The 270,000-nt window shown below is 44.7% G+C and overlaps 21 protein-coding genes across 23 annotated transcripts in view; 7 read left to right on the forward strand and 14 right to left on the reverse strand.

Moving 5' to 3' along the window:
* Positions 1 to 2,440: 2,440 nt before the first annotated feature.
* Positions 2,441 to 5,299, reverse strand: LOC308173156 (transmembrane protein 82-like). The gene is made up of 6 exons (XM_080548138.1): positions 4,914 to 5,299; positions 4,596 to 4,668; positions 4,214 to 4,406; positions 3,589 to 4,006; positions 3,250 to 3,428; positions 2,441 to 2,904 (listed from the first exon to the last, which is right to left on the reverse strand). Exons 1-6 carry the CDS (start codon positions 4,972 to 4,974, stop codon positions 2,788 to 2,790), a joined length of 1,041 nt encoding a protein of 346 aa, XP_080404264.1. The 5' UTR covers positions 4,975 to 5,299; the 3' UTR covers positions 2,441 to 2,787.
* A 175-nt stretch (positions 5,300 to 5,474) lies between these two features.
* On the reverse strand, positions 5,475 to 12,003 carry slc25a34 (solute carrier family 25 member 34). Of its 2 annotated transcripts, none has more exons than XM_080548603.1 (6): positions 11,958 to 12,003; positions 10,529 to 11,454; positions 9,288 to 9,353; positions 6,886 to 7,038; positions 6,394 to 6,528; positions 5,475 to 6,214 (listed from the first exon to the last, which is right to left on the reverse strand). In XM_080548603.1, exons 2-6 carry the CDS (start codon positions 11,033 to 11,035, stop codon positions 6,032 to 6,034), a joined length of 1,044 nt encoding a protein of 347 aa, XP_080404729.1. In that variant the 5' UTR covers positions 11,036 to 11,454; positions 11,958 to 12,003; the 3' UTR covers positions 5,475 to 6,031. The 2 variants fall into 2 exon arrangements, with proteins under 2 accessions (XP_080404729.1, XP_080404728.1); XM_080548602.1 differs by having other exon boundaries at positions 10,529 to 11,504; positions 11,958 to 11,995.
* A 5,285-nt stretch (positions 12,004 to 17,288) lies between these two features.
* Positions 17,289 to 24,116, reverse strand: fbxo42 (F-box protein 42). Its single transcript, XM_080548199.1, has 10 exons — positions 24,035 to 24,116; positions 23,148 to 23,429; positions 22,744 to 22,860; positions 22,451 to 22,585; positions 22,085 to 22,238; positions 20,784 to 20,894; positions 20,515 to 20,611; positions 19,514 to 19,570; positions 19,050 to 19,166; positions 17,289 to 18,923 (listed from the first exon to the last, which is right to left on the reverse strand). Exons 2-10 carry the CDS (start codon positions 23,422 to 23,424, stop codon positions 17,862 to 17,864), a joined length of 2,127 nt encoding a protein of 708 aa, XP_080404325.1. The 5' UTR covers positions 23,425 to 23,429; positions 24,035 to 24,116; the 3' UTR covers positions 17,289 to 17,861.
* A 545-nt stretch (positions 24,117 to 24,661) lies between these two features.
* On the forward strand, positions 24,662 to 26,898 carry LOC308173194 (SUZ RNA-binding domain-containing-like). Its single transcript, XM_080548189.1, has 4 exons — positions 24,662 to 24,729; positions 25,416 to 25,465; positions 25,582 to 25,851; positions 26,002 to 26,898. Exons 1-4 carry the CDS (start codon positions 24,679 to 24,681, stop codon positions 26,105 to 26,107), a joined length of 477 nt encoding a protein of 158 aa, XP_080404315.1. The 5' UTR covers positions 24,662 to 24,678; the 3' UTR covers positions 26,108 to 26,898.
* A 5,901-nt stretch (positions 26,899 to 32,799) lies between these two features.
* necap2 (NECAP endocytosis associated 2) lies at positions 32,800 to 45,860 on the forward strand. The gene is made up of 8 exons (XM_080548204.1): positions 32,800 to 32,939; positions 33,379 to 33,479; positions 39,083 to 39,187; positions 39,345 to 39,426; positions 39,560 to 39,668; positions 39,783 to 39,927; positions 42,112 to 42,211; positions 44,469 to 45,860. The coding sequence occupies exons 1-8, from the start codon at positions 32,842 to 32,844 to the stop codon at positions 44,509 to 44,511; spliced, it is 783 nt and encodes a 260-aa protein (XP_080404330.1). The 5' UTR covers positions 32,800 to 32,841; the 3' UTR covers positions 44,512 to 45,860.
* Positions 45,861 to 48,668: 2,808 nt separating this feature from the next.
* Positions 48,669 to 75,043, forward strand: crocc (ciliary rootlet coiled-coil, rootletin; the record flags this gene model as incomplete). Its single annotated transcript, XM_080548060.1, has 38 exons — positions 48,669 to 48,722; positions 49,252 to 49,396; positions 49,496 to 49,641; positions 50,908 to 51,099; positions 51,225 to 51,308; positions 51,731 to 51,825; positions 52,363 to 52,528; positions 52,747 to 52,853; positions 53,245 to 53,484; positions 53,649 to 53,739; positions 53,846 to 53,932; positions 54,133 to 54,348; positions 54,619 to 54,818; positions 55,463 to 55,645; positions 56,426 to 56,570; positions 57,159 to 57,305; positions 57,519 to 57,749; positions 58,524 to 58,717; positions 58,953 to 59,080; positions 61,829 to 61,998; positions 62,197 to 62,376; positions 62,523 to 62,657; positions 63,496 to 63,639; positions 63,774 to 64,012; positions 64,236 to 64,395; positions 64,760 to 64,927; positions 65,087 to 65,522; positions 65,736 to 65,899; positions 66,368 to 66,488; positions 66,666 to 66,829; positions 67,338 to 67,553; positions 67,715 to 67,939; positions 71,441 to 71,599; positions 72,287 to 72,487; positions 72,579 to 72,710; positions 74,022 to 74,195; positions 74,372 to 74,522; positions 74,997 to 75,043. The coding sequence occupies 38 exons, from the start codon at positions 48,669 to 48,671 to the stop codon at positions 75,041 to 75,043; spliced, it is 6,237 nt and encodes a 2,078-aa protein (XP_080404186.1).
* A 709-nt stretch (positions 75,044 to 75,752) lies between these two features.
* Positions 75,753 to 80,727, reverse strand: mfap2 (microfibril associated protein 2; the record flags this gene model as incomplete). The annotated part of the gene is made up of 9 exons (XM_080548061.1): positions 75,753 to 76,688; positions 76,797 to 76,870; positions 76,960 to 77,047; positions 77,139 to 77,174; positions 77,348 to 77,419; positions 77,547 to 77,576; positions 78,057 to 78,110; positions 78,294 to 78,360; positions 80,566 to 80,727. 9 exons carry the CDS (start codon positions 80,725 to 80,727, stop codon positions 76,585 to 76,587), a joined length of 687 nt encoding a protein of 228 aa, XP_080404187.1. The 3' UTR covers positions 75,753 to 76,584.
* Positions 80,728 to 82,228: 1,501 nt separating this feature from the next.
* sdhb (succinate dehydrogenase complex, subunit B, iron sulfur (Ip)) lies at positions 82,229 to 86,007 on the reverse strand. 2 transcript variants are annotated; one of them, XM_080548349.1, is made up of 9 exons: positions 85,940 to 85,997; positions 85,627 to 85,674; positions 84,952 to 85,085; positions 84,301 to 84,386; positions 83,691 to 83,827; positions 83,385 to 83,501; positions 83,159 to 83,260; positions 82,859 to 82,981; positions 82,229 to 82,725 (listed from the first exon to the last, which is right to left on the reverse strand). In XM_080548349.1, exons 1-9 carry the CDS (start codon positions 85,943 to 85,945, stop codon positions 82,645 to 82,647), a joined length of 834 nt encoding a protein of 277 aa, XP_080404475.1. In that variant the 5' UTR covers positions 85,946 to 85,997; the 3' UTR covers positions 82,229 to 82,644. The 2 variants fall into 2 exon arrangements, with proteins under 2 accessions (XP_080404475.1, XP_080404474.1); XM_080548348.1 differs by lacking the exon at positions 85,627 to 85,674 and having other exon boundaries at positions 85,940 to 86,007.
* Positions 86,008 to 86,513: 506 nt separating this feature from the next.
* On the forward strand, positions 86,514 to 92,045 carry mrpl20 (mitochondrial ribosomal protein L20). The gene is made up of 4 exons (XM_080548354.1): positions 86,514 to 86,671; positions 89,326 to 89,436; positions 90,133 to 90,210; positions 91,449 to 92,045. The coding sequence occupies exons 1-4, from the start codon at positions 86,585 to 86,587 to the stop codon at positions 91,620 to 91,622; spliced, it is 450 nt and encodes a 149-aa protein (XP_080404480.1). The 5' UTR covers positions 86,514 to 86,584; the 3' UTR covers positions 91,623 to 92,045.
* A 596-nt stretch (positions 92,046 to 92,641) lies between these two features.
* On the forward strand, positions 92,642 to 110,918 carry atad3 (ATPase family AAA domain containing 3). The gene is made up of 16 exons (XM_080548346.1): positions 92,642 to 92,877; positions 93,482 to 93,558; positions 93,742 to 93,843; positions 94,238 to 94,297; positions 94,405 to 94,474; positions 94,719 to 94,884; positions 94,991 to 95,060; positions 95,215 to 95,370; positions 95,500 to 95,556; positions 96,435 to 96,560; positions 100,399 to 100,523; positions 100,747 to 100,798; positions 101,208 to 101,278; positions 101,410 to 101,577; positions 107,439 to 107,547; positions 110,170 to 110,918. Exons 1-16 carry the CDS (start codon positions 92,688 to 92,690, stop codon positions 110,725 to 110,727), a joined length of 2,157 nt encoding a protein of 718 aa, XP_080404472.1. The 5' UTR covers positions 92,642 to 92,687; the 3' UTR covers positions 110,728 to 110,918.
* Positions 110,919 to 112,002: 1,084 nt separating this feature from the next.
* tmem240b (transmembrane protein 240b) lies at positions 112,003 to 115,731 on the reverse strand (the record flags this gene model as incomplete). Its single annotated transcript, XM_080548353.1, has 4 exons — positions 112,003 to 112,157; positions 113,221 to 113,429; positions 115,282 to 115,388; positions 115,672 to 115,731. 4 exons carry the CDS (start codon positions 115,729 to 115,731, stop codon positions 112,003 to 112,005), a joined length of 531 nt encoding a protein of 176 aa, XP_080404479.1.
* A 1,137-nt stretch (positions 115,732 to 116,868) lies between these two features.
* ssu72 (SSU72 homolog, RNA polymerase II CTD phosphatase) lies at positions 116,869 to 121,742 on the reverse strand. The gene is made up of 5 exons (XM_080548350.1): positions 121,497 to 121,742; positions 120,205 to 120,348; positions 118,397 to 118,536; positions 118,084 to 118,202; positions 116,869 to 117,839 (listed from the first exon to the last, which is right to left on the reverse strand). Exons 1-5 carry the CDS (start codon positions 121,574 to 121,576, stop codon positions 117,738 to 117,740), a joined length of 585 nt encoding a protein of 194 aa, XP_080404476.1. The 5' UTR covers positions 121,577 to 121,742; the 3' UTR covers positions 116,869 to 117,737.
* Positions 121,743 to 127,626: 5,884 nt separating this feature from the next.
* fndc10 (fibronectin type III domain containing 10) lies at positions 127,627 to 128,535 on the reverse strand (the record flags this gene model as incomplete). The annotated part of the gene is made up of 1 exon (XM_080548062.1): positions 127,627 to 128,535. One exon carries the CDS (start codon positions 128,533 to 128,535, stop codon positions 127,627 to 127,629), a length of 909 nt encoding a protein of 302 aa, XP_080404188.1.
* A 2,148-nt stretch (positions 128,536 to 130,683) lies between these two features.
* ora4 (olfactory receptor class A related 4) lies at positions 130,684 to 131,966 on the forward strand (the record flags this gene model as incomplete). Its single annotated transcript, XM_080548063.1, has 2 exons — positions 130,684 to 130,770; positions 130,932 to 131,966. The coding sequence occupies 2 exons, from the start codon at positions 130,684 to 130,686 to the stop codon at positions 131,964 to 131,966; spliced, it is 1,122 nt and encodes a 373-aa protein (XP_080404189.1).
* Positions 131,967 to 132,808: 842 nt separating this feature from the next.
* Positions 132,809 to 134,835, reverse strand: LOC308173100 (olfactory receptor class A-like protein 4; the record flags this gene model as incomplete). Its single annotated transcript, XM_080548064.1, has 4 exons — positions 132,809 to 133,021; positions 133,142 to 133,396; positions 133,694 to 133,957; positions 134,554 to 134,835. The coding sequence occupies 4 exons, from the start codon at positions 134,833 to 134,835 to the stop codon at positions 132,809 to 132,811; spliced, it is 1,014 nt and encodes a 337-aa protein (XP_080404190.1).
* Positions 134,836 to 135,661: 826 nt separating this feature from the next.
* LOC308173338 (cyclin-L1-like) lies at positions 135,662 to 141,172 on the reverse strand (the record flags this gene model as incomplete). The annotated part of the gene is made up of 10 exons (XM_080548347.1): positions 135,662 to 135,960; positions 136,120 to 136,188; positions 138,095 to 138,185; positions 138,453 to 138,711; positions 139,434 to 139,533; positions 139,628 to 139,692; positions 139,964 to 140,084; positions 140,216 to 140,322; positions 140,459 to 140,533; positions 140,951 to 141,172. The coding sequence occupies 10 exons, from the start codon at positions 141,170 to 141,172 to the stop codon at positions 135,789 to 135,791; spliced, it is 1,281 nt and encodes a 426-aa protein (XP_080404473.1). The 3' UTR covers positions 135,662 to 135,788.
* A 3,756-nt stretch (positions 141,173 to 144,928) lies between these two features.
* On the reverse strand, positions 144,929 to 183,415 carry LOC308173101 (von Willebrand factor A domain-containing protein 1-like; the record flags this gene model as incomplete). The annotated part of the gene is made up of 6 exons (XM_080548065.1): positions 144,929 to 145,206; positions 145,490 to 145,765; positions 146,097 to 146,429; positions 146,718 to 147,281; positions 179,731 to 180,024; positions 183,214 to 183,415. 6 exons carry the CDS (start codon positions 183,413 to 183,415, stop codon positions 144,929 to 144,931), a joined length of 1,947 nt encoding a protein of 648 aa, XP_080404191.1.
* Positions 183,416 to 224,054: 40,639 nt separating this feature from the next.
* tmem88bl (transmembrane protein 88b-like) lies at positions 224,055 to 228,328 on the reverse strand (the record flags this gene model as incomplete). Its single annotated transcript, XM_080548351.1, has 2 exons — positions 224,055 to 224,282; positions 228,029 to 228,328. The coding sequence occupies 2 exons, from the start codon at positions 228,326 to 228,328 to the stop codon at positions 224,055 to 224,057; spliced, it is 528 nt and encodes a 175-aa protein (XP_080404477.1).
* A 21,881-nt stretch (positions 228,329 to 250,209) lies between these two features.
* nbl1 (NBL1, DAN family BMP antagonist) lies at positions 250,210 to 259,719 on the reverse strand (the record flags this gene model as incomplete). The annotated part of the gene is made up of 4 exons (XM_080548352.1): positions 259,618 to 259,719; positions 258,334 to 258,514; positions 257,886 to 257,997; positions 250,210 to 250,470 (listed from the first exon to the last, which is right to left on the reverse strand). Exons 2-4 carry the CDS (start codon positions 258,504 to 258,506, stop codon positions 250,210 to 250,212), a joined length of 546 nt encoding a protein of 181 aa, XP_080404478.1. The 5' UTR covers positions 258,507 to 258,514; positions 259,618 to 259,719.
* Positions 259,720 to 262,278: 2,559 nt separating this feature from the next.
* Positions 262,279 to 265,688, reverse strand: LOC308173585 (MICOS complex subunit Mic10-like). The gene is made up of 4 exons (XM_080548613.1): positions 265,599 to 265,688; positions 262,932 to 262,979; positions 262,641 to 262,750; positions 262,279 to 262,502 (listed from the first exon to the last, which is right to left on the reverse strand). The coding sequence occupies exons 1-4, from the start codon at positions 265,657 to 265,659 to the stop codon at positions 262,494 to 262,496; spliced, it is 228 nt and encodes a 75-aa protein (XP_080404739.1). The 5' UTR covers positions 265,660 to 265,688; the 3' UTR covers positions 262,279 to 262,493.
* Positions 265,689 to 266,360: 672 nt separating this feature from the next.
* Positions 266,361 to 270,000, forward strand: part of capzb (capping actin protein of muscle Z-line subunit beta) — a 19,734-nt gene continuing 16,094 nt past the window's right edge. Inside the window, exons 1-2 of the mRNA XM_080548201.1 lie at positions 266,361 to 266,531; positions 269,682 to 269,771. Of these exons, the coding sequence (XP_080404327.1) occupies positions 266,529 to 266,531; positions 269,682 to 269,771 (93 nt within the window). The 5' untranslated portion in view covers positions 266,361 to 266,528. The remainder of the gene's footprint in view (positions 266,532 to 269,681; positions 269,772 to 270,000) is intronic.

The following is a 270,000-nucleotide window of genomic DNA, read 5'->3' on the forward strand; positions in this document are numbered from 1 at the left end:
ACCTTATGAAGCCTGCACCCTCCTATCACCAGTATAACCTTATGAAGCCTGCACCCTCCTATCACCAGTATAACCTTATGAAGCCTGCACCCTCCTATCACCAGTATAACCTTATGAAGCCTGCACCCTCCTATCACCAGTATAACCTTATGAAGCCTGCACCCTCCTATCACCAGTATAACCTTATGAAGCCTGCACCCTCCTATCACCAGTATAACCTTATGAAGCCTACACCCTCCTATCACCAGTATAACCTTATGAAGCCTGCACCCTCCTATCACCAGTATAACCTTATGAAGCCTGCACCCTCCTATCACCAGTATAACCTTATGAAGCCTGCACCCTCCTATCACCAGTATAACCTTATGAAGCCTGCACCCTCCTATCACCAGTATAACCTTATGAAGCCTGCACCCTCCTATCACCAGTATAACCTTATGAAGCCTGCACCCTCCTATCACCAGTATAACCTTATGAAGCCTACACCCTCCTATCACCAGTATAACCTTATGAAGCCTGCACCCTCCTATCACCAGTATAACCTTATGAAGCCTACACCCTCCTATCACCAGTATAACCTTATGAAGCCTGCACCCTCCTATCACCAGTATAACCTTATGAAGCCTGCACCCTCCTATCACCAGTATAACCTTATGAAGCCTACACCCTCCTATCACCAGTATAACCTTATGAAGCCTGCACCCTCCTATCACCTATCACCAGTATAACCTTATGAAGCCTGCACCCTCCTATCACCAGTATAACCTTATGAAGCCTGCACCCTCCTATCACCAGGATAACTAATGAAGCCTACACCCTCTATCCACCGTATAACCTTATGAAGCCTGCACCCCTCCTATCACCAGTATAACCAGCCTACACCCTCCTATCACCAGTATAACCTTATGAAGCCTGCACCCTCCTATCACCAGTATAACCTTATGAAGCCTGCACCCTCCTATCACCAGTATAACCTTATGAAGCCTGCACCCTCCTATCACCAGTATAACCTTATGAAGCCTGCACCCTCCTATCACCAGTATAACCTTATGAAGCCTGCACCCTCCTATCACCAGTATAACCTTATGAAGCCTGCACCCTCCTATCACCAGTATAACCTTATGAAGCCTGCACCCTCCTATCACCAGTATAACCTTATGAAGCCTGCACCCTCCTATCACCAGTATAACCTTATGAAGCCTGCACCCTCCTATCACCAGTATAACCTTATGAAGCCTGCACCCTCCTATCACCAGTATAACCTTATGAAGCCTGCACCCTCCTATCACCAGTAGGGAAGAAATTAGTAATTGTTCGAGACGACGGCAGAGAAAAGTTGGAAGAAAAAGTTAAAAGAAAAAGTGCATGCAAAGGTAAAAGGTTTGGGGGGGGGGCTTGGATAATGGAAAAGAGAAGACCAACCAAATGCAGAGGTAAAGAACAGAGAAAGATGAGAGAGATAGGAATAAGCGAGAGGGTTAACGAGAGAGGGCTGAGAGAAGGAGGGGAGCTAGAGGGGGAGCTGGGTCAGGGGGTCTGTGTTGTTCCAGTGTCTGAAGAATGGAATGCAACAGTGATGTCACAGCTGCAGGAGGGAGCATGCCCAGTGATGACATCACCCCCTAAAATCTATGCCCCTCCCCTACAATCATTACCTTTATCAGGAACCCAAAATCCCAGATGCAAAGAGAGGAGAAACAGATAAGAGCACTCTGATAACAGCACTCATTCTGAGTGAGAGACAATATAGAGCAAATCTCTATGAAATAAAAGGCTTTTCTATTTGTTCACTTCAAGTGTTGAAGGGTGAGCCCAAAGAAATCACTTCACTTCCCTCAATCATGATTTATTGAATTGTTATGTAACCTCATGTCTAAAATAGATTGTCTGAGTGAGAGCAAAACAAAATAATTAATAGGCATACTGTATGTTGATTTCAGAACCATAAATGTGGCCCCGCCCATATGTAAAGCCCTGCTCTCAACTCCTCCTCCTAATGCTTACCTTGTCTCTAACTATACAAGGTATTTAAAACCCTAACCTTCTCATTGGTCCTTTGTACTTTGCTTAACAAGACTCTACACATAGGCCTTACATTATTAGTCAAAGTTGGTCTCATTTCTCAGTTGAGTAAGAACAGATATGTGCTGAGCTGAAATTACGCAACAGGGTTTGCTGATGTCAAGAAGTAAGTACACATCCAAAGTACACATCCAACAGTTACCACACACCTCACCTTTGCCTCTTTGGTCTCCTCTTCGTCATATTATTCCTTTCTTCAGCTCTCGACCGCACCTCTTCATAACCTCCTTTCACTCACCCAACTCTATTTACCCATCCTCTGTCCCACTGTATTGTCACTCACCCCTCATATACGATAATCACAAAATACACTCAGTACACAAGTTTTTAATCATTTTTGCTTTTTTTTGTCCCCCAGTAGTTACACCACAAAACTGACAAAGTTAGACATTACACAATAACCACATACTCATAGAACACACTGTATATTCTGGAAAGTGGCACTTTTTGTCACTGTGGTGATGACCTGGTTAAAACTCTTCTCTGTTCTATACATAGCCATATAACAAGGTAAATAATAAATACATTTTAATGTTGGTATACAGGTTTATGCCTAGAATGGTGTGTACATTATAATGTGCCGTACTTAATTTGACTTTAATACTTCTGTAGACATGGTAATAGTGTTGCACAAGTATTAGTGAAGAAGTCCAGTCCTTGACTGTATTTGAGGTAGAATGAAACAGTGATGTGGCTTTGTGCAGGCTAGTCTCTTGGTATGCTGTCTGAGAACATTGCTGATGTGCTTATCCTTGACATATGGTTTGTGCTGGATTTAGGGTTAAACCGTTCAGGTTTATCAGGAGCATTGTCTTCTTCCCCCTAAAGCAAAACACAGACAGCTATGAGGGCACAGAATACAAGCCTACTATCAACGTGATCTGGCAGTCAGCCTGTGGAATTTGAAAACACTCCTATCAATGCTGTTTCAACAGGCCACTCAAACACAAAACTTGTGTGAACGGATGAGTCAAACAATAAATGAAAAGAAGAACATTAAGAAAAGAAAGACGACATCTTTACATCATAAACAGAGTCAATGCCATTAATATAGTATTAACTATAGAGAGAAAGAGAGGTACGGTATGTACAGAATACAGGCTCACAGACCTGTTCAGTGCTCAGGAGGTCCTGAGAGGACAGTATTACCTGAGAGGATAGTATTACCTGAGAGGGCAGGAGGCCCTGAGAGGGCAGTAGGCAGACAGCCTCTCCCAGGAAGGTTATGAGGATATGAAGCACGTCAGTCCAGCGACCCACTGTCAGCATGAGCACCAGCAGGGCCCCCAGCCGCAGGACCACCGTGCGCAACAGGACCTCACCAACAGGGTAGCGATGCTGCTCCTCTGTACGGGGAGAAAGAAAGGATCAATGAACAACAGTGACACTCACACATTGTATGTTATTGATTCTTAATGGCTTTCCAACCACTTTCTCTCTTCAATGTAGCCCTCAGGCCCTCCCTCATCCCCTTCCTTCACCCTACACCTCCTCATTCTCCATCACCTTGGATGTAGACCACCAACATGGTGTAGCAGAGAGTAAGCAGAGTCCAGAACCTCAGATTCTCTCCCTCGGACAAAAAGTGGTGGTGAACAGTAGCGACCGAGGCCACGCTTGCAACAGCAAAGACCAGAACGACGGCTCTGCGCAACGAGGGGAGCAGGCCGCTGCCGGAGGTCAGGAGGCTCATGCAGACCCCGCAGTACTGCTGAGCGCTGTGCAGCGTGTAGAGCCTGGCTACGTGGTTCCACAGACGGTGACTGTGGCACGCCAGCAGCCAGCTGAGGCCCGCTGCCAGTACTAGGCTGAGGGAGCGGTGTGGCGCCCCCTCCTGGAGGAAGTGAAGACTGCAGGTCAGTGCCAAGCCAAGGGAGAACTGGCTCTGAACCATGAGAAGCTGTGTGTTGCCAGGAAGCTCATCCTAGGAACAAGAAAGACCAGCAGACAAATGAATAACATTTTATGAATGGATTCATTAATGGATAAAAAAAAAGGAACAAATCCATAACTGAACAAATGACATACACAACAGCTATTTAGTAACACCGGTGTAATTACAACAGTACCAAATAGTAAAACACATGATGATGTTTGACAACATATCTGCATTGAGCCTCTGGGCCCTTACCTTGCATGTTGTGATCCAGGCAGAGACAGCCCTGAGGGAGAACTCCAGGACCACCAGGGAGGAGACACGCTGGCCCACCAGGGAGAGCAGGGCAGTCAGGCACCAGAACTGGAGCATGCCACTCAGCCGACCCACAGACCAGCCTGCAGAGGATGACCTATCCTTCTCCATACTGCCCCCTGCAGAATTATTGCTATTGGGAGTGTGGGAATGGGGGTTCAAGTAATGTTTGTTTATAATGTGCATAGGCCTATAGTATGCACAATTTATCTTAAACCTAAACCTATGATAAATGATTTATCATACATTATTTCTATATTTATGAGAGTAAGTATTTCTTGTTAGTTGTGCTGGAACCATATAGTTGAAAATAATATCTTACCTAGATGCTTGAATACATAGTTGAACTCTCATGAGATTACCAAGCACTGAGATACCACATGCACCAACTAGACCTGAGGAACAAGAAAAATAGAAGGAAAATACATACACACACACACGTTCGCATCATCATCATCATCATCAACTTCAATAGATTTCTTTATCGGTCTTATTATAATGTCATTTTTAAAGGTCTTACAACGGAACAAATCGAATACAATATACATATACAATATACAAGAATATAATACAAATATAATGCAGAATGGGCAAATACAACATGCTAATTAACTGAGTCCTGTTGTCAGGTCAGACTCACCTTGCATTAAACAGTCAAAGGGGTGTGCGTCCAGAGGCAGCCATTCCAAAAGAGAAATCATTTTTCCTGTGTCTCGCACAAACTACAAACTAGTATTTCTTTCTCATATTACTTCGAATCTGAAACTTCTGACTGTACTGCTACTGTATCAATGAGGAGGAAAGTACTGCTACTGTATCAATGAGGAGGAAAGTACTGCTGCTGTATCAATGAGGAGGAAAGTACTGCTGCTGTATCAATGAGGAGGAAAGTACTGCACTGCAGCTCCGACAACCTTTACAGACGGGTTTCTTCTGGCCTTTATTTCCATATTGATCGTTGTTCTTTGTCCTCCATGTTGAAGTTCCAAAGGTCATGTAATAGTCATACTAGTCGTCTTACATGTGTCCCATTCGTCTGCCAGCCAAATCAGTTAAACAACTACAGGCCAATCATGAACAAGTGATTAAGGTGAGAGAATTACCCAACAATGATCACTTTACCTGGGCATAGAATTAAGCAGCCTTCTTGATTACATTGTAAAGATAAAGATTTTAGCAATGAGAGCTGGAACACAGAGGAAATGTATTCTATTTTGTATTAAAATGGATTTATTAAGGCTAAACACAATAATTATACATACTTAAGTTAGTTGAGGTTATTTTCATTTGATTTATAATTTTGACACACAACAGTCAAGGAAATGTAATTTTCATTTTGAAACAACAAATATATCAGGAACACAATGCAGCCTCAGTATGTGGCCATTGGCTTAGGCAGAGCCTGTTGATCCAAACTGCTTCATCCAGAATGGACCTTCCTGTGAGGAGTCACGTGACCTGCAGAAGAGATGGACCTTCCTGTGAACAGCAGTCTTCCTCTTCCTCTGAGGCATTAAGCCACTTCAACACCTTTGTCTGATAATCAGGGATCACCTGTCCAGGTGATGATGGTGGTGTGTAGGTGTGTTACAGGTGATGATGTAGGTCAGTCAAGCTGCTCAGGAGATTCAGTGCAATAGGTATCCTTCCATGTCAACAATTGATTAAGTGAACATACATTTTCCACAATGTGGGCCTGACATGTCATCAGGAGTCTACAGCCTGGCCCTCGTCATACATGGCCCACATCTCAGCAGCTCAGCTCCTGCTCTGGTAGTCTTGGAGGGCCTGCTGCCTCATCAGGTCCCAGAGCAGCATGCTGAGTGTGGTATGAGGGGCCAAGCGCAGGAACACAGGGCCCATGCCTTTATACAGGCCCAAAAGGCCTTCGGTATGGCACACCTTCAGTAAACAGTCGGAAAATCCAAGGTATAGGCGACCCTAAAAGAGAGGGAGGGAGGCAGAGTAGAACTTTAGTTTGATTAATAAAGCAAAGTATGGAGAATATAGTGAAAGATATGAATACCAAGTCAGGGGCCAAATATATGATATAGTTATGGGTAATAAGAGTGGACAAGATTTGACAAACATTCAGACAAATATTTTTAAATGAGCCTCACCCTACGAAGCTCATCCACTGGCTGGTTATATAGTCGTGTGCTAATGACGTCAAATGGTGTCATGGTGATTGTTACAGCAACTCCACTGATCATGGCAGCTGTCAAGGCAACCAGCCAGCTGTTTGGACTGAACCACTGCAAAGGCAGAAAAGAAATATGACAAAATGAGTAAGCAGGATTACGGTCTCTACAGTCAGTGAGTGACACAAATATTTTAACTGTAAACCAATAATTATTTAGGTTTAGGTTTGGCTCACATAGCCAGACAACTTGTCTCACATAAATTGGCATACATCTTAAGCATGTGAGTGCAATGAATGTGCAGTGTAACTGGTTCATGTTAAAGCCTGTGAGTGTAACTGGTTCATGTTAAAGCCTGTGAGTGTAACTGGTTCATGTTAAAGCCTGTGAGTGTAACTGGTTCATGTTAAAGCCTGTGAGTGTAACTGGTTCATGTTAAAGCCTGTGATGCAACACCTGGTTGCCAGTTACCTGCATGAGGGACACCCATTCCTTGGCAGAGCTGAAGGTGGCCAGTTGAGCTGCTGATCCCACCATGACCCGAGGCACAGCCCCGGTCACGCCCCTCCACAGGCCCACTACGCCCTCCCGCCTGTAGATACTGGCGAAAGCACTAGACACGCCCTGAGAGAGGAAAAGAGGATATTAGCAGACGTAGGCTGTCCAGGCTGCAGGCTAGGAGAACCTGAGAGGGCAGCAGAGAGGGGAAGACAACTTAATGTTGGAAATGTACCATATACAGTGGGGGAAATAAATCTTTGATCCCCTGCTGATTTTGTAAGTTTGCCCACTTACAAAGAAATGAACGGTCTATAATTTTAATGGTAGGTTTATTTTAACAGTGAGAGACTGAATATCAACAAAAAAATCCAGAAAAACACATTATATAAAACTTGTAAATTGATTTGCATTTGATCGAGGGAAATACGTATTTGATCCTCTAGCAAAACATGACTTAGAACTTGGAGGAGAAACCCTTGTTGGCAAGCACAGAGGTCAGACGTTTCTGGCTGAAGATCTCGTCTCGTGGGGTATTGATGATCATGAGAAAGGTAAGGGATCAGCCCAGAACTACATGGGAGGAGCTTGTCAATGATCTCAAGGCAGCTGGGACCACATGACATTCACCAAGAAAACCCCAAAATCTAAACATTAAAGTCAATATGTAAAGGTTATGTGGAATAAAGTGGAATGAAACAGGGAAAAAGTATTGAACACACTAAGAAAAGCAGTACACCACAGCAAGGAAAGGCAAGGAACCAGCTGAAAACCATAACTAATTAGGAGGCAACTCTACCTCCAATCTGTGCTAATTAATGTCAACTGGGTTAGAATATATTGATGGGCTATAAAAGTTTTTTTTGTTTTGTTACCAAGGTGCCACACAACAAATATCTAATGATGGGTAAAAGCAAAGAGCTGTCTCAAGACCTTCGCAACCAGATTGTTACAAAACATGAAAATGGAATTGGCTACAGACGTATTTCACAACTTGTGAATCTTCCAGTAAGCACCATTGGGGCATTATCCCTAAGTGGAAGCAACATCACTCCACCATCAACCGGCCACGCACAGGAGCTCCTCACAAGACTTCTGATCAGGGAGTCAGAAGGAGACTTAGAAGAAGAAGAGTAGCCAAAGGGCCAAGGACCACTAGAAAGAGCTCCAGAAAGACTTGGAGGCAGCAGGTACAACTGTGACAGAAAGGACAGTAGGCAATGCACTCCACCACCATGGCCTCTGTGCACGCAAGACTCCACTACTGAAAAAAAGACATGTTGGATCTCGTTTAAGGTTTGCCAAACAACATTTGGACAAGCCAGTGAACTACTGTGAGCATGTACTCTGGTCAGATGAGACCAAAATTTAACTTTTTGGCTGTCACACAACACACCATGTTTGGAGGATAAATGGCACTGCACATCACCCGAATAACACTATACCAACAGTGAAGTTTGGAGGTGGAAGTATCATGGTGTGGGGCTGTTTCTCCTCTCGTGGTACTGGCAGACTTCATTTCATTGAAGGAACAATGAATGGAGCCATGTACAGAGAGATTCTTGAGATGAACCTGCTGCCATCCACCAGGATGCAGAGGATGAGATGTGGGTGGACCTTCCAGCAGGACAACGATCCAAAGCATACAGCAAAAGAAACTCGCAATTGGTTTCAGAGAAAGAAAATCAACTTGTTGGCCAAGTCAATCACCTAACTTGAACCCAATTGAACATCTGTGGAAGCATCTGAAGATCCAGAGTCACAAGAGGGTCCCCCGCAATCTTCAAGATTTAAAGACAATCTGTGTAGAGGAATGGGCCAAAATCACACCTGAATACTGCGCGCGATTAGTTACTTCATACAGAAGGCGCCTTGAAGCTGTCATTACAAACAAAGGCTTCTCCACTAAGTATTGAATTAATTTCAGTACTTCCATAATTCAGTTCAATACTTTTTTCCTGTTTCATTCCACTTTATTACACATACCTTTATTTACATATGGACTTTAATGTTTAGACTTTTTGTCTGGATTGTTTGACTTAATAACAAAGTCTGGTGCAAATTTCACTTGAATAGGCTCATTGGAAATACATTTACTGGACAAAATGTTGATGTGTTCAATACTTATTTCCCCCACTGTACATAAACTACTGACCATGCAGATACAGCCAACTATGCTGGGAGAATGGCAAGGTACATCGAGGTGTGAGAAGTGGGATACTGCAACATCAGAAAAGAGCTATAGAGCCTGACCAACTGGATTTTTGCAATTCCAGTCAGTGACACCCATATGCTGGGTTAAGGAAATAGCTATTCCAAAAACGCACTCACGCACGTTCGCACAGACACACTCACGCACACAGACACACACACACCTGATGGTTATGCTGGTGACCCACTGCGATCGCCTCAACTGTTTGGGCCTGCAGGTGTGTCTTCACCTATGGGGGAAACACAACACACCTTGATGACTAAATGTTTTTCACACAATTTATATTCATTCTATGTCGATGTTCACTGCACAAAGAACATCTACACTCCGATATTTACAGGCTGGTATTTATAGATTATGCCATAACATTGCATTCAATTGAGAGACTGACCGCTCCTTGCTCTTTCTCACATGCATAAATATCCCCCCCAACTCTTTCTGGCTCTCTTTCATTCACTGCCAAGGAGGTATTTTTAGGAGTAGTGGGTACTTGCCGGGTATATTTAGTGCCCCAGATACACACAAACATTTCATCACATATCTAATGTTTCCATGGCTGCAGAGGTCGGATGGTTCCATTAGCGTGTTGAACAACAGATGGAGCAGATAAACAACAACACCAGCAGCAGCAGCGTACTGTCTAAGGGGCATCGCGGGTCACCTCTAGGGAAATGTTACAGTACTAGCAAAGGGCACCTTGAAACATTGAAACATTGAAACACCATTGAAGGGCACCTTGAAACATTAACACCCCCTAAATATGTGATGGGAGACACCTTCCATTATCTACAATTAATAACTAAAAGCTACAATACACAAAAAGTATAGAAAGTCTGTAGGTCAAACTGAAGAATGTAAACATAACTGGAGACACCATTTTGGAGACAGGTCGGCCTAGTAGTTAATTAACTTCTTAAATAGTTAGACTTTCATAGTGTATTCAATCACAGATAGCAGATTTCCAGGATTACATAAAAAATCATGTGCAGCAAGATGTTTAATCTGAAATGGAGTTAACATTGTTTGTTTCACACTGCAGACATTGCTTTGTTGAGAACATGAATCCATCACCAGTAATAAGTAGGAGCAGGCACACAATCTCATGCATACCATGAACTGGTTCATTAGAATCATTTGTATTTAACCTTTATGTCTCAAAGTGTCCAGCACTTTTCAAATGTGTATAACAGAAATATTACAACCGACACACAGAGTGAACTTATGGAACAAACAACATAAAAACTCCTACTATATTTCCAGAACAGCTCAGCACTCAAAAAGCCTTTATTATGAATCGTTATAAATTGGGGCACATTGTCTAAATGTCTGTATATGGCAGTATGCTATGGCAGTATGCTATGCCTGACCTGTGTAAGGGCATTCAGACCCACTTCCATAACTCACCAGATAAGCAGGAGAGGCAATGAATGCACCCAGTGAGCCAGCCACAGCCCCTGACAGTATGCTCCCTCCAGGGACTGCAGTGATGCTTAAACTCTCGCAGTAGGAGTAGAAGCCAAGCCTCACGCCGTTCATCAGGCCCTGGTACATCAGCCCAGCCGAGAGCCCCTTCTGCAGCCCACGGATCCCGTCTGTGCGGGCCACCACAAAGAGAGCCTGGAGCACCCCGCGGTAGTGCCGCTGGTAGGAGCCCTGTGCACGCAGCTCGCCCTGGAGCTGCAGCCGCGTCTTCACCACCTCCAGGGGGTTGGTGAAAACACAGGCCACGCAGCACGCCAACGCACCCAAGGTGAAGTCCATAGGTAGCCACAGGGCTGGAGGGGGCTGCGTCTGAGAGGGGCCGGAAACAGCACGAGAGAGAGGGGGGACTGTGGATGTCATCCCACAGGAGGATGGGGAGTTGAACGTAGATTCTGTGGAAGGGTACTTCAGGAGCTGGACGCCAGTCATCCCTGAAGAGTGGTCGTCAGAGTGGGTCCTTAGTGATGTCCTTGGGTCCTAGTGGGTCCTAGTGATTAATTACTCACTACCCTCTGGGGGTCTATGAAAGAGCTTCCAAGTGTGTGAGATACTGAGTGTAATACAGAGTGATGTCAGAACTGTGCAGCTGAGATAGTGAGATGTATGACTACTGTGCTGCTATGCATGTGCCTGAAATGCCAGCACACATGACCTGGTCACTGTGCACTTCCGACATTGGTGCTGTTGTGAGGTAAGTGAAAGTGATTTCAGCAGCGTCCTAAAATGGCATTGTGTCTAGAGGCAGTCAGTCCCTGAGAACTCTGAATGGGTTGTGCAAAGGACGTCCAGAGAAATGTTAGATTAGGCATGGCAGAGCAGCCCAGAGCAGCATGGCAGAGCAGCCCAGCCTAATCAAAAAGAGGGCAGAGCTTTCAGGGAGACAAGGACCAGCAGAATTCTGCAACAGAGTAGGCAAATGAAAACACTCAGCTGTAATCCATATGGCAGATCTAATTCCCCAAAAGAAACATTGAGAAGCTGCATTGCCATCATTCTAAGTGCTTCTTGTTTAGATAATATGTAACAGGAGTGACGTTGCAAGAAAGCTGACACTTGTGTCTCAAACCAGGTCACATTCATACTTATAAAATCAGCCATGAGCCATGCACAAAGTTCAAAATTCAAAATCTAATTACAGCTTGTTTACAGCTTGAGACCTACACATAAATACATTAACTACTAGACAGAGCACATATTTACACATACACCAAACTCTACAAAACTAAAGCAGGAAACAGTCATGCTTACAATCAGACCCATCAAACATTCGACCCAATTCATGTATCTCAATAGTGACTTTCCATGATCAGCAAGTGTTTAAATATCTGCGATAAGATTAAGCAAAACTTACTAATATGTGTCTGTTCTCTCTCCCTCTCTCTCTCTCTCTCTCTCTCCATAGACAACATTAGTAAACATGTGCCCCCAGTTCACATCCATTGTGAAAGTCTCCGCCTACTGCCTACCCCAGAGCCAATCAAGATTAAGCCCTGTCTGCCACCTCACCATATCCCTTGTTGCTCTGTGCCAATCGAATAGCTTGCTCTACCCCCTGCTTTGGTCCTATGGGTTCTCTGTGGGTGAAAGGTTATAGACAAGAGGGGGAGTGTCACTCGATTTCCCCAGTACTGATAGTTGAGATTTCGGTTTAAAGAGTGTGACTAATCATTGAATGAGAAGAAATTGGGTTAATCTGAGAAAAAAACTAAGAAAGTGACACATTCACAGTGGGTAGGAATTTTAGAACGTTGCCCCACTTCTTTTTAAATAAGATATATCCGATGATATGGGATATCACATCCCTTTCCACATGCTGTCAAGATATCACTCATTGGCCCTCTGTGGCCGAAAAGAAATCAAGTCACATTCTTTTTAGGTTCTTTCCCTGCTATTGTCATAGGGACCACTAGAGGCCCACATTACAACATTTGAAAATCTTTTCTCTTACAGATATGGTGCTGACAGAATGATTCCCTCCCCACATTTGTGACAACAGCTGGTGTTTTGGGGAACAAGTAGGCCAAGATCTTTTTTTAGTAAAGTACAGATTGTAAACTTTCAACTGATGCGCCATGCATTGAAATCTGCAAGATTATATTATAAGAAATGTTTGAAGAAGATATGCTTCTGTGAATGTTGGTACACCTGAAATCACTAAGCAGAGAAAAGGTCTCCCAGAAATCTAGAGCTGTTCACACTTGTGCACAGCCAAGTAATGGGCGGTAACAATAGCTGGTTAACCCCGCCCCCAACCACTCCCCCACTAGACTGACAGCTGTCAGCTGTCAATTATGTCAGTGGTAGTCACTGAGTCAGATAGGCTTTTAAAGAGAATAAACGTGTAGAAAAAGAGAAGAGCGCTTGACCTCTAAATTGACCTCTATATATTTTTTGGCTCTGCTCTTATTATTGATTGACTCTTCTGAGCTTCAAGAACTTGGGACCTGTGAAACTAATCAGCAATGTAATGTTCAAGTAAATCACAAAATGTACATTTGATAAGTAAAAGTAAGCTAGCTAAGTAAGTAATCTAGCTAACTAGGATTGGAAACGAAGTACTATCCAGTTAGAATTATAGAAGATCTAGTTGTGTTTTCTTGCTGGTCTCGCTGCCTGCGTTTGAACAGACTTTGGGATCAACTGCAATGTCTCCATAGGCTAGGCCTACATTAGCACATTGCATCCTTTGCAATGGTGGGATGTAAGGATATTGTAACTTCGCAAACAATAGCAGCATTGAAATAGTTTAGTTTATGTTCAACTGGAAAAGGTAGTGAGCACAGATTTTCGTGCTTTGACTTTGCCGTTAAAAATGCCTTTCCACCAAAGAACCGTGGAGCCGGTGAGACTGCCATATAGGCCTACTATATACAGGTGCTGGTCATATAATTAGAATATCATCAATTAGTTGATTTATTTCAGTAATTCCATTCAAAAAGTGAAACTTGTATAATGTATACATTCATTCTGATATATTTCAAGTGTTTATTGCTTTTAATTTTGATGATTATTACTGACAACTAATGAAAACCCAAATTCAGTATCTCAGAAAATTAGAATATTGTGAAAAGGTTCAATATTGAAGACACCTGGTGCCACACTCTAATCAGCTAATTAACTCAAAACACCTGCAAACGCCTTTAAATGGTCCCTCAGTCCAGTTCTGTAGGCTACACAATCATGGGGAAGACTGCTGACCTGACAGTTGTCCAAAAGACGACCATTGACACCTTGCACAAGGAGGGCAAGACACAAAAGGTCATTGCTAAAGAGGCTGGCTATTCACAGAGCTCTGTGTCCAAGCAAATTAATAGAGAGGCGAAGGGAAGGAAAAGATGTGGTAGAAAACAGTGTACAAGCAATAGGGATAACCGCACCCTGGAGAGGATTGTGAAACAAAGCCGATTCAAAAATGTGGGGGAGATTCACAAAGAGTGGACTGCAGCTGGAGTCAGTGCTTCAAGAACCACCACACACAGACGTATGCAAGACATGGGTTTCAGCTGTCACATTCCTTGTGTCAAGCCACTCTTGAACAAGAGACAGTGTCAGAAGCGTCTCGCCTGGGCTAAAGACAAAAAGGACTGGACTGCTGCTGAGTGGTCCAAAGTTATGTTCTCTGATGAAAGTACATTTTGCATTTCCTTTGGAAATCAAGGTCCCAGAGTCTGGAGGAAGAGAGGAGAGGCACAGAATCCACGTTGCTTGAAGTCCAGTGTAAAGTTTCCACCGTCAGTGATGGTTTGGGGTGCCATGTCATCTGCTAGTGTTGGTCCACTGTGTTTTCTGAGGTCCAGGGTCAACGCAGCCGTCTACCAGGAAGTTTTAGAGCACTTCATGCTTCCTGCTGCTGACCAACTTTATGGAGATGCAGATTTCATTTTCCAACAGGACTTGGCACCTGCACACAGTGCCAAAGCTACCAGTACCTGGTTTAAGGACCATGGTATCCCTGTTCTTAATTGGCCAGCAAACTCGACTGACCTTAGCCCCATAGAAAATCTATTGAGTATTGTGAAGAGGAAGATGCGCCAGACCCAACAATGCAGAAGAGCTGAAGGCCACTATCAGAGCAACCTGGGCTCTCATAACACCTGAGCAGTGCCACAGACTGATGGACTCCATGCCACGCCGCATTGCTGCAGTAATTCAGGCAAAAGGAGCCCCAACTAAGTATTGAGTGCTGTACATGCTCATACTTTCCATGTTCATACTTTTCAGTTGGCCAACATAAAAAAAAAAAAAAAAAACTTGTTTTGTATTGGTCTTAAGTAATATTCAAATTTTCTGAGATTCTGTATTTGGGATCTTCATTAGTTGTCAGTAATAATCATCAAAATTAAAAGAAATAAACATTTGAAATAACAGTCTGTGTGTAATGAATGAATGTAATATACAAGTTTTACTTTTTGAATGGAATTACTGACATAAATCAACTTTTTGATGATATTCTAATTATATGACCAGCACCTGTATACAGTGGGGGAAATAAGTATTGAACACATCAACATTTTGTCCAGTAAATGTATTTCCAATGAGCCTATTCAAGTGAAATTTGCACCAGACTTGGTATTAACTCAAACAATCCAGACAAAAAAAATCTAAACATTAAAGTCCATATGTAAATAAAGTTATGTTAAGTTTCTGCACACCGGACCGATGTAAAAGTTGGATGGGGTGCGCATTATAAATAAAATTAACAATTAACAATTATGTGTCAAGATTTAAAGACAATCTGCGTAGAGGAATGGGCCAAAATCACACATGAACACTGCGGGCGATTAGTTACAGAAAGCACCTTGAAGCTGTCATTACAAACAAAGGCTTCTCCACTAAGTATTGAATTAATTTCAGTTAGTGTGTTCAATACTTTTTTCCTGTTTCATTTCACGTTATTACACACAACTTTATTTACATATGGACTTTAATTTACCCTGGAAATTTAATGGAATCTACTGGGAAGGCTCATATGTGTGAAAGGGGCTTAATAGTGATGAGTTGAGTCTGATCATTAGCTACCCTTCTGTAAATTGAAGTTCTCATACAGTATTACGACTTTCTTTATTATTATTATTTATTATTATCCTCTCTTTGTAATGAAACCCTTTCAAAAGTAAAAGTGCCACTACTTTCTTAAGACTGAGGGACATTGCAGCCCATAATAGTTTTTTTTTTTTTTTGCTTTATTGGGAGAGCAGTGTGTATAATATCAAATTAATCAAAAATTAGTCTCAATAATCTGACTGGCTAATTAATTCTAAAGCCCGGGAAACACATCCTGCGTGAGCATCACGTGTGCGTCATGGAACCTCTTGCTTTTAATTTCGGCGCCTATGTTAACAGGTTAGAGCAGCCACACCATAGATATAGAAACATATTTGGTAGTCTGATTTGTTATCTACTGCCTTTGCCATTATGGAATAAAACACACTGTATATTCTTATATCAATGAAGAAAACCTACCAGAATAGTGGTCAAGCTTTAGCTGTAGTTCCTCTGAAGTCATATTTTTCTCTTTTAAATCATCTAGCAGTGACTTTACAGTATGTTTCTGTCTTCTTTCATGATCCGTGGCATTTCATTTCTCAGCTGCCTCTGCCGCTCCTCAACTCTTGCTTGAGCCTCAGCTATCTTATCGTCGTTAACATAACGGCTTACGTCACTTTTGAGGAAAATTACGTTTTTGCCTGAATAGCATATATTCTAGATCTGGTTCATTTTATTCTGTTTTTCTCAAAACTTGAAAATATGACTTAAGCCATTATTTTAAGGTGACATTATAATTTGATGTGATCAGGGTCAAGAACATAATGATGATCCTATGAAATATAGGCCTAACACTTGTTGGGTAAGCCCTATAGAACACAACACTAAGTATGTTGCAAAAGTAGTGGATAAGAACTGCTTTGTTACCCTTCAAATTAAGTAAGAAATCAGTATTAAAAAAATCTAAAAGGGACATTCACTTTCAATATCAGGTTTAGTGGTAACGCCCGCACGCCTGAGAGCAGCAGCAGGTCCGTGACACACGCTGCTGAGGCAGAGGTAGAGAGAGAGGTAGGTAGAGAGAGAGAGAGAGGTAGAGAGAGAGAGAGAGAGAGGTAGAGAGAGAGAGGTAGAGGTGAGGTAGAGGTAGAGAGAGGTAGAGGTAGAGGTAGAGAGAGGTAGAGGTAGAGGTGAGGTAGAGGTAGAGGTAGAGAGAGGTAGAGGTAGAGGTGAGGTAGAGAGAGGTAGAGGTAGAGGTAGAGAGAGGTAGAGGTAGAGGTGAGGTAGAGAGAGGTAGAGGTGAGGTAGAGAGAGGTAGAGGTAGAGGTAGAGAGAGGTAGAGGTAGAGGTGAGGTAGAGGTAGAGAGAGGTAGAGGTAGGTAGAGGTGAGAGAGAGAGGTGAGGTAGAGAGAGGTAGAGGTGAGGTAGAGGTAGCCAATGTGGCCCTGGAGTCAGAGAGATGGAATAAATACTATTCCTGAATTATCTTGGTCCCGTATAAATCCAGTCAAATCAATTTGGAAAAAACTGTGTAATGCTGCTATATGCAAAACAGACATTAGACAATAACACACAACATCATGATAGTTAAGACATGGAGGCCTTTATTGTTTTACTATGCTTACAGTACACTGCAACATCCCTCACCCACCCCAGCCCCCCCGCCATAGCCCCATCAAACATCAATCAACACAACTTTTACACCACACACACCCACGCTCACACTCACGTCAACGTACACACTCACAGTTTCAATGTAAACAATACAGGCTGAAAGAGTGATAAAAAAGCAAGGTAGTCATTCATTGTTCCATTCTTATAAGCACACAATTCATTCCTCTATTTTCTTTTCTACCTCGGAGAATTCAAAGCAGGGAGACAATGAGGAATAGAAACTGTCTACATCTTCTTTTGGGGTTAATGAAAAACTGCTGACCTCTCAAGCCATTATGCCAATCTCACACACACACACACACACACACACACACACACACACACACACGCCTGAGAAGAGTCAGGATACCCATCAACTAACTGTCCTCATCATAGCAACAATGTACTGAAATCTTATTTTCTTTGAAGTTATGTAATAGGAAGGAGGAGGGGGAGAGAGAGAGGGAGAAGTTAGTGAGGAAAGAGGAACACCCAAATTTTGTGTGACACGTCGTTTTCCCATGATCCTCTCTCTACAGGAAAAAGGCATTGTTTCACTTCCCTTGTATGGTCAGGATGGATAGATGCTCTCCGTCTAATCCTGCCTGTCGTTCCACTACCTTTTAGCTCGAACAAAGTACAAGGCGTTGGTTTTGGGGTAGTACTTCACATTTTGCTTCTTGTCCATCAGGCCCCCAAAAATAATGAGCTCTCCCCTGCCCTGGACCACTGTATGGAGGCTAGTCTCAGGGGGGCCCGTGACAGCAGCGGGTGTGCCATTCCCATACACCCTCCAGGACACGACACCAGCCGCCTTGGCTCGGGACACATCCAGTACATACATCTGCATCGGCTTGCAGTTGAGCGACTGGTAGAGCGGTTTCCCCACGTTCAGGCTCTGAGGAGGGTGATGGCCAAGCCTCCGTGCGATAGGCGGAATGGAGTGTCCGTCTGCCCCTGCTGCTTGTGGAGGGCTGGAGGAGGAGGAGGAAGGGGATGTTCCTGCTGAATCCCCTCCTGCTACCCCACTTCCTCCTCCTGAAGCAGCCCCCTGTGACTGGAGTGATGATGATGATGAAGATGGCAGAGACGAAGAGGACAGGTTTTTGACTGCCTCCAAGCCCCTCCTTAGGGCCGCAGGGGACACTGCTCCTGGCGGGGTGCAGGGAGAGCCAGGGGGAGGCGTGTGCAGGCCATTAGTGCTGGGCGGCTCATGGGGATGTGTGGTAGATGGGGGAGAGTCCCAGCCATAGTCCGAAGGGACTGGGGGGTGAGGGCGAGAGGGTGGGGAGGCAGCCTGGGCAGGGCTGGTCCGGGGAGAAGGGGAAGAGCCGTTGAGTAGCGGGGGAATAATAGAGGGGAGAGGTGGGCTATCCGGCCCCTGGGAAGGGGATGGCTGTTGGGAAGAGGAGGGGCTCCCCTCTCTGGCGCCTCCTCTAGCTGAGGGGCGGGGTCTCAGGGTACCCCAGCGGCCGTTCACACAGGGGGCCTCCTCCACAGCGCCTAAGACCACACCAGCAGCCCCACTCCTCACAGGAGAATGAGAGCGCAGGGAGGGTGGCTCAGTGCCCAGAGGGGCAGGTGTGGCACTTATGGGGGAGGGCCGTGAATTCAGACTTGGGCTGAGTGGTGCACGACCAGACGGAGCCTGCGAGAACACCACCACACACTGGCCAACCTTGAGAGAAAGGACAGGTGAACAGAAAACAACGAGAGAGGTTCATGAGTTTAAAAACATATAAAATATCCCAATAGTTTAGAGCAAGAAGACTAAGGTAGGAGACAGATTGAGACCCACACATACCCTACACGCAGGGTGACACCACAACTCAGGGGCGCCATGGTCATCATTTTCCACCCGCAGTTGCCGCCAAGACCATGGCGGAGAACCCATGTGCAGGAGCCAGGCATCCTTCAGCAGCTGAGAGGGTGAATGAGAAGGGAAAGACAGAAAGTCATAACCAGGCAAAAGCAAGCAGGCACACTTTTTTTTTCATGTCAGTATCATTTAACCCATGTTTTACCACCCAAACAGAGGGAGAGCGAATGAATGACCCAATTGAAAGCTGGGGAGAATAAGGCGGCCATGCCCATGATAGTATGCAGGCCAGATGAGGAGTTTGGCCAGGACACTGGGTTTACCCTCCCAACTCTTTAGATGAATGCATGGAATGTTTAATGACCACAGGGAGTCAGGACCTTGGAAGGAAGATGACACTTTGCTCTTTAACAATTCCATTTCAGAAAATGTGAATGCAGGACCCATACCGCATTGGGTCCACCGCAGCCTCCCAAAATCAGCAGAGTCTCATTGTCGATTACAATCTGTGAGAGAAAAAACCCTTTAGAACACAGAGACAACAAAAATAGAAGAAAAAAAGAGACTAACAGTGAATCTCTGTGAAATTAAAGTCAGGTGCTTTCACTCTGAGACAGACATTTACAATAGGGCTGCAACGATTAGTCGACATAATCGACGACGTCGATCATAAAAACTTGTCGACGTGGAATTTTAGTGTCGACTAATCGTATATAAAAAATAAAAAAACTTTTTTTTTTTTTTTTTTAAACGGGAGCCATGGGTAAGTTTTAGCTAACGTTGTTAGCCAACTGGCTAACGTTATATTGTTAGGGTCGTAATGTTTATGTTAGCTTTACTGTTACATGTTGGAAAACAACGTCTCATGGACAGGGCTGTACATGCTATGAGCGTTTGTGCTATTAATTTATTTGCCCTGTGGCACGCGTGTGACAGACAGAGGCGCTTGTATGTAACGTTACGTAGCAGGGGTTTTTCATGTTGAAGCCAGGAGAACGCGAGATGAAATGAAGTGAGGGGTGGTCGCTATTAAAATACCAGGTAGTCATGGTGGATGATCATGAATGATGCTTGATAAGTGAATGCTATTTCAATTATGTTGAGTCCACCAGCGAGCTGTCTGTAAGATAAACAGCGCCAAGCGTAGCCTACTAACATGAGCTGTCTGTAGTCTAGCCAGCAATGCTAGCTAGCCAATCAACTAGCTCTGTGAGCAGCTGTAGCTTGGCGTAACGTTAGGTTAGATAGCTAGTTAAGCCGGATTTATGCTTCTGCGTCGCCATTTACGCGCAGCGAAAAGCCACACGACTAATCGCGACTAATCGGAAAATAATCGACAGATTAGTCGACTACCAAAATAATCGTTAGTTGCAGCCCTAATTTACAATAGAAAAAACGGCTTGATAAGATGTGGTAGGGAATGGGGTACGTATCAGGGAAGTCTTCTTACCTGAGACTGACCTCCTCGTGGGTGGGGAGACGTGCCAGAGATGGCTGGTTTAGACCAGGACCACTGCTCCAAATCCAGAACCCAGACCTCGTTACTCCTGATCAGGGACCAGTGGAGGGCAGGGAAACACAGTGAGGCACGGTAATTGGAACGTGGGGTTACAAAAAACCTTGATAGTGTGTCATCAACATATCAACATGTCATTTAGCCTCAAGACTCGTTTGGAAATAGTTTTGCAATTGTGAAACATTCCTAGAACAGTGACATACATTTGGCGTGCCCCTAGAGATCCTCCAAACACCACCATTGTGCCGCCTATGACGGAGGAGGAATGACCGGCCATGGGAGGGGGTCCGTGAGTCGTCACTATGCAGTTCCACCTGGGAGGGCACAGGGATGGAGTTAGATGGAAGGGAATATGTAATAAAGGAACAAACAGTGATGACAGTTGACAGTATGGCTACATATATGCCTTTGCTTTTATCCAAAGCAACTTGCATTCCAACAAGTGCATACATACAGTCCCATCAGGAATCAAATCCCCAACCTAAGAGTTGTTAGCGCCATGCTCTACCAGCTGAGCCAGAGGACCACATGTCTAGTTATGTGGCTGTGGGCCTTCAGTGTCTCTGTGTGGTAAGAATGATCATGTACTCTAATGGCTTCAGACAACCTCTCTAGAAACAAATGCAACTGTTGTCAAACTCTGTGTGCAGTACATAAGGCTCTCTGTATACACTATATGGCTCTGATGACATCAATTCCTGCAGCACACTGACTCTGGCCACATCCTCTAACAAACCCCTCTGGTTTCTCCCACTAACCAGTAGGGGTGTAACGATACATCGATTCACATCGATGCATCGATTCATTGACTAACGATCTGATTACATCGACGCAATGTAAAAACATCGATATATATCGTCATCTTAAAGATACACCTTTATTTTTAATTTGCACAGGCTGCATTCGTAAACTTGCTCTTAGAACGCTGGAGCGCACAGTGGTATCAACGTCATAAAGGGACCAAGACATCTGATTGGACAAGAGGCATTCCTTGAGTGGTGATCAGATTTCCAGAGCGAATTTACGAACGCACCCACAGCGTCCCGCAACTCGGTGAATGAATTGTCTCCGGTGACGGTGTGAAGACACGAGAAACATTCCGTTTTTAAAGGGGGGACAAGTTCTTCCAGTTTTGTTTCATAGGACATTAATGTTTTAAAGCTGAATATCTCTTGTTTGTGAGACTAGTGAACGGGTCTATTTTTCTTTTTGTAACAGAAGAATACTGTATAATACAATATGATTTAAATGCTGGATAACTGGAAGAGCTCACAAATAAAATGGTCAAATCATATTCTAGTTGTTTTTGTGAGTTGATAATTGTGTTAGATTGGCATATGATATCGCGTCATATCGATCATATCGTCATATCGATCTTGAATCGAATCGAATCGAAATCGTATCGTGACTGACATTGTGATATCGTCAAACATTGTATCGTCATACAAACAAATCGATATAATATCGTATCGTGATGAAGCTGGTGATTTACACCCCTACTAACCAGTTCTTGGAGGGAGAGTATGTGTGAATCTCGTCGAAGAACCTCTCTGGCTGATGTAGTGGGTAGGGGCTGGGCCGAGTCCAACCACCAAAAAGCACAAGCAGGTCTTTGTACATCACCAGGGTAGCCCCTGCTTTAGGAGACGGGTAGGAGCCTGTGGGAGCAAAAGGAAATGGTGATTCCTTGTTTCATTCATTTAATACACACTATACAAAACAAACTAACTTAGCTTTTTTTTAAGCAAAAAGAAAAACCAAGAAAACTAGCTGTCAAATGTGATTTCACTCATTTCACATTTACACAAGTAACATGGCAGGATCTATACATTCTAAGTGCTGTGGACTGAGTTAGAGAGTGTATTTGTACCTGAGGCTAAAGGGCGGATCCACTCCTTGCTGTTGAGGTCAAGTCTCCAAAGGTCATTGAAGGCAGCGTTGCAGCTACTCTGAGTGCAACCCCCAAACACATACATGGACTGGTTTGAGTCATAGTAACATGCACCTGAAACACACAAACATCAACACAGACTCAACAACAGATGCAATATGTATCGTAATATCATAATATGTTAATGGGAAAAACTGTGAAGCACCCAGCACATGGTAATACATCAGAAGTGGAATGCAACATCTGAAGGACAGTAGAACATGTATACTGACTGTGTGAGAAGCGTTGAGTGATGGGTGTTCCTGGATATGGGTATGTGCGACTCTCCCACTGAATATTTCCCTCCTGGACGGCCCTCAGGAAACCATGGTAACACTGATATGCAACACCTGGTGGGAAAGGGGAGGGGAGTTAAAATGGGATGACACTCAGTTTTACCAGGACATTTAAAAGCTAAATATTATGTGGGGAACTGTTCCGTGTAAATTAATGTACATTTGTTTTATTAACGACCCCCTCTGTGAATTTGTCTCTAATTGTCTAGAGCTGACACATTACATTAACATAAAAACTGCAGGCGCATAAAAACGGACATTTTCTCTCATAAAAGAATGTCAAGGCCTGATCTTGACACCAGTTTGGGACAGAAAGTGGTGGAGTTCAGTAGAGACTTTACCTTTGATGAGGCGATACCACTGTTTACACACAAGTGCAGCGGTCTTGTGCTCCTGATAAGGTGAGAGGAAGGACAGGATATATTCTAGGACTTCCTCAGGTAGCTCCACCATTGTCCTCTCTGCCTCTGCACACCTCTCCACGTCCCCCTCTCCTCTAATGGACCCCAGCTTCTCATCTGTCCCCTGGGCCATCCGATCAGGCCCTGCTCCTGCGACATCCTCCTCTGTATCCATGGCAACAAAGTATCCATCCTCACTGTCCGAGGAACGGGACATTCTGTCTGAAAACAAGTAGGAGAGACATAACTATAACATTCTGGACATTTAGCAGAAGTTACTTTATCCAGAGAAGTTATGAAGAGAGGTTTTGGGCAGCGTCTAGACAACAAGCTAGCCGGCTGTGTTAGGCTAGGCAGCTAGCTAGCTGAGCACGTTGACTGTGGCTAAATATCACACAGAATAATGCAGTTTGGTAACGTTAGCTAAGTTGACCTGTGCGGCCAAGGAAAGAAGGAATAATGGCTAGCCTCGAGAATGATGCACGCAGAGTTGTACCGCTCGCTAGCCAGTAGCATTGGGCCAGATCCTCTCTTTCATTAGGGGTCCGCCCTCCTACACAACAATACTCACTGAGACCCAACACAGCCGACCACCCTTAGTCACTGAAGACACCGTGGTATGTTGTTGGTCAACTGTGATAAACAGACCAGTCCATGGCTGGCTGGGTTAGAGGCTGGCTGGGTTAGACCAGCTGAGTAGCATCGTTAGCCTGTAAACGTTCAAGCCAGGCTAGCTAGGCTAGCAGTAGGGTGTTGATCTATTTCTGTCCGGTTTTTCAAGGCAACATTTGCCCTCTAATCTTTACATGATTTGCGTTTATATTCACCAATATTCTGTGGGAGGTCTTTTGATGGATTTCTATCTTCTAACTATCCTCTTCTCCCCGTTAGCAGCCTCTGCAGTAGATCGCCATACTGAGTGTGAGACTCCAGACACGCGCCATCTTCAGTGGCAGAAGCATCCTCCGCAACACACGAGAGCGCGCACGTAATATGAAAGGGGGATGAGGCCGTATATTTATTTTAGGGTTTCACTTCGAGAGGTCAAATGACCAAGCTCTAAAACAAAGTGTGAATATGGCACAGATGTAGAAATAAACAATAACCCGATTCCTTGCGCTTGTGTCCGGCCTTCATGGTTCAGAATGGTTGCGTTCTAGGTCATCAACATTGCAGTCGCGCTGCGCACATTTGGATGAAGATCTGGGCTATGAAATGTGAATCTGCGCAGCGCGTCTCCAAACAGCCCCGTTCTCCTTCAGCCTGCTCCTAACGCGCGCTCCCGCTACCCATACCATGTTCATGCAGCAGAGGGCGCTGTGACGCTACCCATACCATGTCCATGCAGCAGAGGGCGCTGTGTTGCTACCCATACCATGTCCATGCAGCAGAGGGCGCTGTGGTGCTTTGTATGTAAAGTCAACCACAACGTGTCTTCACTAGGAGGACCGCTCTGGGTCTGGGTCTGAACATGGAGGATGAGGAGGTCGCCGAAAGCTGGGAGGAAGCTGCGGACAGCGGGGTGAGGAAGAATGGCTAAAGCTGTGTTTTTACAAGGTCATTAATTGTATCCAAACAGTGCTATAGTGCTAGCCTGCCGACCATGTAATACACGAGTAGTATGGGTTGAGGCATAGCTTAGCTAACAACAGGCCCGGCTATGGGTCGGTGTGATTGCCGGAATATTATGAAATAATAAGAGTTCCCTTTCTTACGGTTGAAATTAAAGTTTCGCTTCTATTAATCAGTATACACTGTGGTAGGTGCTTAACTAAATGGTGGTATTTACAACTATACACCTTATGCAACGTTATATATGGCATGTTCCATGGAACGGTTCGTTACAGAGATTAATCGAACCCCTGGCCCAAGACAGTGTTAGCGAAAGGCCACGGAAATGGACATGGCAATAGGTGAACTGACGTTTTTATAGCAGATTTCTAGGCGTGTGTTTTCCCCAAAACCTTACTTGCAAGTCATGTCTTGTAATGGGGTATGGGTACGTTAATTATACACAAACAAGCATAAAGCATACATGCAAGTAAGCTAGCTAACCCGTCAGGTCACGTGTCATTAATCCCTAGAAGGAAAGCCGTATAGAACGTCTCGTGTGTAATAGATGTCATTCAAATCTGGTGTATATGGCTAGATGAGTAGTAGTGTGAACAAAGTAATGTCCTTACGCTAGTGGCAATAACTTCATTGCAGGAAATAGAGAGAAGAATTGAGGCAAAGCTGAAAATAAGCCAGAAAGCAAAGTAAGTGAAACCATTCTTCAGTAATTAAATGGCAATAACGGCAATATATTTCTAATGGCAATTTGTTTATCACAGAATTTGTATGTTTAAATCAACTCTGTCTCTTTTTACCTCAGGAAATCCATGGTTGGTTTAGGTAGCTCCCCTATAAGGACTGCCATGGTTATACAGGACGACTCTCAGCCTGCAGCCCCCCCACCTCAAATCCGAATTTTGAAGCGTCCCACAAGTAACGGCTCCTTGGGGTTGTCTGCGTCCTCCCACCGCCCCACCCAGCAGGTTAAGTCCTTGGCCCAGCGGGAGGCAGAGTATGCAGAGGCCCGCAGGAGGATCCTGGGTTGTGCCAGCTCTGAAGAAATGCCTCAGGATAAACCCGGCCAAGACAGGTTAGACATACACACATTCTCAGGATTCAGTAGTATGATACTGGAATTGTTGGTTATAACAATGGTATTATTATGGTATACAGATCAGTAAATAGTAGGGATTTCGAACACATGATTTAGCGATGTACTTTGCACTTCTTCCCCCATCAGACCAGTGCGTGCACAACCACCATCAGAACCTGTTCGTCCAAACAATCAAGTAGTCCGCCAGCCAATGGGCCCAGACGGCACCTCAGGCTTCCACCACTGCAGATAGAGGGCAGAGGGGAGAGGGGGATTCATTGTCTTTCCAAAGGGGCATGGGGTGCAGAGGATAAAGGCGGAGGGAGCGTAAGTGCATGAAGCGCAATTTAGAGTGGTGGGATGAAAAGGTTGGGATGGTGACATGGAGCCACAGAGACGGAACGAGATGAAGTATCTCTCCCACTAATTCCTGCTGTCTGTTGGCATGCCTTTTGCCCTCTGCCTTGTCTCCAGCCTATGTGGAGGGTTGCAGGGAGATGGCAGAGTGGAGCTGAGAGTCAAATCTCCGCTCTGTTCCACACTGTGACCAGGGCATTGCTTCAGGACTCCACACACTGTGATGTCTCCCATGATGCACACAGAGCTGCCCCGGGCCCCCTCTCTACTGCCCCTCACCCCGGCTGAGGACTAGGGCCATGTGCTGGCCCCCTTCCATGGAATGCAAAATAGACACTGAATCTGTGGGACTTGGAAATGCGAAGGTAAAAAATGAACATATTCCCTGACGGTTGAGGCAGGCCATGGATTGAAGAGGGGAGTGACAAGGTGCCACTAGGTGTTCGCATGTTCAAGCAATACATTTCAAATCAACATGTAGGCCTAAGCCCTGGCTTCTCTAGATAGACTGCCCAAATGTCTGTGCTCTATGTTTATATTTATCTGTGTACTGTTCTTAAAATGTTTTTTCCCCCTTTTTATTTACGATTTTATTATTTTTCTCATCTTTTTTTAATTGGACAGAAACTGTATGGTAAGTTGGAATGGTTATTGTACAGCTCATGTTCATGCTTATTTTTCTTTTATTGCATATCTACTTATGTTGGTTGATTTCATGTTTAAAAATTAGAGAAGAAAAACTAATTCAGGTAGAATAAGTAAGTGAGTCTGAATGTTTTGTAGCATCTTTCGACAGGTAGTCATTACAAGTAGAAGCCATTGGGGGGGGGGGGGGGGGGGGGAAGATAAGTGATTGAGAAATAGTTCAACGGCAAAATGATATAATGTACACATTTCTAAACTGTGTGGCCTTGCTGCTTCATAGGCAGAGAGAAAGTCAAGTAAGATAGAATGAGAGGGGCCACACATACTGTAAGGAGCATACTGGTACAGTAGCTAGGCCAAAGTGTTCTTTGAATTCTGGGTTGTTACAGGAAGCCATTGGCTGAAGAAGCTTTAAAGTGGCACCTCTGTTATGTTCTCTGTCTTTCATTATGTGTTCCTCTAGTGTTGCCTTACTTTAGGCGGTGTAGTAGAAATTATATAAGTATATTGTCTAAATAGAAATGAGAAAAGGTAGCCTGGTTTCTTCAAATGCATAGAAAGGTATTTAATTCTCTTTTGAAAAAGGAGAACAGTTTACAAGCATGACAGACAAGGTCTATTAGTGAAAAGTGAGGACAGTGAGAAAACATGGATGTTTATACCCAGGTGAGAGTCATGCCCTCAGGTAAGGCACAAGCCAATCCAGTGAGGGGAGGTCACGTTACAGTGAAGATGAGGAGAGGGGATGAAGATGTCCTCAGTCCTTCCTTCCCCTTAGTATCACAAAGGTGGAGAGGACAGGAGCGAACAAAATCAGAATTGCTTTACACAGAGTAAAATTCTTAGGTTCAGGTTCTTCAACATTGGCATTGTAGCAGAATACAAAATCAACAATAATAGAATGAAGTAAAAAATAAGTAAGGTAATTCATTTTTAAAAAGTAGAATAAGTCCAGTTGTACTGCAGTAGAACAGTAGTGCAAAATGCTGTACAGGTTCCAATGAGATGAAATGCAATATCATACAATATGCAATATAGTACAGATATGAAGCAGTACAGAAAGTTCAAGTAGTAGTAGTGTTCACGTAACCAGGTAGTGTGTAGGTAGTCATAGTAACCAGGTAGTGTGCAGGTAGTCATAGTAACCAGGTAGTGTGTAGGTAGTCATAGTAACCAGGTAGTGTGTAGGTAGTCATCATATATATTATTTAGGCAGTGGGAATTAAATACCTTTCTATGCATTTGAAGAAACCAGGCTACCTTTTCTCATTTCTATTTAGACAATATACTACAATATCATTTCTACTACAGTTTGGGTGGACAGCACAAAGTCTTGTATAGTATAGTTAGAAAGAAAGCGACAGAACAATGAGTTGAGTGAGAGAGATTAACAATTTGTTCTCGATTGTTAGATGGCAATATTTCTGTTTAGAAGAGTGCCAAAGTTGAAATAAACCCAATTTTCTCCAGCAGATGACCGTATAGATGGACACTAGTTCTCAATCTATCTGACATATACAGTATAACAACATTTTGTAAATGATATGACAAGAAACTAAATCTTAGCTGTTTTAAACTATAAATGTGTTGACTCAAACGCCTTAAATGATCTATTTGGTTTATTTTTTTGACCCAACAGTTAACAAGGCACCTCAGGTTAATGCTCTTGGATGCTGTGATTTTTGTGATTCCCTGACACTCTTTAACCTGTGATTTGGCCAGCCTAGGGGACCTCAGGAAATGTGGTTTTGTGTGCACCTCTCTTCTCAGGGGGTACTGAAGGAAGGTTTTAATGTTGGAGTGGCCAAGCTTAGTCTAGCGTCTGCCCAAACATTTGATTCCAGAAATTAAGTGAATGACTGGAGTAGATGTAAAAATAGTCACATCACCTCTTCTTATTTGGTGTGTATGGATCAGTGGAGGCTGGTGGAGATAGAAATGGGAGGATCATTCCTCATTCCATTCCATGCATTCAATGAGCTTGTCGTCTGATTTCTACCTCCACCAGCCTTACCTGGTATGGACAGAAGCTATGTTACATAATTGCTGGTGAAGGGTACTCTTAAATGCATCCTTTTAGGGGATCACTTATCTCAAATAACTTATTTTATAGCTATATGGTTGAGGACATTAAGTGAATGGTTGAAACCACTGAGTTGTTTCCACGCCTTTCTTGTCCTCTAAAATCAGTGATCAGCATGAGCAAGGAAAGAACTAAAGGAATCACTTAAAGAATATTTATTTAGACCTGGAAGATTGTAATGAGCTAATAAAGTTAGTCTGCTTAGCTCCAGTAACTTCGAGCCACAGCGATGACAGTGAAGACTTGAGATATATACGTTCTGTCTTTGTTAGAAACATGAGAAAAGTCAGCCTGTAAAGATTTTTTTAAATGCCCTTTAATAAGACAAGAAAACATTACAAAGTGAAAAATAAAATCTCCAATATTTTTGTTTTGTGTAGAGCATTTTATTTTTCTATTTTGTAAAATGAGATTTTTGTTCATCCACCTAACGATATTAAAAATGTACCTCATAGGAAGTACAACTCAAAACATACATACACACACAACACAATGACTTCCACGGTCATTTCAGACATTATGATAATGTGTATGAATATGACAATTCTTTCAACAGCTATAATGTATGTGACAACTGAAATATGGGAAATGTTTTCAATGTAAAATATAAAAGTTTCCTGCAACCATTGTTTTCAATTATGAAATAGTGCCCAGTGGGTCCATTGTGTGTTTTCGCAAGTTTTTAATGTACAAAATTCTACATTTTGTTTTTTATTTTTTTCACAGCTTGTAATGAATGAAATTATTATAGCAGGAATACATTTATAAATGTATGACTAACATTCATCCCCTTTATCAGAATGTTACAGTTTGACAGAGATTAGTGCCATGAGATTTCCCCCCCCCCTCATTATTTCATAGAGGTTGACTTAGTGAGAATTCATTCACACAATAAGCTGCATTGACAGCTGTCTTGTTACTACATGAGCATGATCTCTGATTTCTGTATGTCTGTTATCATCCTAATGTGTTGTCATGGATATTTCTCATATAATTGTACACTTACCTGTCATTTGTTGTCTAGTGCTGTAACACTCTAACTCCATGTCTGTCTTGGATGTATTCTTTCTCTGTTCCTCCATGTTCTGTTTACCGGTATCTATTTCCAAATAAACGTGGTACAGTATGAGACTAGAGAATGTACATTTTGGGATTAGAGCATATCAAATGACACTACGGCCAGGTTTTAACCCATGGGAAGCATGACGTTTTTAATTGATTTAAACTTTTTCCCATTCTCTATTTGTATAATGGAATAAGGGCTAACAAGGTAAATGTTGTAATGTTTGGCTCTTGCAAACCATTATGACGTAGATTGTCCCAATATTTGTTGTTTTCTCAATCACCATATCTACATATCTTTTCTTTTGTCATGAAGTTTTTTTTTCTCCAATTTGCTTTATTTTTATTGTGAGCTACATTCGTCCACATTTCAGGTAATTTGCTCTCCAAATGAGAACGAATCTACAGAGAATACATAAGAACCATACAGCTCTGCTGGGAGAAAACATACTATGAAAACCAGGTAAGACACTCAGTCTGAAAAGTAACAAAAATACTAAGTGAGTGAACATAAAGCTAATAAATCAATCAAAAGAGAGTTATTAACCTAATTTGTATTCTCTATAGCTGCTCATTGTAGAAGATCCTGATGCAGCTTATGGTATCTCAAGTGCAGGACAGGCTGGTACCTCATGTCACCATTGAGGGCATGAAGCACAGAACACCTCACAGGCTCACCTCACAGGCAGGTATCGAGTTCAGTGTGATGCCAGTCTCTAGTTAGGATTCTCTTTAAACCTATTTGGTACAAATATGAGTTATTCTATTATTATGGTTTTATTAAAGTGTACCAGACATAATATGGGGGGGGGGGGGTAGTAGTGGTCTAGTGGACAGTGAGTTGGACTGGCTATCAGAAGGTTGTGAGTTCAAAACCCGCCTGAAACACTAGTGTGCCCTTTAGTAAGGCACTTAACCCTCAGTTACTCAGTAACCTGTAATTGTAAATCGCTTTTCGTCTGATAAATGGCAAATTCTAAATTCTACATAAGTGGTGGTGGTAAAGGTAGAGCAGGTGGGATGATTGCCGAGTGCCTCTAGTGTCTTCAGGTTTAAGACAGAGATGACTTAAGACAGGGATCTCTGCATTAGCTGAGCAGTTAAGAGGGCCCTTACATAAGCCACAGTTATCAGATGTTGAGCATATTAGCTGTTGAGCTCATTAGTCAGTCTACAGTATACACGGTAGAACCTGATGAATTGACACATTGTGTTAATAGGCATCCCCAGGTGTGTAGGTAGTGTGGGGTCTTATAAAAAATATAATACAATAAATTCAGATCAGATGTTCATTTTCAGCGCTGTTATCTCAGACCTCATTCACACACAGGTTTCTACAACTATTGTACAACACAAGAGATCTGTACGTTTCTGTATGAACAAGAACTACGTTTCTTGTGGGGTAGTTTTTGCGCACAGGCTTGGGAACTGAGCACTTATCTGAAGCTTTATGAGATGGGAGATGGATTTTTTTTCAGGACAGCCCATCCACACAGCTACTGCATGGACTTCCACCCTTTCCTCGCTTAACCTGTGATTTCTGTCTGCAGGATCAAACAAAATGTAAACAATGGGGAAAATGCATTTCAAATTCAAAGATTTCAATGACCTCTGTTGTGCTTCAGGAATTACTGTACAGCAAAAACATAAACAAACCAGTAAAAAGGCCTTATTGCATTGGTTGGTTATGATGGAAGTATGTGTTGCTCTATTCCCATAAAGTTATTTAGGAGTCATATTCATATTAATCATATCATGAGTGTGAGTGTTAAAAGCTTTAAATGAAATGTGTCATTTGTTACATTTGTCTACCAGTTCTGATTAATGCAAGTCTACAGTACACATTCCATTGTTCCTTTCTGTAGTGTTTATAGTCTCTTGTTGCGTATTTGTTGAGACACACACTGTCATGACCCTGGGTCATGGATTGAGACAAGAAGGGGATACCACACGCCAGAATCGGTGAAATAACATAATAATAACTCAGACAATTTGATGGCAGCTACTAGATTGTAAACATAAGTGCAATATTGAAATACAACTGTGAACATTTCAAACCTGCTAACTGCGACACTTTAATTAATGTGCAATAACACTATGTGCAATATGACAACCCTTGTGTACATAAGGTTCAGATATAGGAAAAAGTTAGGATATTTATAGCATAGCATAGAGTACAGCACAGTGTTTTATTGTATAGTATAGTAGTATAGTATAGTAGATGTACATAGCCTTTATTTATGTAAACCAGCTCTTTTCCCTTTTTTATTTTACCCTTGGCCCTCTTATTTTTAGTCTTTTTTCCAAGCACCAGGGGAGCCCCCCCTCCTAAATTTCGTTGTATGGTACCTGTACTGTATTAATGACAATAAAGACCATTCATTCATTCATTCAGGCAAAAATAATACTTCCCAAAACGAGAATGAGGTGTGTCCATCAGTAGTGTGAGTGAGTGGACGCGTGTAGGTATGAATGCAGGATTTTGTAGGGTGTAAAATAACAAAGCACTGCCAAAACAAAAGTGTCCGTGTAGAGAGAGGTCTCTCCAAGGGAATGAAGAGCGCCTGCTCTTATAGCCCAACCACCAGGTGTAGCAATTATTGGTTAGGCCAACCGGCCAGGAGTCTGCTCCTCCTGCAGAGAAAGCAGACCCGAACAGACGTCACACACTCACGAGTCCCTCTAGTTAGCAGAGAGAGTTGATCCTCCGCACCACGGGGGGGCGCTGTGACGCCTGGCTGGCTGTCCGGAGCAGGTGTTCTGTTCCCTTGCTGGCTCGCTTCTACTCATCTGCCCCTCGGAGGTTCTGAAGGAAGCAGCTGGAGGTTCTGTCTGTCAAGATGGCAGAAGAAGACAGCACGTACGAGTCAGTTCTCTGTGTGAAGCCAGAGGTTCATGTCTACAAGATCCCGCCCCGGGCCACCAACCGTGGATATCGGTAGGTCGTTCGTTCTGGTTCCAACTTTTCTATCAACTTTTTGACAGTAATGACACTTTTCTGCAGGATGACAACCTCTGAACGTAAGGTGGCGCTGGGAGTATCCAGGAAGACAATGAAGGCCTTTTAGCTTCTCTACGACTAGTTAGATTAGTTTGATGTTTCAGTGAAGTTAGCTACATGTATGGTGGTGTAACAGTACAGACATTCAGGGAAGCAGCTAGCTTACTGTAGGGTTACATAATGTTACGGAGTATGGGCTCCAAAAATCGATCATGTGACAAAAGTATTACGCAAAACAGTACAGCTTGCTGCCATTGGAAACTAAACGTTGTGGCTTACTCTACTAAGAATATATAGCTTTGTCAATGAGCTTGTGAACTACAGCAAATGTTGCCCATCTGAGTCTCATCCACATGGGTTTCTCTATGTTCTCTAGGGCTGCTGACTGGAAGCTAGATGAGCCTGCATGGACTGGCAGGATGAAAATCATCTCTCAAGGCAAACTGGCCTTTATCAAGTTAGAGGACAAAAACTCAGGTAACCACTCAAGCAGTCACCGCTATTACTAGTGCAAAAGATCAATGTTATTGTTTTAAATCAAATCAAATCACATTTTATTTGTATAGCGCATTTCTTACAAGATGCAACTCAATGCACTTCACATAATAAACATTCTCAGTCAATCAATCAATCAATCAATCAATCAATCAATCAATCAATACTGACAGAGCCGCGAGCAGGCAAAAGTAAAAGCCTGTACACTATGTAGCCAGGAAAATTCCCTTGCAGCCCTCTACACATAGAGCGACTACTAGCCAGTTTGCCTACCAGCACCCAGCGGTGGGCCCCCACACCCCCCCCCCCGGGGGAGCCCCCGCCGCCCCACACACCCAGCCCGCCCCACCACCAGCACACCCAGCCCAGCCAAGCAAGCACAGACCATAAAAGGCCCCGCACAAGGACGGCCAAGCAGGTGCCCCGACGGCGGAACAGACCAGGCACACGGGGCAGCCGGGGGCCCCCCAAGGACCACCGGCGCAAAGCAAGCAAGCAAGGGCGAAAAACCTGTACACCATGTATCCAGGAAAAGTTCCTTGCATATTATCGGCGTACACACTGTCCATAAATTTAGTGTTATATCTGCATCGTTCTGCATCCAGCATGGGCACAGGTCCTGCCAAAAGAGAATCTTAAGCGCAGTTATGATGCAACAACACAATAAAGATGATAGCAATACAGGTACATCCTGGTACCGGTTCCATTACTGCTCTAGGTGTTACTGGGAGCTGACAGTGCCTCATCAGCACCCAGGTCCTTTTTCCTGTCAACACAAATCTCAAAACACGAGTATGGTGTAATGGCCTAGTGATCCTAGTTCTATAATGTCCAATGTCTCCCGTAGTAGCAAAAGGCGACATTGAATAAGTAGGTTTTGAGGTCTCGCTTAAAAATTTTGAGGTCTCGCTTAAGAGTTTTAGACAACCTCAGGCCCTCAGGTAGGGTGTTCCACAATCTATATGCTAAAAGCTGATCCTCCTGGCCCCGCGGTGGTGTAGCGGTCTAAGCACTAGCCACTAGTGCAAGCTGCCCACCGGGGACTGGGATCGATTCCCGGTCTCGCCAGACCCGGATATGGCCGGGGCACACACAGGGAGCGGCATATTGAGCGGCCGCTCCCGAGGGCGGTATAGGAATATTTCCGGACAAGGATCCGTCGCGCAACACCACCCCCGGGGTGCCGGAATAACGGTGCTGGGCTCGAGGAGCCAGACAGCTAGTCTGCCTGGCGATCTCCTCTGGGGCTGCCGGCCACGGGGTCGTGCGGCGGATCCTACGCAATAGGCAGGGGATAATTGGATGCTAGGTTGGGTTCAATTGGATACCAAATTGGGTGAAAAAGGGATAAAATCTGAAAAATAAATAAGCTGATCCTCCAAATCTTTGTCCTATTTTCTGGCACTATTAAAAGTTCCGTGCCACTAGACCGTAGGGGTCTAGCTGGTGTGTATCTTATGAGCATGTCCACCATGTAATTGGGTGCAGTGTCGCCTATTCGCCTATCATCCATCCTCACTATGGCTTTTGTCACTTGATTGACGTACAGGTAAGCCAGTCTGAGATCTGATCTTTTCACCGAACACACGGTTCACCACGCATGCGCAGTCAACAGCGCCAACTACAAAATACCGACGAGACTAATTACCTAGTTAGCCTTCCAATTTCTACTATTTACTATATAATACTAAAGAAAGGGTATACAAATGAGTGGGGAAGCTGGACCAAGTAAGAAACCAATAACGTACAACTTCCATCCAGAATGGGAGGAGGACTTTTTTACACAATGTGATATCGGAAGTGTCCAGAAGTGCGTTTGTCTGATCTGCAAACCTACGATGGCTATTTCGCAGAAGGGAAATGTGGCAAAAGAGCGAAAACGTACGGCTGCAACGATAGCTTCTTATCGCGTCAGTCACGTTCTTGTTAAACACGAAGCCATTCAAAGACGGCGGAATTGTGAAAAAAGCGTTTCTCAAGGCTGCAGATTGCCTTTTCGATGACAGATCCACAGTGGCTGATGACACCTTGCATCCTACCTACACCTTGCAACCAGCTCCTACAGCCCTGACTACTAGAAACTAGCTGCCTCCTCCCAGTGCCAGGTCTCCCACTAAGGTAGAGAAATGCATTTATTTCCTCCTTTCAAACTAGGGAACTACCTGTTTTGTATCTGGTTTACTTTTCTGTTTGTTGGATCAGTAGTTGGCTATGGTACTGCAGACTGTCTGTCAGTGAGAGTGAGAGTGAGTGAGTGAGTGAGTGAGAGAGAGAGAGAAAAAAACTAAAGGGTATAGTGCATCTTCTCAGGCATCAAACACATTTTTAAAATGTAGTAGAGTGCAAACTGCTGAGTACTACATTTTAAAAATGTGTTTGATGCCTGAGAAGATGCACTATACCCTTTGTTTTGCACTATTACATTACATTACATTCAAGTGATGCCAGAAATAAATATGCCGCTGCTGCAAGCTGCAAAGTTCATTAAAAGATCTATTTTTGAGTGAACAATCATTTTAATTGTCTTTATTTTTAGTTAGCACATGCCTACAACAACAACTAACAACTTCAAGCTAAATTTAGAAGCTGATTTAGAAGATGATAGCTAAATAAGAGCGATTGAGTAATTGTGCGATAAGCTGTAATTTATGATCTGATTAGTTGACTAATCGTTAAAATAATCGGTGACTAATCGATTATGAAAATAATCGTTTGTGGCAGCCCTACAGTGGAGTGATTTATAGACTAGTAAAAGGATCTTAAAGTCTATTCTATAACTGACAGGGAGCCAGTGTAGTGATCTCAAGACAGGTGTGATGTGCGCTCTTCGTTTGGTCCTAGTAAGGACACGAGCAGCAGCATTCTGAACCATTTGTAGTCTATTAATCATTTTTTTGGGGAGACCTGTCAGGAGACCATTACAGTAATCTAGCCCAGCGTTTCTCAACCTTTTTTCAGTCACGGCACCCTTCAAAAGTCGATAAAATCTCAAGGCACCCCAGTCTAAAATATAGCTATTCAAAAACGACACTGCATCACCCAGACAGCCCCATACACACACACACACACACACACACACACACACACACACACACTCAGCGGCTATTGATACAAATACAAGTTGTATTATTATTATTATTATTATTAAGAGAGAGAGGAGGGAGTGAAAAAGGCAAGTGTGCATCAAAGGCATCAGGCACGTAACCGTGCTGTATAAACATGACACAGTGACCGAACAAACGCGGGAATTTATGGAACACATTCATTTTCATATTCCCACATTTGATTGGAAACACCTATCCAGTCCATTCAACGTAAACACCGGGGATGCAGAGTTATTAAGCCAGAAAATGCGTCTCTCTCTCCCGCTGCGCGCATCCTTGTCTGGATGTATTAAATTCATTGCATGAAAACGAAACCGTGCGTTATTTCCCGAACTTTCCAACCCTGCTTAGCTTCCGAAGTCGGACGAGAGAATAATGTCACCGATCATAATAGAACAACCACCTCCACACGCTGCCGGCGAGCGAGACTGCCCTGCCCGATCGTATACCCTTTTTCGGGAGCGGGGAACATAGGATAGGACCCTTTTACATGTCATTGATTTGCCTTCCAATTGTACAGTCAGACAGCAGGACCTTTGCTATCTCTTTTGCAGCTTGTGGGCCTAGCATGTTATTAACTATTGCTGTGCAATCATGCTGGCAATATTACGGACTCGGCTATAGTGTGTGGCTTCTTCGCCTTAGCAATAATTTCGGAACGCTTTATCAGAAACTTTGGCGCACTTCATCAATACCTGTTATGGACGGCTATGGTGACTTTTCATCCGAACAAAATATTCAGCATATGACTAGCTTGTGATGGATGATCTGTTGTCAGTTTGTCATGTTCCATGATTCTGCTTGTTTGCTTGTTCATTGCTCTCGAAAATGTATTTGCGCGGTAAATGAAAAAACAATGCAGGCTATTGCAGACACACTGACCTTACGCTGAACCCGATATTGACATTGTGACATGGGAAAGGGGCGCGCGAGACAGATTTTGATGATGTATTGCATTTATTTATTTATAGATTTATTCATTCATTCATATGAACGTCAGAATATAGAATTATTTGACGGCACCCCTGAAGACGCCAGGCGGCGCCCCAGTGTGCCGCGGCACCCCGGTTGAGAAACGCTGATCTAGCCTACTAGTAACAAACGCATGCATCCATTTTTCGGTGTCTGCCTGGGAGATAAATGATTGTACCTTAGTGATGTTTCTTAGATGGTAGAAGGATGTTTTAATAGTATTATTAATATGAGTTTCAAAATTTAGATCTGGGTCAATTATGACACCAAGATTCCTAGCCTGACACTTAGAGCTAGTGTTTTCAAGTGTGCAGATAATTTCTCTCTCCCAGTTTTCTCGCCAATGATCAATACCTCTGTTTTTTCTTGATTGAGTTGGAGAAAATGTTGTGTCATCCAAATATTAATATCAGCAATACAATCTATCAGGTGGTCGATCATCTTGTAGTCGTTGGGAGTTACTGAGATATAAAGATGTGTCGTCAGCATAGCTGTGGTAGTTAACGCTATGCCTCTTGATAACAGAACTGAGGGGTAGCATGTATAGGCTAAAAAGCAACGGTCCTAAAATGGACCCCTGGGGAACTCCACAGGTTGCGCTATATATTTTTTTACTTATGGTCACCAAGGGCTACAAAGTAGTCTCGGTCAGCCAGGTAAGTCCTGAACCAGTTTAAGACCGGACCTGAGAGGCCAATCCAGTTTTCAAGTCTCTCAATAAGTATGGAATGGTCTACCGTATCAAAGGCTGCACTTAAGTCTAAGAGTACAAGAATCGAGAGTTTTTTCGAGTCTGCATTTATCCTAAGGTCATTAGTTACCTTAAGCAAAGCGGTTTCTGTGCTGTGGTATGATCGGAAACCTGACTGAAGTGGGTCATACCTATTATTTATGACCCAAATCTCCTAAATTTCGTTGTTTGGTACCTGTACTGTAGCAATGACAAATAAAGTCCATTCCATTATTTAAGACTAAGAATTCATGAAGCTGTTTATACGCTGCCTTTTCTAAAATGTTGCTTAGAAAAGTGAGATTGGATATTGGTCTACAGTTTTTTGGATCAGAAGGATCTAGGTTACTTTTCTTCAGGGTGGGTCTAACCAGGGCAGTTTTAAGCGCCGCTGGAAATATCCCTTTAAGTAGGGAGTGATTTACAATGCCTAGTATGTCATCAGACACAGATTCAAAAATGTCCTTAAAAAAGGTGGTAGGAATAGGGTCAAGAGGACACGTAGACGGTTTAAGCTGTGACACAATTGTACCTAATGTTTCAGTACTAATCATGGTGAACATGCTCATAGTCATGTTCTGTGGTGGCGGATCTACAGTGTTACACAAACCTAGTCTTTCCTGAGTAATACACATTCTAATATTTGTTATCTTATCCCTGAAGTTTACGCTATGACAAAGGGGAATGGAATGCTGGTTTGGCACAACCATGCTCTCTGTATGATCAACGATTCATAGTGATTAGTTTTAAGTGACCAATTGCAATATTTTATTTCTCAGGAGAACTGTTTGCCAAAGCCCCAGTGGAGCAGTATCCTGGACTTGCTGTAGAGGCAGTCACTGATTCCAGCAGATATTTTGTGGTTCGGATACAGGATGACAATGGTAAGACTGTCAAACAGAAAGACATAAAAAAACATTCAATCATTATGTTACTTGCTAATTTCAGACAGTATTTGAAATCATCATTATCAAATGTTCACTGCAGCATGCCAGTCACGTTCCCTTCATGTGTCCCTTGTGTCGCTTTATGTTTATAAAGGACGTCATGCATTTATCGGCCTGGGGTTTGCTGATCGTGGAGACTCCTTTGACTTCAATGTGGCTTTACAAGACCACTTTAAGTGAGTCGGCCTCTGTTACCTGACTTTTGGAGTGGGCATCAACATTCATTTTTAGTAGGGATTGTGAACTAGACACACAATACAGTCGTTTCCTTTCAGTGTATACATTGGCCTGTGCCTTATTCTCCTGCAGGTGGGTAAAACAGGAAGGTGAGTTGGCAAAACAGGAAGCTTGTCAGAGCACAGCCCCCAAACTGGACCTGGGCTTTAAAGACGGCCAGACTATCAAGATCAGCATTGGGGTGAGTATTTGGCGTTCAAGGTGCAGTATAGAAGAGAATAAGAATAGAAGTGGTTGAAGTAAAGGAAAGAGACTTGCTAAGATGGCATTTAACACAGTCCCTGTTTTGTCTCAGAACGTTAAGAAGAAGGATGCAGCTTCTGTCAAGGGACGGCCCATGGGTAGTGGCCTTCTACCTCCTCCACCGGGGGCCAAGGGTGGTGCCTTTCTACCTCCACTGGAAATCCAGCAATCAACTCCACCTACCCAATTGAATACAGGTAGTTTCATCAGTGCCATTTATGGAGATCGGCTCCAATAAGCCAAAACACAGCGTTGCACATTCAGGCTACTTTGTGCATTCGATGACTTTGTCACCTACTTTGAAAAAAAGGTGGTCGACATCAGCAGCACCTTTTCCCCCCCACCTCTCCCTCCTCCTACTTACGATGCTAACACCCCTTCCAAACTCTCTCCTCGACACTCGGTCTCTGGCTTGTCATCTTTTTCCCCCCTCTCCCCCGATGAGATTCTCACACTTATCACATCAAAACGGGCAACCACATGCCCTCTTGATCCCATCCCCTCCCCTCTTCTCCAATCCATTTCCGCCGACATCCTTCCTTACCTTACCACCCTAATCAACTCCTCCCTATCCACAGGATCTGTCCCAGCGGCCTTCAAAATAGCCAGAGTCAAGCCTCTCCTCAAGAAACCTACCCTTGACCCATCATCTGTCCACAATTACAGACCTGTATCCCTTCTCTCCTTCCCTTCCAAAACCCTTGAACGCGCGGCATCTAAACAACTGACTGACTATCTCCGGAAGATGGAACACTTAGACCCCCACCAATCCGGCTTCAAGGCTGGGCACTCCACTGAGACTGCGCTCCTTGCTGTCACGGAAGCCCTCCACTCTGCCCAAGCTTCCTCCCTCTCCTCTGTTCTCATTCTCCTTGACCTGTCTGCTGCCTTCGACACAGTCAACCACCAGATCCTTCTCTCCATCCTCTCAGAACTGGGCATCTCTGGCACCGCACACTCCTGGTTTTCTTCCTACCTGGCGGGCCGCTCCCACCAGGTGACCTGGAGAGAATCGCTGTCTTCTCCACGAACCCTCTCCACTGGGGTACCCCAGGGTTCTGCCCTAGGGCCCCTACTTTTCTCTCTCTACACCAAGTCTCTTGGCTCGGTAATCTCTTCACACGGGCTCTCCTACCACAGCTACGCAGACGACACTCAACTCTTCCTGTCCTTCCCCCCGTCTGATGTACACGTGGCAACCTGTATCTCTGCATGTCTCGCTGACATTTCAACTTGGATGGCTGACCACCATCTCAAGCTCAATCTTAACAAGACCGAGCTCCTCTTCATCCCCGGGAAAGCCTGCCCTCTCCAAGACTTCTCTATCACAGTGGAGAACTCTACTGTAACCCCCTCCCTGACAGCCAAGAATCTTGGAGTGATCCTGGATAACCGACTATCCTGTGCAGAGAACATTGCAGCAACGGCTCGCTCCTGCAGATTATTCCTCTTCAACATCAGAAGGATACAACCATTCCTTACCAGAGAGGCAGCGCAACTCTTGACCCAGGCACTGGTCATCTCCCGCCTGGATTACTGCAACGTACTCCTGGCTGGTCTCCCCGCCTCCGCCATTAGACCTCTGCAGCTCATCCAGAACGCTGCTGCACGTCTGGTATTCAACCTCCCCAAATACTCTCATGTCACCCCTCTCCTTCGCACCCTGCACTAGCTCGCATCAGATTCAAGACCCTGGTGCTTGCATATCAGGCAGCTAAAGGGACAGCCCCTGCCTGAAGGAAATGGTGACCCCCCAAACTCCAGCCCGCTCACTCCGCTCCTCCACCTCGGCTGGCCGACTGGCCCCACCACCTCTGCACAGCTGTCGTGCTGCCCGATCACGTCTCTTCACAACTCTGGCTCCCCGCTGGTGGAATGAGCTCCCCACGGCTGTCAGAACGGCAGAGTCACTACCCATCTTCCGTCGTAGACTGAAGACCCACCTCTTCAGGTTACACCTTAACTGCTCCTCCCGAGATCTTCTGCCCCTCAGCACTACGTCTCCTAAAGACGTCCGCTTTCCCCTCTACTGTGTCCCTAAGAACTTCTATCACCCCCTTTGTACTGCTTCTCTGTTTCTCCAGTATTAAAAAAAAAAAGGGGGGGAAAAAGGTTTTAGAAGAAGGTGGTAGAAGAAGGTTTCTCCTTCTATCAATAGCCCCGGGCCTGAGCTAGATTACTCTTCCTGCCACGAATGGTGGACTGATGATTCACATGCTTAGCATTCAAATGTATTGATTGTAAGTCGCTTTGGAATAAGGCGTCTGCTAAATGCCAAAAATGTAAATGTAAATGCATTCATTGACAGTTTAGGTGACTGTTCTCTCTCTGGTGTTGGTGTTCAACTATCTAATTGCTACTTTTCACCTCATTCCCTTCAGCCTCTCTCTTAGATTTTGCATCCCCCAATTTTGAGTCCCCGGTCTCTGCTGCCCAACCCAGCAATGACATGTGGGGAGACTTCACAGCTGCTGGTTCCAGGTCAGTCCTAACAGAGCTAACAGTTACTTGACAGTCATTATGTAAATAATTAGTGCTGTCAATTGATTACAATTGTTAATCAAGTTAATCACAATAATATTCTGTGATTAATCAGATTAATCATGATCAATCACAAGTTTAAAATACTTGTATTTTTACTTTAAAAAAAAAAAAAAAAAAACATGTGTGGTGTTGGAATAAAGAAATGCATGAGAAACTGGTTAGAGGAATCAAGAGTTTTTTTTAGTTTTTTTTAAACTTTATTATAACATCTCATCTTAGTTGTGATTCTTTCAGAATAAGATTACCATCTCATCCAAATGAATACTGTACAGTGAGTCGGCCTATTTAAGAAACTGAATGCCAAGAGACAAAGGATACAATCGCTTTTCACACTCTTGTGTTGAATAACAAAATATTAATGGAGGGGAAAAGACATGTGTGTAAGGAGGGAGGACGAGAAAAGTGCCATCATGGATTTTATCTTGAATTTCACTGCCAATCTCTCCTCCATCACCCCGAAAATGAGATGACTAGAAAACGTACGTTTGTTAAACGTATGTTTTTTTTTTTTTTTTTTTTTTTTTCTTCTTCCAGATTTTATCCCTTTTTCACCCAATTTGGTAGCCAATTTAACCCAACTTAGCATCCAATTATCCCCTGCCTATTGCATTGGATCCGCCGCCCGACCCCGTGGCCGGCAGTCCCAGAGGAGGGCGCCAGGCAGACTAGGCTGACTGGCTCCTCGAGCCCAGTACCGTTATTCCGGCACCCCAGGGGGCGGTGTTGCGCGACGGATCCTAGTCCAGAAATACTCCTATACCCTCCCTCGGAAGCGGCCGGCCAATATGCCGCTTCCCGTGTGCCTCGGCCATTATCTGGATCTGGCGAGCCGGGATACGAACCCCGGCCCCGGTGGGCAGCATGCACTAGCGGCCAGTGCGTAGACCGCTACACCACCGCGAGGCTGTTAAACGTATGTTACCGGATGAAACAACTTGTGGTTTGACAGTACCAGTACCAGATACAATGTTGTACGCACATACTTGCTACGAAGTCACTGTTGCCTGAAAGAGAGGCAGCAATAAGAGAAGCTCGTATTATCGGAAGAGGAGACGTTAGGACAAGTCTACCGGCTTGCAGTAGTTTAGTAATTGGCGTAGTAAACGATGGTAGTAGGACAAATGTTATAACGATGTTAGTTCACTTATGGGTTTCTGTACGCATAGCTTACATCAGTTTAAATGGGTAACCTTAACAATAATGCCGTAGGTGTGCTAAAGGGTCTCCAACAACATAATTAGTAAAGATCGCTTCAACCTAGAATTTACTCTCGTAGCAGCCTGGTAAATCACAACAAGTATGCAGCCTATGCTCACATTTATGAGGCTATGTCCTAAAAATTCAAACCTAAAGCGATCAAATTTGCAGCAGCGTTTGGATGCACATCAACTAATCTTCCTTTATAATGCAACTTTTTAATAACATGTTGCTGTGATTTAGGCTACGTTACAGCCTGATCACAGTTCTAAATATGTTGTGAATTAAAGTCATTCATGCAAGCATGGATGAATAGAAAGATAGCACGATGCGAATACTTAATAGAAATACATTTCATAAAACTTCAAACAAAGTGGCCTTTGCATACTCTTTAGGGGACTTTTTACGCACTTAAACACACACCAAGTCATTTATATTGAACACACTGTATGAAAATAGCCTATACGGTATTGCGTATAGTGTTTCAGGCACAAGTTCTAGATTCTAGAACTATTTGATTCTATGTTGAACATTCCGTCTCACTTTTGTCATGTCACTGTATGTATGCAGACAGCCACACCAGCTTCATACAAAATCCATAAAAAAAAAAAATATGTCATTCATTCTTCATTGAAAGTGCTGAAGTGTGGATGTTGGTTACATACATGCACACACTACATAGCACCAAACATGGGCTATAGGCTACGGCGACCCGCCGTTTGCCACGTATGTCAGTAGAACTTGGTAATATATGATATTATAAATAATATGATTAATTAGCTTTTTTTTTTTTTTTTACCGTGTTACGGTTTCCAAATGAACCGCGATCGTTAACGCGTTAACAATGACAGCCCTAGAAGATATGTGTGTCATAATCCATCCAACAAACATATGTTTGTTTTTGTTGTTTTCTTTTTGTTTGTTGTCTTTCTCACTCATCATTATCCTCATCATTGTTTCTCCATCTCCCCCTCTCCCCCTCTCTCTCTCTCCACAGCTCCAGTCCAGAAACTGTCCAATCAGGATGGGTGCAGTTTTAGCTGAGACAGACCACACACACACACGCACACACTCTCAGGCTCTTTACATTCCTTAGACAGATTGATTGTGACAAATGAAATTAGAGGTGGGGAAAATCTATCGTCAATGGTAGCATGCTCGTCCAATCCAGTTGTCCTAATTAGACTGGCCAGTTACGTCACCTAGTTGATGATACATCACATACCAACACTACTCCATATCCAGATGGATAGATTCAAACTGTCTCAAAGCCAATAATCAACAAGCACACCCTTTTGAAACACATACAATGTTACCATTTTAAATACTTTTACTATGCAGTCCGAAGTGACCCCTCATTTTATAGTTGATCAAGTATTGATAACCATGAAATCTGTAATCATTCTTGTTGTTATGCTGGGGTGGCTTGCCTTCATACCTATTTTCTCCCAGTGAACTAGATGGGCATAGCTGAAGTAATTGATACCTCTATCTCTGTCACTGACCAGGTGAAAATGTTCATTCCGTATTTGGCACACCTTGAGTCATTAAGGTCCCCATATCATCTGTGTGAGGCGGAAGGTCCCCATATCATCTGTGTGTCCAAACCTCTCACCTTTCTTCTCACTTTCACTACACTAATCTTGATCAATACTTTTTTTCTGCTTTCCCCCTCTCTACGTCTCTCTACTAATCTCTCTACTTCCACCGTTTGCCTCCACTGGTGCTCTCTGTTTTCATGCTCCATATAATTCTGCCAACCGGGCCTAGCACCATTTATCATCTCAATATTATTCTTTTTTTGATTAGGTGTATAATGAAATGATTTTATGCTTAATTTTTCCTTTTATCAAGGAGGTTAAACGTGTGTTTTTTCTTTGTTACATGTTTTCTGTTCAGGAATACCTTGTTATTGTTCACCTAGATTTTGAGAATATGAAGGATATTGTGTTTTCTTCCCCCACAACATTGGGAGTTGACACTGGATTACAGTATGTTCCAATTATGTGTTAACTAATCTTGGGCCTCTAGTTATAGTTGTCTTCACATCAAACCATTGTCTTGATGAGTATGGGGGGTTGGGAGAAAATAAACTGTATCTGTGTTTTTGAGGTTACCTTGTTCCTTGTGTAGAATTCTGGTGTGTGACTTCTGTGTGATGTGTTTGTCGTCATATTTTGATTGTTTACATAGCGTAAGCATAAATCTTCAAGTTTGCCCTGATACATTTGTGATCCTTTATTTACCGTATAGTGCCTTTCAGGAAACGGATTAATTATCAACGTTTTGGCTCATTTGCAATGAACATTTGCCCCAAGTGCCTTTTACCCAAAACACATGTATAAAATGTAAAACAACAATTTCTTGTAAATAAACTGTTTGTTATTCATTTGTGTGCCTCTGTCTGTTTGTAGAGTCAGGATAATATTGCAACAGTTTAGGCTATGGTTGTAGTATAACAGGTAGCTGAGTTGAATAACTAGACAGGATGTGTGTGCATGAGGCCATGGTCTCCATGGCTCTTGTGTTTGTTTGGGTGATATGCCTATGATAAACACAGGTCTTTCCACAATCGTTTTGCCTCAGTGCACCGAAGAGGAACGTTTGCCCATGTTATTTTACACCAGAATTTGTATGATTTTAAAGTTTCAAAAAAGTGATGGGACAAAAACCTCTGTGACTGTGGCAGAGGTAACTTCTGAGAAAAGTTTACCAGAGTAAAGGTATTTTTTACCCTCATATTACATTTATTATGTTCCCTCATAGAGTGTCAGAAGTTATGGTTGTACTGCTATTATAACATAGGTTTATTCTATTTAAAGGACTATATTATATAAATAGTAATTATGCTGCCTAGATTATTTAAATCCTAGACGGTAAATAGGCTGATGCAGGAAAACGTGATCTTTTTAGGGTGGAGTCTACTTGTTGCACATAGGAACTCCTGGCCTATGTCGGAGATCTGTGTGTAACGTAGCCCTCATTAGTACGAAATACGAAATTATTCTATATTACTGAGTGATGAATTTGGAGTAACAGTAACCCTGGTATATGGTGCTGCATGGCTATTTGGATCATTCAGATTTGATGTGGCTCTATATTGGTCATCGAAGTCCCTCCCCCGGAAAGAGTCGTGACAGAGAGGAGCGAATCGGCGCCAGCGTTTGCATCCCAAGGCAACTGTAATAAGTCCTGGAAAAAACATTGTATACAGCAATAGTCATCCATTTAGCTCTTTTTAAATCAGAATGGAGCGGACAACTGTACACTTAATTCACATTCATTCAAGGTGAGAAATGCGCATTTGGAATGTGTGAAGTGAATTGATGCGCTGTGATTTACAGCAGACTGGAGTGTAGCAGCCTACCTTTCACTATAGACATTGAAAGGGAAGTGAATTGCTCTCTCTTCTCTTCATATTCCGCATTTAGTTACCACGGTTAATAGAAGATCAGTGTGGTTGTTGCAAGACAAACTGTCGTGAAGAGCTCAACCGAAGAGGTCCAATCTATCCTAATTGGTTCAACTGAGATTATAATTCCAGTTTCCGCAAGCATGCACTTCAAGCGCTGCCTAGTCTAATAAAGGGGGCACGCACGTTTTTATATTATTAAATGTTAGATGAATATGTGAATTATCCTATATTTTCACAAGGCTAGTGCAGGGGTTGTGACCAAATGTTTCGTGGTTGTTTTTTCTTCGTGATAATTCTCAAGATGTTATAGGCAGACGCGAGTGTTAAAAAATGGTTAAAAGTTGTGATGGATTGGGCGTGTCAATGGTCCGGGTGAGACATTGTGGCCAGTTGTGGTTACTGAAGTAACAGTAATATGATAGGTCTATGGCTTTACCCTATTATTCCTTTAAATTAAATATGTATGGCCTACATGGAAACATGGGTACAACATTATGCCCACCTATCTATCAAATATAGGCCTTTCTTGCCTCTATTGATTGTTGTATATATTTTAGGGTACAGCCAAACACTGTCTGAAAACAGCAAGAGGACCTCATTCAAATTAGGCCTTTTAGTCATTCTTCAAGAATTAAAGATGAGTTGACATTTAATGACCATAAAATACCAGTAAAATATATTGTACTTTTTATTCAATTTTAGCATAGGCCTAATGATGGGCAGACAATTTATTTAAATGTTACATAAAGTGTCATCATGCCTTTGAGAGTTGTCTGGGGTGTATGCATAGGCCTGGTGGAAACAGAGGGGTCTGTTATTGACAGACCCCTCTCTTTGTGGGCATGTCTGTTACCATAGCAACCTAAGTTTGAGTGGTGGGGTCTGAGAGGGGGGAAGGACACATTTATACTGTAGTTATCCCTCCATGTTTATAGACCTATCAGTTGTTCTGTGTGGAGCCATTCCATATAACACATTTTATTAGGCTGTAGGCCTCATATCCTCTCATATCAAATTTCATATTTAGGCTATTCAAGAAAGTAACCCATATTTTCCCATTCAGGCTACAGTGCACAGTGCACACTAGCATAGGATGTGAGCTTACTGCAGCCTATGGCCTGGACACAATATGACCAGATGTGATAGAATGCATTGATAGTAATTAATGAATGAATACATTGATTGACAGTTTACTGAAATCTGTGTAATTCGACACCCCACATGTAGGCAAGTTGTGAGAGATCCACTAACCTATATTGCTAAAACATATTCAAAGTTAATGTGATATACCCAAATTATACATGTGCCCGTGTTAGATTCAGTCATATAGCGAGTGCACCGACACGTATTAAAGAGCCTTGCTGCCCCCAAGTTGTAGGCTACTAGAATTAAACCCTCTTGTAAAGGATGCCAAGTGAAAGCGCAGCATGCAAGGGAAGGGAAGGGGGATGTGGAATCTGTTAATCCCCCCTGTCCTCCCCCCTGTCCTCCCCCCTGTCCTCAATCTTATTCTCACAGTCGTGGGATAGAAGGGACCAAGTAGGACGTCACCTGTGGGTTGGAGGAGATGTCCGACAAACGAGAAAACATTGACTTTCTACACAGCGAGAATAATACGTTTCTTTCGTCTCGTGTGTAATTTTGAAATACGTTTGAACACACGTGTGCATCCGTTAATTGCTAAACCGAACGCTTAATCCTATTTAATAACGTGACACAACTTTATAATGGTAGTGTAGCTGGAAGATTCTGCTATTGTCTGGTCCTCAACCCCGTTTCTCAATGAGCGACACAGAGAATTCCACCACGGATTCCAAATTGGAAGCTGTAATACAGGTGATACATGCTATGTTGATTCTGATTTTATTTGAGATTTCCCTTATCACTTTGTTCATTCAAATGAATCTTCAGAGAACAGAAAATAATTGGCTATAGTTGTCGTTTTGCCTATAATTTAGATTTTATTGTAGGCTTCTGCTTGACAACTTTAAAAGTGGAACTTTTAAAATGTTGCCACTGAGGATGTGAGTTTATGCGTATTCGTTTGAATGTTTGTTGTGTTGTTGTTTTGGTGTGCTGTGCTGTGTATAAGGTCAGTCAGTGTTCTATTCGGAAAACAGCTCTGTGGTAGTCAGGATTGCTGCTGAGACACCACCTGTTCTCACAGTCACTGCATGGCCTGAGCTTTAGTCACTGTTACTGAGATTGTGTACTTGCTGCCAAACATTACTTTGAATATGAGAAAGATTATACTGTTACATGGACATTATACATTTCATGTCTGCTGATCACATTCAAGCCTCCCATCTTCTCTCTCTCTCTCTGTGCATTTCTCATTGTTAATGTGTGTCTATTTCTCTCTCAGCGGCTGGAGGAGAGTGTGCTGTCTGAGGAGAAGAGGCTGACGGTCCGAGGGTCCTCCACAGACGCAGGGTCCTCCACAGACGCACCTCCAACCTGTCTACCTGCACGAGTGCGAGAGATCGTCACTAAGAACCTCAACGATAGCAGTGAGTGACCAGTAGTCTCTTTTTTTTTTTTTTTAAGAAACACTGGTCTCTTAATTCTTTGTGTTTGCACTGTTTCTTTCCCCCTCCTCTCCACCCCAGCTACAGAAGCCATGTCCTCAGTCATGTCCCTCCAGGAGGAGAACCGTGTGCTGCAGGGGGAGCTGGGGAGGCTGGAGGACATGCTGGCCCATAGCAGGGCCGACCGCGACGAGCTGGCCATCAAATACAGCGCCATCAGCGAGAGGGTAAGAGATGCAGAGTGAAGGATGGATTGTTAGACAAGGAGGAAGAAAAGACAAAGAGACTTAACAAGAGACATATAAAGAGCAGAGAAAGAACAAAAAGGTTATTAAGGAAGAGTCATAAAGACATTGGATTCAAGGCATAGAAGAAAAAGAAAAAGAATTTTGCGGATTAGTTCAGTAACTCAATTCTTAATGATTAACTTGGCCGTAATCACACAGTCTACGGCTCTAACCTCACCTGGCTGAAAGCCTTTGAATGCTTGACAGAACCTAATGCTTGACAGAACCTAATGCTTGACAGAACATTGTGGAACATTGTGGTACAAAATGTTTGTGGTGAACCCATAGTGGAGTTGTAGTTAACCAGACACAATAAAGACAAGCCAGGACACAGTTAAAGGGGTATTTGACAGACGCATAGAACGAATACAAATGTACCTCTTTCCCTGTTTCCCTTTCATTATATTCTTTGTCTGTTCGAGAGAGATTTGCCTGTCTCCCTGGATACAGGGGCTGGAATGAAGTGAAGTGGCATGTTGCTATGGCATTTGTCACCCCTAGTGATTGTAAACAGGGGCTTCATTGGAGAGGAGAGGGGGAATAGTGTCGGGGGCTCAGTATGCCGTACGAATTGACGAACAAATTGATCATTACTGCCATGTAGTTACACCTTGGAAGGCTGTGGGTCCAAAAACAAACAAAAGAACATTTAGTAGATAAATAAATGTTGTGCCTTACCTTCGATCAGTCTATTTCAAATGGTAATTCTATCCTTCAGTTAAGAAAACATTGAGGGACCTTCTTAAAATAATAACTTACGTCATATTTTCAAGTTGAGAAAATATGATTGTATTTTATTCATATCTAAATCAAATATATTATTTTAATATATATTATTAATGTAATTCATATATTATTTCAGAATAAACAGAATCAAATCTAGAATATATGATATTTAGGCAAAAACATAATTTCCCTCAAAAGTGACTTTGCCATTATGCCATTGTCAGTGCCATTATTTTAAGAAGGTGACGATATTCTTTTTGTTGTGAGTGTGGTAGGTTTGGGGGAGACAGTCTTTTGTTTTCTTCCAGTGTATTTCTCCAGGAGCCTGATTGCTTGGGGGAAATAGCTGTTTGATATCCTCTGGGTTTTAGCCCCGAGGCTTCGATACCGTTTCCCGATGGCAGTGGCACGAACAGTTTCTGATGGAGAGTTCTGTATCTTATGAAATCTCCACCCCACTCTGTGTTTGCATCTACACAGTTAGAGCAGACATTACGCCTTGAGACAGGCGATGGGGAGCGTGATTCGCCTGAATCACGCAGCCTGGCACAGCAGAACGTGGACCTGCGCAGGCGGCTGGATGAGGAGCAAGCAGCCTACAAGCGCAAACTCACAGCCTACCAGGAGGGGCAGCAGAGGCAGGCTCAGCTGGTGCAAAAGCTGCAGGCCAAGGTATTGTTTTTCAGTTTCACTTCAACTCAGTTGTATTTTGTAGGTTAAAGGATGTTTTGTATGTTACTTCTTAGCCATGGTGTTGTCAACCGTGCCAGACGTTCTCCCCCCTGTGTCTCCTGCAGGTACTGCAGTACAAGAAGAGGTGTGGAGATCTAGAGCAGACTGTACTGGAGAAATCCTCTGAGCTGGAGCAATGCAGGACAAGTGTTAGTGCAGCTGACCTCCATCACAATCAGGCCTTTCTAAACCAAAACAATGGCAATAGAAACTCCTAAAAAAAATGTTCGGAAACGTTATTCCAGTCGATTATTCCTCCCCTTTAATAATACCAATTGGTATTGTATTTTATATCGTTGGAAAGCCTGATTAGTCACCTTTACAACTCGTAAGGATCATGCATTTGTGGAATGAGCAACACAGCTAAAGGTGTGGGTAGTGGCCCAACATTTTTTTGCAATATTGTTCTGTTGGTATGGGGAGGAATAATTGACCAAAATAACGTTTCCAAACATTTGTTGAGGAGTTTATATAGAGCCCAGCTTTTAGCTGAACTTTGAGTTGGTCATGTCTATCTGGTGCATATGTCATGCACATTATGATTTCATTGATGAGTTCTGTTTCCCTTTAGGGTCGTTGTGAAATGTTAAGCAATAGTCATCGAGAAGAGGATGAACCAGGCGACTTGGAGAATGCTCTCATTCGATTGGAGGAGGAACAGCAAAGGCAAGTGATTGAGAACTGTCTTGGCCAATCCGGAATGTAACTGAAGCTACTCCTGTCATTTCATTGCAAGTATTAGCAATTACTGATGATGGTGTACAGTGGGCTGCAGCTAGATTTTCAAACTGAAGTGTGCACTCATTCACTCCCCTTCATCGATTTGAAAGGAAATGGTTGGAGTAAGAAAGATGGTGCAAGCTCCCTGTAGCTAATGCTTAAACCAACGACATGCTTTTAAATTCATGAGGGGGAGAGTGCACGCTGTGGGGAGAGTGTGTAGAGGATCATGGGTAGAGAACCGGTCCACAGCCAGTGTATGTGAGGCATATAGACCACACAAAGGGGGATTCAATCAGGAAATAAATATGGAAAGTGTCTTTGAAGTACATAGCCAAGAGCATCAAAAGCTTTACATAGGTCAATGATTGAAAGCATAAGCAGCCTCTTTTCTCACATCTCCCCATTGCTAGTGTCGTCTGGAATAAGTCATCCTTATAATGCAACGCCTCGAATGAAAGATTCCTCTTGTTTCCTCCACAGGAGCAGCAGTCTGTCTGCAGTGAACGCCATGCTGAGAGAGCAGTTAGAGCAGGCAGGACTGGCCAATGAGGCACTCAGCCAGGACATTCGTAGGCTTACTGCTGATTGGACAAAGGCCAGGGAGGAGCTGGAGCAGAGGGAGTCCGATTGGAGGAGAGAGGAGGAGGTGTGAATAATAACATTTTGCTTGAAGTCTGTTTTGATATCCAGATAAATAACATGTGAAGTATCTTTATTAAGCGTTTTCCTTCCCATCTCTCTCTCTCTCTCTCTCTCTCTCTCTCTCTCTCTCTCTCTCTCTCTCTTTCTCTCACTCTCTCTCTCTCTCTCTCTCTCTCACTCTCTCTCTCTCTCTCTCTCTCTCTCTCCCACTGTCTCTCTCAGTCTTTCCACAGTTATTTCAGCAGTGAGCACGGCCGCCTCCTGGCGCTATGGCGACAGGTGGTAGGGTTCCGAAGGCACGTCTGCGAGCTGAAGAGCGCCACCGAGAGGTCAGATCAACAAACTACAAAAAAAAAACTACTATATTTCTACTACAGGCTATGCTATGGATTCTGTATGCATGGCAAAGCACTGTAACACATCATATCAAACCTAGTGGACACGTTCACTTCAGTCCCGTCCCCTCTCTCTCTCTCTCTCTTTCTCTCTCTCCCCCCCTTCCCTCTCATGTATATCCTCTTCTCCCTCCCTCTCTCTCCCTCTCTCTCTCTCTCTCTCTCTCTCTCTCTTTCTCTCTCTCCCCCCCTTCCCTCTCATGTATATCCTCTTCTCCCTCCCTCTCTCCCTCTCTCTCTCTCTCTCTCTCTCTCCCCCTTCCCTCTTCCCTCTCCCCCTTCCCTCTCATGTATATCCTCTTCTCCCTCTCTCTCTCTCTCCCAGGGACCTGTCAGACATGCGTAATGAGCTGGGACGCGCGTCACACTCTGCCCAGTCGTCCTGTGCAGGTCTTTCCGCCACATTGCGCAGCCGGGAGGGAGAGGCGACCCTGGCGCTGGAGCGGCAGACGGCGTCGCAGGCGCAGCTGGAGCAGCAGCTGAGAGACCAGCTGAGAGACGGCGTGGCCCAGATGATGAGCCTGCAGACCAGGACGGACTCAGAGAGGGCCGAGCTCAACGCTAGGTCGGTGTGTCTGTCTTGTCTTCCTGCGTGCAGTTGTCAGTTCAACGAGTACTAGGGCTGGCCCCCTTGGGGTCTCAGATCAGTCAGCATCGGTCAACATGATGTTCATCATAGAGATTCGATCCGGTTTGTTGAGTGTGTTTGTTCTTGTGTGTGTGTGCTAGGCTGTCAGATGCAGTGCGAGAGGTGGAGAGGCTGAAGGGGCAGAGTGAAGAGAGAGACAGAGACATGGACACTCTGACCAGAAGACTGGAGGTGTGTGTGACTTCATCAGGGATGCTCCCTGTAGGTCAGGGGTCATCTCAGGGGTCATCTCACGGTTCCTGCTGAGATTCATGTACCTGTTTGTCCACTTCCACAGGAACAGAGTGGCAACGATGAGACAGACCTGCAGGTGATGAGAGCTCACACTGAGACGCTGCTGGACACACTGAGAGATATCGCCCAGGTACACACACACACACACACACACACACACATACACACACACACCATCAAAAAGACTGCAACCCTCAGCCAAGCTCATCACAACATGAATCCCATAACATATCAACAAATAATCTCGGCATCTCTCAACATCAGTAAACTATATCATCTCAACATCAGTAAACTATATCATCGGAGCCTTTGATTGAAACTTGTTCCCAGACCGTGTTGTCCGACGGGGACTCGTCGTCCGAGGCAGACCAGGAGAACTCCGGGGCCCCTCTATTGGCCCTCCTTCGATGCTCCTCTGCTCCCCCCCGCTCTTCGTCTCCACGGCGATCCTCTTCCCCCTCTCGGTTTTCCACATCGGCACCCGTCCCGGCGGCCTGTCTGTCCGCTCTGCGCTCTGCAGTCACCAGCAGACAGCTCCAGCTGCAGGTACTCCAGATAGCCACTCAGCTACAGCTCTCACTCTCTCTCTGTGTGGATTCCTGACATTTTGCGGGTCATTTTTTACGACTGAGCTTCTGTGCTCTGTTCTGGTCTGTTCTATTCACCACTATCAAACACTGACTGATATAACCCAATGATATAGAAAGCAATGCACTTCCACAGGTGTCATTTACCTATAAAGGGTATCTAGAGTCTCTTTATTTCTCTTGTGTGTATCTCACAGCATCCCTCTCTTTCTGTCTGTCCTTTACGCAGGAAGTTCGAGGACGTCTGTCCTCTGTGCAGTCGACAGTGCAGCTTCTGCGCAGGCAGCTAACCGAGGCGGAGTCGACCAAGCGAGAGGCAGTGCAGCGCAGTCATGCACTACAGGGAGAGAGGGATGGGGCTCAGAGAGAGAAAGAGACCATGCAGAGAGAGAGAGACCGGTTGAGACAGGACAGGGACTCGCTGGCCAGGTAAAAAAAAATCTGTGGCAGAGACATAATATCAGAATCAGGTGGCCTGGGGTGGTCCAGTGGTCTACAGTGCACACGTGTCCATGTCGGCATGGGTTCAAGTCCGGCATATGCCCTGCTGACATTCCCTCTTCTCTTTACTTTTCTGACTATCTTCACTAACTCTATCCAATAAAATGAAACATATGAGTGGGACTGACCCACTCAGAAAAACATAAATTCAGAAACAGAATTGCTTTTATTACATCCCAATGTACACAACTGTAAACATCTTTGGCTCAGGTTCTTAAACATTGGCATTGTAGCATCAAGATACAAAATCACAATAATCGAGTAAAGTAAAATAAGTAAAGTAAGTAATAATGAAGTAATAAAGTGATGCTAGTTGTACTATAGCCGAACCAGTCATACTACAGTGAAATCAATAGTGCAAAATGCTGTGCAATAAGATGAAATGCAATATGATACAGTACAACTAGTCAAGTAGTCAGGTAGTGTTCAAGCAATCATGTAGTTAGTCAAGTAGTCATATATATGAAGTAGCCTATATATATATATATATATATATTTATCTCTCCATTGATACAATATCTTGACAGTATGTAATGTACAGTATTTCCATGTCTGCCTGTCCATCCTCCCAGTGAGACGGTCAGCCTGGAGAAGTCAGCCCAGGCAGCGCACAGCAAGGCTCAGATCCTGCAGATGGACTGTGAGAAGATGCAGCTGGCCGTGACGTCCGCACAGAGAGAGAGGGATCACGAGAGGGAGGAGAGAGAGTCCTCCGTTCAGGAGAGAGAGCGGGCCAAGGCCGAGACTGAGAGAGTGTGAGTGAGAGAGTGTGAGTGAGAGAGTGTGAGTGAGAGAGTGTGAGAGAGAGAGTGTGAGTGAGAGAGTGTGCATGAGAGAGTGTGAGAGAGAGAGTGTGAGTGAGAGAGTGTGAGTGAGAGAGTGTGAGTGAGAGAGTGTGAGTGAGAGAGTGTGAGAGAGAGAGTGTGAGTGAGAGAGTGTGAGTGAGAGAGTGTGAGAGAGAGAGTGTGAGAGAGAGAGTGTGAGTGAGAGAGTGTGAGTGAGAGAGTGTGAGTGAGAGAGTGTGAGTGAGAGAGTGTGCGTGAGAGAGTGTGAGTGAGAGAGTGTGCGTGAGAGAGTGTGAGTGAGAGAGTGTGCGTGAGAGAGTGTGCGTGAGAGAGTGTGAGTGAGAGAGTGAGTGAGAGAGTGTGCGTGAGAGAGTGTGCGTGAGAGAGTGTGCGTGAGAGAGTGTGCGTGAGAGAGTGTGCGTGAGAGAGTGTGAGTGAGAGAGTGTGAGTGAGAGAGTGTGAGTGTGAGTGAGTGAGAGAGTGTGAGTGAGAGAGTGTGAAAGTGGTGAAAGAAATAATGTGAGAAGGGGAGAAGAGGGTGCAAATAGAACAGGGGGTTAGAGAAGGAGGAAGAGAATGAAAGGAGGCAGAATGAAAAAGAGAGGCCAAGGGGGAGTTTTTAAAGAGTTTTTTAAAGAGGGATTTAACACAGGTCTATTTAAATAGAATTCTGTCGACAGAAAACAAAAAGCTGTGTTCATCACTATCCCTGCCCTGTCCCTTTCCCTGCCACTGTCTCTGTCACCACAGTCAAAAGCAGTGTGAGCAGAGTGAGAGCAGAGCCTCCGCCCAGCGTGGGGAGCTGTCTACTGTGAGAGAGGTCCACCAGCAGGGGGAGGTGGCGAGGCAGCTGCTGGAGGGAGAGAAGCGTCAGCTTGCTGAGGCTCTGGCGCAGGTAAGAGATGAAAGTGTCACTCGTAATCAAAGTAAAGAAGTCAATCATAAAGTATAAAGTACCGGCGTACCTAGCCAGATGTGTGGAAGATCGGGATGACTGGAAGCACCAATGGAGGGCTCGTCTGAGGACGACCTAGTAGAGTAGAATCAGGTGCTCCCCTGAGTTTGCTTTTCAGTGTGGGGGCTGCCTGCTTCCAATACAATATTCTACCATATGCTTTCTCAGTCATCTATAGTGATCTAACCCTTTTAGTTTTGTGTGTGTCTGAAGTAGCCTACTGTATAGTGAACACTAAGCTAACCTCTGTGTCCTCCTGTCTGTATGTTATTGTATCCTGACCTCTGACCTGTGTATATTCTCCCTGCCCCCCAGGCTGAGAGCAGTAACACAGAGCTCTCTCTGCTGACCTGTGTATATTGTCCCTGCCCCCCAGGCTGAGAGCAGTAACACAGAGCTCTCCCTGCCCCCCAGGCTGAGAGCAGTAACACAGAGCTCTCCCTGCCCCCCAGGCTGAGAGCAGTAACACAGAGCTCTCCCTGCCCCCCAGGCTGAGAGCAGTAACACAGAGCTCTCTCTGCCCCCCAGGCTGAGAGCAGTAACACAGAGCTCTCTCTGCTGGTCAACAAGCTGCACTCCGAGGAGGCGGCGCTCAGGGACTCACTGGCCAAGATGGGCGGCATGAACGAGGGCCTGGCGCAGGACAAGGGTGAGCTCAACACCATCATCAGCCAGGTGGGACGTTAGCTTGACTCACTGACTCATCAACAGCTTCTCTTATTGACAAAACTCTTGGTGGTAGATGTCTTGTAATTGTAGCATGCATGTAAGAGTAGCCTTGTAAACCGTATTAAAACATGTATTCCATGTAAGGTATCATGTGAAGCCTATCGGTCCTCATATAGTAAAACCTGTGCCAATGTCTCTGTCCCTTGTTGTGTTCCTCAGCTGGAGGAGGAGAAGGCACACCTGCTGGTTCAGAAGCGAGAGGCGGAGCAGGAGAAGCTGACCATCAGAGACCAGCTTGTCAGACTGGAGCAGGACAGGCTAGAGCTAGACTCCGCCCACATCGCTCTCCTCCAATCACTGCAGGAGGCAGAGTTGGGCACGGTTGGGATGGAGGTGGAGCTTCAGAGCATCAGGGCTGACAGAGTGAAGCTGCTGGACAAAGTCACTCAGGTACACACGCATGCCTACTGTTAAGTCTAACCGTCATCTCAATACTGCATGCCCCATCCCTCTCTCTGCATGAGAGAGGCAGTCATAGTGCTTTATAGAATGATAAATACATAAAAGACATTTAAAAAAACAATAAAAAATAAATAATAGAAAAACAAATCAGTCTGCTAAAGACAGGGCCTAAACTGTCAACATTTAAAACAAAAGAAGTGCAACACAATAACAATTTAAAAAATTCAAATTTGAAATAAAAATATAAAAACAAATCAGTCAGTTAAAAACCTAGCCAAAACTGCCAGTATTTAAGTCAATTAAAAGCAATGACACAAATTAAAAACAGAACATAACCCTATTTTTGAAAATTGCTCAAGATAGGGCTGACCTAATGTTTTGTGATAGTTTGTTCCAATCTTTTGTTGCATAGTGAGCGAATGCTCCCTCTTTTGGTGCTCACTCTTGGAACAGTGGAAAGGCCAGCCTCAGATGATCTTAGGGATCTAGCAGGTTCAAGATGTATTTTGGCCGTACGCCATTCAGTGATTTGTAGACCAGGAGCATGATTTTAAAATCTATTCTGTGAGATACAGGAAGCCACTGTAATGATCTAAGAATGGGAGAGATGAGAGAGGTGATCAAACTACACAGTTTTAGTCAGGACTCTTACAGCAGTTAAGCTAAACGTTATAATTGTCTAGAAAAAACTATAATTTTCGAGGGATACCATTCATGTATTGTACCTTCTCTGTATCTCTCTGCTCCCCTCCTGTCTCCCAGCTGTGTGGGGAGGTGAGCTCTCTGGGGACTGAGTTGGGTGTGGTTCGAGGTGAAGAACAGCGTCAGGGAGTGGCCCTGGAGGAGGTGGGGAGGGGACGCGCTGACCTGGCCAGAGACCGCGCTGGCCTAGTGGTTCAGCTGACAGCGTCTGAGAGAGAGAACGCCACACTGACAGAGGAGCTGGTTGCATTCAGGTGTGTGTGTGTGTGTGTGTGTGTGTGTGTGTGTGTGTGTGTGTGCGCGTGTGCGTGTGTGTCTTTGTGCGTGTGTCTTTGTGCGTGTGTCTTTGTGCGTGTGTCTTTATGTGTGTGTCTTTATGTGTGTGTCTTTATGTGTGTGTCTTTGTGTGTGTGTGTGTGTGTGTGTGTGTGTGTAGTGTGTCTGTCTTTGTGCGTGTGTGACTAAGGTTTGTGCCTCTACTCTCTGTAGATCGGAGAGGGAGGCCCTGGAAACCAGCCTGTTTGAGGTACAGCAGCAGATGGTGCAGCTGGAGTCTCGGAGAGAGCAGCTGGAGACGGAGAACCAGAGCTTACGCCTTCGCAGTGAGAGCGCCACTGGTGAGAGACGGGGAGAGAGAGAGCAGAGGACAGGTTGGCCGATGCATAGGCTCTCAGGCACAGACAAAGAGAGAACATACAGTGGGGGAAATAAGTATTGAGCATATCAACATTTTGTCCAGTAAATGTATTTCCAATGAGCCTATTCAAGTGAAATTTGCACCAGACTCAAACAATCCAGACAAAAAAAATCTTAGAAAAAAGAACTAATTAAGAGGCAACTCTACCTCCAATCTGTGCTAATTAATGTCAGCTGGGTTAGAATATATTGATTTGAATTTTCTTTATTAGGATTAAACCCCTTGAGATGCACCATCTCGTTTTCGAGGGGGTCCTAACATAAATGACAAACATTACATTACAACAGAAGCAGACAGGTAACGGTACAGTTTACAATACAACACACAGACAATAGACAACAAACAACAAAAAACACGAAAACACACACAAATAAAAATAATGAAAAACATTTCAACCACAAAACAGCTAGTAAAAAGAGGGAGATTGGATCTAGAATACAAAGAATGAATACACATTATGTGATATAAGAAATGTCATAAAGGAATCAAGTAACGTAAGTAACAGCTTCAATGAAAACAAGAACATTGCAACTCAAAGTGGGAGGATAGGGCGTTTTTAAACCTACCTAAAGATGAAATTGATCTAATGTCTGGAGGCAGGTTATTCCAGTCTACTGGGCCTTTGAACATAAAAGCTCTTTTCCCTACTGTTTTCTTTGCATGGGGGACAGAAAAGTAAAGCTGCGAGGAGTGCCTAAATTGATAATTTGAAATAAAAGGAACAAGATACTGTTTTAAATAATAAGGATAGTTTAAATAAATACATTTAAATAGAATTTGAAGCCAGTGAATGTGTCGTCTAATATTTATGGATGGTAATTTGAGTGCTTGATACATTGTACAGTGGTGAGTATGAAAGGGACAGCCAAGGACAAATCTGCACATATTGATGGGCTATAAAAGTTTTTTTTTTGTTACCAAGGTGCAACACAACAAACTTCTAATGATGGGTAAAAGCAAAGAGCTGTCTCAAGACCTTCGCAACCAGATTGTTGCAAAACATGAAAATGGAATTGGCTACAGACGTATTTCACAACTTGTGAATCTTCCAGTAAGCACCGTTGGGGCATTATCCCTAAGTGGAAGCAACATCACTCCACCATCAACCGGCCACGCACAGGAGCTCCTCACAAGACTTCTGATCAGGGAGTCAGAAGGAGACTTAGAAGAGTAGCCAAAGGGCCATCGACCACTAGAAAGAGCTCCAGAAAGCCACACAAAGCCAGTGAACTACTGGGAGCATGTACTCTGGTCAGATGAGACCAAAATTGAACTTTTTGGCTGTCACACAACACACCATGTTTGGAGGAGAAATGGCACTGCACATCACCCGAATAACACTATACCAACAGTGAAGTTTGGAGGTGGAAGTATCATGGTGTGGGGCTGTTTCTCCTCTCGTGGTACTGGCAGACTTCATTTCATTGAAGGAACAATGAATGGAGCCATGTACAGAGAGATTCTTGATCTGCTGCCATCCACCAGGATGCTGAGGATGAGACGTGGGTGGACCTTCCAGCAGGTCAACGATCCAAAGCATACAGCAAAGGAAACTCACAATTGGTTTCATAGAAAGAAAATCAACTGGAATGGCATCTGAAGATTCAGATTCACAATAAGGCCCACCGCAATCTTCAAGATTTAAAGACAATCTGTTGGGCGATTAGTTACTTCATACAGAAAGCGCCTTGAAGCTGTCATTACAAACAAAGGCTTCTCCACTAAGTATTGAATTAATTTTGTGTGTTCAACACTTTTTTCCTGTTTCATTCTACTTTATTACACATACCTTTATTTACATATGGATTTTAATGTTTCGATTTTTTGTCTTGATTGTTTGAGTTAATACCAAAATCTGGTGCAAATTTCACTTGAATAGGCTCATTGGAAGTACACAATACTTATATTATTATTATATTATACTTAGTTAGAGAGAGAGAGAGAGAGAGAGAGAGAGAGAGAGAGAGAGAGAGAGAAAAAAAACAAAAGGGTATAGTGCATCTTCTCAGGCATCAAACACATTTTTAAAATGTAGTAGAGTGCAAACTGCTGAGTACTACATTTTAAAAATGTGTTTGATGCCTGAGAAGATGCACTATACCCTTTGTTTTGCACTATTACATTACATTACATTCAAGTGATGCCAGAAATAAATATGCCGCTGCTGCAAGCTGCAAAGTTCATTAAAAGATCTATTTTTGAGTGAACAATCATTTTAATTGTCTTTATTTTTAGTTAGCACATGCCTACAACAACAACTAACAACTTCAAGCTAAATTTAGAAGCTGATTTAGAAGATGATAGCTAAATAAGAGCGATTGAGTAATTGTGCGATAAGCTGTAATTTATGATCTGATTAGTTGACTAATCGTCAAAATAATCGGTGACTAATCGATTATGAAAATAATCGTTTGTGGCAGCCCTACAGTGGAGTGATTTGACGGAGTTGACGGAATGGAAAACATTACTGAGGAGTCTTGTGGGAGAGAGCCATAGATTGTGAAAGCCCGGTGACTGGAGACAGCAGACCGTATGTTTGTGAAAAGTAGCTGAGATGATCAGTGGGAAGAGTACGCAGCCATACAGTATATGCCTGGCAAAGACTGCATGAACCCAGGTTTACAACTGTCTGTCATGTCCCTCCTTTCTGTCCCCTGGGGCTGTTCAGCGGAGCTGAGGCGCGTGCGTGCGGAGGGGGAGAGCGTGTTGGCCCAGAGCGAGAGGGAGAAGGAGGCTCTGGCCCAGGCCCTGGACACCACGCAGCAGGAGGCCCAGCAGGCTCTGTGCATCAGCATCTCTGACCACCAGGAGGAGGTAGAGAGGCTGGCTGTTGAGAAGGTGAGGGGGGCCCATGTAAGACTACTAGACTGCCTGTCTAATCCGGAGACTCTTGACATTCTGGGCCAGTGTGTGGGTGAGAGTGTTCTTTTTCAGTAATGAAACTTGGGGAGGATACATTTTTTTGCTCTGGTGCAAAACAGCCCAACAGTTGTCAATCTTGATAGAGTTGATTGATGTCGTGGTTGTGTTCTACAGGAGGCGCTGCGTCACAGTCTGGAGGCCGACCAGGAGGGGGCACTGCGGCGAGTCAGACTGGAGGCGGAGGAGCAGCTCCTCAGAGTAGAGAGAGAGAGGCAAGACCTGAGTGATGAAGTGAGGAGTCTCCAGCACAACAGAGCCCAGAGTCTGCTGCAAGCAGAGACAGAGAAGCAACAGGTAAGACTCAGATACAAGCACTGACTGGCCATACAACAAAGCTACATGTCATATTGATCAGGATCTATGAAACAAGGTTCTTTAGTCGGACACACTTCTGGGGACACTCTTATACTACAGAAGTCCTCTCTGTCTCCCACACCCAGGCCCTGTCCCTAAAGGAAGCAGAGAAGGCTGTTCTGTCTGAGAGAGTGTCAACCCTGCAGGCAGAGCAGGGGACTGCAGCTCTGGAGGTGGACAGACTGGCCAGGGAGGCAGCACATTACAAAGATCAAGAGAGGGTAACAGAAGATTCAAGAATTCGATCCTTTTGTACAACAATGTGGGTCTACGTGACAGGATGTGTGTTGTTGTTGTTATGTTTGGTCTGCACACTTCTTCTATTGCTCTCTATCCAACTTTTTCTATTATTACCACCAACCTCTTCTTCCTTCAACCTCCCTTTCTCTCCGTCTCTCTCTCTCTCTCTCTCTCCACCACTCTTCGTCTCTCTCTCCTCCTTCTTCACCCTGTGCTGATCTGTATATTTCTTTTTTTGTGCTGGCACGAAATGTTCTAAAAGACATTCATTGTTAGATAGATAGATAGATAGATAGATAGATAAATACTTTATTTATCCCCGTGGGGAAATTCATTTTGCCACGCCACTCCACTAAAAACCACACATAACAACACAACACAACATAAAGGACAGACAACAACACTGGGCCAGCCATGTACAGTATATAAAAAACAGTGAGATCTGATATAAAAGTGGATTAAAAGGATGGCTATAGTTATTTATATTAAAATACTAAAAAAGTGATGATGGTGATTAAAATAAATAATAAATACAGATTCAGGAGCCTTGACCCCGACTGCTACTTTAGATAGCAGGATAAAGATCAGTTCTAAAGGCCAATGCACACGGCGTGCGATTTTGTCGCAAGACAACATTCGATTCTCCATTCACACCCACACACTTCGGTGGTGTGAATTGAGAATCGAATGTTGTCATGCGAAAAAACAAAAACAAAAAAAACACTGAAGTGTGTGGGTATGAATGGAGAATCGAATGTTGTCGTGCGACAAAATCGCACGCCATGTGCATTGGCCTTAACTCTGTGCATTTGTCTGCAGGCCATGGTGGGAGTTCTGACCGGTGACCTACGGGAGGTTCGCTCTCAGCTAGACGATGCAGCCGGCGTTCATGAGCGGGAGCTGCAAAGACTGCAGGAGAGCTGCGCAGACCTGAAGACACACACCGCCGTCACCCTCAAAGAGGTAGGTGAAGCTGTTATGGTTTGGAAATGAAGGGACATGGGGGAGACGGAAGGGACTGTTTCTGTTGTGATATCTGTAAACATGCTGTTGGATGTAAAGTTCACCACCCTGGACACTTTATCTTCACCTTCCAGCTGGAGGAGAGCAGAGCTGCACTCTCAGCCAGTGAGGAGAGCCGAGACCAAGTGAGGCGGGACGTTCTGGATATTGACAGGCGCCTCAACCAAGCCTGTGACAGCGGAGAAGGGTATAGAAGGGAGGGGGCGGAGCTACGCCGCACTTTGGGGGATGTTACCAAGGAGAGGGACACCCTCAGCCAATCAAACGCCCAGTTGAGGGAGACACTGAGAAGCGCAGAATCTGAGAGGATCAGGTAGAGCACAGTAACACACCTCCTAACACAGTAACACACCTCCTAACACAGACATCGTCTATACGGCATGAATGAGATAATCTACTGTGTGTGTGTGTATCCCAGTGTGAAGTATACTGTGTGTGTGTGTGTGTGTGTGTATTACAGTGTGAAGTATACTGTGTGTGTATATCCCAGTGTGAAGTATACTATGTGTGTGTGTGTGTGTGTGTGTGTATCCCAGTGTGAAGCGTCAGTGTGAGGAGAAGGATCAGAGGCTGGTGGTGTTAGAGGAGAGCCTGGCGTCTGCGCAGAGGGAGGTGGCAGAGCTGCGCAGCTGTCTGCGAGAGGTGGAGAGGTCCAGGCTGGAGGCTCGGAGGGAGCTGCAGGAGCTACGCAGACAGGTCAGCCATGCAGTCGCTGTGCGTTACCATGTCTACCAAAAGTGACCCGCCATCATAGTCATTTAACCTACTGGGACAGGCAACAGTGAGAGTATCGCCATCGGTTGTTAACTCTGATGATCAATACCGATAAGTGTCTCCAAAATAATGATGTAATGTCAGCGATATGTGACAGCAGCTGGTGAAAGCGGGAACAAAGTCGTCAACCAATCAAAATGTACTGACTTTTATTCTACTTCTCTTCACTAACTAGGTAGTAGTGGGGATTACTCACCGAATCCATTGCATTGCTCAACTCTGATTCTCTCTCTCTCTCTCTCTCGCTCACACACCCTCTCGTCCTCCACCCCCGTCGCTCCATCAGGCCAAGCTGCTGGATGGAGAGAAGGAGCAGAGAGGGAGGGAGGTGGCAGGGCTGCAGACTCGTCTGTCCCTGGAGGAGCAGAAGGAGGAGGAGAGAGGGAGGGAGGCCGTCTCTCTCAAACTGAGGATGGCTGAAGCGGACACAGCGAGGAACACTATCAAGAAAGAGGTGAGCATTGGATTTCCGATGACGCTTAGTTGGACATTACTCACGAGAATATGGAATATATGTCGTGTATATAATCTATGATATTTTTTTCAAACACCCTCATCTTGACCCTTGATTATTAACTTTCTCCATCCCTCTCTCTTCCTCTCCTCCCTCCAGCTCTCCATACTCCAGAGGCGTCTGGTGGAGTCGGAGTCGGGCTGGCGGGGCTGCGAGCGGGAGCTCACGGCTCAGCTGCAGGAGGCGCGCGGCTGTGAGAAGAAGCTCCAGGACGAAGGCCAGAACCTGTCCCTGCGGACCCAGGCGGCCCAGGACTCTGCAGCCCAGTCCAGTCTGCAGCTGAGCGAGGCGCAGGGCCGGCTGGCTGCCACGGAGGCCGAGCTGGCGCGGGCCGAGGCCGGCCGGAGGGAGCTGGAGTTCCGCTTGGGCAGCCTGCAGTCGGCGCTGACGCGCACCCTGGGCATCGGGACAGGACGCCGGGCTAGCGGGGGCAGGGGGAGGAGCCCGGGGGGGGGGGGCACCTCCCCGTCACCTAGCGGCATCGCACGCCATCGCAGCTCCTCGCCCCTACCCTGTTCACTGTCACCCCCCAAAGGTGAAAATGGAACCCTTCACATACAGTACCAGTCAAACGTTTGGACACACTTTTGACTGGTACTGTACGTGTCATAATGTCTAAGACACACTTATTGCCAGAGGGGATGTTTAGAGAGTCGTGGAGAAATACACTAACATAAACAACAAGCTACCGTTAACATAAGAGTAGTATTGATTTAGAAGAAAAATAAATGTCATGTTTGTTTCACAGATTTTGGGGGCAGCACCCCTGACAACACGATAGGCTCTGGGCCCCTATCCCCAGAGAGGGGTAACACCCCCCTCCCCATGGCCATGTCGGAGCTGGACCCCGAGACGCTGCGCTGCGGCCTCAGAGACTTCCTGCAGGAGCTCCGCGACGCACAGAGAGACAGGGTCAGACATGTTTAAACACAGAGAGACAGGGTCAGACATGTTTAAACACAGAGAGACAGGGTCATACATGTTTAAACACAGAGAGACAGGGTCATACACCTGCTTAAACACCTTTCTGTTTTTATCTGTTACTGTTCTGTTAATACTATTCTCCTCTTAGTGTTTTTTTAATGCTGTATGTAAAGCACTTGAATTGCCCCTGTTGTATGACATGCTATACAAATAAACTTGCCTGGCCTTGCCTTGCCTAGCTATGCAGCATGACAGAACAATCTGTAATACACATGAATACATGTATAGGTTAGTTATTTTTTACGCTACACTCCATGTATGAATTTCTTCAATATTGTGCTATACTGTATATCCATCCAGAGTTTAGCATTGATATGTGAGTTTTTTTTTGTTTTTTTGTTACAGAAAAGCAGATTACATATTTAATGTTGAAATCTGTTGATGTTGTTTTAAAAGGATGAGGCTCGCGGCCAGCTGGGGGCGCTACAGCGGGAGCTTGGAGAGGTGTCGGGGGAGAGAGACGCCGCCCAGAACCGTCTCGCTCAGCTACACAACACACTCCAGGAGTGCCAGGAGGGTGAGACAGACAGACAGACACCTTTACTCCTTCAGAGACAGACAGACACCTTTACTCCTTCAGAGACAGACAGAGGCAGAAAAAACCAAGTACATGACCATGGAAAAAACAAGGTATACACTGGCGTTTGCTCGTTTACTAAACGCTGAAAGTGTGTTGTACTGATTGTGCTTGTAGGTAAGCGTGGTGTTGACGGGCGGCTGAGCTCCTCTCAGGCCATGCTGCAGCAGAGGGAGGAGGCGGTGCGGAGGGGAGAGAGGGAGAGGAGAGCGCTCGCAGAGAGAGTGAAGGAGCTGGAGAGGTCCCTGCAGACTGCAGAGACAGAGAAGAAACACATTCAGGTACACACACACACACACACACACACACACACACACACACTCTTCTGGCTACAGATCTGCTGGTAGTCAGTAGTGACCACTGACCTGCCAACACTGCCATATGCTGTCTCTGTAGGGAACAATAGCATGACAACAGGAAACGGATGGTGACTGTCATAACAGAATGCCAGAAATAAAAAAATGTTCCATGTCATATTTCTGGGCAAAGCAACACTCCATATGTCCAGTCCTGTAATCCCAGACCTCCAATATCACCCCTTTTAAACAGTTCTCACTCCAGACAACAGGGGGAGCATAGAAACAGAGAGAAAGAAGGATGAGTGATACGAAGAAGGGAAAAGGAGAAAGAAAAGGGTTAGTGGAATAAGGGGCAAGGGAGGGGAGACAAAAGTGGAATGGAAGGAAAAGGGGAAATTGTAGGATAATTAAAAACAATCGGTTTACTGTTATATTGGAAAGAAAATCCCTCCCTCCCTCCCTCCCTCCATCCCTCTGTCTGGCCCTGCAGGATCAGCTGAGTAAGCAGCGTGCGGGCGAGGTGCGTCTGGAGGCGGAGAGGAGGCGCCTGCGGGAGGCTCTGGAGGCAGCGGAGGCCAGGTGCACCAGGGTGGAGCTGGGGAGGCGCAGCCTGGAGGGAGAGCTGCAGAGACTCAAACTGAGTCTTGGGGACAGGGAGGGCGAGAGCCAGGCCACACAGGAGCGCCATGACACCCTGCTCAAACAGGTACATGACACCCTGCTCAAACAGGTACAAGCGCTCACACGTTCATGATTGTAAACGTAAGACTATACTGTATAAGTAGTTTAATCGCTTATTGAGGCAAGCAGATGACGAGATCCGATGTACACACAGGTACACACTGTATACGTTGATATCTCTCGCAGGTGGCAGAGGCGGAGAGCCGCGTGGCCTCACTCCAGAGAGAGGTGGACCGGTTGACCCAGGCCCTGACTAAAGCTCAGGAAGCGGAGGCCACTCTTAGAGAGAAGACACACAGCCTATCCCAGAGCCTCCAGGAGGCCACTGCCGCTCACAGCGCCACCCAGGGGCGTCTGGCTGCACAGCAGAAGTCTCTGGGTGTGGCAGAGCAGGACCGGAGGCAGCTGCAGGTGGGTGAAGGAACCAGACAGGGGTCGAGGCTGACCGTCTTTGGCAATGACATAGCTGTATGGTGAGAACATAGCTGTATGGTGTATGACATAGCTGTATGGTGAGAACGACAACTGGATTAGAGTGAATTGTATGATACCGTTTTAGATTTAGCCTATTTAGGCCTGTTTGAATGAATGAATGAATGAATGAATGAATGGTCTTTATTGTCATTGATATACTGTAGTACAGGTACCAAACAACGAAATTTGGGGGGGGGGGGGCTCCCCTGGTGCTAGGAAAGAAAAAAACTAAAAAACAAGAAGGGAAAGGAGCTGGTTTACATAAATAAAGGCTATGTACACTATCCACTATACTATACTATACAAATAAAACACTGTGCTGTACTCTATGCCAGCGTTTCTCAACCGGGGTGCCGCGGCACACTGGGGCGCCGCCTGGCGTCTTCAGGGGTGCCGTCAAATAATTCTATATTCTGACGTTCATATGAATGAATGAATAAATCTATAAATAAATAAATGCAATACATCATCAAAATCTGTCTCGCGCGCCCCTTTCCCATGTCACAATGTCAATACCGGGTTCAGCGTAAGGTCAGTGTGTCTGCAATAGCCTGCATTGTTTTTTCATTTACCGCGCAAATACATTTTCGAGAGCAATGAACAAGCAAACAAGCAGAATCATGGAACATGACAAACTGACAACAGATCATCCATCACAAGCTAGTCATATGCTGAATATTTTGTTCGGATGAAAAGTCACCATAGCCGTCCAGAACAGGTATTGATGAAGTGCGCCAAAGTTTCTGATAAAGCGTTCCGAAATTATTGCTAAGGCGAAGAAGCCACACACTATAGCCGAGTCCGTAATATTGCCAGCATGATTGCACAGCAATAGTTAATAACATGCTAGGCCCACAAGCTGCAAAAGAGATAGCAAAGGTCCTGCTGTCTGACTGTACAATTGGAAGGCAAATCAATGACATGTAAAAGGGTCCTATCCTATGTTCCCCGCTCCCGAAAAAGGGTATACGATCGGGCAGGGCAGTCTCGCTCGCCGGCAGCGTGTGGAGGTGGTTGTTCTATTATGATCGGTGACATTATTCTCTCGTCCGACTTCGGAAGCTAAGCAGGGTTGGAAAGTTCGGGAAATAACGCACGGTTTCGTTTTCATGCAATGAATTTAATACATCCAGACAAGGATGCGCGCAGCGGGAGAGAGAGACGCATTTTCTGGCTTAATAACTCTGCATCCCCGGTGTTTACGTTGAATGGACTGGATAGGTGTTTCCAATCAAATGTGGGAATATGAAAATGAATGTGTTCCATAAATTCCCGCGTTTGTTCGGTCACTGTGTCATGTTTATACAGCACGGTTACGTGCCTGATGCCTTTGATGCACACTTGCCTTTTTCACTCCCTCCTCTCTCTCTTAATAATAATAATAATAATAATACAACTTTTATTTGTATCAATAGCCGCTGAGTGTGTGTGTGTGTGTGTGTGTGTGTGTGTGTGTGTGTGTGTGTGTATGGGGCTGTCTGGGTGATGCAGTGTCGTTTTTGAATAGCTATATTTTAGACTGGGGTGCCTTGAGATTTTATCGACTTTTGAAGGGTGCCGTGACTGAAAAAAGGTTGAGAAACGCTGCTCTATGCTATGCTATACCTATTCTAACATTTCCTATTCTCTGCAACCTTATGTACCCTAGGGTTGTCATATTGCACATAGTGTTATTGCACATTCATTTAAAGTGTCGCAGTTTGCAGGCTTGAAATGTACACATTTGTGCCTCAGCACTACACCTGATTTCAATCCAGCAGCTGCCATCAATCCGTCCAGACTGTCCAGGGCCCAGAACCTAGGTCTTTGCTGTGTTCAGGGCCTGAATGGCCCTGGGGTAGAAGCTGAGCTTCAGTCTGTTTGTCCTTGCGAACATGGTCCTGAACCGCCTGTTCGAGGGCAGCCGAGCAAAGTGTTCGTACCCAGGGTGGGATGGGTCTCTGGAGATCTTGGAGGCCTTCCTGAGGCAGCGTGTGTTGTACAGCTCTTCCAGAGAGGGGAGGGGGGCGCCGGTGATCTTCTGGGCCGTCCTCACGACTCTCTGTAGCGCATTCCTCTCTGCGGCTGTGCAGCTGGAGAACCAGTTGCAGATGCAGTAGGTGAGGATGCTCTCCACTGCGCAGCGGTAGAAGGCCACCAGCATCTCCTGTCCGATGTGGTCTTTCCTGAGGACTCTCAGGAAGAAGAGCCGCTGTTGTGCCTTCTTGATGATGGCTGCTGTGTTGTTCTTCCAGGACAGGTCATCCTGTATGTGCACCCCCAGGAATCGGAGGGTTGAGACTCTCTCCACGCTCCCTCCGTCGATGAGCAGGGGCTGGACCTCAGATTTTTTCCTCCTGAAGTCCACGATGATTTCCTGGGTCTTTGACTGGTTCAGCAGCAGGTTGTTAACCTTGCACAGCTTGCTCAGCTGCTCTACCTCATCCCTGTACGCCGCCTCGTCCCCCCCCGAGATGCAGCCCACCACGGTGGTGTCGTCTGCAAACTTTACGATGGAGTTGCTAGGGTGGACGGGGGTGAAGTCGTAGGTGTAGAGGTTGTAGAGGATGGGGCTTAGCACGCAGCCCTGGAGGGACCCAGTGCTGAGTCTGAGGGCTGTGGAGGTGTGGGAGCCCACCCGCACCCTCTGGGGGCGGTCGGACAGGAAGTCCTTGATCCATGCACATATAGAGTGTGATAGTCCCAGGTCTAGTAGTTTGGTCACTAGCCTGTCTGGAAGGATGGTGTTGAAGGCAGAGCTGAAGTCCACAAAGAGCAGTCTCGCGTAGCTGTTTCCCCTCTCCAGGTGGGATAGAGTGGAGTGGAGAGTCGTCGCGATGGCGTCCTCTGTGGACCTGTGGGCTCTGTAGGCGAACTGGTATGGATCCAGGTTGGGCGGGAGGCGTGTGACTATGTGGGCCCGGACTAGTTTCTCGAAGCACTTCATGATGATTGGTGTGAGTGCCACCTAGTAGTCGTTAGTCGTTTAGGCAGCTCACCGTGCTTTTTTTCGGGACTGGGATGATAGTTGAGGTTTTCAGGCAGGGTGGGATGGTGGCCTGGGACAGGGACTGGTTGAAGATGTTGGTGAAAACCCCGGCCAGCTGGTCGGCGCAGTCCCTCAGCACCCGTCCCAGGACGCCATCCGGCCCTGAGGCTTTCCTGGGGTCCACCGCCTTCAGCACGCTGTTTGTTTATTTGTTTATTTAAACGGATCCCCATTAGTCATCCCCATAGTGAGGACTATTCTTCCTGGGGTCCACATGAAAAGACAGACAGTCAATAATGACCAAATCAAAATGTTCATGGACAGGACACACTTTGGAGCCTTTCTGGCAGTGTGAGAATCTTCATTTTTTGCTGATGAATCATATGAGACTGAACCTGTGACACTGAACCCGTGACACTGAACCCACGACACTGAACCCACGACACTGACCAGAGCGGTGCTGTTTCCAGGAGTACGTGGACGGAACACGGGCCTCCCTGGCGGACGGGAAGAGGAGCGTGAGCGCCCTCACTGAGCGCGTGCAGAGCCTCCAGAGCCTCCAGGGCGAGCTGACCCAGAGTGAGCTGAGACGAGGAGAGCTGGAGGCAGAGCTCGCCCACTCTCAGGAGGTGAGGAAAGAGAGGGGGGGGGGGGGGAGAGTCGTAAAACCTGTATCTTACTTGTCGTGAGCTTAGAATGATAAGGTTCTATCTCCGTTTAGGGCAGTTCAGAGATATTGAGCGTCAAAGTTTTTACATTCCATTATGTTTTGTGAGATGGAACCTTTGTACTTTATGAATTACTAACTAAAAAATTTCAACATTTTAAAAATAACACCACACAGGCATTAATAAACACCTAATGGGTCAGATTATGTAAAAAACTCAATTTTGACAAAAATGGAGATAGAACCTTATGGGCCGGTTTCACAGACAAGGCTTAAGCCTAGTCCTGGACTAAATCACACTTTCAATGTAAAATCTCCATTGAAGATGCTTTTTAGTCCAGGATTAGGCTTAAGCCTTGTCTGTGAAACTGGCCCTATAAGTTTTCTTGTTTTTTTCTGAGTGGGGCAGTCCCACTCATATTTTTCATTTTTATTGACAGTACAGTATAGATTATGACAGGAAGGATGGGTGAGAGAGAGAGGAGGGATGACATGCAGGATATGTCCCGGGCTGGAATCAAACCGGGGACCCTGCGGTTACATGGTCGACGCTTAACCCGCTACGCCACCTAAGCGCCCCTGAACCTTATAATTCTAACGTCACGTTGTGTCGCTGTGCTCTTCCCCCTGTCTCCCCCCCCTTACCTAGGTTCTGCGCCAGCGGTCAGCCAGCCTGTCGGAGGTCCAGCGGAGCACCCAGTCTGCCCAGACGGAGCGGGCGTCCGCGGAGGAGAGACTGCGGGGGCTCCAGAGGGCCGTCGCCATGCTGGAGACGGAGAAGAAGGACGCCGAGAGACAGGCCGTCAGGCTGGAGAAGGACAAGAACGCTCTGAGAAACACACTGGACAAGGTCAGCGGCACACCGGCTCACGCACGACCACCACGTTAGTTACAGCGCCCTGCTATGGTGCGGTACCACTCATCTGTGTCTGTCTCCTCAGGTGGAGCGTCAGAAGCTGAAGACGGAGGAGGGCAGCATGCGTCTGTCTGCGGAGACGGGGCGTCTGGCTCATTCACTCAGCTCTGCCGAGCAGGAGCTGCAGGACGCCCAGAGACAGATAGTCCTGCTGCAGGTGGGCCGGGCGTCTGGGAGACACACAGGAACATCACATAGACACATCGACATACACTACTCACATACTTACATGCACTGGGACACCATAGGCCAGCAAACACACTGACAGCATGTCTGTCTGTGTCACACTGACCAGTTGACCGGTACACCGGCACACAACTATGCCGTCATCACCGCTTTTGATTAAATGCCTTTATTTTATTTTATTATTTGTATATTTGTTTTATCTCTATTTTAATTCTATTCTGATTGTCTATTATATGCCATGGCAATATATTTGTGAGTGTTTACTGTATTTGTATGTATGTATGGAAGGTGCTATAAAGATAAAGATTATTAAAGGGATGTAGTAAAGTAAGAGCAGTTTTAGTGGTGGTGGTGGTGTTGTGGCTGACAAGGTGTTTTCAGCTGTTAGGGTTTTCATGCCTCAACCAGCGAGGTGAGAGGAGACTAACATGTGTCTCCTCATCCCCTCAGTTCAGTTTCAGCTTGACTTACTGCAGATGAAACTTCTGCTACTCACTAAAACACATCTCCTTCTGTGTTCAGTATTTAGCTGTGTCAGCAAATTCAGTTTTAGATGAGAACCAGATACTTTAACTGAAAGGTAATGAGGGGATGAGATGAATCGATGTTTGAATCAGCCAAGTAGTTGGTAGTTGGAGCTGAAAGTTGCTGTGTATTACATTTTATATTATATTTGTACATTCTTCTATATTAATTTGACCCTCCCAGAGCTTGATGATTATTCCTTGAGCTCGGAGGTCCTGTTAGCAAATGAAAGCCCATGTGTAAGTGAGCTGGGATCACTACAAAATGGCTGTAGCCTGAGGGGTCTGGCTCTGCATGCATCTGCTGCTGGTTAGATGCTTCAAGTTGAGCAGTTGAGGAGAAATGTTTTGCTTGTTTGTTCTGGGTTCTGGTCCCGGTTAGAGCTGAAGTTAAGAACGTTTTACGTTTTAAGTACATACATCCGAAACATAACTAGAACAAAAAATGAATTATAAGACGGTGCTAAATAGTAGAAGAAAACTTTACTGAACACAGCAGATAGTTACCCTATTAAGAAGCAGACATGAAGAGAACACCACATGTGACTAAGTGACCATTTGTCATAGGACCTCTCCCAGCCACACCAGCTGTGTGTTTATGGTGGTGGCTGGTGACATTCCTCATTAACACCTAAACAACAACAACGGGTTGCAAAATCTCAGAGATTGAGTGTGTGTGTGTGTGTGTGTGTGTGTGTGTGTGTGTGTGTGTGTGTGTGTGTGCGTGCGCGTGCGTGCGTGCGTGCGTGTCTGAGTAGGCTCAGCTGTCTGAGATGGAGCAGTGCCACAGTGTGAGTGAGAACTCAGGGCTGCAGCTTGACAAGGCCCAGAGGGAGGCAGACAGGCTGAGGACGGCCCAGAGGGAGGCTGAGCGGACCCTGGCTGCCCGGGAGAGAGCCCACCGCCACAGGGTCAGAGGCCTGGAGGAGCAGGTACTGTACATGCCGTCATGTTAAAGTCTAAGAAGAGTCTAGACCTTAATAACAAACCAACTGTTAGCCCATATAATAACCCCTGTATGTAGAGGAGATCTGAGAGAATTGAAGAATACGCAAAAAAAAACAAAAGAACATGTCCGTCCCTGAAGCCATCTCCATTTCCCCCACAGGTGTCTACACTGAAGGAGCAGCTGCAGCAGGAGATGAGGCGGCGGCAGCCCTCCCTACCCCCCCTTCCCTGCTGCTGCCGGGGGGGAGCTGAGCTAAGCCTCCTGCGTACAACTCTGAATACAGCTCTTTATGAGGATCATGTGTCCTCCTGTGACTTCAGACACAGACTTGTCTCCTCCTACTCAGGGAGAAGAGAGAGAGAGAGAGAGAGAGAGAGAGAGAGAGAGAGAGAGAGAGAGAGAGAGAGAGAGAGAGAGAGAGAGAGAGAGAGAGAGAGAGAGAGAGAGAGAGAGAGAGAGAGAGAGAGAGAGAGAGAGAGAGAGAGAGAGAGAGAGAGAGAGAGAGAGAGAGAGAGAGAGAGAGAGAGAGAGAGAGAGAGAGAGAGAGAGAGAGAGAGAGAGAGAGAGAGAGAGAGAGAGAGAGAGAGAGAGAGAGAGAGAGAGAGAGAGAGAGAGAGAGAGAGAGAGAGAGAGAGAGAGAGAGAGAGAGAGAGAGAGAGAGACCACAGGAGGAAAATGTGGATGATTCTCATTCAGATAGAATCTGGATTCAGTACAACAGCGGAGGAATGAGGAATCCATAGCTCTGCCAGCCTGCAGTTGCTCCTCCTATTCCCATCAGCAGGCCAGGATAGAGAGTCTGAAGCAGTCTACAGCAGTCTGAAGCACTAATGAACGGCCATATGAAGGAACTGTACCGTCCATTTTCTCCCTTGTTTGACATTTAGCTGATTATTGTATCTGGACCAAATAGATAGACACAATGACATCACATGTACTGTAGAGCACAGTAAGGGACCACAGGAGAGTGTACTGTAGAGCACAGTAAGGGACCACAGGAGAGTATTTATTTATGTATGTATATATGTTTGTGATTTTAGATGTATAGACCTGTTACTAACTATGCCTGACATATACAGTGTTGTGGTACGTTTATGGTATCCATCAGCATTATGTATAGAGAATGCACGTTTTCACCATGTTTGTAACATAACTGAAAAAAGAGGACATGTAATCAAGGAGGAATAAGTGAGTTTTTAATAAAGAACGTTGGCTATACTGCCTACATACTGGAGTCTATGAAACATGTTGGTTGCAAGGCTGTGTCTTAACTGCTTTTTCTTCACTCTGAGACTGTGGATTGTAAGTATAACTGATAAATTCACACTGATTTTTAGTTCCTATACATTAAGCACCCTCTTATGTTAGTCATATGCCTTTGACATGTATCCTCAGCAGCTACAGAGGTATAGTATATATACTGTATATATATATATATGTATAGCAGAATGATCCTGTCATGCAAACCAAACACCTGAATGAATCACACTGAGGTTAAGTTGTAGTAAAAAAACAAAACATTTATTTTTTTCTCCTTCTTTATAGTGAAAGGGTTTTGCAAAGCAGTAACAATGTGAGTACAAAGTACAGTAACAATGTGAGCCGCCTTTCCAAAGCCCTTCTTGCCGTTGATATGTGAAAGTATACGCTCACTGCAAGGTCTCCACCATACAGTAGTCATACTAATGTGGGCAGTGTTACATGAACTCTTCAAGAGGGGTCAGGGGGTCTCAGCACCCGTCTCTTCAAGTCTGATTGTCTCTGCTCACCACTCGGTCCAGTGTGGAGGCAGTCTGATGATAATTATTGATGATTTATTATTGATTATGCCTCCGTTGTTGAGGTCAGTGCGCAGTGGCCGCCACTCTGGCTGTTCTTCATGAAGAGTTGGTCATTACTATGACTGCTGTTCAACACAGGTACAATAAACTACAACAAACACCACACAAGTATGTCGAATATATGATACAGTAAGGCAAGAAATACTAGATCAAAACTTGTTTTGTTTTTGTATGTGCATCTGCTGCTTTCCATAGCACCAGTGTGATTGATTGTAAAAGCACCAGTGACATAATACAGTCATTAATGTTCTTTTGAGTATAAAAGAATACATATGTTTATCCATACAGTCTTTTCTACTAATCCCACTTCTCATTCGGTATGTATTATTCTTAAAGGGATGTAAAAAGAGAATAGAGGAGAAAAGACACTCGGTACCAAAGTCTGTGTGAAATACAGGCAAAGTCAAAAGTTGGAAAGAAAGGGAGGTGTGACAGGGGAGGAAGAGGAGGAGGAGGAGGGTGATGGGGTGGGATGTAGACCCTTGAGATGTGGCAGTATCTGGGCTGGTCTTCTCTCTGATCACTCCAGTCTCAACAGCCTCCACAGCTCTTCCCACAGCTGCTCCCTAGCGCCCCACATTGGCCACTCACTGCTGCTACACCACAACGAGAGAACTGGTCACGGCAGAGGTCAGCTACACAGAGGGAGAGGGAGAGAGGTTACAACTGTGTTCATGTGCAGTTGCTTCAACTCTGTAACAGTGTACATAGACATTGGGCACACACACATACGCTGCCCTCACCTCGAAGCAGCTCTTCATGTGCACACACGGTCCTTACGCATACCTCCTTGTTGATCACATACACCCTTCGCAAGCTGAGGAGAGAGGAATGTGGTCACTTGGAGTTGTTGAATACTACAGTAGCCTGTGTGAAGTCATGTATTGTGCAGTAGCACAGCATTACCTGTAGAAGCAGAGGCTATTCAGGCACTGTTTGCATGGCTTGTGAACAGAGTAGAGTCTGGTGCAGGGGTACTGCTCCTCTCGACAATCTACACAACAAGAAACCAATGTTTGATACAGGATAGTAATCTATATATAACCTAATATAGTCTATTTGTAATCTTCCTCCATGTTTCTTACCAAGAGGGCCAGGTTCTGTGGGCTCTGTCTCTAACTCTGACACAAACACAAAAAAGAAAAATACAGATGTACATCCACATTCACAGTTACATATGCAATCAGCTTGACATTCAGTCAGCTAAATTGAATCACAGAACTCAGCAAATCTAACAAAACAAGGTATCAGCAGGTGTAAATGTTAAAACAATAGATATGAGAGGTTGGCATACCAGACTGCCCGCGACCAGCCTGCGGGTCCAACAGAACCTGCTGCTGAACTGAAGCATCTGATTCATGAGCTCCTGAAAAAGAGAGAGGGGGGAGGGGTCTTTCAGTCACTGATAGGCTATGGGGGCAAAAAAGCTCAAAATTATCTATTCTATTTTAATGGTCAAATTTACACACAGACATAATCCACAGGTATTTTACCTGGAAAATAGTCATCTGTGCCATAGTCCTCTGTGAAGCAGAAATGAAGAAAGGTTTGAGATTTGTTTTCATTTCATTTCAGATTGACAATGTGAGTCACTTCGAGCCAGCCAACAGAGTTGAAGCTCATCTAAGAGACATAATTACAAACAGATGATGATAATGATAGAGTTGAGTTTATATAAAATGTGACCATAATAAAATGAAACAACAGCGTTCCAAATTGAAGAGAAAATGAGGAGATTTCACATGACTTAATATCCCAGATGTTAACTACTAATAAGATACTAAGTGGTAATTTAAGTCTTTTTTTGGAAGTATAACTGTCTCCTATTAAGTGGTGGTTAAAAAGTGATACATTTCACATGGTGGTGATGTTGAAAGAATACCCCTAAGGGTGGGTAGACAGAGGACACTTGAAATGATTAACAGATGTGGAGAGACATAACACAAACTTAAAGCAGCTTTGTGCATTTGAACAGACAATGTTAATGGTGTGAATGAACTCACCCAAAAAAGGAAAGGGTTCATGGTAGAGAGTGGGCTGCTGGGCAAACAGCAACACTGTTGAGATACAAAAAAGGTTGGTAATCAAGTGTTTGTGTGTATGTGTGCAGTATTGTAGTAGTGTGTGGTGCTCAGAGATCGTAATGGATGGGTTGTGCTGGTGAAGTGGTTTTATGAGCCATGTGTACAGTGTGTATTGTGTGAGTAGTGTAAGACTGTGTACAGTATGTTGTGACTCGCCTGGCATGGACAGCAGAAGGAGGACTCTCATGGTCACTCTCTGTGTGGAGGTAGACTGACTCAGAAACTGAGGTGGTGAGAGGAAAGTCATACAATGTCTTAGTGATAACAGAAACGTATATTTATGCTGACAGTATGAGCATTATGACATGTCGTTAGTCATCTTTACCCCTGACGGTCTGTTCTTCTCCCTCCTATCTCTGTCCAGTACTATCTCTATTTTGCCCAAACCTCTCCTCTCCTATCTCTTTATTACATTGGGCTCACCTCTCTCTCTCTCTCTCTCTCTCTCTCTCTCTCTCTCTCTCTCTCTCTCTCTCTCTCTCTCTCTCTCTCTCCCCCCCCTCTCTCTCTGCCCTCCCCTGGCCCCAAACAGTCAGGGGGAAAAGGGAAAACTTTGACAGCAAGAATGTGGCATGTCTGTCTGCCTTAACAATCCCTCTGTTTTTCTCCTTTTCTCCGTTCCACTGAGAAACTCTAAAGCAGACAGACTAGGGGCTGCATTCCAGGAAAAGAACCACTGAGCCCCCCCCACTCCACCCCTCTCTCCTCCTCTTCTATATCCCTCTCTCCACGTCTCTCATTTCCCCTCTGTCGCCCTCTCTGGTCATTTCCACGAACCCCTCCCCCCCCTAGTTTCTCCCTCACCTCTCACTCTCTCTCTCTCTTATGCTTTCTAATAAGCACAGATTGCCATGTTGAGGTAGTACAGTATAACCGCTGAATTGTAAGCCAAAACTAAAAAGCGTAGGAGAGAAAGAGAAGAGGTTCGTGAAGGGCAATGGAGACAGAGGAGTCCATTCTCAGGGACAAAGTAAAAAGATCACCTACTCTCTTCTTGAGGTTCTTATTAGACTATCATGGTAAACATTGTTTCCTTACTTTATGTAGTATGTTTTAACAAGATGGCATGGATCAAATGGCATTAACCACAGTCTTTTTAACTTTCTATAAGTAACATTGTAAGACACAGTATTAGGCCACTTTGACTGTGGAATGAGCAAACGCTCCTCCCATCTAGCTAAACTGGGCTCCACACAACGAGGCTCCACACAACGAGGCAGCACTCCATCTGCACATGTCTTTGTGCATTGTTTGTTACAGTATGAGATCATCAGTGTGGGAAATGTGTGTGTATGTTAGCACATTTAATGTGTCATGTGATTACGCGTGTGTGTGTGTGTGTGTGTGTGTGTGTGTGTGTGTGTGTGTGTGTGTGTGTGTGTGTGTGTGTGTGTGTGATGTTGAGAGAGAGAGAGAGAGAGCATAATATGCTTGACTGTATATAGCATATATTATGCTTGCCTGTAGTTTGAATAAATGTACAGCCTGCATGAGGCTATGTATGTCATCTAACGTGTGTATGTGTGTCTATGTGCATGTATATATTGACACGTAATGTTATTATGTGCCAATAAGTATGAGAGTGCCTGTGTGAGTGTGTTCAGACATTCCTCTTGTGCATCACAGTGACTATCGGAAACCATATGTTTTCACAGCACACATCTGGGAGCTATTACACCCCCCCTCCCCAACCCCATTTCGTCTCTCCCCCCTCCTCAGCCCTCACTGACCCCCTCCCCCAAGCCTGGGGACTTGGGAACAACGCCACTATGAAAGGGGAGATCCTCATCTCTCCATCCTTTCCAATACAGTTCACAGTTTGTTTTCAAAAGCCATGTATACAAAGAAAAACGTTTCTCTCCATCTATCGCCTGTTTCCAATCCCCCTCCTCTTCCATATAACCCAAATCAGTCTCACTCCTTTTCTTTCTCATTTTATTTGTGTTGGCCAATCCCTCTCCATTGTATTGTCATTGCCACAAGCTCTAACCCCACCCCCTGGAGTGCAGATTGCCCCCCCCCCAACTCCACTGGAGAAAAAAAAAAACAGGACCACAACCGCATGTCAATTCGGAACAGGCATTGCACAAAGATAATCCTAAATAAATCCAAGATTTACACTGGATAATAACAACAACAACAAAAACATTCACGAAGATCGAAGATGAGATTTGGAGTTGGCATGTCACATGTCATTGCTTTCAGAGAGTATTATTGTCGGAGTAGTTTCAAAAATACATTTTTGATCCGGTTTACTTTCAGAAATAGGCTACTGGTAATCATATTTCAAATGAAATAACACACAATAGCCTGTCACATAATCTCAAACTAATTCCCTTTGATTAAAACATCGTAATGAATCTGAATGAAAAAATCGATGCTGTTTTCGATTGTTTTGCTTATATTCAATCATGGTCAACTTTCTTACCTCACTTAATTTCACTTTGCTCGGGCGATCCTCGCGTCTCATGTGTGTCTCCGTCTCTGGCACCGATTGACCGACGCCACATTGTACCGCCCCGTCTCCTATCCACTCCTCCCCGATCCTGTGGAACCCCACCAGGGCCACCACCCACAGACTAGAGCCCATGTTTACACCACCCACAGACTAGAGCCCATGTTTACACCACCCACAGACCAGAGCCCATGTTTACACCACCCACAGACTAGAGCCCATGTTTACACCACCCACAGACCAGAGCCCATGTTTACACCACCCACAGACCAGAGCCATGTTTACACCACCCACAGACCAGAGCCCATGTTTACACCACCCACAGACCAGAGCCATGTTTACACCACCCACAGACCAGAGCCCATGTTTACACCACCCACAGACTAGAGCCCATGTTTACACCACCCACAGACCAGAGCCCATGTTTACACCACCCACAGACCAGAGCCCATGTTTACACCACCCACAGACTAGAGCCCATGTTTACACCACCCACAGACTAGAGCCCATGTTTACACCACCCACACACAAGAGCCCATGTTTACACCACCCACACACAAGAGCCCATGTTTACACCACCCACAGACCAGAGCCCATGTTTACACCACCCACAGACCAGAGCCCATGTTTACACCACCCACAGACTAGAGCCCATGTTTACACCACCCACAGACTAGAGCCCATGTTTACACCACCCACACACAAGAGCCCATGTTTACACCACCCACAGACCAGAGCCCATGTTTACACCACCCACAGACTAGAGCCCATGTTTACACCACCCACAGACCAGAGCCCATGTTTACACCACCCACACACAAGAGCCCATGTTTACACCACCCACGACATGTATCTCTGCCTTCAGAATGGAACCAATAGGGAGTACATCAGCAGTATAGGCAATATGTCTAGCTTAACTGTGCTACCTTAACTGTACATAGCTTACTATCCTCTCCTGTATATACCTATACCACAGATGCTAAACAGCATTTCGTTACTTGTGGTACTTGTACTTTGCAATGACAATCAAGTTGAATCTTATCTAATAATCTTTATTATGGACAATAGTTTTCCAGTGAAACAAGTTGAGATCAGGTATAAGTTAAATCAATTTGATGTATGACTCATTTGTTTGACATCTGTAGGCCACAACCTATCATCTTCTTCATGTGAACAGAAATGCCTGGTGAACAAGGACCAATACCAAGTAGCCCATAATAGTATTCAGAAAAAGTGTATAAATCAATCACAGCAGTCATTCAAGCACAATTTATTTGAACACATACAATGGATTGCAATCAGAGGAATATGATAAATTAGATCTAGGAATAGGTGCCTATTGATGATCTCAGCATAAACAGTGTCTGTGTAACTGCTTACAATAGGTGCAATTATATACATACATTTAGGTCAGACTATTGAGCACCTCCCAAGCAAACCCATGAAAGGCTGACATCTAGAGGACATACATTGCAATGCTAAATACAGTATTGCACACCTGGGCAGATCTATAGAGCATAACCTGAGATGTATTCATTCATTCGAGTAACAAAAATATGACAGATTTAATCCTTCCAAATGCAATGGAATAACACAGTTTCATTACAAGCAGACATAATAACCAGGGACACAATAGCAAGCAAGAACTGTGTTTATTACACATTAAAAATATGACTCCCGTTGGTATGATGGAAGAGCTGGAGGATCTTTTACACTTATAAATGCCTGTGAACCCATCACACCCTGGACTAAAACACACACTCACACCACCAACAACACCAACTAAATTGGCATGAGTCATTCTATTACAGTCTGTTGGTCATCTCTCACACACACTCATCTCTCAAACCCATTTCTCTCATACAGACAAACACACACACACACACACACACACCGACCATTCCCCAATTTCTCTTAGAGATCAGTGTCACTTGTGGAGTGTGAAGGTGCTGAAGTCGACAGGTGTGCAGGCCAATCAGACATCTTAATTCTAGTATAATTTAATTCAAAGGTTAGAGGGATGGGCTGTCAAGAATAAAGATGACCAGAGGTTCAAGCAGTCGCTGATTTCTTCTCCTTATAGGTGGCCATCATCTTCTTTATCTCTGCTATTGCCTTTCCTGGGTTCAATCCCTGTAGGGGAAGGAGAGTGGTTTTAGGGATGAATAGCACAATGAGTAAAGAATAGACCAAATCTCACAGCAAGAGGAAGGTGCATTGTTGAGCAGGGAGGCAATGTGTTCAGGGGTGGGTGCTGAAAGGTTACCTTGGGGCAGGTCTTAGTGCAGTTCATGATGGTGTGACAGCGGTAGAGGGAGAAAGGATCCTGCAGCTTGGCCAGACGCTCCTCTGTGAACTCGTCTCGTGAGTCGATCATCCAGCGGTAGGCCTGAGTGAAGACTGACGTATGAACAGAAACAACTGGACACGCAAAATCTCTCATCCCATTACAGTGACCCATTTATCAAATACAGCAATAAACACCAACCATCACCCTCACACACTCAGAAATTCTCTCAAACATGTGTACACACACACACACACACACACACACACACACACACACCTGCATAAGGACAGCAGGTCCCAGGTACTTGTCTCCGTTCCACCAGTAGCTGGGGCAGCTGGTGCTGCAGCATGCACACAGGATACACTCATACAGCCCGTCCTGAGAGGGAGAGAAGAGAAAGGGGAAGAAAAGAAAGAGAGCACTGAATAGTTGTGTATTTCAGCCATGGTTACAACACATTCTGCTCATTTCTATTTTGCAGAGGGAGTATATTTTTGGATACCAATTTTTGCCTGTCCTCCACCGACTGCAGATACTGTTCCTTTCCTTCATTTGTCTCATCCTTCTTCTTCAGGTACGGCTCGATGGACTTATACTGAGCGTAGAAGTTACTCATGTCCTGCAATCAAGACATACCCTCCGTCAAACTCGACCCCACCACAAACTCAAGTTACAGGCTACATGACAAAATGACATCCACCTAATACAACTGAGGATTACTTTATAGTGGTCAAACATCCATCAAATCCTAAACTAGATAGGCAATGGCATGCTGCCTGTCAAAGAGTCTGTTGGGATTATGACTCACAGGCACCAGATCCTTCACCACATACATGTGTGGCAGGGGGTATATCTTGGCATGCTTGCTAGTGTTGGTGTCAATCTTGTTCAAACAAGCCAGCGTGTTGCCCCCGTTGATGTTCATTGCACAGGATCCACAGATACCTGCATCAACCCAAAAAATACAGACCCATATTATACTCATTAATGGAAACGGAATGAGCTCCCTGCGGGAACCCTGGTGGGTCCAGTGGGTAAAGTCAATGTTGAAATTATAGTATTTTGCTACCAGCAACAAGATCATCTTCCAGAAACCTGGTTCCTATGGTTTCCCCTGATTACCACTACTGCATATACACTAGTAAAGTGCAAAGTCACTTAGTGTTTCTGAGACACACAAACAAGCGCACAGCGCCATAACACTGAAATGACCATGCTTATTCTACACTATTCTTTGTTATGGTGCATTGCAATCACTTTACCAGCGTATACTATTAGCCTACTAATTTAAAGTCTCATGTTAATGTTCTTTGGTATGGCAGCTGAGCATCCTGTCCTTAATCTTAGATAATATCCAGACGAAAACAGTTTTTCAGGTTTATCATGGCTGCATAGTACAGCATAAAAAAAAGACCGACCCTCTCTGCAGGAGCGGCGGAAGGTCAGAGTGGGGTCCATCTCATTCTTGATCTTGATGAGGGCATCTAGGACCATCGGGCCACAGCTGGTTAGAGGAAGGAAGCAGTCAGTATATTGTTTCCCCATTCCTAGGACATTCTATTGTGAAGTGAACTCACAGACAGACAAATGTATAAAGTCATCAAATTCAATAGGTTCTTCTTGATCTGACCAAGCATAAACTCCTACTTCTACAAATCAAGAGGTTAAAAAAAGCTCATCACAGGGACATACTGTATGGAGGGAGGAAGACTCAGAATCTGTCTGGTGTCCCAATCATCCTCCTTAAGGAGGCTTGTTCTTGGCTCATGGTGAGGCACACTGTCCTCAATTGGATCAGCTAATACTAACGCCCTAACAACAACATCAACACCTCGATCTCCGGGGAGTAAGATCCAAGATATTTCACAGTGACCAATAAGTGAACAAGAACACAAATGACACACCATAATGTCCTCATGAAGCAAGAACGGCCTTTATCTATTATCTATGTCTGAAGAGATGTTTACTAATGCTGTCAATTGCAGACAGTAGGGATGGCGGTCAGTACTGCACCTGATTCCAGGCTGTACATTACATTACATAAGGGTAATAATGTGTACACTACTCACTTGTTGAGGTCGATGTCAAAGGTCTGCATGCGGGGCTTGTCTCCGGGCGTGTCTGGGTCCCAGCGGTATATCTGGAACTTCTTAATTCTGGGCTGAGCCGCTGGGGCTGCTGCCGTCTGAGCATGACGAACCGCCTGATGGGAAAGAACATGTCAGGAGAACTGCTCAACCTTCGTCTGTCATGTTAGACCACATTCCCAAACATATTTAGCCTACACTTTAGCAAGGTCAATATTTGATATTTCAAAACAGTTTGACACAGTATCTGTAAAAACTATTGAATACAAAATGATTAAATTAATACTGTTGTTAACACAAAGTTCCTGGCAAGACAGGGCTTTTGTTGGAAGTGTTAAACGTATAGTATAGTCTACCACCCAAGACAGAGTGGGCCTAAATACATGCCCTTTGACCCCATGGCAATCCCACACCAGCCCTACCGGTCACAACTGTGTTACACATCAAGCCATATGTAACAGGCGAATGCTGCAAACGGTCATGCTTTCTCGCACTCGTAACTGTCACTAGTTTTTTCCACGTTTTAACGTTTTCTGCACAATAAACATCACACATCATTAACGTTGTTTAGACGCCAGGCTGTCCCAGACTAGTTTAACTCTCTCCAGTGTGTGTAGCCCTAACCCTAACCCAATACTGACATCCTAGTGTGTTTACCTTGACAGGTGAGGAACTAGCGAGCTTATCAGCTCCACTCGTCACTCCCTAACAAATGAAGAGAATTAAGAATGGTTTAACTTTAATAACAATGTAGCTAGTAAGATAGTGTATTACTTCTGCCTTATTTCTTTTTACATCCACAGCTCAACGGGCAGCTAGGGAGGCAGTTAAGTAAGAGGCTAACCACTGTGACCCATGTCTCACGCACGGCGAGCTAACTAGCTTGCGCTTTCCCTTTTCTCAATCATCGGGTCAATTCGACCAGTGAGACAACATCAACATCATCCACTGGTCAGAAACAACAACATACCACCATCCCAGCGGAGGAGCGGAGCGCCACACGACCCAAGGACGAGAGACCAGCGACGGACATGTTGAACACTGTGACGTCTCTGACCTCCCTGTGACTTCCGCTATCCCATCGGCCAGTGCGGTGCTAGCCAGTTACGTCAGTAAACACTTAATTTTGATCAGTTTTTAGGGGCAAATTAAAAACTGAAAATACATAAATTATAATAATAAATGTTTAAAAAGCGGCTAAATTGTGATTTATGTTGTGTCCCATTGCATGCAGTACTTTAAATGATACCTATAATAATGCTATTATAATTATGATATCTTCACCATGAATCCCATGACAAAGTATAATCAAATTGATTAAGTAATCTAAAAAAAGATGGTATGCTGTAAAACATGATTTTGGGGACACATATCCACCATTAGCGGTTTTCTGACTGGTTTTGGGCTGGTTTTTGGATTTAGCGGGTTTTAGACTGTTGTTAGGCTGGAAATTGTCAATCCCATCTGGCAACCCTGGCGCGTGCGGATGTCAGTGTAATGTCGCCGGATGCTCTGGAAGCAACAAGCCCTGCGCCCACGTGACATCTCGGGTCCTGGTTAAGGTCATCTACACAGGGAAACGACCAGACTGTAATCACATCACTGGAAAAGCGAGATGGTGTTTCTGACTTTGTCTTTGTTGATCCGCAGTCGTGGACCTGATCGATACTGGAAGGTTCAAGAAGTTCTAAAGAATGCACGGGTAAGGATAGCACACTGTAGCTAACTTGCTACTATACGCGCTCATACTGACTTAAAAAAACTTGACATGAACGGGATTTATTTAGTTAATGTATGCATGTCAACATACTTAGCTACTTGTGTAGCTAGCCATATGCTATGCTATGATATGATATGATATGACACAAGAGTTGGTGTCTTCTGTTGTGCAGCACCAGCGCTCCAAACAGCTAACAGCTAACTGTAATGTCAGCATGTTGTTGTATAGTAATGTGCCACAGGCACGTGCCGTGAGCTTTTAGATTGGGTAAGCATAAGATATAGAAATACACGTAATTACACATACACGCTATCAGTGAACGCAGTTTCAAGGAAATGCAATTTTGATGCCCTAGAACCCGCTAATAAACTGTAGTGTCACTTTGTGATCAGATTACCAAAAACAAAAAAAACAGTTGCCAGTTTCGACTATATCAGGGGTGCTCATTGTTCAAAGATCGTTTCAAGTAGCCAACCTACTGAAATCTACAAGTCCAGTTTCAACATCGCACACGCACACACGCACAACACAGACACACACCGTTTCCATCCTCCATAGTAAACACAACACACTTTCTTTTCACACTTTGTCACACAGGCACTTGACATCACATCACAGACCCTCCCTCTCAAAGTACTCAAACCATATAAACAAGCACAGATCGCCACCAGCCTCGCGAATCATATACATCATATAAACCGCTCATACCAGGCTTGCTGTAGCCGCTGGCGACTCTCCCTTTCTGGGTCAGTGTGAACATCGGTGAGCGAGCGGCCGGGCGGCCTTTAGCCAGTAGTTGTGTTTTTCCAGTCCAGTCTACGAAATCCCTTTAGGTCGCTGACAGTAATGTCCATATTCACAAAATCAAGCAAGTTATCCTTATTGATTATTATTATTTAGATCGTTTGAGCTAGCTGGCATAAGCTATTCTGCCGGGCGAGAGGTGAAATGTTAAGTGAACTTGAAAGTGATAAGAGCCAATCAGTAGCTCTTATCGGAATGAAAGACCTACTCTGATTGGCTGTAAGCATGCTTACCCTGGTCACATTAAACAGCGGGTTGAGGCATCGGAAAAAAATAAAAAAGACATTTTCACGCATTCGAATGTACGCGAGGGAAAGCAGAGAGAGGAGTGCTTATATGCAAAGCAGAGTAGGGAGTGCTTTACTCCTACAGGTGGCGCTAAAAATGCAACGTCAAAATGAATGACTCCTGCTGCCCTGGGACCTAAAATACGACTCTTTTAATGAAAACAAACAAACGGTTACATGCACTTTTATTCTCTTTGACTGCCAGCCATGTTCAGAGCGGAGAGCTCCACACTGCCAGACTTTTGGGGCATTTTCGCTGAACTTTGAAGACCCACCAAATATTGACTTTTCGGACTACATAAACATTGAACATATCTACCAAAACTTTAGACTCTCTTCTTTCATCAGAAAAAGAAAGTTTGTTTCTAGCCTCTTTGAGTGTTTAGAAATCGGCCGTAGAACATAGGGTGGTTTCAGCAAAAACACCTGATTTTGACCAATAAACAGAGAAAACGAGCTTTTTCTGCAGAACTTTTTTTTAATTTATTTTTTTCTGCACTTTTTCTGTATCATCCGACTCTGAACTGTTTGAAGAGTCGCGCGATGGCCGCGATGCTCCGCAATGCTCCGCGCCGCGTTTGGCACATACCCTGATCCGTTTCGCCATTACTACAACCCACAGCAAGCCACTTCCTTCTCCAGGCTTTTATCGAACTACTGCCCCCATCTGGGACCGAAATACATTACACCCAAGTCTGAAATTCACTCGCTAGGTGTAGAACATGTCAATAACGCGATCCCCGCGAAAAAAAAAAAAATTTCTATAAGACGCCAATTGGCGTCTTTGGCAGTCAACGTTACTATTCTATAAGACGCCAATTGGCGTCTTTGGCAGTCAATGAGTTAATATTTTCCTTTTTTCTTTTTTCGTTGGGTAAGCACTGCTTACCCTGCTTATATGGACGGCACGTCCCTGATGTGCCATCTAATTTGGTGCACCACACCAGCTAAATGATCCATCCACCCTGCAGGTAGACAGATGAAACATGTATTCAGACTGTATTCACGTCAATGCACCAGAACAATGCATGAGTTGTTTTATGACGACTATGAATGTTTCTGCGTGCTAATCTTTTGATAATATAACATTTTCGAAACTGTTGGTATAATAGCTAGGGACATGTTTTTCTACTATACTTTTATAATGTACTGCACACTAAAGTCCTTTCGTCTGTATGTTACCTGACTCACCCCGTCTGTATGTTACCTGACTCACCCCGTCTGTATGTTACCTGACTCATCCCGTCTGTATGTTACCTGACTCACCCCGTCTGTATGTTACCTGACTCACCCCGTCTGTATGTTACCTGACTCACCCCGTCTGTATGTTACCTGACTCACCCCGTCTGTATGTTACCTGACTCATCCCGTCTGTATGTTACCTGACTCACCCCGTCTGTATGTTACCTGACTCTCATCCCGTCTGTATGTTACCTGACTCTCATCCCGTCTGTATGTTACCTGACTCTCATCCCGTCTGTATGTTACCTGACTCTCATCCCGTCTGTATGTTACCTGACTCTCATCCCGTCTGTAACCATTCAGCACTTCAGAGGTAGAAAGAACCGATGCTACACCCTGGCGGTGCGGGCAGTCAGAAGGGCATTCGTCTACGCCTCCAAGTCTCGCAAGGCCAAAGGACGTAACATGCGATCGGTGAGAACTTGGACTGTAAAAGCAATGATTGTAATAGCTGTCTAAATCATGCATTTATACTGTTGTGTAAGAGTTATGAGCTGATCACTTTTGTCACCGAGATATCTCACCATCCATGCATTTTATTACAACTGTAATGCATAGTGACTGTGATGGCCCCTGTGGTGCCCTCTAGGGGTGTGCACTGGGGGGTGAGTGTGGGCTGTTGTCTATTCTGCAGCTGGACTTGATTGGCTGACGCGATGCATCTGGGCCTGGTGCATCTTGGCCATAAAAAACAGCTTACCCACAGCCAGGCTCTCTCTGCTGCACTCTGTTTTGGCTTTGTTTTGGCTGCTGCCACTTGGCCTTTGTTTTGGTTAGGTTCCTTTACATGCCTTTTGTTTTACTATGTTAATGGTAATGTAGTTTGCCTTTAGCACCTTTCAACATCCCTCCACCCATACACTCACTCATCCAACATACATCACCACTGATTAACTTATTAAGTTCACACCTCATATTACATTCTTTATTTAGTTAGTGTTCTGTTGATTACACTTTTTTAGTAAATAAATACTTTTGTTAAACTTTAAAACTGTCCCTTTTGTTGTGGCCTTTGAGCCAAGGTCATAACACAATAGCGATAGATTGAATTAGTTCCATAATGATATGTGTCCTGTCATGATATTAAACCTGTATGATGCTTTTCCCCAGCTGTGGATCTCACGCATCGCAGCAGCGTCACGGGAACATGGCATGAAGTACCCTGTGCTTATGAGCAACCTGGTGCAGGTTAGTCGGCCGACACTGTTCCTTACTACCCTGTTCCTTACTACCCTGTCTCAGTTCAACCTGGTGAAGGTTAGTCGGCCTACACTGTTCCTTACTACCCTGTCTCAGTTCAACCTGGTGAAGGTTAGTCGGCCTACACTGTTCCTTACTACCCTGTCTCAGTTCAACCTGGTGAAGGTTAGTCGGCCTACACTGTTCCTTACTACCCTGTCTCATACTACCCTGTTCCTTACTACCCTGTCTCAGTTCAACCTGGTGAAGGTTAGTCTTACTACCCTGTCTCAGTTCAACCTGGTGAAGGTTAGTCGGCCTACACTGTTCCTTACTACCCTGTCTCAGTTCAACCTGGTGAAGGTTAGTCGGCCTACACTGTTCCTTACTACCCTGTCTCATACTACCCTGTTCCTTACTACCCTGTCTCAGTTCAACCTGGTGAAGGTTAGTCTTACTACCCTGTCTCAGTTCAACCTGGTGAAGGTTAGTCGGCCTACACTGTTCCTTACTACCCTGTCTCAGTTCAACCTGGTGAAGGTTAGTCGGCCGACACTGTTCCTTACTACCCTGTTCCTTACTACCCTGTCTCAGTTCAACCTGGTGAAGGTTAGTCGGCCTACACTGTTCCTTACTACCCTGTCTCAGTTCAACCTGGTGAAGGTCAGTCGGCCTACACTGTTCCTTACTACACTGTTCCTTACTACCCTGTCTCAGTTCAACCTGGTGAAGGTTAGTCGGCCTACCCTGTCTCAGTTCCAGGTCGTTCTTTGCCATCTTTGTTCAATTTGACTGGAATGAGAGGAGTGCTGAGTACTCTAATAACAAACCAGGAAACAGTCAGTGTTAAAAATGTTGATGCATTTAAACATTTCTCACAATCCAGCACTCTCATTATACACTGAACCCACTCCTTGTACTCCCCATCTCTCACCCAAATCAGCTGTTCAAGTCCAATAGTCCCTTTTTTTTCCTTTTTTTTTTTCTCTTTTCTTAGTGGGGCAGTCCCACTCATATTTTTTATTGACAGTACAGTATAGATTATGACAGGAAGGATGGGTGAGAGAGAGGAGGGATGACATGCAGGATAAGTCCCTGGCTGGAATCGAACCGGGGACCCTGCGGTTACATGGTCGACGCTTAACCCGCTACGCCACCTAAGCGCCCCCCTCAGCAGTATTTTGACTCCTCTCCATTTTTGACTGCATTAATTAATATCTCCATCCCTCTTTTGTTTCTTCATACAGAGTAGCGTACAGGTGAACCGGCGTGTCCTGAGCGACCTCGCCATCACAGAGCCTCGGTCATTCCTCTCTCTTGCGAAGCTGGCCAGGGCGCGCCAACAGGAGGGGTTCAGTGCAGCATTGGGTGATGGCAAAGAGACTCCTGGTGTTTTCTCACGCTTTGTCCTGCTGCAGTGATCTCGCCACCTCCTCCCTAGCCAATTACAGTGGGCTGCACACCAACTCTTTACTGATGTCGGCAAAGGATCTAGCCGTTACCACTGTTTCCTTCCCTCCATTCAGATCAACCAAGTACTGCCTAGCGATCTATCTTAAATCCTATCTGATCCATGACTCAGTGGATTGATCATGAAGGCCAATACCAACATACACACACACACACACACACACACACACACACACACACACACACACACACACATACACACAAGTCATTTAGAATTGAAATGGTGTTGTTCTATGGAGAGGACTGGTGATGGGGATCCAGAGTAAAATAACTCGACCGTCATTTGTAATGCCTTGTTTCTATGTAAATATATGTGATTTTGTTGTGAATTGTCCTGTTCATAAATGTAGGAATTGTTTGTCTTATTCATTAAAGGTAACATTTGTCTATTTATTCAACCTCCTGTGTTTTGTTGTTGTTCATGTTGGCAATTCATGTTATTGAGTTATTATTGTATGTTTTAACTGTCTAGAGTTTAACTGTCTTAAACCATTTGCCTTTATACTGACCTGACTTCACATTGGGATGATACACGTGTCAAGTTTCCATATTCCTCCTAAATCCTATAATGCTACTGCAGTGATTATTAGAAATCCAAACATGATCGAGCAAAGAAATGTATGCTTATTGAAAGCAAATATTGTGAGTGTCCTTTTGATCTACCAATGGTGATGCAACTGTCATTTTCGGAGTGTAATGGCCTTCCTGTGGCAGATAACTGCTGTTGGTTATCATGAGACTTGTACCTTTTTCGCCTCTGCGGCCACCGTAGCCTTTTCATGGGTGTGGCTACATATATGACCTCTACTCAGGACAAACGGGACAACCAATAAGATGAATAATGATCTGTTAGTAAGCCAATCACCACCAGTGCCATTCGTGGTCATTCATGCACTTGCGCAAACGGAGGCAACGTGATACGCGTGTAGAGGAAGTTGACGGTGCCCCAGTGACAGACCGGCTGACGGAACCTCACTGTCACCTGCCCAGGCTGAAGGCTCGCTGTCCGCTGAAACATGTCCTGGCTGTTCGGTCTGAACAAGGGGCAGCAGCCTCAAGCTACCCCGGAGTTCCCGGTCCCGCCGCCACCACCTCCCCCAGCTGGTGGCTCCGGTGGTGGTGATAAACCCAAGGACAAATGGAGCAACTTCGATCCAACCGGACTGGAGCGAGCGGCCCAGGCTGCGAAAGAACTCGACATGTCTCGTAAGTGTCTTGCATCATGACAGCCCGACAGACAGATAGGTAAATAGATCATAACGGGAACAAATCCACAGCGCTTCCAGCATCAGACATACAGACAGTCTCGTGTCCGATAAGAGATGCAAACCGCATGGTTGGCGTCCCTAGTGATGCTGATGCAATATCGTTTAATCTCCCTGTTCCCACACCTAGTCCTCATGACAGCACTTATTTGTACAGTGAAATAAATTAGAATCACATGTTCAAGAGGGTTGGTTTGAACATTGCGCTGCCCACTGTATCACTCCTCCTGGAAGTTGCTCAATAGTGCATTCAAGGTGAAAGACTCAAAGGTCATTCATTCCCTTTCACACAGTTTGCTACTGTTGATTGATAGTCAAACATTAATTTATCATTCAGAAGACCTCATATCATCCATATGTCACATATTTAATAAAGCATTATTACCAATTCTATTGTATTTCACCTTTATGTAGGCAGGTTAGTCAATAATACTAGTCCTCTTCTGATATTTCTTATTTGATATATGGGAGCACTGAATTGTCATTGATGGGTAATATATTTTTGGGTGAATAACTTGTGTTATTGATGTTTTCCCTCATTCTAGGCCATGCCAAAGAGGCACTGGATTTGGCACGTATGCAGGAGCAGTCTGTTCAGATGGAGCATCAGAGCAAAGTGAAGGTACAGTCCCTGTAATAAGGCACACCTTGCAGGACCCACATATTGCGGGTTTGTGGGACCAAACATTACCCATCTAGTGATGGTAAACATACATGCCAGCAATCATTGGTGGTGTTGCTTTTATGGATGCAATAGAATGGTGGACTCTCTTTATAGCGTATGCTATTTCTGTCATGATCACAGGAGTACGAGGCAGCAGTGGAGCAGTTGAAGGGGGATCAGATTCGCATTCAAGCAGAGGAGAGGAGGAAAACTGTCAACGAGGAGACCAAGCAGCATCAGTCGGTGAGAGGAGAGGATGAGGAGGGGAGAGGAGGCATGTCATCATTCTGCAGCATTGTCTCATGTCAGATACTATGGCTCCTCCACACTGATCTTATTCAAGGATTATGTTGAATTCTAGAAACATCTTGGTACAGTTAATTTCAGTGATGACATGTTATTTTTTTTCTTTCTTTCTTTTTCACAATATTTTTATTATCATTTTTATATACCAACATCAGAGAGAAAACAACAAAAGACAAAGAAAGAGAAACATACAATAACAAAGATCACAAATTTAGACACACACAACCTGCATCAATTTTGGATTGAGTGATGACATGATTAGTTTGAGATATTGGTCCAGCAGGGGGTGCCAAATATGTGTCACTATGGTAACTGTCTCGTCTCTAAACAGAGAGCGCAGTACCAGGACCGGTTATCCAGACAACGATATGAGGATCAGCTCAGGCAACAGGTAAGATGAATGTTCAATGTTGTAACAACTCTGTTTTCTATGGGCCATGAGAAGGATGGTGAAAACGCTTTTGTCAACCTGACTGTGTGTGGCCTCTGTGTCCTCAGCAAGCCCTGAATGAGGAGAATCTCCGTAGACAGGAAGACTCTGTGCAGAAACAGGAGTCCATGAGAAAAGGTACTGGCCAGCAACATGAAGCAATAAATTGTCATACTACCTTTAGAAGTCAGTCCTGACATGGCAATGTTCACAAAATGGTTATGATTTGTTTTATTTACCATAATAAGTAATGGTAGGGATTAGGGAATGGTAATTGCTGTCAAAGGTAACTGTAATGAAAAACAGTATCAGCGTTTTTTTGCATTTGCTGTTCTGAATATTAGCTTGGAAATTCCACTGATGTGTCTTGTCCTCCTTGCAGCGACAATTGAGCACGAGATGCAGCTGAGGCACAAGAATGAGCTGCTACGCGTCGAGGCAGAGTCTAAAGCCCGGGGAAAGGTGGAGCGGGAAAATGCTGACATCATCCGTGAGCAGATCCGTCTGAAGGCAGCAGAGCACAGACAGACTGTACTAGAGACTATTAGGTGAGAATCACTGATATATTCTACATCAGAGTGTACCGTGTGGCACACAGATATGGTGTACTAGAGGCCTCAATGTCTGTGTGTGTGTGTATATGTTTGCTCTAAGGACTGCTGGTGCTGTGTTTGGGGAAGGATTTCGTGCCTTCGTGTCTGACTGGGACAAAGTCACAGCTACGGTAAGACATCCCTTCCCATATATATATATATATATAGAAAATATAGATAGAGATTTTTATTCTGGTTTGGAATAAATGTTATACTGGTTTAGGTCTGAGCTATACTGTCTGAGGCATCTCTGGATATTGTTTAACTCTTCCCCCAAACCACCAGGTGGCAGGACTGACCCTTCTAGCTGTGGGGGTATACTCTGCACGCAATGCTACAGGGGTGGCAGGCCGCTACATCGAGGCCAGGCTCGGGAAGCCCTCATTGGTCAGAGAAACGTCTCGCATCACTGTGGCAGAGGCAATCAAGCACCCCATCAAGGTAGAGAGAGGCTTATTTGCATCTTTGAGGTTCATCCTGTGTTTCGGTTTTTCGATTTTCCTCAAAACCCTATTCAAGTTTTGTGAAGTGAATGTGAAGTGTTAATTGTTCTTCCTCTCGCTCTCTTAGGTGACAAAGCGCCTGACAAGCAAACCCCAGGATGCCCTTGAGGGAGTCGTGCTTAGTGTGAGTACCAACACCCACCTGATCATCAGAAACGCTTCAAAAGAGAACCACACCTTATATAGTTTTAACATAACTAAACAACTGGGAGAGATTATCCAGTGCATGTGTAAAGCACACATCTATTGAGAATACCTTCCACACTCTCCCTCATTTTAGAATGAATATGTGTGGTGGCCTGGGAAAACCCTTCACATGGTGGCATTTTGACATTTTAATTTTTTAATATTTCCATAAATTAGAAGTTCTCAGCTATTCATAACTGGTTGAATGACTGAGATAGCCCTTTATTTTAAAAAGTTATGAGCATTTTAATGTAGCATGTCAAAAAAAGTGAAAGGGGAGAAATCCTCCCGTTTCTCCTCCGGGTCGGGGGAGGAGCCTATGCAGATCGGCCGGTCTCGTTTGTCTGCTTGTGATGCGGTGGTAGTCTGCTCGCCTCGTCGGTATGCGAGGGACAGATCCATTTGTGTCTTCTAGTTAAGATTTTATTACTTTATGCTTATTGTGAGCATCAGTAAACTGGCAATAACACAGGTGGAAGTATCGTCTCTCCTTTCGCTCATGTGTGCGTGCGTAGCTTAACTGAGAATGAGACGCGTTCAATGTGATGTTGTTTCGCTAGCAAACTACCCGCCACAAAAACATAAAAATAAGTACTTTCTCTTTTGTTTTCTTAAAATGTTTATTCACCATAATGTAGTATGGAGTTCAAAGTACTAGAATACCACATAATATCAAAATCGCCAAAATCGCGATTTCCATCTATATTTGCTCTTTGCCACGAACGAACGCCAGCGACATCCGACGGGTTTTCCCAGGCCACCACACATATTTATGTTTTTAGAGCCCAGAAATTAATAATTCTCTCTCCTCTTTAGCCTAAACTGGAAGAGCGTGTTCGTGACATTGCCATAGCAACCAGGAACACGCGGCAGAACCGCGGACTCTACAGGAACATCCTTATGTATGGTCCACCGGGCACTGGGAAGACTCTCTTTGCCAAGGTAAGCCGGTAAGCTGCTGCTGTCCTGAAGAGGACACACAGTTGGAACTAGACTCACATCAGAGCCTAATGGGGAAACGCCAATGAAATGGTGCTCCATATATTATATTCACCAATAGTCAGTTTCACTATGTTTCAATTTAAACTTTCGTGGGAATTTTTTGGGGATTTGCTAATCTATACATTTTTGGAAAGGGCATTGTATGAGGAATCAGAAAATATAATATCCATTTGCACAGATGTCTGAAAGGCGGCCATCTTGGCATTTACAAAATGGCCACCATAATACACACGTTTTGTAATATCTTGGCTTCTAAATAAGCTAGAACATTGATTTTAACTGCTAAACCTACATTTTCAGGGTCAAGGAATCCAATGGTTGTAGTTACATTACAAAGCTATTTTTTGTATTCTTCAAAAAAAATAAAAGTATATGGGCACAGGCAGCCATTGCTCTGCAGGATCCATAATTGGATCCCCTGCAAAATTGGTACTCCAAACATGAGGATGGCATGCTTAAACCAACAACCACAGACGTCCTCCCAGCCCCAAAGTCCATCATTGAGATGGTACAATGCAAATGCAAAACTGACTGTTCTTCTGGCAGATGTTCATGCAGAGCTAAGAACTTAGCCTGTACCGACATGTGTCAGTGCAGCAGCCAGTGCCAGAACGATGACGTTTCCCAAGCCGTGACGCACGAAAGTGATGATGATGAACTACTCTAACAGCCCAGCTCACATTGGCACGCATTGGACTCGCCATTCACATATCACATCACACATAGCATAAACGCTTATACATAGTCAAGAGACACAACCCGCCTGTCATTACACATAGAGTAAATACACATCCCACAAACAGATCAACCAGCACACTATACACTCCCCACATTCCTCCCATTCATTTATTTTGTTTCATTCCCTATTTTTATCATTAAATATGATATACGGAGCTTATTCTCCATGGCGCACCCACCTTGAAGTCCTGGCTGAGAGCGTTCCTCACTTCCAGTTTGCGCCAACTCAAGATCCCCAAAATCTGGCGAAGAGCCCTAGTTGTTGCGATCCCTAAACCGAATAAGCCTGAAGGGGACCCTAAGAGTTACCGTCCCATCTCTCTGTTATGCATCCCCTTCAAGATCCTCGAGCGTCTCATCTACACCCGCATCGAACCAATTGTCGACCCGCTGCTCCCACGTGAGCAGGCCGGGTTCCGACGCGGGAGGTCGACCGTAGATCAAGTCACCCTTATGACTCAAGACATCGAGGATTGCTTTTCGGCAAAAAAGAAGGCCGGGGCCGTCTTTATAGACCTGACGGCTGCCTACGATACCGTATGGCATCGCAGCCTCACCTGCAAGCTGCTCCGCCTGCTGCCGGACAGGCACATGGTCAGAATGATCATGGAGCTCATCCGTAACCGCAGCTTTACTCTCACCACCGGTTGCGGACAGCTAAGCAGGCTTCGACGCCTTAAGAACAGCGTCCCTCAGGGATCGGTCCTGGCCCCCCTCCTCTATAATATATACACCTATGACCTGCCCAACACACTCTCGCGGAAGTACGCCTACGCAGACGACCTCGCAGTGGTGTACTCTGCTGGAAATTGGCAGTCTGTGGAGGGGATTCTGAGCCAGGACATGCAGACACTAGTGGCATACTTCCGGAAATGGAGATTGAAGCTTAGCGAGGCAAAGACGGTATCGGCTGCCTTCCACCTTAACAACAGGGAGGCTAAACGTGAGCTTAGAGTATACCTAGATGGAACACCCCTGCCATGTTCCGCTGAGCCAATCTATCTCGGCGTGACATTGGACAGGACGCTCACGTTTCGCCGGCACCTCGAGTCACTGCGCAAGAAGTTAACAGCTTGTGTGGCGTTGATGAGGCGACTGGTTGGCTCGGGCTGGGGCGCCGGCGCAAAGACCTTGCGCACGGCAGCCCTAGCCCTCGTTTATTCAACTAGTGAATACTGCACCCCAGTATGGTGTCGCAGTGCCCACACCCGCCTCATCGACTCGCCTATAAACGAAGCCTTGCGCATTGTGACAGGATGCCTGCGTCCTACCCCCGTGGACAACCTTCCCATCCTAGCAGGCATCCAGCCCGCAGGCCTCCGCTGCATTGGAGCCACAGCACGTCTCGCCTGCCGGGCCGTGGAGCTTAATAACCATCTGCTCCACGAAAGGCTCACTATAACAGCGGAGCCCTCCCGGCGTCTCAAGTTGAGACACCCATTTGTGCCTGCCGCATGCAGAGATCTTAACATCAGTGCGGCAGGATGGGCGGATTATATGTGGCGCGCGGAGTGGGAGGCAAACACCTCCAAACTCCGCGACCACATCCCAGTCGCCGGCCCTGAGCCCCTCGGGATGGACTTGCCAAGGCTATCCTGGGTGAGGCTCAATCGTCTCCGGACCGGCGTCGGGCGTTTCCGCTCATCAATGCACAGATGGGGCTTGGCCCCAAATGCGTCGTGCGAGTGTGACGCAGAGGACCAAACCGCAGACCATGTTATCCTGGATTGCCCGGTGTACCACCCACCCAACGGGATGCATGGTCTATCGGTACTAGATGACGAGACGATGACGTGGCTTCTGGAGGGGTGTCCAGAAATATAGCCCGGGTGAGCCCCTCAACCAGGTCTCGGGGTGGTAAAAGGGTAGCCCCTCGGCCCCGAGCCTGGTGGAGTGGAGAGGAAAACAACTACCCATATGCCGAAAGAAGATCATTAAATATGCCATTAGGCTAAATATTTACCTGCCTCTGTATTGCCTTACTGGTTGCTGGCTGTTGCCATAACATCCAAAAATGTATAGATTAGCAAATCCCCCCAAAAAGCCAACAAAAGTTTAAATCATAACATCGAGACTATCTAATGCAGGAGGTTGTCATGATCATACTGTGGTCCGTGGACTCACATATGGAAGTAATAGAAAAACTACAATTTCTTAAAGTATAAATTACACATTTTTATGTGATGATATATAAAAAAAAGAATACAAAAAATATATGTGTAACTACAACCATTGGATTCCTTGACAAAACATGTGTATTATGGCAGCCATTTTGTAAATGCCAAGATGGCCGCCTTTCAGACATCTGTGCAAATGGAAACATATATTTTCTGATTCCTCATACAATGCCCTTTCCAAAAATGTATAGATTAGCAAATCCCCCAAAAATTCCCATGAAATTATATAACAAACCTGACTACAAGCAGACATGGGTGATGGGGAGCTGAATAATCTTTATTAACCTGTAAATAGGTTATTTTTTTGTTAATGAGAAGTATACGTTTACATTTAGCAGGCACTTTTATCCAAAGCGACTTAACGTTAAGGTACATTCTAATAAATAATAATAATAATAATAATACATTAGACTTATGTAGCGCTTTTCTAGACAGATGATGCTTTACAAACTGAAAAGATCGAGTAGTAATAATAAAAATAAACAAAAGGTAAATAGAAGAAAGTATAGGGGCCTGATTGAGGTAGTGCTGGGGACACATGGGAAGGGGAGGGGGAGAGGGTTAAGGCGAGCTTGAAGAGGTAGGTTTTGAGGGTTTAAATGTTGGGAGGGTGTTGGCCTGTCTGATGTGGTTGGGGAGGGCGTTCCAGAGGGACGGGGCTGCGGCTGAAAAGGCCCTATCACCCCATGTCCGGAGCTTGGTCCTGGTGGTCTTGAGGGTGGTTTGGTCGTCAGACCTGAGGCAACGGGAGGGGGTGTGGAAGGGGACGAGGTTGGCAAGGTAGGAGGGGGCCAGAGGAACTGTACTGAGAGGTGTCACTGTGGTATGGTGGTAACAGTGTGGTGCCTCCATGTCTTGAGTAGAAGCTGGCAGTGCATTCTGGGATGGACTATGCCATCATGACGGGAGGAGATGTGGCACCCATGGGACGTGAGGGTGTGACCGCCATGCACAAAGTCTTTGACTGGGCCACCACCAGTCGTCGTGGGTATGCTACCTTCACTCAGTCATATTATTAGTGAAGCTTGATATAAAGAACCAGCCATTATTCACAGACTACAATATCCACGTATGAGAACCATGACTATGACCGTGAAGTCAGGTACACAAAACCACTGCTCACAATTATACTACGCAGGTAGACAGGTATACAGAGACCAATGCAAAGTGAGTTCAGCTCTGCTAATGCCATCCTCTCCTCTCTGATTCAGCCTGCTGCTGTTTGTCGATGAAGCCGACGCATTCCTTCGCAAGAGATCCTCTGTAAGTCTGTGTCTGTGTCTGTGTGTGTGTCTGTGTCTGTATCTGTGTCTGTGTCTGTGTCTGTGTCTGCGTCTGCGTCTGCGTCTGCGTCTGCGTCTGCGTCTGCGTGTGTGTGTGCGTGCGCGTGTGTGTGTGTGTGCGTGTGTGTTTTGAAAGTACCTTTTATAACCGATATAGTTTCCAGGATGTATCAGTGTTAAGCCTATCTCTGGACTAAAATGTGTCTTCAATGGAGGGTTTATATTGATAAGTGAGATTCAGTCCAGGATTTGGCCTAATCTGTGACCAGGAAACTGCTCAACAGATGTCGCTATGAGTGTATACCTGCAGTTCAATGGAAACAAAATGTTCTGGTCATGTTCAGATATTGGAAAAAAATTATTAAAAGTCTGTGTCTTTCTGTGTGCAGGAGAAAATCAGCGAAGACCTCAGAGCCACTCTGAACGCATTCCTGTATCGCACCGGAGAGCAGAGCAACAAGTCAGTCCTCATTCACTATCTACTCTTCAAACATGACATTAAGCAATGTGTCCTAGGGGTCCATTGAAACAGCCTCTGATATTAGATAGCTAGTCTCCCTAAACACGTGTCTGTGTCCTATCTCTCCACAGGTTCATGCTGGTGCTGGCCAGTAACCAGCCTGAGCAGTTTGATTGGGCCATTAACGACCGTATTGATGAGATAGTGAACTTCGCCCTCCCGGGTCCTGAGGAGAGGGAGAGGCTAGTACGGCTGTACTTTGACAGATATGTGTTGGAGCCGGCCACCGGGGGGAGACAGTAAGTAATACACGGGTACACCCCACACAGCAGCAAACAAGTCTTGGTGCCAGGTAATTAGTTAGTCTCAGACACACCGTCATTCACATACAAGGACACACACACACATACACACACACACACACACACACACACTATCCAAAGAGAATCAGGCAGAGATGTGTGTTTTGAAGCAGCTGAGGACTAGGGAAAGGCCCTTAAAGAGCAGGTGGCCCCACAGCAGCCTGCCATGCCAGCCATGCTGAGTCATTCATTACAGTGGGGCTCTGAGGGGCCTGGAGGCTGACAGGCAGGCAGAGAAGCAGACAGGCAGGCAGAGAAGCAGACAGGCAGGCAGAGAAGCAGACAGGCAGGCAGAGAAGCAGACAGGCAGGCAGAGAAGCAGACAGGCAGGCAGAGAAGCAGACAGGCAGGCAGAGAAGCAGACAGGCAGGGGGTCGACCCACACACACAGGGCACTCGTTACTAGGAACTGGGCCAGGCCAAAATCAACACCAGGGCCAGATGGAGAGGGCTGCTTCAGAAGTGCTCCCCCCCCCCCAATCCAGACTCCCACCCCCCCTAACCCAGACTCCAACCCTCATAAGAGCCCTGTTGCTGCTCCGGAAGAAGGATTAGAATCAAATCAAATCAAAATCAAATCAAATTTTATTTGTATAGCGCATTTCTTACAAGATGCAACTCAATGCGCTTCACACAATGAAAATGTTCAGTCAATCAGTCAATCAATCAATCAATACTGACAGAGCCGCGAGCAGGCAAAAGTAAAAAACCTGTATACTATGTAGCCAGGAAAAATTCCCTTGCAGCCCTCTACCAATAGAGCGACTACTAGCCAGTTTGCTTACCAGTACCCAGCGGTCCCCCAGGGGAGGCCAAGGACCACCGGCACAAAGCAAGCAAGCAAGGGCAAAAACCTGTACACCATGTATCCAGGAAAAATTCCTTGCATATTATCGGCGTACACACTGTCCATAAATTTAGTGTTATATTTGCATCGTTCTGCATCCAGTATGGTCACAGGTCCTGCCAAAAGAGAGTCTTAAGCACAGTTATGATGCAACAACACAATAGAGACAATAAAGATGACAGCAATACAACCTGATGGTGGTCCTGGTACACCCTTGTACCGGTTCCAGTACTGCTCTAGGTGCTATTTGGAGCTGACAGTGCCTCATCAGCACCCGGGTCCATTTTCCTGTCAACACAAATCTCAAAACACGAGTATGGTGTAATGGCCTTGTGATCCTAGTTCTATAATGTCCAATGTCTCCCTTAGTATCAAAAGGCGACATTGAATAAGTAGGTTTTGAGGTCACGCTTAAAAATGTCCTGAGTTTTAGACAACCTCAGGCCCTCAGGTAGGGTGTTCCACAATCTAGGAGCATATATGCTAAAAGCTGATCCTCCAAATCTCTTTGTCCTAGCCTCTGGCACTATTAAAAGTTCCGTGCCACTAGACCGTAGGGGTCTAGCTGGTGTGTATCTTATGAGCATGTCCACCATGTAATTGGGTGCATCACAGTGAAGTGATTTATAAACTAGTAAAAGGATCTTAAAGTCTATTCTATGACTGACAGGGAGCCAGTGTAGTGATCTCAAGACAGGTGTGATGTGCGCTCTCCGTTTGGTCCTAGTAAGGACACGAGCAGCAGCATTTTGAACCATTTGTAGTCTATTTATCATTTTTTGGGGGAGACCTGTCAGGAGAGCATTACAGTAATCTAGCCTACTAGTAACAAACGCATGCATTAATTTTTCAGTGTCTGCCTGGGAGAGAAATGATTGTACCTTAGTGATGTTTCTTAGATGGTAGAAGGATGTTTTAATAGTGTTATTAATATGAGTTTCAAAATTTAGATCTGGGTCAATTATGACACCAAGATTCCTGGCCTGACACTTAGTGTTAAGAGCTAGTGTTTTCAAGTGTGCAGATAATTTCTCTCTCCCAGTTTTCTCGCCAATGATCAATACCTCTGTTTTTTCTTGATTGAGTTGGAGAAAGTTTTGTGTCATCCAAATATTAATATCGGCAATACAGTCTATCAGGTGGTCGATCATCTTGTAGTCGTTGGGAGTTACTGAGATATAAAGCTGAGTGTCGTCAGCATAGCTGTGGTAGTTAACGCTATGCTTCTTGATAACAGAACTGAGGGGTAGCATGTATAGGCTAAAAAGCAACGGTCCTAAAATGGACCCCTGGGGAACTCCACAGGTTGTGCTATAATTTTTTGACTTATGGTCACCAAGGGCTACAAAGTAGTCTCGGTCAGCCAGGTAAGTCCTGAACCAGTTTAAGACCGGACCTGAGAGGCCAACCCAGTTTTCAAGTCTCTCAATAAGTATGGAGTGGTCTACCGTATCAAAGGCTGCACTTAAGTCTAAGAGTACAAGAATCGAGAGTTTTTTCGAGTCTGCATTTATCCTAAGGTCATTAGTTACCTTAAGCAAAGCGGTTTCTGTGCTGTGGTATGATCGGAAACCTGACTGAAGTGGGTCATACCTATTATTTAGGACTAAGAATTCATGAAGCTGTCTATATTCCCTGCCTTTTCTAAAAAAATTGCTTAGAAAAGTGAGATTGGATATTGGTCTACAGTTTTTTGGATCAGAAGGATCTAGGTTACTTTCCTTCAGGGTGGGTCTAACCAGGGCAGTTTTAAGCGCCGCTGGAAATATCCCTTTAAGTAGGGAGTGATTTACAATGCCTAGTATGTCATCAGACACAGATTCAAAAATGTCCTTAAAAAAGGTGGTAGGAATAGGGTCAAGAGGACACGTAGACGGTTTAAGCTGTGACACAATTTTACCTAATGTTTCCGTACTAATCATGGTGAACATGCTCATAGTCATGTTCTGTGGTGGCGGATCTGTGGTGCTACACAAACCTAGTCTTTCCTGAGTAATACACATTCTAATATTTGTTATCTTATCCCTGAAGTGGGCTGCAAATTCCTCGCATTTGGTGACAGAGGCTGCGCCGTCTAGAGTTCTAGGAGCAGGGTTTACAAGGCAATCAATTGTCGAGAACAAGACCCTGGGGTTATTCTTGTTTGTAGATATTATCTTTGAGAAGTGATTTTTTTCTAGCATTTCGCATTGCCAAGTTAAAGGCAGATAGATGTTCTTTAAAAATATTCTGATCAATCTGTAATTTGCTCTTTCTCCATCTGCGCTCAGCTTTCCTACATGTTCTCTTTAGGAGATTTATTTCACTGTTTCGCCATGGTGCTCTCCTCTTGGCTCCAACCTTTTTTAGTTTGGTAGGTGCCAGGGAGTCTAGGGACATTTTTACTTTATTGTTAAAGGTAATTACTAAGTTGTTTTCACATAACGTGGGAGTACTGTTCTGTACTGAATACTGTTCATTAAAGCTTTGAAATGTTCAGCCACTGCAGGGGTAAGATAACGTTTTTTAACAACACGTTCAGCATTGCTTTCAGCTTTACGTGTTACAATGGTAAAGAAAATACAGAAATGGTCAGAGAGGGCCAGGTCGCTGATACCTGATATTGAGACCTCAAGACCCTTTGTAATCACAAGATCAAGGGTATGGCCATGATTGTGAGTGGGTTCATTGACATGTTGGACAAAATCCATAGATTCCAAGAGGTCAATAAATTCCCTAGCCCTCAAGTCAGCCTCATTATCAACATGAAAGTTAAAATCACCAGTGATAATAATCCTATCATAGTTGGGATGGATAATGGATAGGAACTCAGAGAAGTCAGGTAGGAAGGTAGGGGCTGGTTTCGGCCTGTATACAGTTACCGTAAGAATAGGTGGTTGGCATGCCATAACTGTGGCATGATATTCAAAGGAGGAGAATATATCAAAGGATATGCTCCTGCAGTTTAGGTTATTTGAAGCTATGGTAGCTGTTCCTCCCCCCTTTTTTCCATTTCTGATTGATTGGAAAAAACTGTAGTTGGGGGGAGATGCCTCAATAAGGGCTGCTGCTCCATTTGTATCTAGCCAGGTTTCTGTGAGTAGCATACAGTCGAGTTTTCTATCACAAATGAGCTCATTTATGATAAATGTTTTTTTGTTTGATAGGGACCTGATATTAAAAATTGCCATGGAGATGTCATTTTGACACTGGGACTGACTCGAGGGCATACTTAATGAAATGGGTAATACATTTCTCAAATTTGCGCCATGTATTGCCTTATTTGTGGTGGAGGGAGTCCGATGGGAGACAATAGTCTGGATGGCATGTTTGGTGTTAGAGGAATGGATCGGACTCATCCCACATCAGCGTTGACAGGGCACCGGCCAGGTCCAGGGCTGGACAGCGAGGTCCATGGACATCGACAGCAGGCGGGCACCATACCTGTTTGGGTGAAACCTATCTCTCGCAAACAGCTCACTACGGTTAAAGAACGTGGTGAAATTGTCTATAAATGGGATTTGCATATGACAGCAGTATCCCTGTAGCCAAAGGTGAAGACTTCGAATTCTACTGTATTTGGTGCCGCCATACCTGGGACTCGGGAAGGGGCCCGAGATGATGCAGGTCTTACCTGTGCCCTTGACGGTGGCGATGAGGGCTCGGAAGTCGTCCTTCAGCTCCTCCGACCTCTCCCGTCCGATGTCGTTGGCACCCACGTGGACGATGACGGAGGTGACCTGGGGGGGGGGGCATCCTCCACCAGCATCGGGACTACCGCGGCGACGTCCCTCACCTTGGCACCTGGGATGCAGTGGGTTATGGCCTTCGGGACTGCAACATGGCGGACCATGGACGAGCCTATTACAAGCACAGAGGGGGGGAGAAGAGCGGGTGCGGGGCGGGGGAGGAGACACGAACTGTAGTCTCCTCTGCTGGCGGCGTGATGGACCTGTAGGGGGCCCAGGGTGGGAGAGGGGGAGAGAGAGAGGGAGGGCGTGTGGTCTCTGGGTCGGGGGCGGGGCCAGGCGTGTGGTCTCTGGGGCGGGGGTGGGGCCAGGCGTGTGGTCTCTAGGGGCGGGGGCGGGGCCAGGCGTGTGGTCTCTAGGGGCGGGGGCGGGGCCAGGCGTGTGGTCTCTGGGGGTGGGGGTGCAGGCCCTGGCTCTCTTCGGCTTCGGTGTGGACTGGTGGCTCTGCAGCGCCTCGAAGCTGTTCCGCAGCAGGAGGGCCTCATGGGGGTTGGTGCCAGAGGAGTCGTTGGTACGACTCCTCTTCCTGACGGTGGTCCAAGTCCCTGGTGATGTAGGGACAGTGTGAGTTACACCTGGGATTGGGCTTACAGGTGGAGGTGGAGGCTTTGATGTTGATGTTGTGGTTTGTGTGCTTTCTATGTCTGTAATTATTGTTTTATGTAATGTGTCATAAAGTGAACTAAGATGCGACTCCCCTTGTCTGATCTGGTGTAGATTCTGGTGTAAGCTCCAGGCAGCGCCGACAGGCCATGAAAGAGAAAAGTGGTGTTATTTGCAGAGAGAGAGAAAAACAATTTGATTATGATCAATCAGTATTTCAGAGATATGTGATATAAAAGTATATAAGGTTGTTAGTAGTTCGGGGAGGTATCCCGATAGAAAAAAGCCCGTTTAAAAAGTGTAAAGGTGGCTAGCTGGTTAGCCGCGGTAGCTAACTAATAACGCTGGTAATCCCGACTCAGCCTCCCGGCGTCGGATTCGGCGGAACGAGGTCCCGATGTTATATAGGATAGGAAAGCTATTTATTTACAAAAAATGCTTTCTCAATAGAGTTTGGTATAGATAGCAGTTTTTAAGATTCTAGCGCTGTCGAGCTGCAACAGCAAAAACAAACACTCGTCAGAGAATCAGACAAGTGTTCTACTCTCCCGACCTCATCCCACTCACTGCTCTTTCTCTCTCTCTCTCCCTCCCTCTTATCTTTGTCTGTCTGTCTATAGGAGGATGAAACTGGCACAGTTTGACTATGGGCTGAAGTGTTCCGATATCGCCAAGCACATAGATGGCATGTCGGGCAGAGAGATCTCCAAACTAGGTGTTGCCTGGCAGGTCAGTGGTCCCTGATTTCATGATTTTGTCTGTGTGCTAAAAGGTAGCAACAGTTAAGTTACGCTGTTCTGAATTTCCCAATAGGCAAGACAAGACAAGTTTATTTGTATAGCACATTTCATACAGCAAAGGCCATTCAAAGTGCTTTACATACATAAAAAATACAGTAAGAAAAGAAAAATTAAGAATATATATATATACTGTATATATAGAAAATAAATAGATAAACATTTAACAAGATAATAGACAATGAATAAAAATATATAGATAAAAGTGTTTTCTTGTGTCTGAGAAATTAACCTCCATAATACAGGATTTAGGTCGCAGATTATCATGGGTGGCTGCATGTACAGTGGGTTCGGAAAGTATTCAGACCCCCTTACATGTTTCACTCTTTGTCATATTGCAGCCATTTGCTAAAATCAATTAATTTCATTTTTTTCCTCGTTCATGCACACACAGCACCCAATATTGTCAGAAAAACACAGACTTGTAGACATTTTTGCAGATTTATTACAAAATAAACACTGAAATATCACATGGCCATAAGTATCCAGACCCTTTGCTCAGTATTGAGTAGAAGCACCTTTTTGAGCCAATACAGCCACGAGTCTTCTTGGGAATGATCCAACAAGTTTTTCACACCTGGATTTGGGGATCTTTTGCCATTCCTCCTTGCAGATCCTCTCCAGTTCTGTCAGGTTGGATGGTGAACGTTGGTGGATAGCCATCTTCAGGTCTCTCCAGAGATGCTCAATTGGATTTAAGTCAGGACTCTGGCTCGGCCATTCAAGAACATTCACAGAGTTGTTCTGAAACCACTCCTTCATTATTTTAGCTGTGTGCTTGGGATCATTGTCTTGTTAGAAGGTGAACCTTCGGCCCATTCTGAGGTCGTGAACACTCTGGAAAAGGTTTTTGTCCAGGATATCAATGTACTTGGCTGCATTCATCTTTCCTTCAATTGCAACCGGTCGTCCTGTCCCTGCAGCTGAAAAACACTCCCACAGCATGATGCTGCCACCACCATGCTTCACTGTAGGGATGGTATTAGGCAGGTGATGAGCAGTGCCAGGTGTTGTCCACACATACCGCTTAGAATTAAGACCAAAAAGTTCGATTTTGGTCTCATCAGACCAGAGAATTTTATTTCTCAGAGTCTGGGAGTCCTTCAGGTGTTTTTTGGCAAACTCGATGCGGGCTTTCAAGTGTTTTGCACTGAGAAGAGGCTTCCGTCGGGCCACTCTGCCATAAAGCCCCGACTGATGGAGGGCTGCAGTGATGGTTGTCTTTCTAGAACTTTGTCCCATCTCCCCGCTGCATCTCTGGAGCTCAGCCAGAGTGATCTTTGGGTTCTTCTTTACCTCTCTCACCAAGGCTCTTCTCCCCCGGATGCTCAGTTTGGCCGGACGGCCAGTTCGAGGAAGAGTCCTGGTCATCCCAAACTTCTTCCATTTAAGGATTATGGAGGCCACTGTGCTCTTAGGAACCTTAAGTGCAACAGACATTTTTTTGTAGCCTTGGCCAGATCTGTGCCTTGCCACAATTCTGTCTCTCAGCTCTTCAGTCAGTTCCTTCGACCTCATGATTCTCATTTGCTCTGACTTTACACTGTGAGCTGTAAGGTCTTCTATTGACAGGTGTGTGCTTTTCCCAATCAAGTCCAATCAATATAATTAAGCACAACTGGACTCCAAGGAAGGTGTAGGCCCATCTCAAGGATGATCAGAAGAATTGGACAGCACCTGAGTTAAATATACAAGTGTCACAGCAAAGGGTCTGAATACTTATGGCCATGTGATATTTCAGTGTTTATTTTGTAATAAATCTGCAAAAATGTCTACAAGTCTGTGTTTTTCTGACAATATTGGGTGCTGTGTGTGCATGAACGAGGAAAAAAATGAAATTAATTGATTTTAGCAAATGGCTGCAATATGACAAAGAGTGAAAGATTTAAGGGGGTCTGAATACTTTCCGAACCCACTGCATAAATATTTAAAGACGTCAGCTCCTACCTTGATATTTGTATTATTATTATATAATAATATCTTATTATTATTATAATTAATTATTATAAATTATTATTATTATTATATTATCTGTATTAAACCGCTATCCTCCCCGATACGACGTGTGAGATTGCATGTACTGCATCTGTGTTCAACAACTATCTTTCCCGATACAGCGTGTGAGATCGCAGTGTAAAATGACACGTTTACAAACACATTTAGCCTATTTTTACAGTGAATTCACAGGGCTTGGAATATGGACCATTCAGCATGTTCCAGCCTAAACTGCTGCAGATATAAGAAGTAAATAGATAAAACATTTAATAAGACGATAGTTAATGGATAAAAAGACATGGATACAAGTGTTTAATCATAACTTTAATCCTAAATATTTTTGGGCCTGTTTGATTTCTTCAGGGAGTTTGTCCCGGGAGCATGCGGCAGAGTGACTGAAAGCTGCTGCACCATGTTTTGTTTTCAGTCTTGGAATGATTATCTGATTAGTCTCAGCTGACCTTAGGGGACTTGCTGATACTATTACAGCGTAATGTTCACATCGATCACATGTGGTGATGGGATGTAAGAATATGATGTGTTTTATCTCCTTCCAAAGGCGGCAGCATACTCCTCAGAGGACGGGGTCTTAACAGAGGCCATGATTGACGCCAGAGTTTCTGACGCCATCCGGCAGCATCTCCAGAAGATGAACTGGCTGCATGGAGAGAGGCAACAGGGTGCTGACGGCAAGAGCACCCCCTCACTACAAGCACCAGACAGCGCTAGCAAAATGGGCTTTGTTCTGGCCGAAGGCGAGCCGCCCCAAGCTCAAGATGTGCTCACTCCGGCCCTGGTGATGAACACAGAGCACGGGAGCACGCCGGAGGCCTCCGTCGTTCAGGACGAGGTGAAGCTGGGCCGAGGTGAGGCGTCGCCCTCTCCAGGGATCCCTCAGCCCTCTTCAGCTGAGGGGGGAAGTGCAGGGGTGGAAGGGCCTGTGCTAGCCAAAGGGGATGGTTCTGAAAACGGTGTCAAAGCAGAAGCTGTGGTAACACCTCAGGGGGAGGGGCTAGAATGTGTAGCCCAGACTGAACCAGCTCCTCCTAGTGAAGGAGGGGCAGGAAAGGAGAGTAAGACCACACCTCCTCCTCCGAAAGATGGGACTCCAGTTTAAGATTAGGGGCCAAAGGACAGGCTCTGCCTGGGATTGACGTGTGATGCCTCCTGTTCCCCCATTCCATAAGGCTGGAAAACTGTAATAATATACAGTATTATATGACTTGTGTAAAAGTTTACTTTACATGGAAACTATATGTCTGTACTAATATTAATGTTCAAATGTGCACTGTCAGAAATGATACTCTATTGAAAAGATGTTATGGATATGACATATGTATGATATGTCTTTTTACTAACAGTAAAATAATCCAGATTTTTTTTACAATGGCTTCTTCATGATTTCTTACAACGGCTTCTTCATTATCTTCATATTTTATAATATATATGATGGACGGAGTGGTAGACACCAGAGACAATGGTGAGCAAAGGGGGGGGGGGGGGGGGCTCACATGTCTATGGAGAGTGGGAGAGGTACAAGGACAAAGTGGGGGGGGGGGGGGGGGGGTCAAGATTGGATGGGGCTGCAATCCAGTCGATAGACAGTTTCATAAGAGAATACACTCAGAATCATAATATTTCACAGGCCCTCACTTTCATTACAAAGCCATGACAAGGACAAGTAGCAGAAGTGATGTTCTACCAGGCACAGGCAGTTACTTTCCAAGCCTCCATAATGCAGGCACTCCCCATTGTGTATTCAGTGTTCCTGTGTGTTCCTGCAATCTTGGAACTGAGAATTTCCAAGGCAGCCTCTGAAAATATCACACCTTCTCAAACAACCACACATTCCAACAAGTACTGCCATTTATAATTATACACAACAGCAACCGAGAAAACACGTGAAACCTTAAAATGCACAATTAAAATGAATCTTAAATGCTCTTCAGTAGTATTTGCATGCCATGTTTCTAAAATAGTCACAAAGAACTTCTCCATATACACAAAACCCTGTTAAAATGTGACATCCTCAAGCATTATAAATATTCAAAATTCAAAAGAAACATCAAGCAAAAATAATCAACATTTCCTATAAACAGCTGGCTATGTGTTCAGTGGTATTTTAAATAGTCTTTGTTTAGCTGCCCTTTTGTTTAGAGAGTCTGGTTGTTCAGAGTAGCAACACATTAACGTTTTGCATCCTACAGCAGTTCCACTCATTTGTACAGATTGAACACAACCCTGTGTCCGTCCGCTGTCAGAGGTGGTGTGGGCTAGGGTGGCCGTTGTGGTACAGCCTCTGTCAGAGGTGGTGTGGGCTGGGGTGGCCGTTGTAGTACAGCCTCTGTCAGAGGTGGTGTGGGCTGGGGTGGCCGTTGTAGTACAGCCTCTGTCAGAGGTGGTGTGGGCTGGGGTGGCCGTTGTGGTACAGCCTCTGCTTGATGTGCACTATGCTTCCACTGGAGTCTTCAAGCTGCCGTAGGTGCACCCGTCTGCACATATCTCTCAGGTTACAGATCCGGGGAACCCATGACCAGGAGAAAACCTCTGGACATCATTGAGAAGCAATCAGGGTTCATGGAGGATGTTGAGGAGAGGGGTTGGTAACAGATGTAAACAGATACCATTAGTACTTCATATTACTCCACCTAAAATAAACGTGTTAATAACAAAGCCATACATCCCTTTCTCCTCCCTTACAAATGAAATAATCTTACAGTTCAACATTATGGCCAGAGAGGATTAGACATCTCCACTTTATCAATATAGTCAACTTAGACTTTCCACAGGAGAGACGGGATGGGAACATAATTAAATGACGAATGATGAATTTGATTAGTGAAATGGGTGGAGATGGAAATTGAGAGAGACAGATAGAGAGAGAGAGAGCAAAAGGCTGATTTAAATGTTTAAAAGAGAAAGGGTGGGGAGTGAGAAATATTATAGAGAAATATGATACATCTACAGTATACAGACTGAAAGGAGCAGAGAAAAGACACTGAAACAATGAGTGCATTCGTTTTACTAGAGTCAATGCTCTTAAAGTATGAATCTTCTGAACTGTGTGTGTGTGTGTGTGTGTGTGTGTGTGTGTGTGTGTGTGTGTGTGTGTGTGTGTGTGTGTGTGTGTGTAAGTGAGTAAGTGAGTGAGAGAGAGAGGGGGGGGGGGGGGTTCATGGGAAAGATCACTATGAAAAGAGATTTTATAGTTATAGATGAGTCATTCCTGCACCTCCTTGCCAACCCACCCCCACCACGTCCTACACCATAAGCAGCCCCAGCTTTGAATTAACTAATATGTCAACCAGACACACTTGTAGGCAAAACAATTTCAAAATGCAATACGCAGTCAGATCTTTTAAATCTGTGATACTGACTGAGTCAACAGTTAAGTATATAAAATCAGGAGGAAGAAACTACTACATCTAGGGTGTAAAAACTCTGAACCAAAATGAAATTTTAGCTAAATGTCTAAAAACAATCAGTTAGCTGGTGAATATGAGCCTGACACCATTGAGCAGTACATAGAATTACACAGTTCTCTGCAGTGAACGTCGCCCATGACAACCCCCCCCACCACCACACACACAACCTTTCCTTGTTAACTCACCATGGTTCTTTTTGGCCCTCCAGGCCTTGAGGGCAGAGGTCAGTGTTCTGTCCAACCACAGCAGCAGCCCGCTGATGCAGAAGCCCAGCAGCAGCCCCAGCGTCAGGTCCATCTCCTGCTTGGTCACACTGTCACTCACAAAGTAGTTCTCCACTGAGTCCACCAGTGACTGGTCCCCATCGTACGGGATGACATGATGCACATGATGCCTATTACCCAGAAAGAGGACATAGGCAGAGAGGAGAAGGGGGGGGCAGCAGGAGAGATGGTGGGGAGAGAGAGAAGAGGGAGGGAGGGGGTGGGGAGAGAGAGAAGAGGGAGGGAGGGGGTGGGGAGAGAGAGAAGAGGGAGGGAGGGGGTGGGGAGAGAGAGAAGGGCGAGGGAGGGGGTGGGGAGAGAGAGAAATGGAGAAGAATATGAATAGGAGGAAAATTACATTAGCTGAGGGAATAATTAGATGGACCATAGTGTGCATTCACATTCAGGGTGTGTGCATGTGTGGTTCTGTGCCTATGCTGGTATGATGGAGCTGAGCGTGAGGGGGATGGGGGTGGGTGGGCGTTCTGTCACCCGGTGAACAGCTGCAGCTAGAGGGAAGCACAGGAAACGCATCACTAACAGCTGGACTGTGTGCCCCCTGGGGCTTGAGGGGGATGTGGATTGGTCCCATCTTCCAATGGACTGCAGGCATCATTACCCCCAGCTTTGAGAAACCACCACACAGGCAGGAAAGTGGAGGTGAGCAGAGAAAAGCAAGAACCGGGAAGTGCCAAACAAATAGATGTTATAGAGATTTATGAGTGAAATGAACAGGCGTTGAGGGGTACAACTAAAGAAAAAAACAGGATCTAAAGAGAATGTTGAACAAATGAGTTTGGAGAGAGTTAGGGTGCACAGTTAGAAAGCAAAACGCTTCTATAAAAATGGGTTTCTTATTGAAAGATTGAGAGAGGGAGTGTTGTCTGATAGAATGAAAGTGAGGGATATTGCAACCCAAAACAGATAATCGAGAGAGAGAGAGAGAGTTATTAAATGTAAAGCTTTATTGGCATACTGAGTGCTGTGCTCACACTGTCTGATCATCTCTCTCACACGCTGGGGCCACACAGGCCCCACATATCCAGTAACTAATTGCAAGGGATGAGGGAGTTGTTTAAAAAAAAATTGAAGTCTGCAGGAATAAGTAATGTTCATTAGGAGAATCAATCAACCCATCACAAATGGGTTCAAAAATATAATTTCAATCGTTTTCTTAGATGGTTAAAGGGCACTTCATCATTCACTTTTTAACCTCATATTCATTATCAATAGCACGATAGAAGTGCCTACCTTGCTGTATACAACAGCAATTTTCTGTGGTCAAAACGATAATAAGAAAACGTCCTATGAAAAAAAATACCCACTATAATGTCATCAGAGACAAAGAAAAAAGTAGATGTATTTTTCTCAATCTGAAGCCAAAATCCCTCCCCTTATCTGATTTAAATGTATTTATTAGCCCAGATGATATCATAGATGACTTACTCTTATCTGTTTGACTAGAGAACAGAGAAAATTGTGTTCACATAATATGTAGGCTAGCCTAGCGGACTAGATGTTTCATTCAAAGATAAACGGGCTCCTCCCCAAAGCATGTTTATGTTTTAGTGCTAGAGATAATGCATAATGAAAAGTGGTGAAGTCCCATTTTAATGTCAATTGGAAGTGATGGGGCCAAATGAATGAAAACTGTAGCGGGTCCCAGAGTAAATCTCAGTCCGACCAGCAGATTGATACACAAATTAAATAAGGAAATAAACTAAAGAAGAGAACATTTAGAGGTATCCGCAGCCAACACCTGACAGAAACAGTTAAATGTTTCAAATGCTACTGAACAGGAGACAAATGCTGATACTGTTCACATGAAGATTAATCCATCCATGAATCCATTTAATTATTGGTTGCTCTCGGGAATCCACAGATGTTGCTAGATCATAGGCTACTCTCAAGCACATCATTGTCATGCATAGGAATGTGTATGGAAACTCCTACTCCATTTCGTAAAGGTTAACGTTGTTTTACCTTCCACAGTTGCAATGACAGACGCGATCTTCCCCTCTTAAATGTGGTAGGATATAGTTGTGAAAGCGGTCCAATAACGCGTTCATGTCCGTTAGACACGCTAGAACCTGGAAAGAACAAATGTGTCAACTGGGAGTGTGACAACATAAGCGCATTGTGTTGTGGACTTCTAAAGGTAGAATAGAGAGAATACAACATATGAAGAAGCTTCATCACGACTCCCTTTTCACAGTGTGCTTGTTGAAAGACTGCCAAACCTGAAGTATGGCCATTGGCCACACTTTCAGAGGTCGCGGAAAAAAGAGCACATCTTCTGAACAGGTAGACGTGTATGCCTATAGGCTGTACCTCTAACTAGGCCTGAGTGGGATGTGATAACTGTCTCCTTACCATCACAAATGAAGCCCCCAAAATCATAAAGATCATGGTGGGTTGTGTGCGCAATTGCATCCAAACTCCCCCACTCGTCGCTTCTTGCTCGCGCTCCAAAACGGCCAGCCTACCTGAGCCTCTGGATGCGCGCGCGATGCCCGTCACAGCATAGACCACCTCCTATCCACCTCTGTCACAGCATAGACCACCTCCTATCCAACTCTGTCACAGCATAGACCACCTCCTATCCAACTCTGTCACAGCATAGACCACCTCCTATCCAACTCTGTCACAGCATAGACCACCTCCTATCCACCTCTGTCACAGCATAGACCACCTCCTATCCAACTCTGTCACAGCATAGACCACCTCCTATCCAACTCTGTCACAGCATAGACCACCTCCTATCCACCTCTGTCACAGCATAGACCACCTCCTATCCAACTCTGTCACAGCATAGACCACCTCCTATCCAACTCGCCTCACACAATGCTCCTTTTTCTTCGCGACATGGGCGATGTGAAGCGTTGATAATAGATGTTAACCAGTCCCCCTTATCGCACCTCATGCGTGGATTCTTTCGAGCGGGTGCCAGGAGGGGCGTGGGACGATTATGCGTTGACCACACGCACACACACACACCCCCGTTGCCAATAGGCCAGATGATGTAGGCTATCATGAGCCAGAATTCCCCAGATTCCGTCATTCCCATGCATAAATAGCTTAATGTTGTTAAGGCTAGCCCGGTTGCCATATAGGCTACTATACACAGGTGACTGCTGTCTACAACTAAAGCATTGGATGTATTTCTTACATGCTAGTTAAGTCCACCTTGTATGCTCTCTTATTTCTGAAATCAAGCTCCAGAGATCGTGTTTTTTTCTCTCCCATCATTAGACCCACTAGTCCTTCCCCATCATACCCTCGCCCGCTAGAACAAACTACAGCTTTCACATCCAGAGATAGTCTTTACTGTGTTGTAATTCTATGGTCACATTATATTCTCTGACATTCTCTTGATCGTTCCACATAATGACTGAGTGTGCTATTCTAGCTCACTGGGGGTAGAGGGTCCTTATCTTTATATATAGCTCATTTGTTAAGGACACTGGAGAGGAACCATGACTGGATACATTAAGGTGATACAAATCTGTCCCAGTAATGCCATGGAGTCCATGATCTATATTTAAAAAATCACAAATACACAACAGAAAGCATTTTTATAGAGATGTTTATTCCTTTAGTGGATTCATATGTACAATACAGAAATTCAGGCACTCTGGACTGAGCTCTCGGCTTGCAAATAATTACAATGTTTTCATTCTTTTAAATGTACACAAGAAAAAATACTATGCCCTGAAAAGGTAGGAAATCTGAGTTTTAAATACGAACCAAAACATTATAATGGAAAAGGGGAACATATGAGAACCATATAGGCTCTGTTTGGTTGTTCATTATTAGCCCCCTATTTAGATTAATTGCTAAATAAACTAATACGGTCACACTGAAACACACACATTCATGCCCCACCAATCTCCTCTCTGATCCCCTTACATACCACTACTCTCCACAATCAAGAGGAAAAATGCAACAAATCATACAATAAGTTTTACTTCTGAAAAATGAACTAAAATCAACATTGCTCTGCAATCAGCATCACTGTGCAAGAGGTAAAAAAAAATCCCTCCTTTAATTTAAGGAGTAGATGAGGAGCTGTGTGTCAAAGGGGACTCTTTTTCTCTCTGAGGGGTGTTGGATCAGTGGTTTCAAGGTATGGGGTACGACCTTGGGCTGACCTTGGCCCAGAGGCGGAAATGACAGAGCAAGAGGGATGAGGCTGCCCTCTAAATCGAGAGGACAAAAAGCATTCATCCCTAGCCTACTAAACCCTGACCAACAGAGGGGGAGGATTCTGTTTGTCTGTGTGCCTGTATGTGTGTGTATGTATGTATTGTATGCATGTATGCATGTACAGTACGTGTGTGTGTGCATGCTTGCTTGCAAAGGTCATGTGTGATTGGTCAGGGGGCATATGATATTGCAGTTGGTGTGGACATCAGTAGAAGCAGACTGTGTGGAGGACATCAGTAGAAGCAGACTGTGTGGAGGAAAGGCCTGTTGCTCTTGTCTTCAAACTCCTGCAGCAGCTCGTCCATCTCGTTCTCCATGTCGTCTGTGTGCTGAATCTAAGAGACGAGAGGAAACAGTCCTACAACAGCCATACTGATACATGAAGGAACATCCCTTCCATTACGCTTTCGGTACCATATATCCAAGGACACGTTGGTAACAAAGCAGCAGAACAGTAACTGGAAACCTGCCCAATTTCTCTACGACCCCCTCAGAGAATCACATGCTACATGGAAAGTAACCATCACATTGGGAAACAGAGCGACCCCAGAACAGGTCTAGATAGGCGGAGACACTCACACATTGACACAGCTCACAGATAAGGAAGGCCCCCAGGGTAGCCTCCTCGTGGTTGTCCTGAATGTCCACATTGATGACATGAACTGTCTGGAAGGTCTCCTGCTCTCGAGAGCTCAGGTCTGAGAGGGAGAGACAGAGCAACAGATAAACATGTGCAGCCACATTCAGCACCTAGCAGGGTCTTGTGCTCATACATGCTTAATGGATGCTGGATAATGTTCAATTATGCCCGTATAGAATCATGGTAACCCATTTGTTGTCGCGTTTGACATCCCATTGGTCCCATTTCAAAAATGATAGTTCATAACCTCACCCTCCAGCACTTGGTCATAAACTCTCTCCTCACAGGTGATGACCAGGTCAAACTGATCCTTACAGTTCTGGAAACGCTCTGGTCGAGACTTGATGCGCTTGTTGCGGTCCAACATGTGCAGTATTCCATTCTGTGTGTATCTGAGGGGTTTAGATGGTCAAGGAGTATAGCAGGGAGAGTATACAGTATATCAAGCACTAAGGGATGCCTGTCAGATTCTCTCTCAGAGTTATGGTATATGACCAAACATGGGTACAAGCAAAGCCCCCTCTCCAAGTACAAACACAAAGATACAGTACGTTGTGAATACGTTCATGCCTAGAGACATGAAACTGTGAGAATGCATAATGCAAAGTACACAAGGCACAAAGTATGAACATAAATACATTTAGCCAACAGATAATTAGTGTGATTAAAAATAAGCAGTGGAATCTGTATCAATCAAATGAAACTTAAGTGTCAGTGTGTATATAATCAAACCCACAATGTCCCCTAGTGGCCAAATCTTATATGAAAAAAAACAACAACTAATTTGTGTTAAAGTCTGTGAGAAAGTCATCCCAAGATGTCATCTGGATGTGAAACATTAATACATACTGTATAAAATAGGCACTTCAGACAATTCAATCAGTTATAAAAAGAGATTTACTATAGCCTAAACCTCTCGTTTTGGACCAGATCTGCCATTGTAAAGTATGAAGGAGAAGAAAGAGGGAGCTCCGGTAGACTCCAAAAAAGGAACTAGCGCATTGGGGGACAGGGGGATTGACATTGTAACAAGAAACAATGAAGGGTTGAAGTGATATGCACATCCCAAAAATCTCCACCTGTCCAGAATCAAACCTTGCTCTTATTTACATCAAACACATTTGACTAAGTGAATCATCTATCCATCAGTCATAGCAGGAAAAAGTAAACTATGCTCGGGCCAGGGGCAGTCATAATGGTAGAATTGCGTTGTACTCCAAGACATTTGTGTAGATCTGAAATAATTGCACAGGTATAAGAAATACAGGGCAAAACGTTATATTGAGTTGTCCCTATACCTGTGTAGTAACCATGTAATTACTGTAGTAAGAATATTGTTGTCATATTACAACATGGTAACTAAGTACATGGAGTTGGGCAGTTTTTCCACACAAGTGGAATAAAATTAATAAAAACTGTTCCAACTCCATTAATATGCAACTGCAAACATTGTTAGTATATGTTATTACATATACTAACAATCGATGTTGATACAATGCTACAGGATTACTACACAGGTATAGAGAGGTCATATTTTACACAATTTAAGTGTGACCAAATTTCTCAGAGGCTATCCTCTTGTTTCTTACTTGCATGCAGTTACCTTTATCCTATGTAAAATTCTTCCCCACGATCCCCTATTGTAGTCACTTCCCATACCCATTTCTCAATGGTACATGACAGTTGACAATTATCTTTTTCGGTTACCCAAATCGTGCTTTGTGATCAGAAGAATAACGCAGGTTAAAATGTAAAACTACAGGTGCCCTGCTGGGGAAGTTGTGGGGTTGATCCTAAGCAGATCACTGTGATCAGGGGGAGGCTTTTAATTGTACTACTTCGCACAGTGTCAACATATAGGTGCGTCAGCCAGCTTGTTCAGACAGTTTCTGCTCAAGGTGAGAACTGTACTTGCTTAAAACTTAGGCCAGTGAGTGTGGGGAAGTATAAGTGGGTACGTATATCACAAATGCTCGAGATGTTCCCATTAAAAATGTGACATCCTTCCCCACTCGGTTGTCTTAAGTGTGTGTGTGTGAGCATGCGAGTGCAGGGGATACAGTTCCTTGTCCTTGCGGACCAGGTCGTTGTACATCTGTTCATAAGTGGTTTTGAAGTCGTACACATTGGGTTTATCCGGAGCTGGACCAGGTAGCTTCACATGAGTCCCTGTTCCAAAAGAGCGCACATCAAAGCCACGCTTGCTATGGAGACAGGAAGAGATAAGAGCAAAATAAATGAGTGGGACGAAAATGTTTTGTGGCACAGGCAGGACAGAGACAAGAGCAGTAGAGGGGAAATCAAATATTAGTTTCATCAATGCAGTGTTCCCATCTCAAGAAACACAATGCAGGCAAGCATTGTGATTCCCAAACAGGCTCTTCTTACCTTTCCTTCCATGGATATTTTCAGCCTAGCAAACCCTGATACTAACCTACACCGATTCAGTCAATACTACTATAATATACAGGCGTTTAGTAGACCCTCTCTGAGTACAATCAAAGGGTTCCCACTCAATTTGAGTGTAAAAGCTTCACTAGTTAATGCTTGCTATACCGTCATAGATCAGTGACTGATCCCCGCATAACCTGATCAAGACAGACACCGCAGTGGGAATCTAGGTGTTTGACTCATCAAGAATCATGGGCTATGTTCCAAAATGCGTTCTGTATACGCTATACATAAGAGTGCAAAAACGCATTTTGGAACACAGCCAGGTCCTCTTGGGGTCTAGCCTTGTCTTTTCCTTCCAGTGCACCCAAGAGGTGTGTAGACTCAACCATGACGTGGGCATTGAAAGAATCGTTGATTATTTGAGTCTGGTAAGTGCTGGGCTAGAACCAAAAAAGCCTGCGCACCCCCTGGCCCCGTAGAACGCCACCCCTTGGCACTAATACAATGTCTCTCTTCCGGTATATTCCATATACCGGCAGAGAAAAAAAACAACACAATTTCTCCTTGTGTGGCACTATTTACTAGTTGTCCTTGACGTAAACATCCAAGTCTACGCCTTTGGCTAATAAATCTAGGCAATAGGCAATTTCTTTGCCTATTATTAAAATGCGTCGGTCCATCGAAGTTCGCCGCAAACAGACTGCGGAGGTCGGAGTGTTGGGACGAAGAAGAGCAGCAACTTGGTGGAAGCTGAGAGATCTGCGTTGGTACATCTGAGAGATCTGCGTTGGTATATCTGAGAGATCTGCGTTGGTATATCTGAGATATCTGCGTTGGTATATCTGAGATATCTGCGTGGCACATTGCTGGCTGGCTGGCTGGCTTCGTGGTTTGGTTTTCTCTCTGTTACCTGAGGATGTCGTTTCTCTGTTGTGTTAGGGTTAGGTAGGTTAGGTACCTGAGGATGTTGTGCGCTTCCATGCTGCGGTTCTGGTTGCTCGAGCACACAACCGCCACGCGCAGCGGGTGGCTCGGCATTTTGACTCTTCTGAAAGATTTGATCGAATATTAAGAATTACAATAGACAGGTAGTTCAGATGAGGTAGATAATGGTCACAGCAGCTCTTCGTTCTAACTAACAAATACCACGGCCTTAAGTTTATCTAAGCGCTGTCATCCTCCCTTCACGATGAGGCTGCTAAAATGGCGGAGGGGACTTTTAAAACAGTTTACTGCTGATGTCATTATGGGGGCGGGGCTTCCAACAAGGCGTTTTTTTGGCCTTTTGAGTGACGTAATCTAACACTTTATACGGTGTGTCCGATTTGTATCGCCAATGCACCGGCAGCGGGATTTCAAGTTATTTAATCGTTCCTTCCTTTGGTGTTAATGATATCTATGATTATTATAGGGTGCAGTTTGTAAAGTTCATTCATTCCTTTTCACATTATTTGACAAAATATATAAATATGTCCTTTTAATTTATAAATCTGAGCCTCGAAAAACATACATATTTAAATTATATCAAAATATCTGATTACAAAATAATGACGTATGAAGATATTATATCTGTATATTGCATATATCTATTGCGTTACAGATATGGTATTACATATGTATGTATACAATTACTATGAGGTTTAAGTACAGATTCTCAGCTTTTATTTGAAATTATAGCACAACCTGTGGAGTTCAGCTTTTATTTGAAATTATAGCACAACCTGTGGAGTTCCCCAGGGGTCCATTTTAGGACCGTTGCTTTTTAGCCTATACATGCTACCCCTCAGTTCTGTTATCAAGAAGCATAGCGTTAACTACCACAGCTATGCTGACGACACTCAGCTTTATATCTCAGTAACTCCCAACGACTACAAGATGATCGACCACCTGATAGACTGTATTGCCGATATTAATATTTGGATGACACAAAACTTTCTCCAACTCAATCAAGAAAAAACAGAGGTATTGATCATTGGCGAGAAAACTGGGAGAGAGAAATTATCTGCACACTTGAAAACACTAGCTCTTAACACTAAGTGTCAGGCCAGGAATCTTGGTGTCATAATTGACCCAGATCTAAATTTTGAAACTCATATAAATAACACTATTAAAACATCCTTCTACCATCTAAGAAACATCACTAAGGTACAATCATTTCTCTCCCAGGCAGACACTGAAAAATTAATGCATGCGTTTGTTACTAGTAGGCTAGATTACTGTAATGCTCTCCTGACAGGTCTCCCCAAAAAAATGATAAATAGACTACAAATGGTTCAAAATGCTGCTGCTCGTGTCCTTACTAGGACCAAACGGAGAGCGCACATCACACCTGTCTTGAGATCACTACACTGGCTCCCTGTCAGTCATAGAATAGACTTCAAGATCCTTTTACTAGTTTATAAATCACTTCACTGTGATGCACCCAATTACATGGTGGACATGCTCATAAGATACACACCAGCTAGACCCTTACGGTCTAGTGGCACGGAACTTTTAATAGTGCCAGAGGCTAGGACAAAGAGATTTGGAGGATCAGCTTTTAGCATATATGCTCCTAGATTGTGGAACACCCTACCTGAGGGCCTGAGGTTGTCTAAAACTCAGGACATTTTTAAGCGTGACCTCAAAACCTACTTATTCAATGTCGCCTTTTGATACTAAGGGAGACATTGGACATTATAGAACTAGGATCACTAGGCCACTACACCATACTCGTGTTTTTGAGATTTGTATTGACAGGAAAATGGACCCGGGTGCTGATGAGGCACTGTCAGCTCCAAATAGCACCTAGAGCAGTACTGGAACCGGTACAAGAGTGTACCAGGACCACCATCAGGTTGTATTGCTGTCATCTTTACTGTCTCTATTGTGTTGTTGCATTATAACTGTGCTTAAGTTTCTCTTTTGGCAGGACCTGTGACCATACTGGATGCAGAACGATGCAAATACAACACAAAATTTATGGACAGTGTGTACGCCGATAATATGCAAGGAATTTTTCCTGGATACATGGTGTACAGGTTTTTGCCCTTGCTTGCTTGCTTTGTGCCGGTGGTCCTGGCCTCCCCTGGGGGACCGCTGGGTACTGGTAAGCAAACTGGCTAGTAGTCGCTCTATTGGTAGAGGGCTGCAAGGGAATTTTTTCCTGGCTACATAGTATACAGGTTTTTTACTTTTGCCTGCTCGCGGCTCTGTCAGTATTGATTGATTGATTGACTGATTGACTGAACATTTTCATTGTGTGAAGCGCATTGAGTTGCATCTTGTAAGAAATGCGCTATACAAATACAATTTGATTTGATTTGATTTGATGGTATTTGTGTAAATATTGGTTTCACAATTCAGAAATTACACCACTTTTTATGCATAGCCCCCCCTTTTCCAGGGTATACCCAAAAGTGATTACATCAAATGTAAAAATTAAGCACTCATTAGTTTAGTATTTGGTCAACAATCTTTTGCATGCAATAACTGCCTGAGGTCTGCGACCCATTTACCCCACCAGACACTGGGTATCTTCTCTGGTGATGCTCTGCCAGGCTTGTACTGCAGCCATCTTCGGTTGTTGTTTGTTTTTATGTCTTTTTGCCTAAATTAAATGCATGTTCACTTGGATTTAAATCTGATGATTGATTTGGCCAGTCAAGACCTTTACACCTTTACACTGTGAAAATCTTAGCTGCTATGGCAGCCTCTTTGCTTGACATCATGGATAAAATCAAAAGAAATCAGCCAAGACCACAGAAAGAAAATGTGTGGACCTCCACAAGTCTGGTTCTTCCTTGGGAGCAATTTCCAAACACCTGAAGGTACCACGTTCATCTGTACAAACAATAGTACTCAAGTATAAACACCATGGGACTATTCAGCCGTCATACTGCTCAGAAAGGAGACGCATTCTGTCTCCTATAAATGAACCTACTATTGTGCGAAAAGTGCAAATCAATCCCAGAACAAAAGCAAAGGACCTTGTGAAGATGCTGGAGGAAACAGGTACAAAAGTCAGGCTTCTACAAGTTCCGACATCAGCCAGGAAGTTAAAGCTGTGTGGCAAATGGGTCTTCCAAATGGACATTGATCTTAAGCATACTTCCAAAGTTGTGGCAAAATTGCTTAAGGAAATCTAAGTCAAGGTGTTGGAGTGGCCGTCACAAAGCCCTGACCTCAATCTTATAGAAAATGTGTGGGCAGAACTGAAAAAGCGTGTGCGAGAAAGGAGGCCTACAAACCTGACCTACAAAACTACACCAGTTCTGTCAGGAGGAATGGACCACCATCTTATTGTAAGAAGCTTGTGGAAGGCTACCTGAAACGTTTGACCCAAGTTAAACAATTTAAAGGCAGTGCTACCAAATACTAACTAAGTATATGTAAACTTCTGACCCACTGGGAATATAATGAGAGAAATAAAAGTTGAAATAAATCACTCTCTCTTTTATTCTGACATTTCATTCTTAAAATAAAGTAGTGATCCTAACTGACCTAAGACAGGGAATTTTTAGTTTAATGTTGTTAATGTAATGATTAAATGTCAGGAATTGTGAAGAACTGAGTTTAAATGTATCTGTCTACGGTGTATGTAAACTTCCGACTTCAACTGTATATATAATTCATTTTTGTATTATTAAAAATTAAGATATCCTTTAAATATGTAATTTTTGCTACATAAAAGTAAAGTAAAGTAAGTAGCCTTGGGAACCGATGGTTCTGGAGCCTAATGGCCCATAGGGCAGGAGTCTATCTCCTGTTTCTGTAGCGTGAGGCGGCTTGATGTACAAGTACACCCCCCGGACATGACGCTGGTATGTCGCAGGGTCTTACCCCCAATCCAATCCAGCGCACTGGGCGAACTCCCCAAACCTGGAAATGACTGTACTGTAGGTTACACTGTATCTGAAAGGTAGATATAACATCACGTCCATGAAAACAGAGCAAAGATATCCAAGTGAACAAGAGAGAACGAGAGCATCCACTCATTTCATTGCCCTCCAACATAAGATGGCAGAGCGTATGTGCCAATTACATTCAAATCTATTTGCTCTATTCTCTAGCCTGTTGCATTGCATCTACATTTTTATTAAAGATAAACCTTTAATGAATGATTTGTATTTATCTCTTATGTGTATCCTACAAGCAGACTACTTCTGGTTGTAAACGAAAGTCAAATCAAATCATTTTCTGTAGGTGTTTTAGTACCCACCCCTCCCCTCCCACACCACGTAGGTGTTTTAGTACCCACCCCTCCCCTCCCACACCACGGCACACACACACATTCTGTAGGTGTTTTAGTGCCCACCCCTCCCCTCCCACACCACGGCACACACACACACACACACTGTAGGTGTTTTAGTGCCCACCCCTCCCCTCCCACACCACGGCACACACACACATTCTGTAGGTGTTTTAGTACCCACCCCTCCCCTCCCACACCACGGCACACACACACACACACACACACACACACACACACACACACACACACACACACACGTGGCCCAGCCTGTGGTTCTGTAGGTGTTTTAGTGCCCACCCCTCCCCTCCCACACCACGGCACACACACACACACACACACACACACACACACACACCACGGCACACACACACACACACACACACACACACACACACACACACCACGGCACACACACACATTCAGGCATCACATATTCTCGCAGTGTACTTTATTTACTGCACAGGTGTCTATGTCTTTTTGCACAGGTGATGTGTCTAACCTAAACCCATGATCTGGAAAGCTAGACTAAGTGCACATGAGGGCCTCTTAGCATAGAGGTTTGGCACAGTAGACTGCAGATCATTTCTCATCTATGACATACATTTTAGCCTATACAGTATAACAGCCATGAGAACGGAAGGCGTGTAGGAATAATATACAGTAGCTAGTTAACTAATTACATACAGTAGCTAGTTAACTAAGTATATACAGTAGCTAGTTACCTAATCTAAGAAAATAAGAATATAAAGGAAATCTTTCTGTGTAATATATTTAATTGTGTGACAAACTGCTCAGCACAACTTGTCACTTTTCAACAGATTTGTGTTTGATTTGTAAGTACCCACTAGTATCAGAACCACCCACTAGTTCCAGTTCACTCTCTTATACAGTACAAGCCTACTTTAATTATTACCAGCTGACAGGTTGATGAACATGAGAAAAAAAAAACACATCAATGCACATACAAAGACAGGAATTTTAGTGGGTAGGCTTAGTCCATCATTCTTGCAGAAGCTCTGTAGTGTGTGTGACACTTAATTATTATACATTTGTGGTGTTTAGGTGTGATGATGACCTGAATCAGTGACTAGGACTTTATTATGTGTGTGTGGATATCCAATTTGACTTGACCCCTATTTTACCCGGCAAGTTGAGAGAGAGAGAGAGAGAGAGAGAGAGAGAGAGAGAGAGAGAGAGAGAGAGAGAGAGAGAGAGAGAGAGAGAGAGAGAGAGAGACACTGTGTGTGTGTGTGTGTGTGTGTGTGTGTGTGTGTGTGTATATAACATACAGTACAGGCCAAAAGTTTGGACACACCTTCTCATTCAATGCGTTTCCTTTATTTTCATGACTATTTGGTACATTGTAGATTCTCACTGAAGGCATCAAAACTATGAATGAACACATAGGAATTATGTATTTAACAATAAAGTGTGAAATAACTCTAAATATGTCTTATATTTTAGATTCCTCAAAGTAGCCACCCTTTGCTTTTTTGTTGTTAATCAAATATATAATAATAATATTAAATATAATATGTGTTAATAATAATATGTTATTATATATTTAATATTATTATTATACATTTTATTAACAACAAAAAATATATATTTTATTAACAACAAAAAAGCAAAGGGTGGCTACTTTGAGGAATCAAAAATATAAGACATATTTATTTCACACTTTTTTGTTAAGTACATCATTCCACATGTGTTCATTCATAGTTTTGATGCCTTCAGTGAGAATCTACAATGTAAATAGTCATGAAAATAAAGGAAACACATTGAATGAGAAGGTGTGTCCAAACTTTTGGCCTGTACTGTATATAATAGTGGCCCATGTGTCACATCATTAGTTTTAGTGTCGAGAGTGTGTGTGGTATGTGTGTGAGTGTTGGGTTGTGGGACTCATGATGTTCTCAGTGATGTATGCCACCAACAGGCAGATGATGACCAGCATCACGCAGATGGCTCCTCCCACCGTTGTCATGGCAATCACAATGTCCTGCATCCCCAGGGGTGAGACAATGAACTCCACACAGTCACCCAGATCGTCCCTCTGGGTGGATCCTGAGTAGGCCTGTGGAGGGGGTACCTGGGGCGAGGTCAGGAGATGCAGGCAGATTCGGTAGGGAACATTCTCATGCAGCTCACTCAGCAGGAAGTCTCTGCAGCCAGAGCCAAGATGGATACCAGTGCACTCAAACTGGGTGTAGCTCCCGTTCCACCAGCAGCGTAGCTCAAACCCACCTCTCCGGACCTGCCCTCCACTGGACACCTTTGATGGGGCAGTCAACAACTTGTTCTCTTCCCCGGACCCCGTCCTAGGGGCCCTTTTCTGTCCCTCCACTCGTGTTTCCCTAGTTCCTGTCCCTTGTTTGACTAGTTCAAGTCCAGCCGTGTTCCCTTTGGTTTTCTCTTGAGCCTCTCCCCTAAAACTGTCCTGTGCCCACTGTAGCAGCACACTGCCGTTGGTCAGAATGTTTGCCACCAGGGACCCTCCTGTGGACCTCACAGTCCGGCAGTCTCCATGACACCTGAACCCCACCTGAGTGTGTCGAAAACACAGCTGTCCTCCAATGCCCCCCTCCATCACACGGTAGGCACACATTGGTGCCCCTCCTTCCTCCATATTCCACCCTGCTCTGCCTCGCACATGGCCTGGTCTTCCAGTTATCACAGTGGTGGTGGTGTTGTCTTCGCTGGTGATGATTGAGGATGTGTCATTCACATGCCTCAAGTCTTCTTGCAGCTTTGGTGTGGTCATGTTTTCATTCATGTGAATGCCAATGGTTTCATTCTTGTTAAAATAGCTGTAACTGTGCTTATGGTTTGGGGACACACCCATTTTCCTCTCGTTCCCAACGTCTGATGAGGATGCTGATGCTGAGGATGATTGTGCATCGCGGCCGCTCCGGGTCCGGTTGGAGACCCAGACTGTTTCGCAGCATCGACAGAGCAGTACTGCCAAGAAGGCGAACAGAGTCAGCCGTAGTTGCCTTGTCATTTCTTCCCTTTTTATCGGTTCACTCCGTATGCTAAGTGATCAGATATAATGGACAGCGTATCTAGAATCTGTCGAGATCCGAGGCGAATAACAGCTGGTACAGGGGTGGGTGGCTGTCATAATAGAAAAGTAGCCTACTTCAAGGAGCGGGCTGCCATCCCTTTTCAACTTCATTCGGTTTCCAGAGCGAGGATAATCTGCGATAAAACAGGACAAAAAGACCAAAACCATGAATCATCCCGGTAGAACATTACGCACAATGGCCTACGCACAGAATAGGAAGAAGCAAGTCTGTTACACATTTAACCATTCTGCACTAAGCTAACCGACGAGCCTATATCAAATAGGCTATATCACTTCAATCACTGTTTATCATTCAAGGGATAAATAATATAAGCGCCTTTTTGGCACATGAACTTACACGTTTGCGGGTTTTCGTTCGAGAGCGATGGAGGGACTTACGCTGTTATCTTTTCAATCGCGTTTGTATCTTGTCCTCTAAAGCTGGTCGTGAGCGTGAAAGTGTGTTTTTGCCAGCGTGTGTTTGTGTGTGTCAGAATGTTTGTAGTAATTGAGTCCCCCTTCTCCCTCCATGTCCTCACTGGTCCATTCCAATCTGCTGTCACACGATGTCGGTGTCATATCTTCCCTTCCATCCATGCCTCCATCCGACCTTCATCGTTACGCTTTCTCTGCTTCATCCCACTTGATTTCTGTGTGGGCTGCTCGGAGCGTCAACGCTGCCTACATCGCAGAGCTTTGGCTTCAGCATTTTTTAGACATATTCTGGGAATTCGTTTTATTATTTATGAACTAAACCCCCCTATTATTTTCAATGGCCTAACAATTGTCTCAGCAGTTATTTTTCTTTTAGGCCTAGTCGTTCATAACAATATGTAATGCGTCATTACGCTCATGTTAGTGATGTAGCCTAACGTTGGGGACCCCTACAGTAGAATCTTGTAGAAAAGTCCGTTAATGACATCGAGTTAGAAGACAGTGACCTCACGTGGCAATGTGTAATAGTCGCCCCCCCCCCCCCCCTCTCATGTCTATCAGCATAGACGTCATTAAACATTGTGAAATGAATGTCTCCATTGTGATCGGTTTGACTCAGCAGTTCTCCTTTGAAGTTATCAGAGGCAATGATTATGTACTTTCACAAAAGTAAGTAATAGGCAAGCCAGCAAACAAACTGTGCCAAGGGAGAGGATTGTCCTTGCGTAGTTAATTCGAGAGTGCAGTATCAGTGGGTTGATTTTAATAAGACCCTTGGGAAACCCTCTGAGTTGATGCTATTCTCATACTGTATGTCTAATGAGAGCCAGCACTGAGGGGTGACAGTCATTGGACTGAAAGCAAACAAGTAAAACATAAGCAAAAACACCTAGGCCTACAGCACACACACACTACACACGCACACGCACACACACACACACACACACACACACACACACACACATGCACACACACGCACACGCGCACACACACAAGATTCTGGACTCCATCTGACATGAACAGAATAAATGGATGCTCTCATCAATGTCTGGCCCAATGTAATTGGTTTAATTAGAGTTAACAAGATTGTGATTGCCGCTGATCACTGTGCGAAAAATCTGCATACCAGATCAGGACCGGATATCTATCTAGGGAACAAATTGTTGGGGTAAATTGACCCTGAACAGGGTCAGCCCCAGTGAGGGTGTTGAGTTTGTTGTGGGATTGGTTTGTTTGTGTGTGCCTGTGAGTGTCTATAAAAACTGCCCACAATCAACAGGACTGAAGCAGAGGTACAATGGAAACCCTATAGTGTAGTGGTAGAGAATGAAGACTTCATCTCGCTCGCACATATGCACACCTATGGAATGATTAACAAAGAAATGGTGGCGCCATGCTGAGGAAGGTGCAATGTCGGAGGTCCTCACTGTAGATGCTATTCTGTTTGGGCTTCTGGTCTTCTCTGGCATTCTGGGAAACATACTGGTCATCCATGTGGTAAGGGGTGAAACATCAAGACACCAGTTTTTCAAGTGATTTAGTCACAACATCATCATGGAATGTTCCAGCTAGAGATGATTTCAACAGTGTGTTGTGATAAAGCTAATGTTACAAGTGTATGCCCCCCTCCCCCCCTTTTCTCTCTACTTCACCCTCAGGTGTTCCAGTCGGCCATTGAGAGTCCGTCTCGTCGGCTCCCTCCCTCTGACACCATCCTGGTGAACCTTTCGTTGGCCAATCTCCTGATCTCTCTTTTTCGTACCGTGCCCATCTTCGTGTCTGACCTGGGCCTGGACGTGTCCCTGGCCCCCGGCTGGTGCCGTCTCTTCATGCTGCTGTGGGTGTGGTGGCGGGCTGTAGGCTGCTGGGTGACTCTGGCCCTCAGTGCCTTCCACTGTGCGACCCTGAGGCGACAGCATGTAGCCATGGGCCCCCTGGCTCAACAGCGGGAGCGGAGGCGTGTGTGGATAGCCCTGGGGCTGGTCTGGGGAGCCAACCTAGCCTTCTCCCTGCCGGCGCTGGTGTACACCACCCACGTCCACGGCAACGCCACAGTAGAGCTGATGGTGATTAGCTGCACCACCAGGCCCTTGCTAGGCTGTGTCTGGGAGTTCCCTTCAGCAGAGCAGGGCTCTGCCTTCGCCTCCACCTCACTGGCTCTCAACGAGGTGTTGCCTCTGGTGATTATGGTGGGGACCAACCTGGCCACGCTACACGCCCTGGCCAAGCACATCCGGGCAGTCACTTCCGGAGGGGAGGCAGGGGGAGGGAACCTGGGGGAGCTGGACAAGCATGTGGCCAGTGAGAGGAAGGCTGGCCATGTGATCATGTCATTGGTGACTCTGTTTGTGGTGTGCTGGGCGCTACAGGTTGCCGCGGTGACGTACTATAACCATGACGGAGGACACCATGCGGAGGGACTGCTGACAGTGTCCCACTTCTCAGCCTCGCTATTTGTGGGGTTTAGCCCCATGGTGGTCGCCCTGGGACACAGCAAGCTGAGGAGGAGGATCCATGGAATGATTCTTGGTTGTGGTGATAGGGTCAAATGTCAACAGGAGGACCCAGAGGAGGAGAAGGAGAGGAAAGCCTCAGAAACCAGAGGGAAGAAGCTAAAACAATCAGTTTTTACTGTTCAAAAGGAGACAGAAGTTATCAAAGTAGAAGAGAGAATTAAACAGAATATCAAATGACGAGAAAATGTGTGAATGCTTAGCTTTGTATAGAATCATTAAACAAACAAACACTTTTTTCACAAGCATACTTCAACTCAGTGTTTGAATCTTCATGTTTGAATAGGTTATAATAAACCAGAGCTTTTTAAGCACTGGAATGTTTAAATAGCTTCTTCATGTGAACATTTGACCTTATGGTGATGATAAGCTCAAACATGCAAGTGAACACTCTCCTGCAACAGAACATCCTGTACAGTGATCTTCCTTTAAATGATACCGTAATGTATTAAAGCCTTAGGAACAAACAATAATGGAAAACTGGGCTGTCATGCTTAAGGCATTTAATTTGACTGGTTTCAAAAACAAACAAGTCAGAACATGAAATGAAATCTACAGCTAGGAGTGCCCTCCATACAGTACATCAAACACATTCTCTTACTCACAACATGGCAGCTTTCCCAGATGGAAATGCCTTGCTGACATGTTCTTAACTAAGTACAATCATCATACAATTCATTAATTTACAATTCAACAGCACTGCACCTTCCATCTCACTTGATTACAATGTAAAACAATATATATTTGGGGTTTTGATGAGTATGATGAGTTACTATGATGGTAAGACAGTTGAAATAAAGTCATGAGGCATTTACTATATGTTGTATATTTCAAATAAAACATTTTCATTTAAAAGTATATACCAATCCCAGATAAAAACAGCCCTAGGAGGAATAGGATGAAAATGGTTGCCCATGTTAATCTACTGCATTTCAATAGTGTGAGGGATAGACACATATGACTGTAATGTTGAGTGGGAACACAGACTTTGTGTCATTTCTTATGGGGATGCAGCAGATCTGTCAGTGGGTGAGTACAGACTTTATGGCTGAACGTAGCCGCCGGTGACCCACTGTCAGCACAATTGGCGACATGGCGATAAAGATGATGTTGGCGAAGCGAGCTATAACAAGGAGGAAGTCAGCGGAGGAGCCGCGGTTGTAGTTGAAGTAATTGACAGAGATGATGCTAGTTCCCCAGGAGGCAATGAAGAGCATAATGAGGGCGAGAATCACCTGGAGCGAGGGCGAGAGATAAGATGGATGACGGTATGGAAACATTATAATAAATAATGATATATTATAATATAGAATAAAAGATGATATTTTTCAACCCCCTCCTCCTCTCTCCCTCACCTTGGCAGCTCGCCTCTCTGCGGGTACCCTTTTAATGACAGGCGCGTCCTTGGACTCGACATTGGAATTGCGTGCCCTGCCATGGGAATAGAGCGTGTAGAGGGAGCCCATGTTGGTAAAGGCCATTAGGAGGATGGGCACGGTCTCGTGAATCACCATAGAGGTGGTGGCGTAAGCAAGGCCGCTGTAGCCGGAGGGGAAGTTCCACACACAGCCCAGTAGGGGGCGCGTGGTGCTGCTGACCAGCATCAGGGTCTACAGCCGGAAGGAGCGGAGGCGAGGAAAGGGGGGAGAGAGGAGGGAAGGACAGGTGAGAAGAGGAAAGGGGAGAGAGAGGAGGGAAGGACAGGTGAGAAGAGGAAAGGGGGGGAGAGAGGAGGGAAGGACAGGTGAGAAGAGGAAAGGAGAGGAGATTGGAGAGGATTTGAGGTCAAATGTGTCAAATGTTACAAAAACATAGAAACAAATACAAAGAGGGATAGATGTCACACCGCTTTTCCCCTCTTGCTACTTCCTACTTCTGTGCTATTGTTGTTTGATTAGGTTTCCTACCTCTGTCATGTTCCTGTCCCCGTTGGTGGAGTAGATGTGTGCAGGAATAGCGTAGAGCAAGTTGAGGAACCAGATGAGCCCCAAGCTCATCAACAAGGACTTGGGGGGACCACGGGGTCCATGATAGTTCCCAGTGGGAGGAGCCACACGCCTCAACGTATGGAAGTGGAACGCGCTGAGGAAGAGCGTCGACCACACATTCACGGAACGAAGCCACACCCACACCCCCATCAGGAGGCGACACCAATCCCCGGAGGAGTACAGCTAGAGAGAGACATGAGTCCTACCTATCAATCTGAATCTAATCAGCATATTGAATTCCACAGAAAGGAAATGGGTGATAATAGTTACCAAATAGAGGGAACATGGTAGGAAACTGGACACAATGATAGTCCTAGATTCCATACAGTACATGAAACACAGATTTCTAGTCACAGACCCCTATGCCACCCACCTTCACACTTTTTTCTTCAAGTTATTTTTTCTGAGTGGGGTAGTCCCACTCATATTTTTCATTTTATTGACAGATACAGTAGAGATTTAGACAGGAAGGACGGGTGAGAGAGAGGAGGGATGACATGCAGGATATGTCCCCGGCCGGAATCGAACCGGGGACCCTGCGGTAACATGGTCAACGCTTAACCCGCTACGCCACCTACGCGCCCCCATTCCTTATACACCTGTCCCATTTCTCTGTCAGTTCCAATTATTCTAACCCCTTTACCGGTAACACAAATCACACAGTCCAGTCTCCAAACGACCTGGCTGCCTTCCTTCTACTCATATCTCCAGGAACTACTCCATCCGAGACCTCTGCCTCTTTTTAATTGCCCTCTTCCCCCTTCCCCCCAATACTGTACCTCCAGTCCTAGGTCTGAGATGACTAGCAAGGCATTCCTCATCACAGACACCAGCAGGTTGGACAGCGCCATGTTCATCAGAATGATGTCCGAGTTACGCCCTCCGCTGGGATCTTTGAGCACGCTCTCGCCGATCACGCAGACCACCGTGGCGTTGCCCACGATGCCCATCAGTACCAGGATGATGTAAAAGGTAATTTGGGTGGGATACACGTTTATACGGAGCCCCATCCCTACCGGTTCCGACACTACATCTACTACATGGTCGACCTCCATCTCCATCGTGCCAGTGAGTTAGAGATAACCTGAGACAATACCGCTTTAATATCTATGTATCATAACACTGAGTCCTGTTTGAACCGTGTGTTTCCAGTAGTTGTACTCCCAGTAACGATGTGAGCCATTCAATCAGCATCCTTTGGAAGAGCCATCAGCTGTTATTCCAAATGTGATTATCTCTTGGTCGGACACACACACACACTCATAAGTACATATAAGCCAAAAAGTACTTTGTATGTGTGCTCCCTAACCTTTATAGATATTGCCACTGGTTTCGACACTCCCCCTCACTTGTAGTTAACAAAGACCCAGCCTCCTGCAGATTTAGCCTATATAAAATCACCATGGACACCAGACAATGTTATTCCTGCCATATCCACCCACCTAAAATGACAGCAAATCGACCTTTCTCTGGTAGTGTAACCTCTACGAGGTCACAGGTAGTGTATACCCAAGGGTGTGGGAGTTTCACCCAGAGCATCTCAGGACTTAACCTTGGGGAGCGGAGTATGCACACTAATGGAACACAAGAGATTAATTATCTAGCCTAATTGAAATGTGCTTCCTTAGCAGTTAATTCATTCCTAACCCATCCTACCTTCCACAGGGAGGAGAGATGCGTGTGTTTGTTTATAGGTGGGTGTCGAGGCTGAAGGTGATAATGGCTTACCGAAAATGTCCTCCATGACACTCACAAGCATGCTTAACAGCTCATACAGGACTTGAGGGTATCACAAACCTTTAAAATAACACAAGATGAGAGATCATCTAAAAAGCACTTTTAATTCAAAAATATCATTCGGTCAAAACGTTTCCTACTATTGACCTTAGAGCATAGTTTCCCAAATCAGAATGAAATACAAACAATGTACAAAAGTGAAAACTGTGAAAAGGCTAGGAAAAGGGCTTGTATTTGGTCCATGATGAGATTCCCCGTAACTCTTGTCTTATATGTGTTATCTTCTACGTGAGGAGGAGTATCCATCTTTCCTTCCTCTTCCCCGCTCTCTCTCACGTTCTCTCTTACGCTCCCTTTCCCTCTCTCTTTCTCTATCCCTGTGACCCAGTTGTTTTTTTCGGTGGATGGGAGAGATGGAACGAGATTGAGAAGTGACGCTGCGACTGCGTCTGAAATGGAGAGAGAGAGAGAGAGAGAGAGAGAGAGAGAGAGAGAGAGAGAGAGAGAGAGAGAGAGAGAGAGAGAGAGAGAGAGAGGTCAGTCTTAGCGAAGACTACAATGCTGTCTGTTTAAGGAATTCACAGACGGGCTGGGTGTCTCTACTCTACCTGCGTCTCGGAGGAGGGCTGATGGAATGCGTCTCCCTCCTTTCATCACTGCGACTGACTTTGGTCTTCCTGAAAGAGACAAAAAGCAGGAGAGGAGGACAATCAAACAGAGCGACAGGTGCAATACTGAGTCCCTTTACTGACTCGACAATAGTTCGACAACCTTAATCTGAGAAGTGCTCCATTTCAATGATTCATGTTGAGGGCCTGAAGGCAAACAAACACGAAAACTGATCAAACCCTAAAGAAAGGACATACCCATCCCCGTTAGTGAGTTAGGACATACCCATCCCCGTTAGTGAGTTAGGACATACCCATCCCTGTTAGTGAGTTAGGACATACCCATCCCCGTTAGTGAGTTAGGACATACCCATCCCTGTTAGTGAGTTAGGACATACCCATCCCCGTTAGTGAGTTAGGACATACCCATCCCCGTTAGTGAGTTAGGACATACCCATACCCATCCCTGTTAGTGAGTTAGGACATACCCATCCCCGTTAGTGAGTTAGGACATACCCATCCCCGTTAGTGAGTTAGGACATACCCATCCCTGTTAGTGAGTTAGGACATACCCATCCCCGTTAGTGAGTTAGGACATACCCATCCCCGTTAGTGAGTTAGGACATACCCATCCCTGTTAGTGAGTTAGGACATACCCATCCCCGTTAGTGAGTTAGGACATACCCATCCCCGTTAGTGAGTAAAGAAAGGACATACCCATCCCTGTTAGTGAGTAAAGAAAGGACATACCCATCCCCGTTAGTGAGTTAGGACATACCCATCCCTGTTAGTGAGTTAGGACATACCCATCCCCGTTAGTGAGTTAGGACATACCCATCCCTGTTAGTGAGTTAGGACATACCCATCCCCGTTAGTGAGTTAGGACATACCCATCCCCGTTAGTGAGTTAGGACATACCCATCCCCGTTAGTGAGTAAAGAAAGGACATGCCCATCCCCGTTAGTGAGTTAGGACATACCCATCCCCGTTAGTGAGTTAGGACATACCCATCCCCGTTAGTGAGTTAGGACATACCCATCCCTGTTAGTGAGTTAGGACATACCCATCCCCGTTAGTGAGTTAGGACATACCCATCCCTGTTAGTGAGTTAGGACATACCCATCCCCGTTAGTGAGTTAGGACATACCCATCCCTGTTAGTGAGTTAGGACATACCCATCCCCGTTAGTGAGTAAAGAAAGGACATACCCATCCCCGTTAGTGAGTAAAGAAAGGACATACCCATCCCTGTTAGTGAGTAAAGAAAGGACATACCCATCCCCGTTAGTGAGTTAGGACATACCCATCCCTGTTAGTGAGTTAGGACATACCCATCCCCGTTAGTGAGTTAGGACATACCCATCCCTGTTAGTGAGTTAGGACATACCCATCCCCGTTAGTGAGTTAGGACATACCCATCCCCGTTAGTGAGTTAGGACATACCCATCCCCGTTAGTGAGTAAAGAAAGGACATGCCCATCCCCGTTAGTGAGTTAGGACATACCCATCCCCGTTAGTGAGTTAGGACATACCCATCCCCGTTAGTGAGTTAGGACATACCCATCCCTGTTAGTGAGTTAGGACATACCCATCCCCGTTAGTGAGTTAGGACATACCCATCCCTGTTAGTGAGTTAGGACATACCCATCCCCGTTAGTGAGTTAGGACATACCCATCCCTGTTAGTGAGTTAGGACATACCCATCCCCGTTAGTGAGTAAAGAAAGGACATACCCATCCCCGTTAGTGAGTAAAGAAAGGACATACCCATCCCTGTTAGTGAGTAAAGAAAGGACATACCCATCCCCGTTAGTGAGTTAGGACATACCCATCCCCGTTAGTGAGTAAAGAAAGGACATACCCAAAGAAAGGACATACCCATCCCTGTTAGTGAGTAAAGAAAGGACATACCCATCCCCGTTAGTGAGTAAAGAAAGGACATACCCATCCCTGTTAGTGAGTAAAGAAAGGACATACCCATCCCCGTTAGTGAGTTTTCGGCACACGTTTTTCAGGGCAACTTGAGAAAGAGGTGACTCTCGATTGGGCGGTGCTACAGCTGGTGATGCTAGCGAGAGAGAGAGAAACAAAAGTAGGACTTTAGGGGGCTTTGTAGAAAGAGATGCTCCAAAACTCAAAGGATGCTACAAAGGCTGCAAGAGGATATGATAACAATAGAGAGCTGTAAAAACCAGGATGCAAAATCAAGAGCAGGGAAAGATTTATTTTGTTGTTGGTGGAATAGAAAATGTATCTAATCAATTAAATACAGTAGTGTGTGACACAAGACATACTAACTACAAGGGGAGTGGGGGGGGTCAGAAACCTGTCTAACCTGCTTTGGAGGCAGGCGAGAAGCTGGAGGGTGCATCTAGGGTCGGGGTTCCTACGGCCAGAAGTGACCCCCCCTTCAGCTTGGCTTTAGCAGCGAGAGCGTCCAGCGCCACACGACACTCATCCACCTGCCGCAGGAGACTGGAGAGAGAGACGGGCGGCAGGGAGTACAGCCTCAGGATCCGCCGGCCGATCTCCCTAAGCTCCTCCTCTGACGACCCGAACAGCAGGAACCACGGGGGCTGCTCCGGGAGAGGGATCTGCAGGGGAGGAAGGAGGAAGTGTCACTCTAACATTATAACAGTGTTATAATGCTCCATAGTCTCCATAACAGTGTTTTAATGCTATGGTCTGGTATAGTCTGGTCTAGTCTAGTCTAGTCTAGTCTAGTCTGGTCTGGTCTGGTCTGGTCTGGTCTGGTCTAGTCTGGTCTGGTCTGGTCTAGTCTGGTCTAGTCTGGTCTAGTCTGGTCTGGTCTGGTCTGGTCTGGTCTAGTCTGGTCTAGTCTGGTCTAGTCTGGTCTGGTCTGGTCTAGTCTAGTGTATGTGCAATGGAAACTGAGTGGACTACTGTACATCAGACCTGAGTGAAATACTTTTTTAGTAGTATTGAAGTATTTGTTTGAGGCGCGCTTAGGAGATTTGGGACTACTCCATAGATTTCATTGTGCGGAGCAAACTACAAGACTACAAGAGCAGCTCAGGAGCAAACTACAAGACTACAAGAGCAGCTCAAGTATGTTTTTACATTTACATACGACCCAGGAGCGATGCCTGAGCATATTATCATTTTTGTGTAGTAAAATCAGTATCACATGACCTCATTATGTCTGTTGGCTGTATGTTAGTAAATCTGTATCACATGCATGACCTCATTATGTCTGTTGGCTGTATGTTAGAGTGTGTTCTTCGGTTAATGTTTTTGAATGACTGGTGCCAGTATACACACTGTTCATCTGTGTGACGAGCAGAGGAATATGTACCTGTAGTGATCTAGAAGACAGGTAGATACATGCGCAGGCCACTGTCTCAGCACTGAACCTCAGAAATACATCCGTCCTCAGACTATCATTCATGTAGTTCCTGATAGACAAGAGATGATGGAGAAAAAGTCAATACATACAAAGTTTCCTTTGTGTACAGCTACAGAGATTGAGCATGGCAAGGAAATACCCACCAAGCAGTCTGAACCAGCTTGGCATCCTTCTCACACTCAAGCACCTGAAGGTACATCACGATGATCTGTAACAAAGAACAGAAACCACTACAGTTAGTGCTGACAATTAGACAAATTCAAGCTGAACAGCATTACACATAAAACAAGGCCTACAGTTGTAACAATCAAAACCTCACATGACAAACACGCCGTTTCAAACAAACTTGCTGAATCAGTCAATGCTTGCAGAGACTGGGTTGATCAGTTGGCCATTTGATTCAACGTGTGAGGGGTGATTATGTTGACTTGTGCCAGTGAGTGTATGAAAGCCGGGGTAGTTGTGTGGCTTGCGCTTGCCTTGTGGGGGTGTTTGACGTGCACACAGAAGCCCAGCTCCTTTAGCACTCGCCTCTCGGCTTTGATCACCTGAGCCTTCTTACTGATATAGCTGGCATCCAGAGGCATGGCGACCTGGGCCCTGAGGGAGACCAGAGACACAGAGGGTTAGAGGTTCACATGAGGCAGACCAGAGACACAGAGGGTTAGAGGTTCACATGAGGCAGACAAGAGGTAAGATGGTTGGGCTTGTTAAAAGACGGGAGAACCTACTTTCCCCTGCTGTGCTTGAGATGGTAGAACACATTTAGCACATCTCGTACCCTCCGTGGTTCCTCCTCGATCTTTGAGGCCAGGTGCACGCATGCCATGGCAACCATCTGGAAGGGACATCGGGCATATGTCACAACATAATAATTAACACCAATATTATTAAGGGCTGTATTTGAGTGTATTTAAGAGGACTTCTTAAGAACGTTGCCAGTGGCACGGTGAAAGGTCGAGCAGGACTTTTACCTCTGCACAGTGTCGGACAAATGACTTGCAATAGTAGAATCTCTGGAAGAGGATCTGACCCGTGGCCATGGCTACCTGGAGGAGGGAGAGTAATCCCATCATGATTAAACCACCGTGGAATCGGCATGATAAAGTAATCCTTGTCTCATTGGTAAACAACTCCTGCCATAGACCTGCAAGGCCATGGTTATGTAATACAGATGTCTCTGAACCTTTGGATACTAACTGTATGTGGTTACAAAAATGGTTAAAGAAATCCCCATGGTTACTGGCCACTGATGTTGAATGAATGATGATGATCATAACCACGAGCAGTTCTGTTCTATTCTAGTCATTCATGTTTGATCCGCCACAGAGCCACTCAGCTGCTCTCAGATCAACCAACTAGCTAAACATATATGACATTTGACTGTCTCTTATAAGATATGAATGTATTCTATATGATGCCCTCCATGTCTCCCCACATGGTTCTCTCCCAGTAGCACCAGGTACCTGCGGCAGCTTCAGTAGGATCCCCGCGGCCTGGATGGTCTCACAGCCCCGCATCCGCAGCTGCTCCTCCGTGTCCGCGGAGAGGCCATGTTCACCGGACGGACTTCTCTTCAGTCTCTCCGGTGACAGAAGGCAGTTATCTAACGTTAGGGACACCCCAGAGTAGATTCTATCTCCTATAAGAATTCCCTCCTCGGGAATTCTTAAGTCTTCAGCAGCCATCGCATTATCAACAATTGGTTGCATTATCAGGCAAGACCGAGGCCTCAGTACAGGCCAGCCCAGGACGCCATTGCTATATCTACGATTGGCTGAACAGTACATTAAGCCCGCCTTATACTGATTGTGATTGGATAATGTGGTCTTTAAAACCAATGAAAGAAATACTCTTCGAATCCAGTTGTGTTTGATTTAGTTAACTGCATGCCCCGGTGGCACACAGCGTCTAGTCATTTGCGCTCATATTTAATTGTGTAAAGTAAAATGTACATTTATGCAGAGGAGCAAATAAAGCCCCACACTTTGCAATAATTACATTCGAATAGAAAATGCTATGCTGATAATTATCACGGAGGATGACATTGTTTGGAAGTATTGTATTTTCCATTTAAAAAGAAAATCTGATTATAACGTCAATTGATCGATATGCTTTACAGCATATACATGTTAAATAAATAAATAATGTTCAGCTACCACATTTGCTTGAATTAAAGTAATTAACTGAAGATATATTTTTTACACAATTTTGATTTACGACTCTAGTACCCAAACCAACTGTTTATTACTGTCGCACAAATACACATGATATATGGTATAATATTAGTTTACACCAACATACATTATATGTTAATTTTTTATTTTATTTTATTTAACCTTTATTTTAGCAGGAAGCCCCATTGAGACCAAGGACTATTTTACAAGGCAGACCTGCATACACACAGTTTTCAATAATACATAATACACATACAAAATTACAACATAATAAAACACAAATAAAAATAAAAATAAAATATAATAATATCTGCAAGCGGCAATTATGGGCGCAAGGGTTAACCTCAAATTCGGTACACATTTCTGTTATGGCACTGTCTCAAAGCACACTAGATGGAGACATATCCTTTATATTGTGAATGCAATGTTCTGCCAGTGAATTTGTAGATTTAGAGATTCATGGTTATATAACTAAATAAGATTCTAGTAATAATTTAACCATATAATCAAGAATGTGTAAATCTATGACAGGACAAGGAACACCTTGGGAAATGTCTTTTATGGAGAAGCTTATTCTGATGTTATTTCTGTAGGACATAAAAAGTGACTGCAGTTTTAAACCCTATCTTATTCAGGAGTGGCAGGCATGCTTTTTGTCCCATCAACCTCACATTTGGCACACATCTATGTTATAGCACTGTCTCAAAGCACACTCACTTTGAGGTTGATTAGACTATGATTAACAATGACTGACATAGCTCTATTTGCATATGTAATCATTTATGGTATATATTAATTTGCATGTAGCTGTGCATTTTTAGTACAAGCATACTATGTAACAATGTTCATGTCAATCAGCCTTGCGGTTCATGAGAAGATTTTTAACAAAAAAAAATTTATTATAATTTTTTAAATGGCTGAAAATGCAGAATATTGAGTGGCATGTAGCAGCCATGTTTTTCATCCGATCTTGTTGGACTTTGTTCCACATCTATGTCATACTTGCCTACTGTCTTGAGGCTCACCATGTTTCACATTAATTTGCATACATTTACAAACATTACCTAATTAGCATATTTCACCATTGATTATGGTGCTGATTAATTAACATGTAGCAGTTTTCGTTCTCAAACTTGTTAGGGACCGGTATATACTTCTTATTTACCAAGTTTCATGTCGAACAGACTTACGGTATATTTGAAGATTTTTTTGTGTTTTTCACAAAATTCAAAATAGCAGCTTTTCAGTCCAAATATTGAGGAGGCGGATCTGCCATTAGCGATGTCTAGGACAAAGTTGAAAAATATCAACGTGTTGCTATAGCGCCCCCTTCTGGATTTTTTTCGTCAAAATTGTTGTGATATGAACCAGTGGAGTTTTGGACTGATGGGTGTTTCGTCGACAGGGGTAGCAGAGTTTTTGATTGACGGGTGGTAGTTTGCGCTACATCAACGGCAAAAGTGTGGCCCCCTCTAGCAATTAATTTTAAATAATTTTAGCGATTGTACAGCTAAATACAAATAATTGTCTAGCGATTGTGGCCCTAAACAACCACATAGACTGTTTATGCCAGCGCCTGGCCCTGCAAAGGTTAAGAGTAGTGGCTGCTGCATTTGGTAGATGACATCACCATAATCAAGCACTAGCATGTAGGTTGCACAATCTGCTGTCTGCTGTTCAGCGAAAGGCAATATATATTCCTATATAAGCTTTTAAACAAGCTCTTATATATATCTGAACGTCAAATCTTTGTCAAACCAAATGCCCAGGTATTTATAAGCAGGGGCATGCTCAATGGGGGCACCATATGATAATAAAAGGGACATTAGTCCTATTTGTGTGATATTGTCAGTGATCTACATATGAAACCTATACTACCAGAGCAATCCAACAATGTTATGGGCAGCGCTAAATTGATAGACATAGTATATGGACCTACAGTAAATACAAATAATATATTATAATGATTATATTATGACATTAAACATTCAAATTAAACATTAAACATTCAAATATTCGAATATCAACAATTCAAAAAACAACAACAAAAAACCTTAACTTTTGATTGGGTGGGCAAGACGCACGTTTGGGTGGGCTGAGCCCACCCCTGCGCAGAGCCACCGCTGGCCTTGAAGTGAAGTAATCAGTGATCTTTATACTGTGGTAATACTGTAACAACCCGTGATAAACGTATTAGCCACTAGATGGCACTATACACAAGCAGGTTCACAGTAACCACTGATTAGTTGACTGTTTACTGTATTTGTGTGAGACTGAAGGCCAATGCACACGGCGTGCGATTTTGTCGCACGACAACATTCGATTCTCAATTCACAGTCACCCACACACTTCGGTGGTGTGAATGGAGAATCGAATGTTGTCGTGAGACAAAATCGCACGCCGTGTGCATTGGCCTTCAGAGGGTGTGTACTGTTCAAGTACATCTTTGAGCTATTGTTCATGAAGTGTTGAAGTCTCTTTTAATAAAAAACAATTAAAAATTCAGTTTTATTATGAACAATCATTATGCTCAATCATTATGCTCAATACAAATAACTCCACTGTCAGACCACTGTCATAATAACTATTGTTAATGCAATAGAATGTGGTTAGGTTCTTCTTTGTATTTCCTCTCTTCCTTACCACCACTCTCCTCCATCAGTTGTCACCCACCCCTTTAGACTACGAAATGCAATACATAAACTCTTTACAGGAGCTCTACTATTGCTACATGTTCCAGCTCAGATCATGAAGGCTGAAGGGCATGCTGCATGAACACACGTGAAGGCTGAATGGCATGAATAAACACACATGGTTAGATGAGATGACAGGGAAGTTCCTGATTCCTTTATACTGGGGATGTGGCTTTAAAGCACCAATAGTTTCCCTAGTTCAGCTCCCTGATTGCTGTACAGTCTCATTGATAGCCCCGGTGTACTGCCTCTAAAAGAGAGGGTAAGAGAGAGAGAAAAAGGAGAAAGAGAAAGAGGTCTATTACTTTCGGCTGCACAAGTGGTCCTCTGTGGCTCAGTGGGTAAAGCGTGGTGATACCGTGGTAGTAGGTCTGGGTGTGGGAGTGTGCGACCCAGATCTACTGCTGTCAGAGGTAACACATACTTATACAGTGGGGGAAGGGATGTTTTGTGATGTCTTGTGCTTGTTTAATGTATTGTACATGGACATTTCTTTTTCTAATTCTAAATAAAAAAATAAATACAAATAAAAAACAATAAATAGATCAGTTTAATGTAAGGCTGTAAAACCTGTCTATGTCTGGGCAGTGCAGCAGATCCCTTCTCCTCGGGCTGATCTGTAGATGGGGGACACACACACTCTGCTGCTGGGGGCCATCTGGGTTAGCTGTGTGGAGATAGAACCAGGGGGAAGGTACAGGGAGGAGGATGTAGGGTTTGAAGGGTTTCGGCTCTCGCCCCCCTCCCAGCTCAACCAGTACCCCCGCAGCCCCTCCTCATGGGCCCGCCAGTCGACCTGCACCGCATCACGCCCCACCGGGGTCAACTGGAGGTCAGCCAGGGCAGGGAGCGCTGGGACAGAGAGATTTAAAAGAATTTGTCATTCATTAAAAGGACAATATCATATCAACAATGGCAAAAAATGCATGAAAATATGCAGACCTGCACGCACACACACACACACACACACACACACACACACACACACACACACACACACACACACACACACACATACACACACACACACACACACACACACATATACACACATATACACACGAACATGTACACGTAGACACACACACACGCCCACATGCACACACACGCACACAAACACATAGCCTGATCTTACCCTCTTGAGTGCAAGCCCTGACAGACATGGCCCTCTCCTTGCCTCTGGAGTACAGGGCGCTGACTGTGACCAGGTACTGAGTGTCAGGCTCTAGGCCGGTGAGCAGGGTGGAGTTCTGATGTCCGTGTAGCGTCACCGTCTGGACGGGTCCCCTGGGGATGGCTCCATACTCAACCTTATACCTCTGAACTCTCTCAGGCTGCAGCGGACGCCAGCTCACACGTACTCTGTCTGGACCAGAGTCTGATACCGTGACAACTGCTGGGCTCAACACCTCTGAGAGGAGCCAAGACAGAGGAAGAGGGGGGGGAGGGAGGGGAGATGACAGAAGAGAAGAGATGACGAAGACTACTATGAAAAAAACGATACCTAAACATACTACGAATATGTTTCTACATGTTTGTTTTCTATAAGAACATTCACTCCTTTATGTCTGCTCTATTATTTCTATGCAGTGGCCCTAATAACTCTACACCCTTCCCACTCTAACACCTCTATTCCTCTCATTTAATTAGGTATCCCTCCTCTTCCTCCTCCTCCTCTTCCTCCTCCTCTTCCCTATATTCTCCCCCCCCCCTCCCTCCCCACCTCTCTCTCACTCTCTCACCAGGCAGTGTAGTGAAGCTGACAGTGAGTGTGTTGTAGTACTCCTGGTTGGACTCGGGGGTGAGGGAGGCCGTGTATGTGGTGTCTGGCTGCAGGCTGCTCAGCTCCACCCAGCTGGAGCCCCCTGGAAGGTTCTGCCTGTGGTACTGCCCACTGCCAGTGCTGCTGCTGTCTGACCCGGCGCCAGGCTGGGTGTCTCCTCCCAGGACCCATTCTGAGTTGTAGCGGAGTGCGTAGAACCCCGAGTCTGCACCGCTCAGGACGGGACGCCACTGCAGCACGGCACTGTGAGAGGACACCTGCACCACCCACAGTCTGTCTGCACGGATCAGCTCTGAGAGAGATACACAGAAAGGAGAGAGAGAGAGAGAGAGAGAGAGAGAGAGAGAGAGAGAGAGAGATGTAACTTAAAAGTGGGGTAGAGTCATCACTGCTGTCTAAAAATACTTGAATCTGACACCTCTGTTAGGAACAGATCAAATATTTCCTATTGATCAATATTGCCACACTGTATTATATATACAGTATATATATATAGTTTCTCTCTCTCTCTCTCTCTCTCTCTCTCTCTCTCTCTCTCACACACACACACACACACACATGCACAAACCCATTTACACACCAATGATGGCCTCTCTCAGGTCCTCTGTGATGATGCTGATGTCGTCGATGTCCACAAAGTACAGGTGGGATTCAATGGGCGGGGTCACCACCCCCCGCAGCACCTGGTAGTTCCCATGGCCCGTTGAGATGGCCAGCACGGATACTCCCTCTTTTCTCAGCTCTGCCATTGGTCCATCCACAGAGCCGGGGTCCACTCCATCTGTTACCCACACCAGAACTTTTGGCAGCACCATTTCACCCCCAGGCCCAGCCCCTGTCCCTGACTTGGCCAGCAGGCCCTGGGCCAGCTTCAGGGCAGCCTCTGTGTTGGTGTCCCCATGGAGCTGCCTGGTGCGTAGCAGTGCCGTCTGCAGGTCTGTCTGGGTACTGTGGGTATCCAAGGCAAACTCCAGGTGTGGTTCTGTGCCTACCGTCAGCAGACCTACCCGCACCTGGCCCCGCCCCAGGGAAAAGGGCCGGAGAAGCTGAGACAGAAAGCTTAGGAGGCGTGTGAACTCATAGGATGACACACTTCCTGAGGAGTCCAACAGGATCAGAATGTCCCCCTCACAACAGTTTAATGCTGAAAGAGAGAAAGATACATTGTTTGCCATTGTTATTATCTGGTGTGGGTATTCCCTTTCTTAATCTCTCTGACTTCAGTGTAAATATTAGCATTTTTTTGTGCAATGATCATGCATGTGAACCATCACCACCACTGATTTAGCCAAACATTTGGGAGCAGAGCGATGATGTTAGATAAGAAAGGATGTAGAGTGATAGACAGACAACAAGGAGAAAGGAAGGAAGGAAGGAAGTGAGAGACAGGGATAACATAAAAAAGAGAGAGATGAAAGAGAAAACTGACACGCAGATGGAGAGAGGGTGTGGAGTGGGGGAGGACGACAACAATGTGTGCCAGCAGCCTGCTATATTTTAAAATACCTGCATATAGGCCTAGCACAGTAGACAGATGCGATAACATTGCGATCAAAATCCGACTTTGAGCGTCTAGAACTGTCTGAAAAAAAAAAAAAAAATTGGCTAGAATGGTGACACAATGCCCATACAGGCAGGGTTGAAGTGACAGGTGTAAAAAGGGCTAAGCCACTTACTGCGGACATAGAAAGCCAACATTCAATACAGGGCAGATCCCGATAGATTGTGTAAACGCACGATTTGCTAGATTCCCACCCACAGGTATTAGTTCAGTAAGTGCTGCCGGCAATAGTTCTCTGATAGAACACAACTGCTGGGAAGGGTAAATTCCACATGGTTAAGTGTACACTTGAGTTCTATCGGTAGAGTATGCTGGGCGTGTACATAGTTGAGTCATGTTTCTAGCCTGAACTGTTTTGATGATGTGACGTACATCAAATTCAGGGGAAAGGCTACTTAGACCCCATTTACACCTGGCACCCAAATACGCCCTATGGTCGGATCACATGAGACATAAGAGTAGGCTAAAAAAGGTTAATGTGTATTTTTTTTATGCATATTGCATTATGTCCCACTACAGTGTCTTAAACACTTGTAGACCTATAGATGTTATCTATCAATTCATCTAAAGTGTCAGGCAACTTCTGACACTATCCCAGCAGTTTGGGTTTAAATGTTTCCTTTAAAAATACTTCAATGATCTATGAGTGTGTGGGGAATTTCAACACATTCAGGCACAGCGTAGACATTCACATGATATGAAGCAGTAGATTCAATTTTATGCCAAAGGTAACAAACTGGACTGCACTCACTAGCCTTGACTACCATTGTAAGAGTTGAACACTCTAGCTGACCCAACAAACGCCTGCGTTGTTTAGGTTTGACATACCTGTTGAAGGAACAGGGGCTTTTTAAAGTGGTGTTTTAAAATGCTATTTTTAAAGAAACAACAACTGCCAACAACTGCCAACAACTGCCAACTTTATTGTTTTTTGTTGGGGCACTGTGCAACAGCCAATTGCACATTGGGAAGCATTGCAACATGGTTCGGTCCACAGAGTGAGTAGAACGGGCACGCTCAACATTCAAATCAACATTCCATGGTCGATGTACCAGAACGTACAGAAATTGGCAGGTTTCTGAAACCTGCGGCATGCAGGTAAAGCAAAAATATTTATGGGTGTCTACCTACAGTATACGTGCTAACTGCAGCTTCCATTCATGAGGTTGCATTGTGTGTGCAGAACAGCCTTGATCTGGATGCTCTCTGGGTGATGACGAGCACATCTTTTTAACCACCTATGATTAATGTATGCTCTTTTAACCCCCTATGTTATGCCCTTAAGCTAAATTAAGGGGGGTAGTGGTGGTCTAGTGGATAGTGTGTTGGACTTCCGATCGGAAGGTTGTGAGTTCAAATCCCGCCTGAAACCACACCACTACTAGTGTGCCCTTGAGTAAGGCACTTAGCCCTCAGTTACTCCAGGGGGACTGTCCCTGTAATTTGTAATTGTAAGTCGCTTTGGATAAAAGCGTCTGCTAAATGGCAAAATTATTATTAATTATTACTAAATGTCTTACCTGGACAGTCTGTGTTGCTTGCTTTTAGTCTGCTTACCGTGCTTATATGTACCCTCTTTTTAACCACCTATGATTAATGTATGCTCTTTTAACCCCCTATGTTATGCCTTTAAGCTAAATGCTTGTCCTGTCTACTTTTTTGTGCCTCGGGCTACTTATATTTTATCTTTTAAATGTACTTTTTTCCTCCAGGGAGCCGTATAAAACATCATGGCATAGGGACTGCGGATGAAAACTAGCTTTCGGGCTAACTCTGGCGTATTTACAATTTATTTTTGTTTTATTAATATATCCCTTGAATAAATAAATGAATCTGAATAGTGGTCAGTGGACCTCACACCTAAATTCTCATATACTACAATTAAGCCCCATTTTCTCTCTAAACCACCTAGATACAAATACTGTGTCTAAAGAAAATAGAGGCATGTCTGCTAACCATCTCCACAACACACGTGCAATTGTAAATTCATGCACTTATGTCTGAGGGGTGGCCTTCTTCCTGACAGCCATGTTACTAGTATGACACAACATAGGCTTGCCACACTGGTGACATGATGCTGTCAAAGCATCTTGCAGATTGTGTAACTTACTACTGCAATTTATTGTAAAATAGCATACTGTATCTCAGGCCTGTTATAGCAAGCATATAACCATTGCAGAAATGTTAAGTAATATAATGGGGATGCACTGACATGCTCTGCATTACAGCATGTATGCACACCCGCATTTTGTTTTGCACCTCCTAATATACATACGGGTTGGATTGGAGGTAAGACCCTCCAATACTGATGTACTTGTACATCAAGCCGCCTCACGCTACAGAAACAGGAGAAGGCTCCGGTTCTCAAGGCTACTTATTTACAGTATATTGCATATCATGCATCAGGGGAACGGCGCATCAGCCAATGTCTGAAACAATGATTATAATAACTAACTGAGATAGAAGTGAGAGAGAAGGGGGAAAAGTGAGCAAGTGGTTGAAGAAGGCAGAGACAGAAGCTTCAATAAAAACCATATTAGGATAAACAATAAGCTTGAGAAGAGGATGGGGACTTTGCAAGTGTCAGTGTTACAGTGTCAGTGTTAGCCATTTAGGGAGAAAAAGAGAGGGATAAAGAGAGAGAGGAAGGAAGACGGATTAGTGCTGACACTTAAGACATAGAGATGTAGAGGAATGCAGCTCTGTAGTCCTCTCTGCATTCCAGACAGAGAATGTGTGGGTCTGTGTGTAAGAGAGAGGGAGAGAGGGAGAGAGAGAGAGAGAGAGAAAGAGTGCAATGTGATAGGTAAGAAATTGCGTCCTCTCCATTCAAACCATATAAAGTTAATTAAAGCTGCCAGAATTGAGGTTTGTTTTTACCCTTGACCTGCTTCAGCAAACGGCTCTATAACCTTTGCTGAACCACTGAGTCATAGATCCAAATATTTACTTTTAATTAGTTGGGAGACTATAGGCCTACCATGTTAAATCTGGATATTATTACAGCTATTTAACTCAAATTCTACAACCAAATAGTAGGCTACAAAGTTTCCAAGCAAAACGTTGCCAAAGTCAACATAGCAAATGTTTTTCTTGATAGCAACTACATTGTTTATTGCCTTTCAACTATAATCCAAATAGCTGAGTCTCTCTCACTCCCTCGCTCGCACACGCACACGCACACGCACACACACACACACACACACACACACACACACACACACACACACACACACACACACACACACACACACACACACACACACACACACACACACACACACACACACACACACACACCCTTGTGCAGAAATGTTTTAATTTTATAGACAGCTCCTATGAAAAACAACATAAGACTCAATGCCTACTGTACTTCTCTATGATCATAATGGCAAAAATGGAAACCTTCAGTTGTTAACGAGTTTACAAACTGTTTACAAACTGGAAACGCTCCTAGAATATAACATCGCAGGAATGACGCCCAGGCACCCTCCAGACCGTGACTTACCTGTGTCAGGTACTGCGATGTGTGTGTTGCACGGCCGCAGTATACTGAGCAGTAAAAAGGCAAATCCAAGCAACTCCATCATACGACAGATCTCATCTATAAACTTTGACGAAAACAAAACAGACAATTGAACACCTGAACGGGATCTTCCCATGCCAGTGTCGATAGCATTGCAATTCAGTTATCTCTCCCTAACATTCCTCAGGGATCCGCATGGACAAAGAATCCGTCCGTCTTGAGGTACTGTCCTGTCCTGTCCTGTACTGTACTGTACTGTACTGCGTGGATCTACCCAGGCTGAACAGTCACACTAACTGTTGACGCGCCACACGCACGCGTGCGTAGGTACTCGCGGCGCACGGATAGGCTATACCCACACAAGCATGGGTTCCCTGTTAGTTATTCAACGGCCTTTGACAACAACAACAACAATGGGTTCGTTTTTTTTCCTTTCCCCCCCAGTTGTTTCATTGTTTACATTCTATCCACGTTCGGTGACCGTGAACAACTTATTTCAGACAAAGTTCAGGGACACCTGCTTCCTGCCTCCCACAGTCCCACGCCTGGTCGGAGTGTAGTATATATCCCATCTTCGTAAGATCATCTGATAGGGCTTTTTCTCTTCCATTTCCTTCTCAGCTACTCTTCTTTCTCTCTTTCAGAGACTTTTGATCGCCTCCTTCCAGTGGCGGCTGTTGCCAAATTTTTTGGGTGGGGCACAGCAGTGTGGCGGGGGGGTCCTCTTTCGCGCGCGCAGCGCGCGCGATTTTTTCTGCGTGCACGATTTTTTTTCGCGTGCACGCGCATAAAACACGCACTGGCGTTACAACCATTGTATAATTTCAACTTTCACCCTTAAAATGACCGTGTGGGCCATGGAGAAGTTACCCTGTCAACTACAGACACTGAGGTGGAAGAGTGACCGGTCTATGGACGTCGGTAATGGTCCAATACCCAGTGTCAGACAAGGAGGAAGTCTAGTCAACAAGGCTAGTACAGGCCTCACAGCTACACTCAGGTTAATAAAGGTAGCAGATGAATATGTGTACTATGTGTCTGTGTGACATGGCTACATCAATGAGCAGAGATGAATGCTGCAGTCAGTAGTACAGTACTATCTATTTCATAGACACATGATGGATGATGATGGAGAGTGATGGTGGTCAACACATCACAGCAGGTCAACACATTCAATGATGTATCACAACCAGACCATGTCAGAAACACAACCAGACCATGTCAGAAACACAACCAGACCATGTCAGAAACACAACCAGACCATGTCTGTATCACAACCAGACCATGTCAAAAACACAACCAGACCATGTCTGTATCACAACCAGACCATGTCAGAAACACAACCAGACCATGTCTGTAACACAACCAGACAATGTCAGAAACACAACCAGACCATGTCTGTAACACAACCAGACCATGTCAGAAACACAACCAGACCATGTCAGAAACACAACAATGCATCAGCTGAGTTAAAGAAAACCAACCCTTACCTTTGATGACAGAACATGAGCCGTGTTTACCCGTACCTCCGCCTTGCCCCGCGCATATTGCTATGAATAGTTCGAAGATAGGTGCTTGCACGTTAGGTGCGAGGCTGCTTGGTTAACCCATTAGCGGGAACATTATTAGTTGCACAAAATAGGCTGATTTAATTGACCATGAACATCAGAGACAGACATTACGAATGTTCATTTAAAATACTCCGGAAGCCCGAAGTCCGGAAAACCGGAAGTCGGGAGTCCTCAGCATAATGCATTGTCTGCAATACAACCGGAGATTCAGGAGGACGCACATTTGTGCGCCCTGGCCAAGAAATAGAGACAGCCAATTGGAGCGCTGCTACAGCTCACCTGTACGCGAAAAGTATTCGTCCTGGCATAGACTTGCAATTGACCGGCGCCCCGCGTTCTCCCCTATGTATTTTAACAGTGAGTTTTACACACACACACACAGATAAAAATGTTTATTGTATTGGAGGATTTTTAATGAATGCTGATAGGCGCCGACAGAATATCAGCCGCATTTTGTGAATAAACAATGTTTATTTTAAAAAAAAACTTTTTTTTTCTTCTTCAAATCGCAACTAGGAAGTGAAGGTGGGGGCGGCGCCCCAGCGCCCTCTATCGGCCAGCCGCCACTGCCTCCTTCCCTTCTCTCCTTCCCTTTTTCCAGCCTCCTCCCCTCGATGTTAAGATTTTCGGCGTCACTTTTGCTGTACTTCAGCCGAGTATCGGGCCTTGAGCACGGTGGAAGAACATCACGGTGGTACTTGCGCTGTTCTGATTTATAGCTGAAAACAGTACCGTCATTCATCAGCCCCCTTGGGTGAGAGGTATCAGCCCCCTTGGGTGAGAGGTGTGTATGTTACTAGGACACGGGCAGTGTTCGGGAGGTCCTGTGTAGACAATGCGCCAGGCCTTGAGTGGCAGCAGCAGCACAAACCATTCAAATAATCACCCAATTACCATGGTTACTGTAAATGGGCCATAGCTATGTGAGAACTTGACCTTGAGCTTTAACTTAGCAATATAAGAATTCATATTAAATATATCTTTCTAAAATATTTAAACATTTTCAGTGTGTTTTAGCGGTTGTACCTAATGATGTGATACTTCAGGACATTCATAACAGGGAGCGGAAAAGTGCATTTATCAAACATTTAAGAGAGAGCTGGCTACTTTTCTTCTCACTCAGAGGGTCTGCTGCAGGGCTCTTAATGATGTAATATGAAATTGGTTGCTCCGAATGATATCAGTGAAATCTTTTTTTTGTGACAAAAGTGATTTGAGGAAAGCAAACATTTCGACATAAAAAAATGTGTTTCTTGACTTAAGTAACTTGTTTGAGATAGATCACGAATAAACTTCTGAGTATTAAGACTATTTATTAAACAAAGGTACAGTTTACAAGGACAGCTGATGCTGGTGGTGAAGAGAGTGCTGGAATGTGAGAGAGCGTTGGTTTCATCTGTCCCCGCCTTTATACCTTTTGGTATGCAAATATAGCTTCAACAATGGCCCTATCATTTTTACTGTAGGGATGCTCAAGGTGTGAAAATTAGGCAGACTTACATGATGTCACTTGGGTTATAGGTCAGGAGGGGAGTCATAGATTACAAGAAACCATTTTGAGATGAGCACATGGCTTTAACAAAGGGTCGTAAACAAAATGTACACGTCACGTCATTGACCCAAATACTACAGCTGCTGCATATCAGAGAAGAGATATGTTGTGGGACCACATATGCTTAGTCGAAAAAAGTTACTGTGTGACAGACAATAAAGCAATCTTGAATCTTGAGTGGACCAAACACCTACGCTAATCATGCCTGTCCCTGCTTCTTAAGTTAGTGTGTGTGTGTATGTGTGTGTGACTGTGTGTGTGTCTGTGTGTCTGCGTGTGTGTGTCTCTGTCTGTGTGTGTGTGTGTTTTGCCTCCCCTCAAATCTCATCTGCTCTATCAGCTCATTGTCCTTGGAGGACAGTGAAAGTGCAAGTTTCATTCAAAGACAGGAAGGAAGGGAGAGCCCAGTCCCCTCTCACTTTCACTCATACTGTGAGTGGCTGTTACACACAGCTGCACTGAATTGAATATCACTTTATATAATTGTATGTGTGTAGTATAAATGCCTGTGTATGTTTGTTTGTGCTTACGCCGTTAATGTATGAGTATGCATGCACTCGTCTCTTTATATTCTTGCTGTGATTGTCACTATGAAGTGGGGCGGCAGGTAGCCTAGACTAGAGGTTAGAGAGTCCAGCCAGCAATTGATAGGTTGCTGGTTCGATCCCCACCTCAGGAAGGAGCCGGATCTGAGCTTAATATAAGCTGGTGCTGGGGGGTTGCAACAAAGTGCCTATCACTGCCGTTGTGCCCTTGAGCAAGGCACTTACCCTCTATCTCCTCCAGGGGTGTCAACAATGGCTGACTCTGAGGTCTGATATCCCTAGGGGTGTGCACATGTGTTGTCTCAGGGGGTGCAGTGCATGTGTGTTGATAGATGACTGATTGCATGGCAAATAAAGATTGATTTGTCTTATTAACATTGCATTCCTATATCTAAAGCTGTTGTACTGGGTGAAACAACCTGAGCTACATTGCAGAGCATATACATAGTAGAGGAATATATGCTTTTAAAAAGCCATTTTATTGTTAACATGGTGATTAGGACTCCTACTAAAGAAGTTACTTCTACCCCAGGGCCATCCAGGCCCTGAACACAGCAAAGACCTAGGTTCTAGGCCCTGGACAATCTAGACAAATTGATGGCAGCTACTAGATTGAAATCAAGTGTAATACTGAAACACAACTGTGTACATTTCAAACCTGCAAACTGCGACACTTTAAATGAATGTGCAATAACACTATGTGCAATATGACAACCCTAGGGTACATAAGGTTCAGAGAATAGGAAATGTTAGAATAGGTATAGCATAGCATAGAGTACAGCACAGTGTTTTATTTGTATAGTATAGTATAGTGGATAGTGTACATAGCCTTTATTTATGTAAACCAGCTCTTTTCCCTTCTTGTTTTTAGTTTTTTTTTTCCTAGCACCAGGGGAGCCCCCCCTCCCAAATTTCGTTGTTTGGTACCTGTACTATATCAATGACAATAAAGACCATTCATTCATTCATTCATTCATTCAAGTTGTGATTCATTTAATCTGAATTAAATTAAGATTATAAAAACCCATCCTTTTAATATTGCATTTAAATTACAAAATAATTAAATTAAGATTATATAATGATTAAAGCACTTTGAGCTGCAACGTTTGCAGGAAAAGCGCTATACAAATAAAGTTATTATTATTATTATTATTATTATTATTATTCACTTTCAGATGAACGTGCTGTCATTTCTGCTTTCTCCCCTGTTACCTTGACAAACGAGTAGAGGATTTGTTTTTCAAATAAGCTAAATAATGAAAATATCACAGCTCATCCGTGATCAGACTTTTCTGAGGTGCTGGAGCTGAAGAGTATCAAATATAGTGCAAAAAAGCAGCATGCACACACTCAAAGGCATCATGCCTGAAGAAGGTCTATGACCGACAGCTCGCAATAAATGCTAAACGTTTTTTGCACAGATTTGAGTGTGTGGATGCTGCTTTTTTGCACTCTTTTTCATATAAGCTAAATACACATGATTTGAAACAGTGTGACACTGTTTGACAATGAGCTTGAGGATTTCAGAGGTAACCCATTGGAGATGTTAGAGGCAGCACACATAGTAATACTGAAGCCATTTGTGTCGTTTCCTTTAGTGGTACCATTACTGTATGAACAACATCTGTATGTAATTTATTTTCTAAGACGACACACTATAGTATCCTCAAATTAAATGTCACTGACTTTGATGGAGCCCTGAAAGTAATTTCTGAACAAAAGGTCCTTGTTAAACTGGAGAGAAATACCATGTACTCTAGCGAGTGCTTACCTAATCACTAGTTAGAGGCAATGGCTCTGAAAAGAGATAATGGAAACTTCCTACTCCAACTCTCCATCACTCCATTGAATACCTGTCAGGGCCTGTAGAAACCCCACCCCTTCCAATGGATGGAGCATGGATGGAGAATAGGAAATTCCCATGAAGAGGATCAGTGCATTTGTGTGTGTGTGTGTGTGTGTGTGTGTGTGTGTGTGTGTGTGTGTGTGTGTGTGTGTGTGTGTGTGTGTGTGTGGGTCGGTGGGTGGGTGGGTGGGTGTCAAGAGATAGGGGTACAATGTCAATGTGAGAAAACAAGTTTGGGATAAATGACATCTTCTTTATGGTATATTATGTTGTAACTGATGTTTTTGTAATGTATAGGCTACAGTCACAGTTCCATTATCAGGGTAGCATATAGGCTGACACTTTCCAAGTTTACTTGGAAACAGCATAGAAACACAGCAAAGAAAAGAAGGGAGAGGCAGGGGGAGAGAGAGGGAGAGGAAGACAGAGAGAGAAAGAGAGAGACTGTTGTGAAAGTCATCAAAACACTTATGTCATTTCATAGCATTGGCATCTGTACTCACATTCCAGATACAGAGGGTTTTTGTTTTAGGATTGGAAAGGTCCAAGGAACTTACAGACTGGAGAGAATGAGTGAGCTTTCGGAGGCACAAAGCCCTCATTGACACAAACAAACCACAAATTCAACCCAATCTAAATGTCAAAAAGTGTGAAATAATTCAATCATTAGTAGCTGGCATTACTGGAAAAGACAATCATAATTTTCAGAGCTTCCAATAAGGACAACTCCATGGGGAAAAAATGATGCCCTACTTGTGTCAGTCCAATGAACATTGACCTTCAGCTGCCTCATAAAACCCAGCAAAACCACCTAATGTGTTCACTCTTGGTTGGTTTGTTCGCACACACCGCACATTTGACTCTTAACTCTCTAGAAAGCTGACTTGGTTGAATAAAAGGTGACAGATGAATAGAAGGCTTTTGATGCTCAGGACATTTAGGCCGTGGTGCAGTTGAAGTCATTCTGATCAGCTAGATGAGTAGAAAGATAAACATCACTGTGGAAAGAGAGTGTCCCGTTATTGGTCGGTCTGAAAAACAGGGTCTGGAAAGAGATGAAAAAAGGAACAGAATGGGAGAAAGGGAGAGTGTTCGAGGGAAAACACAGAGGAAGAACAGAGAGAGGAGGTGACTGAGTTGCTTTCCTCTGATGTCATGTAGACCTGTGAAGTCTGGCAGAGGAGGGAGTGGGAATGGAAAAGATCAGCAGAGGAGGAGGAGAAGAAAGGAATGCTCCAAAGCACTGTGTCAGTCTGTCTGTGTCAGTGGACAATATGGGATTGTATGCTTTGTCACTCACGGTGGACTTTAGCTGTGACCTTTATTGACCTTTATTGAAGGGTAGAGGACGCGTGGAAGAAACTGCTGTGCTGCATTGGCTATGATGCATTCCTGTCACTGTTGCACGGTCCGGTTATGGATTATTGGCAGGCAAGGGGAGGCTGATGGAGGAAGAAATTGACTTATTGTAATGCTGGAATGGATAGAGGAATGATCAGGCGTGTGTGGTCAGTGACGTCTGATTGCAACCTCTACCAGCCTCACCCTGCAGGACACAGACTGTTCACCTTTCCTCATTCCATTCCATGTATGACAATGAGCCCATCCTGTGGTTTCTACCATCACTAGTCTCCTCTCAGATATTCACTGCAAATAACATTATTGGCTTCAGATAACAGCTTTTATATGAAATTATTTCTAGATGCACGTCATCACTCTCACTCTGTCCCTGTTGTATTCCAGAGAGGAGCATAGGGTTCCAGACGCTGGTGGCAGGCCTACGGCCCAGTTTCCAATCCAAACTGTACATGGAGTAAGCATAAATATGGAGTAAGCATAAATATGGGCTAAGCATAAATATGGAGTAAGCATAAATATGGGGTAAGCATAAATATGGAGTAAGCATAAATATGGAGTAAGCATAAATATGGAGTAAGCATAAATATGGAGTAAGCATAAATATGGAGTAAGCATAAATATGGGGTAAGCATAAATATGGAGTAAGCATAAATATGGAGTAAGCATAAATATGGGGTAAGCATACATATGGAGTAAGCATAAATATGGGGTAAGCATACATATGGAGTAAGCATAAATATGGGGTAAGCATAAATATGGGGTAAGCATAAATATGGAGTAAGCATAAATATGGAGTAAGCATAAATATGGGGTAAGCATACATTCTCAATGTGTTTTTTCCATAGGAAATATTGTGAAGTTCAGACAGATAGATTACAACAGATAGTAAAGGGATGTGGTGTTTGTCTACTTTTTCCATTTATGGTGTTGTTTTCATGGTTGTGTTCACATATTATTGTTCATATACGTTCAGCCACTTAAAATCAATCGAAATCATAAATTCCTGGGTTTAGTCTCCTTGCACTGCATGTGGTGTGTGTGTGTGTGTGTGTGCTGTGTTAGGTGTGCTTAATCACTGGAGAACACCTAGACCACTGTCTGCTGTGCATTTGTAGTGTGGTTGCTGTGGGCCTGCTGCGTGTCTGCCGTGTCTTTGTGGTGTGCGTGGTCATTCACAGATTCACTGGTGTGCCTGTCCAGAGACTGTCGGGGTAGTAGTATCCCACCAGTCGTCCTACCCTCGTTTTTAGCCTTACGGCAAGTATAGTCATTTGTTGTGTATGGTATTTTAACAAAGTAAACCTTTTAACTGTTAAATAAAATACTTTTCTATTGAACCAAAACCCCTCTTTTAGGTTTTCTCATTTGCAGCATTTATCTTAGCTAATTAATAAAGTTTTGGCTTTTTGATTAATTGGTTTCATGTCTCTGCTCCCTCATATACAAACCTGAGTGCTCTACTTTAGTCCCGAGGACCTCACCTTGTGTAACAAAAAGGTGGCGTTGTCTCGCAGTGAATTCATCAACTGTTTAGCCGCAACCATAAAAGGCTATTTCCAGTTCTCAGCTTGTGTTGCTGATGCTATTTCAATCTGCTCTACAACAGAAACAAACATGTTTTGTATAATTATATAAGGCTTATGCTTGTGGCAAGACAAAGAGCTGAATGTCAACTAGATTCAGGTTCAACTGTTCAGGAGAGATTCTATACTCTCATTGATGTTGCTATGCAGAACATCACCTAAATCTGATCTGCCTGACCACACACACACACACACACACACACACACACACACACACACACACACACACACACACACACACTCACACACACACACACACACACACACACACACACACACACACACACACACACACACACACACACACAGACACACTGAGCAAATCAAAGCTGCTTAGGCAATGTTTTCCAAAGCCTTGTGAGAAATGTAGTGTAACAACCATTAAGAGCACAACCATCAATAACATCATAATGTTCCGCAATGCCCTGTCCACATTTGACACCCTCATAAAACTGATCGATGTGTCAACAGAAATGTTTGATGATTGTGTTGAAGTACATAATATACTTGCACAGGTTTGTTGTAGGAGCGGGCAGCCAATCATGTTCAAGGCTGTGTTATAAAACGACAGCAGCATACCCAAACCACCACCTGTGACCCCAATGAAGCAGAGTTTGAGATGTCCAGGCTTAAACTGGGCAGTCTAATGACATCAGTGCATATGTGACAGGATCTGGTGAAACGGTCCCCAAGTAGGGCAAGGTCATTTTTCAGTTTTTCAGTTTCTTTTAATGTTTGCTACCATTGTGTTGGTAGCTAGCTAGCAGCTAAGAAAGAACATTGCTATGAAAATCTAACTGCATGTTTAGCACATCACAACATGCTGATAGAACATCAACATGCTAAAAACACATAACTACACATAAATACTGTACAATGTAGATGAACACAGTCCTTGGTTTTGAATACATCCTAAAACATAAGTTTGTTTACAAGCCATGTGTCACTAAAGGCGGCTACACACTAGACGACTTTTCAAGTTGTAACATCGCTGAGCCTCTCACACTAAACGACCGTCGTGCTGGTGTCCGCGTCGCAGCGGCGCGCAGACCGCGCAGCACAGCGCAGACTACAGGATGTGGCAACGACGGGGAAAGAAAATAGCCATATTACTATATGTAATATATACATATATATACATATATGGCTATTTATATAATAGCCTATTTACTATTATATAAATAGCCATTTCTACTTTCACGCCTCCTCCGCGCTGCATTTCCTCGACCTCTCATTGGCTGTGCTGTCCACACGGGTCGTTGCCCATGTCAGACTAGCAGAATGTAGATTCCGTCGGCCGATAAAATGAAACATGACGGGGTCGGCGGTCCTCCGATTGCGTCTCTGAGCCTGTCACATTAAACGAGCGTCGGAGACGGCGCGTCCCCGGGTTTGCAACGACTGGAGGATTTTGTCGCCGACCGATTTTGGTCGGCGACAGCTAAATCAGGGTTAAAATCGTCTAGTGTGTACTCGGTTTAACCCAGTAGCTTACGAAGCAGGACGGCAGACGAAATTATAAATATTTAGTGATGCTAAAATTGTTATATTGCATGGGCTCTTTCATAATATGAATAAAAAGGAAAACATTTTTTTTTTAAAAGAAGCTTTTTGGTCATTTGCGCGACTTGAGAATTGCCTACTTGCAGACTTTTTCACCAGACCGTGTCACATGTGTTGATCTTAACATACTAATCTTGTCTTTATTATGAGGGAGTTATTGCATGCGGTTGCTAGGGGTGCTGGTGGAACCACACCAGTTACACAAACACATCTCACTCTGACTCATAATCACTCTGACCTATTTGTGTCAGACTGTCCAACCCAACCTCTTGTGATTCCAATTATTCAATTGATCATACTGTTAAGAAGTGGGAGCTACAAACATTGTATAAAATGTGCCCTTATGAATAATTGATTATTATGTCTTGCTCCCACTGGTCTCTGCCTGTCTGTCTCTGTCTCTCTCCTCTCTCTCTGTCTCTTCTCTCCTCACTTCTGTCTTTGCCTCTGTCTCTTTGTCTCACTTCTCTCTCTATCTTTGTCTCTGTCTCTCTCTCTCTCTCTCTTTCTCTCCCCCACTCTCTCTCTTGTCACTCTGCTCTAAACTCCCCAGTATTACTGCTCTATTTTATAAGTACTAAGTACAGATTACTGGTTACAGACATCTGTTCTGTCCAGCCGTTATAGTGCCCTCCTCAGGGTACTTAATGCATTCCTGTGCTCTTATGAATAATTGATGCCACCTCAATCTCTGTTTCTGTCTCCTCTTCTCTGTCTCTGTCTCTGTCTCTCCTCTCCTCTCCTCTCCTCTGTCTCTCCTCTCCTCTCCTCTGTCTCTGCCTCTGTCTCTCCTCTCCTCTGTCTCTGTCTCTGCCTCTGTCTCTCCTCTCCTCTCCTCTCCTGTGTCTCTGTCTCTCCTCTCCTCTGTCTCTGCCCCTGTCTCTCCTCTCTTCTGTCTCTGTCTCTGTCTCTCCTCTCCTCTCCTCTGTCTCTGTCTCTGCCTCTGTCTCTCCTCTCCTCTCCTCTCCTCTGTCTCTCCTCTCCTCTGTCTCTGCCTCTGTCTCTCCTCTCCTCTGTCTCTGCCTCTGTCTCTCCTCTCCTCTCCTCTGCCTCTGTCTCTCCTCTCCTCTGTCTCTGCCTCTCCTCTCCTCTGTCTCTGCCTCTGTCTCTCCTCTCCTCTCCTCTGCCTCTGTCTCTCCTCTCCTCTGTCTCTGCCTCTGTCTCTCCTCTCCTCTGTCTCTGCCCCTGTCTCTCCTCTCCTCTCCTCTCCTCTGTCTCTGCCTCTGTCTCTCCTCTCCTCTGTCTCTGTCTCTCCTCTCCTCTCCTCTGTCTCTGTCTCTGCCTCTGTCTCTCCTCTCCTCTCCTCTCCTCTGTCTCTGCCTCTGTCTCTCCTCTCCTCTCCTCTGTCTCTGCCCCTGTCTCTCCTCTCTTCTGTCTCTGTCTCTGTCTCTCCTCTCCTCTCCTCTGTCTCTGTCTCTGCCTCTGTCTCTCCTCTCCTCTGTCTCTCCTCTCCTCTGTCTCTCCTCTCCTCTCCTCTCCTCTGCCTCTGTCTCTCCTCTCCTCTCCTCTGTCTCTGCCTCTGTCTCTCCTCTCCTCTGTCTCTGTCTCTCCTCTCCTCTCCTCTGTCTCTGCCTCTGTCTCTCCTCTCCTCTCCTCTGTCTCTGTCTCTCCTCTCCTCTGTCTCTGTCTCTCCTCTCCTCTCCTCTGTCTCTGCCTCTGTCTCTCCTCTCCTCTCCTCTGTCTCTGCCTCTGTCTCTCCTCTCCTCTGTCTCTGCCTCTGTCTCTCCTCTCCTCTCCTCTCCTCTCCTCTCCTCTCCTCTGTCTCTGTCTCTCCTCTCCTCTGTCTCTGTCTCTCCTCTCCTCTCCTCTGTCTCTGCCTCTGTCTCTCCTCTGTCTCTGCCTCTGTCTCTCCTCTCCTCTCCTCTCCTCTCCTCTGTCTCTGTCTCTCCTCTCCTCTATCTCTGTCTCTCCTCTCCTCTGTCTCTGCCCCTGTCTCTCCTCTCTTCTGTCTCTGTCTCTCCTCTCCTCTCCTCTGTCTCTGTCTCTGCCTCTGTCTCTCCTCTCCTCTCCTCTCCTCTGTCTCTCCTCTCCTCTCCTCTGTCTCTGCCCCTGTCTCTCCTCTCCTCTGTCTCTGCCTCTGTCTCTCCTCTCCTCTGTCTCTGTCTCTCCTCTCCTCTCCTCTGTCTCTGTCTCTGCCTCTGTCTCTCCTCTCCTCTCCTCTGTCTCTGTCTCTGCCTCTGTCTCTCCTCTCCTCTCCTCTCCTCTGTCTCTGCCTCTGTCTCTCCTCTCCTCTGTCTCTGCCCCTGTCTCTCCTCTCTTCTGTCTCTGTCTCTGTCTCTCCTCTCCTCTCCTCTGTCTCTGTCTCTGCCTCTGTCTCTCCTCTCCTCTCCTCTGTCTCTCCTCTCCTCTGTCTCTCCTCTCCTCTCCTCTGCCTCTGTCTCTCCTCTCCTCTGTCTCTCCTCTCCTCTCCTCTGTCTCTGCCTCTGTCTCTCCTCTCCTCTGTCTCTGTCTCTCCTCTCCTCTCCTCTGTCTCTGCCTCTGTCTCTCCTCTCCTCTCCTCTGTCTCTGTCTCTCCTCTCCTCTGTCTCTGTCTCTCCTCTCCTCTCCTCTGTCTCTGCCTCTGTCTCTCCTCTCCTCTCCTCTGTCTCTGCCTCTGTCTCTCCTCTCCTCTGTCTCTGCCTCTGTCTCTCCTCTCCTCTCCTCTCCTCTCCTCTGTCTCTGTCTCTCCTCTCCTCTGTCTCTGTCTCTCCTCTCCTCTCCTCTCCTCTGTCTCTGCCTCTGTCTCTCCTCTCCTCTCCTCTGTCTCTGCCTCTGTCTCTCCTCTCCTCTCCTCTGTCTCTGTCTCTCCTCTCCTCTGTCTCTCTCTCTGTCTCTCCTCTCCTCTCCTCTGTCTCTGTCTCTGTCTCTGCCTCTGTCTCTCCTCTCCTCTGTCTCTGTCTCTGTCTCTGTCTCTCCTCTCCTCTCCTCTGTCTCTGTCTCTGTCTCTGTCTCTGTCTCTGCCTCTGTCTCTCCTCTCCTCTGTCTCTGCCTCTGTCTCTCCTCTCCTCTGTCTCTCCTCTCTGTCTCTCCTCTCTGTCTCTCCTCTCTGTCTCTCCTCTCCTCTGTCTCTGTCTCTCCTCTCCTCTGTCTCTGCCTCTGTCTCTCTCATCACCCCTGTCTCTCCTCTCCTCACCTCTGTTATAGTTATAGTGAACACAACCCTCCTCAGGGTCCTCCATGCATTCCTATCGTTTAATTTCCCCTTGTTGGCAGTTTGTGGTCTTGTTTATATGTTTCATAAGTCCAGTGTTTATTTGTTTTGTGCTTGCCCCAAAGTTTCAGATCAGAGTTATTGTCTGTACTTACAGTGGCACACTCTTGCCAAGTTTCCTCTAGGCAAATGCCTGTGCAGATATAAGGAAACTAGAAAGGCACTTTAAAGTGTTTGTACACACTTTCCCCACCTGTATCAGTGCTCCACACTGCATTATGAGTTTGTGTTTACTTTGTATCTATGCACATGTGAGAAGGTGTGTCATTGAGTTGCGGTGCTTTCATGAAACGTCATGTATGCGTACATATACATTTTTTATGAGTGTGTCTACAGTGTGAGTGTGAGTGCGAGTGCGTGTGTGTGTGTGTCTGTGTGTGTGTGTGTCTGTGTGTGAGAGAGAGAGGCTGCAATAGGTGTGGCACACCTGCTCTTGTCTCCAGGTGTGTCCAGGAGTGAGGAGTGTGAGGTGTGTGTGCATACCTGATGACAGAACGATGGCAGGTTACCATCTGTTAGCAGGCGGGACTCTCTCATCCATCTTTTTACTCTCCTTGACTTCGCTCACTTGCTTCTGTCATCCATTACCGCCTGTTGTCTCTTTTCTCTTCCTCCTTCTGCTCTTTTCCCCTGTGGAGCTGAAGAGTCTGGCACTCCTCTCAGAGTGACAGCTCTCAAGTGGGATATGGCAGGGAATGGATGGTGTGTGTGCGTGTGTGTGTGATTGTTTATCTGTGTTTTCTGCTTGTCTGCGTTGTGTTAGTAAGGATCTCCCCAAAGCTGTGTGTGTGTGTGTGTGTGTTTGTGTGAGTGTGTACGGGCAGGCAGGCATGTGCGTGTGTACATTGACAGGCCTCCCCTTACGGCTACGTTTATCCTGGAGTACATGAGCGACTCCCTTATCAGTCTACTTGACTGATGCTGCACCTAAATACACACTGCCAGTCTGTGTGCATAAATCCTCTATCACTGACAGCTCAGCACAGTGGGATCGATCAACCTTCAGGGGAATCTCACAGGAGTGTTAAGGTGCTGTGGTAAGGTTCCGGTGGAGAGAGTTTCTCTCTGTCTATCTGTGGGTGTTTATGTTAGGGTTTAAGACAACATTCCGGATGTTATGTCTGGATCTGAATGCAATTACGACATGCCTCATGAGAGGTAAATATTATCATGTGCAAATTCACTCTAATCACTGTAATGGTAAATGTATCAGTCTGTATCAGTTATTTCCTGTGTAGGTTTTCTCTGTACATTTCTTTGTAGGTTTGTACTATGTGCAGTTGGAGTTCAGTGTAAGGTTGTGGCTGTTTTTAGATTTTCTGGTTCAAAGTGCATTGCAGTACAGTATCCATTTATTCATTAAAATTCCAATCATTTTGACCAATGCCCCTCTTCAGTCTGTATGCAAGGCATTACATTTCATCCTAGCTTCAAATTGGTTTATATAGTTATATAAATTAGAAGAGCTCAAACCATTTGTGGCAGGGTCTGGTGAAAAAGTCCTCAATTAGGGCAAGGTCATTTTTCATTTTTTTCCTGATTATGAAAGTGCAGATTGTAAGCTTTAAAATGATGTGTCATACTCTGAAAATAGTAAGTAAGTAAGTAAGTAAAGCTTTATTTATATAGCGCCTTTCGTACATGAAATGCAACTCAAAGCGCTTAGTTGAAGAAGATATGCTTATTTGAATGTTGGTACACCTCAAACCAAATAACGGAGAAACTCGCTCTGAATCAAAACACATGCAAAACAGCTGCTAATAGCTATCAGCTAAGAAGAAACATCGCTATGAACATCTAACTGCATCTTTAGCACATCACAACATGCTGATAGAACATCAACATGCTAAAAACACTATACATAATTAGATGGTGTAGTATATTTTACTTACACACACACATGCATGGGTATATGGTATGGGCCTGTTCTCCTGACAAGGGGGGTTTTATGACACCTTGTAAACACATCCTTTGTCTTATCCACCTAATTTTTCTGGTTTTCTGCTCGAAATGACATGCCCACAGTGAATATAGAATATCTCCACAATCACAAGGGCCTTCATAATGATCTTGTTATCAAATTAAAGCTAACACCTGTGGGGTGGCTGTAGAAGTGTCAGAATCAAAATCTATGTTACTGTGTCAGAGCAAATAGAGCTAGAACATTATAAAACATCTCAAATTCAGTCTCCGCCTAAAAAAACAACAGCTTTTACAGTGAATATCACCTTGGAAACCTGATAACCAAGCCCAAATCATCTAGGAATCAGTACTCCAGGGTCTTATTAGTACTTGTGCCAAAGTTGATGCTAGTAATGTGAGCAAATGCAACTTTGTACCTGTTTTAGTACAGGTATGTTTAGGCGGACACCTATATGTTTAGGCCATTTGGAGATATTTTGGCACCATCTTTGACCTTTGACCTTTCTCATGTATCAGATTTCTTTTTTTGGGTTGGCCGACCAATGGTATGGAAATTTGGCGTTGAAACCGGACATGACACATTCTCCAGTTGGAGAAAACTGGATGTGACTTAGGCCGTGTTTACCGTCTCGGGAAAAAAAATGTGGCATCGTATAGCATGCAAAATTGTGAAAAAAATGTGATATCGATGAAGAGAATTGATCGAGGTAAACTCTTTATATCACTTCGGATGCCCATCTGGGTCCGAGGATAAGAAGAGGTTAAGGGCCATATGTTTACTTCCTGTGAATCTGACTTAAGGGCCATATGTTTACTTCCTGTGAATCTGACTTGAACTTTAACCTGGAATGACTTTTAGGCAGGGTGACATCATATTGGGGTCTCCTACTCTTCACACCTCAAGCATCTATTCAGTGAAGGTGATAGGCCATTGTTTACAACTGTATTTGCATACTATTGTTTATAAAATGGGGAGCAAGGCACAGCTCTCCTCTTCTATTCTCTCTCTCCTCTGGAACACGCAGCTCTCTCTCTCTCTCTCTTCTCTCTCTCTCTCTCTCTCTTCTCTCTCTCTCTCTCTCTCTCTCTCTCTCTCTCTCTCTCTCTCTTCTCTCTCTCAGCCGCCCAGACCAGAATCCAGCTCAACATTTTTGTACCTGTGTTTCAATAAATAGTCTTAAACTACTCAGAATTATATTCTTCATTTTAGTATCCAACAAGTAGCTTAATAAACAACAATGGTCACACAGTCCTTGCTTTTGAACACGTCCTACAATGTAAGTTTGTTTACAAGCCAGGGGCCTCATTCATAACGGGTGCTTAGATCAAATGTTGATCTTACCCGTGTCGTACGTAGAAAACCACGTCAACGTAGTGATTTATACAATTTCAACGTGAGTCAATTTGATCGTGGAAACGATCGTAGCTCGACGTCGAGTATTCAACTTGCTTACGCACATTACCTACTGGTTATGCGGAGTTATTACAGGCATGTGAGCCGCACTGCCTAGTGTAATTCATGCAAGTGGCTCGTAATAAAATTAACGATGTTGTTATCAGCCGAGAAAATGAGTTTAATTCAAGATTTAAAAGGAACTGATGTTTCTGATTGTATTTCAGTCTTCCTTTATATCCCTCCGGAGCTGTCTATCTCCCCTTCAACATGCCTAGTGCGTTCCACAACGGACCTTGCCCGGCCAAGCTCTAAATTATACTGGATTTTCTCCGGTGTCAGGGAGTGAGCAGCCATATAAGAATAAGACCACCTGATAAGAATAAGACCATTATATTATTACAGTATAAGCAGCACTCGAGTTGAGGGGGGATGGCATCCCCCCTGAAATAAAAACAGTCAAAATCACCCCCCTCTTTCCATACTTAATGTCATTTTATCAATGAACGTGGTATTACTGCTATTTCAAGGTGCGAGGGGGCACGCACACATGCAATGACAGTTACTGACACTGAAGTCACTGGCGAGGGGATGCTAAAATTGTCCTCTTATAATTTTAATTAATAATTTTGCCATTTAGCAGACGCTTTTATCCAAAGCGACTTACAATTACGAATTACAGGGACATTCCCCCTGGAGTAACTGAGGGCTAAGTGCCTTACCCAAGGGCACACTAGTAGTGGTGTGGTTTCAGGCGGGATTTGAACTCACAACCTTCCGAACACAAGTCCAACTCACTATCCACTAGACCACCACTACCCCCCTTATAAAATCCACCACCTCCCCTGATTTTCTTTTACAACTTGAGTAGAGTATAAGCATGTGCCTGTGTGCCTGGTTAGTTGTCATGATCAAACGTTACAAATGCAACTTACAGAGAAGCCACCCTTCTCTGCCCTCTCCCACTTCCAGACGAACGCCTACCCTATATTATAGCACTTGTCTTAATTCAGCCGCTATAATTCAGCCTCTATCACAGGGTGTTAATACAAACCTCATTCACCTGCGTTCATTTTTACCTGCGTTGGTATTTATAGAAGGAAGCACGTACGCAACTTTAAACCATCTCAGCCCGTTTTATAAATAATGCTTACGTCCGTTTAGAAAACTGTGCTTACGTGAAAGTCAAAGATGACGTTCAAGTACTTCTTTATGAATGAGGCCCCAGGTATCACTTACCCAGTAGCCTATGGCAGACTATACAGTGAAGTATTTAGTGATCCTAAAACTGTTGTATATCGAGTGGGCTCTTTAACACAGATTTATTTTCTTAAAAAGAAGCTTTTTGGTCATTTGCGCGACTTGAGAATTGCTGACAACCAGACCTTTTCACCAGACTGTGTCACATTTGTGATTTCAAAATATATTTGTCTACTGCTACATGTTTGTACACTGGAGCAAATCGTTAACATTTACATTAAGTTGCTTAAATATATAACTACTCTGGTAATAACATTATACACTGTATGATGTTTTTACACAGTTGTTAATTTGTAGTTTCATGGTTGGGCTTGAGCAGTTTTTGGATTTTCTGGATCTTATCTAAGTCTAAAAGCCTACAACTCTGACAACATCATGTAAAGAGGGTGTTGATATCTCAGATATAATCCTCTTTATGTCATCACACCAGGGTCTTCTGTGCAGTTGAGGCCTAAATGATATCCTGTTTAAGCTTCTGTCTGACAGCCAGGTCAGCTGCTGAGAAGCAGATTAATCACATATCTCTCTGACAAACTTGTGTAATGGTCCATCTAATCATCTCAGAGCCACAGGCGGTAGGGAAGGTTGTGAAAAAGGAACACAAAAAATTCATCACACTAAAAATTTAATTTTCCGAAAGCGGGCTAGAGAATGGATAGCATTAGATTGTTTCATAAAGGGAGGCAGTATAAAGCTGTAAATTGAAATCAAAGTGATGAAAGGGACATTATGAGAAAGAAGGAGGAGAGAGGGAGATTACACAATATAACAGCGTGAAAGCCTTTTCTTCCTCAGGTGGGGGGTAATGAGAAAGCGAGCATGGCAGATGCAGGGGGTGGATTCCATTGTGTTTCCAGGTATAATTGTGGGTCTAAAACCAGGAAATGGCTGGCAGGGAGGCAAGCACAGGGACAGCAACGGACACGTGGGCAGAGAAAAGATAGGTTACTGCAGGACAAAAACATTCTCTAAAATGAGGGAAGATGAAGAGAGAATGGGCGAAAAATGTAGCAAAAGAGGTGCGATTGAGAGAAGGGGTGCTGGATGACTGAGAAAAAGAGAAAGAGGGGAGACAGGGGGGCCAAAAAAGATCAAAAGTTAGAACAGTTGCGGTGTCTGTGAGAGAGACAGAGATAAAGGGAGAGAAGAAGACTTTTAGAGAGGAATGTTGGTAACGAGAGATGGTGGAGATGGGAGGTAGAAATGGTAAATGCTACAATAACAGTCATTTTCTGTGCTGGGAAAATGGAGGCTGGGGCCAGAGAGCAGGCAGGAGTGGAAAATGGAGTGACAGAGCATTATGTACACAGCCCACAGGGCAGATTCATTTTCACTAGAGAGCCTGAGAGAGAGCAGTAGAGAGAGGATAAGGGGGAAAGGGAGAGAGGTGGAGAGGGAGAGAGCAATAGAGTGAAAACAAGGACAGAGAAAGAGAGAGAGATAAAGAGATGGAGCTGGGGAGATGAAGGACACTCAGCCATCAACAATTCCAATCTGTTGGACTTTCCCATCCTCTTTTGCCATAAAGCTTTTTGTGTGTGGAGGTGATGAGTGATTTTGAATAACTTTCAAGCTTATACCATGATATTCCTGTAAAACCAACCAGTACTATACTATAATTGCAGTTTGAGGTACATGAAAAATGGTACATCAATTTGTCTCGCTGCTATCAAGTACAGTACTGCATATCATCATTACTTGTAATTGTGAGTCTGACTGCAATTTGCAACACCTTTGTATCCTAGAAGCTGAACATGATTACCTATGATTATCGTCTGTAAATCAGAATAAGGACAGCTAATACTGTGACTGGAAGCGTAATCCTCCAAGGAAACATAATTGTAGTTCATAATTATAGGATGTCAGATGATTGCAGCACATTGTTGAAACAGAGTGTTCTGTATATTATCAACAGTGATTGTTAGTTGACGGTGGAACACAGGACCTCTGTAGGAGTACTGTAGGTATGGTTGTGACTGATATTTTGTGGATCACTGAGCAGAGTGAACAGTGTCTATGATGTGACCTCTTTCATACAGTTTGATACTTGTTGCGACTGAGTGAGCCAGGCACTGTATCTTGACAGTTTACTCCTACATAGCATTAGTGCATCGTTATCTCAATTAAGAATATTATGCTTCTGGGGGATATACTGCATATGTACAGTATATCTCAAAAGTGAGTACACCCTTTAGATTTTTGCAAATATTCTGTCATATCCTTTCAGGGGATAACACTATCTTAATGAAACTTTGATATAACTTAAAGTAGTCAGTGTGTTGCTTGAATAACAGAATAGATTTATTGTCCATTGAAAATTACTCAGTACACAGCTGTTAATGTCTAAACAGCTGGCAACAAAAGTGAGTACACCCCATAGTGAACATGTCTAAATTGTGCCCAAAGTGTCAATATTTTGTGTGACCACCATTGTTATCTAGCACTGCTTTAACCCTCCTGGGCATGGAATTCACCAGAGCTGCACAGGTTGCTTCTGGAATCTTCTTCCACTCCTCCATGACGACATCACGGAGCCCACGGACGTTGGACACCTTGCACTCCTCCACCTTCCTCTTGAGGATGCCCCACATGTGCTCAATTGGGTTTAGATCTGGAGACATACTTGGCCAGTCCATCACCTTAACCTTCAGCTTCTTCAGCAAGGCCGTTGTCATTTTGGAGGTGTGTTTAGGGTCATTATCATGCTGGAAAACTGCCCTAAAAAACGGCCCAGTTTCCGAAGAGAGGGGATCATGCTCTGCTGCAGGATGTCACAGTATATATTGGAATTCATGTGTCCCTCAATGAAACAAGGCTGCAGCCGATCAACAAGTCTGCAGCCGTAACAATTTGATTGGTTGCCGACTTGTTCCCGGTTTCACCAGCTGCCGTCGCACATACATACTGTATATATACAGTATATATCAGCTACTTAAGGCTGCTCAAGCAGGGAGCTACTCAATACATTTTGGACTGAGTGGGTGAACACATCTCTTTAGCTGGTGAGTGGAACTGAGTTTAACCTAAACTAGTGTGTTTAATGGTATTGCTGTGTGGTAAATACTGTGTTTGTTTTGGCTGTGAGGCCTGCTAGTTAGTTTCAACTGAAACCATTGTCTTCTTTGAAGCCTGATTGCCTGAATTAGCATTAGGAAATGCTAATTCCCCCTTCCTCCCACTCTGCCGATGACTTTGTCACCTACTTTTAAAAAAAGGTGGCGCCGGACATCGTGTCCGGGAAGTTTTCAATTTACCGGACAAACGTGATATATTCCGGTCATCATATTAAAATATAATATAGCTGTTTGTCGCGGTGATTACTGTTGTGTAGCCTATATATGCCATTTAATGTTTATTTCTCATCCGATACGATTAGATGCGAACTACAGTATATAATAATATAGGCTTTCATGATTCGCATGCGCGCTATGCCATTATGTCCAGCGCTGAACGCGCGCCACACTGGGAACACTGAACAGACTGCATCGATCAATGAACGGACTCCACATTACGTTAACTGAAGTGTGTTAAATAGTTTCACGACAGTAATGTAAGTTTTTTATATTCTCTTTCCAGTTTTACCCTTTTTATCAATAAAACAACGTCATTTCTATAACCACGTCTCGCTGATTGGGAAGGCATTAAGTCTAGCTGCCTGTCAAATCATACTTGAGAATGGGGCGGATGTATCGGGGGGATACACACCCGTGGACTATTTCACCTTAGTGGCACAAATTAAACTCTAACACTATAGATAGACTAAATTGAACTATGATGGACACCGACTGAATAACTGAGTGGGGGAAAGACAGGTCTCAAATGTGGAACAATTATAACATGTAATACATACAGATAAAACATACACAAATATATAACATTGATATCCCTAAACTCAAATGTAGTGTGGTATTGTCAACCTAATCTAATCAATCCTAATTAATGGTGGGGATGTTATACTCTGAATCTCCCGACTCAGGGCTGGAACGGGCACGGCAGGCTCAATCAATGAACGGGGTTGAGATGGCCGCTAGCGTCCTTTACTAGCCGCATCTCACGGCCCTCGGTGGTCATTCACTGTGCTCTAGCACATCCAAAACACGCAGAACAATAACCTTGACTCCGGTCACTGCAGTGGTTTTATTTAGACTAGATCAAACTCAATTAACTGACTAAACTACTCGCGCCGTTGAGAGACAGGGTTGCCAGATGGGGCGGGTTACCGCCGAATGGGCTATGGGTTTAGCGGTTATTTAGCGGACTAGATTGTCAATCCCATCTGGCAACCCTGCCGCTGTTTGTCATCGCGTAGGCTAGTCTACACATTAATAATAAAAGAAAACATATAGCCTATATATTCGTCTTTTTTAATGTAGAAGGAATCAGAATATGTGCCAAATTAATTTTAGCAAATTGTATTCAAATTGTGCTTAAAGGGAATTATTTTCACCGGACAATATGACCGAAGAGGTTTAAAAATGTCGGACTTCAACAGATTTTATCGGACAAAGACCGGTAATTACCGGTTAACGGAAACCCTGCTCTGGCTTATCATCTTTTTCCCCCCTCTCCCCTGATGAGATTCTCACACTTATCACAACCAAGTGAGCAACCACATGCCCTCTCGATCCCATCCCCTCCCCTCTTCTCCAATCCATTTCCTCCGACATCCTTCCTTACCTTACCACCGTAATCAACTCCTCCCTATCCACAGGATCTGTCCCGGCTGCCTTCAAAATAGCAAGAGTCAAGCCTCTCCTCAAGAAACCAACCCTTGACCCATCATCTCTCCACAACTACAGACCAGTATCCCTTCTCTCCTTCCCTTCCAAAACCCTTGAACGAGCTGCATCTAAACAACTGACTGACTATCTCCGGAAGAGGGAACATTTAGACCCCCACCAATCCGGCTTCAAGGCTGGGCACTCGACTGAGACTGCTCTCCTTGCTGTCACGGAGGCCCTCCTCTCTGCTCGAGCTTCCTCCCTCTCCTCTGTTCTCATTCTCCTGGACCCGTCTGCTGCCTTCGACACAGTCAACCACCAGATCCTTCTCTCCACCCTCTCAGACCTGGGCATCTCTGGCACCGCACACTCCTGGTTTGCTTCCTACCTGGCGGGCCGCTCCTACCAGGTGACCTGGAGAGAATCGCTATCTTCTCCACGAACCCTCACCACTGGGGTACTCCAGGGCTCTGTCCTAGGGCCCCTACTGTTGTCCCTCTACACCAGGGGTCGGCAACCCGCGGCTCCGGAGCCGCATGCGGCTCTTTTGCCCATCCATCTTCAGTGGCTCCCTGTGGCTTTGACCACAAATGGAAATTAACAACGATTATTTATTTTTTACGTTGCCACGGTGTCTCTCCTTGAACTACAACTCCCTGCTTACGCTGTAATGTTGTACGAGGGCCAATAGGATTCGGATATGTTGGCACATGACTAGTATTTTGACTGGACCCAACATGAGACTGGATGTGACAGGTTTTTTTCAAGAGTAGACCTATATCCACAGGGATTGACGAAGTACTGCGGCAGGCAAAGCAAGAAACTATCCACATTGTCTACAACTTTGTGGCTAGATTTATAGACGGACATCGGCGACGCACATCGATGAACGGGAGCTTCCCGGTGAGCGCTATTTGCCTACTTTTAAATGCAAAAAGCGGCTTGTCTTTAGCTCAAACCATTTCCGAATTATGAACTTCTAAAGAAGGTATGATATTTGGGAGCGCCGGCGTTCACTTAAAATAGTGAAAAGAGGACGAGGGAGGCTAGTTTTCATTTGGTACTGTAGTCTACAGTCTGTAGATTTGTCTATTTTTTGGCTGACGATCTCTTGGTTTGCTCACTTCCTCCGGATGAAATTACAAACTTATCCATATTTTTTCTCAGGCTAGTATAGCCAGATAAAAGTATCAACCCACCTGTTAAAAGGCACAAGAATAAACGAAATTGCATCTACTCTGTTAAAAAAATGTTTGGGGGGAACCCCCCAGACCCCCTTTACGCTATCCTAGTGTTTCACTTTTGTAAAGCACAATACGTTTGCATTCGGTTGTATGCATATGTGCTAAGGCTTATGTATTTGTAGCCTACTATTTTGATAGTAGGCTAATATATAGACACTTACAGCATGTGTTGCCTTCATTATAAGGCTTATATAAGGCTTTACATTTTTTGCGGCTCCAGACAGATTCGTTTTTTTGTTTTTTGGTCCAATATGGCTCTTTCAACATTTAAGGTTGCCGACCCCTGCTCTACACCAAGTCTCTTGGCTCGGTAATCTCCTCACATGGGTTCTCCTACCACAGCTATGCAGATGACACTCAGCTCTTCCTGTCCTTCCTCCCCTCTGACCTACACGTGGCAACACATGTCTCTGCATGTCTCGAGGACATCTCAACATGGAGGTCAGCCCACCATCTCAAACTCAACCTTAACAAGACTGAGCTACTCTTCATCCCCGGGAAAACCTGCCCTCTCCAAGACTTCTCCATCACAGTGGAGAACTCTACTGTAACCCCCTCCCTGACAGCCAAGAACCTTGGAGTGATCCTGGACAACCGACTATCCTGTGCAGAGAACATTGCAGCAACGGCATGCTCCTGCAGATTCAAGGATCAGTAATCAAGGATATGACCATTCCTCACCAGAGAAGCAGCGCAACTCTTGACCCAGGCACTAATCATCTCCCGCCTTGATTACTGCAATGTACTCCTGGCCGGGCTCCCCGCCACCACCATCAGACCTCTGCAGCTCATCCAGAACGCTGCTGCCCGTCTGGTGTTCAACCTCCCCAAATTTCTCATGTCACCCCTCTCCTTCGCACCCTGCACTGGCTCCCGATAGCGGCTCGCATCAGATTCAAGACCCTGGTGCTTGCCTACCAGGCAGCTAAGGGGACAGCCCCTGCCTACTTGTTAATTGTTAATTGTTAATTGTTAATTTTATTTATAATGCGCCCCCCATCCAACTTTTACATCGGCCCGGGGCGCAGCCCGGGTAAAGGAACAGATAAAGACAAAGACAAGGAACACAGAAAGCAATCAGACACAGACGACTTAAACGTAAATCTCAGGCATACAATTCACAACAAATAGGGAGTAGACCAGGCACGTGCTGTGAGCTTTTAGATTGGGTAAGCATAAGATTTAGACAGTTTCAAGGAAATGCAATTTTGATGCCCTAGAACCCGCTAATAAACGGTAGTGTCACTTTGTGATCAGATTACCAAAAACAAAAAAAACAGTTGCCAGTTTCGACTATATCAGGGGTGCTCATTGTTCAATCTTTTTTTAACCAATATCTTTTCAAGTAGCCAACCTGCTGAAATCTACAAGTCCAGTTTCAACATCGCAAACGCACACATGCACAACACAGACACACACCGTTTCCATCCTCCATAGTAAACTCACAACACACTTTCTTTTCACACTTTTGTCACACAGGCACTTGACATCACATCACAAACCCTCCCTCTCTATCTCTCTCAAACACTTTTGGTCCAGAAGGCACGGACAGCGACATTAGGCCTATCTCAGCGATTGATTAAGCAGCTCTCTGATAGATTGATTAAGCAGAGGAAGTCTTAAATAAGAAACCATAAGCAGCAGCACAGCAGTACTCAAACCATATAAACAAGCACAGATCGCCACCAGCCTCGCCAATCATATAAATCATATAAACCGCTCATACCAGGCTTGCTGGCGACTCTCCCTTTCTGGGTGTGAACATCGGTGAGCGCTGGCTTCGGGCGGCCTTTAACCAATAGTTCTGTTTTTCCAGTCCAGTCCAGTCTACGAAATCCCTTTAGGAGTAATGTCCATATTCACAAAATCAAGCAAGTTATCCTTATTGATTATTATTATTTAGATCGTTTGAGCTAGGTAGCATAAGCTATTCTGCCGGGCGAGAGAAAGTAGTGTGAAACTTAAGTGAACTTGAAAGTGATAAGAGCCAATTAGTAGCTCTTATCGGAATTAAAGAACTACTGATTGGCTGTAAGCATGCTTACCATGGCCACATTAAACAGCGGGCTGAGGCATCGGAAAAAAATAAAAAAGACATTTTCACGCATTCGAATGTACGCGAGGGAAAGCAGAGAGAGACGTGCTTATATGCAACGCAATGCAGAGTAGGGAGTGCTTACTCCTACAGGTGGCGCTAAAAATGAATGACTCCTGCTGCCCTTGTGGTGTTATGTTAATATATGGTGTGACGCTTATGCTGTAGACCAATGGGAATGAGTTGGGGATACAGGGGAGAGCATGCGCAGTGGGAAAGCGGGCAGAGTGGAATGAATGGTGGAACTGGATGGTTAATAAAGTACGTGGTATATAGTTAACAGTTGTCTCACGCGTTTACTTACGAAACACGACAGCCCTGGGACCTAAAATACGACTCTTTTAATGAAAACAAACAAACGGTTTACATGCACTTTTATTTTAATATTTTCACTGTCCTTTTTTATTTTTTCGTTGGGTAAGCACTGCTTACCTCTGCTTATATGGACGGCACGTCCTTGGAGTAGACTTAGGGAATATCATTTAGGAAGATGTGGGTTTTTAACTTGGCTCTAAAGGAGTCTAGAGTGGGGGCAAACTTGATGGCAGAAGGGAGCGCGTTCCACAGGGTCGGTGCTATCACCGCAAAGGCACGGTCACCCTTCCTCTTGAGGTTGGTAAGTGGGACCCTCAGGCTGAGTTGGGCGTCGGACCTGAGCCTGGGTCTAGGCCTTGAGGAGGTAGACTGGTCCAGGAGGTCCTTGATGTAGGGTGGGGCGAGACTGTTGAGAGCTTTAAAAACAAAGGTGCAGATTTTGAACTTCACTCTCTTCTTCACTGGGAGCCAGTGAAGGGAGATGAGGACAGGGGAGATGTGGTCCCTCATTTTGGTGCCTGACACCAGCCTGGCAGCGGCATTTTGGACTAGCTGCAGGCGGTAGATGGTCTTATCAGGAAGTCCAGCATAGAGTGAGTTGCAGTAGTCGAGCCTAGATGAGATTAGCATGAGGACGACCCTCCTCAGGTCGCTGGGGGTGAGGAAGGACTTGATCTTGGCTATGATGCGTAGTTGGTAGAAACATGCCTTCCCGACGGAGTTCACTTGTCGGTCAAGGTTAAGCTCGGAGTCAAAGATGACACAGAGGTTCTTGACATGTGGTCTGACAAGGGTGGACAGGCTTCCCATGTTGGTGCTGAGCTGAGTGATGGCGGTGGTGTTGCCGATGAGGAGGATTTCCCCCTTGCTCTCATTCAGCTGTAGGAAGCTCTGGGCCATCCACTCCTTCACATCGCGGAGGCAGTCCATCAGGCGCTTCAGATCGACGGGGTCGTCAGTGTTGATTTTATTATTATTCTTTTTTTTATTTAACCTTTATTTAACCAGGCAAACATGTAAGAACAAATTCTTATTTACAAATGCAGCCTGACCAAAAAGCAATGGCTCTTTGGGGGGGGGGGGGGGGGGGGGAGCTAGAAATAAAACAAGGTAAAAAATTTACAACAATAAAACAATAAAACACTGGCAAATACAGATGCATTAAAATACTAACAGTCAGAGAGAGAGGAGAGAGGCGGAGGAGGTAGGGGTGAGGAAGAGCGGAGGTGAGGGATAGCGGGGGTAGTGGAGCAGGGGTACTTAAAATGAGGCAGGGATGGGTTATGGGATGGGTGAGAGACGGTGATCAGCAGGTGCATTGATCGACTATGGTTCGATGCAGGATTTGTTTGAAAGCAGTGAGTGAGGTGAGGGCGGTGAGTTTGAGGGTGTTCTGTAAGGTGTTCCAGTCGTGTGCTGCAGCGAACCGGAAAGCGCTACGACCGACAACGGTACGGGCTTTGGGGATGGTGAGTCGGACAAGATCACTGGATCTTAGAACGATGACGGGGCGGTGAGAGAGGTGCAGAAGGGATGAGAGGTAGAAAGGTGTTTTGCAAAGTATGGTTCTGTAGATAAGATGAAGCCAGTGACAGAGCCGTCTGCTGTGAAGAGATGTCCAGTCTACAAAGGTGTACAGATCACAGTGGTGAGTTGTGAAAGGCGATCCAGTGGCAAAACGAATGGCGGAGTGATGGAGTGTGTCGAGTCTCCTGAGGGCAGACTGAGATGCCATCCTATAGATGGTATCGCCATAGTCGAATATGAGCAGGATGGTCATCTTGACAAGGGTATGTTTGGCTGCACGGGTCAAGGAGGCCTTGTTCCGATATAAAAAGCTTAGGCGAGCTTTGACTTTTGTCTGCAGGTGCTTTATGTGGGTGGTGAAGGAAAGGGATGAGTCCAGCCAAAGGCCAAGGTATTTGTAACAAAAGACAAACTCCAGCTCGGAACCGTCAACACAGAAGATCTTAGGGGGGCTGCTGACACGAGGTCTCCGGTCGAAAAGAATGCACTTTGTTTTTTTGGTGTTGAGGAGAAGATGGAGGCGATGAAAAGACTGCTCAATGGAGGTGAGGCTGAGTTGTAGAGTGGAAGCCGCAGAGTGGAGTGAAGGGCCTGCACAATACAAGATGGTGTCGTCAGCATAAAGATGGATCTGGGATTTGCCAGCATCTTTTGCTATATCATTGATGTAGATTGAGAACAACGTTGGTCCCAAGATGGAGCCTTGAGGCACCCCTTTAGAGATGGTGAGATGGTCTGACAAGATATTTTCAGTCTTCACTTGCTGAACTCGGTCAGTTAGATAGCTGGCAAACCAGTTGCAAGAGTTTGTCGAGAGACCAATGTTGGAGAGCCTCTGTAGAAGGATGGAATGGATGACAGAATCAAAGGCCTTAGCTAGGTCGATAAAGGCAGCGATGAAGACCTGCTTGGAAGTGAGAATGTCATCCATAACTTTCAAGGTAGCTGTAATGCACCCGTGGCCAGGCCGGAACCCAGACTGCATGTTGGACAGGATGTTGTTTGAGGCCATGAAGTGGCTGAGCTGTTTGAGAGCCAGCTTCTCCAGGACCTTGGCCAGGCACGGCAAGATGGAGATGGGCCTGTAGCAGTTGGGGTCGGAGCTAGAGCCACCTTTAAAGAGGGGAAAGACCAGCGCGGATTTCCAGTCAGGAGGAAAGACAGACAGCTCAAAAGACATGTTGAATAGCCGTGTGATGGGAGCGGAAATGACAGGTGCAGCAGCTTTCAAAAACATGGGTTCGAGCCCATCAAGGCCAGCAGACTTGTTTGAGTCTAGCTTGGTTAGCTCCTCTAAAACCTCTGAGGTCAAGACAGGTTTAAAGGAGAAAGCGTCATAGCTGGAAGGAGGAGGAGAATGTGATGAAGCAGCAATGGGGGGAGTAGCTGAGAATTCATGGGCCGAGTTGACAAAGTGATGATTAAAAAGCGAAGCCATGTGAGACTTGTCAGTGACAACAGTGTCACCAAAGGTCATTGGACTAGGAAGATGAGGGGAAGTGAGTTTGTTTTCCATGGCTTTGACCGTTTTCCAAAACATCTTGGCATCAGAGCCACAGGATGCAAATTTGTCCAAGAAGTAACTGGTTTTGGCTTTTCTGACAGCCTGAGTGCTTTTATTTCTACATTGCCTAAAGGCAAGCCAGTCAGCAGGAGACTGGGTGGAACGAGCTTTCCGCCATAAGGTGTTCTTCTGGCGGATCAACTCAGCCAAATCATGGGAAAACCAGGGGCTGAAGCGATCCTTTATCCGTGATTTTATGAGTGGGCCGTGTTTGTTGATGATCTGATTAAAAGTAATCTTAAAATAGGACCAGGCGTCATCCACAGTGGAGACTGAATTAATTCGGTCCCAGTTTTCTGCTGCAACATCGTGGAGAAAGGCCCCCAGCTCAAACTTCTTCAGAGAGCGCTTGGTTACGATCACTGATGGTCGCTTGATTGAGGATCCAGAGCGTATGCATGCAATGGCACAGTGATCACTCAGATCTTGACTGAAGACACCAGATTTATAATTAGAAGGGGCATTCGTAAGGATGACATCAATCAGCGTGGCAGATGAAGGGGATTTCTGATTGTGTCTGGTGGGCTCAGATATGATTTGGGAAAGGTTCAGAGCATCGAATTGCTGCGTGACTATGTCTGGGGGGTTGAACATGTCCCAGTTGAGATCACCCAGGAGGACAAACTCAGAGGAAACGTGTGGGGCCAGGAGTACACCAAGTGCAGTTAGGGTGCAAGCTGGGGCAGAGGGTGGTCTGTAGCAGACAGCGACAGAGAGAAAGAAATTAGAAGACAGTTTGATCCTTAACACTAGCAGTTCAAATTGTTTGGGGACAGACTTGGAAATTAAGATAGAACATTGCAGGTGGTCTTTAACAAACAAAACTACACCACCACCTTTGGTGGCTCTGTCCTGGCGAAAAATGTTGTAACCTGGTATGGAGATGTCTAGATTGAAAACACTGTTCTTAAGCCATGATTCTGAAATAGCTAGAACATCAGGAGTAGCAGTGTGTGCCCAGGACTTTAGCAGGTCTAGTTTGGGTAACAGGCTACGGATGTTAATCTGTAGAAAGCCCATAGACTTGCGATCACAAAAATCATTGACTGACAGGTCAGAGATGGCATGATCAACAATAGCTGGGCCTGGATTGGGATGTACATTACCAGAGATGAAAAGGATGAGGATAATCAAAATGCGACTAAGTATGGAGCCATAGCATTGCTTAAGATGATTGTTATTTTTCATGGAGGGTTTGGCATGGATTGGGGGAGGAGGGACAATAAATTGCTCCAACAGTATGAAGGAATACAATAGAGAGCATGGCACAGACAGACTAGGAAGACATGTATTCTTTGTAATCCAGAAAGTGGAGACATCTCTGGGCAGTAGACTGAAATCCAGCGTGCCACCACCATAGGAAACTATGGCTGGCCTGTGTAAACGCCCGGGTGCAACCTCAGGAGATTGGGCCAGAGTGAGCAGACAAGTAACCAGCAGTGTAGGCCAGAAGGCCACAGGAAAATACATGCCAACAAACACCGGAACCAAACAAAAGTTACAGAAATTAGCAGTCCTCAGTTCAGCAAGCCAACTGATTGGCTAACTAACAAGTAGCTAGCAGCAGGTAGGTAGCAGCCAGGAGCAGGTGGGTAGCAGCAGAGAACAGGTAGCAGCAGAGAACAGGTAATGAAGCTAGAAGCAGGGAACAGGTAGCTAGCAGCAGGAATCAAGTGGGTAGCAGCAGAGTAGCTAGCAGCAGCAGCAGGTATTGTAGCTGTAGCAGGCAGCGTAGCTTGTAGCACGGTAGCAGGCAGCAGGTGTTTTGTAGCTTGTAGCACGGTAGCAGGCAGCAGGTGTTTAGCTTGTAGCTACAATGCAACACTCACCTCCCAACCCAACCTGATTCAGCACTGCACAGCCTTCTGTCATTCCGTTCAAAGACGGGTTCTTTGCCTTGGTCCCAAAGTTCCCCAAAGTTTCTCTCTGTTAACAGTCAGAAACGGGACACGAGCAGGAATCTCCAACAAACTTCTCTAATAAGTGTGTCGTTCCGTCCCGTTCAGCTCACTCGGCTTGTCTACGTTCAGCTCTGTCTGTCCGTCCCGTTCAGCTCGCTCGGCTTGTCTACGTTCAGCTCTGTCTGTCCGTCCCGTTCAGCTCGCTCGGCTTGTCTACGTTCAGCTCTGTCTGTCCGTCCCGTTCAGCTCGCTCGGCTTGCCTACGTTCAGAGTTGTAGACTAGCCCACTGGCACCATCTGAGTGTCTCTCTTTGGTGCCTGACAGGTAGAGCTGGGTGTCGTCCGCATAGCAGTGGAATGAGATCTTGTAGCGTTGAGGGATTAGACATAGGGGGAGCATGTAGAGGGAGAACAAGATGGGACCGAGGATGGAGCCCTGAGGGACCCCACAGGTGAGGTTGGCTTGTCTGGAGGAGCTGTCTGCCATGTGGACGGCGTGGGTTCTATTGCTGAGGTAGGACTTGAACCACGACAAAGCGGTGTCGGTGATGCCAACCTCCTGCTGGAGGCGATCGAGGAGGATGGCGTGGTCTATAGTGTCAAAAGCTGCGCTGAGGTCCAGGAGGACCAGGGCAGCACATTTCCTGGAGTCTGCGATGAGGAGGAGGTCGTTCCAAACCTTTAAAAGTGCCGACTCAGTGCTATGGCCAGGTCTGAAGCCAGACTGAAACTTCTCCAGGATGTTGTTCTGTTGGAGGTAGGGCCACAGCTGGCTGAGGACAGCCTTTTCCAGGAGCTTGGACACGACTGGGAGCTTGGAAATAGGTCTGTAGTTACTGGGGTTGGAGGGGTCCAGGTTGGGTTTCTTAAGGAGAGGCTGGACCACTGCTTGTTTGAGGCTGGGCGGAACAATGCCAGTGGCCAGCCAGCTATTGATTATTGAGAGGATGTGTGGCCCTATCGTGTCGAACACCTCTTTGAGTAGGAGGGTAGGGATGGGGTCCAGAGACGATGAGGCCGGCTTCAGTGCAGCGGCCATCTTGGAGAGGGCTGGTAGAGTGAAAGGACAGAAGCTGGAGAAAGTGGATGAACATCCCAGTGTGACGGCTAAGTCCTTGGTGGAGTGCAGGATGTTTTTTCTGATGTTGGTGACTTTGTCAGAAAAAAAGGATAAAAATTCCTCGCACTTAGCCGGGGATGGATCCTGGATGACGGTAGGGGGGGGTGAACAACGGTGTTGATTGTCCTGAATAACACTCTGGGGTTGTGTGAGTTGTTGGAGATGAGAGTGGCAAAGTACTTAGCCCTTTCAGTCTTTACCACCTTCTGATAGGTCCTCTGCTTTCCCCTCAAAATCTTGAGTGAGATGGTCAGCCTGTCCTTTTTCCACCTGCGTTCCGCCTGTCTCCACGCTCTTCTCTGAGATCTGATGGTGTCGTTGAGCCAAGCTGAGACCCTGGGTTTGGGCTTTTTCAGGGTAAGTGGGGCTATCGAGTCGAGGATGGAGCGACAGGAGGTGTTGAACATGGAAGTGAGTTCCTCTGGGTCAGATGGTGCCTCACCTGCCCTGATGTTTTGGGCGGCCATGAAAGCAGAGGAAAACCTTGGGGCTGTCTGGGCGTTAATGCATCGAGAGAGGCGAGCAGAGGATTGGGTAGCGGGAGGGATGGACAGAGATGAGGTGAACAGAACTGCCCTATGGTCACAGTCAGCATGGGCCAGCATGGTCTCCACGTCATTGATGGGGATGTTGACTGAGAGGACCAGATCTAATGTGTGTCCTCCACTGTGGGTGGGGCCAGAAACATGCTGAGTCAAACCAAATGACTCGATCAGGTCCAGGAATTCAGACTCGAAAGCCCGGGTGGGATTATCCACATGGATATTGAAAATCCCCCACGATAAGCACCTTGTTATGGCTGGGAATGATTTCAGTAAGGAGATCAGAGAATTGGGATGTAAAATTCTTAGTTTCCTTAAAGGTCTTGCTGTCCGTCGGGCGGTAGATGATCATGATGAGGAGGGTTATGCCTACTTTCAGCAACTGAACCTCAAAACTGGAATAAGTATGACAGTTCAGCAGAGAACAGGTGTATTTGTCCTTATATAGGCTCTCCTACCACAGCTACGCAGACGACACTCAACTCTTCCTGTCCTTCCCCCCGTCTGATGTACACGTGGCAACCCGTATCTCAGCATGTCTCGCTGACATTTCAACTTGGATGGCTGACCACCATCTCAAGCTCAATCTTAACAAGACCGAGCTCCTCTTCATCCCCGGGAAAGCCTGCCCTCTCCAAGACTTCTCCATCACAGTGGAGAACTCTACTGTAACCCCCTCCCTGACAGCCAAGAACCTTGGAGTGATCCTGGATAACCGACTATCCTGTGCGGAGAACATTGCAGCAACGGCTCGCTCCTGCAGATTCTTCCTCTACAACATCAGAAGGATACGACCATTCCTTACCAGAGAGGCAGCGCAACTCTTGATCCAGGCACTGGTCATCTCCCGCCTGGATTACTGCAATGTACTCCTGGCTGGGCTCCCCGCTTCAGCCATTAGACCTCTGCAGCTCATCCAGAATGCTGCTGCCCGGCTGGTATTCAACCTCCCCAAATACTCGCATGTCACCCCTCTCCTTCGCACCCTGCACTGGCTCCCGATAGCAGCTCGCATCAGATTCAAGACCCTGGTGCTTGCATACCAGGCAGCTAAAGGGACAGCCCCTGCCTACCTGAAGGAAATGGTAACCCCCCAAACCCCTGCCCGCTCACTCCGCTCCTCCACCTCGGCTGGCCGACTGGCCCCACCTCCTCTACACAGCAGTCGGGCTGCCCGATCACGTCTCTTCACAACACTGGCTCCCCGCTGGTGGAATGAGCTCCCCACGGCCGTCAGAACGGCTGAGTCACTACCCATCTTCCGTCGTAGACTGAAGACCCATCTCTTCAGGTTACATCTTAACTGCTCCTCCTGAGACATCTTCTGACCCTCACCACTGCGTCTCCTAAAGACACCCGCTTTCCCCTCTACTGTGTCCCTAAGAACTTCTAATGCCCCCCTTGTACTGTTTCTCAGTTTCTCCAGAAAAAAATAAAATAAAATAAAAAGTTTTAGTAGAAGGCGATAGGGAGAAGGATTTTTCTTCTATCAGTGGCCCCGGGCCCGAGCTAGATTACTCTTCCTGCAACGAATGGTGGATTGCTGATTCACATGCTTAGTATTAAAATGTATTGATTGTAAGTCGCTTTGGAATAAGGCGTCTGCTAAATGCCAAAAATGTAAATGTAAATGTAAATATATAGGCAGGCCACGCCCCCTCCCGTCTTACCGCGTCTCGGGATGCTGTGGTACTTCCAGCCAGCTGGGCAGAGTTCGTTGAGAGTGGAATAATCCCCAGGAGTTTGCCACGTTTCTGTGATGAAAAAGAAAGAGAGATCTTGTTTGGATATAAAGTCATTCAGCACGGATGTGTTCTCCTTCACCGATCTGGCGTTCAGGAGTCCCATCTTCACCACTTCACGAGTCACGGGCGAGGTAGGTGTCTCTAAAGGCAGGTGTTGATCTCGAGGCCGGGTGGGAGAGAGGGGTGACGGCTCGGTATTGATGCGGGCTCGCTGTTTGCGTTTCACGGCTGATCCGGCCCGATGCCCTCGGCGTCTGCCTTCTCCTCTCTGGTGAATCCGTTTGTCAATACTCCATGGTCTGTAGGGAATAGTGAAGGGAGCTGTCATGTTCGATGGGATTTCTCCTAATGAGGCACGGATGTCAAAGAGCTCTCTTCGGTCATATATGATCAGGTTCGTTTGAAGAACACTCTGACATAGTAAAACGTAGTAAAACGAACAGTAAAAAAACATGACAGGTAGAAAGTGGCCGGCTGCTCTCGGGCGTAGCGCCGCCATCTTCTTGAGGTTGCAGGCTCAGTTAGTTAAAACAGTAGATAACAATGTTTCTAGTTCTCCTTACTGTCTTTAACATTGTCCAGCTTGATCATGGGTTAATCCTATTTAGTTGGTGACTTTTTGTTTTGTCTTAGTTGATCTTAAGGTAAGACTTTTAAAAGTGTTTATGTAATTTAAGTTGGGAGCTCTTTTCAGTTGAAATTGATTGAATTGATTGAAAAAACTTTATTAGAAGATTTGCAGAAGTAGGTACATGAAAGTACATATTACATACAAGGTCAACTAACAGGATAAAAACCCAAGAAAGCCACTGGCTTATTTCAATTGGGGTCCTTGATTCTCAATTCATCGTTACATGTAAGACCGACAAAACAAAACAAACTAGTACTATCTACAAGATAATACAGACAAATAACTATTACTATCTACAAGATAAAAATACATCTATCATGGGAAGAACAATACAACAAAACATCAGGTATGTACAGCGGGTAGGGCAGGTGGGGACATACACCACAGGTGGGGGCGGGGGACAAAACACAAAGTATGTACAGTGGGTAGTTCGGGTCTTTTAATCTGATTTTTGATTTAGAGGGTCCAGTTACGGATTGCAGCCTCCTGTAAATGTTTTTTGAGAGTGGTTTTGAAGGTGGGCAGTGTTTTGCACTCCTTTAAGATTATAGGAAGGGCGTGCCACATTTTTACTGCATAGTTTGCAAATCCTTGTTTGTGGTGCAACGCGGTTGAACGTGGTTCGTGGAGCTTCCTCTGGTGTTGTATGTGTGGACGTTGTTCACTTTTTGGAAGTATGTTGACAGGTACTTGGGTGTCTTTGTGGTGTAGCGAATCTTGAAGACCAGGCCCAGTGCAAGCTGCTGCACTCCGTCAACTACTCGGAGCCAATCAAGGCTCAAAAAATGAGCAGCGGTTAGATGTGTCCTAGGGTTGAGGCCTAGTAGAAGCCTAACCAGTTTATTTTGGGCTGTCTGGAGTCTTGTTTTATGGACCTTTGTGGTTCTATAGTACCATGATGTTACGGCATAGTCGAAGTGACATTGAATGAGAGCTCCTGATAGGGTCCTCAGTGTGTTTTTACTGACAAGTGAGGATATCCTGTACAAGAATCTAGTTCTATGGTTCACTTTTTTGATTACTTTTGCTGCCATTTTATCTCCGGAAAGATTTGCCTCTAAGATGGAGCCCAGGTATGTAATATCCTCTTTTCTTGGGATATTAATGTTACCCACTTTTATTTTAAAATGTTCAGCCTTTCTGAGTTTAGATGGGGATCCGTATAGGATGGTTTCAGTTTTACCTAGGTGTATTGATAGTTTATTGTCAGCTAGCCAGATGCAGATTCTACTCAGTTCAGTGCTTAGCGCTTTTTCCACCTGCAATATGTCCCTGTCAGAGACCAGCAGAGCCGAGTCATCCGCGAACAGGAACAAATTGCAATCACATGCTGATGACATGTCATTCACATATATTAGGAACAGTAAGGGTCCCAATATGCTTCCTTGTGGAACGCCGCAGGTCACTGGGAGGGGGGGGGACAGTGTTCCGTTCACACTAACCACCTGTTCCCTCCCCTCTAAGTAGGATTGCATCCAGCTCACCGATGTTCTATCGAACCCAATTGCTTTCAGTTTATCTAACAATATGTGGTGATCTACTGTGTCGAAGGCCTTCTGGAGGTCCAGCATGACCATGCCGCAGTACTTGCCCGAGTCCACCTCATGGTTGATGTGGTCGTTCAAAATAGAGAAGGCATGTGTCAGTGGAATGGGATGTTCTGAATCCTGATTGAAATTCATACATCAGATTTTTTTCGGTAAGGTACCTATCAACCTGTTCATAAACTATTTTTTCCATAAGTTTCGAGATGGAATTAAGAATAGAAACAGGTCGGTAGTTGCCTGGGTCTAATTTGCTTCCTTTTTTATACAGTGGGGTTACCCTTGCTATTTTAAAGTCAAGGGGGACGTGTCCCTGTTTGATGGAGAGGTTTATTATGTGGGTGATGATTGGGGTAATGGAGGCAGCTGAGTCTTTTAGAAATCTGGCTGGAATATTGTCATGGCCTGTGGCCTTTTCTGAGTGTAGAGCGCCCAGCTTTTTAAACACCTCATCGTTTGACACCATGGAGAGTTTAAAATCATCTTTGCGTACACCCAGTTTATTGTAGAACGCACGGATGTGCTCTACACCATAACGCCCTGAGTGGGGTGGTAGATTGTTAACTAATTTAGTGGCTATGGTTGTAAAGAAAGTGTTTAAGCACTTAGCCACATCCAGCTTGTCTGTAAGGAGAGAATCTCCAGATTTTATGCTGATGTTTGTAGACCTGGTTTTGAGTTTTTGGCTGCAACCTAGTTGGCTATTAAGTAGCTTCCAAAGGTCACGTGGTTTGTTTAAGTTTTCTTCGATTTTGTTATCGAGGTATTCTTTCTTAGCAGATTTGGTCATGGTAATTACCTGATTGCATAGTTTGTTGCATTGTTTTTTAATTTTCTCAAAGTGGGTTTTGTGATCTTCGTTTAAGTGTTTCACTAATTTTGATTTGCATTTTTGAACTTCAGAGCATTTTAGGTCTCTGACTTTCATAGCATTTAGAATGTCCGAATTCATCCATGTTGTGAGTGTGAGTTGTTGTCAATCCAGTTGTTGTTACTCTGTTGCCTAGCAACCCCCTCAACGTACTTGCAGGCAATGGTCACCCCCCAAACTTCAGCCCGTTCCCTCCGCTCCTCCACCTCTGCTGGCCGACTGGCCCCACCACCTCTACACCTACGTACATGGCAATCGCACTGCCTGATCACGTCTCTTCACTACACTGGCTCCCCGCTGGTGGAATGAGCTTCCCACGGCTGTCAGAACTGCAGAGTCACTACCCATCTTCCGTCAGAGACTGAAGACCCATCTCTTCAGGTTACACCTTAACTGCTCCTCCTGAGACATCCACTACCCCCCAGCACTGTGTCTCCTGTGGGGCGTGTTCCTACAGATATGCCCCCATAACCATAAATGGGGTGAGATTGACAGACTACAGACAGTAGATCTACAGACAGGTTGTAGATAAATTATCTGATTGACAGATAGGGGTAGACTTATAGACAGGGGGGTAGACCACTCACCTAATATGGGCCAAGTTGAACTCATGATATACTTAGCTATGATATTATGAAGTACCCAAGGACCACGGGCCTGTAAGGTACCAGTCACTTAATTATGGCCTGATATACACTATGCTATGATGATAATATACTCTAAGCGTAAATATGAAAATGCATTGTGGATTAACCTTCCCCAGTTAATGACTATGTTGTATAGTTTATGTCAAGCATGTTCACCACTTATAATGTGCTTACACTACATTCTGCAAGCCATAGTATGCCACCCCCATCTGACTGAATCAGGTAAAGCGGTCATGAGAAGATTAGTGCTATATTAGCATTAGCCTTAGCGTTTAGCCAAAATTCCCTGTTTTTTTTAGATATCTGGAAATGGTTCAACATGGTAACACATTGTAGTGCCAAGATGCATTGTTAATCAGACATGGAAGCAGTTGCGGCTGGTGGTGATACTGAGTGGGGGGGTAATAAATCCATTAGGTCTAGGGCCTATATACCCATCAATAGTTCATATTGCAGCAACAGCAGCATCACATCCGATATACAGTGCCAACTAAGTTACAGTAATAATGCTCTACAACAAAACTAGAGAAGTAGGCTACCTACAAAAACTTTCTGATGCCAAAAGCGCTCTCTCTCGTTTCTCTCTCTCACTCTCACACTCACACTCACACTCACACTCACACTCACACTCACACTCACACTCACACTCATACTCATACTCATACTCATACTCATACTCATACTCATACTCATACTCACACTCACACTCACACTCACACTCACACTCACACATTTTTAACAAAAACACAATGCAAGAATGATGAAATGGTAGGTTATGATAGAGCGTCTCTTCTAGGGTGGCCATTTTCTTCATATCAAAAAGGAGGACACTTTGCATACTACTGCAGGTCAGTGAGTGTTGTGGCGAATCAACACATGGCTAATGGACACAACGAGGAAATTTAACCAATGAAATATATTTATTTTTGTACACAGTTTTTAACGAGGAAATTATGTCAAAAGGTGCACCGTTTTTGTTAGTTTTTTTTTTAAAGGGACAAGGCATTCAAAAGCCGGACTGTCCGGCCTAAAGCCGGACAAATGGCCACCCTAGTCTCTTCTATCATGTAGCCTAAGCCTACAATATCAGAAAAGGTCCACCTATGCAGTACCAAACGTGGTCCAATTGTAACATCTGCCAACAACTCAATTGGTCCTTTAAATTAGTCTATGTGCTTGGGCCTACCTTATTTGAAGTTGGAGATTCATCTGAGCCCCTCAGAGCTAGCTCGTGAGCTTCACAGAATGTAATACAGTCCACAATCCGTGATAGCGAATGCCTGTTTTTCTTTACCTGCTCGTTGTGTCTCTGTATAGAGATGCGGTGGCCCTCATCTAGTTGACAGGCAGTGTTAACTTTCCCCAACATTGACAGCTTTACACTGTTTCCAATGTGACTTGTGCTGCATTCATGTTTCTTGATTTTGTCAGATAAATGTTTTAAATCCACAATACCTTGCTGGGTCCAAGCCGTGTCACCCCAAAAAGCAAGCATGGGTAACAACAAAGTGAATTCTTAGCTACACTTGCCGTTAGCCAGTCCTTTCGTTGAAACCAAGAACATTTTTAAAAAGACACCTGTCAATCACAAAGAGACAACAATGATTGGAAGCTGATGCTAGGAGTTTGGACTGTAAAAAATCTGCCCATCCTGCGTTATTCGGTGCTGTTGCTGCTCTAGGTTCCACCAAAATCAATCAGTTCTAAGGTTTACAATTATTATATATGAATTATATTATTCAGCAATTATTATATTTTAATATATCTTTAATTTAATAACTTTCTCATCTTTATTGTAAAAGATAGTGGGGGCTTAGCCCTGCTAGCCCATTGATACCAGACGTCCCTATATGGGAGGTATATATTCTCAATATATTTAAAGAGTATGTTAAGTGATATTTAATCTTCTACAGTCTGCATTCGATATTGTTCAGTCTCGTCTGCAGCAATTAAAGTTGGTACTAAATATAGACAAGACAAAGGTTATGCTGTTCTCCAATGCAAGTGAATTGCTAGAAAATCTTCCTAATCTCTTTACCTCCCAAGGAAAAGTAATTGAGCTGGTATCAAATTATAATTATTTGGGCATCCTTATTGATAGACAGCTTTCTTTTAAGGCTCACATCGCCAATCTAACTTCTAAGCTCAAGGTGAAGTTGGGCTTCTTTTTTAGAAATAAATCGTGCTTTTCCTTCGGAGCTAGGAGATACTGTACCTAGGCCGAATCTCGATTCCCTTTTCTACCTCTATGGCTCGTTATCAAGTGCCACTCGCTTTTGAGCCAAGGCCTCGGAACAGAGCCACAAGCCATAGTGGTTGAAATCTTTCCCTATGAAATGGGACAACCCTTCAAGACCCTGATACGTCATCAGTAGTATCGTAGAAAAGCATTGACACCCGCGATTCATTCACAACTTAAGTTCAATTGATCAAAGTCATCAAATAAAAAAGAAGAATGCTTCATTATCATACCATGACAGAATAACGGCGCTCTAACCTGTATGAAACCTGTGCTCCTATCCTGCCAGTCTGCACTGATATAGGACAACAGTGCAACAACTTCGCGGCTGAACTTTAGTTAAATTTACGGCGTCATATGCCATCAAAGGGAAACATGGAAAAATGCATGACTTACAGGGAGCTCCGATTTATTTTTATGGCGTTTGGAAATCCGATGTGACAGGAACGCTGGAGAAACTCACTGCTCTCCATCAAAAATGGCACATCCATCAACAATATTACATAATAACAACTGCTCAGATTAGATTGCGGGTTGTTTTGGTTTAATAAGTTCTGCTATACAACTATAGCGTCATATAGGCTACCATCAAGTGGGGGAAATGCGATGGAACTAGGTCAAAATGCCTATCATGCACATATCAGCCAAACGTTAGATAGATAACTTTACATTAAATATGTCTACCATCATCCGCTGTCAAATGCCACAGGTAATAATTTATTTCTAAATAAACATGATTGTACATCTCTGAAATGTGAATCACGCACCGATGTATTTCTATGGGGAAGGCTGTGCTATACATCCTCACGTTTGGAACTAAGATACCTCACCTCATACTTCAATGAACATTCTTGTTGATTAAGGTGCATCTGAATATTTTATTTAAATGTTTATGTTTGTCCCTTTCTCTGGCTCTCCATTTTTCTATGGGCCTACATTGTACAAGGACTGCTGCACTTAATTTTCTTTGGGATTTGAACCTTCTATTTTTGGGAGATATTCTACAGGGACTGCTGCATTTCATTTTTTTTTTCTTTTTGACATCCCGATTCCCTTTTCTACCCCTATGGCTCGTTTTCGAGTGCCACTCGATTTCGAGCCAAGGCCTTCGAACAGAGCCACAAGCCGTCGGGGTTGAAATCTACCCCTATGAAATGGGACAACCTGTTATGACACTGGGGCGAGGGGGCTCAAGGACACGACAATGGAGGCAGAATAAGGTGAAGCCCCGTAGGGTATTTATTTACAGTGTAGGGGAGGGGAAAAACTGGAGGGAAGAGTCCGGGGGTTTCAACCTGGCGGGCTGGCGGTAGTGGTTGGCGTGGGCTGTGGAGGAACGGAAAAACAAGGTAAGTCTCCACGGTAGGCCAGTACATAAGAAATAGAGAAGTCACAAAAATAGGTACGAGAGCAAAGTTCACGACTAGTAACGTAGGATACTTGCCAGGTCATTCTTAGGGAAGAACTGACGATGAGTGAGTAGAAGTCCAGGGTAGATGTAGACAGAGGGTTGATTGGGAGTGGAGACAGGTGTGCAGGTTTGGCTGAAGATCTAATTAGGGGGACAAGCCTCAGCTGCGGCGGAGAGCACGCTGTGCTCGAGCTGTGGGGGCGGGTGCTCGAGCTGTGGGTGCGGGGGAGGGCGTGTGTGAAGGCCCAGCCGTAACAGGACCCCCCCCCCGAGGGGGAGCCTCCTGGCGACCGGCCCGGAGCATCCGGGTGGGCCCGATAGAAGTCCCTGAGGAGGACTGGGGACATGATCTGGGACCGGGGAATCCAGCTCCGTTCCTCTGGGCCATATCCTTCCCAGTCCACCAGGTACTGGAAACCCCGGCCACAGCGACGAACCCTAAGGAGTTTCCTTACCGCCCACTGGGGGTGGCCATCCACCAACTGAGGGGGCGGTGCAGGGGCTGGTGGCATCAGGTCGCTGGCGACACGGGGCTTTACCCGGGAGACGTGGAACACCGGGTGGATCCGACGGAGGGAGTGAGGGAGGACCAGCCGGATGGCAGCGGGGTTAATGACCCGGTCGATGGCGTAGGGGCCGATGTATCTCGACGCCAACTTCCGGGAGGGGACATTGAGGGGGAGATCCGCCGTGGAGAGCCAGACCCTCTGGCCCACCTGGTACACAGGAGCTGGAGTGCGACGACGGTTGGCGCTTCGGGTGGTTCGGGCGGTGGCCCGAAGCAAGGCTGAGTGTACGGAGGTCCAGACCCGACGACAGCGAAGGAGGTGTGCCTGGACCGATGGTACCGACGCTTCGCCCTCCTGGGTAGAAAGCAGGGGTGGCTGGTACCCCAAGGAGCACTCGAAGGGGGACCGGCCGGTGGCTTCATTTACCATGGCGTTTAGAGAGTACTCCACCCAGGGTAGGTCCTTGCTCCAGGAGGATGGATGGAGGGAGGACATGCAGCGGAGTGCCGACTCCAGGCTCTGGTTGGCTCTCTCCGCCTGCCCATTGGTCTGGGGATGGTAGCCGGAGGAGAGGCTGGTCGTGGCCCCAATCCCCGAACAGAAGGCCTGCCACACCTTGGACGTGAACTGGGGGCCACGGTCGGAAACCACATCCTGGGGAAGCCCGTAAAGGCGGAAGACGTGGGTGGTGAGTAGCTCCGCCGTCTCCGCCGAGGTCGGTAGCTTTGCCAGAGCTACCAACCGCACGGACTTGGAGAAACGGTCCACAATGGTAAGGATGACCGTGTTGCCTAGAGACGGGGGAAGGCCGGTCACGAAGTCCATGGCGAGGTGAGACCACGGTCGACCGGGCACGGGTAGAGGCTGCAGCAGTCCTGAAGGCGGCCGGTGGGATGCCTTGCTGCGAGCGCAGGTAGGGCAGGCCGAGACGAACTCCCTGACGTTCGCGGCCATGGTGGACCACCAGAACCGCCGGCGCAGGAAGGACAGTGTGCGTAGGGCCCCAGGGTGGCAGGCGAAGCGGCTGGCGTGGCCCCACTGCATCACCTTGGTCCTGACGGCGTCCGGGACGAAGAGACGGCCGGATCCAGGGGTGGGACATGGTGCCCGGTCCTTCGTGTCGTCTGAGCCCAATTGCATGGTCAGTTCTTCTGTTATGACACGGGGGCGAGGGGGCTCAAGGACACGACAATGGAGGCAGAATAAGGTGAAGCCCCGTAGGGTATTTATTTACAGTGTAGGGGAGGGGAAAAAACTGGAGGGAAGAGTCCGGGGGTTTCAACCTGGCGGGCTGGCGGTAGTGGTTGGCGTGGGCTGTGGAGGAACGGAAAAACAAGGTAAGTCTCCACGGTAGGCCAGTACATAAGAAATAGAGAAGTCACAAAAATAGGTACGAGAGCAAAGTTCACGACTAGTAACGTAGGATACTTGCCAGGTCATTCTTAGGGAAGAACTGACGATGAGTGAGTAGAAGTCCAGGGTAGATGTAGACAGAGGGTTGATTGGGAGTGGAGACAGGTGTGCAGGTTTGGCTGAAGACCCTTTAAGACTGATACGTCATCAGTAGTATCGTAGAAAAGCATTGACGCTCGCGATTCATTCACAACTTCACTTTTACGCTATCAATCGATCAAACAAGTCATCAAATAAAAAAGAACAATGCTTCATTATCAGACCATGACAGAATAACGGAGCTCTAACCTGTATGAAACCTGTGCTCCTACCCTGCCAGTCTGCACTGATTTAGGACAACAGTGCAACAGCTTCGCGGCTGAACTTTAGTTAAATTTACGGCGTCATATGCCATCAATGGGAAACATGGAAAAATGCATGACTTACAGAGTTATTTTTATGACGTTCCGAAATCCGATGCGACAGGAACGTTGGAGAAACAGCCACTGTGTCCACTGCATTAATTAACTACTAAAAAAAACAACTAATGTCCTTGATGAGTCTCCCGCTCACTGCCCTCAATGGCACATCCATCGATAATATTACATAATAACAACTGCTCGGATTAGATTGCGAGTTGTTTTGGTATAATGTGCCGCAATACAACTATAGCGTCATATACCACCAAGAGGGGGAAATTCGCGCCTATCATGCACATATCAGCCTGTGGATAGATAACTTTAGATAGATAATGTAGTATATTTTTACTTAAACACACACACATGCATGGACTGTATATAATGCCTCCTGACTGTAGGGCTAGGGCAAGATATTTATGACCCTTTGTTCTATCTATGACCATCACAAAATGGATGACCTAAAGTGTACCTAAGATGACCTCCTGGCCTCTTCCCCTTTTTCACACCTTGACCATCTCTAAGTAATGTGATAGGACCATTGTCTGTGACTGTATTTACATACTATTGTTTATAAGTAAGGGTGTGGGCCTCCTCTCTCTCTCTCTCTCTCTCTCTCTCTCTCTCTCTCTCTCTCTCTCTCTCTCTCTCTCTCCACGACCACCAGCTTGAAAAGACCAGACCATCTGTATCCTGTATCCCTGCATTTTCTTTCAATAAATCGACTTAATCTACCCAGAATTATATTCTTCATTTTAGTATTCAACAGGTAACTTAACACTAGGAAAGCCGTGAGGTGTTAAACAGCACCAGTGAGTACAAAAAAAAATCTACCATTGCACTCGATCAAATGTCAGGACCCTCCTTTCATGACTTTTCCTAGATATGTGCGTTCTACCACCCAGCATCTTTACATTTTCAAAATCGAGTTAAAGCGATTTTGCAGTATTTCTGTGTGTGCCTGTGTATTTGCCTTGGGATTCGGCTGCCATCTTTTTCTCAAAGGCTGCAATTCTCTTTTATATCAGCAGAGGTAGCAAGGGGGCACACACTGTGCTCAACCTTCAGGCTTCAGTGCTGAATTAGATACAGTGGATAAGACTGATATTTGTAACATAATGTGTTTATATATAGGCTATATATAGCAATAGTGATACATAAGTTATGTATATGTACAGACAGTTATGAAAATGATAAACTGTACAGCAGGGTTTCCGTTAACCGGTAATTACCGGTCTTTGTCCGGTAAAATGTGTTGAAGTCCGACAAATTGAAAACTCGTCGGACATAAATGTCCAGTGAAAATAATTCCCTCTAAGCACAATTTGAATACAATTCGCTAAAGTTCACATTCTGATTCCTTCTATTTTAAAAAAGACGAATATATAGGCTATGTATTTCTTTTATTATGATATGATTTGACACCGGCATGATGATGACTCCTAATGTGTAGGCTGCCTATGCGAAACAGCGGTTGTTTCCGGTGTGCGCTATAACTCGTGCACAATCGAGTCGAGGCAGAGAGGAGGATAGCGATGTTTCTCTCTGTGATAGTGTGATTATGCAAGCCTTTTCTGAAAGGGACGAGAACCCGATTGTTTCAGCTTCTCCCAGGGAGAAAGTGGTAGAGTTACCATCCTCCCCGAGTCCTACGATACCATCCGCTGACAGCCTATCTCTGCCTGTAACCGGCGAGCGATTGCGTGTCGCTCAAGTAGCTGATCAGTCATTAAACAAATGTTTTTTACATGCAGCTAGTGAGGAATCTGAAATAGGGGGCAACGTAGTGTATTTCCTTAACGATGGGATATTAATGCGTAAATGGTCTCCTCCTAATGCAAATGGTTGTGAGTGGAATACTGTAAAACAAGTGGTTGTGCCTGTGGGTTATAGACAACAGGTGTTATCTGTAGCACATGAGAGCCAGTGGTCAGGACATTTAGGTATAACTCAAACTTATCAGCTGATATTGAAACATTTCTTTTGGCCCGGACTGAAGGCGGATGTTGCCAAGCACTGCCGCTGTTGCCATACTTGTCAGATGGCGGGTAAGCCTAATCAATCCATTCCACCCGCACCATTGCATCCCATTCCTGCTATAGGGGAGCCATTTGAACGTGTAATAATTGATTGTGTTGGACCTTTGCCTAGGACTAAAAGTGGAAGTCAGTATTTGCTCACTATTATGTGCGCTGCTACTCGTTTTCCCGAAGCTGTTCCGTTGCGTAACATATCAGCCAGCTCAGTGGTGAAAGCTTTAACAACGTTTTTTTCCACATTCGGTCTTCCTCTTGTTATACAATCTGACCAGGGCACTAACTTTCAGTCTAAGCTTTTCAAACAAGCCCTAAGAACGTTAGGGGTACGATGTCACGCCAGAAGCCTACATGCTTGCACTGTTCAATAAAATGTTATACATCTAGACATTGTGGTATTTCTTTATATACGTATCCCAGCCTGCCTATTGTTTCTCAATAAACAGTTATGTTCTCCTCATTGTCACTCCCGAGTCCGATTAAGTATGATTTGACAGGCAGCTAAACGAAATGCCTTCCCAACCAGCGAGACCTGGTTATAGAAATGACGTTGTTTTATTGATAAAAAAAGGGTCAAACTGGAAAGAGAAAATAGAAAACTCACATTAATCCCAAACAATTTAACAAACTTCAGTTAACGTAATGTGGAGTCCGTTCATTGATCGATGCTGTCTGTTCAGTTCCCAGTGAGGCGCCCGTTCAGCGCTGGACATAATGGCATAGCGCGCATGCGAATCATGTTATATTATTATATATTATATAGCTTGCATCTAATCGTATCGGATGAGAAATAGACATTAAATGGCATATATAGGCCGCTACACAACAGTAATCACCGCGACAAACAGCTATATTAGATTTGAAGAAAAAAAATATATGATTTTGATTTTTTTTTTTTATTATATGTTAATATGATGACCGGAATATATCATGTTTGTCCGGTAAATCGAAATCTTCCCGGACAATTTTTTCTAACGGAAACCCTGCTGTACAGTATGTCTCCCAATCCCTTCAGATTTGTTGGAGCTGATGTTTTTTTTCTTCACCCAAGTTCCATGCAATAGTGATAAGATATTATGATATGTGTAGCCTATGTACAGTTATGAATGATACACTGCACAGTATGTACCTATCAAGGTACCGCATAGCAAAGCAAAGTCTTAAGCAAAGTAGTTCATCAACGAATATTATATAACAAACGGATATTTATAATATTGTATATAATGTCTTTTTTGTATACCACTGTAGACCACGTTGTAGTAGTAGCCAATTGCAGAGTGTATTAATTATTTTGTTTGTTTGAATCCTCACTGTGTTCATGTTGTGCAGTGAACAAACAATTGTTGGGTGAATAAACTGTCTCTTGCCGTGAAATGTGTACATTTAAAATGATGTCGGCGATGATTATGCCTGTACAGCGCTGTCAATTTTCAAATAATGCTATAGGCTATATATATGAATGTTCAGTTGTGATATGAAGTAGCCAACAATTCTCATGTCGACCATGATAATAATAGGCTACAACAAGGTTGTACATAGATATACGCAGATTCATATTTGGATAGTTGATTTTGGCACCCTTGTATAGTAGCCAATTGCAGAGAGTATAAATTATTTTGTTTGTTTACTGCACATTATAAATGAAATGAAAATAGCTGTTGTGAAAAGTGAAAATATAGTGTGTTCATGTTGCAGTGAAATGTCTTTACATTGATATATCAGATGTGATATTTCTACTACAAACGAACACAGACAGACAGACAGATAATTCAAGTAACATTTTTATTTACTTGCAATGTTCACGTCAATTCTTCCAAGTAAAAAGTAGACTTTCTGAGGCAGTGAAATAATATATTATCAATACATGATATACTGGTGGCCTTTCCTGTCTGTTTTCACTAGATCTGTCCAATAAAATGAAAAATTATGAGTGGGACTGCTCAGAAAAAATAATAATACATTATATACTGTAGGCCTATTATAAATATCCGTTCGTTATATAATATTAGTTGATGATTACATAATCAAATGTAGGCTACTTCAATTACTTTGCTCCGCACAACAGAGAGAGTTGAGTAGCCTACAGCCTTTCTGGTGGGAGGTGAGGGGGGGATGGTAGAATGCTTTGTTTGCTGATCGGCAAGCAATCATCATGAATAAGATTACGCTCCCCCTCGCATGATCCATTCTCTTTAGAAACTAGTTATTCTTGTTTATTTCAGTGGTGTAGGACGTGACTTTCATTCATACAATTCACCCCGTCTGTGTCACCCCGTCATATTTGGATAGTTGATTTTGGCACCATTGTATAGTAGCCAATTGCAGAGAGTATAAATTATTTTGTTTGTTTACTGCACATTATAAATTAAATGAAAATAGCTGTTGTGAAAAGTGAAAATATAGTGTGTTCATGTTGCAGTGAAATGTCTTTACATTGATATATCAGATGTGATATTTCTACTACAAACGAACACAGACAGAGAGACAGATAATTCAAGTAACATTTTTATTTACTTGCAATGTTCACGTCAATTCTTCCAAGTAAAAAGTATGGTAATTAATATGAACACCAATATATATTTTAAAAAAGTAGAAAGTGAATAGGAGGTCGCCGGAGCGCTCAGTGTGGGCGCTGTCAGGTACAATTAGTCTCCTAATCTCGCTACAGTTTGAGCGAGACTGTAACTGTCATTGTTTGAATGAATGAATGAATGGTCTTTATTTGTCATTGATATAGTACAGGTACCAAACAACGAAATTTGGGAGGGGGGGCTACATTTCATTATGTAATCATCAACGAATATTATATAACGAACGGATATTTATAGGCCTACAGTAAATAAAACAAATCAAGACTCGCTCTTCTCAGGAGACCACTATTTATAAATAATAAGCCACAGATAGGCACAGTCACAGTGCTACATGAAAATATCTAGCCACACACCACATATCATAGCTCCGCCCTATATGTATTTATCATCATATTTCTCAATATAAAACGGAGGTACGATATATGGCAGATACTGTATATGTATGGTATATTATGGCAGTTTCTGGCGCCTGTCCCGTTCTGTTGTTCGAAGAATATAATATAAAACGCATCACATGTTTGTCATTGTGTGAAAATGTTTCTGTAGCGAAGAACCTTGGTTCAATCTGGAGCTGATCAACTCCGGACGGCAATAGCTCGTTGTGGGTGCAATTGTGCAAGAATAACACTGCTGGCATGTCCGCTCGCCAACTAACGCACTTGATTATAAACATAATAGCCTCTACTATTCCAAAGGCATTCCAAAGGCACGCTACAGTTTGAGCGAGTCTGTAACTACTTTTGTTTCAGCCCATTCTTGCCTATAGACAACTGTACAATCATTCATATTGAGTTTATTCACCCAATAAAGTAAAGATGAATAATACTGCCCTTCACCTTATTATCAGATGTTCATAGACCTGTGTCGGCAATGATAATAATACACAACAGGCAAGACGGTTGTACCATAGATATACGCAGATTAATATTTGTAGATTCGTTTTCGAACATTAGATAGGCCTAGTTGATTTTGGCAACATTGTAGTATCCAATTGCAGAGTGTATTAATTATTTTGTTTGTTTGAATCCTCACTGTGTTCATGTTATAATGTTTAGTGAACGAACAATTGTTGGGTGTTTGCCACAAATCGGAATTCTCTTGCCGTGAAATGTGTACATCAAATAACATGATGTCGGCGATCTACTAGAACTGCGGGACGACTGCAATGTAGGCTACCATATACAGTATATCTGCCATATCATACCGTTTTATATTGAAAAATATGATGGTAAATAAATACATGTGGGACCGATGTATGATATGGTGTGGTGTGTATCAGTCTGTCTCGTTCCAACTCGTGTTGACTCAATAAGACATGCGCTCTGCGCTGCGGGCAGTGGGGGAGGGTTGATGGCTCTCGATCGTTTCCGATCAATGAACAAAGACATCGGGTTTCCCCCGCGGTGTGTTTCTGTTGCGTGTTCACGCTTCTTGCGTGACATCGCCATCCAGCGATTTTTGTGGGTCAGTACACACTCCCCCATTGTGAATAGTGGTCGTGTGATTCCACACCTCGTCGCGCTTTAGTAGGTAAAAAAACGTCGCGCCTCTAGTGTTAAGAGACAACAAAGTGGCGAGCTAGAATCCAGGAGCCAATACCAGGACAACTGCGTTTGAAAACTGAAGCTAAACTCCACGTCTGCGATACAGGTAAGAAATAGCGCTCTTTTCTGTTTAAACCAGTAGGACGCGCGTGCGCAATAGCTGTGGTTTTCAAACATTGTCCTTGTGGCAAAAATAATCTTGTGTTTAAGTAACTGTTGGAAATATACGATCTTTATTACTTTCATAAGAGCTGTGTGGTTAAACAAAGAGCCGGGTTATGAAGCCCGTATTTGTAAATACGTTTTAATTGTACGATAATTTGGAATATCGTGTGTGTGGTATAACAGGAAGAACGTACTGTTATAGGGTCCTTTGTGAAGGCCTTGCCGACAGAAAATTAACCTGAGACGTTGGGTTGATGGGTTGGCAATATTAAGTATTTTGTGATAGATCAGAAGAGAGTCTGATGAGTGTGATATTGTGTTATTGTGTGTATGGAATAAGAATTCCTACTTTGATAAAGTGTAACTGGACTGTGAAGTCCGTTTTGTAAGGAAGAGCAGTACTGAAGTAGACTCCATTCCAAATTCTCCATTGCTCATTGTCTTGAGAGCGCGAACACGCGGACACAAGTTCTTTTGGAAGAGAACAAACGTGAAAAGCATGGGCATTAGAGAATATTAGAATGAGAGTAAATTGGTAAATAATAATTTAACTGCATTGAAAGATAATCTTGATATTGCTGTGTCGTGAATGTAATTTGTTTGTGAAAACAAAGTTGTGTTAAGTGATTGATTAAAGCGAGAACAGAGGCCGCGGTTTCCTTCAGAGAAAGGTGAGTAACAAAGGATTGAAACCTCCCCCCCTTTCTCTTCCCTTTGTCCGCCATTTTTCAAATAGGGTTTGATTGATTACATTACTCATCTCTTACAGATAAAGATAAATCCATACACATATATTGTAGTATTTATAAAGATAGAGATTGAATTGATCATCAGGGTATTTTAAATAGTTTAAGGATATTTGTTAAACATTTATTCACGAGCCCGAGAATAAGTGTGCGCATGCGCATTGAAGGCGCGAAGCGTGAAGGCGCATTACACACGGAGATGCGCGCATGCGCATTCATTTTCACACACAGCAGTGAGCGCGGAGCTCACTTTCAAACCCTTTCTTTCATTTTCATTTCTACTCTTTCCTTCAACCCCACACTGCGATAAAGTTGTGATCGCTGAATCACGGAAGTTTAAGCATTGTTTGTTAGGAGAAAAATAATAGATTGTGACTTTAGATTGGATTCAGGGCGTTTAAGCAATTGATACGCGAGTCGGCTGTTCGGCTCCATCTGCTGGCTGAAGCACGACAAGACATCTTAGAACACTGGTTTTTCTGTGGCTTGTTTGCAAATGTTGATGAACAATAATCCTTTGCATTCATAAACTGATGTTTGTGAATGACTGTTGAATATTGCATTACTAATTGGTTAAAATAATAATTCAGAAAACCATTCTGAAAAACTATTATTTTGTTGGATATTTTGATAACAGCTAATTGACTTCACAGGTTTTGAATCAATGTATATGATTGTATAATGAATAATTCTAACTAATCATTCATTCCTTTCAAATAACAAGTTGATTTATTTACAGGTTGTAATCAATATTTGTAATTTGCATTTTTAATTTAATTTAATTTCATTTCCACAGCTTTTGCAAAATAGTTATATTGATAATTGAGCAGTAAAAGGGTTTAAATCAGTGAATGCTTAAGGAGTGACCAGCCTTTGTAATTGCTTAGTGAGAAGACGCGTGGAGGCGGCCTCATTATATCTACGAAGGACAGCTGGTGCTTAAACACAAAAACTGTAAGTAGCCACTGCTCCCCAGACCTGGAATACTTGACTGTTAAATGCCGACCCACATACCTCCCGAGGGAATTCAACACAGTGTACATAACATCTGTTTATATTGCGCCTAGCGCGGATGGTAGCTTAGCATTGGCGCGGCTACATGACGTCATCAGTAGTGGACTGAGCGCAGACCCACAGGCAGTTCATATAATCGCCGGGGACTTCAATCATGCTGACCTGAAGGTAGTACTACCGAAGTTCTATCAGCATGTTAAATGTGCAACAAGAGGAGAAAAAACACTGGATAAGGTATACACCAACATCAAGCTTGCTTACAAGGCTAGACCGCTAGCTCATCTAGGCATGTCTGACCACGTGTCAATCCTCCTGATCCCAGCCTACACTCCCATGAGGAAAAGTGCTCCCATCACCACTAAGACTGTCAGAACCTGGCCAGCAGGGTCCGCTCCACTGCAGATCTGCCTGAATGACACCTCATGGCAGGAATATGAGCATGAGGACCTGGAACAGTTCACGTCGTCGGTTCTGAACCACATAGTGAACTGCACCAACTCAGCCACCGTGGACAAACGTGTCCGGGTCTACCCAAACACGAAGCCATGGATGACTGTGAAGGTCCAAAAACTGCTCAAGGAGAGGGACAACGCCTTCTCAGCGAATGACACACTGCTGTACAGCACCACCAGGGCTAACCTAAAGCGTGGCATCCGGGAGGCCAAGGCAGACCACAGAGAGAAGATTGAGGAATGCTTCCTGAGCAACGACTCCAGGCGGGTGTGGCAGGGGGTTCAGCACATGACAAACTTCAGAGCCAACAGGCTCACAGCCGCGGAGGACGACCCCCTGCTGGCGGAAAAGCTGAACTCCTTCTACGCCCGGTTCGACGAGGGGCGAACGGAGGTAACCACAACACAAACACCACTCTCTCCAGCTCTCAGCAGCCTCATCCTCACAGAGCATGAAGTGAGACGCGTGCTGAAGGCGGTGGACCCCAGGAAAGCCTCAGGGCCGGATGGCGTCCTGGGACGGGTGCTGAGGGACTGCGCCGACCAGCTGGCCAGGGTTTTCACCAACATCTTCAACCAGTCCCTGTCCCAGGCCACCATCCCACCCTGCCTGAAAACCTCAACTATCATCCCAGTCCCGAAGAAAAGCACGGTGAGCTGCCTAAACGACTACCGCCCGGTGGCACTCACACCAATCATCATGAAGTGCTTCGAGAAACTAGTCCGGGCCCACATAGTCACACGCCTCCCGCCCAACCTGGATCCATACCAGTTCGCCTACAGAGCCCACAGGTCCACAGAGGACGCCATCACGACGACTCTCCACTCCACTCTATCCCACCTGGAGAGGGGGAACAGCTACGCGAGACTGCTCTTTGTGGACTTCAGCTCTGCCTTCAACACCATCCTTCCAGACAGGCTAGTGACCAAACTACTAGACCTGGGACTATCACACTCTATCTGTGCATGGATCAAGGACTTCCTGTCTGACCGCCCCCAGAGGGTGCGGGTGGGCTCCCACACCTCCACAGCCCTCAGAGTCAGCACTGGGTCCCCCCAGGGCTGCGTGCTAAGCCCCATCCTCTACAACCTCTACACCTACGACTTCACCCCCGTCCACCCCAGCAACTCCATCGTAAAGTTTGCAGACGACACCACCGTGGTGGGCTGCATCTCGGGGGGGGACGAGGCGGCGTACAGGGATGAGGTGGAGCAGCTGGGCAAGCTGTGCAAGGTTAACAACCTGCTGCTGAACCAGTCAAAGACCCAGGAAATCATCGTGGACTTCAGGAGGAAAAAATCTGAGGTCCAGCCCCTGCTCGTCGACGGAGGGAGCGTGGAGAGAGTCTCAACCCTCCGATTCCTGGGGGTGCACATACAGGATGACCTGTCCTGGAAGATCAACACAGCAGCCATCATCAAGAAGGCATCATCAAGAAGGCACAACAGCGGCTCTACTTCCTGAGAGTCCTCAGGAAAGACCACATCGGACGGGAGATGCTTGTGGCCTTCTACCGCTGCGCAGTGGAGAGCGTCCTCACCTACTGCATCTGCGTGTGGTTCTCCAGCTGCACAGCCGCAGAGAGGAGTGCGCTACAGAGAGTCGTGAGATCGGCCCAGAAGATCACCGGCGCCCCCCTCCCCTCGCTGGAGGAGCTGTACAACACGCGCTGCCTCAGGAAGGCCTCCAAGATCTCCAGAGACCCATCCCACCCTGGGTACGAACACTTTGCTCGGCTGCCCTCGGACAGGCGGTTCAGGACCATGTTCGCAAGGACAAACAGACTGAAGCTTAGCTTCTACCCCAGGGCCATTCAGGCCCTGAACACAGCAAAGACCTAGGTTCTAGGCCCTGGACAATCTAGACAATTTGATGGCAGCTACTAGATTGAAATCAAGTGCAATACTGAAACACAACTGTGAACATTTCAAACCTGCAAACTGCGACACTTTAAATGAATGTGCAATAACACTATGTGCAATATGACAACCCTCGGGTACATAAGGTTCGGAGATAGGAAATGTTAGAATAGGTATAGCATAGCATAGAGTACAGCACAGTGTTTTATTTGTATAGTATAGTATAGTGGATAGTAGGGCTGCAACTAACGATTATTTTGGTAGTCGACTAATCTGTCGATTATTTTTTCGGTTAGTCACGATTAGTCGTGTGGCTTTTTGCTGCGCGTAAATGGCGACGCAGAAGCATAAATCCGGCTTAACTAGCTATCTAACCTAACGTTACGCCAAGCTACAGCTGCTCACAGAGCTAGTTGATTGGCTAGCTAGCATTGCTGGCTAGACTACAGACAGCTCACGTTAGTAGGCTACGCTTGGCGCTGTTTATCTTACAGACAGCTCGCTGGTGGACTCAACATAATTGAAATAGCATTCACTTATCAAGCATCATTCATGATCATCCACCATGACTACCTGGTATTTTAATAGCGACCACCCCTCACTTCATTTCATCTCGCGTTCTCCTGGCTTCAACATGGAAAACCCCTGCTACGTAACGTTACATACAAGCGCCTCTGTCTGTCACACGCGTGCCACAGGGCAAATAAATTAATAGCACAAACGCTCATAGCATGTACAGCCCTGTCCATGAGACGTTGTTTTCCAACATGTAACAGTAAAGCTAACATAAACATTACGACCCTAACAATATAACGTTAGCCAGTTGGCTAACAACGTTAGCTAAAACTTACCCAGCTGATTCTTGCATGGCTCCCGTTTAAAATTAAAATAAAAAAAATAAAAATAAAAAAACGTTTTTTTATTTGTTTATTTTTTAATACGATTAGTCGACACTAACATTCCACGTCGACGAGTTTTTATGATCGACGTCGTCGATTATGTCGACTAATCGTTGCAGCCCTAGTGGATAGTGTACATAGCCTTTATTTATGTAAACCAGCTCTTTTCCCTTCTTGTTTTTAGTTTTTTTTTCCCAGCACCAGGGGAGCCCCCCCTCCCAAATTTCGTTGTTTGGTACCTGTACTATATCAATGACAATATAAGACCATTCATTCATTCATTCATAATTTAACAATTGTGTTGACCAGCCTTTGTAGTTTAATAATTAAGTTGACCTGAACTGTAATTAGTATTGAATGAGCAATTAAGTGACACATATTCATAAACAATTAGAAAAAACATTTAAGTGAAAAAACACACACATAGATTACATTTAAGTCAATAATACACAATACCACTGAAACCAATCCGTTGTTCTAGGTTGTAGTGATTCTGTGTGGACAGTTGATACAGTTAAAGTAAGACTAGCATTTGTTTAGCAAATAAGGCAATAAAGAAGGTGGGTTGTAAGAAAAGTACACCTTGTTCAATTTATAGTATATTTTCAGCTTATAAAGCTTTTAGAAACCCATCAACTTAAGATGGGGGCAGAGTCAAGTAAAATGTTAAAGGCTGTTAATGAAGATAGTGGTATATTGGCTACTTTATCCCCCATGGCTATAGTAGAAAAAATGAATCCTCTTGTTAAGGTAATTAGCAAAATGTCAACGAAATGGAATATTCGTTGGGCAGACATTGAACAACCGTGGCCGAAGGAGGGCACCTTCGACTTACAAGTTATTGCAATATTGGAGGTACTTATCAATGCTCACAAGGCACAGCAGAAAGGCAAATATAGATCAGAGAAACACAAGTTAGAATTAGCCATTTTAAAGCTATTTAAGGTAGAGGGGCAGAAATTAGCATTGGATTGGAATAAGAAAACAGCACAGCTGGAACCGGAAGAAAAATATGAATTGGCCAAAGCTTTGGAAAAGAAATTGAACATTCCATTCTCACACATGTCTCCAGTCTCCAGTCCTCCTCCCTATGCCAAGACACTGGAGGACAATTCCCAGCGGATCTACCCTCAGGTTCCCATCCTCCGTACAGGAGGAGATTTTGTTATTCAAGATGAACAGGATGAGGTATTAGAAAAAGGAATAGCTAAAGTGACTATAGAATTCGAACCAGAAAACCAGTCAGGTGCCAAACCAAAGCAGAGAGGGAACGAACCAAAGGGCAAGAAAAAGGGCAAGAAAGATGGCAAGAAGGTTGACAAGAAGGATGGCGGTGAGGACGCCAAGGAGAGTGGTAAGACAGATGGCAGTGAAGAGGGCAGCAAAGATGACAGCGAAGATTCAAGTGAAGACAGCGATGCACATGCAGGCTACAATACTCAGGTCAGAAAAATGATAGCCAGGGCTGAAAAGAAAGGTGGGACAAGACACTACAAGAAGGGAAAAGAAGAAAGCAGTTCTGAAGATGAGAAGAAGCCTCTGAAGGTGGAGAGGAAGAGAGAGAGCTCGAAGCAAAAACAGAAGAGGCTGCAGAAAGAGGAAGAAGAGAAAGAGGAAGAAGAGAAAGAAAAGGAGGCGAGGAAACGCCAAGAGAAACTCCAAAGAGAGGAAGAAAGCCACCACAGACGACTGAAGCAGCAACGAGAAATGCAGGAGGAGGAAGATTATCATCAAGTGTCATCACATATGAACCTCTTAAGTCCCACAGTCAGGCGGGACGAAATACTAAAGGGAATTACAAGCGCTTATCAACTAAGGAGCCAAGGTAAGACACCAGAGGAAGAGGAAATACTGAAGAACTGTCCGGTGCTGATTCGGGGTAACAAGATAGAATATCGTCCTTGGAATCATACCGATCTATCTGAAGTGATAGAGAAACTCCCCGTTCTGGAGGATGGGTGGCACCCTTAAGGGCTCTGCACACAGCGTGCGATTTCTGTTGCGCATCAACGTTCCATTTTGAAGTTTGAATGGAAGTCTATGAGAACATCGCATTTACCCACACACGGCCCCGATTTTAATCGCACGGCGAACATTCGATTCCATTCATTTTGAATGGGACAAAGCAGTGCGACAAAACTCGCACGCCGTGTGCTTTGTCCCATTCAAAATGAATGGAATCGAAAGTTCGCCGTGCGATTAAAATCGGGGCCGTGTGTGGGTAAATGCGATGTTCTCATAGACTTCCATTCAAACTTCAAAATGGAACGTTGATGCGCAACAGAAATCGCACGCTGTGTGCAGAGCCCTTTAGACAACAGAGGTAGACGTGAGACTGACAGGAACGCAAGCAGCGATGGGAGACCTGAAAAGACTCTTAGCTTCTATTGCAGGATTGGATACAATGCAGGAGATATTGATGAAGGCTGGACTTCATAGATATATCAATACATCAGTTTATGACCCAGAGCTCTTCGCAGCAAACAGAGGCAGGCTGTGGAAGGCAATCAGGGAAACTTACCCTACTCACGTTCACCCAGACAATATCATTGTGAAGCCACTGGGGGGAGATGAGAACCCCAGGGGATTTGTTGCCCGTGTGCACTCTCAATGGAGAAGTGTGACAGGGAAGGACGCTGAAGATAATCCGTTAGAAAAGGCCATTATCAGGGAAAAAATACAAGAAGGTCTTCCTACCCCAGTAAAGAATAAGCTAGCAGAAGTGGTGGGGCTACGACACATGAACAAGGCTGTTTATATAGACAACGTAGCTCATCAGGTAGAATTATTTAGGAAGAAAGTTCAGGTACAGAAGACACAAGACGAAGAGTCACTCAGAAGATTGACTCAAGTGCAATTGACTGAAGGCAAGAGGAACATAGAGAGAGTGCAGGCTTTAGCTCTACAGGTCCCATCTCAGCAACAGCCACCTGAAGTACAGACTGTCCCTCCCCAGTCATATCCACAGGGGCCACAAGGGGGGTATCCTGCTACTTACCAGCCATACCCACAGGGGCCACCAGGGGTGCAAGCGGTTCCATACCAGCCATACACACAGCCTGGCCAAGGACCACCACCAGTGGGATGGACAGCAGCAGTGAGGAAGACTCTAGGGCCATGCTTCCAATGCGGCCAGTATGGACATCTAGCCCGTACCTGCTACAAGAGGCCCCAGGAGGGCGCAGGGGGGAGACAAAGAGGAGGATATTGGCCCCCTGCTGCACCGGCTCCAGGAGTGGTGAACCCTTACGGAGGCCCAGCAGCTGGGCTATAGGGGTGCCCAGAAGATCCGAGGGGGAGGTGCCAGCTGGTGGCCATCAGAATACAGACAGCTGTCTGTCATGATGGACAACAACGCATCCATGGTGTATTGGGTGGGAGGGCTTAGCCCAGACCTAATGGAACCAGCGAGGATGTGGGACAATTACATCCTGGCAAACATGTCAGGGGCCAGAAGGCCTACTGATCCATTACATTGTACACTCCAGTATTTTAGAAATGCTGCAGACGCAAACCCAGATGAGTGGCTGAACCATCAGCCAAAACAGGTACAGCTTAGCACAAGTTGTATAATCCTAGGCCCTCAGGGAGTGGCTATGAAGATAACTCAATATCCGTTAAGCAACACACCTCTTCTGCCAGTGAAGAAACCTGATGGTTCATATCGTCTGGTACATGACCTATGTGCTGTGAATGAGGTAGTTGTCAGCTATCCAGCTGAAGTTCCTGATCCTCATGTGCTGTTGACTCAGATTCCATCAACAGCCAAAGTGTTTACAGTAATTGATTTATGCGGGGCTTTCTTTTCTGTACCTCTTAGTGTAGAAAGTCAAGGGTTATTTGGGTTTAACTACAAAGGTCAGCATTATCAATATACCAGAATGCCGCAGGGGTACAAACACAGTCCTCATGTTTTTAATCAGGTCTTGAAGGAGGACTTAGACGGGTTAGAGCAGATGATAAGTAGTACTGCCATTCAGTACATGGATGACATACTCCTTTGTGCCCCAGATGAAGAAACATGTCACAGGGATTCCGTTAAACTGTTAAAGGTTTTGGCGGAGAAGGGACACAAGGTGTCTAAAACAAAGCTACAGTATTGTCAGGAAAGGGTAGCTTATTTAGGACAGTCTATTACACAGGGACATCGCAGTGTCTCTAATGCACATTTGGAAGCTATTCAGAAGGCTCCAAAACCACGAACGGTTAGGGAAATGATGATGTTTTTGGGCATTACTGGGTATAGTTCAGCATGGGTGGAGGATTACACTAGACTGGTAGCTCCATTGAGGGGGATGATTAAGGAAACAGGTAGTGGTAACCTCCAATGTTGCATCACTTGGACAAGGGAAGCTGATTTGGCGTTTGAGACAATTAAACACAAATTGCAAGAAGCGCCAGCTTTAGCGCTTCCACATTATTCTAAAGAATTTGGATTGTATGTTTCTTCTTCAGCCGGAGGGAAGTATGCCTGCGCTGTTCTTACTCAACCAACAGGCATTGGACCTAGTCCACAGCCCATAGCCTATTATTCTGTTGCATATTCAGAGGTAGAAATGGGTTTTGCGCAATGCTACAGAGCAATGGCCGGGGCATATCTTATGTATGAGAAGGCATCAACCTTAACAATGGGGTACCCAATTACCATTCTCTGCCACCACAGTCTAAGAAATCTCTTGAATCAAGGCAAGTACACTTTGACTATGCCTAGGATTAGGGATTATTACAGGATGTTGGAAAGGGAAGATGTAACATTAGCAAGATGTAACACACCAGCAGAGACCTTGCCAACCCCAGAAGATGGGGAGCCACACGATTGTGTGAAGGAAGCCATGAGGTACTCTAAGCTTAGAGCAGACCTACTAGCTTTGCCTTTAAAGGAAGCTGATGTTGAGTATTGGACTGATGGATCTTGTTACCGGGTAGGAGAAACTTTATGTGCTGGGTATGACATAGTCCGATCCCAAAATTCAGAGTTAATTGTGGAACAAGCTGAGGCTGTTCCTCAGCCTTGTTCAGCTCAGTTGGCTGAATTGATTGCCCTCACAGAAGCATGCAACTTGGGAACCGGACGGAGAGTGACAGTGTACACCGACTCTGCCTATGCACATAACGTTTGGCATTTTAATGGAGCTGTATGGAAGGGGCGGGGTTTTAAGAAAACTGATGGTTCGCCTATACAGCACCACGCACAAATCATGAAACTGTTACAGGCCATGATGAAGCCAAAGGAATTAGCCATAGTGAAGTGTGCCGCACACAGCTCTGACTCATCACATGTCACACAGGGTAACAGGGCTGCAGATGATGCAGCCAAAGCCATTACAGGAGCAGACAAGGCAGGTAAAGTTATTCTGGTCGCACATGAAGTGCAATTACAGGGCATGGTCACACTTGAAGATTTGCTGATATTACAGGGTAGAGCAACTACGCTTAGACAAGAACGTTTGGCTAGCAAGGGGGGCAAGTCAGGATGACACAGGTCTATGGAGGAATCATGAGGGGTTGGTTGTAGCACCCTCAGATTTATTAGGCATGTTAATACGGGAAGCTCATGGATTAGCACATGTGGCTAGGGGGGAGGTAAGACGCAAGATCACCAAGGAATATGGGTTTTGGAGTCCATATTTGATGGAACAGATTGACCATGCTTTAGGTCGATGTGGGGTATGTTGGAGGAACAACATCAGAGTGGGTACACCAGTGGTGTCTGGGCATATCCCTACCCCAATTGGGCCACGGGTGGTGGACAGGGGGGTGGATGTACAGAGTAGGCAGGATGTTGTGCCAACAGGTGCCGAGGTTCCCAGAGAACCTGAGAAGGAGGAGCTACGACGAGATGCTGTGGTGTTGCCAGAGCCAGTGGCAATGCCAGTGGAATTGCCAGTGGCAATGCCAGAGTTACAGCCAGTGACATTACCGGCAATACCTGAAACCGAGGGGACAGTGGAAAGCTGTCCAGATGCCAATGAACCAGCAACAAACGAAGCAGAGAGTGTTGACAGTCTGGAGGTCCAGCCTGGGAGTGTCCAAAGCCTGGACACCTGTGCTACTGGGGATGCTGGTGAGTGCCTGCATCATGCTTCAGATGATGCTGAGGGCGACTCCCCAGACCTTGATCAGCGTAGGAGGGGACCAGACGACTGCCTGAACCTCAATGACACTGACAGACGACGACCAGTTAGGAAGAGATTAAAGACTACGCATAGGGTAGTGAAGCAGCAGATCAAAGGGAATGACGGGAATGGACAGCAGATGATAGCATGGCTGGAAACGGTCTTAGGGGCATGGGACACTTATTTTGCTAAGATAGGAGCACCTATTATAGCGGACATGATTTTTGACTTTCTTAGGAGACAGGGCCTCATTGACTGTTTTAGGAAAATCAGTCACTCAGTCCACGTTGATGAACTTTTCAGAAGACTAGTCCTCATCTGAGGTGAAGATCTATGCATTCATGCTTTCCCTTTGTCCTGTACTTACTGTTGGGGGAATTATGTGTTATGTTAACTGAATGTGATTATTTGTGTACTGTTTGTTTATTTCTATACCATGTGATTGATGTCAGTTGAGAAGTGATGTGATGGTTATGCAAAGCTGGGAGAGAAGTTCTGTTCCTAGCGCAACGAAGAAAAAGCTCCTGACTATGGAGAGGGTATCATTCTGAGACAGCGGTAAAGGTTGTTCTCCAACTGGGTTCAAGTGCTAGTAACCTCTGACCCTGAAGATGCAAGAACCAAGAAGACGTCGGTCGTTGGAAGTTTTTGTGTTGAAATGTGTATGATGTACTGTGTTTAGATTAATTTTGATTGTTATTTTTAGGATTATTTTTTATTGTTGATTATTTTATATTTGGTTTGTATGTTATCTTTGGTTGCTGGTACTGGTGCTGGGTTGGTCTGTGTTATTATGTTTCTTGTGTTGTGTGTTGGTGTAGTTTTTCTGTCTGTTGTTGTTTGTGTTTTTTGGTTTCTTAGCTGCAGTATGTGGGGTTTTGTGTTTTTGTTTTTGTTTTGTGGTCGTTTAATTTCAGGGGGGAATATGTAGTATATTTTTACTTAAACACACACACATGCATGGACTGTATATAATGCCTCCTGACTGTAGGGCTAGGGCAAGATATTTATGACCCTTTGTTCTATCTATGACCATCACAAAATGGATGACCTAAAGTGTACCTAAGATGGCCTCCTGGCCTCTTCCCCTTTTTCACACCTTGACCATCTCTAAGTAATGTGATAGGACCATTGTCTGTGACTGTATTTACATACTATTGTTTATAAGTAAGGGTGTGGGCCTGAGGGGCCCTCTCTCTGATCCCAGCACCTCTCTGACCACACAGCTCCTCTCTCTCTCTCTCTCTCTCTCTCTCTCTCTCTCTCTCTCTCTCTCTCTCTCTCTCTCTCTCTCTCTCTCTCTCTCTCTCTCTCTCTCTCTCTCTCTCCACGACCACCAGCTTGAAAAGACCAGACCAGCTGTATCATGTATCCCTGCATTTTCTTTCAATAAATCGACTTAATCTACCCAGAATTATATTCTTCATTTTAGTATTCAACAGGTAACTTAAGAGACAACAATAACTTTACATTAAATATGTCTACCATCATCCGCTGTCAAACACCACAATTTATTTCTAAATAAACATGATTGTACATCTCTGAAATGTTAATCGCGCACCGATGTATTTCTATGGGGAAGGCTGTGCTTGACGATTCCATTGGACTGACGCCGGGCAGAGGAACAGGGACTGTCACCCTGTGACAACCGCGCAGATATGAGTGCTCCGGTGTCCTGCTTTGGTAGTCTAATGGAAGTGATCAGGTAGGCTACCAGTCCTCTACTGCTAAACCCGAGCGCGCTGGACTGTGGAACTTTCTATGTTAAGCATAGGCACCTCGGCATAACAGTGATTTTTTTGTTATGCTTGTTATAAAGAAAAGGTCTATAATGCATTGTAATGACATTAAACTAAGATAATAAGATGGTTATCATAATTTTTCAAATCTTTATTAATAAGTAATTACAGAGAAAGTAATGACATTTACGCATTGAATAGAGCAACATAACATTTCTGTAGATTCGCAATGGATGTTGGAATCAAGGGGTATGGCTTCAAAGCTAGTCTGGTCCTGAAATCGCTCGAAACGAAGTCATGGCTAGCCCTCCCCCTCACCCCTCGCCCTCGCTGAAATATGAATTGGGACACCCCTACCCTAAACGTGAACGTGCAAAACGAAGCCATAGGGGTGAAAACGAAGCCGTAGGGGTGAATTGGGATTGGCCCTTATGCTTCAACGTGATTTCTCGGTAGCCTACTACAGCGTACCTTCTATTTTTGGGTCCTACATGGTAGCCTACAGGTACTGCTGCACTTCATTCTCTTTTGATTTGACATAGACATGTGTTTCAAAGTGAGGTCACGGCACCTTACTTTCATTTTTGAGGGACAAATTCTTCTTTTTTTTGCCTCGTTGGATGTTGATCGTGCTTAAGCTTTCCCACTTTTGGATGTTTTTGGAACTTAAAGGACAATGATGTAAGTTTACTGTCCTCTTTACTGTTTACTGTTATATTTTGGGGGGAAATTGAATTCAGTTTGCCTGGTTGGATATTGGTCAGAACACCACCATTAAGTTGACTCAGTTGATTGTTACTAATAATAAATAATAGTGGGCTGTGGTGTGTGTGTAGCGGTGTTGTGGTGGTGGTTATTATTGCGTGGCGTGGCCTATGTATAGCGGTATTGTAAATTACAGAGCTGCTGTGTGTAGGTTGCGTCGCGTGGTGGTGGTTGTCGTCATGTATTGCGGTGCTGCTGTGTACAGTATGTATCATGGCTGCTGTGGTGGTGCCCAGCTGGGAGCTGTTCTGGGCTTGGTCACGGGTGTGCGGTTGGGCCGGCCTGTCGCCTGTTGTCGGGGGGCCTTGTTGTTGGGTGGGTGGTCGTCTGGAGTATTGCAGTCATCATTATGCATTACAATTTGTGGTGTGTGGTGGTGATTGTGGTTCACTGGATGATTGTATGCTTGGTGGCGGGGTCCGTCGGTGGCGGGTGGATGGCTGGCTTTGTTGCGCGTGGCTTGGCTTGGGCCTGCACGCGGCCGGGCAGATGTTATTTTACACTCATTCGCTCTCTTGCTAGTACTTAATGGCTAACCCAGCTGTAAACCCTGGTGCCGTGGTAGGGCAGCCAATTAGATTTCTTAGTTGGAATGTGAGGGGGGTGAATGGTCCAATTAAGAGATCTAGAGTTCTCTCTCATATACTTCTAAATATTATTATCACTCCCTCTACCTCGCCAACTGCTGAAACGGTTGTCTCCTTAGATGCTGAGAAAGCTTTTGACTGGGTGGAATGGAACTATTTATTTGCTGTCCTTAAAACATTTGGTATGGGATCAAGTTAATTTCCTGGATCTGCCTTCTTTACTCCGCCCCCACTGCCAGTGTGCACTCTAACTCTCAACACTCACAGTACTTTCCCCTCACAAGAGGCACACGCCAAGGTTGCCCACTCTCGCATCTTTTTTATTTGCCTTAGTGATGGAACCCCTTTCTGCTTTGAAGTCATCCCCACTCTTTACTGGCATTCATAGAGCTGGCCTGGAATATCGGGTATCTCTATATGCTGATGATCTCTTGTTGTATATCACAGACCCTGTGAGCAGCATTGATGACATTTTGCATAATAGAACACCTTTGGTTCATTCTCAGGTTATAAACGTAATTTTGGTAAAAGTGATAAAATTTCCATATTAATGCAGCAGACAAATTAATTTACCTCTTGACCGTTTCATCTTTCCCCCTCTGGCTTTGGCTATAGGAGTAAACATAGTAAACATTGTAAACATTGTAAACATTGTAAACATAGTAAACATAGTAAACATTGCACATTCCCTTCATTGCACATTCCCTTCATTGCACATTCCCTTCCGGCTCTTCACAAAAAATATTTAGTTAGTAGTTTAGTTCACCCAAATTCAGTCAGATTTGCAGTGCTGGACTACTCTACCCCTGTCTTTGATGGGCAGTCCATTAAGATTAATGTTTTACCCCGGCTCTTGTTTCTTTTTCAATCTCTTCCTATTTTCTTGCCAAAATCTTTTTTCCTTAGCTTAGATCAGATGATCTCTTCATTTATCTGGGCTGGCAAGACCCAGAGAGTCCGAAAGATAATTATTCAGAGGAACAAACGAGATGTGGTCTTGCATTGCCTAATTTGTTATTTTATTATTGTGCCGCAAATATCCAAACAATCCACAACTGGTACAATTCCCTGAATATAGATTGTTTTTTTACTTAAGGCTGTCTCTTTTCAATCTTCATCACTCTCTGCACTAGTTTGTTCTCCCCTATCGCAATGCCCCACTAAGTATACTTCCAATCCTATAGTGATCTGTACTTTGAAAACATGGAGACAGTTCTGCCAGCATTTTAAACTTACTAGCTTTTCCACTCTCAGTCCTATTTGTAACAATCATAGGTTTTTACCTTCTACTCTGGACCATGCCTTTACACTTTGGAGTCAAAATAATTTATCCAAATTCTCTGATTTGTTTATCAACAAGACCGTTGCCAGCTTTGGTGAAGTGGTAGCTAAATATGGTTTACCGCAAACAAGTATGTTTCGTTATTTTCAGGCTAGGCATTTTGTTAAATCTCAAGTCTCTTCTTTCCCCCAACTCCCCCCACATTCTTTACTAGAAGACCTCCTCTCAATCCCTCATAGCCGAGGTCTTATTTCCATTCTGTACAATCACAATTACAAGTACAATACAATTATTCTCTTTCGAGACATCCCCTCTGACAAAAAACAAAAACAAATGGGAAGAGGAACTGGGGCTGGTGTTGACAGAGGAATTGTGGGAAAAGGCACTTACTATGGTGAACTCTTCATGTGCTCGCTTGTCTTTGATTCAGTTCAAAGTTTTGCATAAGAGTCATTTTACTAAAGCAAAGCTCAGTAAGCTGTTCCCTGGCACGGTCGACACTTGTGACAGGTGTTCTTCTTCCTCTGCTGATCATACACATTATATATATTTTTTTTTTTATTTGTTTTTCAGATTTTATCCCTTTTTCACCCAATTTGGTAGCCAATTTAACCCAACTTAGCATCCAATTATCCCCTGCCTATTGCATGGGATCCGCCGCACGACCCCGTGGCCGGCAGTCCCAGAGGAGGGCGCCAGGCAGACTAGGCTGACTGGCTCCTCGAGCCCAGTACCGTTATTCCGGCACCCAGGGGGCGGTGTTGCGCGACGGATCCTAGTCCAGAACTACTCCTATACCCCCCTCGGAAGCGGCCGGCCAATATGCCGCTTCCCGTGTGCCTCGGCCATATCTGGATCTGGCGAGCCGGGATACGAACCCCGGCCCCGGTGGGCAGCATGCACTAGCGGCCAGTGCGTAGACCGCTACACCACCGCGGGGCGATCATACACATTATTATACACATTATTATTATTCATTCAATAAAACATTTACTAGTGTGGTTGCTTTTGCCTCCCTTGTTGCACGCAGACGCATCTTATTACACTGGAAGAGTTCTAGCCCTCCGAGCTCTTTCTCCTGGTTGAAGGACAATACTCTATAAGAGGTTCAATTGATAAATGTCACCTCATGTGGGACCCTATTCTGTCCTACACTGTAACCCTGACCTCCCCCGACTCTGTAGAAACTAGTCTCTGTAGAAACTAGTCTTTAACTTTTTTTCTTTTTTCTTTTGTTTGTTTTTATGTTTTTGGTACTGTTTGTATGTCTTTTGTTAGTATGAAAGAAAGGTTGGTTTAAAAAAAAAAAAAGGGTATATTGTGGTGACCCACTTTACATAGACATTCCTAGACACAATGGAGGAGGTACGGCTCCTTTAGGGTTAGGGTTAGTATGGGTATTCGTGTTGTGGTGCAGTAAGCCATGGCAGCAGACATTTCCAGTAGAAATCAGTAGGAATTATTTTGGCTGATAGTCTGTGCCTCAGGCAGCTGAGGTATACCGGTAATGGCACGACAGGAAACACACACACACACACACACATACATACACACACACACACACACACACACACACACACACACACACAGGTACTGTTCACACACACGCACACATGTACACACACCGTAATCTAACAGTTAAGCTCTCATGAGTTGACATGCCCACATCAAAGACAGTTCAGATCCCAAATGTAATCATTGGAATGTGCATGCTACTCTCTCTCTCTCTGCAGATGTTTAAAAAATGTGACAGGGGGGTCAAGGAGAAGAAATGTAAAAATGAGCTACAGTATATATAAGTGTCAACCATTTTATGTATCGGTGGTGATTATTCAATCAATCAATCAATCAATCAATCAATCAAACTTTATTTATATAGCACAAGTCATGCATTGAATGCAACTCCAAGTGCTGAACATAAAAACAATAGTAAATAAAATATAATACAATAAAACTAGAAATAGGAGATAATAAATAGGAGTAAAAGTGTGAGCTAAAAAGGTGTGTTTTAAGGTGTGCTTTCTTTTTAAAATATCCACACTCTCTGCCACCCTCAAGTCCTCCGGCAAGCGGTTCCAAAGTCTAGGGCCATAGTGGCTAAAAGCGGCCTCGCCTTGGGTCTTTGTCTGGACCCCTGGAACAATCAAGAGCCCAGTACCAGAGGACCTGAGGGATCTAGTGGGTGCGTATTCTAAGACCATGTCCGACATGTAGTTTGGGGCTAGACCATGTAGTGCCTTGTAGACCAATAAAAGATTCTTAAAATCTATTCTACAACTAACAGGTAACCAGAGACTAACAGGTAACCAGACTAACAGGTAACCAGAGACTAACAGGTAACCAGACTAACAGGTAACCAGACTAACAGGTAACCAGACTAACAGGTAACCAGACTAACAGGTAACCAGACTAACAGGTAACCAGAGACTAACAGGTAACCAGACTAACAGGTAACCAGACTAACAAGTAACCAGACTAACAGGTAACCAGACTAACAGGTAACCAGACTAACAGGTAACCAGAGACTAACAGGTAACCAGACTAACAGGTAACCAGACTAACAGGTAACCAGAGACTAACAGGTAACCAGACTAACAGGTAACCAGAGACTAACAGGTAACCAGACTAACAGGTAACCAGAGACTAACAGGTAACCAGACTAACAGGTAACCAGAGACTAACAGGTAACCAGACTAACAGGTAACCAGAGACTAACAGGTAACCAGAGACTAACAGGTAACCAGACTAACAGGTAACCAGACTAACAGGTAACCAGAGACTAACAGGTAACCAGAGACTAACAGGTAACCAGACTAAAAGGTAACCAGACTAACAGGTAACCAGACTAACAGGTAACCAGACTAACAGGTAACCAGAGACTAACAGGTAACCAGACTAACAGGTAACCAGACTAACAGGTAACCAGACTAACAGGTAACCAGACTAACAGGTAACCAGAGACTAACAGGTAACCAGACTAACAGGTAACCAGACTAACAGGTAACCAGAGACTAACAGGTAACCAGACTAACAGGTAACCAGACTAACAGGTAACCAGAGACTAACAGGTAACCAGAGACTAACAGGTAACCAGACTAACAGGTAACCAGACTAACAGGTAACCAGACTAACAGGTAACCAGAGACTAACAGGTAACCAGAGACTAACAGGTAACCAGACTAACAGGTAACCAAACTAACAGGTAACCAGACTAACAGGTAACCAGACTAACAGGTAACCAGAGACTAACAGGTAACCAGACTAACAGGTAACCAGACTAACAGGTAACCAGACTAACAGGTAACCAGAGACTAACAGGTAACCAGACTAACAGGTAACCAGACTAACAGGTAACCAGACTAACAGGTAACCAGACTAACAGGTAACCAGAGACTAACAGGTAACCAGACTAACAGGTAACCAGACTAACAGGTAACCAGAGACTAACAGGTAACCAGAGACTAACAGGTAACCAGACTAACAGGTAACCAGAGACTAACAGGTAACCAGACTAACAGGTAACCAGACTAACAGGTAACCAGACTAACAGGTAACCAGACTAACAGGTAACCAGACTAACAGGTAACCAGACTAACAGGTAACCAGAGACTAACAGGTAACCAGACTAACAGGTAACCAGACTAACAGGTAACCAGAGACTAACAGGTAACCAGACTAACAGGTAACCAGACTAACAGGTAACCAGACTAACAGGTAACCAGAGACTAACAGGTAACCAGACTAACAGATAACCAGACTAACAGGTAACCAGACTAACAGGTAACCAGACTAACAGGTAACCATAGACTAACAGGTAACCAGACTAACAGGTAACCAGAGACTAACAGGTAACCAGAGACTAACAGGTAACCAGACTAACAGGTAACCAGACTAACAGCTAACCAGACTAACAGGTAACCAGAGACTAACAGGTAACCAGACTAACAGGTAACCAGACTAACAGGTAACCAGAGACTAACAGGTAACCAGACTAACAGGTAACCAGAGACTAACAGGTAACCAGACTAACAGGTAACCAGAGACTAACAGGTAACCAGAGACTAACAGGTAACCAGACTAACAGGTAACCAGAGACTAACAGGTAACCAGACTAACAGGTAACCAGACTAACAGGTAACCAGAGACTAACAGGTAACCAGACTAACAGGTAACCAGACTAACAGGTAACCAGACTAACAGGTAACCAGAGACTAACAGGTGGCCAGAGCAGCGTGTAATAACAGGTGTAATGTGTGCTCTACTTCTGGTCCTGGTTAAAACACCAGCAGCTGAATTTTGTACAAGCTGGAGTTGATCAATGGCTTTTTTAGGTAGACCACAGAGGAGAGCATTACAGTAGTCCAGCCTGCTAGTGATTAAAGCTGCACTAGATCTCAGTATTGGCCTGGGAGAGAAATGGACGCACGCTGGCAATATATTTTAAGTGATAGAAGGCAGATTAGGTTACATTCCTGATGTGGCCATCGGAATTTAAATTAGAATCAATGATGATTGCATGTTAATTTGGAAACCATCAATCAGGATCCACATATCTCCGACTCTCTCTCTCTCACACACACACACACACACACACACACACACACACACACACACACACACACACACACACACACACACACACCATATTCATGACCAAAAACGTCCTTCATTCTCATATAATTTTGTTGCCATGGCAAGTGGCCAATGACTCTCAGTCGCCATGGTGACAAATCAGTATGGGGTCTAGGTGACTTCAAATGGATACATGTATACAAAGTAAATCCCATGTTCTTATAATAAATGAACATTTACATTTCCAGTCATGTACTGTTCTTATAATAAATAACATAAAATGTTTTGCCATGTCATTTTCTCTTCAGTTAATTAGTCCACACTCCACTACGTGGTGATGGCCAGAAATAACTACTTGAACATTGTCACTTGAATGATGTCCTCTATAACCCTCTATAACTATTATTCAGGCCAGAGAACAGTTTATTAAGCTATTCAGTCAAAATGGGTCATCCTGGTTAATACGGGAACATCCAGGGATAAATGAATAAGTAAAAATGAATAATATATATATACAGTCATGGACAAAAATATTGGCAGTTTTTGAGTTCTTTGTGGAATGATAATGCTTTTTTTTCTCTGCTTTTTTGTATTGTTCCAATACAAACAAAATAAATAAACATGTGAAGACCAAAGCATTTGCAATTACAACAATTTCCTGGGAGAAGTGGTGCATTATCTGACAGAAGTGCAGGGGTGCCAATATTTGTGGCCATGACTGTATATAATATAGGCAATAAATATTGTGGGAACCGCAACAAAAGCATCTTTAATACTTAGTGTTTAACATGAGTTTACACAGGTTGGAATGGCTACATCCATCAACTGTTCAGATACAATTCAATGTTCAAGAAGTACAGTGAATAATCAGTTCACTTCAAAAGAATGGGATACATACTGTAGTTGAATTAAGAAATATACACTTATTACACTTATGCTTAGTGTGTGTGCGTGTGTGCATGCGTGCGTGCGTATGTGTGTGAGTGTGTGTCAAAGAGAGAGAGTTTGCATGGATAGAATCTCATGTGACAGCTGGGTATCAGTAAAGGCATCTTTCACAGAGTAGCTTCTTCAGATCTCTAATCATCAGTGATTATCATACCATCTAATAAATGACTTAAAGCAGAACATATTATGGGGAAAAGACTCTCTATTTATTAATGTAAATATAATATAATATGATCTTGAACTACATCACACTTCAATGTAAAATCTCCATCACGCCTTTTAGTCTAGGATTAGTCTTAGGCCTTATCTGTGAAACCAGACCAACGGGTTTTAAACTGGGAGCTCAAACTGTGAACTACGAGTCAACTCAATTAGCCTCCATTATCTTTTTAATTAATCCTGTGAGAGGTAATCAGCAGTCTCAATAGACCCACCCCCAGTCAAATCAAAGGCATCCCATTTTTTAAATGTTATTATTTACATTATGATATCGGCTTACTGGTACAGTAAGGTACTGGTATTTACACTTACTGTAGAAATGTTATCTTAACCGGATTTGATACACAAGCACCAATGAGTGATAACTACTCCCAATGTAAACGCAATGTACTTGTTATATTTAGAAGGGAAACAAATTATTTGATTAATGTCCTACGTTAAATGTGTAATTGCACTCCAAGTCCAAACAAACAAAACAAAGCAAACATGAAAATGAACAAGTGCTACCATTCTGTTTCATTCCAGTTACACAGGGCTAATGACATTACGTATATCCATTCCCTTTTTACTGTAGTTATATGAAGGGAGCTTGTATGGCAAGGAAAAAAGAGAAAACCAATCAATGAACAAGATCTATCAAATATGAAGGCTTGTAAACAAACATATCTATCTACTCCTTTAATTTTAAACATTTGAGAGTGACATTTTATTAAATATTTAACTATTCTGCTACATCAGTTACACAACCTTTTCCATAAGTTAACAGATAATGGAAAATACGTTACCAATACACAGAGAAGAAATGCTAGTCCACTGTCCATTCCTTTCCACTGACTCCTATGAAGTTGAATACCTTCACTCTGTCCAGCTACCCTCCTGAAACTACTGGCCTGTGTACATAAAAAGCTTCCCTTTTTTTAAACGACTTGACTGGATCGCATTGCACCCACATGATCGCAACACATGATCGGGACACTTAACACTTTAACTGACACTGCAATTTTTCACTGGATCTTTCCTTAACCTTTGACCTCTTCACCTTTACCCTTTCCTGGTTTTGTCAGAGCTTCGGTCCATCAGACCCAGGCACGGACATCGCCCCCCCAGTTCAAGCCCTGCCCACGGTACCAAGCACGTGTGATTGGCTGAAACAGCAGCAGGAGTCTCAGCTTCCGGAGAAACCCACAGAAAATGGCCGCCGCTACCACCACCAGCGGTGACATCATCACGAAGCCCAGGATGATAAGAGCGGAACAACTGTTGTCATCGAGGTAACGGCAGATAGGAGAGGGGGAGTCTAAGACCTGTGGAGGTAGAGAGGGAGTTACATAACGCTCAGAGATAGAGATACTCCAGGGATAATGATAATTACATTGATAGAGTACAGTATGGGTTTGAATTGTTGTTGTTGTTGTTGTTAGTGGAATGAAGCAAAAAAGCAAATGTTCAGGCTTTATCTTTTACTGTGTGTGTGTGTGTGTGTGTGTGTGTGTGTGTGTGTGTGTGTGTGTGAGATCTTGAAATACCAACAGCTGGAGCAGGCCATATCACCCTAGTCGTCTATCTGTACAGTATAGTATAGTGGATAGTGTACATAGTGTACATAGCCTTTATTTATGTAAACCAGCTCCTTCCCTTCTTGTGTTTTTTTTAGTTTTTTTTTCTTTCCTAGCACCAGGGGAGCCACCCCTCCTAAATTTCGTTGTTTGGTACCTGTACTATAGCAATGACAATAAAGACCATTCATATCACAACTGGGTGACAGATACATTTTTCATTTTCATATTTAGCAGCCTGTTCATAAGTTTGTTGTCAGAGGCTTTCAATTGGCTGGTCTATCTAAGAGAAGGGCCAAACAGTTATCATTGCTGTTATGCTAAGTATTGCTCAGTATCTGCTATTATTGGTAGCCGCTCAATGGAGAAGGCGGTGCTTCTTGTACCCATGAGCTGGATACTGTCTGTTTTACAGTATTGATACTGTATCTGTCAATCCACTGTAATAATAATTTGGTGTGAATAACATCCTATGTGTAGGCATAACTGGTTGTTGGCTCAGCACAACTGTAACTGACTGTTTTTATAAGGTCAAAATGCACTGATAGTATTTAAGTCCTTTAGATATTGTACATTTATGTGGACATAAATAAAGCATTTAAAATGTGTTTGTGTGTGTGTGTGCGCGTGGAACTGTGTGGCACTGTGTGGCAGAGATAGTGGGGTGTGACAGACTTTCTACCAATTCAGATAAGAGGCAACCCAGAGCTCTCAATAACACCCCTGAGCTGTCAATCACCTGTGAGGGCCAGAGAGAGAGAGAGGGAGGGAGTGGTAGGGGAAGAAGGAAGAGTGAGAGACAGAGACAGAGAGAGGAGAGGTTGAGAGGGAGACGGAGTCAGAGAGAAAGATAGATAGAGTGAGAGAGAGAGAGATAAGAATAATAAGTATTCCATGCAAGACTGGATTAAGAACCTGACAGCAATGCTAATAGGTGCCATGTACAGCCACTGTCACATTCAGATACATGGGACATGCATAGAAACTGTATATGCACATACACACACACAAACACACACAAACAAATACATTTGTTTATTAAATCCCACACTCAGTGTTGTCTTATTAAGGCTGAGTTCTCCGAGAGCCATTTTCCTAAGCATTCTTCTTTTGTCAGCGTTTTCAAAAGGAATTTCCCCTCCCACTTCAGCTGAACACACACACACACACACACACACACACACACACACACACACACACACACAGACACACACACACCTAAACACACTTTATTCCTTTCACTGTGCACATTTTCTCCTCGCTACTATGATATGTTCTCCACCCCCCCTCATGATATGTTGGCTGGCACTGACTCCAACTATCCTGTCTTCACTGACTCCAACTATCCTGTCTTCTCATGGGTTTGGCCTGTCACCGGCCCATCCATCACCACTAGAGGAAACTGATGACTAACATACGTACTTACTGTACGTACACCTGTTGTACTCTACAGAAACTATAGAAATTATTCTCACCCTTCACCCTTTATTGGCTCTCAAAGGTACCCTATCATTTGGCATTTTCCACATTCAAATGATTGTTGAACTCATTTTCCAAACCAAGAGGAAAAAGAAATCAGAATGAGTCAGCATTTTGCCTACACACAATGCCAAACCTTTAAAAAAAACGGAGCAAGTGAGCAGTAAAATAAGTATATAATGTAGAACCAACAACAGAGCCACATTTCACTGGAACATTCATAATCAGGACTTCCAAGCAAGGCCACTGGCACAGAGCCAACTCCACCAGATGAGGAGGTGAGGAGATATGACCACTGAACTCTGTCAGAAGGTGATTTGGGAGGCACGCTCAGCGCCAAGGGCAACAACAGCTGTAGATCTTAGGAGACGGACATTCTGTGATGCGTCAGCTTCATCTACTAGGCCTTCATGAGGGGCATCAGGAAGACAGCCTTGGAATGCAAAATATGATCCTTTTCCAGACATTTAGGATCCAATTCTGTCCCAATTGTATTCCAAGCACTTCCGTGTGTTGTAATAAAGCCAGATGTTGTAATAAATGTTTTTGGAATAAACATTTAAAAACAATCTTTTTTTCAAACCAGTTTGTCGCATTTATTTATTCCAACACCACATGTTTTTGTTTTATTTCCCCCCAAAAGTAAATACTAGTATTTTAAACTTAATCATGGTTAATCTGATTAATTACAGAATATCATTGTGATTAACTTGACTACAAATGTTAAGCGATTGACAGCCCTAATATACTGTATATATATATATATATATATATATATATATATATATATATATATATATATATATATATATATATATATATATATATATAATGGAGATACATTTTCAGTTTTATGGATGAGAAGTGGGTTTGGGTTGAGTTAATTCAATGAATTTCTTTACAAGGGGAGGGTCGTGAGAAAATATTTTCAATGTTGTAATTACCAGTAGAGAACTACTTTCCAAGGGAATAAGTTAAACTACACTGCAGCTACTCTCAACAGAAATATGGTTTGTCAAACTAAAGCTACTGTGAAAAAGTATTTCACAACATAAAAACTACCTAATTCAACACACATCAGTCAATCCATTCTGTGACAGACACTGGAGACTGTTGGGACTGAAAGGCTCTGAAATCACTCAGAGAAACACTGAGGCAATGAAGGAAGGCAGTGAGGGATGACATTTTGGGAACATTTAAGTAGTGACAGTAGCTTACTACACCGTTAAATGGCAAACTACTAGAAACAATACTAGGATTTGAATTTAGTTTAACCATACTACGGTATACTCACCATACTACTACAAAATGCAGTTAAACTGATAGTTGAATTACATGTAGTGGAACTACTCCTAACACTGCCAAAGAGTGTGACTCATAACTTACATGTTGCAACACAGCCCTTATTCATACATGAGGTTCCTGGGCATATACGTAAAGTTTATTTGAGATATTTTGCAAATCTGATGTTATTTATAGACAGAGGGTTGCCGTTGGTAACAAGGTCTCAATCTCAATGTCTTTGACATGGTTGGCCCAACGGTGATCCTGTGTCTCATGTGGTTCCCTGACTGACTTACTGAATCGTTGTTCAGTTAAGCATCTGGTGACATTATGAACCAGGGGTGGGAGTGGCTTGGTGTTGACTGCAGTTGCTTTGTGACCTGAATTTTCTGAAATGAAAACCCACCAAGGATCAGAAAATGGAAGCCATGAGAGCTGGCGGTCAATTCTACTGTTCAGTCTTCCCAGCCCATGAGCTCATATAATGCTGCTGTGTACTCGGCCGCAAGGCAATTAAGAACAGAATGGGAATTCTTACCAGAGCACTCTGATCAAACATAACGCATACATCAAACATATTGATAGTAGGCACGAAGTGTTACCTGCCCATGTGACCTGACCAGTAAAGAAATGTCCATTCCCTTGCCATAGGCTACTAACTAGGGTCAACCATGTTTCCTGGTCAAGTCACATGGTCAGGAAAAAGATGTACAGTAGTGATAGCTACTCACCCGAGAGTGGCAGAGGAAGCCAACATAGAGCAGTAGAGAGGCAGGCAGCAGCACAAGGGCAAACACAATAACCAGGACCAGAACACACACCACTGCCACGCCAACGTTCCACAGCAGTAGCCCCGCACCGCAGGCCATGCAGCCACACCTCCCCCTGCGGCTGCCCCATGCACTGCCCTCGCTGTGAGCCGGAGGAGGGGGCAGCATCCGCACCCCCTCCCCTCCCCAGAACTCATCCTCCTGCTCCTTCTCCTCATCGCCAGAGCCTCCCTCATCCAGATCCATGTCCACGCCACACATCCTGATAAAGGGAGAGAGAGATCGAAAGGAGAGAGAGAGCGATAGAAAGAAAGGAGACCATTTATTGAGGTTTTAGTGTGTGGAAGGTCAATGGTCCAGTGAAATTCTCCATTGACAATGGACAATCCCACTGTTACTACAATCACATTTACGTTGTTTGATTTCCCACATTATCACTCCTTTACCCATGGTTCAGAAAGGAAATTAGGAAACCACGTACTGTAGTTGTCATGGACCGAAAGTCAGATTTGTAACTCATCTGACTCATTTGGTGGTAAATCAGGCTTTCTGGACATAATGACGGTTGGATAAATTCTTGGTCCAGTTCTCAACAATATTGGATTATCTGTAAATAATTGTAAACTGCATCTATGCCGATGACACTATTGTATATCCTATTGTCCCCACGACTGACCACGCTTTTTCTGAGCTACAGTCTGCATTCACTGTCCTGCAGAGAGCATTTGTTGAGCTGAGGTTGGTGCTTAATGCTGGAAAGATAAAATATATGTTATTTACCAATCCCAATTCACAATTCAAAAATATTGCCCTTCACCTGATATTCTTCTATTGAAACAGATAGCGGAAGGGTTGATTTAATATATATATATATTTACAGATGTAGACATTGAAACTGTAGTGTATGTTGCTGGTATGATCATTTTCAGGTGGGCGGCACACAGAGAAAATAGGCGAGCCTCCGACTCTAGCAAGTGAGCCTCGGCAGCCAGCGTGAGAGGGGATGAGACGTGCCTCTCACGCAGGCTGTTTGGCTGCTCTAACCCGTTAACATGGGCGCCAAAATGAACCTCACACGCGCTGCTGAGGTTCACGAGAGGTTGACGCTGGATGTGTGTTTTGGCCGTTAAGTTGGTCTTCCTTGGTTGTGAGGAGTGTACCCTGTGAGTTTTTAATGTGTACTTGTGTTTGTTTGAACTAGCCTTTTTTTTGTGGTTAAGTAGAGCTCCTTCGGATAGTTTTTTCCTGCTGCTTCCTCTGCTTGTTGTGCTAAATCCTTAATGTACTTCTTTTTGTCCCTTCTGACACTTTTCTTCACTTCTTTGTTTGCTTCTTAATATATTTAGTGTTTCTACTACTACTACATAGTAGTAGGAACAGTATTGTTATTGGTGGTTTACTTCTTATTATTATTTTCCTGGCTTTGGTCAAATAGCTCAAAAAGTCCCTGACCAAAAATGCTATGAATTTGCATGCCACAACTAGAGAGCATCAGTAACTATGGCAGAAAGAATGACCATGTGGCGCTATAATAATAGAAAATCAAGTAACTTCACAATGCTGGCATTTCTACCCCGTTGTATGAAAATGGATGAAACTTGGTACATATGTGTCTTTCCTCATGGGCAACATATTTGCCTCCAGAACCCATAAAGTCTACCATGATGGATTTTTCCGCAGGTGGAACATTTGGCCAAACTTTAACTTTCAGTTAACTTTCAATTCACTTAAAATATATAGTTTAAGTCTAAATATAAGTCAGATTGGTCCGAAATTGTATATGAACGTGCATGGTGCACGTCTCTATAGGGAGTTAAAGGATAAGAGATCCATTTAAAGATATCGGAGAGAAAATTATATGAAAAGAAAAGAAATTGTCCCAGAATTTTCAAATGCTCTGAGAATGTGCCCTGCTATGTCAATATGTATGGCAGTCGACAGGCTGATAGAGGGCACTACAATGTGTTACTATGTCAAAGCCTTCTAAAAAAACAAGGACATAACAGATGTTTGAAATTTAAAATTTTCGACAGGTAATAGATGTAATGACGCTTCATTTCCCCCTCCTCCATCTTTTATGAATAAGAGAGGACAGAGGTCGCAGGTCGCAATTAGCTAGCTACGTTTCCTGTCCAGCCTTTTCAATGTGAACCCGAGCGCAGCAAGGAGGACAGCAGAGAAGACATTACACAAAATGTCAATCAAAATTAAGACTCGTCTTTCCCCTGTGTATGTGTGTGTATCTCTCATCTCACTGACTGCTTATCAGAATACACAGATTCCATTGGCTGAGTAGCATCACATGAGATGATTTACAACGCATGCAATTGGACTGTGAGTTTCCTTGGCCTCTAAACCAGTGCCGTAAAGGCTAGAAAAGCTGCACAGATTAAGATAGAAACGCTCCTTCAAAATGTAATAATTCTCAATAATTCATCGGTTATAGGTCTGGGTCCGGATAGGAAGGCGTTTGGGTTTGGGCCCGGACCGGAGTCCGCCAGTTGGTGATGGCTGCCCTACACCATTGATGATACACATCCCTGTGTTAATAAAATATTGATTACTTACATTTACCCATGACTTGTCTCCCTTTTTGTCACTCTCTCTGAGCCGGGTTGGTGACAGTGTTAACTAGTGTACTGAGTCGCTAAGCTGTGTTAGTGTTAACTAGTGTACTGAGTGTCTCTGCGGGATCACCACCTTATCGTGGTGAGGCACTTTGCGCGTCTCCATGACCCATAGAGCTAAGTCAGCGGGAGTCCCATACTCCTGGCAGGGTCACCCAAGCCGAACAGGTCGAAGGGTAGAGGCCAGACCAAGAGTGATCCCAGAAGACCTCAACGGCAGAGCAGTCGGAAGATGGTGGGTGTGAGAACCACCACAACAGCTGCGAAGGCGGAGGAAGGCACCCCTTCACTGCCACGTGGGTGAACCTGGGGGGGTACAGTGGCTAGGGGAGTAAACCCTGAAGACAAATCTTCCCTGGGGACAGGCACAGACGGAGTCCAACAGACCGGACCACCGGCAGCCCCCTGCAACTCCCGCCAGACGAAGGTCGTCATGAATGAATGAATGAATGAATGAATGAATGAATGAATGGACTTTATTGTCATTGCTACAGTACAGGTACCAAACAACGAAATTTAGGAGGGGTGGCTCCCCTGGTGTTAGGAAAGGGGGAAAAAAACACTTTTTAAAAAAAGGGTCATGGGTTCTCTCATGCCACTGGAGGTCTACCTGGAAGGAGTGAAGATGGTGGGAGTGAGGACTGCACAGCCACACCCTCACCTTAATCCCTACCTATGTGCAAGCTTCTCGCCCCCCCCCCCCCCCCCCCCCCCAAGTCCTGTGGCGACGTGGAATGGCGGTTGGTACAGGCCAAGGATGTGGCTGGGAGTGTCTAGCCAAACCATGCACACAGGCAACAATGGAGTAATGGTCGTTGTGACTGCGGGATGGAGCAGCGCGTCACCTCGGCAGCTTCCATTGCGACTGAGCAGCCCCACACTGCTCACCCCTGAGATGGGGAAGGACCTAGAAAAGGTGGTCCAAAAATTGTCTGCTCTCCTACTGCGTTGGAGCATCCCCCCTTGCGGTAGAAAAAATAAATAAATAAGCATTTATGCATTGCTTCGTGAAATGTTCGCACACTGCTGGACCTAGCTCAAACACCTGACAGGCCCCCCCACAGGACAGCACTCGTGGCCCTGGAGCTCGCAAGATATAACATCGACATTGCAGCTCTCAGCGAGACCAGACTACATGGAGAGGACTCCCTGACAGAGGTTGGTGCAGGGTACACCTTCTTCTGGAAGGGGGTCCCTGAAGGCACTCGCCGCATCCATGGAGTAGGCTTTGCTGTGAAGTCCCAACTGCTGCAACGCATCCCAGAGTCCCCTATCGGCGTCAACGAACGCCTAATGACATGGCGCATTCCCCTTGCAAAGGGACGCTTCGCCACTCTCATTAGTGCTTATGCACCAACTTTAGACGCCCAGTTCAATATCAAAGAGGATTTCTACCGAGCTCTCGACTCCATACTACAGAAAACCCCGGCTACGGACAAGCTCATACTCATGGGAGACTTCAATGCCAGAGTGGGTACGGAGCACCTGGTATGGGACAGAGTTATTGGCCGACTTGGAGTAGGGAAGATAAATAACAACAGGCTTCGGCTCCTCTCCCTCTGTGCAGAACACCACCTGGTCATAACCAACACCATCTTCCAGATGAAGAACAGGTTCAAAACCACCTGGCAGCACCCCCGCTCTAAACATTGGCATCTCCTGGACTACGTGATTGTACGCCAAAAGGACAGACAGGACGTCCTTACCACCCGGGTCATGCGCAGAGCCGAGTGCTGGACTGATCACCTCATGGTCAGATCCAAACTCCTCATGAGTATTCAACCCTGTGGACCGAGGACACCGCCCAACAAGAAACTAAATTCTGCAGCACTGAACACCCCCACCTCGAAAGACCACCTTCGACGGCTTCTTGCTGAAAACCTCAACAAGATCCCGGAGGAATCAGCTGACTGGCCAGCTCTGTGCCAGGCTATCCACAGTGCAGCCTCTGAGGCGCTTGGCCAGACGAGGAAACATCACCAGGACTGGTTTGACTCTAACTCAACCAAGATACAGCCCCTGCTAAAAATCAAGCACGAAGCCCATAAAGCTCTCCTGTCCTGCCCTGGTTCTCCCAGCCTGAAAGCTGCGCTGGGCGATCGCTCCAGTCCGATCAGTCGACGGTTCAACTCTCTTTAAGGACCGCTGGGCAAACCACTTTGAGTCTCTACTCAATCACACCAACCCCATTGACCCGCATATTCTAGATAATCTTCCAGACATGCCATCAGTCACACACCTGGATACCCCACCACACTTCTCTGAGACTCGTCAAGCCATTGCGGGTCTAAAGAACAATAAAAGCCCTGGACCCGATGGCATCACAGCAGAGGTTTTCAAACACGGAGGGTACCTCCTCACGCGCCGTCTGCACCTCCTGATCTGCAACATCTGGGAACATGAGACCCTCCCGCAGGACTGGAAGGATGCAAACATCGTGGTCATCTACAAGCAGAAAGGGGACAGAGCCATCTGCGGAAACAGCCGCGGAATCTCTCTCCTCTCCATCGCAGGGAAAGTGCTGGCGAAGATCATGCTGAACAGGCAGGTGGAGAACATCTCGGAAGCTGTGCTCCCGGAAACTCAATGTGGTTTTCGGAAAAACAGATCCACCACCGACATGGTCTTTGTCCTGTGTCCATGTGGAATACCGCCTTGATGGTAGTCTCTTCAACATCCGCCGGCTCCAAGCACATACAAAGACAAAGCCCTGCCAAATCTATGAGCTTCAGTACGCTGATGACTGTGCCATCTTAGCCCCCAGCCCAGAGTCTATGCAGCACGCTCTCAACATCATATCCGGTCTATACAAATCCTTCGGTCTCCAGGTCAACATCCAAAAAAACGAAGTCATGTCCCAACTCACTTCCCAAACCTCTACACTTCCCAGCTTTCACATAAATGGTGTTCCACTTAAAACAGTGGATCATTTCACCTCGGCTCCACTCTGTCCTCATGCTGCTCCCTTGACGCGGAGATACACACGCATATCAATAAAGCCTCATCATCCTTTGGACGCCTACGCAGCAGCAGGGTCTTCGAAAACCGAAACCTGAAGGTCAGCACCAAGGTTGCCGTCTACACCGCAGTATGTCTCTCCACTCTGCTCTATGGAGCAGAATCCTGGAGCCCCATACCGCCGGCACATCAACAACTTGGAGGCCTTCCACATCCGCTGCCTACAGAGGATCCTCGGCCTGTCCTGGGAAGATCGAGTCCCCCACACAGACATCCTCAACAATACCAACTCAATATGTATGGACGCAGCTGTGGCCAAAAAACATCTTCGTGGATAGGGCACACCATACGCATGCCTGACCACCGCCTGCCCCGCCAAGTCCTCTATGGCCAACTGAGAGGAGCAAAGCAGGCTGCTGGAGGCCAAAAGAGACGCTTTAAGGATTACACCAGGGACCTCCTAAAGCGAGCAACCATCAACACCATGCAGCTCGAAACTCTGGCACTCAACAGATCAGCCTGGCAAGTCATTTGTGCCACTGCAGTTTCCAAAATACATCAATCCAACCAAGACCGAAGATCTGAGAGGCGCACACAACAGCACCAGCGGGCGGTTGGTATTCCCCTGGTGTCTGGCTTCCCCTGCACCATCTGCAGACGGGTGTGCGGCTCATGACTTGTCTCAATCGACTGAAACTGAAGCCTTAATATTTTTACTCTGTTGTACTTGTATAATGGGATGTAACAAACTTTTGGCACACATGGCAATACAAATCTGATCATGAATCTATTATTATTATTATTATTATTATTATTTAGCAATTTAAACATGTCAGCCCTGAAAGTTTGTTTCCTGAGGGTTAGCTGACAACCCCACTGACAGATGACAGGTAGATAATGAAAGGTAGTGTAATGGGGGAGTGGTTGTCTTGAGGGAGTGGTTGGGGTGGAGTTAACCAGCTATTGTTCCCACTCATTACCTTTTTCATAAAACCCTGTCACATATGCCCAAATCAGAGCGGTTTGGGAAAACCTCACATCCCTCCTTTTCACTTAGGCAACCTATCTAGTGATTTACAGTTCAAGCTGATTTTTCAACCTAACCCTAGCCAGGCCTTTTGGGCTGCTGCTAATGCTGTTTCAGTTACTGGCGGGAGCTCTACATGAACTCCAACATCAATATTTAAAATCTCATTAAAACACCATCAACTGTGTGTGGACGGATACTCAGCAGGTCTTTTCCATAACAGTCAGGATCCAACTTAAGATGTTTATATCCTAAAACATCATTTGACTTATCAGTGCTCAGTTTGAATCAAGTGAATATTTTCTGTCACTGCTCTGCATAATTTATTACCTGACATTAATTAATCAGACCACACCTTCATTCATTTTGAAAAGAGAAAGAGAGGATCAGAGGTGGAGGGACAGGGATGAGGGCTACATAGGGCTATATACAAGTATGTATGTATATTGTGGGAACCCACTCACTTGACCGGAGTAAAAGTACACACACAGAGCTAGAGAGAAGAGGAGACGGAGGTCACCTTTTGGCGTATCGCCATATTTATTCCTATCCTAGGAGAAGTCGGGGCACTGCCCACTCAGGAGGACAGCGTAGCCGTAACAATAGTCAATGTTCAACACTCTACAGACAACTCAGGAATCCAAAAAGTCAAGTAATAGGGGAAGGGGCGATGTCTCACTCATCAGGGGCAAAAGGATAACTCATTCAGTTTAAACGGCAAAAAAGGATAATGTAGTTGTCTCTCTATTGAGCCGTCCGTTCAGGAAAGGGGGTGGGGCTCCGTCGCACCCATAGTACTCCAGGGGGTTCTCCTGTACCTCTCTCCGGCTATTCGGTAAATCTTCGTCTCGTCGTCACTCGAGCTCTGGTTATTGGGGTTCTCCCCTCAGGTTATCTCGGTCTGGTCACACAAAGACACGTTATTATAAACGTTCACACATACTCTCCTTGACAGCTGTGGTGATTGTCGGATGGGCTACATCCACTGGCGAGGGGGGTGGAGCGGTAGGCCAGGAGTGCCAGGACTGGGTCAGATGATTTCTTGAAGAGTTGCTTCACAGTTTGAACAGCCCTCTCTGCTGCGCCTTTACTTTGTGGATATAGTGGGCGAAGTCCCAGACTCTTGAGAAATTATGAAAGGTCAGTTTGGCATTGCGCATAAAAGTTCTGCAAAATTTCACCCAACTGGTACCTGCATTCGCCTATATTTCAAAATTAAATTCTCCAGTTGGGAGGGCGTCAAATCTAATTTCCCCAGTGGAGTAACAATGCAGTTCATACACTCTCGGATTTTTTAGGGGCTGAGGGTCTCCGCTCATTCCAAGACATTCAAAGAAACTTTAATTTACAGGGTACCTCCTTTTTTTCTATCTTCAGTTACGTACAGCAATGCGCACATATGGGGTACCCTGGAATAGCTCACTAGGTATGCATCCATTTCACATAGCACTCACCAGACCCAGGGGTCAGGTCTCAGCTCTTTACTCCATCCTGGTTAAGGCTTCTTTAAAACCATTACATATTGACAGGGTATGGAAAGAGACTTTATCACACAACAGTTTAAATTGGCAAAACATATCGCTTTCTTCCAGAAATCCCAACCACCAGGTCATCCATTTCAATTTTATTCATAGGACATTATATCTGTTACATAAAATAAAGACCATACCCTCACCCCTATTCTGAAGAAACCTGGTGCGGACCCCAACAACTTGAATAACTACCGCCAAATCTCTAATTTACCATTTCCCTCCAAGATACTAGAAAAAACTGTCGCAGCCCAGGTCCACACCCATCTGAACAACAATAATCTTTTTGAACAATTTCAGTCTGGTTTCCGCTCCTCACACAGTACAGAGACAACCATGGTCAAAATCACAAACGATCTCCTGGTGGCAGCTGACTCTGGGCTCTTATCCATCCTCATCCTCCTTGGTCTGCCTTTGACACCATCTCACATCACATCCTCCTTGACAGATTAGCTTCCATTGGTATCACAGGCACATCCCTCACCTGGTTCAGATCTTACCTCTCCGGCCGTACACACTTTGTCCAACTCAAACACTTCAAATCACAGTCCCTTCCCGTCCTCCCTGGTGTTCCTCAGGTCTCTGTCTTAGGCCCCCTCTTATTTATCATCTACCTCCTACCTCTCGGCCACATATTCAGAAAATATGGTATCCAATTTCACTGTTATGCGGATGACACCCAGCTCGATCTCTCCACCAAACCCACTTCCACTCTCCCCCCACTTCCCTTTCCGACTGCTTACTGGAAATCAAATCCTGGTTTTCATCCAATTTTCTCAAACTAAACAGTGATGAAACGGAGGTTCTTCTAGTTGTTTCCAAATCCACTCTGGCCAAAACTGACAAATTCTCTCTTACCATTGACAACTCCACAGTCCCCCCCTCCTCCCAAGTTAAGAGTCTGGGTGTCATCCTCGACAGCAACCTCAACCTATCTTTTGAAGCTCACATTAACAATATTACTCAGTCTGCCTACTTCCACCTCCGCAATATTAACCGTCTCCGCCTGTCACTCACACCCAACAGCACCCCTATTCTCGTCCACGCCCTCGTCACATCCTGTATTGATTATTGCAACTCCATCCTCTCTGGTCCTCACAAATCTCTGCGTAAGCTCCAACTGGTCCAAAACTCAGCCGCCCGTATCATAACCAGAACCCCTTCCATAGATCATATCACTCCGGTTCTTCAACAACTCCATTGGCTTCCCGTTAAATACCATATCGACTTAAAGATTCTGCTCCTCACTTTCAAGGTCCTTCACAATCTTGCACCCCCATATCTCTCTGAACTCCTTCACACCTACACTCCCTCTCCAATCCTCCACTGCCTTTCAACTCACTATACCTTCTGCCCGCCTGACCACTATGGGGTCTAGAGCCTTCAGTCACTCTGCCCCTCGTCTCTGTAACTCTCTTCCACAAGACATCTGCAATATTGACTCTCTCCCCACCTTCAAATCCTGTCTGAAAACCCACCTTTTTAAACTGCCGTATTTTTAATTGATGGTTGTTTTTAAGTATTTTGTTTTGTCTTGTTTTGGTTGTTTATGTGGAACTCTGTTGCGTGCAAACCATGACTTAAGGCGTTCCACAACTGCTGATGAGGTGGTGGACTGCAGCATGGCAACCTCAATGAACCGCGAGAAGTAGTAAAACATGACATGGTAGGTGGAGTTGTCTAGCATATTTGGCACTTTCCCACAGCCTCCTGTAGGTGTCTACTGAGTCCTAGCCACCAGACGGAGCACTTGGCCCTCTCTCTGCATTTGGTGATGCCTTGGTGGCTTGCATGGATCTTGTTCAGTATGTCTGTCTATATTGAAGCAGGAATAACCAATCTGGTTCCCTTAAGAAGTTGGCCCTGGGCTATGGCGAGGTCACCTGAAACAGCCCAATAAGCCTTGAGTGCATTGTCATGCTTGACGTCGTCTGGCCACCCTTCCTGGCAGTAATGAGCCACCTGTCTGAGCAACTCATCCGCCTGTTGAGCCTGTTTGAGATACATGAGCCGCTTTTCTGTGATGGGCAGTGAGGAGATCACAGAATGTACGAAGCCCTGAACGAGTTCTTCTACAGGAATGGCTTTGAATGGTGTTTCAACATGAAAAGTCATGCCAATCAGGAAGTGAGTTGTTGTAGCCAGAGCCTCTTTTTCAATCTGCGCATAGCGCTGTTCTGTGGTCGTGAGAGCCTGTGAAACATACACCACGGGGCGCCAGTCTGTGTCTCTGCGCTGTTGAAGGAGGACTGCCCCCAGACCATAGAAAGACGCATCTGCCAAGACCTTGGTCTCATTACTGGAGTCATACAAGGCTAGGCCAGGTGGGGTCGACAGTTCGTTCTTTATGTCTGTAAAGGCTTGGCACTGTTGTGGGCCCCAGAACTAGGAGGTGTCTTTGTTCAGGAGGTGTCTTTGTTCAGGAGGTCCCTGAGCGGCTTTGATTTTTCTGGGTACAAGGCCCATGAAACATCAGACTTCTGTTACGTTTCTCGGCTCTGCCATGTGGGTGAGGGCCCTGACCTTGTCAGGGTCGGCTCTGACACCCTCTCCATCAATGACCTAGCCCAGGAACTTCACCTGTCTCTTTGAAAACTCGCACTTGGTGTTGAGGGTGAGTCCTGACTGATGGACGCGCTCGAGAACTGCCATGAGGCATGTATCATGTTGGGCCTGTGTAGCCCCAAACACAAGGACGTCATCCATTTGGCATAGAGTCCCTTCCAGACCTTCCAGGAGTTGGGACATGTGTTGTTGGAAGTGTTCTGGGACTGAACTGATTCGAAAAGGCAATCTCCAGAAGCAGAAGCCGTAAGCAGAAAGTCGTCAGGAGCAGAAAGTGGGATTTGCCAAAATCCTGATTGTGCGTCGAGCTTTGTGAAGATTTTAGCATCCTTCAGCTGGCGCAGTGTGGATTCTACACAGGGGAGGATGTAACTTATGTAATTTAACTTGGTGAGATCTATGCAGATCCTAACCCGGCCATGCGCCTTGGGCACAACCACCATCCCTGCACACCAAGCTGTGGGCTGTTACACTCGTGACATGATGTCCAACTTCTCCATTCGGGTAAGTTCATCCTTCACTCTAGACATGGGAGGGAGAGAAACGCGTCTGGTTGTGGAGAGAGCGAAGGGTGTTGTGATAATCTCCCTCAAGCCTGCCAATACCCTTGAACATGGTGGGGAAGTTTTGCTTCACTTCTCGTTCTAGGCTGCAGGAGGCAGTGTCGACTGAGTTGAGGTCTGCTCTTGTTACCAGGTTTAGAGCTGAAATGGCGGGTCGGCCAAGTAAGGCCATTCTGAGGCCACAGATGACATACACATTCTGCTGTTTGGACTTCTCACCTATCATTAAGATGGCTGAAAACATCCCCCGTACGTCCAGTGGGGTGCGGCTTGGTCCCTGGAGCACTTTATTAGTCTTTTCCAGTGGAGGAGCTGCATGCAGGTCTAGGTATTCTGAAATCAAGGTTACGTCAGTTCCAGTGTCGACTTTGAACTCTGCACTGCGGCCACACAGGCTGATATGGGTTACCCATGGCTGTGTTACGGTTAGTCAATGTATTTGGACCCAGGTGCAGAGCAGAACAGAATAGATCGATGCAGGGATATGATTAAAAAATAAAGGTACTCTTTATTTGAGCAACATGAATAATAAACCGCACAGTAAGCGATGAAACAAAAGAGGAGAAAGCAAGTCTCCGATGAATGCGTAAATAATAATACAAATCAAAAACAACAAAACAAAAGGGGAGTTGGCTTTTGTCTCCCAAAACGCCGTCAATATAATATGGCAATGCAAACTACTTACAATAGACATAAGGTACTTATCTCCTAGGCAGACGAGGAGCGATAAGGCTACGAGGACACGCACCACACACAACGCAACGTAAAGTGAACAACCGACACAGAGGGAAAACACAGGGGGATATAAATAGACCAAGACAATCACTCACAGCTGTTAACAATCACAGACATTAGGACAGACAGAGAAACAATACACATCAAAGGGGGCGCCAAAGGGTCGCTCAACAGTAGAGCGATCCCCAACCTGACAGGCTGCCCCTGACCATCATCTAAAGATCCAAGGAATGCAATCTCTGTGTCTTCCTCTTGTAGCACTTCTGCCACTGCTGTATTAGACAGACAGTTGCTGCAGGTGGGATCCTTGGCTGGACATGTCTGTCTACTGTGGGAGCTCCTGCCACACCAGCCGCAGTTCCTGTGTTGCATTTGTGGTCTTGCTGGAGTAGGGGGGTGGGGGATTTGGCTGGTGAAGGGGCGGGGCATTTGGCTGGTGAAGGGTCTGGTTGTATTTTTGTTCCTAATAGCAACTGCCTCAATTGACTGCTCTGAGTGTGTTTCACCTTGAAGGAGGCATTGTTGTTTCTTTATGTGTTCATGTATGAGGCATATCCGTTTTACTGTGTCCAATGTGAGTTTTTCATCCATTTGCAGTTTTTCTGATAATTTCTGATCCCTTAGACCGACTACCAATCTATCTCTAATGAGCTCTTCTTATAATGTGCCGTATTCACAACGTTGTATTAATTCATACAGTGCTTTCATGAAACACTGTCAACAGATTGGACTCTTTTGTTAAATCTGGCACGTTCAAATATTAGATTTCGTCGGGGAATGAAATGGTTGGTGAGTTCTGTTTTAACTGTGTCAAAGTCTTTGAGTTGATCATCAGTTAAATCTCTGCACCGGACAATAGACTCCGCCCCCGGCCCCATAGCATACAGTAGAGTATTGACTTGCTTCTGTTTATCTAATCCTGAGGCATGTCACATCTACTGAGCCAGAGCGGCCACTCTTCAGGGCGGGAGAAATCAAACTCAGAAGGAGGAGAGATCTGGAAAAATGCCTGCTGCATTACTTGCCGTTGATCGTCTGCCATGATAGCCTTCAGGTGAGTCTGAGTCCTTCTCTTACGTTTCCGCGGAAGTTTGGTTGTAGGTAACGTTACCGTTATACTTTAGGTTTAGTGGCTAACGTTAGCTGGCTTTTCTGCGTTCATTGGGCTATCGTTAGCATACTAGATGTGTAATGTTACATCCATAATCTTGGGAATTACACAAACCTCTGAGTGGATTGTAAATACAGCCTTGCTGTCAAGCCTTGCTGTCAAGACTCAGCCGTAAAAGACAGGAGCGCTGGGAGGAGGCCATTGACTCCATCGACTTCTCGCACTCCAGCCGTAAGGCATGGAGTATCATGAACAATCTCACTGGTAGGTCCAGACACTCCCCCCGTCACTGCCCCATCTCTGCAAATAAAATCGCATCACAATTTGTGAAAAGTGGGTCATACGAGGGCAAAGACCACGAGTCGTCTCGACTTGTGGCAAAAGAAGTGTCAGACCTCTGGAGGGCCCCAACACCTAGCAGTGACTACATCTCCGGTGAATTCACCCCGGAGGAGTTCGCTGCTGCCCTCCAGCATCTAAAGCCAGTGAAAGCTCCGGGGCCTGATTCCATCTGCCCGGAGCTTATTCTCCATGCCGCACCCGCCTTGAAATCCTGGCTGAGAGCGTTCCTCACTTCCTGTTTGCGCCAACTCAAGATCCCCAAAATCTGGCGAAGAGCCCTAGTTGTTGCGATCCCTAAACCGAATAAGCCTGAAGGGGACCCTAAGAGTTACCGTCCCATCTCTCTGTTATGCATCCCCTTCAAGATCCTCGAGCGTCTCATCTACGCCCGCATCGAACCAATTGTCGACCCGCTGCTCCCACGTGAGCAGGCCGGGTTCCGACGCGGGAGGTCGACCGTAGATCAAGTCACCCTTATGACTCAAGACATCGAGGATTGCTTTTCGGCAAAAAAGAAGGCCGGGGCCGTCTTTATAGACCTGACGGCTGCCTACGATACCGTATGGCATCGCGGCCTCTCCTGCAAGCTGCTCCGCCTGCTGCCGGACAGGCACATGGTCAGAATGATCATGGAGCTCATCCGTAACCGCAGCTTTACCCTCACCACCGGTCGCGGACAACTAAGCAGGCTTCGACGCCTTAAGAACGGCGTCCCTCAGGGATCGGTCCTGGCCCCCCTCCTCTATAATATCTACACCTATGACCTGCCCAACACACTCTTGCGGAAGTACGCCTACGCAGACGACCTCGCAGTGGTGTACTCTGATGGAAATTGGCAGTCTGTGGAGGGGATTCTGAGCCAGGACATGCAGACACTAGTGGCATACTTCCGGAAATGGAGATTGAAGCTTAGCGAGGCAAAGACGGTGTCGGCTGCCTTCCACCTTAACAACAGGGAGGCTAAACGTGAGCTTAGAGTACACCTAGATGGAACTCCCCTGCCATGTTCCGCTGAGCCAATCTATCTCGGCGTGACATTGGACAGGACGCTCACGTTTCGCCGACACCTCGAGTCACTGCGCAAGAAATTAACAGCTCGTGTGGCATTGATGAGGCGACTGGTTGGCTCGGGCTGGGGCGCCGGCGCAAGGACCTTGCGTACGGCAGCCCTAGCCCTCGTTTATTCAACTAGTGAATACTGCGCCCCAGTATGGTGTCGCAGTGCCCACACCCGCCTCATCGACTCGCCTATAAACGGAGCCTTGCGCATTGTGACAGGATGCCTGCGTCCTTCCCCCGTGGACAACCTTCCCATCCTAGCAGGCATCCAGCCCGCAGGCCTCCGCCGCATGGGAGCCACAGCACGTCTCGCCTGCCGGGCCGTGGAGCTTAATAACCATCTGCTCCATGATAGGCTCACTATAACAGCGGAGCCCTCCCGGCGTCTCAAGTCAAGACACCCATTTGTGCCTGCCGCACAGGATCTCAGGCAGCAATGCAGAGATCTCAACATCAGTGCGGCAGGATGGGCGGATTATATGTGGCGCGCGGAGTGGGAGGCTAACACCTCCAAACTCCGCGACCACATCCCAGTCGCCGGCCCTGAGCCCCTCGGGATGGACTTGCCAAGGCTATCCTGGGTGAGGCTCAATCGTCTCCGGACCGGCGTCGGACGTTTCCGCTCATCAATGCACAGATGGGGCTTGGCCCCAAATGCGTCATGCGAGTGTGGCGCAGAGGACCAAACCGCAGACCATGTTATCCTGGATTGCCCGGTGTACCACCCACCCAACAGGATGCATGGTCTGTCGGTATTAGATGACCAGACGATGACGTGGCTTCTGGAGGGGTGTCCAGAAATATAGCCCGGGTGAGCCCCTCAACCAGGTCTCGGGGTGGTAAAAGGGTAGCCCCTCGGCCCCGAGCCTGGTGGAGTGGAGAGGAAAAACAACTACCCATACGCCGAAGATTGCAAAGAAGCACCTCTCCTATCATTGATTTGGTAATGATCGGCGTAGGGAGTCTTGACCTCTTCTGATACCATGTGAAGAGGTTGATAATAAGGGAAACGGACACATGTATCTCAGGCGAACACCCAACTAAACAAGCCTCTTTAATCCAGCCTGTTATACAGCCTGGTCTCACACGGCAGACGTCAGAATTCGACGTTTTCTATCGCATCCAAACGTCGAATTCCGACGTGACATTGGGGTAGCTCGGCAGGGGTGCGCCTGCTATGTGCGCCTGTCGGGGCTTCTCTCGGGATTATTCCATTTTGAATTGCACTTGCATTAATTAGTTAGGCCACATTTTGAGATACAACCAACGGAGAGGGTTAGGGTTAGGGTTACCCTAACCCTAACCCTAACCTTAACCCTAACCCTAACCCTAACCCTAACCCTAACCTTAACCCTAACCCTAACCCTAACCTTAACCCTAACCCTAACCCTAACCCTAACCCTAACCTTAACCCTAACCCTAACCCTAACCTTAACCCTAACCCTAACCCTAACCTTAACCCTAACCCTAACCCTAACCCTAACCCTAACCTAACCCTAACCCTAACCCTAAATGTGGCCTAACTAATTAATGCAAGTGCAATTCAAAATGGAATAATCCCGAGAGAAGCCCCGACAGGCGCACATAACAGGCGCACCCCTGCCGAGCTACCCCAATGTCACGTCGGAATTCGACATTTGGATGCTGCCGTGTGAGACCAGGTTGCAGCAGCCCAGCATAACATAGCACAAACCACAAACCTACAAACATCGCCCCCTACCGGGGCCTCCATGCAACAGCTACCACCAGACTTTGTATAACATTATAGTGGAGATGTACAGTGAAATACAGAATAGGACGGCGTGCAAAGTGCTTGAAATAATTTAAAGTGGACACAAATGGTTTAACATTTAATCCTTTCTCTATACAGAGATTGAGATTTATAAAATCATTGATAAAATAATACCTAATCTAATTTACCATCACATCACCTACAGTAACTGTGGGCAGCCCACTTAATTAAATGTTCTCTCTCTCTCTCTCTCTCTCTCTCTCTCTCTCTCTCTCTCTCTCTCTCTCTCTCTCTCTCTCTCTCTCTCTCCTCTCTCTCTCTCTCTCTCTCTCACGCACTCACTCACTCACTCACACACACACACACACACACACACACACACACACACACACACACACACACACACACACACACACACACACACACACACACACACACACACACACACACACACACACACACACAGTAGAGTTAAAGGAGGCGCTGGAGCGAGAGAGAGAATGTAGCGTAATACTAAGTTTGTTGGGACACAAAATGCAACATACCGTCACCCATGGCACATAGGCCTACATCGAATAGTGCAGTGTCAATAAATAAATAATAAAAATAGCCATACAAGATTCCGGCCTCAATGCCCTTGCCCTCTCACCTCATATCCTGTCCCCTCATTGAATCAATAACGAAGATCGATCATGAATCTCCTACACTGCCAAGACTGATTGATCTGTCATTCTGAATTCAATCAGTCAGACGCCTCTACCGACCCGCAGCAGGACCGGACAGGATCGCAATCGCATCATGTCAAACCGCTACTCATTCTTGGCATACTCTGAACTAAAATAACTCACTCGCAAACATTATGATAATTATAATAATTAATAGCATAATATCCTATGTTTGTGTAATAATAATAATAATAATAATAAATCATCCTGCAAGCTCTGCTTCAAACAAACTCTATTTTACGTTTTCCTTTTATATTATTTCTCATATTTCTCAATATAAAATCATAAGCTGTGTATAGGCCTACTTTCCGTAATTATCAAATACATTTAATATGAAAATTGCACAAACCTACCTCGAAATGATTTCTCGGAAGTGTCCGTTAAAATGGTTGACTTCTCAAACTGGTGCTGATGAAGTAGGCTAAACTCAGGTTTGTCAAAATACTTGTTCGAAACCCGAAGCGCCCATTGCTTTGCCTTCGCTACAGTATCAGAGCGGTGCGTCCGTGCTGTGTGATTGTGTGTGTGTGTGTGTGTGTGTGTGTGTGTGTGTGTGTGTGTGTGTGTGTGTGTGTGTGTGTGTGTGTGTGTGTGTGTGTGTGTGTGAATCAGTGCTGTAAGTCTGTGCGTAAGTCCTGCCCACCTCAGCACAAATTGGATTCACCGCGCTGTCCTCTCACACATTAGTGACTTCATGCGGGCACAGAGAGAGTGTAGATTATGGGGACACACGACGCATACCAATGATTACATTTTTCGCCCGTTTTAATGCGTTCTCTATTATAACCCCATGAAGTCAACTCTTTAACAACGAATATTTGTTTCCCATTTTCTTAACGTTTTACCTTATTTTGGAGGCTCATCATTGATATCATCATCATCATTCTCATTACTACATCATCAGCACCCTTCTCTTCCTTCACACCTTTTTAAAAATTGAATTTCTGAATCCATATTTAATGAAAACCTTAGGCAATCAGATACTGTACCAACAGCCAGGGGCAGTACAGCACACGCCCAGGATCCAGACCTCAGCACCGGGGGGGATATGGACGCAGTGCTTATTTATCACTCTATTTATCTCACCGCCACATCAGTCAAACATGAAACGGCCCTACCCATCTTCCCTATTCAGTGGACAAATAAACAAGCTTGCAAACAGAGGATGACAAACAGGGCCTGGTCTATCCCCATACATCACAACATAACATGTGATGTATTATAGACAACATTGAATTCCATCTCTGTCCTCCTTGATCATGCCTCAAAACACAAACACGTCCAACACAAATGCAGCAACTGAGTGTTGCTCTGTCTCTGAGGAAAACTGTGCTGTGAAGGAATGTTTCATCATGCCATGATGAAAGCTTTACAGTATATTCTCTGACAAACATCTGTATGAATAGAAAACTCTCTGTGTGTACTCTCTCTCTTTCTCTCTCTCTTTCTCTCTCTCTCTCTCTCTCTCTCTCTCTCTCTCTCTCTCTCTCTCTCTCTCTCTCCCTATCTCCCTCCTTCCCATCATTGACAGTCGTTGTGAGATAAGGGGTTGATTGATTTGTTTTGCACCAGAGAGACAGACAGCTAACCTTTCTCAAGATAAACCTAATCAGATGGAACAGAGTGGAGGATGGGGGTGGGGGGGGCAGTCTTTCCCACGGATATTAATTAGAGCTCCATGCAGTCATACTGACATCTGCTGGTATTTTTGGTTATCATGTAAAACGTTGTATTTCATCTTGTCTTTTTTGTTCACTCTAATTATGCTGATATTCTGCTTGTTCGTTCATAGATTACATTCTCTCTCTCTTTCTCACTCACACACGCACGCGCATGCATGCACACACACACACACACACACACACACACACACACACACACACACACACACACACACACAAACACACATGCATCTCCCATCATGGTAACTGCCATCACCTACAGTAACTGTGGGCAGCCCACTTAATGACATTTTCTCTCTCTCTCTCTCTCTCTCTGTCACGCACTCTCACGCACTCTCACTCACACACACACACACACACACGCACGCACGCACGCACGCACACACGCACACACACACACACACACACACACACACACACACACACACACGCATCTCTCATCATGGTAACTGCTGCCACCTACAGCAGCTGTGGGCAGCCCACTCAGCCTTTATGTTTGGAGCCGTAGTTCTCCCCACAGACCAGAGGGGACCAGGCCACAGTAATGCAGCAGTGGAGGCTGGTGGAGGCAGACATCAAAGGGCAGGATCATTGTAATGTATGGATGGAATGAGGAACACGTTTGATACCACTAATGATTCCATTCCATGAATTACAATGAGCCCGTTGTCCAATTTCTACCTCCACTAGCCTCCCGTTTAATGGACCCAGCATTCCCTTGCTTTCTCTCTCTCTATCTGATGTTCTTTCTCTCTCTCTATCTGATGCCAGGCTTTCAGTGTCATCCCCATCTTGTTCCATCTATTTACAGAACATCGTTAAGGGTTAAGAGGCATCTTGACATACAGTATTACTTAACTTTTTTACAGAGCAGTTAATGGATGTGAGGGTGTTCTGAAATATGAATACTGATAGTCTGATAGGTTGTTTGTTGTTCTGGGACTCTCAACTCTTGCTATCCCTGTTCATATCAGTAACAGAACAGTTAATTGCTAGTCTGAATGCTTTATACACCCCTCAAATTTAATTTCTGTACCCTGCCACACACAGCCCACACAGAGACCAAACACAAAACCACTCAAGCTAGCACTTTTCAATGCCAGATCCTTAGCTAATAAGTCTCTCTTAATCAACGACTTGATTAGCTCCTATGAACTAGATTTCTTATTTATCACTGAGACCTGGTTAGATAAAGATAACAAGACACCAATTCTTATTGAGTCAGCACCCCCCAATTTTAGAACCTTAGATGTCGTTAGATCCCACAAAAAAGGTGGTGGAATCGCCTCTTTCTTCCGAGACAGTTTTAACTGCAAACAGAAATCCTTCGGGGAATTTTTATCATTTGAATATCTTTCAGTTGTTTTTAAATGTTCCACTCGAATTCTTTGGATCAGATGGATCTTAACATTTTCCTATAACAGAATCCTGGGGTGTGAGGTGTGTTAAGAGTCAATCTCTCCCGGCAACCTGCTCGGAAAATGGGCGTGGCCGACAATCGTAAATGTGAAATGTGTTCAATACTTCCGACCAGAAACCATAGGGTTGCCAGATTGTTTGGTGGAATTAGCGGTTTTAGACTGTGGTTAGGGTGGAAAATGTCATTCCCATCTGGCAACCCTGCTCGCCAATCAGGAAGCGAGCTGACGCCCAAAACACACCCATGACTAATTTCTTTGCTTAGCGCCGGGTTTTAGGCGCCCACTACCGCACGCATAATAGCAAAGTGGCCTTGACCACGCCTCCACGTCTTAAGTTTAGATCTACCGCCTCGTCTTATTGCTTAAGACTTATGAAGTGCATAATAGGGCCCTATGCCTCTTGACTTTCGAATACTTCAGAATAGCCAAGGTTTATTGATAGGTTTATTTTTTTTATTTTTTTTAATTAGAGCAAAATTACTTTATATTACTTCATGTGGGGTTCTTACACTTCTGAATCAAAATGGTCTTTTAGCTCCTTAAAGAACCGCTTTAATCATTGAACTATCTATCTATTATGAAATGTTTATGAGTAGCCCACAGCACAGCATGACACTCCACCTCCATTAAGCTGTTTTCTTGCAGTACATCTTTCCACCAGCAGAGGGCATGAGGATCTATCAAATTAATATCTTGGAACATGGGCAGCTGACTTGTCCTGGATCACGTTCCCACCACATGATGATAATATTACACCACAATGCTTTAACTGCATCACTGTAGATAGAGCTCTATTGAGACAAATGCAACAACAACAGCTTTATTTTCTTGAAAATATCAAATAGGCAAACTCCAATATGACAGAAATAGCAGTCATAGGGCCCTATTATGCACTTCATAAGTCTTAAGCAATAAGACGAGGTGGTAGATCTAAACTTAAGACGTGGAGGCGTGGTCAAGGCCACTTTGCTATTATGCATGCGGTAGTGGGCGCCTAAGACCCGGCGCTAAGCCCAGAAATTAGTCATGGGTGTGTTTTGGGCGTCTTCTCAATCAACCAAATCAGCGTGCCAGGTGCCATTCCCTTTAAGAACCGGCTGCGTTAAGTCATAAGCGCTATGCTATTATGCAGTTCATAGGCGCTAGACTTCATGCACGTTTTGAAACACGAGCGCGCCTTCGCGGTTTGCGCATGCGCGCTGACCCACTTCTTACCGCGGAGGCGCGCTCGTGTTTCAAAACGTGCATGAAGTCTAGCGCCTAAGAACTTTTCAAACCACTTCTTAGCGCTAGGCGCAAAGTCAGATCGCATAATAGCAGGGGCGCCTAGCGCACTTCATTAACATATGAACACTCCCACAATGAGTAATATATGCACGGGAGTCTTACGTCTTATGTGTGGGCGCCTAGCGACACCTGCATAATAGCAGTAGCGCGTATGAAGCGCATAATAAGGGTGGCGGTGCGTCTTAATTAAGACTTAAGACGGCAAGTTAAGAAGTGCATAATAGGGCCCCTAATCTTGACATAACATCAAAGACAAAGCATTTGATAACACATTGAAACAATCAAGTTTTGTTTGTAGCTCTATGATTTATTGTGTCAAAACAGGTTAAAAGGAAATAGACTACAGCTTCAAAAGTCTATAGTCATGTCTGGGTGCGTGTGTGTGTGTGTGTGTGTGTGTGTGTGCGAGCACACGTGTGTCTGTGTGCTCGTCTGTGTGTGTAAGTTTGTCAGAAGGTAGATAACAAATAGTCTAGGCCTAAATAAGCTAGTGTGTTTGTGTGTGTTCACCTAAAGGTTTGGTGGCATTTGGAGAGTGCAGCATGAGTGACCATCTGGTTGCGTATGTGCATTTATAAGCTTATAAGTTTTCATTTGAAGATTTACTTTCAAAGTGCTTTAGAGTGTTGAATAAAAATAAAAAAAAGAGGTTGGATGGGAGAGAGGGGGAAGGAGTAAATTACGTTCTGTTGGACGGAAAAAACCCTAAGGAGTGGAGGAAGAGTTTGAAAGATCAAGCGAGTGAGAAAGACAAAAAGCACACACACCGGGCGAAGGTCCTACCCTCCGTCAGATGTGTGTGTATGTGGGTGTGGCTCTGAGTGTGTGTGAGCATGCTGAGCCTGTGTGTCTGTGTGGGGGTGAGTGTGTGAGTGAGTGCCACTGTGCCCCCCAGGTGCACTCTCTGATGGGTAGAGCTGCATCAAGGCCCCCTCCTGGGCACCCTCCTTACTGCAGGACTGGCAGCTGCAGTGGAGAATACGCTCCACCAGTTTATCCACACGAGGAGCCTCCTCACTGCTTGGGCAATCCAGAGTCACCTACACACACACACACACGCACACACACACACACACACACACGCACACACACACACACACACACACACACACACACACACACACACACACACACACACACACACACACACATATATATTTTAAATAAAGCCTTATCATCCTCAACAATGATCCCCTGTTTGCATCCCAAATGATCAGTATTAGTTGAGCATTACATGATTATTTTTTTTTTAAACATTAGAAAATAAATACATTCATCCTCCCAGAAACATCCAGGTCCAAAATCTTCAGAAATGCAATCTGAGACAGTCCTTGATATTAGGGTTGCATGAAAGGAATCACGATCATGTTCAAAATATGGACTGATCTGGAACATGGTCCATTCATTCCCAATATTATGTTGGGGAAGATGTACTGTACAGTGTATCAGGATTTTTTCTCTAGAGGCATGAAGTCACCTCACCTGTGGTCCTACCCTCCTATCCAACCTGGCTGCTCTCCAAACGACATACACTTCTACACAAGGCCTTTGTTGTTCCAGGACTCTGGAATCTCTGGCTACTAAACAGTGCATTTTAAAGACAGAGGACAAGGGCAACCTCAAATAAAATAGATGTCATGCAGGATATGCTTTTTTTTCTTTCTCATCTTATAAGCAGGGCTTCTCAAAGTCCGGACCACTGTCCGCATGTGGACCGAACGGCAAGTGAATACGGACCCAGCCCATACCTTGTGTTATGAATACAATAATGTAAATACCTGTATGAGACCCATTTACATTAACATTTTTGACGCCTTATTCCAAAGCGACTTACAATCAATACATTTGACTAAGCAAGTGAATCATCAATCCACCAGTTGTAGCAGGAATAGTAATCTAGCTCAGGCCAGCGGCCACTGGCAGTTGTCGTGATAGAAGAAGAAATATTTGAATTTGAATGTAGTAGTAGATCCATTGGTAGCTTTGCCAATGGTGTTGTGGTTAGGGAGGCGCGGGAGGTTGGTGAGCGGGAGATCAGGGTGAGGCGAGTTACTCCACCCTGATGTCACTACAATATGTTACCAAGTGTAACTTTTTCTATTTTGAAATACATTTTCTTTTGAATAATAAATTGTTAGTGACGTTGAATATACAGTGTAGCTGGAGATCATTCACAACGATCCTGTCCCCAGATGAATGTGGTTTTAATGTGGCTTATTTCCCTATCGCTGCTGGAGAAAGTGTTGTATTGTTGCTGTTGAGTTCACGCATTAACATTACACTGGAGAATTTGCTATCAGCTCCTATCGCAGGTACAGAATGTGTCTAATTTTTTCCAGTACACAATTTGTGTAAATGTCGTTGGAGTAACTGTCTGAGCCATGTCTGTGTCACAAATCAGATATTTATATGTAATTTCCCACTTACATAAATGAAACAGGAAAGCCACTGAGCACAACTACTGTGTTTTCCATTTATTCTTTCAGGTGGGTAAATGTTTAAGTATTAGTTTGTCAGTAATGTAGGTTTTCTATTAAGTGTTCTGTTATGCATTGTAGCATGTAGTCTGTTTAAGTTTTATGGAACGAGAAGCCGTATATCATGGATATCAGCACAGCTAGTGGGGTGGTTAGGCACGACGCGAAGCAGAGTGCCGTTACACCCCCTAGCTGTGCCGATATCCACGATATACCACAGCTTCTCGTTCCATAACGCTTTTATACAACGGTAACCACATTTATCTATCAATATTTCACAGAAGAAAGACAAGACAAACTTTTAATTAATGTTTTATTGTAAGTGTATTCATCCGCTGAACAGTTGTTTATCGGTTGCTAAGCAACGGTAATAATGTAACTTGATAACGGTAATATATACAAACGCAGAGTAATGTGAAAAGATGTGTCAACATTCCATTTAGCCGTGCGTATATCATGGATATCAGCACGGCTGGAATGCAAACTGACCAATAGAGACAATGGACCAGATCTATCCGTTGTATAAAGTTTGTTAGCAGTATTTGCATTAGCTTGGTATCCTAAACTGGGAAGAGTTTGCGCCAGCTAGCTATTTACGATGAGTGGTTGTTGTCAAATTTTGACACCTGTCAAAACATGTCGGAGGGAGTTAGATGTAGCTACGGCTAGTGCCATAGTATCATACATTTGGACTAAGTAAGTACACCTGTCCAGTCGTTAAGTGATCGTTAGTTGGGACGGGCTGCAAGCCTGCCAGTCTTTAGCAACTTCTGAAATCCCCATTAATATCCGGACTCCCAGAGGCGACAGCCTCCTGACTCAAAGACTCCTGACAACAAGACAAGGGAGTCTATCTGTGGGAGTTCATTGAGGAAGGCCTGAGAGGAATGACAGGACACTAAGAACAGTATTTTCTCTTCTCTTCCATTTTGATTGTTCTATTGTCATATTTGTCTGCTTTGAGTGCACTTGGCAACTCCAACTTATGTTTGTCCATTAACCCTCTACCCCTCTACTGACTAATATCACAATGTGCTTTCTCCCTATTCCTGTTCTTCTGACACTCAGGAGGACGCATAGATGCTACATACCCAGGGTTCGAGTTATGTGGAAGCCAATGGGAGCTGAGCTCCCATAAGGAAGGTCTGAGCTCCCATGAAAGCAGTAAAATCATACATCTGTGGGGGTCGCTAATAATACATTACCACAACCATTATTTGATCAAAAATGTAAATGTAATGAGTATTATTTATATGATAAATATTCTAAAATAAACACGTTTTCCAAAAGAACTACGCACACCAGCATTAATCTCCTGTGAATGACAGTATGCCTTTGACTGCCTGCACTTTACCACCAAGACACTATGGGGCGCAGTAGAATATTGTGCAACAGCAGAATATGATCGTTGAGAACTTGAAAACACGATTGAAACACGATTATTGAGAAGAAAACATTCAGTAGCTAGCTATCATGCCGCCCCAAAAAAGGCCACTGCTGCCGACCGAGTCGACAAGCCTGGAAAGGTTTTTCATCCAAGAAACCAAACTTGAATTCAGCTGCACCTGTTATGACACCTAACGTTGAAACTGTTGAAATAGCAGAGCTCAAACAAAAGCAAGTGCTTCCGAAGAAAGTAGCAGAACTCACCTCCAGAGACAGCTAGTTCGTTCAGGGCAGCCTATACTGTCGCTAAAGAAAGGATGCCTTATACAAAACTGAATCCAATTATGAAACTTAATGAGATGAATGGCGCGACAGTTGGCCCCTGCTCACCGATCCGATCATTCATGTGCCCAGATTGTAGAGCACATTGCACAAGAGATGAAACAAATTCATTTCTAATGTCAAATCACTTGATTCCCGTAGTAGCATAACATTAGATGAAAGCACAATTCATGGACGAGCATACATGATTATTTATGTCAGGTTCGATGTCACTGGAAATGGAGATGTGGACAATGTGTCGTGCTAACAGTGAAAGCGAATGGACTGTATAGCAAAAACAACAACATTATTGGCCGAGATACCCGTGACTATCGCTTATAGCTGTTGTTTCATGTGGTGGTGTTGATGTGGTGAAATGAGTAGCCTATGGCTAATTAAAACTTGTAAGTCCCAACGCTGTGTGGGCATGATTCGCGCGCGTGCATGAGAACATTTCGCACTGTTATTTTGGAGACCCCCACAAAGCTCAGCTTATAACTCGAAACCTGTACATACCCCCTCGCAACCGTTCCAATCTCATCTATCCACCTTCTTCAACTGACAATGATTTAATTGCCGCGGGAGGTCTTTGGAACTGCCAGTCAGCGGTCCGGAAAGTTGAGGCTATCTCAGCTTATGCTTTGTTCATGTCGCTCTCACTGAGACCTGGATCTCACCTGAAGATACAATTACACCAGCAGCTCTCTCTGACGCCTACTCCTTTTCTCATTCCCCTAGACCCTCTGGTCGAGGGGGAGGCACAGGACTCCTCATCTTGCCTAAGTGGTCATATACTGTCCTTCCCCTGTCACACCTGTCAATATCCTCCTTTGAATTCCATGCTGTTTCTGTCTCCTCTCCTGTCAAACGTCACATTGTTGTCATCTATCGCCCCCCCCAGGTCAGGACGGTCACTTCCTAGAAGAGATGGATGTGTTTCTCAGCTCCTTCCCTGATGATGGCACTCCGCTCGTACTACTGGGTGACTTCAACATCCAGTCAGAGAAGCTTCTCTCATCTGGCGTACTTGACCTTCTCCTCTACTTCGACCTTACCCTGTCCCGCTCTCCTCCGACTCATAAGGCAGGCAATCAGCTCATCACTTTGTATCCTTCTCCCTCCCCCTCAAAACCACCTCTTCCCTGTCAGTCTCTAACCACTTTATACCCTCTCGTCTCAACCTACGTACCCTGTCCCCCACCACCCTCTCTTCTTCTGTCTTATCCTCCCCACCCTCTGTTGAATCCTTTTCTCTTCTATCCACTGACCCAGCATCCTCCATCCTCCTGTCCGCTCTCACCTCATCCTTCAACGCCCTCTGTCCACTAACCTTGAAGCCAGCATGATCCTCTCCACGTGCTCCCTGGCTCTCTGAAACGTTACATGCTTGTAGAATAGAGCTCAGGGCAGCTCAGAGGAAATGGAGAAAAAAACTACCTCTCTGATGACTTAAACCTTTATCACTCTCTCCTCTCCAACTACGCCTCCCCCCCCTGAAGACTTGAAGGTACATCCCATCCACAAAATGTTTGTTGGTAAACCTACCACAGCCTTAGTCTCTAACCTATACACACTTATGATCAAATGTGCAGATGTCCCTCTACAAATTAACTTGCGTTGGAGCCATGACCTTTCTATCTCACCATCTACAATCAATTGGACTACGGTTTGGACTAAGATCAACTTAGCATCTCGCAACCCCAATCATCAGATGATTCACTATAACTTTGCACACAGGCTATACTGTACACCCCGCAAACTTTTTTTGATGAAATTAACACCCTCGCCAAACTGTCAGTTATGCTCATTAAACACAACAGGAACTTTCATCCATATGGTGTGGGATTGCCCTGGTGTTAAATCATTCTGGGGTATGGCCATCAATAAGATGTCTGAGTTTCTTGGGTCCTCTATCCCCTGCTCCCCAATAATTCTACTACTGAATGATTTTACCAGTTTAAATTTATCAATGATGCACCAACGCTGGCTTCTGGTAGGCCTCACAGCCGCCAAAAAACTGGTAGCTCAGAGGTGGAAAGACCCCCATGACTTGTCCTATCAGCATTGGTTAAACACTGTGTTAGATCTAGCCAAACTAGAAAGGTCCGTGGCCAGCATGCATGGCGCTCAAGCAAAGAATATTAGTTTATGGACTTCCTTTATAGAATGTATGCAGAGGTGATATGCATAACTTATGGTTTGTAATGGGGTGGGTATTGATATTTGAATATTATACTATTTAATGTTTTATGTTTATCCTATTAAGTTTATTTATTTTACTTGGTGGCATTTATGTTGAGCTGGTTTAAATCCTTCTTGAGGGTTTTTGGGCGGAGTAAGACCTTGGTGTGGGAGGGTGGGTAGGGGGAATGTATGCAGGTATGAAATGTTGTGTATTTTGGTAATTGTTTTGTCATTGTCCTTTGTGTGTTTGTACATAAAATCAAAATAAAAAATTTATCACAAAAAAACTACGCCTCCCCTGCATCAGCTGCTAAAACTTCCTACTATCATACCAAAATACATTCTTCTGCCTCTAATCCTAGAAAACTGTTCACATTCTCCACACTCCTCAACCCACCTCCTACCCTTCCTCCTTCCTCCCTGTCTGCCGATGACTTTGTCACCTACTTCGAAAAAAAGGTTGATGACATTAGCAGCACCTTTTCTCCTCTTCCTACCAACGCTGCTAACACCCCTTCCAGACTCTCTGCTCTACGTGCTGCATCTAAACAACTGACTGACTATCTCCAGAAGATAACCCCACCAATTCGGCTTCAAGGCTGGGCACTCCACTGAGACTGCTTTCCTTGCTGTCATGGAGGCCGTCCACTCTGCTTAAGCTTCCTCCCTGTCCTCTGTTCTCATTCTCCTGGACCTGTCCACTGCCTTCGACACAGTCAACCACCAGATCCTTCTCTCCATCCTCTCAGAACTGGGCATCTCTGGCACCGCACACTCCTGGTTTGCTTCCTACCTGGCGGATCGCTCCTACCAGGTGACTTGGAGAGAATCGTTGTCTTCTCCATGAACCCTCACCACTGGAGTACCCCAGGGCTCTGTCCTAGGGCCCCTACTGTTCTCCCTCTATACCAAGTCTCTTGGCTTGGTAATCTCCTCACATGGGTTCTCCTACCACAGCTACGCAGATGACACTCAACTCTTCTTGTCCTTCCCCCCCTCTGACCTACATGTGGCAACACATGTCTCTGCATGTCTCGCTGACATCTCTACATGGATGTCAGCCCACCATCTCAAGCTCAACCTTAACAAGACTGAGCTACTCTTCATCCCTGCGAAAGCCTGCCCTCTCCAAGACTTCTCCATCACCGTGGAGAACTCTACTGTAACCCCCTCCCAGACAGCCAAGAATCTTGGAGTGATCCTGGACAACCGCCTATCCTGTGCAGAGAACATCACAGCAACAGCACGCTCCTGCAGATTCTTCCTTAACAACATCAGAAGGATATGACCATTCCACACCAGAGAAGCAGCGCAACTCTTGACCCAGTCATTGGTCATCTCTGGTGAATAATGTTGAGGGGTTTTCAAGAGAGGCCAAGAGCATCTTCCCATGTGCAAGCACTGCATCTCTGCAGACAGAACTGATTGACCTGCAGGAGAACGTGGCTTTGAGTGAAGTGAAATGTGACCCTGTGATCTTCCGCAGTAAATTCTCCTAAACTCCAGAAGGTGGCCATCTTTGTGCTCATCATATTCAGTTCCACATATCGGTGTGAGTCTGCATTCTTCACAATGAATGTGATGAAAAGCTAATTTTGCAGCAGCTTGACCAATGAACATTTGGATTAGTGTCTCCATCTGACTATCACACCTTTTGTACCTAGGTTCAAGCAACTGATTCCCAGCAAACAATGCCATTCCTCCCACTAGGCTTGAATGTATTTTGACTATCTTAACTGTCTTGAACTTGAGTGTATTTTGCTTAAAAGTGAGTTGATTAAATTGTATTTTGTTATCACCAGTCGTTCCGGATCTCTGACCTTGAATAAAAATCTGATGCAGACAAAAAAAAGTCCTATAGGTTAATATCCTGTGTGTGTGTGTGTGTGTGTGTGTGTGTGTGTGTGTGTGTAGGGGGGGGGGGGTTGTGGTAGAATATGTTTATACTGAAAGGTTAGCGTATGGGTACATCAACTGGTGTGTATGTGTGTGTGTGCGTGCGTGCGTGCGTGCGTGCGTGCGTGCGTGCGTGTGTGTGTGTGTGTGTGTGTGTGTGTGTGTGTGTGTGCGTGTGCATGTAAACTTACCACTTCCCACTGTGTCTGTGCAGGCATGCAGGAGTCACAGTGCACCAGAGACTCAGTTGACTGCGGGAAGGTGTTTGGGACGCTGTAACTGAAGCACTGCCCCAGACAAGCCCTTGGAGGGGAGAGGGAGGGGAGAGGGAAGGGTAGGGAGAGAGAGAGAGTGTTGAGAGTTGAATGCCTGTTGATTCTCTTTGGAAGTGGTCCAGGTTCAATCCAACTGTAGTGCTTATCAAGTTACATATAGGCTATTATATTGCTGTTTAGTTAGTAAGTGACCCCCTGGAAATTAATGCCTCTGCACTTGTTAGTTGTATAGACTTTAAACGTTCCATTTGTACCTGAGGTGTGTGTGTGTTAGTGAGAGAGAGAGAGAGAGAGAGAGAGAGAGAGAGAGAGAGAGAGAGAGAGAGAGAGAGAGAGAGAGAGAGAGAGAGAGAGAGAGACTGACCTGTTTTGGATAGAGCGAGGCTGGCAGCCCGTGTGCCCGACTATCTGTGTGATGTTCTTGGCCTCACACCAAGCGCTCTTGTCAGGGAAAAGCGCCAGACGGTTGATGTGCGCGGGCGGTGCCGTCGAACACAGCGCAAGTAGTGCGCAGCAAATCAGAATTCTTTGCCACATGACTTCACCTTAAGGAGAATACAAGATATATTGTTTTCATAACCACCTGAAGTTCAGTTGCACCTGATGTATCAAAGTGTAGGCTAATAATTTAGACCTATAACTTAAGAAACCTATAGACCTTTAGACCTATAACTTAAGAAACCTAATTTTAACTCTCGTAGCCCTAATTTGGAGAAATAAAGTGTGTAGTGTTAATAGCCTGCAGCAGTGCTGCCTGCTCTATGCTGCTTTGTACCTTGTATATCCGCTTCTTCACTCATCCATTTAAACACAGAGGCGGTCATAGTCTACATACATGCTCACATGGCTGAATTGGCTCCTTCTAACTAACCTCAATGACTCGAGAGGAGAGGTGGGGGGGTGGTGCTTCATACCACCTAACTTTAATAAACGTCCACAAAATCCTCTCTCAGTTTTTTCTTTTGAAAACTGCCCAGGCCAGTCACGACAATTACAAACTTCTGGGCCTACACAATCCTGTCTCTTGGCTCATGTAAAAATGGTTGTCACGAAGCCTAACAAGGTTTCGCCCATAAATACCGTAGACAGATTGAGTCTGTTTTCTTGTGTGTTACGATTGAGGATGTTTTGCAGTGTCCTAGGGCAAATAACATTCCAGAAGGATTCAATATCTCTGTCAACTAACGAATGCCCCGTGGCTATAAAACAGAGCGTGAGAGGCGATTGGAAGGGGAGCACGGAGCGTAAACGCTGGATAAAGAGAATTGAGTTAGGCTATAAATCCATATAGCCTGGGCTATAATTCCAATTCGGCCATACAATTATATCAATGATTTTGCTATGCACTATTATTGCATCGAATTAATTATAACTTTTTTGCTGTAGGTAGTTTGCAATAATTATAATCAGGTCACATTGAAGTCAAACGCTTCCAAACTACTGCGTTATATGTATGTGGATGCTGTGTTCATAACATCCAAATGTGCATATTAATATCGCTTAATCCTAGTCACAGATGGAGCTAAATTAAACCACAATGAGTTTACCAGGTGACATTTTGCATTGAAACACTTGAAACACTCTAGCATCTCTCTGGAACAGCTATAAGGAATAAAAACCAGGTCGTTAAGTGTCAGACCGTGCCTACCGTTGCGAACTGCCGAAATCCCAGTTGAGTTGACCGAGGCACTGTATCTCGCTGAGACTCCCTCACCAAAGCTTCAACGCAGTCTCTCCCAGCACTCTCGCCACCCGCCCAGCAGGAGACCGGAGAGACGATGGGGAGATGCGTAGAGTCGAGGCGCTGAAGATGATAATAAATTGGAAAATATAACTGGTTTACGAGAGGCGAGGATTCTTCCGTTTTTTTCTCCAGATTTAGGCTACCACAAAACAATTACATCATCCGGCAGAGAGAGAGAGAGAGAGAGAGAGAGAGAGAGAGAGAGAGAGAGAGAGAGAGAGAGAGAGAGAGAGAGAGAGAGAGAGAGAGAGAGAGAGAGAGAGAGAGAGACGATCAGATGAGAGGAGTGAGGAGATAGTGCGCATTAGTAACCCAATCTGTCTCTCAGTCCATCAACCCATTCGGTCCCTCCCCTCGGTCCCCTTATCTCTCCTGTTCTGTATGTTTCCACCTCTTCTCCCCAAAAATCGTATTAACAGTAGTCTGCTTCTTGTTTGCATGGAGCAGCAGTTCTCCCAGTTCTTTCAAACTTTACCCGCCCGTGATTCGGTCACTTTATTTGAGTATAGGCGCGGCTGCGCTTCCAGACAGGGGTCCCGCTGTGCCGTTGTTGGACGAATGAAACGGGGGGGGGGGGAATTAGTTTGGCAGGTCTGTAGTTTAACAGCTCTCCGTGGGCAAAGAGGGACCGTCTCCATTTCAGGTCATACAACACCTTAGAGGCATCAAGACCACATGTACACGATTTGGAATACTCAACCATATAATGCAGCTCTCCTACGTTTATGAGGCAACTTGGAGTAAAATACAGAAAGATATACATTTGTCTGGAAAAATAGCAAATACTGAGTGAGAGGTCAACTTCATCACACCCCTCCAATGCATAGCTTATTAATAATTAAAGAATAAGATCAAGATGGATTCTGTATCTCTGATGTGCACCTTCTCAGATGGGAACTGGTAGTAGAGAAGTAGGCTACTGTACCTGAAGTGGATGTATTCTTTTCTACTGTACCTTAACCCTATCAATACCACCTGTCTGCACTAATCATCCTCAAATAGTTCAATTCCACCCTAATCCCAACTGAGTTGCTCTCCTCCCCACACTCTAACCTTCCTCTTCTTGCCATTTACAGGAACACTCGTGTGAGCTCTGATTAAAGATCAGAAGTAACTCAACTGACTATGTTTTCTGATTAGTGCCTATTATTAGTGTGATTATGATTGTGGATGAGAGAATCTGCCAAACAGGCACAGACAAGTAACAATATTGCTAAAGGTACCCCCCCCCCCCCTCTGCAGGTGTGCAGCTTGGATTGTGTCCATATAAACACCCCTACCAGTGCTATGCGCTTCACTTGCAAACAAATACTTTGATAGACAGGGGAAGAGTGAAATAGCAGAACAATTTCTTGAGAGGATGTCAACATATGTGTCTTACTTTGTGACTTATGCACTGCAGAATGTGCATGAGCGTTAATTCCAAGAGTGTCTTTGTTATGTCCAAGAGTGCCTGTTTATCGTTGTTTGCGTGTTAGAATGTGTTTATTTATAGGACAGAGAATGTACTGTGTTTTGACATTTGAAATGTGAACATGTGCCTGTAGGCAACATATCTAGATGTGTAAGTGGAAATGTGTATAGTTTAGACTTATGAGAGATCAGAGGAGTATGAGTGAGTACATATGTGTGTGTGAGTGTTTGAGTATGTGTTTGAGTGTGTGTGTGTGTGTGTGTCCAGACGTGCACAGTGCAGTACTCACCTGTTAGTAATAAGGACTGAGCTCCAGTCCAGAAATGGCATTCCAGAGCATTCCACAAATTCTGCTGCACCAGGGGGCTGGACAAACACACTCTCACAAAACATGTTCAGTCGCACACACACTACACACACACATATACAAATGATCTATCACAGACATGAGCAGCCATTCCAGACAGACACACACACACTTAGAATCCCTGCCAATGAACACACAGGCATATAAAATTGCTCCGAAAACACACACACACAAGCTAGCCTGATCACCCCTACACACAAGCTAGCCTGATCACCCCTACACACAAAGGCACTTCCAACACTGTTCACTTCCAAAACACACACATCCATTGTCCACCTCTCAAACACGGATGAGGACGTGGATGTGCATAGCATGGAAGATAAGACTTGCACCTGGAACACTTATGTTGCACCCTCGCTGCTGTGTGTAGCTTTTCTTACAGTTCTTCTGAGCTACTCATGCTTGGTGTTATAACAGAAGTTACATTTATTGCAATACTGTCCAATTTCATATACTCATCACTTGCAAGGTGGTTTCTCAACATTTAAATCTATCACATTTAAACATTTTTCTTCTCTTTTTCAACCTGTCTGCATGTTTAGACATAATTGTCCCTCTTCAGCATCCATATTTAATTCATGCCTTTTTTTTTTTTCTCTAGGCAGGCTTTTTAAAGCTTTCACTCTTTCCTTCAGGGATGCAGGTGCTGAACCTGGCTCCCATTCCAAAACAGCAGGAGTTGAACTCTCCTACTCATTAACACACAAAATACTTTTCCCTCTCTCCCCCCTTAACACACGCAGCATGCCAAAATAATTAAAAAATACACATGTTCTTTGTGAGCACTCAATTACTTTATTCTCTTTCTCACAAACACACATACATTAAATCAGGATTTCATGTCAAACTCACTATTGTTTTATGAAATATACACTTCCTTTTGAAACACACAGGAATTACACATCGAGTAGCTGAGGAAACTCTACAGTGCGAGGTCAAAAACAAGCAGCAAAGACAAGACAGCAACTTCTACATCAGCGAACCCACATCAGTCATCTTCTACTGGTCCTGAAAGACAATATAAAGACAACAGTTATTAAATGGGGTATCATTAATGTATTCGAAACACACAGTTTATTTCATCATGCTGTGTTGAAAATCTGCAATGTGTACATGCACCCCACTTTTGTTATGTGATTTACTGACCTTAACCATGTGGCCGTGAAGCAGGTACGGTGACCTGAAGTCGTGTTGGCAGTTGGAGTAGCCCATCCCCAGTCCCACACCTGAGCCAAATGCTACAGGCCATGTGCGCCCTGGAGAAGAGAAATACATTAACGTCTGAAGATAAAGAAATATTACTTACAGATTCATCATTATCATTTATCAATATAAATAAGTATCAAACATCAAACAGAACTTTTAACTCCCCTCAAAAATAGGGAATAAAAGCAGATGACTATAACTCTTCTCTGGTGCGTCTTAGGCAATACTCACTTTTGAAAAGAAGGACTGAGAACACAACGCCCATGCCAAGGCCAGTTCCTAAAGAGAGGGGAAAAAGAGAGAGAATAATTTTATAATTTTAATTTTAACAGAGAATGTGTGTGTGTGTGTGTGTTGGGGGGGGGGGGTAAGCTATGTTACTTATCCACAGTGATAGAAACACACTCTGCAGCACAGTATTTAGGTAATGCGCGCGCGCGCACACACACACACACACACACACACACACACACACACACACACACACACACACACACACACACACACACACAGGTATGGAACTCCCTTGTGTGCACGGAAGTAAATCGTCTTTAATGATGTGGGGCGGGGTGGGGCACATGACATTTGACCCCAGAACGGGTAAACAGCACCTGTCAGCCAGACGTTGTTCATTAGAGAAAGAAACAGAGGGAGAGAGAAGAGGAAAAGTACGTGAAAATGAGTTTGAGACAGAGGCAAAGAAGAAAAAAAAGGTTGGAAAGCAAAAGAGTGTGAAAGGGTGCACCAAATACAGTGAGAGGGGGAGGAAAAAGTCTGAGTAGGAGGAGCCAGTGCAGTGGGCGAAAGACACAAAGGAGGAGGACCCAGTTCTTAAGGTAGGAGGAGAGATGGGGTCGATAAGCAGGACTGGTGGTGTGATCTGGAGATCTGGCAGGTGTTGTGAGAGTGAAGGTCCAGCCTGGTCAAGTGTCAGGTGGACTGAGGTGATGTGAGACCTCATGGCCAGGGCTGGGGGGAGGACAGGTGGACAGACAGACAGAGCAGACCAGAGGGGGAGGGGGGAGGACAGGTGGGCAGACAGACAGACCAGAGGGGAGCTTGAGGAGGAATGTGTTTGTGTGCTTTGCTTCACCTCGCCCCACCCAGCTCTGGGCCAGCCAGCACAGAAACACATAAAAACAACCGTCCGGGCCTCCGCCTCTTAATTGGATTCAGAGAGCTATGCAGCATGACCGATACGCCGCTGCCAGAGCACTCAGACGCTGCTCTCGATTACACAACTTACAAATGTCAAACAAGACCACAAAAACAAAAAAACAACCCACACATCTTTATTACTGCTGACATGCAAGAAATCGTTCTCCTCTTCTGCCTCTCTCTCTTTCTTTCTTTTCCAGCCCAAGTACAAAGATTTACAGACGTCTCTGTCTCTTTAGACCCACTCCTTCTTTCTCTCTCTCACCATTTCTCCCCCCCCCCACCCCACCCCCCTTCCCTTGTGATGGTTGCTGAAACGCAGGAGAGTTGGCCAAATATGAGGGGCAGATCTGCAACAGATTTACTGTTATGAACCTCTAAATACAACCACAGTTTTTATTCTCTTTGCCTCTACTTTCCCTTCACCTTTCCCTCCTTCTCTCCCTTACTCCCCTGCCTGTGGATCCATCATTCTGCTCTCCTGTTGTTCCTCTGTTGTTCTGCAGCTCGATCTTTCCTTACTGGCATGCCATTACAGGCTCCCTGCTGGGGGCAATGAGATTTCACAACTTTCGGGCCTATAGCAGTATGGAGGGGAGGATAGGCCTATAGCAGTATGGAGGGGAGGATAGGCCTATGGAGGGGAGGATAGGCCTACTTGTAAACCCAGATGTTGTCAATCCATGCAAATACAGAATCAACAGTCTTAAAACAGTCATAATGGTTTGGAAGTCAAAGATCCCGGCCAAGATCGTAGCCTCCCTCTAAATTTCTAAGTGGGCAATCGTCCCTGCTCTTTGAGCTGAAAAGCTATACTTGCCACCAATTGACTTAAATCTCTTGGCAGTTACGGGCACCAGAACACATTTGATCATTGAACATTATAGAAAGTAAAATAGGAACTACATATTTCTCTGAAATAAGACTACTCTAGACCTATATCATGGATATGCCTATTGTGGAATTGAAAGGGTGTGTTGGTGCCAAAGAGAAGTCATAATAAAAAAATATTAAACCGTTTAAATGAGGACAATTCTTATTACTAACTTATTAGGCTATTACTTTATTATCATAATGACTCCAATGTTCTGCTTATAACACTGTAAATAAAGCGTGAACGAAAATGTTTGCCATGATAAGCAGGCTGTTGGTAAATTGCTAGTGACCATGTGTTGTGACCACATAGGTGGGTCATTTTGTGGTGGATAGCCTATATTGCTCAAATTATTATGATGACCAACTGTAGAAAAAATACCATATGTTCTAACCCTCTCCAGGGATAGTGGTACATTGGGCAACTGCATTACAACATGCATAATACTCGGAGATTCTTTAAGCGGTTATCATTGCCATTAAACACTGTCGGTGTCTGAATAAACGTTACCATTGCGTCACATCGCTCAAATTCAGACGTGAAGGGCACGAGAGCTGTGTGATGTAGCTACGTAGCCAACTGCAATGATACCATGACCTGTTAAGCTTCAACACAATTAACATGCGCATAAATGCTTAGATGCACAGCAAAAGTAGATTATTATTTCAATGTCAAGTTATTTGACAACTGAATTGTCATATGTTTTACAATTGACCTCACCGGTAAACCAACGGCCCAAATGACAGGTGAGGTGGCCTGGTTCAGCCGATTCAGGTTTACCTAAGCCCCGGCTAAAACTGCGCCGTCTTATGTCATATTTTGAATCAATGTGTCGATTAATTACTACATCAAAAAAAGAAAATTACCTAATTTCACGGCGCTATCAGCTAGGCATCGGTCCCATTTCCGTCCGTGTTCTTCTGCCATGTTTTCGCCTGCTGAAACTATCGCGAGACGGAGGTCATGTGATTCTCCAAATCGCCCAATATAAATATGCCTAGAAAAAAAGGGAAAATACATTATTCGCCCTCGTCTTTCTGCAACCTCTGTGACATTGCACTTGTGTATTTTATGTATATTTTATGTGCTTGTATGTGTTGATTATTACTTTATATATGTGTCACCACAAACGAAGTTCATTGGGGGATTTTTTATTTATTCTAATCAAATCAAATCTAATTTAAATGTCCCTGACTGCCACCTTTTGTAAAAACGGTGAAAACACAGGCAATCAATTGAATGAGATGAAATAGAGCAATGATTATATCAAAACCAAAGAACCTGATATATAGTGATATCTCACTCTTTGTGTGAAGTGTCACTTCATTAAATACTTTTTTGAAACAAATATACTGTAATGCCTGTGGGCAATAATTTATTGTACGCCTATATATGTTTTACTTTATAGAGATGGAGAAGCATTTTGCAGGTTCAGAGCTCTATCGCCCTCTCTGTTCATCAGTCTACGTTTGCCCTCACACCACTCCTCTTCTCTTTCCATACTTGGCAATGCCTTACTTACTCCACTGCGATTGGCTGTTTGAGAGAAAGAGCAGAGTGACCCGGACATGCAATCATTGCTTGTTTTCTCTCCCCGTCCCCCTTCCTGTACCCCGGTTGAGGAAGTGATTTCGCTGACAGGGCTGGGTTCCGTAAGGGAGGCGAAAAGAAACATCATCTACTTGCTGGGGGATAAAAACAACAATAGTACAGAAGAACAAGTCGTGCAAAGCACAATTAAAGGAAAGTGTAAACCTCTCATATCTCCCCTCTGAGACCGTCACCACGCCGCAGACATGGTAAGGGGGGCCGGGAGAGAGCAGAGGAGCGGGGATGGGGTAGGCTGGTGGGGCTGCTAGGGGATGTTAGCACGCTAGCTAGCTTGCTAGCTGCCCTTTTATAGGAAGTGCTGTGTTGCGGGTTAGGATAGTGGCATAGATATTTCACAGACATCAATTACTCCAACGCCGTATGTCAGCTAAACAATTTGGCGTACTAGTAACGGTAGTCTGAAATCCTCATCTAGCTAACTAGCTGGCCAGCTTCATTGCTCACAGCGTAGAATAAAGTTCCAGGATGTTTTGGTTTATCATAAACTAGTTCGTGGATTAGAAGGGGGTCTCTATTCTACTCACCACCCCCTCCTCCGGTAAACACACACCCCATGGTTAAAATAGTACAAGCGCCGGGTTGCCTGTCGCTATAACCGGCCTGCTCCGCCCAGTCCCACCATATGGACTGAGGCGACGTGGATCCACGACTCCCAACTTCTCTCGGACCATGGTGGTTTGACATCGATTTACGAGTCCAGATGGGTCTCTTGTTGACAGCACTGACATTGCTTCTATTTGGTGTAACACATTTGATCGAGGTCACCGTTTAGATACAGTAATGTCACCTTAAAACATACATTTTATTATTTGGAAAACATTTTTCAATTTTCTTCCACATCATGCACTATTTTAGGCTACTTCGTGCAGGCGTGCACCTGAAGATAGACAGAAGAACACTATTGTCACATAGGCTAATTGCATGTTTGATATACAACGATATTTATTGAATAATTAACGGTATTAATTGAATATCATTAGATTTGCAGTCTTCGTTGTCAACCTTGTTACTCTTCAGCTGAATAGTTGCATTCTCATTCTTTTGCAATCCTCCACTGACCATCTCCCTTTTAAATGTCTCCCATAATTGAAATGTTTTTGACTGTATGGTTCAAGACCAGATGGTTTGCTTCCTCAGCCGCCCATTCTCTCTCCCCTGACCTCACCTCATCCATCCTGCTGGCCCAGGCTCGTGGCCTCCACTCGGCCCCCGGGGTAGTGGGTCCGTGCCAGTGTTTACATCGAGACAGGGGCGTCAGTAAACACAGTGTCAGGGAGTGCAGGTGTTAGATGGACAAGACTGATTCATCGACTGAGAAAGCAGCCTAAGTACAGTTCAACCCAAAAGAGTGTTAGAGGGCGTGAAGGACATGGTCGGAAAACCCCTGCTGTCTTCAGGAGAACCCTGAATGAAGTTTGTTTAGGGAAAGAATGATTCGTGATTCCCCTCTAGCCAGCTGCTCATACCATACATGGCTGTATATGGCGGTAGATGGTCTTGATTATTTCTGTTGACCAGGCATTGAACCTTACTGGGTGATGGGCATTGTCTCATTTACTACGCGTCCCAAATATCCCTTTTAGTCTACTATTATAAGGAAGCAAAAAAATCCCAAAATTCATATTTTGCTTTTAGTATGGTTGTCACGTAGGCAATTTCATATTAATTTCTGTTAAACATGAAAGGTTTTAACCTCTTAAATGCCTACTTGTCTCATTTCCACCTAAAAAACAGACACAAACTAAACTGCTTATAACATTAGAATTATTATATTAGCTTATAACTGCTTATAATATTAGAAATATGATGATCAAAAGCAGGATACCATTTGATAGGTAGCACCTTGACACACCTTTTGTGTGGATATGCTCAAATCATAGTTCAGAAGAACTACACATGACAAGGAGATAAATTAAACAATAATTACATTAATTATGCAATTAAAGCAGAATTTGGCCTCAATTATTGGCCTGTGGAGCTTAAGAGGTTGGCTACACTGGATGAATGGCTGATCTGCAATCACAAAACACATGCTCTAATCAAACTGCCTGAAGGTGATAGGGAATTGTTAGTTTAACCAAAAGTTACCATCAAAGCAAGTTTTGTTAAGCTTTTATGAATCATTTACAATGAAATTAGTAAGATTTAAATCACACAAAGTCAAAGGTATTGGAATTATTCTTCAGAAGACTTTTTGTAGCAACAATCATAGTTATTGAACATTTTTGTTGACCCTCTCACTGTATTGCGTTACAACCCCAGACTTATCCCAACTAAAATACTATTTCTTAGTGGTTTCATGTTGTAGCTGGCCTGTCGTGCCGTGCACGCTGGTATCCTGCCGCACTGCATATTTAAGTGAGAGAACACCCTCAGGGAAGGCTTAGCAATGTGGCCATGTCTGTTCTGCTCCTCCCAGTTACACACAGTTCCCTACCTCTAGATCTTAGTGAAAGGGTGCTTGTGGAGGAATCAGTACCTTTTCTCTAAAATGCAAAAACATTTTTCATAACCAAAGGTTTGACAATTCTTCATCTGCCATAAATGCGGTTGTGTGGCGATTAAAACATTTACATGATATGCTTTGAATAATGTAGACATTTTCAGAAAATGTATAATAACCTTGGTAATCAAATTGTCTCCATCTCTGAGTTTTTGTTGAGCCACTTCGGAAACAAAAGCAATTTTTAGGCCTATAGCCTAAAGGTATCTGATGTTACATTTACACACCAGTGGTTTCAAAAAACAGTGGTTTTCCCCATTGGGAAATGCTGCTGTAAACCTACATGGTATCTCGTGCCAGATAGTTAATAGCTATTTGGGAGTAAATCCAGAACCTCTCTCATGCTACTTATTCTGACTTGGTTAATAACACATTTTACTGAAACTGAGTGAGGTTATAATCCCAGGATGCAGTGTTTGTTTGCTGGAGTGTGAATGCTCCCCACACCTCTATGCTCACCCCTCTAGTATCCAGCTACAGTATTTAACATGCATCCATCACTGACTGTCTCCTCAATCTGGTGGGGACGTGTGGGAGCTTTTTGCTCTGTTGTCATCTCCATAACAGTCAAAGCGTGGTTCTATTTAGGTACATCTGGATAAATTGCATTGATGGTGATATATTAAAAGGATTTAAATCCTAATCCTTATCAGTGAAATGCTGTTGAAAATAGTTCAGTACTGATGTAGTACTGTAGTTCAGGCTAATGAAAGCTACATATCTTTTTGCAAACCCGTGAATTATTGTGATTTAGCTCGTGTCACAAGTGCTTACTGTGTCAACATTGACAACCCTCTGTTTGTTTGTTTGTTTGTGTGTGTGTGTGTCGTTTCAGAATGACCAACAGCTGGACTGTGCTCTGGACTTGATGAGGCGTCTGCCTCCCCAGCAGATCGAGAAGAATCTTAGTGACCTCATTGACCTGGTAAGTCACCGTCTGATAACACTCAACATATTTACATGTATTGGTTCAGTAGAAGCTCTAATCAACACACACTAGTGTTGCACGATATACCGGTACCAACGATATACCGCGGTGCCAAAATGTCACGGTGCCTACTATACCATAAGCTTTATACAACGGTACTACCGTGGAATACTATACTACCGTGTTGAACACGGTACCAGCGGGGCAATGTGTTACCTCAATTACC

The sequence above is a fragment of the Nansenia antarctica genome, assembly GCF_963989245.1.
Source record: "Nansenia antarctica genome assembly, chromosome: 18".
Lineage (NCBI taxonomy): Eukaryota > Metazoa > Chordata > Actinopteri > Argentiniformes > Microstomatidae > Nansenia > Nansenia antarctica.

What these genes read in the sequence shown, in the direction of transcription:
- mrpl20 (XM_080548354.1), top strand. Translation starts at nt 86,585, where the DNA reads ATGGTGTTTCTGACTTTGTCTTTGTTGATCCGCAGTCGTGGACCTGAT. An exon ending in AAGGACGTAACATGCGATCG is followed by an intron (nt 89,437 to 90,132) that starts GTGAGAACTTGG and finishes GCTTTTCCCCAG; the next exon opens with CTGTGGATCTCACGCATCGC. An exon ending in TTATGAGCAACCTGGTGCAG is followed by an intron (nt 90,211 to 91,448) that starts GTTAGTCGGCCG and finishes TTCTTCATACAG; the next exon opens with AGTAGCGTACAGGTGAACCG.
- atad3 (XM_080548346.1), top strand. Translation starts at nt 92,688, where the DNA reads ATGTCCTGGCTGTTCGGTCTGAACAAGGGGCAGCAGCCTCAAGCTACC. An exon ending in GAAAGAACTCGACATGTCTC is followed by an intron (nt 92,878 to 93,481) that starts GTAAGTGTCTTG and finishes CCCTCATTCTAG; the next exon opens with GCCATGCCAAAGAGGCACTG. An exon ending in TTGAGGGAGTCGTGCTTAGT is followed by an intron (nt 95,557 to 96,434) that starts GTGAGTACCAAC and finishes TCTCCTCTTTAG; the next exon opens with CCTAAACTGGAAGAGCGTGT.
- ssu72 (XM_080548350.1), bottom strand. Translation starts at nt 121,576, where the DNA reads ATGCCGAGCCACCCGCTGCGCGTGGCGGTTGTGTGCTCGAGCAACCAG. An exon ending in GAAGCGCACAACATCCTCAG is followed by an intron (nt 120,349 to 121,496) that starts GTACCTAACCTA and finishes CTGTCTCCATAG; the next exon opens with CAAGCGTGGCTTTGATGTGC. An exon ending in GTCCGCAAGGACAAGGAACT is followed by an intron (nt 118,537 to 120,204) that starts GTATCCCCTGCA and finishes TAAACCCCTCAG; the next exon opens with ATACACACAGAATGGAATAC.
- slc25a34 (XM_080548603.1), bottom strand. Translation starts at nt 11,035, where the DNA reads ATGACTGGCGTCCAGCTCCTGAAGTACCCTTCCACAGAATCTACGTTC. An exon ending in TTGCCTCTCCTGCTTATCTG is followed by an intron (nt 9,354 to 10,528) that starts GTGAGTTATGGA and finishes TTTCCCCCATAG; the next exon opens with GTGAAGACACACCTGCAGGC. An exon ending in GTCACCAGCATAACCATCAG is followed by an intron (nt 7,039 to 9,287) that starts GTGTGTGTGTGT and finishes TTCCTCTCTCAG; the next exon opens with GGCGTGTCTAGTGCTTTCGC.
- LOC308173194 (XM_080548189.1), top strand. Translation starts at nt 24,679, where the DNA reads ATGGAGGATGAGGAGGTCGCCGAAAGCTGGGAGGAAGCTGCGGACAGC. An exon ending in AAAATAAGCCAGAAAGCAAA is followed by an intron (nt 25,466 to 25,581) that starts GTAAGTGAAACC and finishes TTTTTACCTCAG; the next exon opens with GAAATCCATGGTTGGTTTAG. An exon ending in GATAAACCCGGCCAAGACAG is followed by an intron (nt 25,852 to 26,001) that starts GTTAGACATACA and finishes TTCCCCCATCAG; the next exon opens with ACCAGTGCGTGCACAACCAC.
- LOC308173156 (XM_080548138.1), bottom strand. Translation starts at nt 4,974, where the DNA reads ATGATTTCTCTTTTGGAATGGCTGCCTCTGGACGCACACCCCTTTGAC. An exon ending in CTTTGACTGTTTAATGCAAG is followed by an intron (nt 4,669 to 4,913) that starts GTGAGTCTGACC and finishes CTTGTTCCTCAG; the next exon opens with GTCTAGTTGGTGCATGTGGT. An exon ending in GTTGGTGGTCTACATCCAAG is followed by an intron (nt 3,429 to 3,588) that starts GTGATGGAGAAT and finishes CTCCCCGTACAG; the next exon opens with AGGAGCAGCATCGCTACCCT.
- fbxo42 (XM_080548199.1), bottom strand. Translation starts at nt 23,424, where the DNA reads ATGTCCCGTTCCTCGGACAGTGAGGATGGATACTTTGTTGCCATGGAT. An exon ending in GTGGTATCGCCTCATCAAAG is followed by an intron (nt 22,861 to 23,147) that starts GTAAAGTCTCTA and finishes CTTTCCCACCAG; the next exon opens with GTGTTGCATATCAGTGTTAC. An exon ending in GATCCGCCCTTTAGCCTCAG is followed by an intron (nt 22,239 to 22,450) that starts GTACAAATACAC and finishes TTGCTCCCACAG; the next exon opens with GCTCCTACCCGTCTCCTAAA.
- necap2 (XM_080548204.1), top strand. Translation starts at nt 32,842, where the DNA reads ATGGCAGAAGAAGACAGCACGTACGAGTCAGTTCTCTGTGTGAAGCCA. An exon ending in CTATCAAGATCAGCATTGGG is followed by an intron (nt 39,669 to 39,782) that starts GTGAGTATTTGG and finishes GTTTTGTCTCAG; the next exon opens with AACGTTAAGAAGAAGGATGC. An exon ending in TTCACAGCTGCTGGTTCCAG is followed by an intron (nt 42,212 to 44,468) that starts GTCAGTCCTAAC and finishes CTCTCTCCACAG; the next exon opens with CTCCAGTCCAGAAACTGTCC.
- sdhb (XM_080548348.1), bottom strand. Translation starts at nt 86,002, where the DNA reads ATGTCCGTCGCTGGTCTCTCGTCCTTGGGTCGTGTGGCGCTCCGCTCC. An exon ending in GCTCCTCCGCTGGGATGGTG is followed by an intron (nt 85,086 to 85,939) that starts GTATGTTGTTGT and finishes CTTTCCCATCAG; the next exon opens with GCGGTTCGTCATGCTCAGAC. An exon ending in TGGTGAAGGATCTGGTGCCT is followed by an intron (nt 83,502 to 83,690) that starts GTGAGTCATAAT and finishes TCTTGATTGCAG; the next exon opens with GACATGAGTAACTTCTACGC.
- LOC308173585 (XM_080548613.1), bottom strand. Translation starts at nt 265,659, where the DNA reads ATGGCAGAAGAACACGGACGGAAATGGGACCGATGCCTAGCTGATAGC. An exon ending in TGATAGCGCCGTGAAATTAG is followed by an intron (nt 262,980 to 265,598) that starts GTAATTTTCTTT and finishes CCCTCTCTTTAG; the next exon opens with GAACTGGCCTTGGCATGGGC. An exon ending in CTCAGTCCTTCTTTTCAAAA is followed by an intron (nt 262,751 to 262,931) that starts GTGAGTATTGCC and finishes TCTCTTCTCCAG; the next exon opens with GGCGCACATGGCCTGTAGCA.